This window comes from Lissotriton vulgaris, chromosome 9, assembly GCF_964263255.1.
Source record: "Lissotriton vulgaris chromosome 9, aLisVul1.2, whole genome shotgun sequence".
NCBI classification, from domain to species: Eukaryota; Metazoa; Chordata; class Amphibia; order Caudata; family Salamandridae; genus Lissotriton; species Lissotriton vulgaris.
Window position 1 is genome coordinate 939,584,474 of NC_141697.1, and position 288,358 is coordinate 939,872,831.

At 44.3% G+C, this 288,358-nt stretch overlaps 1 protein-coding gene and 1 long non-coding RNA gene across 2 annotated transcripts; both read right to left on the reverse strand.

Annotated features, from left to right (window-relative positions):
* Nucleotides 1-2,621: 2,621 nt before the first annotated feature.
* C9H3orf62 (chromosome 9 C3orf62 homolog) lies at nt 2,622-162,505 on the reverse strand. The gene is made up of 3 exons (XM_086936802.1): nt 162,087-162,505; nt 51,492-51,583; nt 2,622-2,863 (listed from the first exon to the last, which is right to left on the reverse strand). Exons 1-3 carry the CDS (start codon nt 162,503-162,505, stop codon nt 2,622-2,624), a joined length of 753 nt encoding a protein of 250 aa, XP_086792928.1.
* Nucleotides 162,506-278,219: 115,714 nt separating this feature from the next.
* Nucleotides 278,220-279,820, reverse strand: LOC147692574 (uncharacterized). Its single transcript, XR_015300051.1, has 2 exons — nt 279,213-279,820; nt 278,220-278,467 (listed from the first exon to the last, which is right to left on the reverse strand). It is a non-coding gene; the product is annotated as an uncharacterized LOC147692574 (long non-coding RNA).
* Nucleotides 279,821-288,358: the final 8,538 nt, after the last annotated feature.

Sequence of the window (288,358 nt, forward strand, 5' to 3'; positions counted from 1 at the left end):
AGACATGGTAGTCTGCTGAGCCCAGGAGGCCACCATCCTTGGGAGGGCCTGTCCTTCCAAATGGGCTTGCAAATTGCGAAAGGCTCATTGATATTAATGAGCCTCGCAATTTGCAACCCCATTGGGAATCGCAAACAGTGTTGTTGTACATTTTATTTTGCGTCTCGCAATTTGCGGTTCGCACTTAGTCGCAAATTGCGAGGCGCAAAATAAAATGGTTGTACATCTGGCCCTCTATCTGGAGGCTGAAATTGTTACTCACTAACATTACACAATGACAAGGGCCACCTGCAAGTTGCACTGTTACCTAGTATGTGAATGCAGACCCAAGATCTCCAGTATAGCCAGGCAGCAAGTTCACTGAGGTTGGTGAAGTAGGTGTTCCTCTGCACAGCACACGTCACCCACAAGTGTTATGATAAAGGTCTAAATCCAAAGGTCTGGGTGCAAATCTTTAGTAGAAGATGAAGACAATAAAGACAACACCAAGATCCTGTCACGTGGGTACTCATGAAGCACTTGACTGAATTTCATACAGAACATCTCAGTAACCAAAGTCCTGAGAATGCAATAATGATTCATATTAAAGTGACAAGCCAAACCATAAATGTGTTCCTCAAAGTTTCTGAACTCCCACAAACAATGAGTACACTGGCACTCACAAAATCTTCTTTGACCCCCTTCCCACCTAGAAAAGTTCAGAGATTTTACTTCTATGAGGTGAGGTTGGAACGCCTCAAACTTCGTGGGAACATAAGAGAAAAAGGTTTATACATAAAGAAAAATGTTCTGCCCTTGGAGGGAAAAAAGTATGTATTTGCAAAGTGTGCTTCATTTACCCAATGTGGGACTTTAGATTGTATGTACACCTGCACTGAGGAAACAGAAGATGACACACAACATTCCTAGTAAAACACCTGGGAAGCCTTGACAGGATCAGCTGTGCAGGCGTGCTACTTTGAATGCCTTAAATTCCCAGAAGTTGCCCATTACACTGATGTGCTGAAGTATGATTACCTCTGTCTTGATTAGCATGCTGTTAGTTCTTGTATTAGTGTTTCGATACATAAGCATTCAAATCAAGAGCTGAGAAGGTCAACAAAGAAGCTTTGCATTTAAATGGAAAATAAAGCTTGCTGAAACTTGAGGGCCATCCAGAAACCTATTGTGGCATTTGTAGACACATAAAAAAGACTTACACTTTTAAAGGTTAAGAGGCGATTTATATGCTGCAAAAAAAGCCTTGAACATGAAATGAGTTAAATTTAGAAAGGGTAGGATGGGAAGAAAGGTGTGCTGAATTCCAGGAATGAAATGCAGCTTTGATTTCTTCCTTGGGCCTGATTTAGGACCGGTGGTAGGGGAACTCCTCCCAAAAATTGGATGGTGCTTTCCTTGATGGCAGGTACTCACTGGAATACCCTCACTGCAGGGCATTTGCAGGTAGAACATGGCATCAGAATGCCCACTTACAGCAGATCTTCTGGTGAGGGCTCTGCCCACTGGCTTTATCATGGCGGCAATGGGCAAGGACATTCTCAAATACTCCCCCAGAGCATCCGGCATATCGATTTTTGATTTTCCCTTTTCAATTAAAATTCCCATCTGCTTTGTCTACAAAAATTATTTTTAAAAATTGGCTACATGTCTCCTTTGCCACCACTGTCTGGGAAGCAGGCTGTCAGCTTTTCTGCTGAAGGGCACCACCAAAGAGGAAAGAACCACTTCAATAAATACATTTAAAAAACTCTCCTCTGCTGGGATCTTTAAATACAACAGACATGCAGAGTTGATGTGGTGGCCAACCCCTATGGTCTAAATGATCATTTAATTTAATTCCACTATCTGGGCATCACATGTTATACTTTATCTGTGATCCAAGACTATAACTACCTCGGAGAATGAGCTTTGACGCTCAACATTCCTACCCCTAGAGAGTGAAGCATGCAAAGGGAGTAGTAAACAACAATAGCCACCCCTGATATGGCCCACTACCCAGAGAAGAGGCCTAACAGGTATCATTTAGATCTCTACTGACCCACTGGAAGTGATCAAAGGCAAATAGCCAACAATCTGTAAATTGTTTTGCACTACAATATGTCTTTGATAAAGGTACCAAGGGCAAATGTCAGAAAAATGCTGTAAATGGCCCATTTATGAAACTGTTTTAGCTTTACATATTTATTGCAGTACTACTATTCTTGCCATAGTCCCAAATTAGAGTGATCTATTTGATGAAATGATGTAAAACCGAACACTAAGTACAAACTGGATCCATATTAAAAGTTCAAAATGTGCAGACTGAAGGACTTGTATCATGTTGCGTTAAATCATAAAGACACTTTAATACTAAATAGGAGACAGCCCTGGCCAAGGACATTGTACTGTTGGCAACAGCCCATTGTATCCAGAATGTTTGAAAAGATCAGTAATGCTGCTGAACAAATAAATAATATAGTTTAAATTAATAAAAGTCTAAATGAAACAATAAGAGGTAAACGATGTATGGAACGTGGATTTGACATCCGTTTGCCCAAATAATATACCACCAGAATAGTCAATAATATCTAGTGTAGTTCTTTGAATCACACACAAACTTCTCACTGGTCATTATAGATCTGTTAACACCCAACAGAAGGCAGTAAATCATATTCTTCTTCCAAATCCAAGACCGTTTCAAGAATGTTATCATCATCTGCTGCTTTTGGTGCTTCCGGCTTTGCTGTGGCTGGATTGCTGCAGTTATCTTCTGCAAAGAGGGACAGGGCTTCCTCTTTGAGGGGGGATGCACAGACTTTGTTTAACATATTTTCGAATTCCAGCTTTCCTGTTAACTCTTCAATAGTCTGAATGCTTGTGTGTTCTGCAGAAAACATAATTATATTATACGATTATGGAAATTTGGGTAAAACGTACATGTCCTTGATTCACAATAAAATTAAAGCTTGGATTAGGTATTGTGATTACATCAACTGTAACATTCACCTTGCTGGAGCTAATCCATACTTGAGGGCAAATCTACAAGGCACGGCGGTAGTATTATCGCCGCATTAGTGTCCGTTTTCGGACGAAAAGCGGCGATAATTCTATCGCCCTATCAGCATGTACACACTACCGTGTGAATCCATGCCTTTGTGCCCATTTTCTTAGCGCCTCGCATCACTAATGAGATGCGAGGTAGGCGTTCCTGACTGAAACTCAGCTGGAATAATCGCTAACACGGCTACTCCCTATTAACTAGGAAATCGCTAACATGTCTAGCGACATTAGAAGTAGCGCTAACCGGGTATATCGCCAGTTCCTTACGCCGGCTAATTTCCAGATTTAGCTATATGTTGCATGGGAGGTGGATCATAATGCTAAATCCACTTCTCCCTATTTACAATGTTTACTCTGACTCTTTGTTATATCGCTGGTAATTCTGCGATATTTCCTGCTTATCACCGCTATTGCCGGGATTTCTATCGCCTCGGCGATGCGCGTTGTAAATATTGCGCTGACCGGGCGATAGGCGGAGTTAGGATTTTGCACACTAAACGCGCCCAGCGATAATTATCGCTGCTGTTTGCTGATATGCCCCTAGGGGAGTGTATTATGCCTATGCTAAAATTGGATGGCCATATTTTATCTCTTTTAATTTCCTCCTGCAGCAATCAATAGGCTCTTGAGTACATCAAACGTTATGTCATTCCTTTTTCCTGATATCTAGCTCCGTCCCTACTGCGGGTGCCCATGATGTATGTTATCTTGTCTTATTTGAAGGTGATCTGTATGGGTAACAATGGGAGAGGATGCACTTGCCTACGTTCCTTGTGAAAGTGGGGCTGTGCCTGTGAGACAACTCAGCCCTCACGCCCCAAAAACCTAATTTCTAAACATAATGCTTCTAGTAACCATGTAAAACCTAATAAATAAATACTCACATATGGCTGAATAGGTTCTACATTCAGGCCATATTACAGTCAGAATTTCTGATATATGGGGGCAGCATTCAGACCATCTCGCTAGCTACAGGGACATCAACATATTTACACAAACGTAACCACAGCGATCTGGAGCCTCAGGGATATCCGCGTAATTCACGAACGGAGGCAGATCCTCTCAGTCAAGCCCCAGTGGCCCTTTGATTAATAATAATGAGGTTCTTGGCCAGAATTTATTCTTGTTAGCACAAGTACTGGGAACATCCACCCTCTAGATAAGTACTAGAGGGTTCTCTAACCATCACTACTGACCTAAGAAATTGATAGTAGAGGCAAACTGTCTGGTGAGCCAGGTAAATCTGCCGGGGTCATCACAAGCACACCAGTCTGAATTTTGTGTCACGTATCTAACTGCATTCCATATCCAAAATAGCCCTAACTCTCTGGGCAAAGACATGGAGATACCATCTTCTAGCACACTCTCATTTTCTACTCACCTAACTCTCTCATACTTCCCTCCCTTTTATCATGTCATCACTTTCTCAGCCAATTCCATTCTTTCTCATACCAAATTCCTTTCAACTCGTTCTTCCTTGCCCAACCTCTCCATCTGTGCTGCTGCTCACCCCACAACCTCCTCTCCCTCTCACTACACTGCCCTTTCCTTCACCCTAACCTTACCAATTGTCTCTCGCTCTTCCTCATCTTGCGTCTCACACCTCTCTCTAATTTCCTGGCACTTCTCTTCCTCTCTCAGTTCCTTCCCTCCTACTCTCACCCAACTCATACCGCCTCACCCTACGCCCTCATATCTTCTTAATATTTCTTCTTATCCTCCCTCTATTTTTCCTCCACTCCTTCTACAGGGCATATTTTACCCATCCTGCCTTCTCTCATTCCTCCCTCACGTTCTCCCTAATAACTATTCACCATACTGTTTTTTTAGTTTCACGCTTTATTTCTCTTTGCCTCTGTCTCTCTCCCTCCTATCTCTCTTTCCTCTCTCAACCTACCCCATACCATTGGTCACTTATTTTCTTCCCATAAAATCCCTTCCTCATAACTCATAGTGTGCCACTACTCGACTCACCCTCGACTCGCCCTCTACCCCGGCCCACAATGACCCCAGTTTTTCACTAATGGCTAGACATAGAAGTCCTCCTTTCATAACATTGATCTATCGGCCCTCCTTCATACTTATGCCAAAAAGACCAATGCAGTTTAATCACAATGTGTGCCACCATAGCCTGCCTCTTGGTACCCTTCACTGTTGCCATATTTCCATATCAAACTCACCCGGTAAAACATTATTGTCCTCCCACATTCTAAACCTAGTGTTGCACAAGGGATTGGCTTATTTTAATAATTAGTACAGCCAAACGTATTGCAGTAGCTATCCTAGTGGGAGGGCCAAATTAAAACAACTATATCGGCAACACTGTTTAAGAAAAATATGGCTGAAACTAATAAAACAGCTAAATATCTAAAGGAAAGTCTTTTAGCTTCTAAAATCAAGAAGTTTCAAAAAGATCTTGCACGATTTTCATGGGAAAAGGTCTATCCATATACCTCAGACAACTACACATCTCCTGAGTTCAGTCAACAAGGACGTAGTTTTGGATCTGACTATTTTTCTTCTGCATCTGGTCACTGTAACACCAGATGTAGGTTCGTGGTCGAGTAATTCAGAACCAGAAATCGGTAATACAACTAGACCTCTGACCAAGAAGAGAGGTTGTGGTAGGTGGAGAGGAAATCCTGACAACAATGGTGGCCTCTTACCCCCTGGGTTGTCCTACACCACCACAACCCCTAATGGCACATTTTCAACCACCCCAACCATTTTACAACCCTTCTTTTTTAGGGCAGGGACGTGGGAGGTCCAGAGGCAGAATGAGACATCAGACCCAGGTCCCGCTAACCACACCCAGCATGAGCAAGTTAACACTACAACCGGGGACAAGCAGGGAAACGACTTGATTGTCAACCTGAGTAAACACAACCTCCGTGTGGATGAATTGGCCCTACTCAATATAGGACTCGGTTTTTTGCTCTCACATGCAGGTGATCCTTTTGTGATCTAGCAAGAACTATCTTAGTTTTTTTGGAAGATTCAACAGGATTTTTTCTTCTCTGATAAACAGAACATAATGGCAACAGATCAACTGACCAACACCACCTTGTGTAATAAATCTACATTTACGCCGCCTCCACATCTAATACCCGCGGAGGTTATCACCTTTGAAAAGGCTGTTATGCAGGATGTGAACTTGGGCCTTTTGATGACAAAATCCTCTTTCTGTAATCTGTCCAAAAGAGAACATAGGGCACTCCTCAATCTCAGCTCTGACACTACCATAACGATCAAACCGGCTGATAAAAGCAGTGCGATCATTGTTATGGACACCACCTCCTATAGAGATGAAAACCGCAGACAGTTGTCAATGAGCAGTGCGTATCACCTCCTCAAGGCTGACCCTACCAAAAGCCTCATGGAAACCATAACTACATCAGTTACAGAAGCGAGGGTGAATCACTAACAAAGAAGCTGCTTTTTTGGTTAAAAGGAATCCTGTTATCCCTTTTTCTATGTTCTCCCAAACATTCATAAAGCCCAGAGACCTCCAATGGGGCATCCAATAATTTCAGGGATAGACTCATTACTTTGGCCTCTCTCCCAATTAGTTGATTTAATTCTACACCCATTGGTGCAGGCCATGCCAACTTTTCTACAAGACACCAAATCTGTCCTTAATGTGCTTCAGTATGTTGATTTCAACTGAGACACAGATTTTTTCGTATCTTTTGACGTCAAGTTATTATATACTTGCATCCCTCACGATCAAACACTCAAAACAATAGATTCCCTATTGAGATCATAGGGCATTGTTTTCAGGACACCGATTCCATTTATTATGAAGTGTGCGTCACCTGATATTAAAGAGAATTTCTTTCAATGTGAAAACAAATTATTTCCCCAAATCTCCGGAACTTCCATGGGTAGCACATTTGCTCCTAGTCTAGCGAATCTGTATGTCCATTCCATTGAGTCAGACTTGGTGTTGACACCTCAGAATCCTTTTCAGTCTAATATTCGCCTATGGAGGCGATATATAGACGACATACTGGTAATCTGGAGGGGGACAGAAGAAGGCCTCATGTATTTCCATCAGTGGCTTAATGATTGTAACACCTACCTTAAATTTACTTGTGGTTTTAGTTGAGAAAAAGTACCTTTCCTAGACATACTGATTTATACCACAACTGATGGCTTAAAAACTGTACTCAATAAAAAACCCAACGGCGAAAAACTCTCTTCTGGCATATACTAGCTTTCATCCTAAATCGCTGAGGGAAAATTTACTGTTGGGTCAATTTTTACATTTGAGGCGTAATTGCAAAGACATGGAGAAGTTCAAAGACCATGCACAGAATTTAGAACATCAACTTATAGAGCGTCATTACTCACGGACTATCATAAGGAAATCGCTGAAACACGCTAGAAATAACAACCATGAAGCTCTTCTTGAAGAACGCCCTCAGCAGGAATCCATTGATTGCTTGATATGTGTGAGCACATTCAGTAATAGATCGAGCTTGATTCAGAAATCCATTAACAAAAATTGGAAGATCTTAAGTAAAGGTACACATTCATTCCCATAACCTATGTTTGCCTTTAAACGTACATACTAGACCATGCACTAAGCCTGCCATAATTCAGACTACCATTTAGGCTGCCCAACCTGTGAAATGCCCATTTCCATGCGCTTCTTGTAATGTCTGTGCACAGATGACACATACTACATCTATTAATTCAAGGGACAGATCTGCAGTGGAAACTACCACACGAATTGCAATTCTGATAACTTCATCTAATTTATTACTTGTCCATGTGGTCTGAGATATGTAGGGAGGACGACAAGGAAGATCAAAACATGCATCTCAAAACACAAAAGTACAATTTTTTGTAAGAAAACCATTAGTAAATTGATGACACATTTCCATGAAATGGTTCAAATGACTTGACTTGGACAGTTTTGGACAAACCGGACATTCTGAAGCCCATTGCTTACACAACACGATTTTTATTTAAGAAGGAGCAACGTTGGGTCTCTAGACTAAAAAGTGATAGTCGAGGACTCAATGATGAGAGCCCCTGATTTTCATTGTCGGGCACGTAGTATTCACTCATTATTCAATGGGAGTACTGCCAACGTGGTCACATTAAGGTGCTCTTTTGCACAATACACTTTTGAGCTTCCAGCTTGTTCGTATTGTGAAGCCATAGTTTTCACTATGATGAGATTCCCTGCTTTTCCACTTGCAATTATTATAGTAGAACTGCAGACATGACCAATCCAAATACTCACTTGCAAAGTACATTCATGAGATCCTGACTGGATCGCAACATACATATAAAAGTCACAAAATTGTTGAGTTCATGGAGACTTTTTAGTTGTAGTCTTTTTCTCGTTTTTCACTTCACTGATATGGCCTTTTGGCCCACTGACTATATAAATAATCTGTTTTTTCTTCCTTTATTGTTTAAATACTAGACTGTAAGCTCCGACTACAGCTGGTAGTGTAGACGCCAGCTTAACTACAATTCCCATGGTCCTTCTTTTGAGGATGTTCTGACTGATGTGTCACTGCCCTCCGTAACGCAGCACAACTCACGCAACTAGTTGGAGGGCGCGATTTGGTGCGTACATGGAAGTTTATCTGCGACTTCCTGTACCGTCTGTGTTTGCGGACGGGGTTACATTTGGACCGCGTCTTCCGTTCCAACAGGCATGCATAGATTTTGCTTTTCCTTTGTTCCAGATACTGAGGTTTAATTTTTTTTATTTTTAAGAGGGCTCTGACCATTGCTCGTACTTGTGAGCATGATGCGAAGCTGTTATACTTGGCATCTTTTGGCATGTTTACCCTGAATTTTTGCTTTCTGACCTCTCGGTTTTTTACTCTGTTTTTTCTGGCGTAGCTTTACTGTGTACTTTTCGCACTGCTGATCAGTGGTAAAGTGCAGGTGCCCCTGTAGCAAATTGTGTTATGGATTGGTGTTTGCATGATTGGATATTTTATTTATGTGTTAATTCTTAGTAAAGTGCACTGTGTGTGCCAGGGCCTGTAGATCAAATAATGTTGTTGATGGGCTGCAGCGCTGGATTGTGCCACCCACCCAAACAGCCCATGAATGTGATTCTGGCCTGCCATTGCAGAGCCTGTGCGCAGTCTAGTACTGTTGCAGTCTAGTACTGTCATGTCGACTTGGAAAGTGCACCCACTTGCCAGGCCCAACCTTACCATTTATTACATGTCAGTGACACCTAAGGTAGGGCCAAGGTACCCCTGCGGGCAGGGTGCAGTGTATGTGAAAGGTAGGAGATGCCCTGGTGTGTGTGGCATGTCCTGATAGTGAATTACTGCCAATGTCGTTTTTCCCTATTGCAAGGCTACCTGTTTCCCATAGGACAAAATGGGAAGTTTGTTTATAACAACTTAGAAACCACTGGCCCTGGGAACAAGGTAGGGAAATAAAGTTAAGTATGCCTGAACTCAGAATCTAAAGATGCATCTTTTAGTGCAGGTGATTTTTACATTATGTGTTTGAAAATATCACTTTTAGAAAGTAGGTGTTTTCTTGCTCAGTCATCCTGTGTGCCTCTGCTGGAATGTGGATTGCCTGTCAGGGTTTTGGATGACAGAAGGCTGGGGAGCAGGAGTGGCTCCAGATAGTCTAGGTGGGTCAAGGAAGGGCTGAATAGACCTGGGCTGCAATTAGGAAAGGGGGAGGAGATTTCCTCGCACCTCAAAGGGCCTGGTCTGCCTCTGACAATGCAGTCTCCACCTCCTTCCAGGAAGTCACACCAGAGAAGGCAGAACTGGTTCTGGCTGGGCCCAGACACTCCCTGCCAAAGAGATCAAAGGATTTTGGGTATAAATAATGGGGCCCAGACCCCTAAACTTTAGAACTCTTTTGGATCAAGAAGACTGCCAAAAAGAAGAGCTGGAGAAGCTGTGAGGAGGAACTACAGGCTAGGGATCACCTCTGGGGCGAAATATCCCAGAAAATGGCCCTTCTCGACTCCACCACCCCTCGGAATTGGTTGGCATCAACACAGCGATTCTCCAGTGCCGCTTAGCATCTGTCCCCGACTGTGACAAAGCTAAGTGACGAATTGAAGAGCCACTACTATCGCAACCCTAATAGGCACCCTGCTGGAAGAAAACGCCTTGCCAAGGCGGCGCACCTAAGTCGAACCTGCTGCTCCGAGAGCAATTTTAACCCTGCAGCTGGTTAGGGAGAGCGACGGATATCGGAGACTGGATATCCCCACTAAAAACAACCAGAACGGTGGCCGCTGTTCGTTATGCGAGGAGAGGACACTGAGCAACGGGTGTCCTCTCTTCTTGCGGCTTGATCAGAACAGGAGAGCCTACCCCCTCTTCTGGAGCTGCCGGCTCTGGGCAGGAGCTCGGTGATTGCTTACAGCTGAGAATGGAGCTGAGCGGTTGATGTTCTGCCGCAGATATGGAATGGTGATCTTGCCGTTGCCAGCGAGTATTGTTTGGGCGGCCTGACCCTAAGATGTCGCCCACTTGTGAGGTATGAGGAGCGCCTCACCTTTCCCCTGTGGGCCTGCACAATGGAGTCTTGTAGCCTGGACAAATGTTTCGTGTTCGGGGCCTGTTGTTTATTGGGATTGATCTGTTGCTGGGCCATCCTCGCTAACGCCTGACCCAAGATGGTGCCTGTGCTTTAATAACTTGGAGTGTTTTATGAGTAATATGATTGTAACTGTTTCGTGACTGTCTTTGGCTATTGAGGATGCTTTTACTGCTGATGGGGAGTTGCGCTTCATTGGAATTACTGATTTCCCCTCCACGGCGATCTTTGTGGAAGGGATGGCTGTCCCTAGATGGCGCCTGTGACTCTGTTCTTGGCGCTTTCAATCAGGGCAGTGGCCATGGCTGGGAGACTCTTTCCTCTTTCCTCTACACTGCCAGTTTCTTGGTAGACTAGCCTGCAGAGTTTTGCCATACCCCTGAAATGGGGGCCGGAGTCTGCGTGCTCCTCACACCGAGTGACCTGCGTCCAGCTGGGGAGAGATGAGTACTGGATAGCTGGAGGTTGAGTCAGGCAGCGTTCCCCAATACCACCTGAGCCTGGTGTGGCTGATGGAACTTTGATGATGCCCTCTGGCAGAAACCTTATATGTTATACTGACAGCAGTGCCCGAGCAACATGGCTGATGCCCGGTGGAGCTGTATTGGCAGCTATAGAGGAGATTGACTTTGGTTTCACCCCCTTAGCCGTCACCTACCCAGCCAGACATTGGACATTGATTTTCCTTGTCTCTCCACTGTCTCCTTTCCCTCCCCCGCCCTCTCCCTCAGTGATCCTGCAGATGACTCCCCTTTCCAGCCCAACATATTTGTTTTTCTCCTGCACCCCTGTCACGAACCCTCGCCCTCCACCCTCCCTCATGCTCCAGATAACTTGTATATGTTTTTATTTGATGCTATGGTAAATAATGTAACTTTGTGCAAGTTGTTCTCATGTAAAGCGCTCTGATACCTCTGGGTCTAGCCAGCGCTGTATAAAACTTTCAAATAAATAAATAAATAAAATACCGCTTTGCTGTGTTGGCCTGCAGTGACTGCTTCCGTCTTGGGCAGTGAAAGGACGGGACTGAACTTTCTTTTTTGAGTTTCTCCAAGGGCTTGAGGTAGAGCTTGCCCCTGTTCAAGAAGTCTCAGAAACAGCAAAGACTTCAAGCTCATCTGCCCTCAGCATGTGAGACTGTGTGTTTTGTGCTGCAACAGAGGAAAAGCAGCTCGACAACATCTACGACGCCGCTGCTGAATCCGTGTCCTAAAGGCACTGCAGAGGGCATTGCGACCCTGGTCTCGATGACGACGCCTGCTGACGCCACCATCGAGCCACTGCTTGCACCACGACCTGTCGGCACCACACTCCGTACCACCTCACTTCACGACGACGCCTCGGCCTCCCCGACGACGATGCTCCACTCCGAAATCGACGCTGCTACGTGCACCGTGGTTTGAGGGCACCGCTCGGAAAGTTTCACGACGCACCGCCCTCATCCCGCACTGCAGTCTTGGCCTACTGACACCGGCGCCATTGACTCCAGTTCGTCAGCTGACTTCAGCGATTCAGTAATGACGCTGCCGCTGCTTGCACCGTGACCTGCCAGCACCTTGATGAGCACCACCTTCATCTCGGACCACATCCCTGATCTCGCCAACGAGGCCATCTGACACCGCCACTGAGCCGCTGCTCGCATCGCGACCTGAGGGCACCACACGCCGCACCGCTGCACTTCGCACCGCAGCACCCGACGCCTGTCGACGCCAGCGCTCCTGACTCCAACAGAGAGGAGATCGACCTGCAACGAGTGTGACTTCGAGGGCCCGACGACTCCTGCGGACGCTGTGTTTTCGGAAACTCAATGAGAGGTCGCCGACGCTCTGCATTTCTCAAAGATACTGTTTGCGGGTCTTCCCGACACCGTAGCTGGCCCGCGACCCAGCGGTCAGACAGAACTGTTTGGATTTGTTTGCTCACAACGCCATGATAGCCTCGGATGGAGCTATCGACATCAAGGAACTGTTTTTAAAGTGTATTTCGATAAATTACAATTTTTAAGTACTGTATTGTGGATTTCTTTATCGTTTTTGGTCTTGTCTTAAGTATATAAAATATTAGATATTTTTCTAAACTGGTGTGGTGTCCTTTTGTAGTTCTTACACTGTATTACTCTTGGTTATGTGCAAATGCTTTACACACTGCCTCTAAGATTAGCCTGACTGCTCGTGCCAAGCTACCAAGGAGGAATGCAGGGGTTAATTTAGGAGTGTAACTCCCTTATCCTGACTAGAGTGGGGGTTTCTGCCCGCCTTTGGCAAATGCCCTAGCCGACCAAAAATCCAATTTCTAACAGTACCACATACTGTTCTACCGAGCACAGCTTTATGTGACTCGTTGCCTTCATTTTTCACTTCGAGTCACCACTGCCATTTGCAATATCAGTACCGTTTTAAGAGCCATTCGTTTTCCTGTTTTAATTAATGTATTTAATGTTTAAGCTAGTTGAGTAACACATAGTAGTTTATTTCTCTACTTATCTTTGTGTCAACTACCATATTCATTGCATACGCTTTGTGTAATTATTATGGACTACATTCTCTAGTCATTATTTATCACCACCTTATACACTTTTACAGGAACTGGATGCTGCCTTGCGTCGTTGGTACACAGGCTAAAGGTATTCATGCATTCACCCGACGATTCGGGTAAGGTCCTGCGTGCTAAATTTCTAACAAATCAACATTACATGCACTGTATTCTTAATTATGCATAGTAGGGGTTGTGTGTTTGATTGTTGAAACACACTCTTTTTTGTCTTTCTTTCTAAGGAATTTGACGACCAGTATGGCTAAAGTCTGAGTGACATATCACTCCACCTACTGGTTTGGTATACGAGTTCTGGTACCATTGTTTCAAGAGTACACAAGTGGCTTTTGGTACTCTACGTTTTGCACTTTTTTGGTCCTGATGAAGGCCACTGCATCCCTACGGGAGCATTAGGCTGAAACCTATAGACCTTTTTCCACCAGGCTTTGACAGATTGAATTCCCCTCTGTCACAGCTATTTTCTTTTAATCCTAGTCGGTGTATGCAATATTAAATTGGTTGGCATGCATTGAGCTAGTTTTAATCAACTTCACATTTTTCACTTAGCCCCCTCCCCATACCTTGCTCATCTAGAGGTTTTGTCTACCTCAATATCGCCTTCAGAACATCCCTGAGCTCCTCCCTCTCAGTGAGAGGGTTGTAGCCTGCACTACGACTAGGTTTGCAGCGCAATGGGATCTCCTATGATGAAGCATGCCATCCTCGGGCGGGTGAGGCGAATCGTCCAAAGAAAGGGATACCCCAATACTTTATTGATGTATTAGACCAAGTGACCAGGTATTGTGCTTTCTAGTTATAGTGTGGAGAATCGGTCCCAGTTGGTCTATAAAGTTTACTCAGGTCCTCTTCTTTTTTGTGTGTATCGCATTGTATACGAATGTCTTCCTATTCCCTACTATTGAGCCTCTTCCTTCTTACCTCTTTATTTTGATTTTTTCACCCACTCTTAGTTCAGATTTTTGTTTGAGGTCACCCTTGTCTGCCCGCACTATTTGCATATGCACTGCTATCCTTACCTCTTTCGCACAGCTTACGCTCCTGCCCTGCAGTTCTCAGTACCTTCTTCCTCTGTTCACTTGAAGTGTTTTCACCCATTTCTCCATACTCCTGCTACAGTCAGCTTTGAAAGCATGAAAATAATGCATGACTAAAGCCAAATTCTTCAAGAACAAAAGGATCGCTCAAACTTGCATTAGCTACATGGGTTGTGTGACTCTTTGCAGGCCTCCCTGTGCCTTGGTCGATCTTGTCGCTGTCCAAGCTTTGACATATGTTAAAACCAACACTGCTGTTGCTAAAACGTTTTCTAAACTACTCTATCACAATTTCCTATGCTCTTTGTTTTCTTGTGTGCTCTAAATGTGGCTTTGAATGGGAAAGACCGTCAATAAAAATCCTCACACTGCTGCAGGAAAGTTTACTTTCCATCAAATCCTGTAGTGTATTTTTCTCACGTTTGTATCTTACACAACATACAAATACTTTAGCTATGAAAGTGTAAACGTGCACATAAAACAAGACCTTTAAAAAAGCATCTTTAATTTCAATGGGTATTTAATTGGCCAAAGGAAGATTATGTGGATATGTGGTCTGCAGCTAAATTAAAGTAAATGCACAACTGTTGTGTGAACAAGCCTTTCATATACCTAATGCCTTATACTACTTCATATCTTTATGTTTTAGAACTGTTTACTGTAAAGCTCTCTGATACCCTTGTGGGTCACGTTCGTGCTATATAAAACCATATAAATAAATAAATAAATATACTTAAACCGGTCGACATACAGAAATCCTGAGGTTCACAAATTAGGCTTAAGAAAATCATCAAGATTTAAATTTTATTTTGCATTTTGTACTCGTAGCTCTGCTTTTCAATCAATGAACCAAACCTGGACATGACAATTGTGTTATACAGACCTAGTAAACATTTCAAGCTGCTTCAAAGAACCATGCCAGATTTCACATGTCAGACTTAATTGATGGTTTTGAGCCTTAGGATTACTGTAAAAGTAATCAGGGTTGCAAAGTGATTCGACCAAAGTATGGGAAAAGAAGGGAAGATGTAACCCTGTAGTTATTAATGAAGATACAATCAATCATAATGCTTTCATCATGGGTGGATCTTGTGACCAACTGGAACAGGCCAATGGATAAAAAACGAAATCCTTAGTCAGTTTAGTGGAAGCATTGTTTCGTCAAATGGGACATTCAGATAACAAGGCAACGTTCATGTGAACAGTGTGTAATGGTATGCGAAATCACTGCTGTTAAATTATTGTTGTGCCAAGGGATGCAAATGGTGGATGGTGAGGAAGGAATATACTTACTTATTCGACCGGTTGCAGACAAAGCACATTGATGCTCATCAAATCCAGGGGACACGTGGAAACAATGTTAATTTGTAGGATAGACAGATCAATGGTATTTAATATGTGCAAATGGCAACAGTTTGGAAAAGTATCTACGAGGACCTTGGTCAGTTTCAAACATACAGAAAAGATCTAAATTGTGCAAGATTACTACATCATGAACCAAGCCAGATGTTTTGTACTGTAGTCATCAGCATAGCAGCGGCACATTGGGAATTACTACGGGCAGATACAATGTGACTTTGTGTTTGAGATCTTACATATTTGCTATGTGCAGATTGTAATCAGATCGAGTGAAACAGATTTCAACCAATATGAATGCCTTTAAATGTAAGATTTATGGGGAACTAAGAATGAAGCCAAAATAGCAATTTAGTTGCACAACAGCATCTTTGTTCACTGAGGTGCAAATATGAGGACATTGGGAAGTCGTAAGTTACTGAGGAGGTGCTGACTCAATGCAGATAGACACAGAAAAGTTGTCCTTGTCAGGGGTTCGCATAAAATACTTGTTGCGACATATAGTAGAATTTACAGTGTCTGAAGTTTCTCCCACATAAACCTAAATGCAGACCTCTGATGGAGTGAAGGTCCATGCATCGCTGAATAACACTGCTCATTTTCGTTTGAAGACAAAAGGCAGAGCAATTTCTCCTAAACTAGGTAACTAAAAAAACACATAGAACCACCATGCAATAACAGCAGCAAAAATGTACTTTTCTCTAGAAAATATAGCAGTAACATCGAATCTCACTTTTGAAGTAACCCAGATTCATTGTAAAAGTAAGAGAAGCTGGGACATCCAGGCAAAAAATCTTTCTAATGTTAGGAGGAAAAATCCTTATCAATTATATGTAGCTTTGGCTTTTAGTGGGAACATAGAGTTTCAATTTGAGATGCACATGCTTCTGGAATACTTCAGTTTTGAGTTCCTAAGGCTAAGGTTGTGAGTCATGGGGCCCTCACTTGCATCAGTGGTGTTTTCTGTGTAGTCTTGATTCCCAAGTTTCTAATGGGTTGTCAGCTTTGGGAAGGTTGTTACACGTGCGAATGTGCGGTTTCTCACTTAATAGTTAGCAGAAATCATAAAGAGTTGTGAATTATCCTCTTAGATGCTTAATATTTTTCACATTTTCCTGAGTTGGGTAAACCTCACAGGACCTCTATTCTCAAAGGGCCAGAATGGATATTGCTGTGAAATTTCCAGGTTAGCCCATTGTGCAGATGTTCAAGAATTGTACTTTCACTCGGATTATGTAAGATCCGCTGTTAGATGAAAGAGTGGAGATTTTTATATACTTCAAAGTAGTCCTCTGATTTTACCAGTGGAGTGAACTGAATAAATGTGTCTGGTTTGTGACAGTCTTGATAATAGAAGCGTGGATCTTTTACCATGCGGGTTATTGAATGTTAGATCGCTATCCAAGCATAGGGTTGAAATTCAGTTGTTGCTGGAGGTGCATGAGCTTGAAGTGCTGTGTGTGACAGAAACCTGGACTCAGCCAGATTGTGAGGTCGACCTCGGTCTGGCCTGCCCCCTTAGTTATAAAATCCTCCACAAGCCGAGATTAAGGGGGAGGGGTGGGTGGGTTGGGCTGATCTATAGAGATTCCTTGAATCTGGCTACTATTGACATTGATGGGGTCGCATGCGTAAAACTCTTTGGGTTTGTTATTAGGCGTGCTCTTGGACAGACCTTAATGGGGATTATCTGCTATCGACCCCCAGGGGCCTTCAGTGCGCAACAGCAGCAACTGCTATTGGAGATTTTTACCAACATGGCCGCTATGCACCGTAGATAGGTGATTTTGGGCGATTTCAACCTTTGGTTGAATGGTTCCCTGGACACGGGCCTTGCCAAGATCATTCAGTCATGTGAGGTCTTGGTCTTCGTCAACGGGTGTCCAAGGCCACTCATATTGGAGGGCACTTGCTGGATCTTATTTTTTCGGAGGATGATCAAGTGTTCATTGGTGAAGTCCTGCCCATGGACTGGACTGACCACTATCTGATTAAATTCTATGTGAATACTGCCAGTCAAGATAAGCGGGGAGGTAATTCGGTGAGTGAATTTGTGGGCAGGGATTGGAAGGCTCTTATGCGTAAGAGGGTCCGGGGCGTGGCGTTTCAGGTGGAGGACTGCTTCTCCCCGGATGCTCAAGTGGAGGAGAATTACTCTGCTCTTTTTAGGAAAATCACTGTGGCTCTCGATTCACTTGCTCCTCTAAAGAACCATCGGTGCAGGGATAGACCCTCCGCACTGTGGTTTAATGAGGATCTGAAACCCCTGAAACTCGAATGTAAACGGGCTGAGAAGAGATGGAGGCATGGTTACCAGGATGGGGATAAGCTGTCCTGGAGAATAAAGATTGCAGAATATAGGAAGGCGATTAATAGGACTAAAGCAGAATATTTTGCCACCCTGATACTTAACGCCCCTAATTGCGCTAGAAGTATTTTTAATATTCTAAATAGCCTGACCAACCCAGATTGCTATAAAAATGTGATTTCCCCCTCCCAAACACTTTGTGATGACCTGGCCAGGATCTTTCATGACGAAGTTAATGATATCATTGAGGATCTGGGTGGGGTATCCCATCTTCCTGCTGCGGCAAATGCTTTACCGTTAGACACCGATGACTCGGTGGGTATTAGTACTGTGGCTGCAGGTGTCAACTTGGAGGGGGGTACTACTGAGTTTCTCTCCGAGTTTCTGCCTCTGAGAGGACTTTTGTAGATTAGCTGATGGTATTGCATCTGGATCTCTGTTAGATCCTATGCCTTGTAAAATCTGGAAAGAGTTTAGGGCAGAGCTGTTTCCCACACTTCGTCTGATTTGTAATCAGTCCCTTACTGATGTAGTGGTTCCGTCTCAGTGGAAGCAAGCACTGGTGACACCCCTGCTTAAGAAGCCCTCCCTTGATCCTGAGTGTCCTAAAAACTTTAGGCCCATCTTGATCCTACCTTTTCCTGCTAAAATAGTGGAACGGGTGGTGAGTAACACTCTGTCCAAGTATGTAGAACAAGCTAAGCTCTTGGAGGAGAATCAGTTTGGGTTTCGGCCGGCCCATGTCACTGAGACGGCCTTGGTGACCGTGATGGACGAACTTCGGGGGCGGGCAGACAGGGGTCAGGCTGCTGTACGTATTCTGCTTGACCTGTCTGCCCCCTTCGACACGGTCAACCACGGAATCCTACTGAGAGGACTAAAAGAGGTGGGAGTGACGGGTTGTACCTTTAGGTGGTTCCAGTCTTTTCTGCTGGGAAGGCAGCAGGCAGTGTCCCTCCCTCCATACCAATCTGCTTTTACTAGTGTCTCGCATGGCGTACGGCAGGGCTCGGCCATCAGCCCTATTCTTTTTAATATTTACATGAAACCCTTGATGGCAGTCATCAAGCGACATAATATTAATATCGTTAATTATGCGGATGATGCGCAATTGATTCTCTCCCTTGAGGGAGCGCAGTCATCATCTTCAGATGGGTTTCATAGCTGCCTGTGGGACACAACGCTATGGCTGAGGGAAAACTCGCTGCAATTTAATGCGTCCAAGACGGAGGTGCTTTACTGCGCCATGGAAAGGGTTTCTTCCTTGCTGCCCAGTAACTTTTGGCCCTCTGACACCCCGAATTTGGTTCGGCCTGTAAAGACAGTTCGCAACCTGGGTGTGGTATTTGAATGTAATCTTACTTTGGAGGCGCAGGTGTGGGTTGCTGTCTGGCCATCATTCGTTCCTTACGGAAGATGTTTCCTCTGCTCCCTCCTATGGTGCGCTCGTTGATAGCACGTAGTACCATACTTAGCAGAGTAGATTACTGCAATGCCCTGCTTCTTGAGTCCCCAAAATTTCTTCTTGATAGTTTGCAGAGGATACAGACTGCAGCTAAACTAGTGTTAGGCTGGCCTAGAAGGTCTTCCTCTTCGCTGGCCCTGGCTGAGCTGCACTGGCTCCCTCTGAAACAGAGAATTAAGTTCAAATCTCTCTAATAGTATTCAAGGCCCTGTATGGAATGGGGCCTACCTCCTTTCAAAGGAAGTTTGAGTGGTATGTTCCTATTCGAACTCTGCAGTCGTCAGGGGCAAAACTGATAAAAATCCCCAGATTTAAGAAAGTCAGAGCAGGTGGTAGATCCTTTGGGGTCGCAGCTGCAAAGCTTTGGAATACCTTACTTCTATAGCTTAGAGAAATCAGTGATCTCCTTCCTTTTAGAAGGAGCCTAAAAACAAGGTTGTTTCCCAAGAGTTAGAGATCTGGCTACAATATGGCCCAACGGATGCTTGTTATGCTGAGTCACTAGCTCCAGGATGCCTAGAAATTCAATAAATAAATAAAAATAATAATAAATAAATATTGATACATCTACATGTTAGCTAAGAGTATCAAAAGGGCATCAAATGTGCTCACCTTTAGACCAATGATGCAAAGGATGATCTGTTTTTGGACTTTTACCTATATTTTTTTCTACAGAGTTCAACGTGCCTGTCAGGCTAGTTCCGGTGCTGGTTGTTAGTTAGAGCTTAAAAAAAGATAAAGATCTACAAAAGCATTCGTTTTACTTCGGAGATTTTTCTGTGTGTTTTAGATGGTTGGACCAGGCAAACGTTCCCAAACCAATAGCATTCTAAGAAGACTATCATGCTCCTTTTATGTCATAGAATAGTTCACAGATATATTAAACAAAATGCACTTCAAGCAACTCCAGTCGACCTCTTTCCTCGAATATTAGAAAGCTACTGGAATGTTACACTTTTCAAAGTGTATACTAATGTATTTAAAAAGGCCAAATTTGGTCCAATATGCAGTTTTGCATTGTTCATCTTTTCTTAACCATATCAGGCCATATGTTTCAGCGAGATCCAAAAAAGTAAAAATTGCAGTCTTGTAAAATTAGTCCAAAAAAACGGGTTTAGTGGTAGAGGATGACGTTTTCTAAGGTAATCCTATTCACCAATTAGTTTTCAATATAGGGCTCCAGTTATCTGTTCTGTGGGAATGAAAAAGAAATTGGAAAAAGCCAGGGACTTTGAATGCCGCATGAGTCCATTTGCTTGGTTTTGCTTCTTTTATTATTTTAAATTATTCATTTATCTTACCTAAAGATCATAAGTGCTCCTAAGGACAATTCAGACAGATGGTGTGATGGTGGGAAAAGACTAATGTTGAAATCCATGTTGGAGTGGGAAGGCAAACTGCCTGCTTCATTTTAGTCAAATATATTAACAAAGTCAGAGTGTTGGACCACATAGTGGATTTTGATGGCCTCTACCCAGTCGTGATATGAGAGGTTAGGTACAAGAAATGTAACTGGGCTAACTTCTGCTTTTGAAAGTTGTGCGGGAATCACAATGCTGCACAGGGTATACTGAGCTAAGGGATAACTATTATGATACTTTTTCTGAGTCACACTAAGGAAAATCATTGTGTTTCGGGATCAGTTAACTACCCTTCTACTGAAGCAAATATGGACAAATTCTGAAAAATCCAAAACAAAATGCTTAGTATTTGGTACACGAGCCTGAAATGTGTAAAGAAAACAACAATCCAACTGCATACCTTTCATGAATATTCCTAACTAGTTGAGTAAAACCATTACACAAAATTCTTTATTTTCACCATATACTATTAACTACGAGTGCGCAGGTTAAATGTAATAGTTCATCACTCCTTTCATTATTTGTAATTATGGTACACGCTTAATCGGGGAAAAACATGCAGACTAAAAAAGGAAATATGTTTCTTGCATTTGTATAGTAAACATCAGCATTTGATTGTGAAATGCACAACAAACTATGGTTTATCATGTACGACTTCAGAGTAGATCCGCTAATAGTTAATTTCCTTAGAGAGTTGTATTCGGCACACAGGGCTAGAGTGCGCTACGGGCTAAAAGGGGAATGCACTCAGCCATTCAGCATAGACAAAGGGGTCCCACAAGGTTGTGGTCTTGCTCCCTTTTTGTTTAATTTATATATAAACAATCTGGGTAGGTTTTTAGGAAGCAGATGCAATGATCTCCCCCAACTAACCTATTCCGGCCCTCCTCTATGCTGACGACATTGTGCTTATGGCCCGTAATTCCCTAGGCTTACAGCGTCTTCTTACTGAGTTTGTTATGTATACGCAGGACTTGGGATTACAAGTTTTTTTTTTTATAGAATTTTTATTGTTTTCAGTACTTTCATACCTTTCATCTCTTTACTACTAGTACGGCCATTACGCAGATGGCTCAGTAGGTAGTGTACAAGGGGGGGGTGTGGCTTGAGCCCGCGGAAGATGGCGGCGTTCCCATAGCTCTCCCGGGAGGTTGGGATGAGAGGCGGCCTGGCGTGACTCTTTCCTTCGTGTTATGCTGCCGGATTGCGGGAAAGGCTATGGGAAGCCTTGCTGACTTGACTAGCTCCCGTTTCAGGAACTTTTGAAACAGCTGCAGGCATATTATGCCAGAAGTGAGTGGCGCGTAGGTCCGTGAGGGCGCCATTTGAATTGTCCCGCTGACGGAGCTTTGCTCTAAGCGGCAACTTGGTTTTCACGTGTGCTGAGCTACGCGTTTGTTCAATGCTGTTTTCTCCTCACTCCTGCGCCCTCCCTTGAGGTTTCTCTTCAATGTGCCCGTGCAATGGGGTAATTTACTTGTAATGCCTCTACTCACGGGCTGTTCCCGCCATTTACCGTTTTGTCACCACAAAAGCTCATACTCCAGTGTGGCTCTTCACATGTTGCTGTAGACGCCAGTGAGTTAATTAATATTCACTATCTCCATGCGCTACCTTATTCATTTGGAGATGCTTTGCTGGGCACATCATTTTTAACACTTGCCGCAGGAGACTCTCTGTCATTAATTTTCAATTGGTGCATACCCCTGGTATTATTCTTCATATTTTGACACCTCATGACTTTCTTCACTTCTGGGTGGCGCTAAAATCACGTCTCCTGCCTAAGCGACCTTCAGTTGACAGGACTGTTTTTTCCATATTTACTATAAGCTGCGTCATGCATTGTTTTCTTCTGCCATGGCTCTATATCTTTGGCGTTTTTTCCATTTCATGCATGTTTATCTCATTTTTATATAATTTTGTTTAGGTATAGATACTGTATATCTTTGCCGCTTTTTTCCACTTCATGCATGTTTGACTCATTTTTCTACAGCTTTGCCTAGATATTGCTATTATATATTTAGACACAGTGTTCTGTCATGCTCTACATTCATCTAACTATGTGTATATTATATGTTTGAATTCACTAACTCTGTACCAATGGCACTTATATCATAATTTTGAAAAGTTTCTGCAAGCGTTTTCTCCTCAAGTTTACGCAGTTTATCATCCAATTCTTGTGAGGTTATACCTTCTCATGAACTAAATGCTTGCTCTACATTTGCTTCTTATTAATAGTGCTCATACTACTATGCATTTATGTGCCTGTAAGTAACTTTTTTGTCATAGTGGTCAGACTGGTGCTATAATATAGTGCGTATTGGGTTTTGAAGTTAAGCATACAAAATGTTTCTACCCTAATGTTTTTGTAAACTTCACACAATAACTTGTTCCACTATATGCATTTTTGGTGAAGTGCTTCCCTTATTTTTACCAGCTAGCATTTCTTTAATTGATGTTTCAATGTGGTTCACTTAGCACCATTTCTACTTTACAGCATTCAGTTATATTGCACTTCAATGTATGAGATTTTGTTCTTCATTTTGAATATATTTGCTTCCTTTTGACTTATATGAGCATTCACTTGCTCCTTTGTCTTTTTGAATTCACTAGCTCTGTTCTGATGTCACCTTTGCCTTAATTCCTTAACATTATTGTATGTAGTCATGTCTACTCATACTTGCATTTTTCTCAGCAGCAGGTGATTTCAATTGCACACATACTTATTCTAATGTAGTCAAGTTGCATGTGTTATTTCTTTTATGGGTAGATTATCTAAAGATCTTCGTAAGCCTTCTCCAACTCCACGTAAATTCCTCCCTCATACAAGTTCTAGGTATAAGTGTCTCGAGATGGATGACTCCCTTGTCGCCTCTTCTAAAGGTTCCTCCTCTCCTTCAGCTCCACCAACAAGTGGTACCACCAAAGGTTCCATTAAAAGATTAAAAAAAGACCCACTTTCTCCTCCCAAACAATCCTCATTAGTAACAATGGACATTCTTTTAGAGGAAATCAGGGCCCTGCGCCCTTTTATCTTGAGGAAACCAAGACTACCCTTCAGGTGTTATCTGACAAATGGTTGAATATTGATGAACGGGTAACCCTTCTGGAACAAAATGTTGATACTCTCACATCTTCTGTTGCCAAAGTGGATCAGCTGTATGTACAAGTTTCTGCACTCCACAAACAAATTGAGAAGTTGGAAAACAGGAATAGAAGAAATAATCTCCGCATCTATGGCCTTGCAGAAAACTCAGAAAGGTCTGATGCCCTTACTTTTTTCAAATCTTTTTTGCCGAAAATTCTTCAGCTACCGGATGGGACCAGCCTCAACATACAGAGAGCTCATCGCTTAGGCCCTCCTCCTACTGGGTTATCCACTTCTACTGCTAAAAGGCCGAGGGGTGTCATCATCTACTTCCTCGAGTATACAGATTTACTCACAGTTCTATCTGCAGCCAAAGCTCTTCCTCGGATCACTTGGTCTAGAAATCGTCTTTTCTTCTCACTGGACTATGCAAAATCCACTGCTGACCGGCGTAAAGAATTTCTTTCACTTAGACCACAGCTGCGTTCTATGGGAGCGAGATATGGACTTTTTCATCCCTGCCTTTTTAAGGTCACTTTCAACAACAAAACTACTACTTACGATGATCTGCTAAAATTAAAGAGTTTTCTGTACTCCCATAGTGATAACAAAAAGGATAGTTCTCAATAATTGTTTTTCATATGCCTATCTTGTATTATTGCATTTATGATATGTTTTTATTGTTCTTCATGATTGTTATATTCAGATAGTTTTTCTAGTTGCTTGTTTACACTAACTTTATACTATTATTGTTAAGCCTTATCCTTTCCCCCCATTCGCAGATCTCCTCCTCCACGTTATCACCCACCCTCATGTCCTTGGAGTCCGTTGTGGTCGTCTTCCTTTTCTGCCTTCCCTTCGGAGCTTAAGACCCGTCATTGTTCTATGTGGCCTCCATCCTCCCTCCCCTTTGTTTGTTCTCAACAATATGTAAGTTTTTTGTCCCTCTCATTCTGCTACTTCTCTTTCTCTTCTGGTGTTTCTTCTTATTATGCTTATATGCCTTGATTATTTTTCTGCTTCATAATTGTCCCTCAACTGTTTTTTTCATATGCTTTTCTAAAATTATGTTATGCCTTTGAAAATATTATCTTGGAATGTTAGAGGTTTACATTCACCAATCAAAAGACAGAGAGTATTATCCCACCTGGCCAAGCTCAACGCAGATATAGCCTGTGTACAGGAATCACATTTGTCGGCTGATGAATCTGCTAAATTGAAGAGGGGTTGGGTGGGTGAAGTTTATTTTTCCCCAGGTGATGGTAAGCGTAATGGAGTCTTGATTTTGTTTCGAAAATCTCTCCCAATTAAAGCAGTAACGCATTTTGCAGACACTTCAGGTAGATGGGTGCTAGTGAATCTCACTCTAGATAACGTCCCTATTTCTATTTTAAATGTTTATGCTCCTACGAATGGCGACGCCACTTTTTGGACCTCCCTCGCACCGCTTATCACTCAATACTACGTTGATAATTTCATCCTTGTGGGTGACTGCAATTAAGTTTTTGACCCATTTTTGGATAGACACTCAGTTATTGCATACATCCCTCATAAGTCACAAAAATCTTTTACACAACTCATTACACAGTACAAACTTACTGACGCATGGAGACTCTGCAATCCCACTTTGCGAGAATACTCCTTCTTTTCACCCCCTCATCAAACTCAATCACGCTTGGATTATTTTCTTATCTCTCATCAACTTACCCAATCCCTTATTTCTTCTGACATTGGCTCCATCTTAATTTCTGATCATGCCCCAGTCTCCATTGTTTTAGATGTATTACAAAAACCTACTTCTATTAAAAAATGGTGTTTCAATAATGCTCTCCTTCTCGATCCACAGTTTGTTTCTTCTTTCACATCCTTTTTTCGTGAATATTTTTTGTTTAATCACACAGATGAAGTTCCATTCCCTGTAGTTTGGGACGCTTTCAAAGCATCAACTAGAGACTTCATCATTCACTATGTTTCCGCAAACGGAAGAAAGCCCAACAAGCCACCAATGACCTCCTTTCTAAAATAAAAAAATTAGAGCACTTATATTACACTTCCAAATCAAAGGATTGTTTAAATGATCTTATCGCCACCAAAATTCAATTTAATAAAGATTCCACATACAATGCCTCCAATTTCCTCTTAAAATCTAGCGCCAAGTTCTATGGTGGACGGAATAAGGCTGGGAAATTGCTGGCCAACTATCTAAAGGTAAAGCAGAACAAGGTCAATATTGAATCTATCTATGATTGTGATGGGTCACAAAAACACAAAAGTGAAGATATCCTACAGGAGTTTTAGCATTTTTATGAAACATTGTATTCGTCTGAATCCTCTTCTTCTGAACAAGACATTTCCCAATTTTTGTCCAAAATTTCCTCTCCTTTCGACACTCTTCCGGAACTTTTTCTTTTTAGAATTGACCCTCACGCAAAAAGATCTCCTTCAAGCTCTTAACACTCTCAAACAAGGTAAAGCTCCAGGTCCTGACGGTTTCACTGTTGAATTCTTCTCCTGTTTCTCAAAACTACTTATTCCCAAATTACATACTCTTCTTTCCACTTTCCTTCAAATTGGTTCCGCTTCTGTCTCTTTCTCTGATGCCCTTATTTGCATTATCCCGAAACCAGGTAAAGATCCACAACATTGTAAAAACTATCGCCCTATTTCTTTAGTAAATGTTGACTATAAAATGTTTTCAAAGGCTTTAGCATTGCGTTTAGAATCTTTTTTTACCCGAGCTTTTAGGGAAAGAGCAATCCGGTTTCGTTAAAGGTAGACTGCTGACGGATAATACTAGATTGTTTTTTGACATTCTCTCTAAGACCTCGCATAGCTCTCATCCCCTTGCAGCTATAGCCCTAGATGCAGAGAAAGCTTTTGATCGAGTTGAATGGCAATACCTATTTAGTACTCTGAAGTGGTTTGGTTTTGGTCCAAAGATTTCCACCCTGATTTCGTTCCTTTATTCCCGCCCTAGAGCAGCAATTTCGGCAAACGGTACCTTATCTTCTTACTTTTCTCTTAAAAGAGGGGTTAGACAGGGATGCCCACTTTCACCTTTTTTGTTTAATCTTGCTTTAGAACCTTTCCTTTTGAGAATTCGTGAGAATGCTAATATACATGGTTTTAATTTCCACGACTCTGATATTAAGATGGCAGCATACGCTGACGACGTATTATTATTTCTCTCCCAACCAGACGCGTCCTTCCCTGCTTTTTTGGATGAAGTTAACTCATTTGCGCAAGTATCTGGCTACAAATTAAACAAAGATAAGTGTGAAATTTTGCCACTTACTAATATCACTCTCAAGGACGATTTCTCTGCTTCGGGCTTTACTTGGAGCCCTAACTCTATTAAATATTTGGGTCTCCATTTTACTTCTTCTCTTTTGGGCACAGTTACTATGTGTATGGATGATTGTTTACAAAAATTGACTACCCTCACCAGCAAATGGCATCCTCTATATCTATCATGGTGGGGGAGATTAGATACAATCAAGATGATGTTCTCTCCCATTGTCCTACTTACAATATATAACATACCGTTTTCTATCCCTTTGAAATGTTTCAAGAAAATTAATTCTATTTTATCTTCCTTTTTGTGGGGACATAAAAAGTCTTGTATGTCTTTGTCTAAATTAATGCGTTCTAAAAGAGAGGGTGGGGTAAACTTTCCAGAGTTTCCTTATATCATAAATCCCTTTTATTGAATCAAGTGTCGAACTGGATTACGGATTCCGCATCATCCTCTCCTCTCTGGTTGGCCTTAGAAAAGTCTTTTATATCTCCCTTTTCTTTCAAAGAATATCTTATGTTTTCTCGTAAACCTCAGTCTTTATCTACTCCTATTCTTAAGTATACATCCAAAACCCTTCCTCCCTTTCCTGTTTAATCCTTTTTGATCAACCTATTTGGCACAATACATCTATATTAATTAACAATAAGCCGATTTTTGGGAAATCCTGGTGATCACGTGGCCTTATCTGGGTGCATCAATTGTTTCACCAAAATCAGATCATTCCATTTGCATTAGCTGCTACTTCTTTCAATCTACCTCCCGCTTTTCAAGTTAAATATTCGTTATTGTCACATGCATTACAACTTGCCTACGATGCTTCCCTTGCTGCACCTCCTCCATCAAATCACGCATCCTCCGATATGTCTTCACTGAGTTCTTTACTTCATAAACAACCTAAAGCTTCAAAAATCTATGCTTTTCTTCAAACTCAGTCTTCACCTCGCACAAAAACCACAACTGAAGAAACCTGGGAAAAAGACCTAGAAGTCTCTTGGCCTATTGAGCTATGGGATAAATTATGGCTTAAGATTTGTAGATCTTCCAGAGCTGCTAATACTACTCAAACACTATTTTTTATTTATAATCGTTTATTATTTTCACTATTAGTTCTTAGTAAACAATACCCAGATGCTTCTGATAAGTGTTGGTCCTGCTCCTTACCATGTGCAGATCTTTTCCACATGCTTTTCAGTTGTCCCCATGTTCATAATTTTTGGCGGCAAGTTTGGTCTCAAATTAACAAGATTCTTTCCTCTAATCACTCCTTCTCTTTCTCTCACATTTTCTTAGAGAGTGTTTGCCCCATTTGGGATCATTGCACTTTCAGGGTTAGAATAATTGCCTTATTGTTGGCAGTAGCTTTCAAGCAAATAACTAAAAATTGGAAGGATTTTACCAAAATATCTTATCAGGGTTGGTGGTATGCTGTTTGCTATAATCACAGGTTAGATACGACTTTTGTCTACCCCTTGGTTTTGGCTGCCAAGCGAAAAGAATTGTGGAGTCCAGTTATACTATTTTTTGATTTAAGTGCTCAGGGTTCTCTGCTTTTGTCCCCGTTACAACAAAAAGTTCCTAACCTCCATGAATTCCTGTATTTTGTTAAACATATTAATATTATTTTCACTTTTCTTGTAATTACAATGTATATTTAATATATCTTTTATTACCTTATATCATACCAGTTGCCAATTTTGCTTATATTTATTCTCAATTTTTGATGTTTCTTTTTGTAGCTTATATTAATACCTCTAATTATCTTGATGTATACTTTTGCTTGTTATTTTCTTTGTCTTACTTTGTAAGCTCATGTCATATTCTTTCAATAAAATTTTTCTGAACTGAAAAAAGGTAGTGTACAAGGCATTCTACATCTCTCAGCTATTACATACCCCAACTGTCCTACCCCCCCTTCACCCCGCCCCCCTGTGCTCTTACTTATTCAGCCCTGTCAACAACCTCTGAACCATCCTATCCTGCTACCCATCCAACAAGAGAGAGGAAAAAAAATACAAACAAGCAGGAAGTTTCATTGAGTAAATGCATGTTCCTCATGCCTCAGCATTAGCCCGTTAGTACCTCTAAGCCTGGAATGTGCCAAGCGGTTCCCTTTCGTATTGCAGTTGTGTGCCCCATATCACTCTGCGCTCCTTATGAATTCGCCACATGCACTCTCTCTCTCCGATCTATCTCTCCCCCCTCTTCCTCCTCTTCATCATCCTTGTCAGGGGTCTGCAGTTCTGTTACCAACGCTCCCCATGCCCTCGCTGCCTCTAAAGCTTTTTCATTCCTAGTGCGCTTAGCTAGTTGTTATCGAAGCGTCCCTTCACTTCCTGCCCAATGAAGAAAACTGGCTCGCCATCTCAAAAAGTTAGGTCCCGCTTTCGTCTTCCAGTGCATAGTAAGCTCCCTTTTAGCCATTGTTAACCCCAAATCGAAGAACTTACTTGTAATCTTAGTGCTGGGCGTATGTGAGAACCAGAGCAACAAGCAAGTCCCCATCTCCGCCTCAACTGCGCGTCCTGTCACCTGATTTAAGCATGCCACCACCTCTTCTCAGTAGGACCCCAGCCCCGCATAAGACCAGAACATATGACTGAAATCAGCTACATCGGTATTACACCGTGGGCACAGCAAGTGGGATCCCCTAAAATACTGTAGGATTTTAACCGGCGTCAGATAGGCCCTATGTAATGTAAAGAATTGAACTAATTGAAACCTGACATTACGCGTGCCTTTCCAAGTACGCCGCAGTAAGTGTGGCCATGTCGTCTCCGGTATAGGTCTGCCAATATCCGCCTTCCATTTGCCTTTCAGGGCATCAAGGAGTGGCAACCGCTCGGTCGACAGTCGCCTGTAGAGGCACGTGATAGCCTTAAAAGTACCGGCTGCCATGGTTACATATTGGCAGCCCAACGACGTCGGAGGCTCCGACAATCCCATCTTCCACCGTCGTTGAATCCCTGCTATCAAGGCAGCGTGCAGCAAATAGTCTCCCCGCGGTAAGTCGAAAGTGCTCTGCAAGTCTTGGAATGATAACAGAGCCCCGCCCCTATATAAGTCCCCCAACATGATGGCTCCAAGCTCCTCCCAGACTGCTAACGCGGACCAGTCCCCTCCTTGTGGAAGGGCTGTGCACATGCCCAGAGGAATCTCTGGGGCATATGGACAGGGGACCCCGCTCGTTTCTGGCTCCTGTTCCAACACGAGCGGAGAGTACGTTCCTCAAGAGTAAGCTGGTCAAGACAAATCTTCTGCTGAAGAACTACAAACGACAGCACGTGCTGGGGAATCCCTCTACCCTGTGGCCCTTCCGGGCCCCTGAACTCCCGAGCCACTGCCTGCGTGAGCCACTGCAGTTGCGCCACCAGATAGTACCATTCGAAATCGGGGACCGCCAGTCCCCCTTCCACTCTTGGTCGCATCAGGGTATTCAGTGCGACCCGTCTCCTACCTGAGCCACAAATAACCTCTGTGGTCAAGACCCTGAGCTTCTGAAAGAAGGACGCCGGAATCCACACAGGTAGCGTACGAAAAAAGTAGAGCAAAAGTGGCAGCGCCACCATTTTCAGCAGCGCTGCCCTCCCAGCCACCGACAGCGGAAGAGTTCGCCAGAACTCCATGCTGCTCCGAAGTCCCCTCACTGCCCTGCCCACATTGCCCTCTAGGAGGTTGGGCTGAGTGTGGTAAATGGGGGCACCCAAGCAAGCACTGAGGCCCCCAAAGCAAATCCCCCACTGTTAGAGGCTCCCGACCCCCCGGAGCCAAAGGGAAGAAACAGTTCTTACTCCAATTCACCCTTAAACCCGAGAGATCGCCGAACCCCCGAAGCAGGCCCGGACACCCCGCAGAGGGTCATCCGCATACGCTAAATACAGCAATGAATCTTCCGCGTACAGGGAGATGTAATGGATCTCCCCTCGTAGCGATAGGCCTTCGTAGTATCGTCCCAATCTGGCATCCGCCACCAACGGTTCAATTGCCAGTGCAAACAATAATGGTGATAAGTAGCAGCCCTGCCGGGTGCCCCTTCCAACCCGATAAGCCGTAGAGATGGTGGGTCCCGTACGAACCCTAGCCATAGCAGAATCATATAACAGTTGAGTCCACCTGACAAACCGATCCCTCAGCCCGATCAATGTGGGTTTCTTGCAAAAAGGCCACCTGGATCCCCCTACGTACTAAATAGGCATGCACCTTGTAACGTTTCGTCATGGAGTTCAGCCCCCGCACATTCCAGGTGATACATTTCAACTCAAGTCGGGTCCCAATTTCGGAGTACACAAAAGACCAATCTCCTTCCGAGCTTAGCAGGCACACTGACAGTTCCCTGAACCCCAAAACTTCCCCAACAAACCCCCATCCCTCCCCTCCCCAGAACAGGTTCTAAACTGTAGTTACCCATCCAAACCCACTCCCGAATAACGGGAACTCTCTGGTAGCTACCAGAGTCTCACAGCCAGCATGAGGTCGAGGGGGTGGCCCTACACCTGGACAAGCCGGACAACGATCTCACTGCCCTTCCGTCTGCGCTCAGCCTCAAGTGTGAAATCCCCTCCGGTGTCGCCCGGCCCCAGAGGAGCCCCCGACCAAGCAACCCCGCCCCCAACTCTCTAGACAATGACATAGTGGATCAAACCCTCCGCCATCGTGTCCAGGGCCATAGCCACATCCCCCCCACCCCATGCAGCGACCAGGATTACACCCTCTTACTACATGTCCATCAAAACCAGGTGAGTTCACTCGTCCAGGAGGCCATCAGCAGTTCCTGGAGTGACATGAGGCCCGTTCCCGGAGCAGTCCTCCGAGACCTCCGATACCAACTCATCGGACCCCCGCTGAGAACCTATGAAGAGCCAATGAAGCAGCAGCAGTCGCTCCGGATATGATGGAGACCGCCTGGAGGGTCGCCCTTCATACCGAGTCCGTCTGCGACGTCGACGGCGTCCGGCCATCCACCGCTTTTTTCCTGAGCCGACGGCCTCTACGGGACCTCGGTTGGGTTTTTGCTGTTTTCTCCATGCCCTTAGAACCATCTGTCCCAGCTCAGTACGTCTCTATCCAGTGCCATGCTTCATATGGCGTGCTATAGAAGTACGATTTGTCATCGACCATCACTTTCAGGCGGGCCGGGAACAGGAGAGAATACTGTATACCCTCATCGCGGAGGGCCTTCTTGACCGCCAGGAATGAAGAACGACTGTGCTGTACCTCATGAGAGTAATCAGGATAAATGGAGACAGAGGCATTGTCCACCTGATAAGGGCCCGCTGCCCGCGCCTTCTGCAGGATGGCGTCCCGATCTTTGAAGTGCAATAGACGTGCCACCACAGGGCGTTGGGGTCGACAAAGAGCCGGCGGGCGGGCCGGCACCCGATGAGCTCGCTCCACGGTATAGAACTGTGACAAACACTCCGGAGCCACCACATCTCGCAGCCATGCTTTCAAATAGGTAATCATACTGTCTCCTTTGACATTTTCGGGCAGGCCCAGCACCCGTATGTTGTTGCGCCGATTGCGCCCTTTGGCATCCTCACCTCTCTTTTCCAATTGCTGCACTCTTCGCAACAAGTCTCCCATAGCCGCGTCGGTCACCTTCTGGGCCGGCTCCAGCACCCCCAAGGTGAGTCCCGTGGTCTTAACGCCATCCACCAATTTGCCATGGTCCGCTCGTAATAATCCCAAACCCGTCGACACCTGCGCTATGTCATTACGTAGTGCGTCCCTCGTGTCCGAAATGGCCTGCAATATTTGATCCAACTGCTGCTGCTGCAGTCCCGCTGCCGGTGCCCCAGACTGGTCTCGATCCTGACTCTCCGGGAGTCCCTAGCTGGGGTCAGAGGGCGCCGTCCCAGTTTTCTGCGGGTTCCCCATAGTGCAGATCCCAGCAACCGCCTAGGATGGCCGTCAACTGGGCGCTCACAGCAGCAGTTCCTCCCGGCTTAGGCATCAGTATGGGCAATATTCTGGCACCACTGCACGTCAGCCCAGCACCAGCGATGCAGAGCACTCCGTCGTAGGACAGCTACAATCACAAGTGGGCAGTGCAGGGGGCCTCTCACCACCAGGGGTCAGGTAAGTCCAGTCAGGCCGTAATCCAAGTCACACAGCCTGTCGTCACCACCTCTTCGCCACACCAGCCCCCGGCACCACAGGCCACCACTGGCAAACGTCTCTTAAGCCTCCCAGCAACAGGCGCCACTGGGTGGGGGTCGAATCTGTGTTCTCCACAGCACACACTGGTGCTCCAAAGTCGTCGCCCTCCTGAACTGTCGTCACTCCCGGGCGCCCTCAAGATAAAGGGGGGGTCGGGGCGGCTCCATCTTCGCCCCACCGCCCAGCTCCACTGGTCACCGGTCTACCCCCGGCCACTCCGCCAGCCGCAAGGGCCTCCAATCGCTGCCCCGGGGCGAAAGCAAAGTCCGCCTAACCCCTGAAACTCGGGCCGCGGTCCCGACCAGCACAGAAGCACACTCGAGGAGCGAGAAGGGGCGGGGGAGGGGAGCGCTCCGCACACGCGCCACCACCCAGCCCGCTCACCGCGGTTACCCCGTCAGCGACTCCACCAGCTGTGGGGGGTCCCAAATCACTTTCCCCCAGTCGCCACCAAAGTCACAGGGCAGGGGGGAGTCCTCACTGCTACTGCTACTGCGTCCTTTCGCCGAGGGCAGTTGCGTCCCTCCAGTCCTGCCGCTCCCGCTAGCGTCCGAGGAGCCTGTACCTCCACAGCGGCCCAGCACACCGTGCCGGCCTCCTCGTGGCTTCACCAGCTCCCGGCACTCCTCCTCCACCGAGGGCCCCCCGCTGGACGGCCCCCACAGCCCGCGCCGCAGTCCAGTCTGCTGCGACCCCTCCACAGTGCGGCGGCAGCAGTGTCCAAGCACCTCGGTGCCAGACGCGGCCACGTCCAGCCCACTCTCCTCCTATGGCGGCTCAGTAATCATCTGAGGCCGGGGATGCCAGTTCCGGCGCAGGCCCCGCCAAGATGGCTGGCGCCCTCCGAAGGATCCGGCAGGGATCCCAGCGCCAGCGTCGTCAATAGCCTGCTCCCCCTGGATCTGGATAATGCACAGGGATTTGCACGGCCCCGGGGGCCCCTCCGAGCTGCAGGCACCACCAGAGCAGCAGTTTTAAACAGGATAATTCACGCGGCAGGCGCGGAGCTCTCAGCTCACGCGTCCATGCCTGCCGGTGGTCAAGCCACGCCCCCTTGGGATTGCAAGTAAGTATAAGTAAAACTTTTATAATGAATTTGGGAAAAGATCAATGAAACGCCGTGATATACTAATTGAGATAATTAAGAGCAGTTTTACATCAAACTTTTCATACCTGAGCATTTTATTTGATTTAGACGGGACCTGGACATGTGCAATCAACTTCAGGAGGCTCCAATTTATTGAAATCATCTTGGCTCTGCTTAACTTCTCTAGGAAATTGAGTAAAAGGTCTCCAAGAGAGATGATGACTATATATAAGGCTAAATGTTGGATTACCACTATACACGAGGCGGAGCTGTGGGGCTATGACAATTTTCAATCACTGCAACTAGTTGAAAATGCTTTTTTAAGGATTCTTCTTGGTCTTCTCAAAAGCTGCTCCACTGTTGCCTGTCATTCGGAATTGGGGGTGCCCTTTCTAACAGATCTGATTAAGATTCAGCCTGTCCTGTTCTGGCACAAGATCTGGACATCTGAGTCTACGAGAGTAAATTGTGACATTATAATCGACTGTCTTAAATCTTTGTACACCCATAAAAATCCCATGGCTCAACTATATCCAGAGTCTCTGACTTGTATTTATAGGAAAGAGCTCAAATCTGATTGTTTTCTCTGCTTGAGGATTTAGGGCTATCTGCAGTACTACTGAAACCTATCGTTCTTAAGAACCAACAGATTTTGACGATACATGTTATGCAACCTTATTTAATAAATGTACATAACACTTGTCATAGATTTTTATTAACATGACTCAGAATGGATATTTGTCCTCATCTAGCTGTTTTTTCTACTATAAACGACTAGTCGCAAGACTTGGTAAAATTCACTCGTGACAATGTATCCACCCAGAGCACCGTGCACACTGTTTTATTTTGTAAATATTGTTAAGAGAAAATGTCTGAGGTGGCTCCTCCGCTAAGGCAGTGGAGCATCGCCCCACTGCTCTCAGAGCAGGTAAAATAGAATGATAATAATGTAGTTATTATAATTTTATTTTTTGTAGGTTGCGGGCTCAGTTAGGGCGGGGCTGGTGAAACAGGGGGAGGAGTGGTTTGCACACTCCAAGTGCGCATGTTGGTTTGGCCGGCCATCTTGGGCCAGCCAAACAGTCATGAGCACTTTGCATGTTCCCCACCAGGCTGTAATGCACAGCCTGGCGGGAAACATGCATAGGCTCCCTGCCCCTGTCAGAGTGCCGAACCACGGGGCTCATACCAATGACAGTGCTGTAGCCTGTGTGCTTCCTGCTTCCGGGACTCGCCAAAGAAGTGGAGGCGAGACGCAGCTGGCAGTAGAGGGAAGTGGTATTTGTTTTTTGTATTTTGCCCCCTCTATCCACCCCCATTCCCTGCCAGCCGCTAGTAGAAAATGTTTAATCAAGCCAATTTTTAGGATCTATAAACTTTGTGCAGTGTCTACCAGCTTTTATGTTTTTACAGTTCGTTCCGAATCTGTATATCTGTGTGGTTACGTCACGTTACCTATGGGCTGTTATCTCTCACAGAAAACTTTTATAGTTAACTTTATTGCCTGTATAAAGTAATCGGCCTTTTATTCATTTTATCTGCATTGCATATGTTTTTATCATACTTTTTACATAGAATAATTTTTTTAACCTGAACAATAAACTAATCTTATCTTTTGTATGCTCTCATGATTTACAATGTGAAATTGAATAAAGCTTATATTCTATTTGATTCAGTACACGCTGATCCCCACCCTCCTTTTTCTTACCATCATTGAACTCCCATGTCTGTATACCATTCCTGTCATTCATCGTGTCTTTTGAACTTTGCTGACGTGGTTTGTTATTTATAGTGTTTTTAAAATGTTCCCATTTATAGTCTTTTTACATTTTGTTCCTTTTATTTCCACCACTCTCTTATGCGCCTTTGTATTTTAACTCTAAAATCTAACTCAAATTAAAAAAAGCAACAATCATTCAAGCTATTTTCTAAATAATCAGGAAAAGTAGTTTGTTAAACATGTATCCAACAACTTGTTCTGAAAAGCAAATTACCCCAATTGCCTCCTCTCAATAAATTCCATCAGTTCATAAAGCTGAAACCTTTATTGTGCCATATTTAGGAAGCTTAAATAATCTTGCAAAACATGACCTTTCATCATTTGTTCCAACGTTAAATTTATGTTCATTACCATTGCTTTTATGGGTCTTGACCTCTGTTCCATCATTACAGTTCAGTCCATAGGCATTCACATTCTTTGTGCCGCAGGATCATAATCTCTAAATAAGATGCCATCTCGGATTTTAGGTGCTATAATATCAATCACTAATCACATTGTTGCAGTTAGACCATTTCACTTCGGATTTGCACTCACATTTGCATTATACATCACTGCTTGTAAGACTATGCTCTTGACAATTAGGTTATGCTTTATTATCTATGGCATGATTATTATTACAAAGGAAAAAACAAATAAGATGGATCAAATTGTATGTTTTCGTTTGACTACATTAATTCCTTGTGTGCTTGCTGTTATATGTTCATATACAACTATAACCCTTACTGGCACTAAACAAGTCGCAATTAGAATCTCAATTACATAGCTTACTATTTATTGGTCAGTAATAATTTCAGAGACTACTGACCCCAAAAGCTTTTGGTGATCAATGTCTCAATAATAATCTAATAGGTTGCAGACCCAGAACTATAGTGAATTGAAATAACACGAGAGAATACATTTCTGGGCAACTTGTTAATGTGCATTCACTTTGGCTTCAACTCAATTTGTGGCTTGGCTGGACATTCCCAAAAGTAATGGTCGCATTTACCACAGTATTAAAACAAGTTTTAGGTTTTTGGATGTGCAATCTTTCTTCAGTTTCCTGGTAATAGAAACTCTAAAGCCATTAATTTCCAGAGGTTCAGCTTGGGTCCTGTAGGTGCAGTTGGTCGTACTACGGTTACGTTAATTTTGGCTTGTGCTGTTAAGTTTACTTTGGCTTGAAATACATTATATTACTTGCTTTGTTCAATGATAGCTCCTTCCAAAATATTTTTTGCCTAATTTCAGGGCCAGGGGCCAGATATAAAGTTTGACCACCAAATTTAAAGATCACCACAGGCCCAGTGCTGATGTTTTTATCTTAACAGGAAGCATTGACATGGTGGTTCCGGTGCACAGACAAAATATCGACTCCAAAATATCGAATGGACAAAATATCGAGTTAAAAATATCGATAATAATAAAATATCGATAACAAAAATATCGTTGGTCAAAATATCGATTAAAATAGTGATAAAAAAATATCGAGTACAAAAATATCGACAAAATATATATAAATAGTCAAAGTAAAAAATTTCAATACTATGTAGAAAAAAGGTTAAAAAAATCAAAAAAAATTATTAATAGTAATATAAATTGTAGTTAATGTTTAGGAGCGGGATGTTGGGTTAATAGGGGATAAGGGTGGGGAGTAATTTATTAATAATTAATTAATTAATATATGTTTGTTAATATTTTCAATTAATAATTAATTAATATTATTTGTTAATTAATTAATATAATTTTGTACATATTTTTAATTAGTAATTAATTGGTAATTAGATAATATTAATTAGTTAATTACATTAATTAGAGTAATTTATTTATATATATAATTTTTTGTTATTGTTAAATAATTTTTTGGGAAAAAAATAATATTAATTATTAAATTACATTAATTACAGCTAATGTGCTAATATATTTACTTTATTGTTATTGTTAATTAATAATTAATTGGTAATTAAATAATATTAATTAATTTTGGGTAAAGGAGTATTTTTAGGGTTCAGGGTCAGTTTTCAGTTTTTGGGTAAAGGGGTATTTTTTGGGTTCAGGGTCAGTTTTCAGTTTTTGGGTAAAGGGGTATTTTTAGGGTTCAGGGCCAGTTTTCAGTTTTTGGGTAAAGGGGTATTTTTAGGGTTCAGGGTCAGTTTTCAGTTTTTGGGTAATGGAGTATTTTTAGGGTTCAGGGTCAGTTTTCAGTTTTTGGGTAAAGGGGTATTTTTAGGGTTCAGGGTCAGTTTTCAGTTTTTGGGTAAAGGGGTATTTTTTGGGTTCAGGGTCAGTTTTCAGTTTTTGGGTAAAGGGGTATTTTTAGGGTTCAGGGTCAGTTTTCAGTTTTTGGGTAAAGGAGTATTTTTAGGGTTCAGGGTCAGTTTTCAGTTTTTGGGTAAAGGGTTTTTTTTAGGGTTCGGGGTCAGTTTTCAGTTTTTGAGTAAAGGGGTATTTTTAGGGTTCAGGGTCAGTTTTCAGTTTTTGGGTAAAGGGGTATTTTTAGGGTTCAGGGTCAGTTTTCAGTTTTTGTGTAAAGGGGTATTTTTAGGGTTCAGGGTCAGTTTTGGGTTTTTGGGTAAAGGGGTATTTTTAGGGTTCAGGGTCAGTTTTCCCTACTGTTGCACCCACTGGAGTGGGAATAGTAATTTTAACCCCTACGCTATCCAACGCTTTCCCTACGCTTGCACTCTTTGGAGTGGGAATAGTATTTTTTACACTTCTGGTATCGTACGGTAATATAATAGTATCTTATTTAATTATAGTATGTTACTATATACATATGTTTTAACAAATAAGATTGTAAAATTTTTGTTTTATTATTTTCATTTATTATTTAATTATTATAAGTTAATGTAAGTATTTTTAAGTATATTTTAGTAATTACATTTTAATATTAATTTAATTTAACACTGTTTTTAATAAAGTCGATATATTTTACAACTATATTATTGTAAACGATATTTTGTACTCGATATTTTTGTACTTACCTGTTTGTAGATACAAACTCGATATTTTGACTGTCGATATTTTGTCCATGATATTTTTGCAAGTCGATATTTTGTCCCTCGCTATTATTTCAGTGATCCGGTGGTTCCTGTCACGGTACAAAAAGTGTAGTGATTGGCCACTAATGGTTTTGATGGCCATTCACTAATCTTTAACAAAGTTTCGTTTTTTTAAACACAAACTCCCACAGTGGGAGTTTGCTATTGAAAAACGAATTACTAATTACCTCCACATTCAGGGAGTTTGTTCCACTGGGTGTGGGGGCTATTAGTTATTTGTTTCCTAGTAAGGCTGGTGCTGTAGTGATCTTTCTCCAATGGCTCTTACACAATCAGATCATTGGAGGACATTTTTCTTTAAGTGAGCCATCCAGAGCTCTGTCAGCAGAAAGATGGAAGTCCTCTGAGTAGTCTACTGTAAATAAGGCCCTATCTCTATTAATTTTAGCAACTAGTGAGAAAGTATGCTACAGGTATCAGACCATCTATTATGGAAATACAGATCCTGTTCTTCTCTGTCTAAGATTTATTAATAGGTCAGAGTTCACATTTCTGAGTCTCCTCTTTAATGATAAGGAAATTGTAGGCCACCTTGAACTGTCCATCAAGAAAGTCATAAGAGGGGGCGTGGCCTGTACACATCATGGCAGCTGTTTATTGTTAGCACTACCGATCAGACACCCAAAATCCTTTAGCATCCTGCCCCAACATGAACACCTAAATTCAGAAAAGTGTATCAGCCGAAAAGTGGATGGCAGTCCGAGATGCTGTTGGCATGTGTGCCTATGAAATGTGAGGTAACAATTGAATCATGGCGCCTCTAAGAGGGGTTTGGCGGAGGTGTGCCCAACTGTAGGTGGATGCAAAAGGGTGCTGCAGGGAAAGTTGCCATTTCAGTGAGACCAGCCTCTGGAATGCGTTCTGGTCTTTTGTCTTAGTGGCTTTGTGCAGCCTCAACAGAAGGACATAAGCCGGGGGTTCCCTTTCCAGGCGGTATAAATGGGAGTCCTTGGGCAAGCACGAAGGTGATCTGCACATCACTGGGACTCTCTGCAGGTTATTGAGGTAGAGCTTGTGGCAGCTGCGAGGAGTAATTGCTGCCTGGTGCCTGTGTGAGCTTCTAAGTGTTGCTTTAGCCGCATCATATCCCCTGCATGACACATGGTGTGCACACTACCCAACTCAAAAGAGATATATGTTCTTTTCTGGCCCACACAATTCCTTCTCAAGCATTGACAATGTCTTTGTTCTGCAAGCAGAGGTAAATAAAGTAACCGAATCATCAGGAGGAAGAAGTGAGCAGCGTTAGGTGATCTACGAGGGAGGCACCTTGGAGCATGTGTGACAACCGAAGTTCCTGAGACCATCCTCCTTGGGGCACAGATGTTAGGGTACCTAGGAAAGTGCAGGACGACAAAGGCCAGCCCGAGTTATAAAAGGCACTAACAGGATTATATGCCACAATATGATCCCGTGTTCCATTGTGACGAATGCCATGAACTCTTCTGATCCAGGAGGCAGAAACATGTTGTCGGACAGTCTAAGTGGGGATGAGGTATTGGTTCTCCTAGTCTCCACACTGGTTTTAAATACCAAGTGATATCTCTCTAAAATTAAAAGGTTGTTTTAATGCATCACATTGGTTTTTATATATTCATATCACAGGTTCAGTGGTCAGAACTACCTCCTTTACTATAGCTTTATAGTACGCCGTAGAGGGCTTTACCGGCTATTAAAGGGCCTCCCCAGCAGCGAGGGCCTTTAACAAGGGAGAGGGACTTTAATAGCCAGTATAGCCCAGCTAGGAAGGGCTATAAGGCTATTAGAACATTCTGCCACTAGAGGGCAGAATGTTCTGACAAAAAAGAACACAGCCTTATGGGAGCGTGAGGCTCCCTGAAGCCTTTGTTCACAGCCAGAGCTGTGAACAAAGAAACATTGGAATGTTGGAGCTCCAGGTTTATACCAGCCATTATAAGCCCGGAGCACTACATTGTTTTCAATGGAGCTACCAACATTCCAATGTTCTAATATAACCTTATAGCCCGCCGTAGCGGGCTATACCGGCTATTAAAGGCCTGCTGAATCGTTAAAGGCCCGAGCCGAAGGCGAGGGACTTTAACGAGACAGTGGGACTTTAATTGTCGGTATAGCCCTGCTACGAAGGGCTATAAGGCTATTAGAACATTCTGCCACTAGAGGGCAAAATGTTCTAACAAATTCAACAAAGGGTTCCCGAAGCTCGAGGGGATATAAATCCCCTCGAGCTTCGAGAAGCCTTTGTAGAACATTGGAATGTTGCTCTGCGGGCCTTTACCGGCCCGTAGAAGCAGGGAGCACTCCACTGTCTGCAATGGAGCTCCCAACATTCCAATGTTCTAATATAAGGTGTAGGCCCGCTCTTCATCAAACGGAGTTTTGAAGAGTGAGGGGAGTCCTATGATGAAGCATGACACCTGGTTGTGTGTGAGGACATCCCATCACAATTTTTTGAGTGTCCTTAGATAGGTTTGAGGTGGAGGATCACTCATAGAGGAATAAATGAACATTTACTCTGTGGCTCTGGTGTGTGTTTAATAACACCCCAATAGGTATGTCGATGTGCATGGGATTGCTTGAGAATTCTGGCATGTGGAAACTGAATGCCAGATGGCTCCTGAACCCAGAGGTACGAGAAACTCTTAGGTTTGGAAAGACACTGCTGAATATTTTCTCCTTAAAAGGGGAATGCTCATTTCCTCAGGCATCCTCTGGGAGGCTTTTAAAACAGTGATTAGGGGCATAGCTTTGGTGTTTATCATCTACGTTTAGAGAGCTCAGTCTTAGGAACAAAAGAATGTTGTGTAAATAATATTGCACCCCGAAAGTAAATGCACTTAATAAGACACAGAACCACTTAGATATAAGCTGGAAATGGCCAAATTACAATACAAGAACTTATGCTTTAATGAAATCCAAAAAGCATGCCTGACTTCGCAAATTAGTGTGAATGTTAAAGGTGGGTAAGCTGACCTTTTTGCTCAGTAAGGGGCAAGAAACACCCAGAGGAATGTTTAATATCTCTAATTGTGAGAGACAAACGATCACCACACTGCAAGAGATAGCCCAAAAATTAGTAAATATAGAATAGAATATAGTAAACTCTCCTACTAGGAATCCATTAGTGAGCTTATCAAAGGTGGAATGAGGACACCTGTACAAGGAATAGCCATTGACCTTATACATTCTGGTAAAAACTCTAGGACTGAATGGTTTGCTAATCGAGTATTTTTAGGCCAATGCATCAGAAATGGTGTTACATTTGCTAAATATGTTTCAAGAATCGAAAGAAACGGAACTGGCTGCCTCACAAATAACATGATGTTAGCAGTGATCACCGTTATTCTCAAGAATGACAGACCTTCCAGCAAGTGTGACTCCAATTGACCTATCTCTCTGCTGAATGCAGAGGCCGAATTGCTGGTGAAAATACTCGTGACCATCTAACACTTATGTATAGGTATCAAAGTGGCTTTAATGCATACAGGTCCACCAAACACAATATTAAGAGAATGTTAAATGCATTAGCTATGGCACATACACTGGAGAGGGTCTAAGGCTGTCCTCCAGATTGACCTGGAGAAGGGTTTTGATTTGTTAGAGCGAATTATCTGTCCTACCTTTTGAAATGCCTACAACTGAACTCTACCTTTATTGCCTATACTTGACTACGGTATGTAACTGTTACCACGGATTTTTTAGCACGCAGTACCGTTACCACGGATCCATTACCACGCAGGATCCATTACCACGGATACCTTTACAACGCATTTTTTTACAACGCAGGTACTATTACAACGCATACCATTACATCGTAAATTTAGGTAAGTTTAAAGGTAAGTATTGGGGTATTGGGTTTGGGTTTTGGGGTACAGGGGTATTTTAGGGGTATTTTTAGGTTTTAGGGCTGGGTTTGTGTTTTGGGGTACAGGGGTATTTTTAGGTTTTAGGGTTGGGTATGGGTTTTGGGGTACAGGGGTATTTTTAGGTTTTAGGGCTGGGTTTGGGTTTTGGGGTACAGGGGTAATTTTAGGTTTTAGGGTTGGGTATGGGTTTTGGGGTACAGGGGTATTTTTAGGTTTTAGGGTTGGGTATGGGTTTTGGGGTACAGGGGCATTTTTAGGATTTAGGGCTGGGTTTGGGTTTTGGGGTACAGGGGTATTTGGGGTACAGGGGTATTTTTAGGTTTTAGGGCTGGGTTTGTGTTTTGGGGTACAGGGGTATTTTTAGGTTTTAGGGTTGGGTATGGGTTTTGGAGTACAGGGGTATTTTTAGGTTTTAGGGTTGGGTATGGGTTTTGGGGTACAGGGGTATTTTTAGGTTTTAGGGCTGGGTTTGGGTTTTGGGGTACAGGGGTATTTTTAGGTTTTAGGGCTGGGTTTGGGTTTTGGGGTACAGGGGTATTTTTAGGTTTTAGGGCTGGGTTTGGGTTTTGGGGTACAGGGGTATTTTAGGTTTTAGGGCTGGGTTTGGGTTTTGGGGAACAGGGGTATTTTTAGGTTTTAGGGTTGGGTATGGGTTTTGGGGTACAGGGGTATTTTTAGGTTTTAGGGTTGGGTATGGGTTTTGGGGTACAGGGGTATTTTTAGGTTTTAGGGCTGGGTTTGGGTTTTGGGGTACAGGGGTATTTTTAGGTTTTAGGGTTGGGTATGGGTTTTGGGGTACAGGGGTATTTTTAGGTTTTAGGGCTGGGTTTGGGTTTTGGGGTACAGGGGTAATTTTAGGTTTTAGGGTTGGGTATGGGTTTTGGGGTACAGGGGTATTTTTAGGTTTTAGGGTTGGGTATGGGTTTTGGGGTACAGGGGCATTTTTAGGTTTTAGGGCTGGGTTTGGGTTTTGGGGTACGGGGGTATTTGGGGTACAGGGGTATTTTTAGGTTTTAGGGCTGGGTTTGTGTTTTGGGGTACAGGGGTATTTTTAGGTTTTAGGGTTGGGTATGGGTTTTGGAGTACAGGGGTATTTTTAGGTTTTAGGGTTGGGTATGGGTTTTGGGGTACAGGGGTATTTTTAGGTTTTAGGGCTGGGTTTGGGTTTTGGGGTACAGGGGTATTTTTAGGTTTTAGGGCTGGGTTTGGGTTTTGGGGTACAGGGGTATTTTTAGGTTTTAGGGCTGGGTTTGGGTTTTGGGGAACAGGGGTATTTTTAGGTTTTAGGGCTGGGTTTGGGTTTTGGGGTGCAGGGGTATTTTTAGGTTTTAGGGCTGGGTTTGGGTTTTGGGGTACAGGGGTATTTTTAGGTTTTAGGGCTGGGTTTGGGTTTTGGGGTACAGGGGTATTTTTAGGTTTTAGGGCTGGGTTTGGGTTTTTGGGGTACAGGGGTATTTTTAATATATATTTTAAAAATTTACAATTAAAAATAATTTCATTAATATAAATATTTAATGATTAAATAATAAATAATTAAATTAAATATTTAAAAAATAATTATTTTATATATATTAATGAATTATTAAATTAAATATTACAAAAATATTTTTAAATTAAATATATATACTTACCTATACTTACGTTGTAATGGTATGCGTTGTAATAGTATGTGCGTTGTAGTGTATTGCGTTGTAATGGTATCCGTTGTAACATGACCTGCGTTGTAAAAAATCCGTGGTAATGGTATGCGTGCTAAAAGTACGCGTGGTAACATTGTACATCCCTTGATTACTCTACATGAAGCCAGTTGCTAGCTTCCCGCGTAAAGAAATGCTGTCACAACTGTTTCTAATCTGATGGGGAACTCAGCAGTGATGTCCCCTGGTACCGCTTCATTTTGCAGTGGCGTTGGAGCCATTAGCAGTCATTATCAATGGACCTGGAGACATAAAGGGCTTCCAGTGAAGTCATGGTGTGATAGACAAGATCTCACTCTATGCAGATGGTATTATATAATTGCATAATCCTATGACATCAGGCCAGTCACAGAGTTATTGAATGACTTTGGGTCATATTAAGGCCAACTGGAAGAAACCTACTGAATATCTGACTGGAAGAGGGGCCTCTGATGATGATTGGATAGAACATTATTCCCATAACCACGTGTTTGATGAAATTAGGTATCTGGGCATTCAGATTTCTAAGATTCGAGAGCTGGCTTGAGAAAATAACATATCCCCATACCTAGAAAAACTGAAAAGAAACACCCAACTTTGGATGCTTCTGTTGATTTCACTTATGGACTGGGTTGCCCATGTCAGAATTATTGTGCTTCACAGGGTACTTTATCTGTTGTAAAATATCCCATGCAAAGTCCCCACATATTTTTTCAAATGATTCACAGCAATAATCTTTTCCTTTCTACGCATTAACAGAATGCTTAAAGTCAGCATGGCAAAATGCAGCAAATCCCACTACGGAAAAAGATGATTTCATTGCATATTATCATGTGGCTTACCTTCTGGTGAAAATGATTGCATACTCAGTACCAAGTCTGAACTAACCTAAGCCTGCGAGCAGTGGTTTCTGGCACTGTCAGTCCATTGTGTTTTCTATACTTTGATTGGGCCATTGGACAGCCTCCCTGCTACAAAAACAATTACAGTTCTCTGGGGAGGGCACTAACTGTGAGATGGAGTGGGGTAAATGACTAAAAGAACAGATGCCAGTATGTGGGGGTTCACTTATGTTGTCAAGTTAGAGGGTGGAACAGTCTGGACACGCATTGACATGGTATTTACATAGAAAATCCTGAATATAATTTTTGGAGACTCACACTTCTTCACTACTCACTATGAAAATAAACCGAATATTGTTTATTCATAGAAAAGATCCTTTCTCACAATCAAAAAGGGAATGAAAAAATATTTGAGTCAGATTGATGACAATAAAAGGCAAGGTACACTTATGATCCCTAAGGAAATTGCTATCGCAACTCGACTCTGTCTTAAACAGTTTACAAATTTCCTCTGGCTATACTATAACAACAATAATAGAGAATATGGTAGGAAGCCGAGCCTGCATTTCTGAAGTGCGGTGAAGACCGCAGTGATTTGCTGCATTCGGTATGGGGGTACAGAATGCGCCACAAGCATTTGTAGGCAGTTGCCAGTGCCTCTTGTGAGAATAGGTCTCTCTTTTAAATGGACTTTGCTGAACAACATGGAAGAAATACAGGCAACAAAATGTACACAACAAAAAATTATTTATTGCCCTGGTCTGATGATAGCCAATCGGGACATTGCTTGAACATGGAGAGTGACTAACATGCCTCGTCTGGGAAAATGGAAGGCAGGCCATGACAGATGAAGAATTCTTGATAAATACGCTTATGAGGACTGTGCTTGTCCACATAAACATGACAAAATATGGACCAGCTGGACAGGCTATTATTTCAATGACAACACTTATGAATGATTTCCATGTGCTGTTACGAATATGGATAAATGTACATTGATGTATGGCGTGGCGGATGCCCCATTTTACAACCCAATAGTGGTCTTCGGCCCAGATGTTCCCATGCTCGGCTGTATTATTGAAATGGCAATAAAGTTTAACTGTGACAAAATTTCCACATATGAATATATAGGCTTGCAGGTCACCATTATACCTTACAGGTAGACCTAAGGAAAACAGAGATGGAAATGCTGGATCCTGTGTTTCTACATGCAAAGTGTTACTTTGAGGGATGGATGGATGCTGAAGTCGGGTGTTGTGGAACTAATGGAGAACCTCTGAGGGAAAAGGAGGCTAGTGGCAAAATTAATCCCAATAAGTCATGCTATTGCCGGGCTATGAAACCCCTAAGTGAAGTTCCAGGTAGGGTGAATTTGTAAAAAAAAGGCCAAACATATGTTAAAGGATATGGTCTGTTCCAACATGGTTATTTGTGACGTGGTTCTAGCAACGATTTGTGATAATGCACCCACAGTCCACCATGAATATTTTACCTCTAATCCGATGGCCAGAATAATTTAGCAAGTTTACACTCCATCTATTTTGCAGACCGGTCCAAGTTCCACCATGAATTGTCTAGTGAGCTGCATATTACGGATGTTAGGCATGTTTTACACTTGTTATCATAATAAGGCCATGGGTTCCTAATCAGGCTTCTCTAAAAACATTGTTTCATTATGTCAATAATTGTTTCTGAAAAGTTCTTTCTGCTTTGTTAATCTATTCCTAGTGCTCATAGTTATGAGGAACATCACATACTGAAGAACAATACTTACAGTGGACTTTGGATCAGTCCACTGCTTACCATTGGTTGTCTTTCCTGTTAATCTCATTTGCTTGCTTCTTTTTCAGTGACACCTTTTCCTCTTCCTGTCCCTCCAGGTAAAAAGCTTATTTAATATCCTTTTGATTGGATGACTTCTACCCTTGCACATTTCCACATCAAGGAACTACTTTTTTCTTTGTCTTGTTCGCACGCCATGCTGGTGCAGGTGTTTTACTGCTCTCTTCGTCGTGCTTTTTGTGCACTCAAATCGACACCACCTCACACTGTCCATTTTGCGCCCAATCCCCTACTGCCAAGTTCCTCCAACACCCTCCTTATCCTAGCTGGTCCCATCACTCGCCAGTAGTTACATTATCGGCTCCACCCTGTCTTGTTCGTTTTTTAAATATTATACATAATTTATTTTGAGAGCCATCAAGGTAGCTGCATTTGCACTCTTGCACTTTTTAAATATTTTTTTTATTTACAATTCCATGATATATGCACATTGTTAGAACTAGCTATTTTTGGTTGGCTAAGGCTGACGCCAAAGCCAGGCAAAACCCGTCATTCTAGTCAGGGCAAGGGAGTCACACGCCAAGATAACCCCTGCTCACCCCCTTGGTAGCTTGGCACAACCAGACAGGCTTATCCCTGAGGCAATGTGTAAAGCATTTGCGCACGCACACAACAGCAACCACATCCTAGCCACACCACAAAAGGAACTCCACACAAGGTTATATAAAAATAACTTTTGTATTGTCAAAACACATCAGATAGTAATCACACAATATCCATTGTGCCAACTGGCACGGGCAATATTCACAAGGGATTATTTGCAGGACAGGGCCACATAGGCCACGGTCAGAATCAACACTTTTAGAACTAAAAATACTGTTAGAAATAGCACTTTTGAACATATAACAATTAGAAGTTTCACACATGATGCATAGAACATTCAGAGGTGTAGGAAAGACACATGATGTATAAACATACATTCAGCGGTGTAAGGAACAAGGCACATGACGCATCAAAACACATTCAGAGGTGCCGGAGAAACACATGATGCCTAAAACATTCAGAGGTGTAAGGGAAGGAAACACATGATGCATAAACATACATTCAGCGGTGTAAGAACAAGGCACATGACGCATCAAAACACATTCAGATGTGCAGCACAGGAAAACATATGATGCATAAAAATATTCAGCGGTGTAGGTAAGACACATAATGCATAAATCACATTCAGAGGTGTCACAGGCATAATGGCATAGCACATTACGCATAACTCACATTTGGGCCTAACCGGTAAAAACTACAGTAGGCAATCTCTCACTAGTCAAAACACATTAGACTCTACCCCTCAGCATAACTCACATTTAAGGGCGTAACTCACATAGTGAAATAAACTCTCACTAGCATTAACCTCCATAGGTAAACTAACCTCATAATCACATTGTGCAAACATCACCTTAGCAATTACTATAAAAAACATAGAAATCACATTGCGCAGAAATCACATACCAGCCCCCTGGCCAACTGGCCATCCAACAAGGGGACTCAAAAAGCACTGTGTCCAGAATGTCAGGGCGCGCTGCCAATGCAGCGCCAGTCAGGGGTGCGCTACCGGCGCAAACCTAAACGTTGCAGCTGCCCACTAATTGCTGGGCAGCTGGGAACAGTCACAAGGCCTAAACGTTGCAGCTGGCACTAAGTGCTGCACAGCTGTAGAAGGCCTGGCCCCTCTGTGCCATCTCTGTCCTACACAGGGACTCTCTCCATTACGCCTAAACGGTGCAGCTGCCTACTAATTGCTGGGCAGCTGGGAGACAACATAACTGCAACAGGGCCCTCACTGACCCTTAGGAGCAAACTGCGCCCACAGCTGGCAAGGGCGCTCACTGACCCTCTGGGAATAAAACAGCGCCACATGTTGGAGCCACACAGGTTCTGGAACTCTGCGCCCGTTGGAGCCACACAGGCTCTGAAATCGACTATGCCCCTGGGGCAGCGCACTAGCGCTCTGGAACACGAAGCATGCCCCATCAATAACCAGGCATGGGCCTCCATGGCCCTTAGGACAAAAAGGGGCTTAAGGTTAGAGACACAGGCTCTAGAAATTCGAACATGCCCCCTTATGTTGCAGCTGACCCCTGCCAGAGTGGGGCAGCTGAAGAACAATGCCCATCAGGGGCGATTTGGGCCCACGGGGGCCCACCAACACATGAGGAACCGTTGTAGCGGCCAGCTTCCAGACGGGGCCGCTCTAAGTCTGCTCCTCCCCACCCGGATTCCCTCGCACAACTCACCGGCTGGGGCGGAGGCAGCACTCTGCTTCTCGTGGCTCCGGAGCGGCGCCTTCCATGCGGGGCTCTCTCTCCTCATGAGAGCCCCGTGTCGCGTCGCGTCAGCCGTTCAGGACCTGCGGGCAGAAGGCGGGGCTCTCCCTTGCACATGGGAGCCCCGCAGATCACCGAAACACTTTTCCTGCTTCACCCGGGCCCCCTCCTGGGACCCGGGGCTCTCTCTCCCGGCCGCACTTCCTCACCCGGGCAGCTTCCCCTTCTCGGCGGCGGCGGGCGGGACTTCCAGCCAGGCCACACTGTGATTGGCCGGCCGGCCAACCACTTCCGGGTCGTCGTAGGCAGCGTGGCGGCCCGGCGGGGGATACACACATTCCAGGGCTGCGGCAGTGAATTCACAGTGGCAACATGAGGGGTGGGCACCCTCGAGAATAAAAATAAAAGCGCTACTAAGCGCTTGGGGGTAAAATAAAGCGCTCCCAGCGCTATAAGTAAAATGCAGCGCTCTCAAGCGGTGAAGGACAATATAAAGCGATTCCCAGGCACTAGGGGTGAAAGCAAAAGCTCTCCCAGCGCTAGGGACAAGGCAGAGTGCTCCCAAGCGCCACAGAGAACAAAAAGTCCATAAAAAGGTCAAAAAAAGCCCTTTCAGGAGTCCAGGCCATCAGCAGGACAAGGCTTTCAGGTCCATCAGGTATCCAGGGGCGAGCCTTCCCCTGGGCCCAAGCAGCAGCACGCCCCTGGTAGGATTCAAGTCAGAAACAAGAACATTTTGTAAGGGGACACAGTCCCTTTTTATACCAAAAAATCCTTTGTCTAGCAGGGTGCAGGCAATGTGAGAACCAGCTACAACTGGTTATAGGGAACTCCTTTCACTGGCCAGGCTAGGGACATCAAACGCACCACAGGGGGTGGAGCCAGCATTGTGTGGGTAAAGCCCAGCCCTATTCAGGCCCAGGTGCACCCCTCCCCTCACATCAGCATGCTAATCACTCCATTCACCACCGGGGCAGACCCACCCAGACTCTTGGAGCCAGGCTCACCAGCCAGCTTCAGCCAATCACACGCCAGACACAAATTACACAAATATGCCCACTTCTAGAAGTGGCACTTCCACACTAGACACAATCATGCCGCTTATATCATTGCGCAGCATTCAATCTCACGAGTTCGCACATACCAAACTCGACCCTGCACTCCCCACACATCAGGAACTACCATGGTCACACATATTCTCCATGCATTCCTATGGGAGGGCAGGTCACTCTCACCACACACACAGAGAGCTCACGCACTTTACACTGTACCACAGTGAAAAAGTGCGCATAGGCCTAAAATCACCAACACCAGGTCACAGAAACAGGCTAGGAAAAAGCAAAAAATTTCGGGGTGAACCTGCCAAAAAGGGGCAGGTCCAACACACATTATCTTTGAATGGTAATTTAATAAAAAAAATGGTATTGCACATCTACGTGGGGTGACGCTGGGGCTGCCCTAGCATCAACAATATATGTGCATGCCCCATGACACATACATATGGTTTCATCATTGGGATTGTTTTACATTTTTGCTGGTGCTGTTCAGCTTCGGCAATACACCAATGACATTTTTTTCAATGTTGAACAGCATCAGCAAAAAGCACAGACAAAGACAACAGTATTGCATTGGCACTGCCAAAACTCACAACCTGTTGGTATTGTCAATGCTCCCTTTTGCAAGAGCAAGTTCATGCCTTTCAGTAGCATCGGGTAACTCGACCTGGGATACATAATGCACTCTAGAACACCAAAGGGGCTCATTAAACTAAGACGCAATAGGGTCAGTACTACTGTTTTTAAGAGTCTTTTTTATAATAGCTTTTAATGCATTGTAGCTATATGTTGTCATGCAACAATTTCAAATTAAAATCTTTTCAAATAAGGAGGAACTCTCCATACTTACCAATGATATCTAGGAGATCTTTTGTGATTTCTTGACTATAAACATTCTGAGGTTTGCTTACTTCCTGTTTCACAATCCGGTCTGTTTCTTTTCTGCAATAAAATGGCATTTATATTTTCTCTACTGTTAACAGTTTATTATACACATATTATTGACAAATGTGTCAAATACTCTGTTTGGCCAATCATAACAGGGGCGTATTTTACACTGTAATAATTGTTATTGAACATAGTATATTTCTTGTGGCTCATTAGGCATGATGCATAGGTGCCAGGACCCCCCACAGCAGGCATTTACCAAGGTTTTGTACCCCTGTAGAGTTTCCGTTCGAAAATGAGACGTAGCAGCACAATGGTCAGTCAGTCAGGAAATGTTTATTTAGACCACTGGTCTTTAACCAATATCATTACATATATAATCACCTTCTATGGCATTTGTGAATTTATTTGAAATAATAACATTATTAATAATGTCATCAACAATTTGTAACTACAACTAATACAGCTTTACAAATACCCGATTATAGGACTATACTTCATTGCTCATGCTGGGTAAAAATTCAACATTGTAAAGAAAGAATCACTATACAAGTTTTACAATGGGATTGGCACATGTTTCTTTCAGGGTTTTAACCTCCTTTTAAAGAACACCAAATAGGTAGTGACAAAACATCCAAAATCCGAACAAAGCAGTAATTATAAATGCTACACTCTTAATGAGTGCAGTTGCAAAAAGGGGGTGCTGGACTTTGCAAACAACGCACAATGTAGTCTTGTGATTCATAATCTAGGCACTATTTCCCCGCCTAATTCTTTGCGAGTCTCAGCAGTCTCCAAAACACATATAGGCTCTTAGAGTTTAAAGTTAAAAATTATTTTTATAACTAAAGTCGTCACAGGCAAAAATGGACCGTCACCCTTCAATATTGGATACTTCTCAAATAAAGCCCTCCCAGAACACCCTTCACTAACCACAGATGCCTCAGTTCGAATTTAAAGTTAACATTGGATATATGAATAATGTACATAGGACTGTTAAAAATAAAGAACTATGAATGCAGGTACGTAACATTTACTTCTACCTCATTATAATAATTCGTAAACTCTACAAGTGTTAGCCACCACTCATAGTAGAGAAAAAACAAAAGTGTAGATGAAAGATGTCTTCTTATAAAACCTCTAATATCCATTTTACTACATATCGCATGCTCTATGCTATGGTGTCTCTCCTTGAGGCAATCTCAAGTCATTAACATCTGCAAGGCGTATCGACTGATACCTAGAGTATAGATGACAAAACATTTTGAAAAACTGTAAGCACCTACAATTGTGGCAAAAGTAGTGAGGATTTAAATTAAAGCTGCATAGGAATAAGACTGATTTAGAAGCTATTTAAAGACATTGATACCACCCATCATTACGCAGGAGATGGACAGCACTAAAGACGAGATAGGAGGATTTATTTTAAAAGACTGAAAGATAATAAGGCCCGTGTAGGAACTTGGGTTACTGGTTGAGGAGGTGAAACCCTACTCAAGCAGCAGCCACAATTCTTGTCAGGGTGAAACACAAGCAAACCCCAAATTAACCTGTTTTCAACTCTCTGGTAGCTCAGCACAAACCCAAACAGGCTTAACTTTGAGGCAATATGTAAAGTATTTATGCAACAGACAGACAGTAATAAAGTGAAAACACAATGCCAGAAAAATCTCACACTAATTTCGAAAAATAGAGTACATTTTAATAAATTATTCTACACCAAAAGGACAAAAGTCCAATCAGCAGAAATGGGCAGAACTGGAGATATGCAATTTTAAAGATTTAGAGAAAAATATGCCAAAAAGCACAAAGCGCCAACAAGGGTTATCTAGAAGCGCCAGACCGGGACAAATCACAAGTTCAGGCTGACGGCGAAGGAGCGCCGGCTGGACACAGGGACCAAGTTAGGCCTGCTGAACAAAGTATCTTAAATCCTGATGGCAGAGCATTGTGATGCTGCAGGCGGTGCTTTGTGCTGTGCTGGTTCTGCTAGGACCACAGTTGGGCTGGCACCTTCAGGCCTACTTCTAAGAGTCCAGGACTGGGGTGGGACCACTTTGGGGTGTGGGACTCAAAACAGGCAGAGTCTGGGTGCAGGTATCAAGGAGGTTGGAGCCTTTTCTGTCCCTGAGGCCATGATCAGGAGCCAGCCAACTAACCCTTGGAGTCACTCTGGTGGACCTGGGTTTAAGATACAGGCCCAGTTCTCACTCAGGCAGCAGGGCATCAGGGCAGCAGAGTATCAGTCTTTCTTGCAGTAGAACAGCACAGCTGTCTTTCTTCTGATTCTTCCAAGGGTCCAGATGTGTACTAAGGAGTTGGGTCTGAGAGTCCATTATTTATATGTGAAGCCTGCTTTGAAGTGGGAGAAGCTGCTAGAGTCCTCTCACTACACAGCGTCAAGAAACTGCACGGTGGGGGGAGGAGCCTAACCAGCAACCATGATGGCCGCCTGATCTCTCGGCTCCGCCGACCCTCTTGCTTTTCTCCCGTTTTCCGCCTCATCCTGCGACCTATCCTTCTACTACGCGACATCGGCGGAAACGGGAAGAGACCCCGGATTTATTGGTGTGCTTTTTGTCTGGATCCCGGCGGCGCTCCTACTGAAACATCTTCTCCCCCGCCTCGCGCTGCGCGGCTACGGCTGGGTCTTTGTTCTCTGACTGGGGCCGGCCTCGCTCATTACAACAGCCGCTGTGGCCGGTGGACCTCCTACGGCGATTTCAGCCTCGTCCTGCTCCCTGTGGTGTGCTTTCTTGCTTTTCAGGGGCGCGCACATCGCTACTACGGGAAACACTTTGTATCGTGTTTTTCACCCGGATGCAACATTAGCTGATACTTTGTCTCCCTAAGCGCCGGGCTGGGCGCCATCTTACAAGCTAATCTCCCTTTCTGAAGCAGCGGACCCTGGGCTGCTACCGAAGATACAGCTGTCCATTCATACCACACTAATACTCGTCTCCCATGTCGTGTGCCTCTCCTGTGCCTCAAAACTGATTGTGCTGTTACTTGGATTTCGGCGGTGCTCTGCTGGCCATGGATGGCAATGGTGGATGGCTAGACGGGCAGTGTTGCCCTTGTTCGCCCTGCTTGCTGAGGACTGCTCAACCCTCTCATTCCGGCGCATCAGTCTCGCTCAGTGATGTGATGTGCGCCCTGGATACTGTGAGAGCAGCTCTTCATTCTGCTGCTCGTGTATTGGGAGACCGGCTGGCTTTGATTTCCTCTGTTACACCGCTGCTTGAACATGGACGCTCCCGGGAGCAGGACACGGTGTCTACTACTGATGCTGCCCTCTGTTGTTCCTCCTCTCCGGTCATCACGGGCACACAGCAGGTGCGGGACCCAATTGCAGTCAAGATGTCGGCTGAACTATTCTGGGGACAGTCTGCAGTTACGGGATATGTAGTGTGGCAAGAGCACTGTAGCTGGACGTCACGTCTAGTTTCTCCTCTTGAGGACCCTGGCGTGTCTCGATTCCTCATCCTGAATCGACTCCTACTGACTGGTTCTTCCAATCCCGGAGAAACTTGGTTGTGCGTTATCCTTGATTCTGCTGCGGACTCCTGCACGGCGGTGTATCGGATGGGCTACATTGATCGTCCCCCCGCTCGGATCATGATGCTTGGATCGCTTTCCTCCTGCAAGATGTCTACCGTGAGACCGGACTACGTCGCAGCTCCATATCGCAGGGGGCAGGGTTGAGTGTGCCCCCCCATCATGTCGGGACTGTTTCACTTGTACTGCTGGGTCACTGAAGGACTGCCGGGGATATCGACTATGGGTATTGTATTGGTCGCGGGGTCTGGGATCGGGCGGCCGGAATGAAACTGTATAGTGCTTTGGGTATATTCGATGGCCCTCCTCCGTTCTTTTGTGAATTACGTTTTCTCTCTTTCCTCTCTTTTTCTCTCTCTACTCTAAATTTCGGGTTCGGTTTGTGGGCGACAGGCACGCAGCTTGGGGGGGGGGGTAGGCCGTAGCCTCCGCTTACGTGCAGGGTGGGGGGTGGGGGGTAGGGGTTTTGTTTTAGTTTCAGTTTCTATGGGCCTTTTTCTTGTGTTTTCTCTCCTTTTCCTCTTCCTTTTCTTTTTCTTTTTTTTTTTTTTTCTCCCTTCGGGTAGTCAGGTGCTTCGGGGTAGTGTTACCTATTCTCTCCGCTGTCGCTGCTGTCATTTCTGTGGATTTGGGTGTTCTGAGTCCGTGGGGCGGGTGATGGCCAGCGTGTACTGTTTTATTGTGCTAGTATCCTGATGGTCACTATCCTTTGTTGCTGTTAATTTTACTTCTCGTCTTGCTTATGACTCGCTGGCTCGTTGCCTGCCATTTCTTTTAGTGGATTGAATGCACCTGATCCTAATTTCTCTTCAAAACTTTAAAAATTAACCTTATACATCCTGTGCCTGGTGGTCCCACTTCAGTTTGGCCACGTCTCAGACAATTATCGTTTTTACATTCATTGGGACTGCTGAGTTGCAATATCCGTACTTTTTGACTTTTTGTGCTATTGATTGCTTTCGAGGCCGGCCTGTATGGTTGTAGGCCCGTATTTGTACGCTTCCTATGCACAATAAAGGTTTTCAAAAATTAAAAAAAAAAAAAAAAAAAAAAAAAAGAAACCGCACGGTGAATGTAGCGCTATATAAATATTTTAAATTCAAATTCAAATTCACACAGGTGTCAGGAATTTCCTGCCTCCCTGCCCTGGCTCCAGCGTGTCTGAGGGGCACAAAAGACTAGTGTGAAACCCTCTGTGAGTGTGCAGAGGCAGAATCTTTGTGATGTGCAAGTATGGTAGGTGACAGCTAGGACCCCTGTCATGTCAGAGATGGTGCATCCTGCCAACACTGCTGCTGCGCTTTTGTTACAAGGGGACGATTTTGCAGCACTGCTGCAAAAATGGCCCGCACTGGTCCAAAACCAGCCCCCATCCTTCCGGTCCACCAGGGAAATGCGCGGTGCCTGCTACGGCCAGTCCGGTCCTGGGGACAAGATAATCACACTGGGCAATTCTATAAATATATGGGGTAATTCCAAATAGCATCACTGGAAAAACTGTACAATTCATTGCTCGAGACCAGGAATGTTATCCCTTTATATCTGAAGAGATGATCACATGCCCCCCAAAGCTAGCTAATGACCTGGAAAATCACTCATTCTAAAGCCCCACTGGCCAAATAAATGTATAAGCCACATTTTTCACAAATATACTAGTGTCTAGGATGGATAGGGCCGTGGCAGAGAAATCGGAACTCTGTGTAGCAAGGTCCTGCCTGCGCAACATTGTTTCACAAACGCCAGGGGCGTAGCTGGTGGGGGGGGGGCTTTCCGCCCCAGGCGGAATTATTTTTGGGCCGGCGGCCGCGCCGCACTGGTGGCCCATTGTGGCGGCGTTTATAATTTATTTGGGACACTCACACTGACACTACTGTCAATTACAGTAGTGTCAGTGTCCACGAATAAAGTATAAACGCCGCCGCAACGGGCAACCAGTGCCGCAGCCCCGTTTGAAGTGCGCAGGACATTTAAACCCGGAGCACCAAAGACGTCATCGCTCATCAGCCCGCAAAAAGGAAGGAAGCGCGTGCACCGACAATCACAGCCCTGCCAAGTATCACGCATATATATCCAAGATTTCTTTTGTCGCTCATCGTCGTTGTTGTTTTTATCAAGGCGCGCTTCCTGATTACTCACTGCGTGCAGGGTAATTGGCCTCCTAGGTTGCAAAGCAGGACATTCAGGAGGTGGGCGGCAGGTTTTAATTTCCTAGCGTGCCCGTCTCTGCCAGACTTGCGTTGGACAACACTATAAGGTAGGAGGCAGGTTGTAGTTTTAAAATCGGAGTCGGCTCGTGTATATCGACCCACCTACACTTGCATCCACCTGCCCAGACCTTTGCATGTTGGCCCAGCGGGGCACACTCAACCGCCCCTCGTTTGTTTATGAACATTATGAGAAAAAATGTATGCTTTCAGGCCATCATTCCCGCCTGATTATGTTGCACCCTGAGCTTTTGAAATAGCACTGGCATATTACGAAAAATCAGAGGCCTCCTCGAAAAACCAGGAGTCATCTTTATACAACACCAAATGGTGAATAATTATGCATGGGGCATTGTTTCAATGTTTTTTTGTTTTTTTTATGTCAACGAAAGGGTGCATGTACTACCAAAGTATATTCATCATTTATATTTTGAAATGAGATTGTGAGGGTCCTGCATCATCAGGTTTAAGGTAATAATTTATTGTTTATTTAGGCAGCAATCACTGCGCTTTGGACTGTTTACAGTTTTGATTATCGCTTTCCCTTTGCATTGTGCATGGTGTCATTTTCACATAGTAAACATAGTGAATGAGCACAGTATCACTGCAGAGAGTCACATCTTTCTTTTATCTCTTGGCTCAGCTAGCAGTTACATGTTTGTAGATTAACTCCGCCGCATGTTTAAAAGGATTGTTTCCACCTAAGTTGTTTATGACGAGTTTGCTGACTATCACTTGCTTGGAGGATAACTTTATTTGGATTAGGGATGGTGTAATGGGCGGCTAGTTTGCAGACATTGTCCTGAATATGCTGCTTTACACACTGGATCTTCTCTCTACACATATTGTAAGTCAAGCATTTGCTTATGTTTGGCTTATTTTTAGTTTACATGGATGCTTTTACTTAGGCCACCCCTCAGCATGGGTGCACTGATTGGCAGAGCAGCTCACATCTCTTTTTTCACACCCTCGTTTGGTGCACTTTAAAAAGTAATTGAAGTAGAGTTTCTTGTTGCTCAAATTGGTGTAATTTCTGATATTTATATGTTTCTGTATATGTTTAATTGCTTGATTTTTGCTCGCGAGAAAGTGTCACTCATAGTCGTTGAAATGTCACTCATAATTACACTGAAATTATTAAAATATCACACATAGCAATCTGAAACCTTGGCAGCTATGTGATCAGTGTTGCCAGATTGGGCTATTTCCCGCACAATTGGGCGACATTTTTCCCATTTGTGCGGGAAAAACCCATACCTGAAGGGGGCTACTTTTTGGGCGGGTATAAGCCCGTTGTGTGCAAAAATACTGCTGGGGCGGCGCCGACCACGAGGAGTCCCTGGCATGCGCTTGCTGATGAGCGTGCAGCAAGCTGGATTGGTGAGGTATGTTTGGAGGAGGGAGGAGAGGTATAATTGGAGGAGGGACGTGGTCATTGCTGATGTATGATGGAGGAGAAGTAAGATTGAAGGAGGGAGGAGGTCAAGACGGAGAAGACCAGCTCAGCCTGTGCGCACAGTGCGCGTGATGTGACTAACTCTTGTCCCTCTAAAGATGTCCTTATATGCTGCCTGCATCCCTGCCCCTTGCCTTAGCCTACGTATGGCGCACAGCACGCCCACCCCAACCACCCCCACACGTGACTCTCGCCGCCATGCGCTCTCCTCACTCAGGATCTTCTCTCAGCAGTTTTGGCGCACGTTACATAACTGACTCTACCCAGGAGGAGCATCTTTCTCCCGACTTCTGGTCGTCGACGACGTGCATGGTCAAGCTGTGTGATCGCCCGCCCGTAGGCCGCATCAGGCAGACTTGCTCCTTGTAATGTTGGGTAATGTAAAATGCACCCCTCTCTGTGTGGTCTTGTGTCCTGCTGTCACTCATCTCTCCAATACACTGTACTGAGTCTGCATCGTCTCTCTCAGACAGTCATAGGCTCCTTGACGGGCCTGGGCCCTGCTGCAGGCTGATCTTCAGTTCCTTGTGTCTTAGTGTTTCATCTGTGGGCAGGAGACTCCCAGGGTTTAAATAAGGGAGTGAAACCACAATTCAGTGTTGCAGGACTTTTCACTGAGCCCTGGTAGGCAACAGAAATATTGCAGGGTGTAGCCTTGGACCGTGTCATGTATGTGCATGTAACTTGCATGATCGAGGTAACTATTAGCGGCGATACTACGTGTCTCTTCGACCTCTTTCAAGTGCTCGTCGTTCTTTCTCCCCCCTCCCCCCTGCCCCAGGGGCGGCAATCTGAGGGATAGCCCCGGGCGCCACAAGCTCTAGCTACGCCACTGACAATGGCCTAGCAAAGACACCATGAGATACAGAGGAGGTTGTACAAGTTGGTCTCTGTCTCTCCAGAATACATGAGTTTATGGCCTTCTGGGATTGTAGTTTATTTTTGGAACACTGCCGCATAGAGCATTTTCCAAACATAACCTAATTCCAAACTACCCAGGAGGAGCATCTTTCTCCCGACTTCTGGTCGTCGACGACGTGCATGGTCAAGCTGTGTGATCGCCCGCCCGTAGGCCGCATCAGGCAGACTTGCTCCTTGTAATGTTGGGTAATGTAAAATGCACCCCTCTCTGTGTGGTCTTGTGTCCTGCTGTCACTCATCTCTCCAATACACTGTACTGAGTCTGCATCGTCTCTCTCAGACAGTCATAGGCTCCTTGACGGGCCTGGGCCCTGCTGCAGGCTGATCTTCAGTTCCTTGTGTCTTAGTGTTTCATCTGTGGGCAGGAGACTCCCAGGGTTTAAATAAGGGAGTGAAACCACAATTCAGTGTTGCAGGACTTTTCACTGAGCCCTGGTAGGCAACAGAAATATTGCAGGGTGTAGCCTTGGACCGTGTCATGTATGTGCATGTAACTTGCATGATCGAGGTAACTATTAGCGGCGATACTACGTGTCTCTTCGACCTCTTTCAAGTGCTCGTCGTTCTTTCTCCCCCCTCCCCCCTGCCCCAGGGGCGGCAATCTGAGGGATAGCCCCGGGCGCCACAAGCTCTAGCTACGCCACTGACAATGGCCTAGCAAAGACACCATGAGATACAGAGGAGGTTGTACAAGTTGGTCTCTGTCTCTCCAGAATACATGAGTTTATGGCCTTCTGGGATTGTAGTTTATTTTTGGAACACTGCCGCATAGAGCATTTTCCAAACATAACCTAATTCCAAACAGCACTGAAAACACACAATGATTACCAGCTTTTCCTTCCCTAAAAAAATCTCAGTGTAAGTGAGTTTGGTGCATTGCTCCCCTGCACTCGTCCTGTACTAACAAGTAAGCATTGCCTCTAGACCTGCTTCCAGACAGTGCTCTACCCCTCCAAGGCCACCATCTCCTCAGTGGGGCACATGGTTTGTCAGGACGTCTAGCATATAAATCTTGCAGGCAACATGGGACATGAAGATTGGAAGCAAGCTCTTCTGATCATTTAGCAAGAACAACCCATTTCCAACTCACCAAATATTGTAACCTGCTTTTTACAATTCTTGCATCTAAAATCTTATGTACCTCATATTCATTCTCCAAATTCAGCTATACTACCTAATGATGCAAAGCAAGACACATTTTTCAGTGCAAAGTTTCCACAAGGATACCTGGAAAAACTGGGTGGCTTTTCATTGACTGAGGTAATTACAATCATGCAGTACCAACTACAGTAACAAATGGACCAGCAAAGCTAGGTCGTATTTAAGAAGATTTTTTCTAATGCAAATATTTTGTTACTGCCCACACCAGCTCTCCTCCAACATACTGAGTTACAGGACTTTACTTATGATCAACATACATATTATAAGCATCTTCAGCCTTTCCTAAAGCTTTAAGTGTTGATTTCTGAATATTAATTTACTTGAGTGAATGTTCTTGCACAGAAGGAACAGTGGTGGATAGGCAGTGATCTTAAGAAAATATGCTGGAATGATGGCCATAAAGACAAAAAAGTGACATACAAATAGATGAGTTGTCTGTGTTATTATGAGTTAACTCTGCCAGCCACATCTTGCACACGCTCTCCTCTAGTTATAAGGCTTGCTATTTAAAATACTGTTCAGGATTCAATCTTTCAGTCTACCACCAGTCTGAGGATGGAAGCTAGTGAACAAACAAACTTCTAGGAGCCCAATATACAAAATGATATTTTGTGATTCCCAATAGTGACAAATACCAAACACCAAATTATGAATAGTTAAATATGATTTACATACCCTCCCTTTTGGCAAATAGTGATTCATAAGCATCCACTATTTTTAAATATGAACTGCAAATAGTGACTGTTGCACCAGCAGCGAATGATGACCTCACCTATTTCAGGAAGTATCTTTACTTTCAACTGTACAGTAGATGCTGGGTCTGGTGGCTCAGTGTCCTAATGCATCCACGGTAGGGGCTTGTGTTTGACCTCTTAGTCACAGGCTTAAATCCTGGTGAGGCCACTCAGCCTTTCATCCTTCGGAAGTCGATAAAATGAGCACCATTGAGTTGGGAAACTATAAACATCTGTTATTCAGCTCCAAAATCCCCTTCTGGGTACAAGTCCTTATGTTATGTTTAAGAGAACAGGAGGTATTCAAACCACAATGTCGAGCCAGGAGCCCAAGAGGTTGGCAGGAAGAGAAGAGCAAATTTAGCAACCAAGAGATAGAACTTCAGAAGCTGTTTGGAAAATATGTCATGTCTCTTCTCGAGGCAACCAAAAAACTAACTTGCACCAAGGTACAGCAAAGATTTAATTTTGTTGGTGTCACCAAAAGGTCTGTGGAAAAAATCTTATGATGGTGGTATGATCTGTATTCCCTCCCCAAGGAGAATGTAGCATCAAGAAAAGAAGAGGCTAAAGATGGGGGAACCAGGACAGAGCCCCTGTACTGCTCTGGAAGAATTAATAGAGACTACCTTCTAAAATATTTTGTAAATGTTACATATACTATTTACATTTAGATCTTACTTCCTTAAAATCTGAAGTTTTTAAATTGCCATCCTTATATAAACAATATTTTCACTATGTTTGACATACAACAGCCCAAATTACTCATACAACCCATTCAGAAATGGGGGATGTTGGTGACTCCCCATCATGCAAGAGCAGAAATAGTGATTACAATTCCTTCAGAGGCAGATAGTTCACCTAACAGGAAAACACAACCTCTACATTAGGAGACCCACCTACAGCTATACCTCTCTTTGCTGTTTCTCATGATCATCATCCAGTACCATCCCATCCTGTCTTAGGCAGAGAAAGAGAAAGAATGGCTTTAAGGCCTATTGTACGGACCAACATTAGAGAAATTCAAAGGAAACTTCACATACTCAAGTACAATTTAACTAATTGGAACAATTAATTTTGAAAGTCAAAGAAAGCAGTACTAGGCAACCAGTGAATTGAGCTGACAAGTAGTAAAATAAATTATTGTTTTTTAAGGTAATGCAGCCATTAGATCTGATTTTGAAGAATTATCAATGGCTATAAATGATATATCCCTAAAAATGTCTCATGATTCTGTAGTATACAGGTGTCAACGGACACACAGGAACAATCACCTGCAAATACTTGGATGTTCTGTTGACAGGCTGAGTACAATCACTTCAACTATCTGTCATAGAACTGATAACATGCAGAAAGAGCTAGTCCACCACAGTGGTGGTGTAGCAAGGATCCAAACCCAAATACCGAACACTTTATGGTTTAAATCTATGTTATTGATGTTATTTCACACCTTCATAGCATTACATTGTACATGTCAGTATTTGCAAGGAAACCGAAAGCAACATCAAAGGCATGGCTTATTTCAAAACAATGAATAACATATAGCCCTTCTCCCAACCTCACACCCACCCTGTACCATTGACTTATCATTTAGCTATGTCCCGATTGGGCTTATGTGATACCTTGTGAGCCATCATCCTGTCCAGTCTGTGTTGTGTCCAAGAGTCGCAATATCCGTAGGTATTGGGGGATGTCAGCTCTCGAAACTCTTGGGAGAGTAATGCTAAGAAGAGGGCCCAAGTATTGCTTAACTGATCTCCTCGACCGGAGAGTGTTAAAATGAGTCTCTCCATCCCCAGGATTCCCCACAGCCTGGGCAGCCACCCCAGGTGAGTCGGTAAATTAGTCATTCCCCACGTTAAGAGGATGATCTGATGAGCTGCACTCAGCACTATCCCCATTTGTCGTCCTCTACGGGAAGATAAGGGACAAGTTAAGGAGTTGGGGAGGCCCAGAAATGTATATGACGGGAACCTAGGCAAGTGTGTAGAAAAATGGGTATCTATGTCGTTTAGGACAAGGTTCCAGAATGGTGCATTTCCAAAGAATGTGTGTAAGAATGCCCTTCTCCCCGCATTGCCGCCAGCATTCACTACTGAGGGTCGGGTTACCCCGATGAAGTCGCACTGGGGTGACATATCAGTAAGATGTCATTTTCATGGCTGTCTCTTTGCTTGCTATGTTAGCTGTCGTAGATCGAGCCCTGTGATACATATCTGCCCAATCCTTTTGTGACAGCTGTCGCCCCAGTTCTGTTTCCCAACAATGCCGGGCAGAGCTTTTTTCAGCTGGTTGCGCGGGACACCAGAGGACATATAACTCTGACAGGAGGCGTTTATCGGATTGTTTACTTACGAGACATTTCTCATGAGGGGTTTATGTCTTTTCCTCTCCCTGTCCCGTTGTAGGGTGTAGTAACCAGTGTTGAATCTGACAATATCTAAAGCGTTCGTCTTCTGGGATGGCGTAATCCTTTTTAAGGATGTCGAAAGGTATAGGAGTCGAAAGGTATAGGAAGAAGTGCACAGCTGCCTTACAGGTTGCCCCCTCCAAGTGTGAAAGAACAGACCTGTCCTAGGAGTGATTTCCGGATTGTCGACAATTGGCGGGTAAGGAGCCTTCTACGGGGCCGATTTACAGGACCAATCTGAGACAACATTCTAAACTTACTACTTTTGGTATTCACAGAAGGTGCTTACGATTTTTGGTATTCACAGAATGCACTTACGACTACTAACTTTATGTCCGCAATTGAGCCAGAATTTACGCACTCAGGCCGGAGTTTCCGCACATGGAGCGGAAATCCCGCATTTGTGCTGGAACACCTAAACACCTGTCCACTACTGTTCACCAGTGCACAGCACTACCTAATCAATCTCTGAAGCCAATGTGTGGCACTGGATTGTCAGCTTTTGTAAGTGAATATCAAAAGGTTAGACTCACAACTTAGCAAACCACATAGCCCAGACCCTATATGGATGTGTGACCCACAATCGGCATTCGTCTTGACCCATACAATGCTACACAGCAGATAACATTTGTCCACAGGTAAAAGTGCAGAGACTCCATATCACAAGCCCTTTCTCAATACCATCTGGATTCTCTCTGATCTTCTTTTTGTAGACTGGGTTTGGAACCTGCCCATGTAGCAGTGACAGGACACACAGATCACAAGAATGCCTAAGTTGGAAGTTGGCCAGTACAGTTGTGTAAGCCTTCAAAAATCTCGTGAGATGTCCATGTGAGACTCAAATCAGGAGATGACAGTGAACATTCACGTAATGTAAGCTCATGAACACTGACAACTGTATAGTGTGATCAGAGGAGAACAAAATCTGACCTTGGCTCATCTAGGTATGTGTCTTGTCCTGACGTGTACAACCACTACTTAATGATTTTTCTTACATTTCAGTGGGCTAAGCTGGCCAAATGGAACAACAGCAGGACACGGTGTGGAGCAGGACATCTCTGGTGCACCAGCGGCTACAACCTCTTTCAACAAGTGAGGAAGAAGAGCATCAGGAGGCAGGTGGATTGCGCCCACCCGGACTGACCAGGAAGACAACTCTGGTGCTACGGACCGGGTGGAGGCTGTGGACATTGAAGTGTGGGGGGGAGGGAAGGACTGGACACATCAGGCCATGGGGGTGGGGGGGATGGAGAGCTACTCTCCCCGGACCATTCACCAGTTAGTTTTGTCACGGTGTCCCTGGGGCAGGCTACTAGCCAACCTGGGCCTGCCATCACCCCCTCCCTAACTCTAGAGGCCCCCACTCCATCAGAGCCTCCAGCTGCATCCCCTGCAACCTGTCGCCCTGATCGTAGCTGCCAGGCCGACACCAACATTTGCTCTGAACCTGAGGCACCACACCCCTCATGTTCAACCCAAACCCCTCCCTGTGTTGTTCCTTCTATGGCTGACCCAGAGGACTTTATGTGGGCATGTGAGGGTCAGCCAGACATGTCCTCTCGCATCATGCTGCAGATGTGTCTAGAGATGCGCATGATGCAAGAGGAAATTGCCGGAGCTCTGGCCACCCTCACTGCCAGTGTCAATTCCCTGAAAACAGGAATGGGCCTTGACTCAAACTCAGTCAGGCTAAGTCTACCAAACTATAAATAATATGTGTGCCAGGACTGACGGTTTTTTGAAAAATGAAACTTAGTGTAGACCTCTATGAATAAAACATAAACGTCTGCTTGATCATTTGCATCATTTAATGATATTGCTTGAATTTTCTTTTTTTATAAATTTTTTAATGAAATCTTATCTGTGTGAAAACACCTTATATCACAAATTCTATATACAAATATGTACACAATATACAAAAAGAATACAATTAAACGAATTGACAAGTTGCACTTACACCACATCCATGCCTCATACACACTTGACAAACATACTATACAATGGTCCCTAGGTACACCGTAATGTAAACAAAATTCAACCTCCAAAATGGGAACCAATTGTGCTACAGCAATTGTGGTATTTTTTCTAATTGGACTATTAATCCACTGAAGGACCAATGGTGACTCTTTAATTCGTGTGACCTGGGACCAGGTCGACGCGTTTCGAACCCTCAGACTGGTGGGGTTCTCATCAGGACCAAAAAGACTCTACAAAAGCAAAAAACAAAAACCAATTTTGTATGAAACTGCTTGAAAACTTCATCTTCAGTGCCTAACCGAATGGACGCTCTCCTACCTTAAGTCTTCTCTACAACCAAGATCTCATGTGGTGGAGCTGTCTTGCAATCTGCAAATTATATAGACCCATAATCAATCCTTCTGTGTTTAAAATACTGGACAAGTGGTCACATTTACACACTGGTTAGTAACTTTCAGATACAGACTACTATGTCGCAAGATGGACTTACCCCTATAGCGATGAATCAGAAGTGTTTTTGGGAAGAGTGGAGGGGGGGGGCGCCTCCTAGCTGCCTGTGGGAAATAAATAAAGCTGAAGTCAGCTTTACCGTTTGTGCATAATTGAGCCACTAATGTAGACAGCTTGCCTTGGTGTCGTAGTTCGCTTACCAGTAAAACGTGGTAGTTCGGCTTGTAGTCTCAGTCCTCGAATTTCTTAGTGCTTCAAAAATTGCCTGTAAAATTTAAGCTATGTTTTAATTAAACTGGACCAGCCTGAGGTTTGAGCATAGCGCAGAGATCAAGGGTTGGCAAGATGTGATCCCTTGTGACCGCGTGAACACTTGGGCTGTGGATTGTCTTTTAATCTAAATAAACGCTGCTCGCATTGAAAAGCCTTGAATGTCCCGGGGCACTGGGGACCATCCACGTTTGCTATAAACATTTGCGGCGCGAATGACTTGTATTTAGTAAAAGCTGCCGAGCATAGACACTCGCGTTGCGAAATGTCTTTTATTAAAAGAAGCAGGCTCGCGTTGTGAACGCTTAAATACGCCGGGAGACCCGCGCTATGGAATTTCTTTGATGAAGCTGGCTCGCATTGAAAAGGCTTGAATGCGCCGGTGAACAGGGGAACATCTACGTTTGCTGTAAGCACTCACGGCATGAATGCCTTGGAATTAGTAAAAAAATGCCAGACGCAGCTAGCAGTCAGGCGTCTATAGCGCACTCGTGCTTGGAAAGCACTTTCTTACCTAAGTAAAGTATAGTCTTCTTGTGTCACGCGGAGCTGTCGGGCCGGGGACAGTCCCTCCAAAAACGAGTGCAGGACTGATTGTGCTCTTGGGAACGGGATAACTACTTCCTTAAAGTCACATGACTTAGAGTTGCTGCTAGGCTTTCTAGGAGATGTAGTGTTAAGGAACCTTGGGATCAAATAAAGGCGCACTGTCAATGTTGAGCGAACAGATTTGGGGTGCAGAAAGCAGGGAATGCTATGCTGAGCATGGGCTCATTATGTTTTGAAAATTTCCGAAATCTCATTAAGGCCATTAGTTGCCGTGTTGTACTTCATAATTAACAGCTTCCCTTTGACTAACCTCGCATTCATGTCGCTGCCACGCTTGTCCATTTCTATTTTCAAAATCACCGTCCATCTCAGATCTGATTCTTGATGGTTTTTTGCCAACCAATGGTTGACCATTGGTGCATTTACCACTGTTCTTCTCACCCGTGATTTATGTTGGGTAATCCTTTGACGAATTTCTTGTGTGGTCTTCCCAATGTACAACTTGGGACATGGGCACATAATGCCGTACACCACATTTTTTGTTTTACAGTTAGTGAAACTGTCATGTTTCCAATGTATCCCTTCAAAAGAGAAGACAGTTCCTTCTACTGTCTGATCGCAACATGTACAGATGCCACACTTATGATGTCCAATTACCGGTGGCAAGCGGAGCATGTTTCTGAGGTTAGCTGGTTGTTCGCTCGGTAGGGATGCCCTTACTAAATGGTTAGCCACATTCATGTCCTTCTTGAAGGCAAACAGCGGTGGTGCGGAAAAATCCTCATGTAAATTTTGAAGTAAATGCCAATTGGTGGTAATCATTTTCTTTAGTTGGTGTGCATTAGGACCAAACGTTGTTACACAAACAATTCTAGTTGTTTCAGGTTTTGGCTTTTTTTCCAAGAGAGAGTCTCTAGGTGTCCACCAAGCTCTCTTCGCCGCATGTTTCACAAGTTTCTTTGGGTAGCCTCTTTCTATTAGTCTTTCCATAAGTTGAAAGGCAAGTTCAAAGTATTCATCCTTACAGCAACAATTCCTCCGTATCCTCAAGAATTGTCCGAATGGCAAATTTTGCAGTAGACTTCTCGGATGGTAGCTTGTGTAATGGAGGGTTTTGTTTCTATCCGTCGTTTTTCGATATAGCGTGGTCCCTAAGCCTCCTTCCAACGGATACACTTTCACGTCTAAGAAGGTAATTGTTCAGTCTGATGCTTCTGCACTGAATTTGATTACCTCAGATCTCGAATTTATCGAAAGGACAAAATCGTCCAGTTGTTCTTGATGGCCGGTCCAGATGAAGAAGACATCGTCGATGTACCTCATGTACTTTGAAATTCTGTCTGAATAAGGATTGTCCTTATAGATAAACTTATCTTCATAGAGCCCCATGAAGAGGATGGCCAACTCCGGGGCAAAGGGGCAACCCATGGCTATGCCCTTTGTTTGGTAAAAAAATTCAGAATCAAATGTAAAAAAGTTCCTCTGTAAAGAAAATTTTGCTAGCTCCAACAGGAATTCTGTGGGAACCCTTCTGGGTCGTGGTCTGGTCTCCAAATAATACTCCAAAGTTTCCAACGCTTGTTCCTGAGGATCTGGGTGTAAAGGGAGACTACATCCATTGTGACTAATAGTTGTTTTGAACTGTCAAATTGTACTGTCTTGAGTTGGTTTAGGAATGCTGTAGTGTCCTTTAGATGTGCTGGAACCTCATCCACAAATGGTTTTAGAAAGAAATCTATATATTTTGCCACTGGTTCTATGAGAGAATCGCATCCCTACACAATCGGACGTCCTGGCGGGTTGGTCTCGTTTTTGTGTATTTTTGGGAGGACATAGAACACCAGTGTTCTTGGATTTTTGTTTTGGAGATAAAGAAATTCCCTGGGGCCGAGGATTCCACAATCAAAACCTCTCTGGATTATAGAGAAAAGTTCTGCTTGGAGGTCATTTGTGGGGTTCTTTCCGATCCTTCGATAACAGGTGGAATCATTTAATTGTCTGAATATTTCTTCTTTGTATTTATTTATGTCCCAGACAACCACTGCTCCTCCTTTGTCCGCCTGTTTTATAACAACTGTCTTGTCATTTTTTAATGTCATCAAAGCGTCCTTTTCACTTTTTTGGAGGTTATACTTGACATATTGCTTTTTATGCTCAATCGCTGAGATACCAGAGAGTAAAGTTTTTTCAAATGTTAAAACTTCTTTGGGAATTTTGAAACCTGGTGAAATGAAATTCGACTTCTTTTTTAATCCGGTAACTTCCAAATTATTTGAGTCCGGTGAATCTTTGAAGAACGTTTTCAAGCGAATCTTACGGCAGAACTCTATCGCTTCTAGTTTCATTCTGACAAAATTTGTTGGTTTGGATGGAACAAAAGAAAGTCCTTTGTTTAATATAGCAATTTCTGTTGAAGACAGGACTCTTTCTGACAGATTGAAAACTGAAGATGATTTCAATACTTGTAGTACTGACGACGGGTTGTCATCTCCCATGGTTGTCGGTTGTGGCGCGTTCGTCCTCTCCCTCTCCGTTGGCCTCTCCCTAATAAAGTGCTTTGGTTTTGTTGTTGTTGTAGATGAAGTTGTTTATTCTGTTGATTTGCTCCTCTATTTTGATTGTTCCTTATGTCCCCAGAGTCTGAATCTCCCCCTGATGAGGAGGATGAGGTGTCAGAAAAAGTCAGAAACTTATTCTTAGATCTTCCTTGATTGTCCTGGAGGAAACGTCTTGATTCTGTTCTTGTATAAAAGTCTTTGTGCAAATATGGATATGTTGTTTCCAAAGAGAAATTCTTTTTATCAAGTTCAAATTTATTGCTTTTCTGATTCACCGTGAAATCCTTGAATTCTAGAATTTCTTTCTCAATTTTATCCAATACTGCTTTTGAGTCCGTGATCAATTGATTGTTTTGGATTTCTGTTTCCAAGATACTAATCTCCTCCAGTTGTTTTAGCGAGATTCTATGTGCTGTTTCTACAGTCAAGACCATTAGGTCCCTGCTGCACTTAGTCTCAATGCAGCTGAACCCCTTCTTATAATCCGGGTCGTCAGTAAAAACCACTGGAATGTTATGTATTTGAAGCCCTGTTGGTATGGTCCCCGCTCTCAAATGTTGCAACAGAAAATGCCCATGTAAATCAGTCCGGATTAGCTTTTTACGTAATCTGGTCAATTTGTAAGAATCGTTCTAAGTTTTGGCTGCGGTGCTCAAGGTAGCAGATGCGAACACCGGGGGGGCACTGATAAGTTTCTGAATATGCTCTTCACTGTAAGCGAAGGTATCTTTCTCTGCCATAGCATGTGCTCCAAACAATTCACGTATAAATTGGTTAGTGACAAATAGACAAACAAATAACACCCTCTAATACACCACAGATAAATCCCCAACTTGGGGCAAGTTTTTTAGAATCCTAATGAGGGTCCTAAGATGCCTATTCGAAATGGCTAGTTCATCCACCTCATAGACCTCGCGGACAGGCGCCCGCACTTGAAACCAGAAAACAGGAATGGGCCTTGACTCAAACTCAGTCAGGCTAAGTCTACCAAACTATAAATAACAATATGTGTGCCAGGACTGACGTTTTTTTGAAAAATGAAACTTAGTGTAGACCTCTATGAATAAAACATAAACGTCTGCTTGATCATTTGCATCATTTAATGATATTGCTTGAATTTTCTTTTTTTATAAATTATTAAATGAAATCTTATCTGTGTGAAAACACCTTATATCACAAATTCTATATACAAATATGTACACAATATTCAAAAACAATACAATTAAACAAATTGACAAGTTGCACTTACGCCACATCCATGCCTCATACACACTTGACAAACATACTTTACAATGGTCCCTAGGTACACCGTAATGTAAACAAAATTCAACCTCCAAATGGAAACCAATTATGCTACAGCAATTGTGGTATTTTTTCTAATTGGACTATTAATCCACTGAAGGACCAATGGTGACTCCTTAATTCGTGTGACCTGGGACCAGGTCGACGCGTTTCGAACCCTCAGACTGGTGGGGTTCTCATCAGGACCAAAAAGACTCTACAAAAGCAAAAAACAAAAAACAACTTTGTATGAAACTGCTTGAAAACTTCATCTTCAGTGCCTAACCGAATGGACGCTCTCCTACCTTAAGTCTTCTCTACAACCAAGATCTCATGTGGTGGAGCTGTCTTGCAATCTGCAAATTATATAGACCCATAATCAATCCTTCTGTGTTTAAAATACTGGACAAGTGGTCACATTTACACACTGGTTAGTAACTTTCAGATATAGACTACTGTGTCGCCAGATGGACTTACCCCTATAGCGATGAATCAGAAGTGTTTTTGGGAAGAGTGGAGGGGGGGCGCCTCCTAGCTGCCTGTGGGAAATAAATAAAGCTGAAGTCAGCTTTACCCTGGCTTCGGCCATGTCGTCTTTTGTTTCCCAACCGACTTCTCACACCACTGTCAATGCCGCCCCCTGTCTGATGCGCCACACTATTTTCTCCCGTGTTCCTCGTGTGTCCCAACCCCATGTAGTTCACGTTCCTGCACCGGTCAACCAGGAGCCCGCATCAGACTCAGAGGATCTGGACATTGTGGTACTAGAGGATGACCAGAAGGACACTTGACCTGTTGGCAGAATTTTCTTTGTGGACAATTATTTACTTTTCCCCTTGTAAATAGACTGGTTCCCCTGACGTGTTATATTTTTGTTGCCCCACCCCAATCCAAGTTCCCTTCTCCTTCTATATTAAGAACATCATTTGATTTCCTTTCTCCCTTCCAAACGGACTGTTGTTATTTTTCAAATTACACACTTTTATTTACATAACATCTATTTTTGAATCCTACTTTCTCTAACTTGTTTAACTTCATTTTGAATGGCTTGTACAAAATATGGACATGTATTTTGTGAGTCATCTGTGCTGCACATTATGGCTTATTGCAATGATGGGTTACACTTGTACATGTCACACACACACACATACTGTTAAATATTGGACGGATTTGTTAGCATGAGCTGAAAGCCATTTTGTATTCTGGCAGCCATTTTAGTTTGCCATGTGCTGCCACGTGCTCACGATGTGCTCTGTCCTCCCTCAGTGTTGACGGCTCTTGTAATCTGCCTAGAAACGAACTATATTTAGCATCTTCCACCTTCGCACATGCCCAGAAGGGCCTAGCTAGTAGAATGCACCTGCATCTCTAGTATAACTGTCAGGCTATTTTTGCTGCTGTATGGAGAAGTAACTCTCCTCCCACTTTGTTGAGCAAGCAGATCTTGTATGCCCATCTCAGTCATTTTTGCATGCTTACATGAGCCAGGACTGCCCCTTGGTCTTATGATGACTATGTAACCCTAAGCATATATAAGGCCCCAGTTTTCTGTACTCCTCAGACTGCCTCATTCAGTTGCTAAGGCGTCTGTGTGACGTAGTCTCACTCATTTGAGGTTAATAAAGATGTCCTTTTATATTTCAGCTTCTGTGCCAATTTCTTCTTTGTTGGTTTAAAAGGACCACGTATCAGTGGGACCCCTAAGAAGGTTTTTTGATTTCTTCAATACATCCTCACATATCTAGGCCGCCAAAATTGGTATACATTTGCCTATCAGGACATGATACGCAACAGAGTCTTGACTTGTGAAGAGAATTACTTTCTATTTACACATATTCACAGTGGTCAATTTGTTTTTGGGATGCCACAGCACCGAGACCGCCCTCATCGCTGCCACCGATGACATCCGAGCCCTGATGGACAACGGAGAAACAGCGGCCCTCATCCTCCAAGACCTCTCCGCGGCATTCGACACGGTCTGCCACCGCACCCTAGTGCAGCGCCTCAGCAACGTCGGAATCCAGGAGAAGGCACTGGAATGGATCATCTCCTTCCTCGACGGAAGAACACAGAGAGTCCGTCTACCACCGTACAAGTCAGAGGCCACCTAAGTCATCTGCGGCGTCCCTCAATGATCCTTGCTGAGCCCCACCCTCTTCAACGTCTACATGAGCCCCCTCGCGGCCATCGCACGCCAACACAACCTCAACATCATCTCCTACGCTGACGACACCCAGCTGATTCTCTCCCTCACCAACGACCCCGCCACCGCCAGAGCCAACCTTCACGAAGGGATGAAAGACGTAGCCGAGTGGATGACAACCAGCCGCCTGAAACTGAACTCAGACAAGATGGAAGTCCTCATCCTGGGCTCCTCGCCCTCCGCCTGGGACGACTCCTGGTGGCCCCCCGCCCTGGGCACCGCACCCAAACCGACAGACCACGCACGCAACCTGGGCTTCATCCTGGACTCCTCCCTCTCCATGACCAGACAAGTCAACGCCGTCTCCGCGTCCTGTTTTAACATCCTGCGCATGCTACGGAAGATCTTCCGGTGGATCCCCACCGAGACCAGGAAGACGGTCACCCAGGCCCTCGTCACCAGCCGACTGGACTACGGCAACGCCCTCTACGCCGGAACCACCGCCAAGCTCCAGAAGAGACTCCAGCGGATCCAGAACGCCTCAGCCAGACTCATCCTCGACATCCCCCGACGCAGCCACATCTCCGGACATCTGAGAGACCTGCACTGGCTCCCTGTCAATAAGAGAATCACCTTCCGTCTCCTCACCCACGCACACAAAGCCCTACACGACCAAGGCCCGAGCTACCTCAACAACCGCCTCAACTTCTACGCTCCCAAACGCCACCTCCGATCGACCAACCACGCCCTCGCCGCCGTCCCCCGCATCCGAAGAGCGACAACAGGAGGAAGGCCCTTCCCCTACCTGGCCGCCAAGACCTGGAACTCCCTCCCTCCCGACCTGCGCCTGACCCAAGACCACCTCTCCTTCAGGAAGAAGCTCAAGACCTGGCTGTTCGAGCAGTAGCAGCACCCCGCCCCCCCCCCCAAGCGCCTTGAGACCCTCCGGGTAAGTAGTGCGCTCTACAAATGTCTTTGATTGATTGATTGATTGATTGATCAATGGGAACTGTGCTTGCAACTTTGCAATTTCGGAGGTGAGGATCGCAATGAGGGATCATGTCTGAGTTGTCGTCTACGTGTATGTGGGTGTTGTGCATGTGCCTGTACAGGGTGAAGTTCAGGTGCAGGGGCAGATGGTGTATTTATAAAAATATGTATTTATTATACAATACTCTCCAGCACATACAAATATCTCCTACCCGGAGATATGCACATCACAGTAAATAGCACGAAATACACAGTGGGCCCAAACCATATACTTAGAAAGTGGTATAAGGACCACAACTTGAGTCAAGACAGTGGATCTAGAAGTGCTGGGGACCCAAAGAACCACCCAAGGTAAGTATCTAGGAACCCCACGGAGAGAATGTGCAGTTTCACCTTAGAAACCTCACGCTGGTTTGTTAGAACGCATGTATATGTTCCTCTTTCACTTAGCCACACATTAGCACGTCAGGCTGTTAAGACATGCCCTCACACTCATCATGTATATTTGCACCAGCAACGTATAACTTTTGAGACACACTACCTAGTATGTTGTCTCTATCTCACATATCTTTGCACATGTTTCAACCATAGCGCTGGTTTGTTTGAACGTACACTAAGGTTCACCCCTACCCCATCGCAATCTAGTTCCACTACTTATTTATATAATCACTATTACCCATTTGATCTTGCACGTTTTTAGTTTTTTTCTCAATTTCCCATATCTTTATTTATCGTCCGTTTCACTATTGAGCACATTTAACGTCTTGTCCCTTTAATTTAGTAGCTCCCGCGTTGCCATTTCCGTACTAAACCACACCTCCAAACCACCACGTCACACGCTGACTGGTCTCGAACGGCAGAACTTGGAGCCGCCGGTTACCACCCACCAACAGTCTGTACCGGTAAGCGTGTACCCATATAGTTTCCCGTCAGTAACTTGCAAAGTTTTTAGTACGCTTCGGTTATTGCTGTATTTTCTTAGTTTCGCTGCGTGGAAGCAGCTTAACCTTTGCACTCTAACTCCGATAATGCGCACTCAGCTTTCTATCTCTTGCACTTAGCCTCATTCTATAACGGTACGTTGGTCACGTATCATTTGCACATATATTCACCTCGTTGAGCGTTTACACTACACGTAGCATTACTCCAGCCAATGTCGCTTAGCATGTTTTTGGGATACACACTGGAGATATTATTGTGATTGTGGTGATTGTGTTTTTCAGTGACAAGCCCCCAGTAGTTATGTTATCCATTTCATCTTTATTTTAGATACTCCCCTAATGAAGGCCCTAGTGCCGAAATGCATAGGGAAGGGATGTATACATTAACTACATTGATTATGTATGATCCAATACGTTAATCAACTTTTGTGCACAGAAGATTTCCATGAATCATAAATCTTATCAAGGATTTATGTTGTGAAGATTAAACACCTATAAATCTACATTCATTTATGTTTGAGAACATTTTCTATTGAACTTTGCTGTGACCCGCAGCTGTCTAATCCAGTGCCCAGGAAGACACTTCCACAGGTGTGGTGGTGCTTCTGCAAGTCATAGAATGTGCAGTGTGAGTTCACGACCGCTTGCTCCGTACAAGTTCACATGTATGTCATGGTTGGAGTTTTAAAGATTAAGGACCCTTCCCAGTGGACACTGAAGAAACCCTGTGGAAGACAGAAGGTTGGAGAGCCACCCCACCTGTGGATACCCTAGTATCCACATTACCTACACTAGGGTAGCCTTTGTTTCCAATGGAGGACTTCAGGAAAGTGCCACTGCTGGAAGAGAAGAAAGTGTCCGGAGATTCCGAAGGTGGATTCTAGATGAGGGAACAGAGTCTATGTCAATCAGGAGTAACCAAGATACTTGAAAGACGAATGCCCTCCGATGTCGGGTGTTGCAGGAGCGTTGACGAGGACCTTGTCTCTGCAGCTGTGAGGACCAGGTGACGCTGAGGAAACCAGGAGTCGTGCACGAGTTGTCCCACAAAGGATGTCGAGTGCTGAGGGTCTGTGTCCGGTGGGTGCACCAACAAGCCTTGGCAAATGCAACCAACGCAGGAGATGAAGAAGGAGCAATGTCGCGACCAGCAAGATCCAGGGGACTCACCAAAATCAGGGGAGTCAGGGCAGGCCCTGAACAGGGGTGCCCAAGAAAAACAAAGGTGACCCTAAAATGGACTCACAGGCCGGAGGCACTGGAGTCGCGAGAGGACCTCAAGCAGTTCGCCAAAAGATGCAGGCCACGATGCACACTATGCGGTGTGGCTGAAGATTCTGGTCACAGGAGATGCTCGAGGTTGGGGCTACATGGAGCCCGAAGATCTTCTTGGAGAGAAGTCAACAAGCCTTTGCAACTACAAGTTGTCAAGGTGCACAGGGGTCCGGTTATTGCAACCCATCTCGAGGGATGCTGGCCTCAAACTTGGGGAGAGAGTAGAGCAGGCCTCTGGAGCTGTGGAAAACAAACAGTGTTGCAGAGCCGTTTAGAGTCCATCAGGATCAGCAGTCCAGTGGACTTAGTTGCGTGCCTGCGAATGCAGGGGATTGCCTCCTTCAATCCAATGAAGAGACTCCATCAGGAGTATTTGACGCCGACAGGCCTTGGAAGGTTCCTGTATGGTGCACAGGCGCAGATGATGCAACAGACTGGAAGGGGGACGAAGTTGAGCCGAAACTTAGTCCAGAGTGCTCGGACGGTAGAAGTAGAAGTGGTGTCTGGTCTTAATCTTTTCCCACGATGAATCTAGGGACATCCACCCATGTAAGCCCTAAAGTACCCTAGGGGAAGGGTTGGGAAGATTCAGGGGACCGACAGGGTCTAGACAGAGGGGAGGTTACTTCCATGTCCTTTGTCCAGTTTCGCGCCAGAGCGGCTGCCAACGGCTCCCAGGACTGATTTGAACTGGACTAAGCAGGGAGACACCAAATGTGCCCCACATGCAGACTAAATGGCACTGGCAAGCACACCCACCCTGCCCAAATACACTAAATCCTGTCTGAGAGGTAGTCACACCTCCCTGTGACAGGATGCCTGTTGTTCTGCCCTCCCCTGCTCGAGCTTGGCTCAGCAGCAGGAGGGCAGAATCGTGTCTCTGGTCGACAGCAACCATTTTCTGCTGTCTGGGTCTGGAAGACTGGTATCAGGGACATGGAGGGCCTAACAGAGGGCTCTTCCAGTGCTTGGAATCATACCTTCCACACTGTTTACGGATTCTAGGTATGATTCCAACATGTTTGATACCAAACATGATAGTATTAGTTGCAGCAAGTTTTGAGATGGTCATCCCGTAATTACGTAGTGTATGGCTGTTTCGCTGACAACTAGGGAGAATTAACTCTATAAGCTGTAGGGGGGTCCTTCTCCTGCACCCTCCCACTTAAAACCAAGCACCCTGCCTTCACAATTGTAAAGGCCTGCTATAGGGGTGACTTATAGGTTTAACGTGCAGTGACACTAGATATAGGAAACCAATATCTTTAGTAAGTGGTGTTAACACCAACTTACACAGGCTGCAATGGCAGGCCTGTAGTTCCATTTTGAATGGTCTCTCATGGGTGGCATAATGCCTGCTTCAGCCCATGGGAGACCTCTGGGGTACCTATGCCCTGGGTACCTTGTTACCATATACTAGAGAATTATAAGGGTACCCTAGTATCCAATCTGGGATGTACCTAAGTACTGAACATAACTAATTTAATGAAAAATGAGATAGACTGGGGTCCTCATTAGCAAGATCCCAGTCAGACTAGTCAGTAACAGCTTAGCACCAAGCAAAAAGTGGGGGTAACCATAAAAGCAGATCCTATTTTCCTACATATAGCAATAATGACACAACAAGGATGTGCACTGCTAGCTTGCAAAGTATTGTTACTGGCAGTCTTTTTTCATAAAAGGGTGATTTGGATCTTAATGACCATGACATATAGGAATAAGTTAAAAAAATACATTTTCGTTTTATGCATGGACGTAATCAGTTTTACATTGAAGGCATTATTGTTCATGTAAAAATAATATGCAGTTGCATGTTCTACGTTCCTTCCCAAATAATGATAATATCGTCAATGCAACACCCCCACAAATATACATGCTACAACCACTATGAAGCCTCATGGAAACAGGCATGCTCCCTCTTATACTAGGCAATAAATAAGTTGACATAGGAGGAAAAAACCTGCAACCCACTGCAGCTACTTGTAATTGATGTTGCTACTGTTCTTCATTGAGGAAATAGTTATGAGACAAAAAATGTCCACCATTTCTCATAACATTTTCATAGTAATTGGCCTTTCTGGTTGACTTCAATGGATTTAGAGTCCACATGGCAAACTGTTTTTAATGCTCAAATAAAGGCCCTACACATCACAGTCATAAATATCATTGTATCACCATACCAAACCATGACGCAAATTAACAGAGAATATCTGTGGAATCTCAAACATATGAAGGCAGATTAACTATCAAAGGTTTTAAAAATATGTTGACAAATTCTGCAATATGTTCTGTTGGTGACTCGATGCCAGAAATTATTGGTTGACCAGGGGGAAAAACATCCTGTTTATAGATTTTATGGAGTATATATGGACATAGGCATTAAGAACAGTCAACCGTGGGAGGAGCCACATGCGCGACTAAGATGGCCGCGTGAGCTCTTAGCTCCCGAGACCCTAGCCGCCTCTGGAACTACCCTGCACCTTATCCTGTGCCCCTTGTTGATTATTCAGCAGCGGAGGGGAAGCGACGCCGGACGCTGTGTTCCGCGTCTTGCTCCGGTGCTGCATTCCGGAGGAACGCCGCCTTTGAGTTTGGGGCCTGCAATCTGCCAAGCCAGGGTCTAAAGTAAATCTCGACCCTGGCCGTAGTTGAACAACAACGGGGCAGGCAACCGGAAGTTGTCGGTCCGGCCCCGTGAGTGGTCCGCACCTCCATTGGCCTAGCAGCGGCCTTGTTTTCGGCAAGACCCAATTAGCAATAGAAGTAGGTGGCAACGGACGACGCCGCCAGGCGGGGACGAGAATCGGATGCGCAGCTGTGGCACATTCAGACAGGGGGAAGTTCGCGGTGATCTGCCGCGACCCGGATTCGGCGGGTGGTGGACCGCAGCTGAGTCTCTGGGGGCCGGAGGATATGTTAGGTGGCCCTAGAACCCTTGAGGCCACAAATTGCAGTGAGTGTCATAGATTGCGTCACTTGCTTGCCGGGGCCTCGCCATGAGCAGAAATTGAGGCGAATATGCATGACACGATTGTGTGGCACTCGGCAAGGAATATGGCCCAGATGGGGTGTCTGGGTGCGCCGAAGTAAGAAGGCAGAGCTGGAGACTTGCGAGACCACTGTGGGAGTGAAGCAGCCTGATTTGTGTGCGGACTGGGGTATTGGCGGTGATAGCTGAAGTGTGGCATGTGGACAAACATATAGCTATAGCACCGGAAGTAAGGATCACCATCTGCAGCGGTATTGGACTCAGCCCAAGGGGTACGATCTGCTGGGGGTCGCGGTCTGCGTCACCTGCTGCATTGACCATGGCTGTTTATGGCGGAGTGAGGTGCAGTTTCTACTATAACAGACTCCTGTTGATGTGCCCAGAGAGTGACTTGATGCGTGGAACGACACATGGGGGAAAGGCCACTGACTGAGGCAACTACGGGGACAGAGTACTCCGGTGTAGGTCCTGTGATAGTGGACCATTACTAATCTCTGACGTAGGGTGCCCAGTTGGAGCCAGCAGCTCTCTGCGCGAGAGTGGAGATTGAGGCGATGGCGACGAAGCCTGACTCAGACAAGCCAATGCCCAGGTCCTCAAAGGGGGCAAAGCATGTGCAATCTAACAAACTGGATCGCTACGCGATGCCCAAGGGATCTCTGGCGGAGCCCCGAAGACCCAGTCGATAGGGGGGGGGCGCACAAGGCGCTCTAACTGAGCCAACACTGACAGACGTTATGGCGGCAATAAACGGAGTCCAGTCTTCACTTGGAGGTAAAATGGAGTCCTTGGATAATAAGTTGTATGCAGTCACTATGGAGGTGAATATGATACGTGCAGATCTCACTAAGGCCAACGAGAAGGTAAAGTCGCTAAACATCAAGACGGCGAGCCTGATAGATGATGTAGCGGAACTGCAGCAGGAGGTGCGCGCCCTCAAAACATCTCAAGAAGCCATGGACTGGAAGCTGTATGATTATGAAGGGAGAGCCAGGCGCAACAACGTGCGCATTCTCGGAGTGCCCGAGAGGTCGGAAGGTGAGACGCCGGATTTATTTGTGGAGGATATTGTCCTAAACCATTTCAAGCCGAATGGTCTTAGCAACTTTTTTACTATAGAGAGGGCCCACAGAGTGCCGGGGGGAGACCCAGACCCGGGGCGCCCCTTCGCCCCATGATCGCCAGAGTGCTTAATTTTCGTGATCGAGATGCCATCCTGCAGGCGGCGAGGGTGGGGACCCCATTACGGTACGAAAATGCGACGCTTTCCTTCTTCCCAGACTTCACCCAGACAGTACAAAAATGAAGAAAAAGTTTCCTTCCGGTGAAAAAGAAGCTTAGGGATAAAGGGCTGCGGTATGCGATGATGTATGCGGCTCGCCTGCGAGTGGAAATGGAAGGAAAGGCCTGGTTCTTCGATAACCCGGAAGTGGCAGCGGACTGGATCAATAGTAGGCCTGTGGTTGGGGCTGCGGAACATGAATCCAGAAATGAAGAAGAGAGACTTGAACAGTAAAACTGGTGGCCAAGGGTCTATTAACGCTGGCGGAGAGGCTCGAATGTTGGGGAGAATAAGCAGCCATCTCTGTTGATCTGGGTAGACATAATTAAGGCGGTGTACAAATATAGGGGACAAGATGCTACTTTGGAGGCGGGCGGAGGGGTGAGGCTATGGTTACCTCCCCATTACTACTTTTAGTTAATTAATCAGGGGAGATATTGGGCGACAGGCACACTGCGAGTTGGGGATGGACATGTGCCATATGCAGGGGTGCAGGGATGGGGGGGGGGGAATTGGGATGGGTCCTGTGGTTTGGTTTTGTGATTCTATCCTATGTAGTAATAACTGCATTGTTTGGTTTTTCTTTGCACTTTTCCTTTTTTTTTCAACACCAGGTGACAATGTTGCAGCTGGATGTTATTTATGTTGGTTAAATGTCGCATGTTAGGGATCGGGGATAAAGGTGCTGAGCTGGAATGTGAATGGCCTGGGAGACAGGATCAAGAGAGGGATGGTAAACCAGCTTGTTAGAAGGCACTCCCCAGATGTCGTACTATTGCAGGAGACGCATCTCATTGGCAACCGCTGCAGGGCCCTCCATAAAGAGGGGTATAAATTGGTGGCACATGCCGGGTTTACAACGGGGTCCAGGGGAGTCAGCATTTTGACAAAAAACTCCTTTCTCTTAGCAATCCAGGCCACATGGTCGGATCAGAAGGGAAGATATGATGGTGTCTCGGGGCAGTTGGGGGGAGGACGGTTACCTTTTTGTCAATATATGTACCGCCTGGCCTTCAATCCGACACTTTCCGGGACCTGAGAGCCGTTTTTCTTACCCTGCCCCTGGGCCTCTTGGTATTGGGGGGCGATTTTAATGCAGTGCTTGATGGGGAGATTGACAGACATCCGGTGCGGATACTTAGGCCATTGCAGAGGTGGCTATCAGACTTCCTTGAAAAGTTAGGGCTGGTAGATAGTTGGCGGGTACGTAATCCGACACAGACACACTTCACTCATATATCCGCCGCGCACAATAGTATGTCCAGATTAGATTACAGATTGATACCGACGGTCATGGCAGCTACAGTTAAAGAGGCACGGTACCTCGGTAGGGGCATTTCTGACCATTCTCCAATGTGGTTGCAGGTGGATTTTGGACAGCCAGCGGTAGGTAGAGTAGCCCCTATTAGTGCGTGGCATTTGAAAGACCCTGCCACCAAAAAACAGGTAGTCCGGGTTTCGGAACATTATTTTCAGGAGAATGTGGGTACTGTTACTTCAGCACAGTCTTTGTGGGAAGCATATAAAGTATTGGTGCGGGGTGAGGTCCTGTCTTTGGTGGCGGGGAGGAAAAGGAAACACCAGGCGGAGGTGGTCGGGGTAGAGGCCGATGTGATAAGGTTGGAGGAAAGGGTGGCTAGATCTGCCACTCCGGAGGACCTCCACCTTTTGAAATTATGACAAGACAAATATAAATGCCTTGCCAGGGAGGGAGCGATTGTCCAGAATAATGCCATACAGATTCGAATATATGAACATGGAGACAAGGCTGGTAAATTGATTGCGTGGCTTTAGCGTGAGGAATGGGCATCGAGGCTGGTGCCTGAGTTGGAGGGAATAGAATCTGGCATAGTTATAGGCCCGAAGGCGGTGGCTGATGCGTTCTCTGGTTATTACAAAGGGGTATACACCACGGTTGGTGGGTATACGGAGGCAGAAAATAATGAAATGATCAAGGATATTTGCATGCCTGGATTGTCTGAAGATAATAGGAGATATCTGGACTCCCCTTTTACCGACGATGAAGTCGCACAGGCAATTAGAGGGATAAAATCTGAGAAGGCGTCTGGCCCCAATGGGATACCAATAGAATTGTACAAACTGAATGCCCACAAACTTGCCCCGTATATCTGGGCTATCAGGCACATGCATCAAAGGATTTTGTGATCGCGAACGGTGCGAATCGCAAAAATCGGCTGTTTGCGATCGCAGAATCTGCTTTTGGAATGCATGAAGGGTGAATGCCCTCGCAATTTGAGAATTCGCCAATATTTGCGAATTCTAAAATTGCGATTGCATTTAAGGAATCGCATTTTACGATTCCTTAAATGCAATGCATGAAACTTTAAAAAATTGCAATTTTGCAATTAGAGGGAGCAAATTACCATGAGGTTGAACCTCATGGTAATTTGCAAAAACTTTGAAAAATGCACTTTTGTGCATTTTTTAAAGTTTCATGTTGTGCACACACATGCCCTAAGGGCATGTGTGTGCGCAACATATGTGCGCAGATCAATTTCAGGGGTGCAACAGGGTGTCCATTTAAGACCCTGGCACCCTTGAAATCGCATTCTCAATTTGCGATTCGCTAATTGCTAATCGCAAATTGAGAATGTCTTCCCATTTATTCCTATGGGCCTCTAGGCCCATAGGAATTATTGGGGAGGTATTCCTTAATTGCGATTCGCAATTTGCGAGTCGCAATTAAGAAATCACAATTTTTTTTGCAATTTCTTGATGCATTGCATTTTGCAATTCCTTAATTGCGATTCCTTATTTTTCGCAATTAAGGAATCGCAAAATTCAATATTGATGCATGTGCCTGTATGTTCCTAGAAAGTAAAGAAAAGGGTAAACTTCCGTAAAACCAGCGGGTGGCAAATATTGCGGTTTTCCATAAAGCAGGCAAGCCTAAGATACTATGCTCCTCGTACAGGTCCATTTCGTTGCTTAATGCCGAGCCTAAAGTCTTGGCGAAATTACTCGCTACCAGGTTGGTCAAGGTATCACAACTTTGATACACCCCGATCAGTCTGGCTTCATGCCGCGCCGGAACACAGCTCTAAACCTGCGGAGGCTACACGGGATCCTGGGTGGTTCCCCGAAGATACAGGAGCCGGCGGTCCTGGTGTCCTTGGATGCCACTATGGCATTCGAAAGGGTCGAGGGGACCTATTTCTTTGCAGTATTGGCAAAACTGGGTTTTGGAGCAGAGTTTATTGGGTGGGTAGATTATTGTATGCTTATCCCTTCGCCAGGGTAGTTGTGAACAATTGTAAATCGGTTGACTTTTCTCTTGGGAGAGGCCAGAGACAGGGATGCCCTCTGTCTCCGCTTCTCTTCGCTCTTGCACTGGAGCCTCTGGCGGCATGGGTCAGATGGGATCGGTCGATACGTGGCTTGCGGTGGACGCCGGAGTGGGAGGATAACATTTCATTATATGCTGATGATATCCTGCTTTATTTCACCAACCCCAGGGCGTCTTTGATTAATTTTCTGGATGTGCTAGCCATGTTTGGTAGGTACTCCGGATTTGCTATAAACTGGTCGAAATCGATGCTTTTCATCCTAGCGGGCGAGCCACCAGTAATTCGGCAGTCATGCCCTATACAGATTGAGCCAGTAGGGTTTAAATATCTAGGGGCCCGATTCACAGAACTAACTTAAGACAAAATCCTAAACTTACTACTTTTGGTATTCACAGAAGTTAGGATTTTGTCTTAAGTGTGTCTTAAGACAAGCTTAAGACAAAATCCTAACTTCTTTGAATACCAGAAGTAGTAAGTTTAGGATTTTGTCTTAAGTTAGTTCTGTGAATCGGGCCCTAGGTATTTACATAACACTTGACCTGAAGCTGAGGTACGCCAACAATTTAGTTCCCCCCTTGAGCCGGTTTAAAAAAAAACGTGGAGCGCTGGAGAGCTCTTCCGCTATCATTGCTTGGGAGGGCGGTGCTGTTTAAGATGATGGCCCTACCTCGATTTCTGTATGAACTCCAGAATACAATGGACCCGGTACCGGTATCCTATTTGAAAGAAATAGAGACACTTCAGAGGCAGCTTCTCTGGGACGGCAGACCCGAATAGCATTTGTTAAACTCACTCTCCCATAGTATGATTGGGGTATCGGACTGCCAGATTTAAGGAAATATTATTGGGCTTCGCAACTAGCAGCGGTGATTCATGTTGTGTATGGTCCGCCAGGGGACCCAGGCTATGCCATGGACCGTGGGCAGGCGCCGGGTGGGGATATCATCAGGGCTTCCTATGCCAGGTCTAGGCGGTTCTCGCTGTCGGGCCCAACTGCACATGCAGTGCACGTGTGGTATGCTGTTAATAGATATCTGGGCTGGGAAGGAAGGTTAACGTTGGCCACCCCCCTGTTAAACTCTGGGAAACTCGGGAGCTTGTGGAAATCTAAGGGATTTGACAAGTGGGATCTCATAGGGATCACCCAGATCAAGGATGTGTGGGGAGGAGACAAAATACATACATTCGACTTTCTCAAACAGTACAGTTTGCATGATAATGAGCACCACAGATATAGTCAGGTTTGACATGCCCTTCTCGCTCACATACCTAGGGATACCACGCTTCCAGAGGCCTCTCCTCTTGAGGATCGAGGGTTAGATGGACACCTCCCCGAGAAAACGATCTCCTTAATATATAAAAAGCTTGTTAATAATATGGAGGACCCGCTGGGACGTATCAGAACACAGTGGAGTACAGATGGGTTAGAGTTGGATGACGAAGACTGGGTGGAGGCGGTTTCCTCCCCGAAGGTGGTGGCGATTCAGATGAGGCTTAGACTGGTGCAGCTAAAGATCTTACATAGGTCGTATATTATAGGGCCTCGACTGGTGCTTATGGGGCGAATGTTGAGCGGAGAGTGCAGAAGGGGATGTGGAGAACTTGGCACTTTTATACATATTTTGTGGCACTGTGTGGAAATACAGGAATTCTGGACGACGATTCATGACGAGATGAGAGAAGTATTGGGGGAGAAAATACGACCAGAAGCCCGGAGATGCATACTGAACATATGGGAACCCACGGATTTGAATGTGTATCGGAGGCAATGGGTGACACTGGCGTGCATGGTGGCGAAACGGAATATAGCTCTGCTGTGGGGAGCAAGCCAGCCACCCCGAGTTTCCAAGTGGGCGGAGGGTTTGGACTGGTGTATGTTTAGGGAGACATCTGTATACATGGCCAGGGGTTGCCCGGAGAAATGGGGGAAAATCTGGGGGGCATGGAATAGTCATCGTGGTGAGATCTGTGCGCCTGCGGCCCGGCGAGTGGAAGCAGAAGCGCAGGAATCCCTGTGATCCTATCAATCATATACTGTTTCATGTGATTCTGTACAAGAGGTATTTTGACCTCTACAATGAGAAGACTGTTGTTTCACCTGATGTTTCTTTTCCTTTTTGTTAATTTGTTAATAAAAAGAATAAAAAAGAAAAAAAAGAACAGTCAACCGTGAGATATTTGAATTCTACATCAGAAAAGAGTCATATATCTTGCCAATGTGTACAGTGGGTGTTGATAAGAGTAGAGGTTTGATCAATAAGATTAGTGGCCATTTTTTAAACAATTAGCATCTGAACCCTCTTGCATGATTTAATTGTGATAATGATAATTCACCTTGAATCACTGACAAATTATCGATCAAACAAAATTCGACCTACACAATTATCGTGTCTCAAATATCGATTACAATTACATCGACACCCTATACTTATTTATAAAATTACTAAAACATTGATCTAACAATATTGATATACAAAAACATTGACTGCACAAATTTCGAACACACTAATATCGAAACAAATAATATCGACAGTCATTATTATATAGAGCACATTACAAAAACATCGATTACAAAATATAGACAGCAAAAATATTGACATTATCTAAATATCGACTGCTCTAAATTAATCTAACAATTTTTTAAAACATACTACACATTAAAACAATTTAAATTAAACCCATATAAATATGTATATACATACTAAACACTATTAAATAAATATATCTCTCTCAAATAATTATAATAAATAACTACAGCAATAAAAACAATTGATAAAAACACATTTAATATATACACATATTTAATTCAATATTATACATTTTTATAAGCTATACTAATTTATTAAAATATTTATAAAATACTTACTAATACACTAATTCTCTGGGTAAACATTTAACATACAGCCAACTTGATTAATTAACTTAAAAAATTCAAACTAACCAATAGAAACACTTTTCAAGGTATCTAACCAATCACAAACAAACACTAATTAAACATACCCTATATAAAGTGCAATTAATACTCTAAAACCAGCAGAAAATATTCAGCTTGAAGGAAAACTGCACATTTTTCTACTACCCTAAAGATTCATCTGTTAACGAAAATACTACAAATCACCAAAAAGTAAGTAATCTTATGTTTCTGAATAAAATGTTACATTAAATGTAACCTACTGTTCATAGTCAAAACTTTAAAACTGCTTTTCTTTCTATCTCTACATATTTCCAGAACAGATTCAACTTTAAGAAACAGATGAATATTTTCTACAAAACTAAAACAACCAACTTAAAATGTAAGTATATTAAATGTCCTTTTTAAACACTAAGGAAATGCTAAATAAATAGCTAAAATGTTATAACCACCTAAGAATCTCCTACTTAACTTTCTAAATTATTTTTTTAAATAAACACATGTTTTAAATACAGGAAATGTGAAATGCTTGTTTTAAAAAATGCTACTTCTATTATAAATACTAAACAAATTATTAATCATACAATTATTTATTTCAACAGATACCTTAAAAAAGAAAAGCAGCAACATATTAACCAAGGATCTACATTCAACAACTAAAAATTAACACTTGGTAAGCATAGGATACATGCACATGTACTATTATTTGTCTTTAAAAACTCACAATGTTAGTACTTGACTTTATTCAAAATTTATAAATGTATTTTTTTAAACTGATATCTATTTTAGATAAAATGTACAACACTTTTTAATAATAAAATATAGTACCCTACCAAATGTGTAACCAAAATACACATATAAACCTTCACTGAAATATGCTTAATTTTCTTTCCACAGACCACTAAAATCAATAAAAGCATCAAGCGACAAATGTTATGTTATGTTATGTTATGTTATTTTTATTTGTACCGCGCACAGCTGCCCCAGCAAAGGGGCGTCCTGGCGCTTTGAAAAGGTAAGCACAACACAGCATTAAGAGTGGGCAGAAAGAGAAGGAGACACATCAAAGGAACTAAGCAAATAAAAAGGTCTTGATAGCCCGTCTAAACTGAAGGAGTTCATCAATGGCCCGGATTTGTGGAGGAAGAGAGTTCCACCAACTTGCCGCCAGAACTCGAAAGGAGCGGCCACCAACTCTGCTCAGCTTAAAACGCGGGACCACTGCTAAGTTCTGGCCTAACGATCTAAGAGTGCGGGAGGGGACATAGGGAGACAGCAGTTTCTCCAAGATTTGTGGGGATGTACCCTTGAGGATTTTAAATGCAAGGCAAAGAACCGTGAATCTAATCCTCTGCTGCACAGGGAGCCAGTGGAGAGAGCGCAGGGTATTGGACACCGGACACCGCCTAGGCAAACCTGCCACCAGTCGGGCCGCAGCGTTTTGAACCCGCTGCAGTCGAGAGAGTTCTGACTGGTTAACCCCCGCCAGTAGTGAGCTAGCGTAGTCCAGCCTGGACAGCACTGATGCTTGGACCACCAGTTTTGTGGGTGCATCAAAGAATTTGAGGATGGGTCGAAGTCCTCTGATAATGCCATAGCAAGAAGCCGCCACCTTCTTGGTATTACAGATGAAACTCAGAGAAGGGTCAAGCCACACCCCCAGGTTTTTTATCTCAGCCGCTGGGAGGGGAGTCACACCCAAATCCGAAGGCCACCATTTGTCGCCCCACAAAGCCACCTGTTTACCAACCACCATAATCTCCGTCTTCTTGGTGTTTAACTGGAGACAGTTGTAATTCATCCAGTTAGTCAGTTAGCCACTTCCCGCAGACCCTCACAGAACCTGGGAGCCTCCAAACCTGAGTCCCCACTCAGTGTGACCGCCAGCTGCGTGTCGTCTGTGTAAGAGACCATAGTCAGGCCCCACCGCTTGACGACCGCAGCCAACGGTCTCACATACAGATTAAAAAGGGTGGGACTCAGTGATGACCCATGTGGGACTCCCTGGTCTAACGGGTATGATGATGACTTACCGGGCGGGATTGCCACCTGGAACGACCTATCCATAAGGAAGGATCGAAACCAGCGCAAGGCAAGGCCAGAGACGCCCACCTCCTCAAGACGCCGGAGCAGAATCCCGTGCGAGACCGTGTCGAAGGCGGCACTGAGATCTAATAACAATAGCGCCGCCGTCCGACCCAAATCCAGCACGGAACGCAAATGCTCGACCATCGAGAGAAGGGCCGTCTCTGTGCTGTGACCCGCACGGAACCCGTTCTGAGTAGGATCAAGAATGTTAAACCTACCAAGATGGTCTGAAAGAGTGGCATTCACATGGGCCTCCGCTATTTTCGTGGCCCAAGGAAGAAGGGAGATAGGGCGGTACTTTTCAGGCTTAAGGGGGTCGAGGGTCGCCTTCTTCAGAATTGGCGTGACTACTGCCTGCTTCTATCTGACGGGAACCACTCCAGAAGAGAGGGACAGGTTGATGAAGGACAGCACCGGAGTGCGACAAACCGGCTCCAAGATCTTAAGTTGGGCCGGTTTCAACGGGTCTGCCGGGGATCCAGACTTAATTTTGGCGCTGAGAGAGTTAAACACCTCCAAAGATAAGGGTGGTAGGATAGAAAGACACTCCCCCTCACCTAAGGTGCGACCAACCTGCTCAAGCGTCAGGGAACCCGTTGGGAAAGTGCGGTAGATGGCTTGCACTTTTTCATGGAAGAAAGAGGCCAAACCCTCACAATGTGCGTCCGAGCATATTTCCACTGCAGTTGCTCTCTTCGCCATCAGGTCCTTTAGTACTTTAAAAATAAGTTTCGATGGATTGGCTGAATCCTGAAACTGTTGGGCATAAAAAGAGGCGTGAGTTTGACACACTGCCCTATGGTAGATCTTGACCATGGCCAGATAACAGATCTTCAAATCTGGGTCGTACGACTTCCTCCATAGTCTTTCGGCCTGTCTACAGGCCCTCTTAAGAGATGCCAGGGTGCTGTCATACCAAGGACTCGGCTCCTTCCGATGACACTTGGACCAACACATAGGAATCAGAGAATCGAGGGAACCAGATATCCACTCACAAAAGGAGTCGTATCCACGATCAACCTCGGTGAGCGGACCTAAGGGAGCCTCCTCGAGCAGGTGATAGAAATCCTCCAGTCTTAATTTGTGCCAGTGTCGCTTAAGAACAAGTCTGTCCTGTGGTAAAAAAGGGGAATCAGACAAAGAGCATGCCGTTTTCACCAGCATGTGGTCTGTCCAGACCAACTGGGAGGGACCAAGAACTCTGAATCCTTCTAGATTTGTGAAGAAAGAGTCAAGAATATGACCACCTCTATGTGTGGGGAAGGTAATCACCTGCGGGAGCTGTAGAGCCTCAAGATCCGCCAGAAAGCTCCTAATAGAGGGTAAAGAGGGGCAATCCAAATGGAGATTAAGATCTCCCATAACATTAAAATTTGCGCTTCCTAGTGCCTCTGTACTAATATACTCAGGAAGAGCAGCCCTAAAAACAGAGTCGCAAATACATCTACTTTGAAATTCTACAACTTTACAATTGGTAAGTACCTAAAAATGTTACATACTTAATTAATTACTCTTTTAATAAAAAGACTGTTTCTAATATTATTTAATACACCCTTTCTAGATTTAAGAAACCAACAATGACAGAAGAAGCAAGATTTGTAACATCTCAGAAAGGAAAGTTTTTGTTATGCTATATGGGGTATACTTATACTCAGGAAAAACAAAAAGACCTCAAAGTAAACTGGAAATGTACTAAGTATTACTCTAACAAATGCTATGGCCATGCAACAACGAGAGAAACAAGTGTAATTAATACCACTGAACATAACCATCCACCTAATATCTCAGAAATAGAGGTTAGATCTACTCTTGAAAATATTAACGAATTAAGCAGCACCTCTGACCTACCAACAAGTGTAATACTTAAGGAATTACTACCTAGAGTACCTAGAGAGGCAAAAGGTCAGTTACCAACAATAGCTGCTATAAAAAGAACCATAGCTAGGACCAAAAAATCCACTAGACCAACAATACCAACACCTAAAACTGTTGAAGAGGTCATAATTCCACCTGAGCTTACCATAACTCATAATGATGAGCCTTTTATCTTCTACGATAACAACAACAAAGATAAAAGGATAATAATGTTTGCTACAAACAACAACCTAAAAAAATTAAAAGAAAGTCAAACATGGATGATGGATGGCACTTTTACCATATGCCCTAAACCATTCTATTAATTATATACTATACATGGGCAATTCCATAATACTTGCATACCATTCATCTATTGTTTGTTACCAAACAAACAAACTTCTACATACACAGAAATATTAAACAAAATAAAAGAAGAAACAACAGACTTCTTTCCCCTAAAAACTATAATAGACTTTGAACAAGCAATGATAAATTCCATCCTTAAAACATATCCGCACACATCCATACAAGGATGTTACTTCCACTTTAACCAATGTCTATGGAGACATTTGCAAAAATCAACACTAAGGGCTCCATTACGATGTCGGGTGGATCGCCACCGCCATGGTGGCGGTGGTGATCCGCCCAACAGAAATGCCCGCCCGCCACCCTTTTCCCCCCGCCACATTACAATGGCGGGTAGACCGCAACGGAGGGAAACACCGCCCGCCACTTTCCCGCCCCGGTCGCCTTGCGGCCGGGGCGGAAAAGGAATATTATGCTGGCGGTGTCTTATAGACACCGACAGACATATTATGATGCGTGGTGTTCAGTGCCTTTCCGCGGCGGCGATGCTGCCACGGAAAGGCATGCGGTCTTCCCTCTGGGGGCCCCCTGCGGGCCCCCTGAGTGAAGTACAGGTGGGGGGTGCACGTGGGGGATACCTGTGGTACCCCCCTTCATTGTCATTTGCAAAGCGGCAGGCACCGCGCGGTGCCTGCCGCTTTGCAAATGACAATGTTAAAGTGCATTTTCAGCATTGTGGCGGGCGATGCAGAGAGCACCGCCCGCAACAATGCTGAAAATACAGGATGTGCCCGCCACTGTGGCGGGCACATCCTAATGGCACCCCCGGGACCCCGCCCTTATGGCGGGCGGTCCCGATTTACGATGGGATGACGGGCGGGCAAAGTCCGCACGTCATCCTAATGGGCCCCTAAGGGCTCCATTACGATGTCGGGCGGATCGCCACCGCCATGGTGGCGGTCCGCCCGACAGAAATGCCCGCCCACCACCCTTTTCCCCCCGCCACATTACAATGGCGGGGGGGACCGCAACGGAGGGAAACACCGCCCGCCACTTTTCCGCCCCGGTCGCCTTGCGGCCGGGGCGGAAAAGGAACAATATGCTGGCGGTGTCTTATAGACACCGCCAGACATATTATGATGCGTGGTGTTCAGTGCCTTTCGCGGTGGCGATGCCGCCACGGAAAGGCATGCTGTCTTCCCTCTGGGGGCCCCCTGCGGGCCCCCTGAGTGAAGTACAGGTGGGGGGGTGCACGTGGGTGGTACCTGTGGTACCCCCCCTAATTGTCATTTGCAAAGCGGCAGGCACCGCGCGGTGCCTGCCGCTTTGCAAATGACAATGTTAAAGTGCATTTTCAGCATTGTGGCAGGCGGTGCAGAGAGCACGGGCCCGATTCACAGAATGAACTTAAGACTAAATCCTAAACTTACTACTATTTGGTATTCACAGAATGCACTTACTACTTTCGGGATTCACACAGTGAACTTACTACTTTCGGGATTCACAGAATGAACTTACTACTTTCGGTATTCACAGAATAGGCTTAAGACTACTAACTTTACGTCCGAACTCGGGCCGTAAATTACGGCCCGGGGGCGGAATTTCCGGCTTGGGGGCGGAGCTTGCGGCCCGGAGGCGGAGCTTCCAGGCTGGAGGCGGAGCTTCCGGGCCGGAGGCGGAGCTTGCGGCCCAGAAGTGGGGATTTAGGCATGGCTGAAATGCCCAACTCTGGGCCGCAAGCACCGCCTCTGGCCCGGAAGCTCCGCCTCCAGCCCGGAAGCTCCGCCTCCGGGCCGCAAGCTCCGCCCCCAAGCCGGAAATTCCGCCCCCGGGCCGTAATTTACGGCCCGAGTTCGGACGTAAAGTTAGTAGTCTTAAGTCTATTCTGTGAATACCGAAAGTAGTAAGTTCATTCTGTGAATCCCGAAAGTAGTAAGTTCACTCTGTGAATCCCAAAAGTAGTAAGTGCATTCTGTGAATACCAAATAGTAGTAAGTTTAGGATTTAGTCTTAAGTTCATTCTGTGAATCGGGCCCCACGTAATTAGCAAATCCAATGATCCATAACAATCCATGTAGTAATAAATCCACAGCATTAAAAAAAAATTGGCCCAATAAAATGCAAAAATACAACTGTGCAAAATACATCCAATATCCAAATAATTCGATAGATCTGAAGCCATCAAAAAACCCGAAAATGGTACAAAATTTAAATAAACGCTCCAGGAAACCCGAAAAATAAAAGAAGTGTAAAACACATATCAGTTAAAACAACTGAAAGACACTTCTTTTAAAAAAAAAACGTACAGCTCGGAAACGCAAAAGGCTCTTTCCAAAAACCTAGAATAGAAAAATAAACATTCCCACCCACATAAAACTTAGAATAATACATTAATAATGACCATAACATACATATTTTAAACCAAAACTAAATAAACAGCCACAAACACAATAACTCCAAGGCCGTAAACCGAGAAAACGCAAATAAAACGGAAAAACGTACATACCCAACTACATACTAAGTAAATCCTAATAGAGTAGTCCACAAACCCTAAATAACAAACTACTACCTTCAAAACTTACTTAAAATAGTTAAAATATAACGAATAGCACTCTTACCTTCTCAGATGCGAAGTAGCTTCCAACCGCGAGCTTGAATCTTCCAAAATGACCCAAAAAGACTAAGGGGTCCATTAGGATGGCGGGCGGGTGGGGTACCATAGGTACCCTCCATGTGCACCCCCCAAGCCACGGACTCCCAGGGGGCCCGCAAGGGGCCCCCGCAGGGAGTCTCCGCATGCCTTTCCGTGGCGGCATTGCCGCCACGGAAATGCACTGTGTAATGCACATTGTAATATGGCGGGCGGTGTCTACAAGACACCGCCACCATGTTACAGGTTTTCCGCCCCGGCCGCTAGGCGACTGGGGCGGAAAAAAGGCGGGCGGTGTTTCCCACCGCTGCGGTCCCCTCCGCCATCGTAATATGGCGGGGGGAATGCAGGGAAGGATGTCAGGCGGATTGCCTCTGCCAGGGTGGCCGTGGCCACCGCTACCCTTGCGGAGGCAATCCGCCCCGACATCCTAATGGGCCCCTAAGAGCGGTTACAAAATAAAAGACCCAAATGATAGTATTACCAAAGAAATAGTGAAATAAATGTCAAAAAATTTATTTTACTAGTAGAAATTTTGTAAAACTGTATAAATTAATTTTCTACATTTATGCAATTTATTTTTGTTTTTTCTATAACAATATTATTCTATTTTTTTATTATAACATTACATATTATTATAGTTTAATATTTAATGTTATAATAAAGAAAACATATTGTGTTAAAAATTGTGAAAATAAACGTATAATTTTTCTGTATATATTTAAAAAAAATTACAAATGTTTTTAATTTATTGATATTAATAATATAAAATTAATTTTAATAAATTAAAATATATAACTGATATTATAATTAAAAGATGTTATTAAAAATATGTATATTGTATGATATCAACAATAAATAATATCTATGTTGTTATTAGAAAATATATCAACATGTATAACATATATTGAACTGCACATTTATATGTAAAAAGTATTACAATGTCATTTAATAACAATTTTGATTTATTTATATTTTTTCTGGAAATCTATATACTCTATATATTGTATTCTTCAATGTTTTTTCATTTACTATATTATTTACATATACCTAAAATGTACTTTACTGAACAACTATCCAAAAAATTAAAAATTATTTGACAATTTACTTCTATTTATTTGTTTAAATTGTATACATTCATTTATGAAACATGTATTATTTGCTTTATGTACTAATTGAACAAATAAAGATTTTTTTTTAAAAACTGTGTAATTTTTGTCTACTACCTATTATAAAATCATGACTACCAATATATAAAAATAGATTATTTAAAACTTGATATATATAGATATTAAAAATTAAAAAATATATACTAAACTTTTTTTGTCAATTTACTATTCATATGTAAATCTACATTTTATTTAGGTAGATACTGGACACTGAACATATTACATTTACTAATCCAACTCCAATATAAATAACATTTAAGTTAATACTAAACACTTAACCTATTTAATTTACTATTCCAACCCCAAACTACATTTAATTAGGGTAGGTGCTGGACACTGAACCTATTTAATTTACTATTCCCACTCCAATCTACATTTAATTGGGGTAGGTGCTGGACACTGAACCTATTTAATTTACTATTCCAACTCCAATCTACATTTAATTAAGGTAGGTGCTGGACACTGAACCTACTTAATTTACTATTCCAACTCCAATCTACATTTAATTAGGGTATGTGCTGGACACTGAACCTATTTAATTTACTATTTCAACTCCAATTTACATTTAATTAGGGTAGGTGCTGGACACATAACCTATTTAATTTACTATTCCCACTCCAAACTACATTTAATTGGGGTAGGTACTGGACACTGAACCTATTTTATTTACTATTGCAACTCCAATCTACATTTAATTAGGGTATGTGCTGGACACTGAACCTATTTAATTTACTATTCCAACTCCAATGTACATTTAATTAGGGTAAGTGATGGACACATAACCTATTTAATTTACTATTCCCACTCCAAACTACATTTAATTGAGGTAGGTGCTGGACACTGAACCTATTTAATTTACTATTCCAACTCCAATCTACATTTAATACGGGTACGTGATGAACACTGAACCTATTTAATTAACTATTCCCACTCCAATCTACATTTAATTGGGGTAGGTGCTGGGCACTTAACCTATTTATTTTACTATTCCAACTCCAATCTACATTTAATCAAGGTAGGTGCTGGACACTGAACCTACTTAATTTACTATTCCAATTCCAATCTACATTTAATTAGGGTATGTGCTGGACATTGAACCTATTTAATTTACTATTCTAACTCCAATTTACATTTAATTAGGGTAGGTGCTGGACACATAACCTATTTAATTTACTATTGCCACTCCAAACTACATTTAATTGGGGTAGGTGCTGGACACTGAACCTATTTTATTTACTATTCCAACTCCAATCTACATTTAATTAGGGTAGGTGGTGAACACTGAACCTATTTAATTTACTATTCCAACTCCAATCTGCATTTAATTAGGGTAGGTGCTGGACACTGAACCTATTTAATTTACTATTCCCACTCCAATCTACATTTAATTAGGGTATGTGCTGGACACTAAACCTATTTAATTCACTATTCCAACTCCAATTTACATTTAATTAGGGTAGGTGCTGGACACATAACCTATTTAATTTACTATTCCCACTCCAAACGACATTAAATTGGGGTAGGTGCTGGACACTGAACCTATTTAATTTACTATTCCAACTCCAATCTACATTTAATTAGGGTAGGTGCTGGACACTGAACCTATTTAATTTACTATTCCAACTCCATTTTACATTGAATTAGGGTAGGTGCTGGACACTGAACCTATTTAATTTACTATTCCAACTCCAATCTACATTTAATTAGGCTAGGTGCTGGACACTGAACTTATTTAATTTACTATTCCAACTCCATTTTACATTTAATTAGGGTAGGTGCTGGACACTGAACCTATTTAATTTACTATTCCAACTCCAATCTACATTTAATTAGGGTAGGTGGTGAACACTGAACCTATGTAATTTACTATTCCAACTCCAATCTACATTTAATTAGGGTAGGTGCTGGACACATAACCTGTTTAATTTAAATAATAATAATAATAAAGAGCTTATAGAGCGCTCAGTAACGCCATCACGGCGTGTCCCCGCTCTGAGCTACCAGCGAACCTGCCTGGAACACCCAGCCACTATGCAGTATATAGGTGAGTTTTGAGCAGAGCCCTGAAACGTAGTTCATTGTCCTCCAGTCTCAGCACAGGAGGTAATTTATTCCAATTTTGAGCTGCTAGTAGCGCAAAGGAACGCCCACCTATTCTCGCCTTCCTAATCCTGGGGACTGGGGATTCCCAATCCAATCTACATTTAATTGAGGTAGGTTCTGGACACTGAACCTATTTAATTTACTATTCCAACTCCAATCTACATTTAATTAGGGTAGGTGGTGAACACTGAACCTATGTAATTTACTATTCCAACTCCAATCTACATTTAATTAGGGTAGGTGCTGGACACATAACCTATTTATTTACTATTCCCACTCCAAACTACATTTAATTGGGGTAGGTGCTGGACACTGAACCTATTTTATTTATTATTCCAACTCCAATCTACATTTAATTAGGGTAGGTGGTGAACACTGAACCTATTTAATTTACTATTCCCACTCCAATCTACATTTAATTGGGGTAGGTGCTGGACACTGAACCTATTTAATTTACTATCCCCACTCCAATCTACATTTAATTGGGGTAGGTGCTGGACACTGAACCTATTTAATTTACTTTTCCAACTCCAATCTACATTTAATTAGGGTAGGTAGTGAACACTGAACCTATGTAATTTACTATTCCAACTCCAATCTACATTTAATTAGGGTAGGTGCTGGACACATACCCTATTTCATTTACTATTCCCACTCCAATCTACATTTAATTAGGGTAGGTGCTGGACACTGAACCTATTTAATTTACTATTCCAAATCCAATTTACATTTAATTAGGGTAGGTGCTGGAGACTGAACCTATATAAATTAATATTCCAACTAAAATTTACATTATAATAGTGTAGGTGGTGGAAACAGAACTTATATAAATTACTATTCCAAGTGTAATCTACATTTAAATTTGTAGATGCTGGATAGTAAACCTATTAAAAATGTAATATACAAAATAATGTTTTTGTAAATAATTTTTATTATTTAAATATATTAATCTGTTTTTATAATTTTCTATAATTTTTTAAGATTAGTGTTATATTGTTGAAAATATAACACTTATTCATTACATTAAACTCATTACAATATAATAAAAATTACAAATACTAACAATATATTTAATTTTTTTATATAATACATGTAATATTTATATAAATAATCAACACCCTTATCCCCTATCAAAACAATATCACATTCATAAATCTCCTAAAAATATATTACATATTTAAAATTATACATAGTTATATTCTATGTTTAATTAAAATCATTTCTAATTTTTTATAATTATAATCATCCACCCTGCTTTATCCCCTATAAACACTACATACCTATCATACAAAAAACAAATATCTATTTTTATAAAAATATTAAAATTCGATTTACATTGAATACATTTATTAAAATTTAAAAGCTGAAGTAAAAATTATTAAAACACTCACCACCCACTTTTTAGCTTTTTCAAAATACAATTTCTATTTTTAATATTTTAAACATTACTCTAATTATGTAGAATTGTTGTAAAAAACTCCCCACCCTTATCCCCTATAAACACAACATCCAACTCCTAAAAATTTAATTTAATTTCTAATTTCAAATTTCTATTTCCTATTTCTAAATTTTAATTTCTAAATCATATTTCTATTTTATTATTTTACAAAATATTAAATTCTCTATGTATATTTTTTAAACACTCCCCACCCTTATCCCATTTAACCCAACATCCAGCTGCAAAAAATGTAATTTAATTTCAAATTTCAAATTTCAATTTCCTATTTCTAAATTTTAATTTCTAATTCCTATTTCAATTTTTTTATGTTTTCAAATAATAAATGTCATACATATATTTTTTGAACACTCCCCACCCTTACACCCTATAAACCCAACATCCCTCTCCTAAAAATTTAAAATAATTTTTAAATTCAAATTTCAATTTCCTATTTCTAAATTTTAATTTCTAATTCCTATTTCTATTTTTTTTTAAAAAAATATTAAATTTTCTATGTATATTTTCAAAACACTCCCCACCCTTATCCCCTATAAACCCAACATCCCGCTCCTAAAAATATATAATACATTATAAAAATCTTTTATATTATTATTAACTATTATTGCGAAATATTTAACATTTCTAATTTCAAAAAAATTAAACACATATATTTTAGCATGTCGATATTTTGACATTTCGATACTATATGTATCGATATTTCTAATCTCGACATCACTTAACCTCATAGATGCTATTAAACATTCCTCCCCAGTGCTGCGTTGTCCATTGGAACTAGTGCTGAATGGACGTCCAATGGTCGTGCGCAGCACTGGGGAGGTAGTGCTGCCGTCGGCCAATGCACCGAGGCAGCACTTAAGGGGTTAACTCGATATTATGTACAATACATATAAATCGATATTTTTAACAACGATATTTACTACATCGACATTTCTTACCTTCGATTTTAAAAACTCGATATTACTGCTAGTCGACATAAGAAACTCGATATTTTGACTGTGTACCAATTCACCTTATTCATAACCACTACATTGCCACTTTTATCAGCTTCCCAAATAACAATAGATTTATCTAACCTGAGTCTAAGTAAGGCTTGATTTTCCTCCTATGTTAAGTTGTATTTTTGTGACAAAGTTGCCCATTGGGATCTCTTTTTCTTCTAACCTATAAAGATTTTACATAACCTTTTTAAAGAACATATTAATGCTGCTAAAGCACAAGTTACTTACCTTCGGTAACGATATATCTGTAAGAAACAGTAGTTAGTGTTAGATTCCTTACCTTAGAATATCCCCAGGCATCAGACTGGATCCGTAAAGTTTTGCGTAGCAGTACCCCTGCGCGTCGGTAGGCGTCGTCTGCGGCTCCGCGTCCGTCGTCGGCGTCGTGGTCGCCAGGATGATGTCGCCGGAGTACTTGTACGTCGCACTTGCGCGCTGACGTCAGTTCTTGACACAGCTTTCCGCGCCAGGAACGTAGAGCCATGCCAGAGACCGACACTGGTGCCATAAAACTAGGGCCCTCAGAGGGAAACACCTTAACCCTGGATATCGGTCTGCAGAACTGGGAGGATGGGTGGGGCGGTAAGGAATCTAACACTAACTACTGTTTCTTACAGATATATCGTTACCGAAGGTAAGTAACTTGTGCATCTGAAAGAAACAGGTTAGTGTTAGATTCCTTACCTTAGAAAAGATACCCCAGCAATAAAAACCCGGTGGTGGGTCTGCGGACCAAGATCACACCAGAAAGTCCTGGAGAATGGAACGGTCGAAAAAGCCATCTCTCCGGACTTGGCTGTCCAGGCAGTAGTGTCTAGCAAACGTGTGCAGCGAGGCCCACGGGTGAAGGACAGTCCCCTTCTGCTGCGACAGAAGGTCCTCCTGAGGAGGCAGACTAAACGGGGGATCGACTGACATGCTGAGTAGCTCGGGATACCAGTGTCTTTGTGCCCAGTCCATAGCCACAAGGATGACTTGGGCCCGGTCGCGCCTGATCTTCTTCAGCACTCTGGGCAGAAGTGGTAGAGGCGGAAAGGCACATAACAGACCGCAGCTCCACTCGTGACGAACAGGAAATTCCATAGCGCAGAACTGATGACATTGCGTGTTCTCTTCGGTGGCGAATAGATCTAACCAAGGCTCTCCCCACTGCCAAAAGAGGCCTTGCGCCACGTCCGAGTTCAGACGCCATTCGTGATCCATCATGCACCGGCGGCTGAGTTCGTCCGCCCTGGCGTTCAGGGAACCTGCCAGGTGTTGAACCACCAGGATGATGCCCTGGTGTTCCAGCCATGTCCAGAGGCACAGAGCCTCCTGACAAAGGGTCCACGACCCCACCCAGCCATGTTTGTTGCAGTACCACATGGCGGTGGTGTTGTCCGTGAACACCTGCACTACACTTCCCCGGACAGAGGGAAGGAATGCTTTCAGTGCAAGTCGGATCGCCCACAGCTCCAGAAGGTTGATGCGGAGCCGGGACTCCGCCCGAGACCAGAGGCCTCTGATCTCCCTCTCTCCCATGTGGCCCCCCATCCCAGGAGGGACGCATCTGTCACCACTACGTGCTCTGGTTGGGGAAGGGAGTGAGATCTGCCGCTGACCCAATTGCGGTTCGTGAGCCACCACTGCAGCTGTTTTGCAGTGCCCTCCGAGATCCGGACGTGGTCGGACAGGTTGCCCTGATGCTGTGCCCACTGAAACTTCAGGTCCCATTGCAGAGCCCGCATCCGCCACCGGGCGTAATGCACCAGAAGGATGCAGGAGTTCATCAGCCCCAGAAGCCGCAGCGTTAACCTGACCGAGACTCGGTATAAAGGCAGAAAGACCGGAATCGGAGCCTGAATATCCCGAACCCGCTGTTCGGGAGGATAAACCCGAAACTGCGCCGAGTCTAGAACCGCTCCGATGAAGATGAGCTTCTGAGAGGGACGCAGGTGTGACTTTGGCACGTTGATGGAGAACCCCAGCGAGTGCAGGAGGTCGGCCGTAGTCTGGAGGTGGGAGACGACTGTTTGGGGCGAGCCCACCTTCAACAACCAATCGTCGAGATAGGGGAAGACTGAAACCCCTAATCTGCGCAGATGAGCTATGACCACCACCATCACTTTCGCGAACACCCGTGGGGCACTGGTAAGGCCGAAGGGGAGCACGGTAAACTGAAATGCTCGTGACCTACCCTGAACCGCAGGTATCGCCGGGGGGGCGTCAGAACGGGGATGTGGAAATACGTGTCCTGCAAGTCCAACGCTACCATCCAGTCTTCTGGGTCCAGGGCAGCTAGGACCTGAGCAAAAGTCAGCATCTTGAACTTCTCCTTCGGAGGAAGCCGTTGAGGCTCCTTAGATCCAATATAGGGCGTAGAGCCCCTTTGCCCTTCTTGGGTACCAGAAAGTAGTGGGAATAGCAACCACATCCTACTTCTGGCCCAGGAACGCGCTCGACGGCCCCCTTGGCCAAGAGGGCCGTAACTTCCTCCTGCAGAAGTCTCAAGTGATCCCCGACATGCAGTGGTTACTGCGGTAGCATGGCTGGAGGGGTCGCCTAGAAGGGGAGGGAGTAGCCCCTTCGGACGATTTGCAGCACCCACCTGTCCAATGTGATGGAGCGCCAGTGGAGTAGGTGATGGCGAACCCTGGCATCGAATGGGCCTGAAAACTCGGACTAGGAGGATTTTGAGGCAGATGCTGCGGGGCGGGTGTGGAGTGGCCTTGCCTGTGTCCCCCGGCACCGCCACGGCGGTTACCACGTCCGCGACCGCGTTGAGGTTGGTTCTGCGGCCTGTGGGTAGCGGGACGTGAGGGGGGCGACCCTCCCTTGGCCACGAAAGGGACGAAAGGCAGAAGTCTGCTGGCGTTGGCCGAGGCCCAAGGACTTGGCTGTAGCCCTAGAGTCCTTAAAACGTTCCAGCGTGCTGTCCGCCTTGTCGCTAAAAAGGCGACGGCCATCAAAGGGCATGTCCATAAGGGATGCTTGGACATCGCCCGAAAAGTTGGCGGACCTCAGCCAGGCGTGGCGGCGAACCGCCACCGTCATTGCAATCGCCCTGGCTAGCGAGTCCGTGGTATCCAGTCCACACCGAATGGAATATCGTGCTGGGTCCCTTCCCTCCGCGAGTGCGTGGGTTAGCTTTACCTTGACCTCCGCTGGGCATTGCGGCAGCACTTCCGCAACCATATCCCTCAAAGAATGGGAGTAACAGCCAACAAGGAAGGCGGTGTTGACAGACCGCAACCCCAAGCTTAGTAAGGAGAACAGCTTCTTACCGAACTGGTCGTACCTTTTGGATTCCCGATCCGGAGGGGTGTCGAGAATGCGGTCTGGGAATTTGAGGCTGGATCACCAGGCTCTCAGGGGTGGAGTGAATGGACAGGAAACTGGGGTCGCCCGGAGCCGGGCGGTGGCGTCGGACCACGTTCCGATCCACAGGGAGGCCTGTGGAGGGCTTGGACCAGGTGCCCAACAGTGAGGGCCTCGTTGAACGGCAGGAGAGGCTCCGAGGAGCTTGCCTGCAGTTTGAGTACCTCAGTTGAGGTTCCGTGAATTCTGAACCCGTATTATAAAGATCGTGGTTTCGTCACAAATTTGATAGTAGAGAACCGTAACTAGTGAGTGCGGCATGTACGAGTAATTTCGCCATGTTAAACCGATGGCTTCACTGTGTATTTTGTGTACGGCAGCCATTTTGTGGTTACCCTCACATAGGCCGATGACTGCGGCCGAGCGAGTCTTTTGGTACAGGTACACGTTAGCTGACTCCTAGGTGACCTGAGCGAACTGACCCCGTTGCCTGAAGCTAGCCTTGCTAAGCCAGTTCCTTGTCCGGTAGTTTTTTCGAGATTAGGATCAAAGAGCAGGACATTACTGAGTTTATGGCACACACACACACCCTTCTATCTTGCTTCTCATCTGTTTCTGTTCCTTCTTTTATGGTCTATTTATGATATGGGTTGTGGTCTTTTATTATGGGTTTGTCCGGCCTGCTCGAGCAAAAATGTTGGACTTTCCTATGTAATTAATGGTGGGCTGGACAACTGAAATGTGGGTTTGTCATCATGCAATGCTTTTGTCGTGTATACATGGGATTGGTCAACTGAAAATAAGGAATGTTTGCCTGAAGCATAATTTTCGGCATAAAAAGGGATGACCTGCTTTGTAAAGTTGAGCAGTTTCTGACTAACCTACTTGTGTCGTACTTCGTAGACTTCTGTTCCTGGTTGCAGCCCATAAATTTGATCTTTGACGCCACCTAGAAGTATCCCGTGTCTCTGTATTCTAGGACAGGGGAACCCGAAGACTTTGGGCGTGTCCCTGGCGCCGCTGGGTTCTAAAAGAAATGCGTTACTTACCTGTAACAGCAGTTATCCAGTATTGGTGTCTTTCATAGATTCACATGCCTGAATCATTCCCCGTCGTCGAGACGGGAGCCTCCGGTACATAAAAAAGTAATGTCCTATAGACATACATAGAGAAAATAGGCCTAAGGGCCTCCCCTTAGTAGCCTATCCTTGTCCTTATGTAAAAAGGACCAAACTCTCACAGTCAGCCAATCAGCTCCGACTTCCCTCTAGAACCTTCCTGGGAGGAGCCTCAGTCCCTCAGATTTTCGTACGCACCCAGCTAGGTTGGCGTAATATTGTCAGAGAGGGATGTGAGTCCTTCCAGGGGAGGTGGGAGGGTTGCATGTGAATCTATGAAAGACACCAATACTGGATAACTGCTGTTACAGGTAAGTAACGCATTTCTTATCCAGTATTAGGGGTGTCTTTCATAGATTCACATGCCTGAATCAGAGTAGCTAGCAATCAGATATGCACATGCGTGATGTAAAGTCGCTCTGCAGACATGTTAGACAATGCATATATTATCATATAACATGGGGACAGCATAGCTGGAACATCACAAGAGCAAAGAATGTGCATACCTGGATGGCGGGATGAAGGAAGGCTCACCTCACTGAAAGAGATGGCGAAGCACCGCCTGGCCCACTGCCGCATCCTTCTGAAGTTCGATATCCAGGCAGTAGTGTCTGGAGAAAGTGTGCGGTGACTTCCAGGTCGCCGCTCTGCATATATCCAAGATTGGCACCCCAGCGAACAGAGCTGCGGACGTGGACATCGCCCTGGTGGAATGAGCAGTAACATGATCCGTCAAAGGCCGTCCGGCCTTGTCGTGGCAGAATGCAATCGCCGAGGAGATCCATCTCGAGATGCCTTGCTTCGTAAGAGGCAGGCCCATTCTTGGTCTGCTGTATGCCACGAACAGTTGTGAAGACTTCCTGAGAGCCTTAGTTTTATCCAGGTAGAACTTTAGGCATCTCTTGAGATCCAAAGAATGCAGTGCTCTTTCTGCTGCTGTGGAAGGGTTCGCAAAGAAGGACCTAAGGACAATTGGTTCATTGAGATGAAAGTCCGAAGGCACTTTTGGTATGAATTTAGGGTTCGGTCTCAGCACCACCCTGTCCTGTCTTAACTGCAGATAGGGTTCCTGAATGGACAAAGCTTGTAGCTCGCTCACTCTCCTGGCCGATGTTAAGGCGAGCAAGAGTGCCGTTTTCCAGGAGATGTATTTGATAGATGCCTGATGAATGGGTTCAAACGGATGTCTCATGAGTTGGTTGAGTACCAGATTCAGTTGCCATGTCGGAGGGACCTTCCGAGGCCTCGGAAAGGATCTGTAGAGCCCTTTTAGGAATTGCTTGACTAGTCTACTTGACCACAGAGAAGGTCCTGTGAAAGTTCTGGTGAACCTAGAGATAGCTGCCAGGTGAACCTTAACGGATGCATGTGCCAGTCCCGACTGTGCCAAATGTAGGAGGTATGGCAATATCTGTTCAGGGGTGACAGCGAGCGGTCGCAGGCCCTGGTCTGAACACCAAATGCAGAACCTTTTCCACTTGAGAGAGTAGGTTTTGTTTGTACTGTCCGCTCTCGCTTTTGCCAGGACATCCCTGCAGTCCTGTGGGATGTTTAGGTCACAGAACTCTCTGTGCTCAGGAGCCAGGCCGATAACTTGAGCGAATGGAGGTTCGGGTGCTGTACCTGTCCGTTGGACATGGTTATGAGGTTCGGGTGTTGCCTCAGACGAATCGGTGACCTGATGGATAGTCAAAGCAGTTCCGAGAACCAGTGTTGTCTCGGCCAGAACGGGGCAATCAGGATCAGGGTACAGGGCTCCGCCTTCATCTTCCTGAGGAGCCTCGGGATCATCGGAAACGGAGGAAAAGCGTACGCAAACACGCTGAACCAACCGATGGAAAAAGAATTTCCCAGTGACCCTTGTTGGGGACGCCAGCTTGCGTAGTTTGGGCATTTGGCGTTCTCCTTGGTGGCAAACAGGTCGATTCTTGGGACTCCCCATTGAGAGAAGATGTGAGCCAGAGCATTGTCGCTCAGTTCCCACTCGTGGGAGAGGGATCTTTGTCTGCTCAGGGCGTCCGCGATGGTATTGTCTTTTCCGGTTACATAGTCCGCTTTGAGCTGGATTCCGTGTATCACCAGCCAGTTCCAGATTTTCTGCGATTCGCGTGATAGAGAGAGCGAACGCGTTCTCCCCTGTTTGTTGAGATAGTGCATCGTCGTGGTGTTGTCTGTTTTGACGAGCACTGGGGAGTTCTGGATGCGTGGTAGGAAGGCCTGTAGAGCAAGATAGACAGCCCTCAGGTCCAAGAGGTTTATATGGAGCAGCTTTTCCTGTGCTTCCCACTTGCCGCTGATCCGAAGGTCCTGGAGAACAGCGCCCCATCCTTCCAGGGAGGCGTCACCAGAGGTGTCGCCGGAAGGAGAAACGGTAAACCTATGGTTAGATTTTTGCGACGCCTCCACCATTCCAGACTTCTGGTTATTTTTGGTGTTATCCGTACAATGTCCTCGAAAGAGCCAGTACTTTGAGTCCATTGGCTCGTGAGAGCTTCCTGTAACGGGCACATCCTGATTCTGCAGTGAGGGATGAGAAGTATACAGGAAGACATCATTCCCAGGAGGGATGTGTAAGTCCGGACTTTGAGGTGTGTCTTTGTTGCCACAGCCGTTGCTAGGGACAATATCTTGTCCGTCCTTTCCTTCGAGGGGAAGGCTCTTGTGCACTCCGTGTCCAAGGTAGCCCCTAGGAAGGTAATTTTTGTCGTAGGGATAATGCAGGACTTTTTGAGATTGAGGGTTAATCCCAGCTTCTGAAAAAGATTGGTGCAGGCGCTGGAGGATTCGGCCGCGCCTTCTGGTGAGGGTGCTTTCACCAGCCAGTCGTCTAGGTAGGGGAAGACTTGGTGACCCAGCTGACGCAGAAAGGCTGCCACCGGTGCAAGGCACTTTGTGAAAATCCGCGGCGCGGATTTGAGGCCAAACGGCAGGACTTTCAACTGATAGTGTGGGCCTGCAACTTCGAACCGCAGGAATTTTCTGTGGCGCTTGAGGATGGGGATGTGGTAGTAGGCATCCTGGAGATCTAAGGATATCATGAAATCTCCTTTTTCCAGAGTGCCCAGGATTTCTTGGATCGTCACCATCCTGAACGATTGGCTCCGCAGGAAAGCGTTGAGCGCCCTGAGGTCTAGAATGGGCCTCCACTTGTTTTCCTTCTGTCGTACAAGAAAGAAGTGGGAATAAAACCCCTTCCCCTTTAAGGATGCTGGAACTCGTTCGATGGCTCCCTTGTGTAGCATGACAGAAAGTTCCTGGAGAAGCAGGCGTAGGTGTTTGTGCGCCCGCCTCTGGGGAGGTGTATTGGGAGGGATGGTGGTGAATTCGAGAGAATGGCCAAATCGTATCATTTGGAGAACCCACCGGTCCGTGGTGATGTGTTGCCAATTGGTGAGGAAATGGGTCAACTTTCCTCCAATTTGAAAGGATGGAGAGGGTGGTAGGACTGGCTGGAGTAATCGGTCACTGGCGGCCGCCAGTGCCCCTCTTGGGATTCTTGCCTCTGAAGTTAGATCTTCCGTATGAAGACTGACAACTTTGTTGTTGTTGCTTGTGCTGGTATTGGTTCTTGTTATTGTAGGAATACGAGGACCTGTTCTGATAGGAACCTCGATAAGAGGACTGACCTCTGGATCGGTTGCCCCGAAAGGACTGGTTTCGCGACTGCAAAGTGCCCAGTGCCCTGGCAGTATCGGTGTCCTTCTTTATGGTCTGCAGTGCCTCGTCGATTTTGTCCCAAAACAGATGCTGGCCGTCGAAAGGCATGTCCAGCACCTTCGCTTGTACCTCCTGGCGGAACGACGTCGCTTTCAGCCACCCTTGACGGCGCAGAACAGCAGCTCCAGCAAGCGGACGGAAGCCAGTCATGGCTGCGTCAATAGCACAGTCAATTATTTCCGCAGCTGACGTTTGACCTTCTACAAGAAGAGCCTTGACTTCACCCTGGACTGCTTCAGGCAGTTCCTTTATATAAGGGGCTATGTCTTCCCAAAGTTGGCGATTGTAACGTCCCAACAAGGCGATGGAGTTGGCCACCTTGATGGTCATGGCCGATGTTGTTGTGAATCTTTTCCCAATCGTGTCAAGCTTCCTGCCTTCTTTGTCTGGAGGAGCGGACAGCGGGGAGGAAGGGTTGCGGGAGTTCTTCTGGGCCGCCTGCGTAACCACCGAATCAGGTTTGGGGTGTCCGTTGAGGCAAGCCGCCGCTGTAAGTGGGGCTTTGTATTTCTTGTCCAGGCGTGGAACAACCGCGGGCACAGAAGCGGGTGTCAGCATTAATTTTTTGCCTTGCTCCTATAAGAACTCTATAATAGGAATAGATTTAGTCGACTTTTGCGGCTGCTCTTTGAAATCATGCAAGAAGCATTCCGTTTCAGTTGATTCCACGACCATATGGAATCTCTTCGCCGCCCTTTCCACAAGTTTGTGGAAGCCGCCAATGTCCACAGGCGGTGAGTCCGCTTGGCGTGGTTGTGGTGAAGCAGGGGATGACGCCACATACTCATCCTCCTCGTCGTGGTCCGAGTGGACCTCCTGGACCTCACCTTCCTCTAACTCTTCCTCATCCTGATCTTTGTCTGAGGAGTCCACCACCTGAGGTTGGACCTTGTCACGGTGGGTTTGAGGGAGAGGTTGAGACTGTTTTGGGGCGGACGCTGGTGTATGTACCACAGGCGTCTGAGTCCCACTGTCCGCATCCGGGAAGCGTTGCTTGTAATCTTGTACAAGGAACCGCAGGTCATTGACCAGAGTCGCCGGTAGGCATATCATGGGGGTGACCTCCGTGCGGACACTAGTGTGGACGGAGTGTTCCTGATAAGTGAACTCCTCCTGTTCTTCATCAGTGCTTTGGCATTTGACATTAAGGTCCGAGATAGAAGTAGCGGGACCCAGGTGGTCATCCTCTTCAGATTCTTCACTTTGGAAGATTTCCTGAGGTGGCTGCGTTTCCACTTTGCTCGGAGACGTTGTTTCCGGGGTAATTTGCAGCCTGGTAGTCTTGCTAGACGTAGCATGTGATCCTGTCGTCGTCGAGGGTGTCGTCGACGGCGGTAGCGCGAGGGCCGACACCTCCACAAGTCTGGATTTTTTCCATGGCTCAGCCAGTGCCATCCTCGACGACGAGTCTTCCGTCGATGGTGCCTTCGTCGTCGACGACGAGTCTCTCGGCGACGGTGACCTCGTCGACGGTGGGGTGGTCGACGGTACCTTGGTCGTCGACGACGACTTCGACGTCGATGTTGTCGTCGTCGGTGCACTCGTCGACGGCGAGCCCGTCGTCGACGGTGTCTTCGTCGACGGTGTCTTTGTCGACGGTGTCTTCGTCGACGGTGCCTTCGTCGACGGTGTCTTCGTCGTCGACTCCCTCGTCGACGTCGTCATCGTCGACGGTGGGTTCTTTAGTAACGTCTTGACGATGATGGGCTCGTCAACGATGCCGTCGTCGTCGATGTAGTCCTCGTCGTCGACAGGGCATTTGTCGTTGACGACGATGTCAGTAGAATAATAGAGGAGACAGGTCTACCTGATGACGAGGATGTAGTCGTCGTCGTCGACGCTGAAGGCGACGACGCTGATGTCGTCGACACAGTGGTAGTGACTGAAGTAGTCCTCTGGGCATGTCTTGTAGATGACGGAGCAGGCTTTTTAAAGGTTTGATCTTCCTGAACAGACACTGAAGATGTCGTGGATCTTGCCTCTGAAGTCTTCTTGTGTGCCTTCTTAGGAGGAGTGTCTGAGGGGCCAGGGGAAGTTACCCTAGGCCTCTTTTTAGAGACTTCTGAGGACTTGGAAACACTGCCCTCAGATGATTCCAGAGTGTCTCTGTCCTTAAGCCTGTCTAGCCAGATGAGAAGGCGACCTTCTCTGTCCCTCACAGTCTTTTTAGGGAAAGCCCTGCATATCCTGCATTTGTCCGAGACGTGGTCCGGGTAAAGGTCATGCTTATCATCCACATGGATCCTTTTCTTCCCACATGAAGAGCAGGCCCTGAAAAGGGCTTTCTTCTGTGATTTAGACATGGAAGAAAGTAGTGGAAAGAAAACACTTACTGCAGAACAGTGTAGTGAAGTAATCCTTGAAGAGTTGAGATTGAAGAATCACTTTCAAAGAAAGTTAGATGATTTTGAGGAATCCTGAGGAGAGCTCAGGCTGGAGACTCCCTAGCACAACGTGCGTACGAAAATCTGAGGGACTGAGGCTCCTCCCAGGAAGGTTCTAGAGGGAGGTCGGAGCTGATTGGCTGACTGTGAGAGTTTGGTCCTTTTTACATAAGGACAAGGATAGGCTACTAAGGGGAGGCCCTTAGGCCTATTTTCTCTATGTATGTCTATAGGACATTACTTTTTTATGTACCGGAGGCTCCCGTCTCGACGACGGGGAATGATTCAGGCATGTGAATCTATGAAAGACACCCCTAATACTGGATAACCCGGTTCTTCACAGTGAGGAGGTTAGTCCTCACGGCCGTGACTGGGAGCTCAAGAGCCAAGGCCTTGGCTGCCCGAGTCAACACCACGCTGTATGCAGCCCCCTCCTCAGTAGCCATGGTAGGAGGGGAGACAAAACCAGTGTCGGGCGAAGTGTCCAGACCACTGGCTTCCCTAAGTTCATCTGTCCAGTCCTGACTCAACTGGCACTGCAATGCCAGAGGGTCCTCAGACCCCTCTCAATCCCCCTTGTCCTCCATCTCCCGAAAGTCAGGAAGAAAGGATGGAGCTGGATCGTCGGTGAAAGGCTCACCTATCGGCGTCGAAGACGGCGCCGGGTGGCGCTGGTCCGATGCGGGATCCGGACGGGGACGGGGATCGGGGACGACGACGCCCGAGGATGGAGCTGTGGGCGACACAGATCCAGGCCTGGATCCTGAGGAGTCCTGCGGCGTCGGAACCGAAGTCGCCGACGGCGCCAGGGCCGAAGCACCCGACGGCGCCGGGGCCGGAGCCACCGGCCCGCTTGGGCTCCCAGAGGGGTCCGCGGGGCCCGAAGGTAACTCGACAGGGCCCGACAGAGGGAAGCGCAACCTCATGGCCGTGAGAAAGGCGCTGATCTCCTCCAGCATCGCGTTCAGCCCAGGGACCGGCGGGTGTTGAGATGGATGCAGTGCTTGTGGCTCCGGCGGAGCCGCGTGGGCGGTGTAGCCCGAATCCCCGGACGCGTCGCGCGAGCGTAGGGGGCAGTCAGAAGAGCGATGTCGCTTCTTTGACTTCTTGTGCCTCGACTTACCTGAGGACTTTGAGCCCGACGAGTGGTGTCGAATCGCCGATCTGTGATGACTGTGGCCACGCGACTGGTCCCTCGACCTCCTCCTGGACCGGGACTTCAAACAGCGCGGGCCGACTGCCGGATCTCGAGTCTCTTACGGGACTACTCCTGCCTAACTTTCGACGTCAGGGCACGGCAGTCAGGCACGACTTGTCATCATGGTCGGCCCGAGGCAATAAAGGCACCGACGATGGGGGTTGGTAACCGACATTAGTCGGTTACAGTCATCACAGGCCTTGAAATCGGGCATCCCTACCGGCACCGGAGTTGATAAACGACTCGAGAAGATCCAAAACAGATCGAAAAAAGTTCATCAAAAAGTGACTAAGGAGTACTGCTCTTCCCGGATCTGCGCTTGCTGGCACGGAAAAAAGAAGAACTGACGTCAGCGCGCGAGGGCGGCATCTAAGTACTCCGACGATGTCAACCTGGCGACCACGACGCTGCCGATGGACGCGGAGTCGCAGATGACGCCTACCGACGCGCAGGGGTACTGCTACGCAAAACTTTCCAGATCCAGTCTGATGCCTAGGGATATTCTAAGGTAAGGAATCTAACACTAACCTGTTTCTTTCAGATTTGTACATTTTGAGGCATAAACTTAATGCATGGTTTTAAACCACTATCACAATAAAGGCCAGGCATTATTATCTAAATCATTCAAAGTATACCAGTTTACAATGTGGTGCACTCCATATTTAAGGGCATTATTCACAGCACATATTTATGAACTTAATGTGTTAGCATGGAGTGTTGACTAAATATCTGAAATTATATTAATGTAATGTTTTTTTCTTACCTACATTGACATTTTTGTCAGATTGAGAATTTGTTTTAATGTCATTAAGACCAGCATATAGACACTAGCGGTAAACCTTTTAGTGTTTATAGTTTAATTCACTATTACTTCTATGTACAGATGTAAACATCTTTTTTTCTAAAATCCCATGTAACGTTTTATATGACCCTTAATGTACAGATATTGTTAAAGGACAACAACATAACTCATTACCAGGAAATTAGCTAGATTTATTGGAATAAGGAAAGTATGCAAGAGCCAGCTCCGAAATAATCTTGTTTGTTATCAAGTCTCTGTATATTAATGAACATTCCTCAAAGCATATGCATGTATGATACTAATGGATGAAATTAACAGTCCCAGGAATACGAATTTTGGAACTGTGGTGGAAACAATATGTGCTTTGTATTGAAATGACTGTTAGTTAACTGACACAAAAATGAGAACAATTGTTTTTAAAGATAATATTTTTAATGATTGTTTTATTGGGAAACAACCATCACCACATCACATTTATCACGCAATACACTTACCAAGCAGTCATTACCATGCATATGCCTTTACCACACATATCTTTACGATGCATATACCTTTACCATGAATGCTTTTACTACGCATTATTGGCATATACCTTGACCAGGAATGCCTTTACCATGCATACCACTGTTGGGTAAGTGTGTAGGTAAGTATATGTAAGTATGAACTGATGTTTGCTTTAATAATATGGTGTTTGTTGAATTAAAAATATATATATATGTATTTTTAGTAGGTTTATGTATATGCTACCACGCTTTATTGGGTAAGGATATAGGTAAGTATATATAAGTACGGACAGATGTCTGCTTCAATATACTGGTTTATAGTGGATAAATAAAAAAAAATAGGTATATATGAGACATTTTATTAATAGGTATATATATATATATATATATATATATATATATATATATATATATATATATATATATATATATATATATATATATATATATATATTATATCTTTAAATAAACATGGTTTTGTAAATTGTTTTCAAATTAACAAAATAAAGTATTAGTAGTGATGTGCAAGGGATATAGGGGTGTTGGGTGGGAAAGTGTATTCATAGAATGAATTCACACTTAAGTACGTCTGGTACAGTGAGGTTCTAAGGGTTAAAGGCTAGTAGCGTGCCTACAGGGATTTCCCTTTAGAACTGGTAAATTGGTGTGTGAGGAGATAAAGTTGCTTCTCTGAGAGGAGTCCTTTTCAGAACGAGAACCCTCACTCACTCAAGGGTGACATACTTCATCATTGGGTCCCCTCCTCACACCCGGACTGTGAGGTCCGTGGTGTGGGCTACAACTCCCAAAGTGGGAGGAGCAGAGGTGTTTTTAGAATGTGCGATGGGGATAGAGTCAGTGAGGGACAGAGTGCATTCAGAAATTATGATGTGCTGTGTAGGTTGTTTTTTTAAAATGTATTTATTAAGTTGCTTGTAAGAGAGTACGTAGCACCCCAACATGGAACCCTCGATAGCAACATAACATATAGCAATACAAGCAGTTTTGTTCTCATCATGACATCCGGTAACAATTCAGGACAATAAACAAGTCCCAAAAGAAACAACCCCCCACTTCTCTCCTCCTTTCCCTCCCGGCACATTCAATAATATCACATTGTTTGTTTGTTGAATCCTGGGCATCTCAGACATGCAATTATGATAACACTAACATGAGGCCTTGGCTTCATCTATTCATGAATGGCACCATACCTTACTTCTATCTACTACTCATTGGGGTGGTTCAGTAGATACATGGTCAGTGGGGCCCAGATAACTCTCGGTCGCGAGGCCTCAGGGAGTTCCTCCGCATAAGTACCCAGCAAATCCTTACAATAAACCAAACCACAGATCCATTTCTTGACAGTGGGGGTAGTTTTTGCACCCCAACACTGCACCACCGCCCTTTTTGCCAACGGAGTCGAGACAGCAACTATTCGCCTATTTCCCGGTTTAAGGTTCTTTACACCACCCAACAGGGACACCTCCGGCGCCCATCTCACAGGCTCCAGCACCACATCAGTCAGTACACAAACTACATTGGACCAAAATGCAAATATCGCAGCACAGTGCCATGGCAAATGTAGAAAATCAGTGCCCGCCTGTCCACACCGCACACAACAAGCAGACTCACGCAGACCAAACCTATGTAGTTGTAGTGGGGTATATTATAATTGATGTAGAAACTTAAAATGAATTATACGGAGATTACAGTTCAGCGTCAGTCGTCCTGTTAACTCACAGCAAAACTTCCAGTGCTAGGTGGAAGCGTGAACCCTAGTGCTGTATTCCATCTGAGATAGGAGGGGTGCTCCCCTGGCTCTTGCTCGCGTAATGATGCGTTGTATAGCTTAGTGATCAGGCCCTTGCATTCCTCCCCTGCCAGCACCGCCTGCAGTGCCAGTAACGTTATTGGTTCAGACGGGTGATCAGGGTAAATGGCTCTAACAGCCTGCCTCACTCTCACATATGTAAATCTCAAAATCAAACCGCGGTCTCGGCCCCCCTGCACCTCCTGCACTGAGCGAAAGCAGCCCTCTGTGTACAGGTCCCCCATCTGCACAATCCCAACTGTCCTCAGGGCACGCAGAGCAGGTGGCTCTCGCGCTGCGGAAATATCCGGGTGTGCAGCTAGTGGTAGAGATGGGACGTATAGGTAATCCAGCTGTGCTCTTTTTGCAAGAGCCTTCCAGGCCCATGCAGTGCATTGGGCAGGATTAATTTCCATCCTGGGGCCTCCTTCACTGCCCGAGAGAGCTGCCGCAACCAATGGCATCAAGAGCACCGCGTCTGACTCCAGTGCCGTGTGGGGTAGAAACCGCTACGGATAATACCAATAATGTGCAAAGTAGTATAATCTCATGTCAGGGGCCTCAAATCCCCGCGACTAAATGGTTGCACAAGAATATTCCAACTGCACCTGGGTTTTTTACCTCCCCAAACAAATGCCAGCAGGGTCTACTGGAGAGTCCCAAAACAGCGAGTTATTCAACCTGATGGGGATATTAACAAACAAATACAGGCGTATGACAAAGCAGATCTAACGGTGATCCCTACCTCTTGACGCACCTAATCTCCAATCACCCTTTTTAAATTTCTAGTTTGTCCCTAAAATAAAGAGAGGGAATTGTGTGCACACTGAGTAGCACCCACCGTCCCGGTGCCTATTCCCTAAGGAATTCAAACTTGGTTTCAACAACAGCTAAGGTGCACCCCAAGCAATAATGTACAAATGAATATTACAATAAGTTGCAAACGATGATTTTCATTATATGGATAGGCCCCCTTCTTTTGCAACGCCTTTAAACCCTTTTCAATATTTTTTCTTTTGCACTGTCTGTCCTTTAGTTACATGACTCTCCCCAGGGTGTCTTAACCTGGGAATGTTTTAAATTCATGATGTGGAATATGCCCTGTAAATATCTTTACTTTGTTGTTTGTATTTTAATCATAATATTTTCTGTGTTTTTTTATGGAACATTGAAGCAAATTGCTTCAAAAATATGTAAATTGTGTATCTAGAAGTGGCTATTAGTTATAATAAGAAAATATGAATTTATGTTTTACGTTTCTTTTTATGTTTGGTTTGTCTTAACAGCCCTGAAGAAGTCCCCTGCGTGGGACGAAACGCGTCAGCTGTGCGGTTCTCCATTTTTGCTGAATAAAGATTGAAAATCCATATAATGAAAATCATCGTTTGCAACTTATTGTAATATTCATGTGTACATTATTGCTTGTGGTGCACCTTAGCTGTTGTTGAAAACAAATACAGGCGTTTGGGCAGTATAAACATTTTGACCACAGCGATTCGATCAGCAAGCAACAGCGGCAACCTAGCCCATCTCTCCGTCTGATCCGTGAGCTGTGTGAGAACACAACCGTATTTCATAGAGATAGCCTGCTCAGGATCCCTATGCAACCATATTCCCAAATATTTCACAGTGTCCTGAGTCCAAGTCAGTGGGAAGTCCAGCTCTACCTCCAGAGTGTCGGGCGTCAATGGAAACACTGTTGACTTTGCCCACTTAATCCCCAGGCTGGAATATCCCTCAAATCAAACATATTCACAGAGCAACTCCGGGAGATAGGTGGCAGGCTCGCGCACATACAACAGCATTACATCGGCATACAATGAGACCACTAGCGGACTCTGTTGGAAATGCAAAGCAGCCGATGCATGCCTCTGGCGCAGTTTACCTGCCAATGGTTTGAGCGCTAGTGCAAAAAGCATCAGCGACAGGGGGTGCCCCTGCTGCGTGCCTCTACCAACGGAAAACGCCCGTGATACCCAGCCGTTGACAGGCACCCTTGCCACGGGCTCAGTGTAGAGAACCCTGATACAACTGAAGAAAAAACGGAGGTATGCCCATTCTAGTTAGGACGGTAAACATATAAACCCATTGAAGGGAGTCAAATGCCTTAGCTGCATCAAGCAGCATCGCCACAGCTTGAAAGTCGGGATCAAAATAGTGTAGTGTGGAGAAGACAGTGTGCGGGTTATGCGTGGTCGACCAGGCTGGTACAAACCCTGACTGATCTGGGAGGACCAGCAGGGGAACAAGCGGCTGGAGCCTATCAGCGATCATCTTCACCAAAATCTTAGCGTCTATGTTTATAATCGATAGAGTAAGTCTAGAGAAAATCCTTGGAATAGTATTAGAGATTACAGCGAGTAGGGGACAGATGTTCTTTTTATGTCCACAGGACCCATGGGTCTATTGTGAGGGGACACACCAAATACCAAAGTATGACGTTTACAATCTTTTATTAAAAATGAAAGTCTAGTATTAAAATTTCAGAAAGAAATCAATCAATTCTTTTGAAAACATACAATCCATTTGAGAAAAATACAATGTCAACAAAGTAAATTACATTTCATACTTAAAATTTGTTAAAAAACACATAAATAACATATTCTGAATTTAAAAAGAAAGTCATATAAGGATCTAGACATGAACCATATACAATGCAGTACAGAAATAGCAATAACGCAGAATACACAAACAAAAAAAAACCACTAGTAACACTTGCTCGAATATTGTATCAACTGATCTATGGGATCCAATAGCCTTACTAGGTTTGCACTGTTATACCACAATTGTTAGGTTTTGTATACAGTTGGTATCTTCTAGGCTTTATTGGATTCTCAATCTTTTCCGGGCGTCGACGCGTTTCGGTGTTAGTACCCTTGATACGGTCACACCTTCCTCAGGACAATTAGTACTGGGGTCCACAATTTCATAGAGAAAAAGTTTTTTTCTTTCTGTAGGGATCTTGACAGTAGGGCCCAATAGTGTATTTACGTTCTCCCTTAGCGGCCAGTTTCCCTGGGTTCTTGAAATATGGGTTTGCTTTGCGGATTATTGATCATTTCTATCTTCTGCAAAGGAATTGAGCATCTACATTTGATTCAAGTGTTGATGAGTTTTCTCGTGATGTGTCCTGCTCTTCGGATTCCACGTGTGGCTACTTCGTGGGTATCTGTTCTTAAATTTAGAGACGATTGCTCAAAAAAAGCCTTGATTACAGGGGGTGGCTGGTTTTGGCATTTGTCTGCGGTTTCAAAACCCGATATGTTCTGCCGTCTTACGTGCCGAGCTTCCCCTCCTGTATGCCGGTATTGCAAAGATGCTGTGGACATAAAAAGAACATCTGTTCCTACTCGCTGTAATCTCTAATACTATTCCAGGGATTTTCTCTAGACTTAATTGGTCAGATAGCACCCTGTTCCCTGGAACACGAGGGGTCTTCTCTCTTATTTTAAAACATATAATCGATAGAGGCCTATAGGAATCGCACTGGTTTGTGGCCTTGTCAGGCTTCAAAAGCATCACCATGAGGAAAATGAAATTTTACATGGCCTATGTGTCCCCTGCGTGTACCCCACGTTTAGTGTATGTGCATGTCACCCATGCATTTTCCCTCTATGGCCTGCAATAATAATGCCTCTGCATTTCCGTCCCACATTAGGATGTCAGTTACCAAGCCTTCCATGAAAGAAACGTTAATTCTGCATTAAGGCCTATGTTGCCAATGTATTTGCATTGTGCACGTTTAAAATCGAGATGAACCTGTTTTGTGGCTCAGCCTGAGCCAGGACCCGAATTAAGGTTTCATGCCTCCAGACACTCTGAAAGCTGCAGCTACATATCCCTGACCTCTCGCATACTTTTGGCTCAGCCGAGAGGGGCCCAGCCCGGGGTGCCAAGACAGTATTTTGCACACAATTATCTGCTTGCTCTACAGAATCACATTCCTGCCTGGTGAAGAAGGTAAACAGAACCCGTCTGCAGAGATAGGGCCTAGCCTTTCTGTCTCTGTTTAAATGATTTGCAGTGCTCGCATCCATAGAAAGCCCAAAGCCCTCACGCAATGAACGAAGAAATATATGCCCACACTGGCTCTTGGTGATGAGCAACCTTTGCTTAAGCGACCTTTACTTCAGATAATACATCCTCCAAACTTAAGATATCAGATAATACCAGACGTGCAGGTCGTCCTGACACTGAAGGCTTCTCTACTAGACCGAAAGTCAGCTCCCCCCAGCTTCCCCCAGTTACACGTCAAATTGCACGTCAGGACCAAGTTGCGCACACAAGTAGGGCAAAGGTTCCAGCTGGCCATGCAGACCCCCTCCATGTATCCACCCACCTATGACTTACCTATGACTCCTCAAGTGAACGCCCACATGTACGCCCTCATGCACGCCCACATGCTCTTATCTCTCTCTTTCTCTTGCACTTCCTGGAGCGCTCCTCCTTCTCTATGCAATTTAATGTATAAATATTGTACTCTGTGAATAAAGTTCAGAAGACCCTTCCTGAACCTTAGTGGTGATGGAACCCGATTCTCCCTTAACTCGAGTTACTGAAATAAAGCCCTATTGAATTGGACACCACGGACTCTGCCTCTCATTATATGCATGATCCCTTGTTTATTTAAAGAAATTATGACGGGGTAATACTTTATTTACCACATAAATCTGGCGCCCGAACAGGGACAAATCCCCTTCCCCACGCGCCGGTGATGTAGGTCCAGCCCTTGCCCCCTTCTACAGCCGTGACGGACTTCAAAGTGTACACGCCAGCGGGACTTCCTGCTTACTCCCTCAGGCCCACGGAGGAGACGGACTGCGACCAGGCATCCACACGAGGCGGTGAGGATTGCGGATAATCCCAACCAGAGCCCAAGCCGTGAGAGAGCAAGGTCCGAGGTTTCCAGAGGCCCACCTGTTCCGAGGCGCATGCGCAGTATCAAGTTTCCGAGGCCTTCAAGTTCTGCTTCCCGGTGAGTACCGCTATTGGGAATGCATAAAGTTCAAGACGGGTTCATTTATTTGAGCTCGGTAAAGACGTGTCTGTTCACACAGACACGGTAAAGACGGGTCCATTTCGGTGGGCACGGTAAAGACGTGTCTCTTTATGAGACCGGTATGGTTGTACTGTATTCCAGTGCATAAAGTTAACTGTTTTCAAGTACATGTTTAACTGCATGTATCAAGTTAATGTGTATCTGTTTTAGTGTTTTAGTGTTTTAGTGTGAATGATTGTTTCAGTCAGTCTATTTAGTGTGTATTGTGTTTACATTACGTTGGTTTCAACATGCCACTGTTTTCGAAATTACGTCAGATAGGGACCAGGAAAGGCATACTCGAAGAGCCAGTTAACATCCCGCCTAGAGACACACCTGGTCATTACATGTATAATAAGCACGGGCTAGACGCCATATTGTTTTTAGACTTATGGGTAGATTACACGAAGGATTTAGAGGAAAAGTACAGATGGCCTGCCTCAGGAACGTGGGATTCTGAATGCATTATGAGAGTAGAGGAAGCGCTATGGAAAAGGAAATCAAGACCCTCTCAGAAAGATGCCATTGAGTTATGGCGTAAAGAGTCACATAGGAGATCAGAGAAAGAATTCCACCAAGCAGAGAGAAGTAAACAAGCAGCGGAAAAAGCCAAAGAAAAAGAACTGCGGGAGGAGGGGGAACGGGTCAAGGCAGAGCAGGCTGATAGAGAAAGAAAAGCCATTGTTGCTGGTATTTATCCCGTCCTCTCAGAAGAACTAGCTAGAGTGACCCCCTCAGAAACACCCCGTAGGTCACGAACGCCACCACCTGTACCCTTTAGAGTACGTAGAATAAAGCCGACAGCATCAGAGGCATTTATTTCCTCCTATCTAGAGGAGCCCGCACCAGACTATGCAAACGCATATTTTCCTCCGCCCCCATCAGCGGATCAGCTCCAATAGTTCCAGCAGACCGTGAAAGACGACGTAGGGCCCGGGGCCGTAGGGGGAGGGGGCCAACGCCAATGCCATCAACGCCATCAACGCCATATAAGTTTACTGTAGATGTAGCAATATCACGCTGTATTTACGATCCAGAACCAGGAAAGGGCTCAATGCTCGTGTTTTCACTAAGACTAAGACAAGCCGTCGACTATTTGGTCACACTACCCGACATGAAAGAGCACCTAGATAAAATATACTGTTTCATTAGGACGGGGGAGGGACCCGAGTGTATAAAACAGGCCATGGAACACAGAAAGGTGGGGGTTAAGAACTACATTCTACGTTTTATGATTAACTGCCTGATCAGGGAACAAGACAAAGGAGACGGAAATGTAAAGCCAGGTCTGATAGAATGGAGTGATAACATAGATGCCGGTCGGCATGATAAACAGGGACAGACAGATAGCATGTACAAGAAAATACGAAAGGAAATATTAGCAATACACAGAATGTGGTCTGACGAGAAGGGTGAGTCATCATCGGAAGAGTCAGGAAACGAGGCAAAAGACAAAATGAATTATGTAGGTAAAGCACGACAGTTTGACAGGCCCAAGTGCCTCGACTACCGTAAACAGGGACAGGCTATAAAGGAAAGATATTCCCTTGAAAATCTATTCCAAGCTACTGAAAAAGCACTGAAACGACGGATAGGAAGTGAACGATCCCACACCCCACACGAAAAGGAATTGGCCCGGTCAGCCACCCAGTGGGTGTCCAATTCCAACATATATAGCAATGACATAGTGGCCCAAACTTTCTTGAGCCTTCCGCCGAACGAACAGCGTTTGGCCGGTATTTACATGGTTCAACATTTGATAACGTTGTATGAGCATCAATATTCCGATCCTGGTCACTTGTATAAATTACTGGACGACATACTTCTAGAAAGATGGACAGGCCTGGGTACTGATTTAATTAATGTTATCCAGGAACAGACTAATTTGCATACAGCCAGGTTCTGAAACTGGGATGGTGCAGTGAGCTAAAAAACGGTGTTGGATCTAGCCCTGATCTCTTGACTGGGTGAGAGCTTTCTGCTTAATTCAGAGACTCTGTCCCTCACCACCCCTTGTTGTAAATATTTTTGTCCACCCTAAGCGTGGAAGGGTATACTCAGACATGAGTCCCTTGCTCATTGCACCATCAGGATTCAAGCAAACCGGGCCGAAGACGGCTGTAATGCCAGAAACCGGTCCCCGGGAGCTTGTTTCCTTCCCAGTGTAAGAATTGACTTTTGTAGTTTGGTTTGCCCTGTTCCCATCATGCACTGGGACAGGAACAGACTAATTTGCATACAGCCAGGTTCTGAAACTGGGATGGTGCAGTGAGCTAAAAAACGGTGTTGGATCTAGCCCTGATCTCTTGACTGGGTGAGAGCTTTCTGCTTAATTCAGAGACTCTGTCCCTCACCACCCCTTGTTGTAAATATTTTTGTCCACCCTAAGCGTGGAAGGGTATACTCAGACATGAGTCCCTTGCTCATTGCACCATCAGGATTCAAGCAAACCGGGCCGAAGACGGCTGTAATGCCAGAAACCGGTCCCCGGGAGCTTGTTTCCTTCCCAGTGTAAGAATTGACTTTTGTAGTTTGGTTTGCCCTGTTCCCATCATGCACTGGGACAGGAACAGACTAATTTGCATACAGCCAGGTTCTGAAACTGGGATGGTGCAGTGAGCTAAAAAACGGTGTTGGATCTAGCCCTGATCTCTTGACTGGGTGAGAGCTTTCTGCTTAATTCAGAGACTCTGTCCCTCACCACCCCTTGTTGTAAATATTTTTGTCCACCCTAAGCGTGGAAGGGTATACTCAGACATGAGTCCCTTGCTCATTGCACCATCAGGATTCAAGCAAACCGGGCCGAAGACGGCTGTAATGCCAGAAACCGGTCCCCGGGAGCTTGTTTCCTTCCCAGTGTAAGAATTGACTTTTGTAGTTTGGTTTGCCCTGTTCCCATCATGCACTGGGACAGGAACAGACTAATTTGCATACAGCCAAGTTCTGAAACTGGGATGGTGCAGTGAGCTAAAAAACGGTGTTGGATCTAGCCCTGATCTCTTGACTGGGTGAGAGCTTTCTGCTTAATTCAGAGACTCTGTCCCTCACCACCCCTTGTTGTAAATATCCTGGATCAACGACATAAGTACTTAAATTCTCTGACCACATGCATGCTTCCCGCCCCACACCACGACAGAAAGCACCTATACATAGACAGACAGAACCCCCTACGAGAGGTACATCCCGTTAAAAATGCAAATAATGAGCTTCAACGAGTGTATGTTTACACCCCCTTGACGAAATTAGAAATACTGGAAATTAAAAAGATGCTGCCCTGCCATGATAAAGACCCGGGGGGGTTTCACCGGGAATTAAAAGACATTCTCCGCATCGGAGATTATACTTACGCTGACATTCTGAAACTATTGAAAGTACTGTTGCCTGCAGGTATTTATGAAAAGCTTAAGGAAAAAGACTGGGAGGTGGGAGAGAAAAAGTTAAGTTGGACAGATTTGGAAGCAGAGGATAAAGACAGAGGCCCGGGGGTTGGTCTTGGGGACAAAGCTAAAGAACTACCTGAACTCCTAATACAGGTTTTGCCGAGATTATTGACTACTAAAAAGGAAGATTGGGATGCTATTTCAGCCTGTAAACAGAAACAAGACGAGGACACAAGTGATTTCTATTCTAGATTTGAAAAATGCTTTTCTATTAATAGTGGCCTTAAGCCCAGTAGTGAGTCATATCCACATCTTTTTGTGAGCAAATTAGTAGAGAATTCCCTACCCCAGATTAAGAATAGAGTACTGAAGGTTGAGAGTACTTGGCAAGCAAACAGCCCTTCACAAATGTTGCAAATGCTACAATATCACCAGAACAGGATTAGAGAAGAACAGGATCAGGAAAAGAGACGCATGAAAGAGACAAAAATGAAGGTGCTGGTTGACCAAACGGTACCAGCAAACACGAACAAGAATGTCACGATACCTGTTAAGGGGAACTGTAATTATTGCAAGCAACCAGGTCACTTTGTAAAGGATTGTGCTGTCCTGAAACACAATATAGCTACAGGCAGAACAAAAGAACGACCACACCCTCCTAGGCAGAACAGCACCCCACAGAACACACAACAGACAGTAGCGAATTTTCCACCCCCACCACCGCCTGTTCATGCCACACAACAAATGTATCAGTACACGCAGTCAGACTATCCAGAATACCAAGCATTCTCATCAAACAGCCTTGAGAGGGAAGTTGGCTTACCCCTTATTGAGGTTCCTGTAGATCAAGAGGGTCCCTATGTACATATTCGTGTATTGGGAAAAGACAGAAAGTTTCTGATTGACACAGGGGCGAGCAGAACTACCATCAGCATGACGAGGTTCCAGGGGCACCCCTCTCAGGCTCACAGAATGTTTCCCTGGGATTTTCAGGAAAGCCTATTGTTAATGAAGTATCGAAACCAGTATCCCTAGGGGTTGGTCCATTTTCACGTACCACCGACTTGCTACTTACTAAATCATGTCCAGAAAACTTACTTGGTATAAAGACATTAAAAGAACTAGGAGCAGTTATATGTTGTTCTCCGGAAGGAGTGCGATTGTTCTTACGTGATTTTAAGGGACATTATGTGTTGACAGATTTTGACCACAGACTCCAGAATGTACCACAGCACCTATGGGCACAAGGTCCGACTGACGTAGGTTACATGAACATAACACCACACCGTGTCACTCTCAAAGCAGGAGTAGTACTACCACGTATACGACAATACAAGTTACCACCTGATGCCGTAGTAGCCTTATTGAAAATTGTTGACGAACTCATTGCACAAGGGGTGGTAGTGGAGACAGACTCGAATGTATGTAACTCGCCTGTTATTCCTATCCTTAAACGAACAGACCCTAATGCACCACTAGTTTACAGACTAGTTGTTGACCTTCGAGAATTGAATAAATGTGTAGTCCCTCAATACCCAGTGGTCCCAGACATTTCTTCATTACTGACTGCTATTGATTCTGAAGCAACGTTCTTTACAGTCATTGACTTGAAGAATGCTTTCTTTAGTGTTCCAATTCATCCAGATAGCCAGTATCTCTTCGGATTCAGTTTAAATGGACGCAGCTTTAAATTTACGAGAGCCCCCCAAGGTTTCACAGAGAGTCCTAGCATTTACAGTCAAGCATTAAAAAGACAGCTGGACAGTATTAACATGCCTACCAACACTGCACTGCTCCAGTATGTAGACGACATCCTAATTACAGCACGATCAGAACCGGACTGCGAAAATGCATCACTGACAGTTTTACACTTTCTGGCAGACAAGGGGCACAAAGTGTCCCCTTCGAAGTTGCAATTCTGTGCACAGCAAGTGGTGTACCTTGGACACTTGCTGTCCAAGAGGGGTAGACAGCTGACACATGAACGTATTCAGTTAATTGTTAACCTTTCACAACCCAAGACACAAAAGGAAGTACGGGCCTTCATTGGCCTCACTTCATACTGCAGACAGTGGATTCCCCAGTATGCCTATCTAGCCAAACCACTCATACAGTTGACAACACAGGAGGCAGCGTCTTCGTCAGTCCTCCCTTGGACACAGGAACATACCTTGGCATTTGAAGAATTAAAAAGAGCCTTATGTCAAGCGCCAGTTTTAGCGACTCCTTGTTACAGCAAACCTTTTATGCTTTTCGTGACTGAACGAGATGGAACAGCATTATCTGTCCTCACACAAGATCAAGCAGGAAAACACAAGCCATGTGCTTATTTTTCTAGTACACTGGACCCAGTGGCCCAGGCTCTGCCTGCGTGCCTGAAATCAGTTGCAGCAACAGCCCTAGCCATAAGACAAAGTGACTCCATAGTGCTGGGACACCCCCTGATAGTCCAGGTACCACATGCAGTGGAAGGTCTCTTGAACAGGACACAGACACAACACTTGACTGTAGCGAGACTGACAGGATATGAACTGACGTTATTTCAACCACACATAGAGATCAGACGCTTTAACATTCTTAACCCTGCTACACTTTTGCCCTCAAGTACAGTAGACACCGCACCACATGACTGTGTGGAAGTAATGAATACAGTGACGAAGCCAAGACAAGACCTGACAGACGTTGCCCTGCCAGACCCTGACCTAACACTCTATGTAGATGGATCATGCATGAGAACGAGCACAGGAGAATTAGTGGCAGCATATGCCGTGACCACTGATACTGAAGTTATAGAGACACAAAGAATAGACACACTGTCAGCACAAGCAGCAGAGCTCATCGCTCTGACACAAGCCTGCATAAGAGCCAAGAACTTGAAAGTGAACATTTATACAGATTCACAGTATGCATTCGGTGTTGTTCATGACTTCGGAGTATTATATAGGGAGAGAGGTTTCTTGACCTCTCATGGGGCTAAAATTCAGCACGGCCCGCTTATTCAGGCCCTCTTGGAAGCAATACATTTACCTACAGCCATAGCTATCCTGAAATGCAAAGCACACACCAAAGTTACAGATACCATTTCCCAGGGTAATGACCTGGCAGACCGAACTGCTAAACTTACAGCCCAGACACCAACAGACACGACAAATACAGGGGTACCATTACTGACAAAAAGTATGACAGTCAGGGATCCTTCTCAAGATGTACTTGACATACAGACACATGCCACTTCAGACGAAATAAAGAAATGGACTGAACAAGGAGGGGTCCAGACTGACCAAGGTTGGATGACTAAAGGCAAAGCTACATGGTTTCTCCCTGACTCCATGGTACAAGTGATCATAAACACAGCACATAGTCCAGCACACTTGGGAGAGAAGGCAATGATAGACAGTTTAAAGAACATCTGGTTTAACAAGCACCTGCGTGCAGCAGCGAAACAGAAAGTTAAAACATGTATGATCTGTTGCCAGTTCAATCCAGGTAAAGGCATTCCGGTGGAACAAGGCGGATTTCATCCTCCTGACCATCCTTTTGAAGTCCTCCAGATGGATTATATCCAAATGGACAGATGTAGAGGTTACAAGTATGTCTTGGTAGTTGTGTGTGCACTATCTAGATGGACAGAAGCGTATCCAGTCTCAGATTATACTGCTGTGACAACCGCCAGGCAATTGGTGCGTGAATTCTTCCCCAGATACGGATTGCCCCGTGTCGTGTACTCAGACAATGGTCAGCCTTTTGCTTCTGAATGAATGAAACAAGTGTCCCTTCTGTTAGGATATCAGTGGAAGTTTCATTGTGTACGACACCCTGAAGCAGCTGGTCTTGTAGAAAGACATAATCAGACAATAAAGACGAAACTTGCAAAGATCTGTGCAGAAAAAGGCGTGGATTGGATGGTAGCCTTGCCGGTTGCCGTCTTTTACATGCGTATGGTAGCCCATTCCAGAACAGGCCTATCTCCATATGAAGTGGTTTTCGGTAGACCGCCGAATATGTGGGGTACGCCTATGCCTAAGAAAATAACTGATGTTGACAGTAACATGCTGACAGATTACCTGGCTTCCTTGATGTCTGCACTACTCTCTTGTCGTTCACAGGTTGCCGCCGCCTTCCCTGACAACACCCAGGTCAAGGAGCATGCCATAGTCCCTGGAGATTTCGTCTTTGTGCGAAACTTTGATCGATCAAGCCCCCTTGAGCCGCGCTGGAAGACACCGAAATTAGTTTTACTGACCACAAGGACAGCCATCAAGGTCGAAGGAAGAAAAGGATGGCTTCATGCCCACCATTGTAAAAAGTACTTTGGAAACTCTGGAACTTTGATAAAGACAAAAGACAGTACAGACTTTGAGCCCCCTTTTCTAGAAAAGACTCCGCAGCAAGAATACAGGTCCAAATTACGATCTAGAAAGTCAGACAGCGTTTAATTGTTTAAGTCCACTAGGTGGTGAATCGGTTAGACAGGTTCCTGACATGTATAAGATCGTAGACCAGAATAGTAAAAAGAGCAAAATGAAAGAAAAATACTGCAAGATATTACGCAGTAGATGTATAGTAACTCTGATTTTTCTATCTCTTCCGTGCATCACTATAATATGTATCAGCTTAATACTACATGTTTTCTTTCCTCCTATTGCCTCACATATACACTTTTCCATTAATGACACCGTAGAGCATACATTCAGTGATCTGCCACCCCATGAACTGTCATATCGACTAGCCGTGCGCAATAATACTTTTATTCGAATGTTGCACCGTTCTCATCAGACTAGCAATGCAACAGCTTGCTGGGTATGTGGCCAGCTCCCACCTTATCAAAAACCGATGGGAATCCTGCCCTTCTTCCCTTTTCCGTTCTCCCACAATGGTTCGTGCGGAGCATGGTTTGCTTTAATGTCATCACTAGACAGAAAGCCCACAGTTTACCAGGGTGACTGGATATGGGGAGACTTGAATAAAGTAATGAATAAGGTATGTTTTCCTGACGAAGACGGTCTCCCCCAAAGGAAGGGAACCGATCTAGAAAATGAAGAGTACGAGCAAGGAAATGCTTCCCTCAGCTTTATGATACTGAATGTTCAGCCCATGCAAAATGCGGGTCCACCGTTTATTTCAGTCCTACCAGTAAAAGGTGATTTGTGCGTTAGAAAGAAAGGATCAGTACATATGGGACACAGCGAGTGTAATGCTGTGGTAGTGTTTAATGATAAAGGAAAGTCTTCTTTCAAAGCATCTCGCCATACCTATTTCATTTGCGGTCAGACAGCCTATGTACATCTGCCCTTAGACTGGGGTGGAACATGCTATATAGCGTTCCTGCTGCCACCTGTCTTTTTGGCCCCATCCAATTATCATCGAGATTCACGACAAGTGCATGTTAGACACAGGAGGGAGACCGATTCCCCAGTGATTGATCAGACTGAGACAGCTTGGGAGCAATATACAGATTTCAATAGAGGATTCTTTTTCTTCATAGGTCCCGTCCAAAACAGTAAACTTATACGCAGGTTAACAAGAACTCTGGAAGCAGTTGTGAATGAGACTGCATCTGCCCTGGCGAACTTGACCCAGGAGCAGTCTGCCATGAGACTTGTTGTTCTTCAGAACCGCCTTGTTCTTGACGTCATCCTGGCGGATAGGGGCGGGGCTTGTAGAGTGATTGGCTCCAGTTGCTGCGTTTTCATTCCAAATAACGCGCCATCTGTGTACGCAGCAATAACAAGGCTCCACAAGATTGCTCATGATATACACCAAGACCCAGGCGCATGGACTTGGTCCGGTTGGCTCTGGGGTGTAATATCGGCATGGGGATGGAAAGTGTTGTCGTTCCTAGGAATGATACTGCTTATGGTATTCAGTTGCTGTCTCTGTCTGCAGTGTGGCCCGGCGATTTGCGGCCTGTGTGCCACTGCCTGTGTTCCCCATCCACGTATACAAAAGATTAAAGATGAACAAATGATGCTGTATGATCAAATATACGGTCTCATGAATATAGATATGTCTTGAAGGGTACAGTAGGAGACAAGGAGGGAATGAGGAAATTGAAATTTTACATGGCCTATGTGTCCCCTGCGTGTACCCCACGTTTAGTGTATGTGCATGTCACCCATGCATTTTCCCTCTATGGCCTGCAATAATAATGCCTCTGCATTTCCGTCCCACATTAGGATGTCAGTTACCAAGCCTTCCATGAAAGAAACGTTAATTCTGCATTAAGGCCTATGTTGCCAATGTATTTGCATTGTGCACGTTTAAAATCGAGATGAACCTGTTTTGTGGCTCAGCCTGAGCCAGGACCCGAATTAAGGTTTCATGCCTCCAGACACTCTGAAAGCTGCAGCTACATATCCCTGACCTCTCGCATACTTTTGGCTCAGCCGAGAGGGGCCCAGCCCGGGGTGCCAAGACAGTATTTTGCACACAGCTATCTGCTTGCTCTACAGAATCACATTCCTGCCTGGTGAAGAAGGTAAACAGAACCCGTCTGCAGAGATAGGGCCTAGCCTTTCTGTCTCTGTTTAAATGATTTGCAGTGCTCGCATCCATAGAAAGCCCAAAGCCCTCACGCAATGAACGAAGAAATATATGCCCACACTGGCTCTTGGTGATGAGCAACCTTTGCTTAAGCAACCTTTACTTCAGATAATACATCCTCCAAACTTAAGATATCAGATAATACCAGACGTGCAGGTCGTCCTGACACTGAAGGCTTCTCTACTAGACCGAAAGTCAGCTCCCCCCAGCTTCCCCCAGTTACACGTCAAATTGCATGTCATGACCAAGTTGCGCACACAAGTAGGGCAAAGGTTCCAGCTGGCCATGCAGACCCCCTCCATGTATCCACCCACCTATGACTTACCTATGACTCCTCAAGTGAACGCCCACATGTACGCCCTCATGCACGCCCACATGCTCTTATCTCTCTCTTTCTCTTGCTCTGCCTGGAGCGCTCCTCCTTCTCTATGCAATTTAATGTATAAATATTGTACTCTGTGAATAAAGTTCAGAAGACCCTTCCTGAACCTTAGTGGTGATGGAACCCGATTCTCCCTTAACTCGAGTTACTGAAATAAAGCCCTTTTGAATCGGACACCACGGACTCTGCCTCTCATTATATGCATGATCCCTTGTTTATTTATAGAAATTATGACAGGGTAATACTTTATTTACCACAACCAGGAGAGTCTCCTTTAGAGAGGGTGGAAGGCGTCCCATTACATAGGCTTCCGCATATACCTCCAAGAGCCCTGGGGGCTAGGTCGTCGACATAGGCCCTATAGAACTCACTAGGGAGCCCATCGAGGCCTGAGGCCTTAGACGTGGGGAGTGGCATGATAGCGAGTTTATATAATCTACATCAAACGGCTGCGTGAGGTATTCCTGCTGTCCTAGAGAGAGCCACCCAAGTGCGATAGCATCGAGATATGAGTGTATGTCCTCCGACTGCGCCATGGGTCTATTCTCATACAGCTTTGTATAGAATCTGAGAGTGACCTCGCTAATTTCAGACGTGTGTTAGTGTGCCTCCCCCTCATCATCAAGCATCTCTGTGATACACTCCTGACTTCTAGGAGCCGCCAACTTGTGTGCCAGCGAGAGGCTTGGTCTGCCTTATCCCCGTAATACCGAGCCGTGCTCCGCCTGGATCTGTGCCTCAGCTCCTGGTTGACAGTGTCATTATGCTCAGTCACGAGCTCCCGCATCGCAGATAGTGTCTTCGAGACGGGTTCTTCTCATATTCCTGTGATCCCCATGGCCAATCTAAGAATTCTGCACCTTAGATCTCTTAGCACTCCCGCTTGCACGGCCATGCAGACCCCGCCCGGTTAGTCACCGTACACGCTTCCCGCAAGACCCCAGCGCTCTCAACAGTGCCTTCATTTTCCCTAAAGTAGTTTCTGATTGCCTCGCCTACAGTGTGTTTGAAAACGGGGTCAGTAAGGGAGGATGGCTGCAGGCACCATCCAAAAGGAGGCCTTTCGCATGAAGGTACCTGTAGCTCAATTATTACCGGAGAATGGTCTTAGAGTGTTTTAGCCATGTGACTAACCTTCACTGTCCAGGTGCAAGCGACCTTGGTGAGAAGCCAATAATTCAGGCGGGACCACGTCCCATGTACGGATGACATAAAGGTACTCTCCCGCACCCCGGGGTGCTGCAGGCACCAGACATCCTGCAAATTCCCTGCCTCCAGGAGCCCAAGCAAGACCTCAGAGGCCTGCTTAGGTCGCACAGGCACACTGCCCAAACGGTCCATAGCAACATCCAAACAAACATTAAAATCACCACCCCAGATTATCTCCACAGTGGGGAACCCAGAGTTGCGGCGATAAACATCTGCGAAGAAGGACAGTTCGCCAATGTTTGGACCATACACATTGAAAAGTAAAACACTTACTCCCCCCAGCTGTCCCTGAACCAGTGCCACCTGGCCATGCTCATCCATTTCAGCTCGAATAACAGTGAATGGGACCCCCCGTTTGACAAGAATCATCACACCCCAAGAATAGGTAGAGTATGAGGACACGAACCTGACCTGCGCCCAACGGGCCCCTACCTTAGATCCTGATGTTTTGGTGAGGTGCGTCTCCTGTAAAAAGGCAATATGAATATCCATCCTTTCCAAGTATGCCAGCACCGATCTGATTTTCTTGGGAGTGTTCAGACCTCGCAGATTCCAAGTCAAGCACCTCACTCTACCACCCATGTAGTCTGCACATCATCGATATAAAAGGTAACCAAGAGCCAATAACGCGTGCCCACCTGCACATGATACAAATAGAGTCCCACAAAACTGAAAGACCAATGTGCTATTCGCTCTCCAAACCTCACCCTCACAACCCCCACCCACTTCAGCGTACCCATCTCTCCAAAGCCATCCTACCTCTGTCCAACCCTACCCCAACAAACAACAAGAAACAAAAATGTACATGCAGGGTTCTCCCATCTGAGGGGCATCAGAGTGCTACTGTCTTCCTATCAAGTAGGAGGTGGCTGAGCAGGTCTAGTACCTGTGCCAAAACATTGTATATAACCGCACGATCATGTAGCACTGAGTAAGCTCACAAATACGAGAACATGCACAATTAGGTCAACCTGGGAGAGAGCGAGTAAAGGGCACAATAGTATACAATTACAAAAGGTGGACATCAAATATTTCAATATGGTGAGTCAACTGAGACTGCTCCATCCCCCGCATTACTCCTCATCATCAAGTGTAGATTGGGACTCATGCCACCTCCGTTTCAATTGTTTGGCATTCTCCAGGGCTAGTTTTGGGTTGGTAAAGATTTTGGAGTCCACATTGGGACCTATCCGCAGGCAACCGGGATAGAGCATGGCATAAAGCACCCCTTCCTTCTGCAAAAACTTTTTTACAGTCACAAACTCTCTACTAGCAGCCTGCACAGTGGCCGTGAAGTCAGGGAAAAACGCAAGTGAGTTCCCTTGATGTTCAATGCTGCACTTATCCCTGACCATACGCAGAATACAGTCTTGGTCCCTGTAATTGAACAGTCTTGCAATAATTGGGCGGGAGGAGCACCAGTGACCGGCCTTGCTGCAAGAGAAAGATGGGCACGTTCAATTATGAACATAGGGGACAACTGTTTCGTGCCAAAAATGTCCCTGATAAGATTTTCCATCAAGGTCTCCATTTTGCCCACATTTTTTGACTCAGGTAGCCCCTTAACTCTAATATTATTGCGCCGGGACCGGGCCTCTAAATCTTCATTCTTGGCCTGGATGAGGGCCAGAACTTTTTCCATGTTTAATGTCTTCCCAGTGACTTCACTTAGACCATTCTCTATCACGGAGACACGCTGCTCGACCTCCCCCATGCGGGCGTTTTGCTTCTCTAGCTGCACCAACATATGGTCCAAGTGATGATTCACGGCTGCCATTGTCCCCTCGATGGATTGGAGATAACGCTGCATCGCCAACAATTTTGATTTGAGTGTGGGTGGGCCATCGTTGTGCGCGTCCGCCTCTGAATCAGAGGCCGCTTTCTGCTGCGTTTTGGTGTATTTGCGCGCCTCAAACGTGAAGTGAGGCTGGGATTTATCGGTCCTTCCCATGGTTGCCGCGGTGATGACCAGGCCCAACCCCTTGGCCACGTGTGCAGTGACCAGGGGGACTCCTCCTGACACCCACGACACAGTCCCAGGGCTAGCGCACCTATAGTGCATGTAGAGAACTGCCAGAGAGCCCCCTCAGTCTGTGGTTGTTAAGGCATAATGCAACACCCACCTCGCTAGCGTTTCTCGGGGGGGATGCCGCCTCCAAAGCTATGTGCGTACTGTGACCCCAGGGCCAACTCCAGCAGACGCTCTTAGAGCCCCCCAAGCTACAAACCACTGTGCAGTGGAAACTTAACCAGTGATCAAAGGGGCCAACGATCCCTCTGCCTTCCAATTGCGAGTGCATGATATTACGCATCCAGCCCAGTGTATAGATATATCCTACCGTAGCGCGGCCTGTGCAAACACCCGGCTGCCTCACCTCAAGGCCCAGAACACAGCGGCCTCCGCGAATCATCTGGAATATGCCTTACCCTACAGGTAGAGCAGTCCCCAATTCACGATCAAGCAGGCACAGCAGCGATGCAGCGCAGATGGGCCCTGTAGTAGGCAGAAATCATCCTGTTTACCAAGTGGGGGGCTAGTCCCCAGATCCGTGGGACGCTGCTCCCACCAAATCAAGCCCCAGCCTTTCTGTCGATCATGGGTCCCAGCCCGCAGAGTTTCACCAGGGGCATCAGCACTTCTGGGTTTGCACCCCCAGGCGCCCGCCAAATCAGGCAGGCAGCGACCCCCGCAAACACCCCCACCGTCACAGCTACAGGCCCAGGCCATTCAGCGCACTGCCTACCTCAGCCAGCACCGGGAGCAGCTTTGCTCTCACAGGGACGATGATCAGGTCCAGGAGCAGTCCGTCAGCCCAGCGCGCCAGGCCACCTCAAGCTGTGTACTTCTCGGCTTCGCAGCAGGCGCCTGGCATCCCTCCACTCCGCAGTCTCAGGGACCCACGCAGGTTTGGCAGCTCCGCAGCCGCAGCTCTCCACTCCTCACCACCGGCAATAGGTGCCTCACGACACAGCGACGTCGTCACACAGGGAGCCCTCTCACCAAGGCTCCATGGCGGCCACCATCTTGTCCAGTCGCAACCGGGGCTCCACAAATCAGATTACCGGACCTGTAGCAGCTCCTGGGGCTCCACAACTCCCCTGATGTGAGCAGTGCGATACCGCACTATGGTACATGCAGTGAATAGTTTTCTAGGCAGCAAAATTAGGTGGATAATGGACCGATTGAAGCTCAGCCGGGCAGAGCTGCACTAGGGTGCGGCCATCTTGCGGTGCGCCCTCTAGAGCCCCCGATGTGCTGTGTAGGTTAAAACTACTTCCAAAGGGTCAAAATATTTTTATTCAGTAGGTCAAGAGGGGTAGGATTAAAAAGTAGACTAGGGTTTTCTAAGAGATAGAATCCTCTTGGTGGTCATGGTCGACATGTTTCTGCCAAACAGCGGACCCCATAAGGGGTTCCAGGGCATTCATCAGGACCTTCAGTGGTTAAAGTGACTCTGTTAATTGTGCTCTTATGGAAAGATTCCAAGAACTGTAAAAAATAAACAATTATTCTTTATACTGGCCCGTCAAAGATCGAGAGAGCCAGGTCGATGGTCCTAATATATGGAAAGGTCCACTGTTGTGCTAAGGTAATCGAAAAAAAAGGGAGAAAAAGCAACAAATTAACAGGTAAACATTTCAACCTTACATAATGACTGTTCAATTGAAAAGGCTGCACAATTATATATATAGTGATTACAATTATGTGAACTTGTCAGTTCCATTTGTTCAAGACTACGAGATATGTAGTCCAACATACATCCATTTACAAAGCACTGATTCAACCTTATAGGCATTTCCTCTACTGTATGATGGATTCATTACCTCCTCAAAGAGTCAGTCGTATCCACCCTGAAGCCACTAGATACATCCAGGAGTGCCCCACTGAAAAGGAAATCATAGTAAGCAATATGGCCTGGCTGGCACTGTCTTTAGTTGAATATAATGGCATGATTGTTAACAAACTGGTCTGGGAGCCATCTACTAGTGGTCATCGTAGTGAGTAAGTGCTCCAGTATGTGTCTACCAATTATAGCTAAATGGCCTATCCAAGTAAGGAAAGCAATGTGTCCATTATAATGACTCTGCAGCTGTGTGAAGATGTGATCTCATTACATAGTTTATATCCTCAACATTTCATATGTGGTCTCCTGATTTGACTCTCAGTTCTGTAGAGATAGTCATATATGGTCGCAGTGTCCTACGTTAAAGTGGGAGTGATCTGGAAAACAATGGCATGGCTAGAGCCTTAACATTAGGCCCAGTCGATAAATAGGGCTCTTACCCTAATAAACAAAACAAGCACTGGCGTTGCCAATAGGTCTCGCAGGAGGAAAGTTGGAGCTATTGGTTTTGTAAATGACAAAGCCCTTTATGTTTTTAAAATGAAAACAAAAATAAAAGGCATTGTTTTTTGCAATAGTAATAGCTCAAACTCTTGTGAATGCGAGACCTATTGCATTGCAAATGCTTGTTTGTTTTTTGTTTTAATGCCTGCTTTGTTTGTCCTGTGCACCATAGCATTAGTGAGTACTTAAAAGATAATGAATATTATTGTTATCACAATACATTTCAGCATGCCATACCACTACAAAATACCTTTGTAAAATCTAGGGTATAACAAGCCTTTCCTGTAGTGTCGGGGGAGCACATCACTTGACCCTTGATGGTGCTATAGGAGTTAATGTCTATGATGGCAGAGGCCACCAATGAAACGGGGGTAAAAAGTTCCTTAGAATAAAATCACTGGTTATAGGCAAAGAAATGTGGCGAAGCGTCATTACCATATAGTTGCATATTGAGATGCTGAACTAAAATTAGATGGTGCTTTCAGGCAGGCTTGCAAGCTGGAAATGGGTTCCACTAAAAAATGAGCTAGAACCAGTTTGCAATAAAACCATTTTAGGCAGAGCTTCCCGTGCACCTAAACACCTTTAGGCAGGCGGTGTTAGGAGGATGAGAGACGTGCGCACAGGAATAAAGAGGGAGGGGGTTGGGTGCAAGAGGGCATGCCGAAGCACTCTGAGAATTACAAAAAAAGAACAAAAAAACCAAAGCACACATGGCCCTTTTCAGAAAGCGAACAACAGACCTACCTCTGCGAGCGGGCTAGGCACACTGTCTTACTCTTGCAGACAATGGATGCCGGGCAGGGCCGGCCCACGGTCCACACTTGCACCAGAGTTTCACGAAGCAGAGGCTTTCTTGCAGGGTTTGCAGCTGGCGGCTGGCATTCCAGCCCAGGCAGCCCAGAAACTTTATGGTAGAAAGCTGTGGGGGAGGAAGAGGAGTCTCACCCAGAGCAGGCGGGGCCGATACGGTCAAACGTGTAGCTATTGCAAGGCAGAAGGGCGCGACACAGGAGTTAAACAAGATCCCTGTGCCGGCCAAAAGGGGAAGAAAACCCCTAGCAAGTCGATATTGAAAAAAAGAAAGGTACTTCGAGCAGTGAGACAAAAATCTGATGTGCGCGCTTCTGAAAGCTAGGAGAGCTCTCAACACTTTAAAAAATATATATATTTAATGTGGGGGTGGGGGTGACAAATTATCCGCATCCGGTACCACCTGACATTGCTACCACTGACTGGGTAGGTGCACAGGCAGCGCCTTGGTGCTGAACAATGAGCTGTTTCTATTTGAACAGATCGCAACTGCCGGCATTAAACTATAGAAAATTATTTCCACAGGACGATGAGTTTGAAAAGATTCATCTTTGCTCAAGACTGTTGACATAAGTAAACTGCAATTCTAATAGTGGGGTGAATGGGATATAGGCAGAATGAGCTGGTGTCTGTTCTGACTAATATAGCATAAACGTGTTTAGCTTGAGAAAGATAACAGCGCGAGCTGGTGTTCTCACTGTCGCGGCACGAGACGGCTCCACTGTTAGCGGAAGTTAAAGCTGGAGGGCGAGGTGAGTTCAGCATCCTTCATGTTAATTGCCCGAAAACAGCAAAAGCACCAGATACCCCAGTGACACCAGGAACCCCTGTCTGGAGTCTTCCCAATATTCGTGCTAGTGTAAACACTCTTATAAGAGACAGAAACCAGACAGAGAGAAGGAGAGCGATAAGGAGCGTTTGTCCGTCCCTAAGATGCACCTTCCTGTGTCTCACCTCCACGGCGTCCTTCTCCCTGCTACACACAGACAGAGGCATTAGTGAGAATGAATATTGAGACATTGGGATCAGGAAATTAAGGTGAAAGCCATTGGGGAACGCAGAGGCCTCACTCACTTTGCCACCGGATTAAAGATTTTTCATACAAGTGAGTAGGATGGGGAGAATCAGAGGTTCAACACCTTAAACAAGCATTGGCTGCGATTTTGCAAGATGTGCGGCTGCGAGACGTGCTCTGTGTAGGGGGAGGGGTGAGCAAGACAGAGGCAGAGCAAGGCGCGAGCAGGAGATTGAGAGGACAATCGCATTATTTTAAGCCAGTTTGCTTTGCATGCTTGTTGTTAATTATTCTTTGCAGTGGCACATCTGCTCTCAATGGCAGGTTTTGCTCCCCAGTGGTCTGACAAGGAGTTGAACTGCTAATTTATTACTGGCAAGTTTTCAGACTGCTTTTGTGTGGCTTTTCTATAGTTCCAGTGAACTTATGACTGACTCGACTGTCATATGAGACTCTTTTACCATATAAAAATAAAATTGTGAAGTAATGCCTGCCACACTGTCTGCTCCAACTAATATTCAGTTGCGTTTCTGTCTCTCTGGTTACACGATATCTTCATTGATCGCTTTACCAATTGACAACAAGTTGTGAATGAAGGGACAGAGAGGAGGAAAGGTGGGAGGGAACACGGCCTGGGGGAAGCTGGCTGGGGAGGGGGAGGAGAAATCCAAGTAAGGCTGTGCGCGGGGTGAGAGAGGGAAGGTGCTGGAGCTGGGGAACAGATGGCCGTGAAAGTTTATGGCCCAAAAGCGCGTGCCTGTGGCCAGTGAACTCGAAGAAAACCGCACGAAAAAACCTGTGGTTTCACGAGTATTTTGAGCACTTGAATTCTCGCCATTTCCCATTCCTTCGGAATGGAAAAGGCGAGACCTAAAAACGGAACTCTGAGCTCATACTCAACTAGGCTCAAGTGAGTGTGGATTAACTTAAGTAACTGTAGTGCCTGGAACTAACAGTGCCCCCACTCATGTGTTTGTAAATTAATGGTGTCATTATGTCACAATGTGCCCCCACGCAAAGAAACAGAAAGGTAGGGAGAGGAGGAAACTGACACTCTGCCCCATTTCTTCTCCCCTCTTTCACAGCCTGCGCCGCTCGTCCAGCGAGAGGAACTTGCAGCCACAGCTGATCCGATCGTCACACAAGTGAAGCCAGCTACCCACGTGACTAGGACTCTGCTTCTGCTGGAAGAAGCTAGAAGCAGTCCTGGCCCTTTAAAAGCAGCCCCGGAAAGAAGAGGCGGGGCTCCATTATCGAGACAGCTGGAAGACGCGGGGAAAGCCGAGGACGGAAGACCCGAAGAACAACCGGTATTGCTTTGTCGTGGAGACATGCCAGGAGTGGAGAGAGACCAGCACTGGAGAGAGAGAGAGAGACCCGGTGCCCCGCCACGCTCCCGGAGGAGCGTGGCTCTCACAGGTGCATGACCGGGTCCGTAACTGGTTTCGGGCTGGTCGTGGGAGTGAGTAGAGCTAGTGTGGGGAGTGGGAATAGAAAGGAGAGAGGGGAGGAAAACACTTGTGCACTGGTGATAGCTGGTGAAATAGAAGATTCATCACGACTCCTCACACTCCTTTTCCGCACTATCTGTAGTAAACTTGCTAGGTACACAGAGTATACCATTTCTTTGATATACTAAAGCGCACACTGGCCACATTTAATCCTAATCAGACTCCTGGAGTGACCTGTGATCAACCAGTCTATGCAACAGCTAAACAATTACAGTGGTTACTTCCAGAATTGTATGGGGAAGACAAAATGGTAGTCATGATGGGAGCATTACACATTGAAATGTAATTCCTTGCAGTTTTAGGAGATTGCTAGATGGTAGTGGCTGGGCAGATGTTTTAGTGGAAGCCAATGCTACCAGTGAGGGTAAAGTTGGACAATGTCTAAAAGGGTCTCATGTATAATGATCCCGCTACATACACGAAGTTAGTGTTGCATCACTGTAGATACTTTTGAAGAAGGCTTATGTTGTATCTACTGAGGGGAACATATCCATGAAAGAATTGATTACACAAAGAGTTGCAGAGTCTGTTAATTTCAAATACTGGTATATTACAATTCAACTCAAATTACTGCTGTTCCAATTTTTTTATACCATTCGATCAGCAAATTTTGAGAAGTTTATTGTAACCCTGCAAATGATCAGTCCTTGGATGTTTGCTATGGACCACACCCACTATGTCAGGTGGATGCCAGTGTACATTGAAGCGCTTATCGAGCTGAAAACAAGAATTCCAGATGTTTATAAAGAATTTTCAAACTGACATTTTGTTGCTTGTAAAAGTGGTAGACCTCATTCCTGTATATCTCATGATCAGATGCATGAGCAGCATAACAAGGACAATCAGACGGCATGGCAGTTGGTATTCTTGATAATCCTAGTGCACTGATGAAATGGATGGTGTCTGGACCTCTAATTGCCAACTTACTGGGACAATTCGATGAAGAAATGGGATTCAGTGAAAACGAAAATAACTGTGTTCACCATGAAGATGTCTCTTACAACACTCAATTCGTAAATTATGTTGAGGAACTTACACAAGTGTTTTCGCATGATAACAGAAATCCTTATGCCTGTGGTATTGGCAAAAATCTTATGAATATTGCATTCAACTCAATCATGAGTGATAATGCAAATAAGTCTGTGTGCGTTGCTGACGACGTGGGGAGAACTCAATATGGAATGTTTGTTCAAGAACACTGGTATGCTGTGAAAAATCTATTTTTGAACCTATTCCTAGAAACAAGTTATGTTTATTTCATAAAGTAGTCCCGAAATAATGAACCACAAAGTATCCATCTTAAAAAGCGACTGCTCACTGTTCACTAGACTGTATATTACTTGCCAAGATAGAGAAGGAGATGTTAAGGAATTTTTTGTCAATGAGAATTTTGATTATCCCCCATCACCTTCTAAGAGAGGATTCCTAAGAAAGGGGACAAAGTCTGACATCATCTCTTGTTTGGAAATGCTTAATGGTGCTGTAGATAACATGAATTACATTCCATACACGGCAAGTTGTGTTATTTTAGATAGATCTGCAATAATCATTTTCTTAAAACCTGACAACTTATGCAAATTTCAAGACTACAGCATCTATATACTCCAGCCTTATGTAATGAACATACTTAGCAATCGAAATGAGCAGACATAGTATCTGAATGTTACAAAGAGGGGTCTCTGAAAAAAGAAGAAAGAAATAGGCGACGTTTTGGTCCACGCAATTGTGTAAAAGTTTCATTTAACCCGTTCTATGCTCATGACGGAGCGGCTCCGTCATGAGCCTCGGTTGAGCTGTGCTCATGACGGAGCGGCTCCGTCATGGCTCGCTCGGCGCGCCTGCGCGGCGCGAATTTTGCGCCTGCGCTGAGCGTTTCATTGAGTGGGCGCGTTCGTGACGGAACCGCTCCGTCACGAGCACAGCTCAACCGCGGCTCGTGACGGAGCGGCTCCGTCACGAGCATGCGAGCGCGGGAAACATCCGTTACAACGCGGATGTTTCAACGCGGTGCTGTTACGACGCGTCCGTAACAACGCAAGTCGTTACCACGACTTGCGCTGGAGGGCGCTAGAAGATTAAAAATAGTAAATTTACTATTCCAACACCTTCCCTAGTGTCCACGGGGACTGGTGTTAGAATAGTAAATTATACTATTCAATATCCGCGCCCCCAACGCAAGTCGTGGTAACGACTTGCGTTGTAAGGGACGCGTTGTAACAGCACGCGTTGTGACGGTACGCGTTGTACCGTCACCCATCCTGCGAGCGCCGCTCGACCCCCCTGCCCCCTTAGCGCTGCGGCGGAATACCTGCCGCAGCGAAGGGGTTAATATACCAAAAAACTAGACAACTTTTCTACAAAATGAAGAGAACAAAAATCATTTGTTTCAATTCTTAGCTTCTAACATTTTGAGTCTTGAGATACCAGAGGGCAAAACTATAGTACTGACAAAGGATGATAACGTGGTGAATATTCCCGAAAATCTGAATGTATATGTAACAGACTTTTGGTATATCCTGTATATGGGGCCCAAGTGCCCCTAAAATAGCAAAAACATAAACTAGACATTTTTGGATGAACCATGATTTTTGTTTGAAATTTTGCTTTTGCAGTTCAAAAGTTAAGGGGGGTGAGCAAGTTCTGTGGAACACCCTGTATATCTACGATATATCTACATACTTATCATGGTGTACTATGAGTCAATTAACCCCTCCCCTGCTGATGACGGAACCGCTCCGTCATCAGCTGCGGTGGCGCTGTGCTGAGGATGGAGCGGTTCCGTCATGGCCCGCCCAACGCTCCTGCGCGGCGCGAATTCCGCGCCTGCGCTGAGCGTTCTATTGAGCGGGCGGGGCCATGACGGAACCGCTCCGTCATAAGCACAGCGCAACCGACGCTGGTGACGGAGAGGTTCCGTCACTAGCATGCGGCCGCCACGCCCCCTTAGCACTGCGGCGGAATAGCCGCCGCAGTGTAGGGGTTAAATTGCAAAAAATGTGGCTAAAAACCATTACAATTATGTGCTGGGAGGCTAATATTTATGATAATTCACTGGCCCTGGTAGCGGCCGTTTTGTATTATGACGTCACGCGCCTAAAACGGGGGGGGGGCAGATTTTTGGGGTCTATATAAAAATAATCAATGTTCATGTGACTACCTAACACTGTGCCATATTAGTATCATATTTTGCACAATTCTAGTGTTTTTTTAGGTCTCACCTATGCAGCACACATGCACTGCATAGGAGCGCCTTTAGCTGTCGCTCTTGACTTTTTCAAGCACTTCACTCGTGCTTGTGGCGGCATCTACCTTGCGGGAAAGCTCAGCGGCGCGCCACAAGCACGAGTGCAGTGCTTGAAAAAGTGAAGACTGCTCTCCCAAGCCTGCACGCATTCTATTTCTTTACTTTTGCTACAATCGCGGCACCTGCGCTTTACTTTGGCCATGTTAAAGGTAAAGCGCGGGTGCCGCGATTGCTACAAAAGTAAAGAAATAGAAAACAAAATCTATTTCTTTACTTTTGCTTCAATTACGGCACCAGCGCTTTACTTTAACCATGTTAAAGGTAAGGTGCGGGTGTCGCGATTGCTGTATTGCATTGCACCTATACTGTTTTTTTAACAGGGGAAAGTGCAGGCTGATTTTGTTCACACCTGCTAAAAGAGAAGGTCTTCATCGACCCTTGAAACACAAGGAGCCCCTTGTTCTGTCTCATGAGCGAGGTTGCAAATTCTCGAGCTCGCATTTTCTTAGTTGTTACCTGCTGCAGGGTCCGAAAGTCATGATCTTCATGGCATGCAAAGACTGCTTCCTGTCTACTGACCCCAGCCCTGGTCTTTGTTACCTCAGATGCAAACTTGTGATCTCTCTAGGCAACCCTGGCCGTTTCTTCCCTCTCGGGACGGCATGTGGTGATGGCTGATAACACCCAGTGTTTGGGCCAGGCCTGGTGGTGAAACGTTCAATGCCGTCTGTCAGATACTGGGTGCAGACCTTACAGAAAGTGTCTGCATTTTACACTACTCCATCTGCCTTCAAGTCTCTTACCCAAGCTCTCTATGTAGGAAGATGTGCCTCTCTTGTATAAAGGAAATATGAAACTACCTCATGGCACACTCTCCTGCTTGCCTACAACTTCAGCAATATAATTAGACCTAACACCTTCTTCAGCTGGTGTTGTGAGGAGGAGGAGGTAGACAGATCTCTCTTGCTCCTGGGACGAGGCAATAACCTATTTGTAATCTTCTAGAGTCTGGTACCATACCAGAGATGCACAAGGACAATTACAATTCCAAGTTCTAGCCTGATTCTAGACAGTGCCCTGAGGGGCACACTAGCCATTAAAATACTGCAGAACGCCAGCAAGAGGCTTCACCCCTTGTCACACACAAATGTATAGTCACTTTTTATTTTTACTTCCTAAGCAAAAGGTCTCTGAAGGTGCTGGGCTCCTGAAGGTGCTCTTCTCTTGCCACAGAAGATTCTCACATGGAGTTTCTACGCCTGCCAAGTGACTATGAGCTTGTGCATGTACATCCTGGAAGCTCCTAAAGGGTCAGGACATCAAATAACAGGGTGATGTGCAAACTTGAAGGTAAGGCACTTGCCAGGCGAGAGACGTAAAGCAGTAGTAAAACTTGAAAACTTCAAACTTATGAACATGTGTCTGCTCAATAGAGAGCCCTTTACAAAATATAGCAAAATCAGAAGTAGAATTGAGGCACCAGACCAAGGCTCCAAGGTTTGGGAGTGTTCTCCAAATAACGGACGGTCTTTTCAGGAACCGTTAATGGTGGGTTCTAAAATACTAGAGTTCCTTATGTATGCAGTGGTGGACTTTGAAGTTCTGTTTGAGTCCCATATTTCGGAGTATTTCCCTATTCCGAGATTACTTCAGACTCGAATTTTGAAGGCTGCTGTTTTCACCACCCAGCTTAGCTAATGCTCATCAAATAAGTATCAAGGCATAGCTAAACACAAGTGTTATAAACAGTTTAAATTTGTGCTAAAATGTGGCCAGATTTTCAGGAATACAAAAAAGCAGATGAACCCCTCGACATCCAAAGGTAGGAGGAACTGTCCTTGCTGTACACTCTCAACATGGAGTACTGTTGGATACAAGCAATGAAATAAACAAGAAAATGATGGAAGAAATGCTTGAATTAATCCCGCACACTAGCGATCATTCAGGCCATGTTCCAGTTTGTCGTTTTTGGGCCACTGTGACATGTTGGGAAGACCAGGCCCAGGCAAATCAGCCTTGCGTCCCATCCACAGGGTACTACAAGCAAATTGCAAGACTGTTTTAAGCCTACTCAGACCTCCCTAGTGAGGTATAACCTATATCCACTAGCACAGCGAGCAGGGTATCTACGTCTCAACATACCTGCCATATTAAGGGCACCTAAAGCAGCAAGTAAGAAAATGATTCAGATAATGTTAGGATTACTCTCAATAACTGGCAATTACTGGGGCTCCATTGTAGTCCATCTTATTGTCTGGCCAACGTGCCACTCTAGACCAACACCAGGCTTATTCAAATCTGCTTTGGTTTGGTTTGCTGCAAAAACAAACAATGGCAGACTTGGGAGTTCACCAGTCTCCAGCCACAGCAGATCACACAGAACAGACGTTGCCTTTCTGAGCACTGCCTGAAACAGCTTTCTACTGCGGAAGTAGGACATTTCCATACTGGTTTACCTCTGTACAATTATGTCCACTCAACAGTGAGACTTAAATATTCTAAAACGAGAGCTAACGTTCCAGTCACCCATTCACACACAAAGACTGAAATCCTGGACTCAGACGTTGCACTTTCCAAACAAGAATTTACTTAATTCTGTTGGTGAATGTGTTTGGGAAGCCCTCTGCCGCCTCCTGGAGACAGTACTTTGATACAACAGCAAAGAGCAGGTTCAATATCTGGTCCAGTGAGCAAAGACACTGGAAAAAAAATGGCACCGGAGGGGCTAAAGATTGATTTTAGGTAGGGGTCATTAAGGTGGTCCACATACAAATTCTGACCTGATGAGCAGTATTATCCAAAGTGTAAACTGGTCTTCGAGCATAGGATTATGGCAACGTCCTGTATTTGGGACCCGACAAAGCCACTATCCACAGACTGCAACTCACACAAAATGCAGCTGCTAGGCTCCTCTATCGCCTTCCCAAGTGCACCTCAGTCTCCAGCATTCTTCGTGATCTACACTGGCTGACTGTGTCAAACCGTATCAAGTTCAAAGCACTCAGCTATATGTTTAGAGTTAAATCTGGATCTGCTCCTAAATACCTCAGGGATTTAGTCCATCTTTACCATCCCTCCAGGCCCCTGAAATCCGCTCAGCAGACTAGGTTTGTGGTACCTAAAACCCGACTGGCTTGCATGGAAGGCTGTTATTTTTCCTACTTAGTGCCGATTTTATGGAACGCCCTGCCAGCAGCCTTGAAAGATTCAGCATCCCTCCATAAGGGCCTAAAAAACCTGGCTTTTCTAACTTGTACTAATCCTTCTTCCTTCCACCCCCTACTCTCGCCCTGCACCAGGAAACTCTTTAGGGTCGCTGTGTGCACTGTAAGTTCCGTTATAATATAGGAAACCCCTAATAAATATGCACGTTAATGTTTTGAAGACCTTTTCAACCACACTGCTGCTCAATGGCTTTGCAGGAATTAGTGGTTGCCAATAGGCATGAATTGGTGCGGCTGCTGAATGGAAATACATGGCCAGTGCCAGTAAAACCATTGTGTGATGTTCACCGACTCCAACAGATCAGTATAAATAATGATCATCAAGTTAAAGAACCCGATTTCAAGAAGGTGGAATACATTTACAACGCCCTCAGGATGTGTTATCTTAAAGTAACGAAGATGACTGTATACACACGCTCAAATATAGGAGAAAAAACCATACCAAACCACTCAGCCTGCAAAAGGAAGTCTGAGGCAAAGAACTAAAACTTGACCCCCAGAGGCTGAGACTGAAACTCCAAGACTATAGTCATTACGCATCTTGCTATCAGAAAGGGAGAAGGAAGTTTGAATATGCCAGTATCACCATCCCTCAGTGCCCTCTCTATCTTACATAAGTAACCTGTACATGGGCCACCTCCAACTGTAGAACAACAATTGGCCTCAGATATCATGTTACTCACCTAATTGGCCACTATCGCTGAGTCAATACTCCCCTCTGAAGGTCTATGCCTGGTACCCACTGGACACTCCTAATTATGTGGTGGCACATTCTGTATATCCGAGGCATCAGTCCGTTTCTATCAAAGATGATCTGTGGGAGCAAATTCTGTACATGGCATTCCTGACTATGCGTCCACCACCAGAGGTTCTGTGCTTGTACATTGTATAGACCATATTCTTCAAATCAGATGGTCCAAACTTGTAAATTTTTTACATACAATTCCTATGCCTATGTTTTTGTCGGGACGGACTGTGCTTGTGTCATATATCTACCACCTTTTCTCAGCCGGTCTTGATCACGTACTCTGTTCTAGCACAACATGTACTCTGTTCTAAAGCCTTTGTTACTCTCAGATCTGCATTTTGTACATTCAGCACTTCGAACTATTTTTGGGAAAAACCTTTTAACTGTTTTTGATAGCTACACTACTTTGATCAATAAAAGAGCAAGACAGTTCCTTACATCCTTGTTCAGCTATACATGGTAAAGTTATTAGTTACCAATTGCGATACTCAGTTTCCCACACTCCTCACCAATGTCCACCTATGGGTGGTCTCCCACTTCTTTTGTTCCTTTTTCTCCAGTTATGGGCTGGACACGCTTGTTCCCATTCATGTCGGTCACACGCAGTCCGGGTGTTGAACTGTACAGTATTCCATGAAGTCCTCCTCCCATTTCCACCATATTTGCTTACGTTTGTTGGCATCCTCGTCCCTCATAATTTACTTTCTGTGCTGCAATGCCCCAAGTCCATTTTTCTTTCCTACTGTGAACTAGATGGCGTTATATCCTTTGCCCAGGACCAACAACCAAGCTCCTGAGACGGCTGCAACGCATCCAGAACGCCTCGGCACGACTGATCCTCGATGTCCCCCGACACAGCCACATCACTCCCCACCTGAGAGGCCTGCATTGGCTCACCGTCAACAACAGGATCAACTTCTTGGCTAGGTCTGTTTCTGATATCTTCTTAATCGATACCTCTAGGGTAGTTTCTCATCTTGTTGTTTTATTAGTCCAATATCCTTGTATCTTGAGGGAAGTCTCCTATTACATGACATGAAAAAACGGGTTTCCTTCTGTCCACCCTTAAGGATGCATTTGCCATCAGTAGAAATCCGTGTCCATGTATGATATTTTCTATGTCTACAAGAAGAAGTAGACATGATCACCACTTCTCTCTGGAATCAGATTGGCTCCTCTTCAATGTGCTCTCTTCTATTTTGCCCCGGTCTTGTTGTAATTTGTCCTTCAATGAGGTGAGTTGTATCCTTGGGGCAGATGTATCATGATTCCATTTTGCGATTTCTAAATAGCGATTATTAAGGAATCGCTATTTAGAAATCGCAAAATGGGATGTATGTAAAAAAATCGCTATTTTTAGCGATTTCTTAATCTTCCTTATTTGCGAATTCGCAATTTACGAATTCGCAATTAAGGAATAATTTCCCATTCATTCCTATGGGCCAGGAGGCCCATAGGAATGATTGTGAAATTAATCTCAATTTGCGATTCGCAATTTGCTAATCGCAAATTGAGAATAATTTCAAGGGTGCAGGGGTGTCTCAAGGACACCCTGCTGCACCCCTGAAATTTACATGTGTGTGCATATGGCTCACATACATGCCCTATGGGCATGTGTGTGCGTCACATGCCATCTTCAAAAATGCCAAATTGTGCATTTTTAAAAGAATTCTCAAATTAACATCAACTACAAGTTGGTGTTAATTTGCGAGTTCTTAACCAAAATTCGCAATTGAAAAATGCTACATGCATAGCATTTAAGGAATCGCAAAATTGTGATTCCTTAAATGCTATGGCAAAATAAGGAATCGCAAATTTTTGCAATTCCTTAATTTGCAAATTTTTGATGCATGCCAAAACATGCAAATAGACCGTTTGCGATTCGCAAACGGCTTGATACATCTAGGCCCTAGTAGTTAGCATGTATGTTGTATATATTAGGGCGATTGCATTCTTTTGTAGCGGTCTCTCTAGTACTCCTCTCTATAGGGATGAGTCAACTTTTGTTTCTTAATTCCTATTTATCTAACGGGTAAATGTGTGTTTAAGTTGGAAGTACTTCATCCACTGAGGTAGATAAATCTGTTATTTTGTTTGTAAATATTCAAAGGGAACCATTCCATGTGCATGCCATGCCTCATTTAAGGATCAAGTGCTAATGTTATCCCATTTTCTGAAGCCTGATCATCTTGCCATTGCTTTCAAGCGTTGACCTACCCATAACAGCATTTTTAGGTCTCACTATTACATTCCGCAAGCAATGAATAGCGAGAATTATAGGGTTGCATCAGGAAAGCTAAACCAGCCGGGGGATTTCCACAAGTGCATGTGGTCTTGTGAACGCGCTCCCATCCGCCTGCTGGTTTAGCATTCCTGCTGCTCGCCACATCAAAGCAATCAGCCTCCCTCCCACAGGCTTCCCCATCGTGCGCAGTGTGCGATGGCCTCACTTCTCCTCCCCCCTAATTGCTCTCACTTTCACGGCCGCCAGGCCGTGAGCTACTTCAAAGCGATCCGCTCCGCCCCCTGCTGCACCCCATATGGTTTTGTTGAAGCGCCTTGCCTCCCTCAGAGCGCATACCGCCCCTGCAGCAGTAGTCCGCCTTACTCCTTTGGCACCGGCTTTTCCGATAATGCTTGTTGTTCCTTTTCACCCCCCACTTCTCGTTTTCTGTTTCTTCCTTTTTCTTTCCTTCATCTCCCTTTACTTTCTTGTTCCCTTTCTCTTTTTTTCACTTTCCCTCCACGTGCCCTCTTCTTCCTTCCTCTCCCCGTCTCCCTTGCTTCTTCCTCCCTCTTTCCGTCTCCCTTGCTTCTTCCTCCCTCTTTCCGTCTCCCTTGTTGTCTCATGTCACTGTCTCAAAATATTAGTACGTTACCCTCCTTTGATTGACGACCTTTTCCGCTTCCAACAATGTTAACACCTGTGTGCTACAATGAAAAAGCAGCAGCGTCTATGATTATAAAATATTTTCAAACAGAATCCCTGCTGATTGAGATAACATATGTTTTGTTTAACTCGTACTGTTTGTATAGGCATCACACAGAAATAAAGTATTTCTGCCATCTTGTGGTTACATAGAATATTGCGCTAGTGAAAGATAAGTGTTCAATTTGTACCTGGCAACAAAGGATTTGCCCTCGTTGAACAAGCAGGGCGAATAGGTATGGCTTATGATTGAAAGTGTCTCTTGAATCACTGTTGAAGGACTCTGTCACTCATCCTTGAATTCATGCATCCATCCATTTGCATCCTGAATCATTCTTGTTTGTAACTACTCACCCATCCACAATAAAACACACACACAAACTCAAGGAGCATATATGCAAGACAATTCAAATAATAAAAGTTGCCACTACCAAAACTTCGCACTTGACAACCACCTTGGAATGGCATTGAGCATTGTGTATAACAATTTTCAATACAATGAAAGATTATATTTTGCTTCAACACATGGCAGCCATCTTGGAACTGTAAAACAATGAGACACTATATACAATTCAATTCCAAGATGACCTCCCTGTTAGAAGCAGAGGCCCAGTGGAATGTGATTTTCTACCGATTAATTGAGTGGCAATAGGGGCCAGGTAGCACAGTGTGGGGAGGTGCAGGAGCTTTACAAAAACAAACAAAATAAAAAAGAAAGGAGAAGGGAAGTGGTAAAAGTGGACCAATGAAAAGAGAAAACGGAAAACGAAAGTACCACCCATCAGCCCTGGCACTGAAGCACACTGAGTTTAAAGAGGATGTCAACATTTGATCAGGTGAAATGTCTTTGTTCACAGAACATTAGGGTCAATGGCTGAAGTGGGCTGATCTATTGGCCCATCCCAATTGCTATAATGGGTGTAATGGGAATGACATTCACAAAGACCTCATTCCCTAACTCCCTGTTCTCTTCTCCTGTGATGATCTGTTCCTGGCTATCCATCGCCCTCACTCTAGCTATCCATCGCCCTTACTCTAGCTATCCATCGCCCTCACTCTAGCTATCCATCGCCCTCACTCTATCTATCTATCTATCTATCTATCTATCTATCTATCTATCTATCTATCTATCTATCTATCTATCTATCTATATATCTATCTATCTATCTATCGCCCTCTATCTATCTATCGCCCTCTATCTATCTATCTATCGCCCTCTATCTATCTATCTATCGCCCTCTATCTATCTATTGCCCTCTATCTATCTATCTATCGCTGTCTATCTATCGCCCTCTATCTATCTATCTATCTATCTATCTATCTATCTATCTATCTATCTATCTATTGCCCTCTATCTATCTATCGCCCTCTATCTATCTATGTATCTATCTATCGCCCTCTATCTATCTATCTATCTATCTATCTATCTATCTATCTATCTATCTATCTATCTATCTATCTATCTATCTATCGCCCTCTATCTATCTATCTATCTATTTGTCTATCTATCGCCCTCTATCTATGTATCTATCGCCCTCTATCTATCTGTCTATCGCCCTCTATCTATCTGTCTATCGCCCTCTATCTATCTGTCTATCTATCTATCGCCGTCTATCTATCTCCGTCTATCTATCTATCGCTGTCACTCTGTCTATCTATCTTTCTATCTATCGCCCTCACTGTGTCTATCTATCTATCGCCGTCACTCTATCTTTCGCCCTCCCTCCCTCTAGCTATCTATCGCCCTCACTCTGTCTATCGCACCACCACAGCATCACTCAGGGGCACCACAACATCACTATGTGCTACCACAGCATCACTGAACGCAACAGCATCACTCGTCGCCACCACAACATCTCTCCGCGCCACCACAGCATCACTGAACACCACAGCATCACTCGTCACCACCACAACATCTCTCCGCGCCACCACAGCATCAATCTGTGCAACCTTTCAACAACAACTGGTTCAAATATGTTCTCTCAATGTTTGAAGCTTTATTACAAATGTCACAAAAAGATGTTAATATTTCACTTCTGTTCTTGGATTTTCGTCACAATAAAATACACTGAACATAATCTTCACAAAAGGTATTTACAAAGAAAAATCTACAAACCATCCCGGTTCCCCCAAATGACTGGGAACTATACCTCTCAGATCTTTACAAAGTAAACCCAATAAAACCTAAAGTAAGCAGTAAAGATATGAATCATGAAAAAGATGAGAGTCCTCTAACACAAACTACAGCCATCTCGGTTGAACTCAACATACGCAAAGCAAGAACCACAGGCGCCTCTGGACCAGATCAAATCCCGATTAAGGCGTTACAAGTCGCACCGAAAGAATGGAGCAAGCTACTATGCCCTCTCTTTAATCACATCTTTGAGAGTGGACATGTTCCAAAATCTTGGCAGGGAAGCATAATTATCCCTATCCATAAGAAGGGAAGCAAAACCCAAGCTGGAAATTACCGACAGATCGCACTCATGGATGCAGTAGGCAAAGTGTTCGCGGCAGAGGTACTAGATCGCCTGAAAGAATGGGCCTTTTCGTCAGGGCTGATACCCATGTGTCAAGCAGGCTTTAGGCCTAAGCACTCGGTCACAGATAACATAGCAGTTATTCAGGTTATCTTCGACAAATACATTACTGAAAAAGCCCAGGTAGTTTATGCCGCATTCATCGATTATTCAACGGCATTTGATCGGGTTGATCGATCTACCCTATGGAAAAAACTTAGGAGGCTTGGAATCCAAGAACAATTGCTGCAAGCAATAATAAGCCTCCACACTAATACCTGGTGCCAAGTCCAGATGGGGGGAGAAAAAGGACTCACAAAAAGAATCCAAACAGAGAATGGTCTAAAACAAGGGTGCCTTTTAGCCCCGCTCCTCTTTTCCCTCTATTTAAGTGACTTGCCTCACCAATTGCAAATTGGTTCTAATCTCCCGCCGAAGATTGCCCAGCAAAGCATAATTTCATTACTCTACGCTGACGATATAGTATTATTAGATCTAACCCCTTTCGGACTGCAGGCATCATTGGACATTCTATATCAATATTCGAAGGAAAATTATCTAATACCAAATATAAAGAAAACTAAAGTGATAGCTTTTTCAGGAAGAAAACAAAGCGCCAAGTATACCTGGAAGATCGGTGAAGAAAAAATAGAAGAGGTAGACAACTATCCTTATCTCGGAAGGATTCTCTCCAAAAATTTAACAAATTCAACACAGGTATCAAACTTACAAAGGAAAGCTGATATACATGCCTCTGCTCTCTTGAAACTTTACAGTGCAACAGGGAATAGACACTTCTCTGCACTGTTAGGCACATACAGAGTAAAAATACCACCTGTATTATCATATGCGACGGAATACATCCCCATAAAGCAATGGGTTTTCATGGATCAAAAAGAGGGGAAAATTTTAAGAAGGATCATGAAAGTTTCCGATGCTGTACCTGTACAGGCACTGAGATTAGAACTATCAATCATAAGCTCTTATGCTATAGCTATCGCTAATGTAATAAGGTGGGCCTACAACCTGATACACGTGAAGGAGAATACTCTAAGGTCAGTGTTGAAAAAAGAGTCTTTTGGGACAGAGCCTAAAAAGCAAGTCTTTCTAGAAAATTTGGCTGTAGCATTTCGGCTGGCACACATTAAAATTGAAATGTTGAGTACTTGGTCTCCAGCGCAATTAAAATTGTTCTTAAAAACTTTTACCCCTAAATTGAGCTACGAATTGGACTGTTTACACTGTAATAAATTAACCATCTACAAGCCATTTGTGGAAAAACTTGAATACAAGCAAACTCGACCTTATATTGGGTTTACCCTGACACATGGTGTAAGGAGAGCGATCACTATGTACCGGTTGGGCATCTTACCACTATTAGCATTCACCTCCAGATGGCTTCCAGGAGGATCTCCTCTGTGTACTTTGTGCGCAGGGGGTGACCAAACTATAGAACATTTATTACTCGTGTGTCCCAATCATAAAGTAACCCTAGCTCGTATAAGATACCTCAATCCTATATTCCGCTTCTGCAGAATTACTAAGGGGAAAGAACTTTTAGATATGTGTGGTCTACCTTTGAATGAATTCATTTGTTACAATTTGTACAAGTTTTTAAAACAATTTTTATCTTTGTATTAATACTGTTGCCCTTTTTGTAAAATGTAAATAATTTCTTTTGTGGTCCTCTGACGAGTACCAATACAAATAAAATTTTTGACTTTGACTTGACTTTGTATTTACAAAAGTTTAAGCTATTGCCATTATAAATTACAATAACTTTTATTTAAGTATTAATTATTTAAAAAAAATAAAAGCCATAGTTATTTGTAATATCAATACATCTAAGTCACGTAATTACAAAACATGTTGCATTACAAATGCTATAAGTGTCACATTTGCAAAAGTTGAAAGTATTGGCATTGTAAATGACAAAGCTATTAATTTCGCTATTTTCAAAACCAACACATAAATATAAAATGTGTCATTTACAAGACTAATAGCTCAAACTTTCCTAATGCGAGACCTATTGCATTGCAAATGCTTGTTGGTGTTAGCCCCTTGACTCATCCCATTATTTTGGTTAATTTCTCACATGTCTGAATCGTTATGGCAGTTTCTGATGGAGTATCACGCTTTATCGTACCACTATATAACGTATGTGTATATACACTTGGGCCTAGCATGAGGCCCTCCATTTTAAATGCCAGCTCATCTTGTTACAGTACACCCATTCAATTACTAATCTAAATTATGCAGCTTTATAATATTTCAGTGTGTTAGGGAGTGTGATGCCTCCTTCGAATGTTGAGATCTGTAGAGTTCTTGGTGATATTCGCTTCAACCCATCCATCTACGTTAGTGTCCTAGTAATGCAATTTACTTTTTGGTACCATGAGTTTGTTATGGTGCGGATGAACCAGGGAAGTGCTATCCTTTTGTACACTGCTACTCTTCTAAACAGCGTAGTGGAAGATTGTGTCAGTGAGATACGTCACTTTCCAATTTACTAAGTAATGGTTCTAGATTATCTTTATAAAATGCTGTTATTCCCTTGATACACAGACACCTTGGCACTTGAAGGGAGACAGTTCTATTCCAAGGGACACTGGCAGAATGCATTGTAGTGTCCAACCTCCAAATGGAAATATCAGGGATTTGTCCCAGTGAATGCCTAACCCTGAATAATTCTGATGTGTATTGATATATATATTTTTAGTCTATGCACTCCCCATTCTTGAAACGGTTACTCCCTTAAGATGCTCTGTGTCTGGCACATTCTGTATATCATGATCAACAGGCTGTGTCTCATTGGGCTGTCCTGTGTATGCATAGTCTATATTCGCCGTTTCTCAACCTGTGACGGTCCAGTGCATTCAACACATGTTTTCTTAGCCTGACTCCCATTAAATGGTCTGCGGTGGCACATTCTGTAGACCACATGCCTCAGCCTGCTTCTCCTACAGAAGGTCTGTGCTGGCACTGCTTGTTCCTCAGTGTGCTTGTCTTCACAGCTTGTACTTGTGCTTAAGCCACTATCTTTCTCAGGTGGTCTGTACTGGCACATTTATTACGCATTGTTTTTAACAGCTGTCTCTCCCTCAGGTGGTCTGTGCTGGCACCTTTTGAACTCCAGTAAGCTTTTATCTCAGATGGTGAGCTCCTCTCCTCTGCCATACTCTGCTCAGATGGTATCTGTGCTGAAACAGTTTTTAGTTCTCGCCTACGCAGTGCGCATACGCTGCACAGGAGGACCTTTAGCCATCGCTCTGCTGTTTTTGGAAGCACACACTTGTGCTTGTGGCGGCATCCAGCTTGCGGGAGCGAGAAGGGGCATGCCACAAGTGCAGTGCTTCTAAAAACAGCAGACTGTGCGCGCACGCATGCAGCACTCCCAGGCTCTCTCTCTCTCTTGCCTCTCGCTTTCGCTCTCTTTCTCTCTGTCTCTCTCGCTCTCTCTTTCTCTCTCTCGCTCTCTTTCTCCCCCTCTCTCGCTCTCTCTCTACCCCTCTCTCTGTTTCTCACTCTTTCCCTTTCTGTCTCTCCCTTCCGCCTCACTCCTCATTCCTGGCATTCCGCACGCTACATTCTCATTTTTTGTTTTGTTTACACAGCAAAGAATTGCAGTCAACTAGGCTTTCTTAAACATGCATCAACATTTCAAGCCCTAGTTCGAGTCAGTATCGCTGTTCTTTAAAATGACTGCTTAACTCCACTAATACATGTTGTTATTCAAAGGAGCAATACCCTCAGATTTTCTATTGAATCCCAAGACCATGGTACATTATGGGATTTTCTTTTTCTAGGACAGCTGTGGCAACATGCACAGAGGCCATATTCTAACCGGTTAATGGCTTTGTCGATGCTTATGCTAAAATGTAAACAATCCCAGACTCCCAGTGACTGGTGGAAGACTGTACAACTTTGCACAGGTTTTTGGCGACGTAGCTGCTTGTAGAGTGGAGTGGAGAAAGTACCTCAGTTTTATTGCATGAAAGGAACTATTCGGCTGTAGTTCTGATGATCTGCTTTTTAAAAAATATATATGTATAAGAATCCTATCTTTGTGTGGTTTCTTTCTTTGTGCTTTTCTACTGCTGCCCTTGTATTCCCACTAGTCAGAATCTTTTCAGTTTGCAGGAGTAGTTTTGTGCTGTGAAGACCCATCCACAAGAACAGATACATTTTGGCTATCTGGTAAATTTGATGACACAGCGGGCTTAGCATATAGCAAAAAAACATCGGGTACAATTAAGTAGCATTTCAAGTTGCTGAGAACTTCAGATTTTCAGGATAAGACCAGTTCATAAGAAAATCTTTTGTGGTCAGTGGTGGGGTGGGGGGGGTGAAGTAAATGTATCTGACCTAATGGCTTTAAAAAATATACTATGATTACAAATATTTCTTTTGGGGGGGCTGTATTTTTGGGAGTTTTGTAAAGTGCTATGTGTCTCTTTTCATTACCTTAGTGGTCTAATATACTTAGTTTGTGTGCTCACAACGCTTCATTTCACGCTGCATTTTTTGTCTTGTTTACGGACTACATTAGCTGCTATTTTGTCAAAATACGTGTTGTGTACAGAACCGATACATAGAATGGACTTTGTTCATCTATTGGCCAATAGGTCTGACCTTTGGGACCTTATAAGTATTTAGTTATGCAGCACAATATCCTTACTGCGACAACATTAACTGTTGCATGGCTAAACACTTATAAGGTCCCAAAGGCGAGACCTATTGGCTAGCCGATGCTTGTTACCCAAACTACTGCACTATTGGGCTTTCTGTTCAAAACAGTCAATATCATTGAAACATACACAATTCTTACACATCTCTTTTCATTGGGTGGTTGAGCTCGCTTTTTGTGCTGAACAACATAAGTAATAAAAATTACCTATATTTACCACCAATTCTGATCCTTCTGCAGCGCCCACTTCAGCAATATCTTGTTCAGTCGATAGTCTGTTACCTGAGGCATCACTACTCTATTCGCTCTCAACAGGAAATTATCAGCTGCGACAAATCACAAAACTGTTTAATTGAAAACCACTGCCATAGTTTGTGTTCAAACCCTGCAGTAAGGTGATTGTCATTATTATATATCAGCTACTTAAAGTCCTCTTACAGAGTCAACTGTATCAGGATGTTTTAATAATTATAGATAGTATGCGTAGAATTAGCAAAGGGTACACTTTTGGTGTTGTAGCTGTATCTCTTCAAAGCAGTGGCAGGGGCATGTTTATGTAGCCAAGGCCATGCTCTCACTGCCTGTGTCAGAGCTTTTAAAATGGGAGGCAATCACTGAGGTCGCTTTCTGCACAATGAGTGCTTATTAGCTTGTGGGTTAGGGGTTTTTCAGGGGTCACTTCTGGGTCAGCACTATTGGGTGGTGTAATTATGTGCTTAGAAGACATGCAGGTACATGCATCAATATTGTATTTTGCAATTCCATAATTGCAAAAAATAAGGAATCGCAATTAAGGAATTGCAAAATGCAATGCATCAAGAAATCGCTAAATAAATTGCGATTTCTTAATATTCCTTAATTGCGATTTCACATTTTGTGAATCGCAATTAAGGAAAACCTTCCCATTGATTCCGATGGGCCAAAAGGCCCATAGGAATCAATGGGAAGGCATTAACATTTTGCAATTTTTCATTTTGCGAATCGCAATTTGTTAATGCATTTCAAGGGTGCTGAGGGGGGTCCAAAGGGGGTCGCAAGGCGACCGGGGCGGAAAAGCGGCGGACGGTCTGGCGGAGGCAATCTGCCCGATATCATAATGGACCTCATAGATTACATTTTCTGGATTAAGGTCTGGGATGACCGAATTTCTGGGTTATGCTGATGTCACTTCTAGTCCAGGGGGTCTACGGATGTTACTGCTGAGTCAGGGCTACTTAGGAGTATTACTTTCAGGTCAGGTCTCCTGGGTGATGTCACTACTGGGTCATGGGAATGGGTGTAGGTTTTTGTCAATGTGGAAATGACCAGGGTGGCACCTTAGGAAAAGCCAACTGTTTGTGGTTATAATACAATACAGAATTTGCATGGACACTCAGCTGCCTATGTAGATGACCTTTGTGCATAGTGGGATGTGTATGTCGGATTCCACATAAGCGTCCAGGTTAATTTACACATGTATAAGGCAGAGAAATCAAAGTCCTATTTATATGTATTTAAGTGTTATTTGAATATTTAGCAAATGTCACAACCCTGGACTAAGTCATGTCCATGCCATTTTGTGCATGGAAACATGGTGGATGAATCGGTCATATATAATAACAAGCATTGGCAAAGCCAATATGTCTGGCGTTGTCTGCCAACCTTTTGCTTTGCTAATGTTTGTGAATGTTTTTTGTAAAACTTTACTGGTTGGGGTAGGGGGTACTTTTTTGCGTTTTTTGTGCACATTGTGAAAGAACAGAATGCCATCACTCACAGATTGATTGAAGTGGGCTGTACACTAGAGCAAAAATGTAAATGGCACACTGCCAGTCCAATTGTGGAGGAGAGCATTTGGAAAGCCCACTATAAGCATATTATATCTATAATTTTATTAAAACATAATGGTCTTGGTTAATGCCATACCAAATAATTTGCATAACTCCATAATCTGAACATCATGAATGCTACTTAATTATATCGCTCTGCTACATGTGTGACACTGCCAATGGCCCCAGTGAGAAATCCTAAATTTTACAGGCATGGATGTCAACTCATCAAAACCTAAGGAGTAGCGGAAGTGAAACTGCACACCCTTTGACTCCTCTGGCATCTAAGTATGGAGCCCAGTGTACCCCTCAAGAGCCTCATATTGACTGTGGAAGGACTAGTAACTAGACCCAAAGGGGGCCTTGCAGATGGGAGTATTGATGGTCTACCTGAGTTTAAACAGGGCAGGCTGACTGAGAATTTGACAGACAGGACACTCATTTTTGTGACTGAATACCCTCCCTGACAAACTCTAAATCAGGCCCAAAGTGGGTAGAATCATCATGATATGCTGAATGCTACAGGATAGTGCAATGTATCACTATCCCTATAGTTCCAGTTCCGAATAACCATTGTATGGTGGCTTCTACGTGATTACATCACATGTTCAAACTGCACACAATCTACCACCCACCAGGAGATATCCTTTGTTTCATAGAACAAATTATGAAAATCATCTCAACCAGCGCTGGACAACACTCAACACAGATCTTCCTCTGAGACTTCGACCTCCTCTGGAATAGCCTGAAAGACCCTGCAGTTAACAGCCTAAAAACCTTCCTAGGTGACCTCAACCTGATCCAAATCTGCGAGAGCCCTGAACACAACAAGGAAGTGGCCTCTTAGATCTTATCATTGCGAAGGCCAACTCCCTCCAACTTAAATCTATCCTCCCTTGTGACTGGACAGACCACCACTGCATCACCTTCCTCATCACAGATTATGTGAGAACTAATTCAGCTCACCTAAAGAAACCCAAACACTGAAAAAGGAGCATGGAACAACATTCTGCCTCCTCCTGTGGACATCTCTGATATCCATGATCAACAACATCCTGCCTCCTCCTGTGGACATCTATGATGTCCATGAACTTACAGATCCCTACAAAAGCTCCACGAAGAATATTTTAGACTCGATTATACCCTTACAGCTAAAAAAAATTTCCATCAAAGATTCCAAACGATGGTACAATGGTAGCCTAAATTCAGAAAGACGTAATCTGACTTGATTTATATATTTGTAAAGCGCAAGCAAAATACCCAGAGGCGTTTTGGAGCTAAGGGACAGGGAGCAGGTTGCAGATGCTATTGGCTAAAAGGCCAGGAACTTAGGGCCCGATGTAGGTGTCCTTTACCGGTCGGTAACGGCCGATTTCGGCCGTTACCGACCGGTAAATGGGTCAATGAGATGTAGGGGGACCTTGTTTACCGAATCGGTATATTTACCGAATCGGTAAAGTTACCGAATCTGTAAAATACCGAATCGGTATTCATACCGATTCGGTATTTTACATATGTAGGTGGGACTCTTCTGAGTCCCAGAGGCCTTACAGAATCAGTATTTTACCATGAAATAAAACCTCATGGTAAAATACCGATTCCGGTGTGCATGCACATGTGTGCATGCACACCTATGCCATGTGACAGGCAGACCTGCCCTTAGGGCATGTATGCCTGCCACATGGCACCCACGCCTGTTTAGGGGGTGCCAGGGGGTGTCAAAGTGACACCCCCTGCACCCTTGTGAAATTCGGTATTTACCGATTCGGTAAATACCGAATCGGTAAAGCCTATTGATTCCTATGGGCTTTGAAGCCCATAGGAATCAATAGGCATTACCGATTCGGTATTTACCGAATCGGTAAATACCGAATTTTACCGATTCGGTAAAAGGGAACATCTGGATTCCCTACATACCAACCCCTCACATTTACCGAATCTTAATTACCGAATCGGTAAAATTCGGTAATTTTCGGTAATTAAGATTCGGTAAATGTTACTTACCTACATCTGGCCCTTAATCCTTACAGAGCAAGCTGGAATCGTATTGGCTGAAGAGTCCGTTTTTTTTAAATGTTTTTTTAATCTGAGACTAGCTAAACAATTGTGGAGATCCTCACAATCCCTTGAACACCTCAAGCATTTGAGAGCACTGAGGAACACATACTACAAACGCATTAGAAGTTCGAAAGCGAAGTTCTTTAGAATCAAACTAGATCAAGCTAGAAACTGACCCAAAAAACATTTTGATCTCGTCAAACTAACATCAAATAGCCAACCCAAACCTTTCCCAGCTAGATTTACTCCACAACCAAATTACGAAGAATGTGCCTCCTTCTTCTTTGAAAAGACATAAAAGATTGAAAATGACTTTCAGATGGCATTGAAGCATTGTCCGGTCGTACCTCACACCAGATTCTCCACTTCCCAGGTCGATGTGCCCTCATGTTCTCCTGGGCACACCCCCAAAAACAAAACTTTATGGAACTTATTTATTCAAAACCTTCAAAGAAACTGATATCCTCAAAACTCTAGCAACACTGGAACCTTCAAACCATTTCAACTACCCTCTACCCGCTAACTTCTGCAGTGAGCTCAAATCATTTATACTCCCACTTTGGAGCAAGAAAGTAAAGACCTCTCTACTTCATGGCACTCTCCTGGAATGCCTAAAGTCTGGGGAGGTTTCCTCCATCCTGAAAAATCCCACAGCAGATCCCACGGTCCTAAACAACGTCCTCCCAATCTCCAACATTCTGACTCTGACAAAGCTCCTTGAACAATGTGTACACGTCCAACTCGGTAACCACAATAGAGCAATTCCGACTTTTAGACCAATTCCAATTCGCCTTCCGTCTGGGTCACAGCATCGAATCGGTTCTTACACACATATTGAATGACACATTTAAAATGTTAGATCAGAAGAAATCCTGTCTGCTAATCCTCCTCGACCTATCATCAGCATTTGATAATGTTAAGCATGATAAACTACTAGACTTATTGGAACCTAGGATGGGGTTATCAGGCTCCGTTCTAAACTGGTTTGCCTAATTTCTCCACAACTGAACTCAAAGATTCAAGGTTAATCAGTCCCTGTCTAAGTACACCCAGTCATATTAGGGGTTCCACAGGGCTCCTGTACTCACCCACTCTCTAACCTGTTCATGAAGCCTTTAACAGAAATTCTGAGATCATCCAACATCCACTATCACCAGTGGGCCGATGACACCCAATTGGACCTTAATGTCTCCTCCCCCGAAGACATCAGGTCCCTCAACTTAACACTCTCAAAACGTAATTCCGCCTAATTGCCCCGCCCAAACAGACACCTGTTATCGAGGACTGGATCAAGCAACTAAGAGCTCATAATTGCTTGCCACATGTTATATACTCCACAAGATCACTGGGAATAACTGTAGACAAGAACCTGAACATGATGAAGCAAATCAATGCTGTCACCAAAGGGGCGAACCGTTAATTGAACATATTAAGAAAATAAAACCGTTCCTCCCACTCAATGACTTCAAGTCTGCTGTGCAAGCCCTAGTGATTCCCAGGTAGGACTTTGGAAGTGCAACCCTCTGCGGACTGCCCAGATCCAAGACGGTGCCTCTAAGGGCCTCTCTTAACTCTGCTAATGAAATCACTAAACTGGCTCCCGTGTGAAGCAAGAATACAGTTAAAAATTGCATGCATGACCCATTAAGCCAAAACACTTCAATATCCAGAGATACCTTGCACAGAAACTGGAACTCTCTAGTGGCTGCAGATCCTCTAGAAGTTCCAGCACCGTATTGCTGAAACCATAGAAATTCTATAAAAAGTAAAAACTTACAACCAAGCCTTCTCTGGCATACACCGAGAATATGGAACACCTTGCCCCCTGAAATCAGAATGAATCCCTCAACTGCATCTTTCAAGAAGGAAGTTAAAGTACTACTATTGAACACATTTCTGCCCTAGAACACAGAAATGTTATTCGCCATGCCTGTCATTTTGACTATACCCATGTCTAATGCTTGTTACGATAGTGTTTTTGATCTGTCAGACTTAACATTGAGGTAGTCTCTCCCTCTACTAGAGAGCTACCACATCCTATATTGATCCTGATGATGCTACTGTTGGTTCTGTATGTATCTTCTCTTTGATCATTTGTAAAGCACTCTGAATCCCTCGGGCCATGTTTGCACTATATAAAACTTTTAAGACAAAATAAATAAAACATACCTACTATTTGAGCAACAGTATTATTTGTGGCTATTTGTGGCTATCCTGAACAAGGTTTCAACATGCATACTGTATCATTTTTATATCATAATTAAAAGCTGTACCTTGGATTTAGTTTTTTACATTTCTCGCTGTCCCCACTGGCTCTTATAGGTTGGCAATCGTGATTAGAGGGATTTGTCAACACGTTCTCCTTGCTGGCGAGTGGTCTCCTCTTCTGGCAAGCAGGAGCGCGGTTCACATTCACTGCAATGGGATTTGCAAACATAGCGGGATACACATTCTCTTTTGAATAACAGACTGGTAAGGGCTGAGGCACATAGGGAGAGGCAGAGGTAGAACTTCTTCCAAAAATCAACTGGCCAGTTTTTGGCGAAGAGGTCGAAGGTGATGTCTGGCACTCTTGGACTACATGAATTGAGTAATCTTGTGGGGAAACAAAGGACGGTGCCACAATGTCTTCAAATGCGCGGTCTAATGCAGCAGACAGTTCTTTTCTGCATCGTCTCAGTTTTTCAGACATCTCACCTAAAGATGAACAAAAAACGTATGCATTTCATTTTAATCATACAAAATCATATAAGCAAATGCATGTGTCATTATGTTATGAAATATAAACTATTGTTTCCAAAGAAAGTCTTCTGTTTCCTTGCCTTTCAAACAGTCCAAATTCAACACCATGTATAATCTTTGAAGTATTAGTTCTGATTCTCTATAGGTTGCTAAATTAGTGAACTCAAAAGGCACGACTCTTTAAATTATATGGACTGGTTTACAGTTAAGACTGCACGCTTTACACTTTGCAATAGGTTTCTGGTGCAAACCGATGCAGAGTTTTGATCTTTTATTCCAAACGATTAAAATACGAGTAATTTAAAATAAAATGAGGATGGAGGGGAAACAGCAGATAAATGGGAACAGCACAAAAGTAGCAACCAAACCAGTTAAATATTAAGCACAGAAGCATTTAACATCCAATTGCAACGCATCTGTTTATTCTAATCCTGGTTTAACCACTGTCTTCACATCATTCACAACACAGAACATTCAAATTTGACAAACTCTCCTTAGGGAAACTTCTTTAAAAATAACTTCAGAAAAGGTCAGGATCTTCTTGTGTAATGGTACAGAGAGAGACAACGAAATAACCAATTTCCCCAGTGATCAATGAAAAAAAAGTAGGAATTCATTTTTTACGGAATTTCTTTATATTTCTACTGCGTCCTCGGCTATTAGTACCTGCATTAAGAAATAATGTATAAATGTATCAATTTCTGCAGTGCTCGTAGTTAAAGTAGACAAGTGATAGAGGACTATCAATAATATTGCCGCAGTGTTTTTTGTTTAACTTGTTTTTATTGGCATTTCGTTATTTGAACATTACAAATCATGTATCCAGACATATAAGCAATAAAAATATACTGCATTCATATAAGTCCATAAGGATATCAGTGGTATGCGGAGCGGATCTGTAGGCTTCACGCAACAGTATTATTCAAAACTGGGGCGTAAACTGGGGAGAGGAGCATGTAAGTGCGGAGTGCGGGTATAGGGGATTATGATACGGAACCGGGTGACGTACGTCTCGCTGGGTTGCGTAGCAGTATACTAGTGCCATGTGAGAAGGGGCTATGTTGGGCCATTGGCGGGGTTCAATCGTCTAATATGGCAGGATGTGGGGTACATCTGTCTGCATCACTAGTGCGCTGTCTTTGCCGCAGCGTTCTTTACGAGAAAACATGACATTTTATAATCGAACAAATACAATAGTTATGACATCGATAACATGTACTGGACCCAATCAACAAATTTGACTTTCACTGAATGAAAAAGCAACTCATAATATTTGCCTTTCTTTTTAACACCTAAATTCTCGCTGCGAAGAATACAAAAAAATGATGGATGGAGTACTTGAATTAATCTCAGTCAATGGTAATTATTTAGGGTCACATTCCAGTCCATCGTTTTTTAGCCCATCATGCCACCTCCGATTAGACCCAGCCATATGCAAATCAACCTTGGTTCTGCTCCATGAGGAACGGGTGTCGTGGGGTGTATTGGATGAACGTGGATGTGAGGGCAAAAAGTAAATGAGTAGACCAATGTAATGCTAGAAATAAAAGGAAATGGGGAAAAATGGGGAGGGATCGGTCAACAATGCAGGAAGTGGGTGAGAAAGCAACACGCACAGTGGAAATGGGGACAAACATGTACAGCAAAACAATCTCTCAAGCGTGGGTAGAAAAATCACATGCACTCCCATGGAGTTTTCAAAGAAAACCTAAAAGTAGTAACCTGAATTTAAAAGTGGAACGATACATCATCCAATTAAAATCATTGTAAAACAACTATGCTCCAAGGGAGGGAAAATCACAAGAAAAAGCAAAGTCATAGAATAACAAGCAATCAAACTATATATTGACAATACAGTCAATCAATGTTAAGCAGCGGACTGACCCAAAACCTACTCAATGTATTGTGTTCTACACAGTAGGTCTTTCCACAACGTACAGGCGAGACCTAAACACATAGTTCATTTTGGCTTGAATGTTTTCAAGCAAGACAAAGGCCCCCATATAAAGAGTCACCAAAGAGCAGGGTATTGAACTTTGGCCACTTCCATCAGGATCCCATGACATCATTGTGCCACAACTGCAACATTGGTGTTGGACCAAGAGATGCGGAAAAGAGGCATTGACCTAGACCCATTTGACCACGAAACCTCAGAAACTACAAGCCCTTCTCTACAGAAGTATGGGACAGGTCATTGCTCTGTGCTTTCCACTCATGGTGGTAGCAGCAGACTTAAAGGAGGCTGACTTTAAAGAAGGCAACCTCCCACCAGAGGAAGAAGGTAGGAGCGCCTTGATGGATCCTGAACAGAGGTCTGCAAGGCAGGGTTTAGTGATGGTCTGAAGTGGTTTCCCAGAGGGGCCTGCTCAGTCCATTGTCTAGACCAGTGATTCTTAACCTGAGGTCTACGGACCTATGGGGGTTGCGATGCCTACTCACGATGTCTGTGACTGCTTGGAAAATTAAATATCATTAACAGATTAATAAAGTATATATATAAAGAAGCAAAATGTAAAACTGGACATTTGAAAATATTTTATAAAAGTGAAAAACAATTTAAATTAGAAGCTACAAATCAAGTTGGCAACCTAAGATTGATTAGTGGGAACAGTGCAAGTACATCAAGCAGAATACAGTAAGGATGATGGGTGGCCTCAATTGGGGCCCCACAGAAGTAAAAAAGTTAAGAGCCGTTAGTCTAGACAATAGTGGTCTAATGCTGGTGGATGAGGCTGGTGTCTTTTTTTAGGAGTTTGTGCCTTAGAAGTTCCTTTCCTTACTTACCTCATTTTAACTGATGCCTTTTATGGGAATTTCCTTTGTGCACTCCTTTTCATGCCTTAAAGGTTGGGTATTGTGAAACTTGTGGCCAAGGCTTGATGGCAAAGAATAAAGGATCCTTCGCTTCCGAGGGACTACTTTGGAAGGGTTCCTTTTTTGTGGCTAACTATGAGATTATTTAATCCATTTATTGGTATTGGGGCCTGCAGTACTGGGCGAAGGTTTGAACCTGTCGACAGAATGAGAAAATAGCAGTTTATGGATAACATTAGAGGCTGCGCTCATTGGCTCCTGTGAGTACAGTGCACATTGTCAAAAGTCAAACTAAAAGGGCGGGTGGTATTGTGAGATGATGTCATGCATCATCAGGAATATGGAGGCCGACAGGGGCGCTTGAGCTGTGGGTGCAAAAGCGTTTCTAAGAGATGGTCCAGAGCCACAATGACATCAATGTGTGAAATAGAAGAATCTAGGTAGCCGGTTGTAAGATGGAACAGGATCAGATTTATTTACAAGGTAGAAGTAACAGTTTACAGGTGATGATGGTAGTAAAGTAGAAGCCCCACCGGGAGCAGCATCTCAGCTGCTCAGCCCACACTTTACAACTAGCATTCACTCCACCAGGCACACAGGAACATTCTATGACATCACACTCGCTGAGCAGCAGGGCACATAAAATAAAGGAAGAAATACATGGTGATAAGAGCAGGATACCACAACCTTGCCTCCTTTAAGGAGACAATAACAAACAACACTTCAAATAAGAAGGAAAAACTCATCATCATAAAAACGGACATATAAAGAATGTGATAATACAGAGAGAAATCAATCACACATACACACACTCCCCTTCAGCATGTGGGCGCTATACATATGCCTCTATGGTGCCATAGTGCCCCTATGGGTGCAATACATATGCCCTAGGTTTGGGTGGTGCAAAGTAAATGCCCCATCTCCAGTATTCTTACGTGGAGAACCAGGGTGCAAGACATGCACCTCGTAAAATGTAACTGTTCCACAGATTGGGCGCAAATGCCCAACACCAATAAGCGTAAGTAATGTAAAATGTAAATGCAATGTAAATGTTTGTGCATAAGGCATATGCCCATCACCAGTAACAATTGTACTACTAACAAAGGTTCACATATATAATTACACAAAGCAATAAAGTACAGTGAAAAAAATAAATTAAAACAAAATACACATTACAAAAAAAATCATATATCACAAAAAAAGGAACCATTGTTGCCCATACAAAATATATATACACTTTTTACTAAGACCATAATACAAAATACAATACAATCATAAATTGACTGAGCTCACATAATTATACAAAAACAAAATCAGGAACACTGACTGGACAAAACACACAACCAGAAATGGCAATTAATGCAGCATTAATTGTCATTTCTGGTTTTGTCCAAACAGTGTTGTTCTATAGTGAATTCAATGCATCTGCTTTTTATGTTTATACCAGTAATTGTGTTTCCTGATTTTGTTATTTTTATAACTATGTGAGCACCGTCAATTTACGATTGTATTGTATTTGCAATATGGTCTTAGTAAAAAGTGCATATATATTTTGTATGGGTATCAATAGTTCCTTTTTTGTGATATGTGATTTTTTTCTGTAATGTGTATTTTGTTTTGATTAATTTTTTTCACTGTACTTTATTGCACTGTATAATTATATTCCTGAACCTTTGTTAGTATTACAATTTTCATTGAACCCTGGTTTGGGTAATAGGGTTGCCCCTGTTTACTGGAACCATCACCAGTAAAATTCACACCTAATATGCACCCTCACATGTAATGTAAATGTCAAATGGTTTGAGTAAAACAACATGCCCGTCACCAGAAAAGGCAAGTAAAGTATGGGGTCGCAATATGTCCCCTCAAAATGGTTTAAGCAGCCAACCTGTCTCACCACCATAAAATGCAAGTAAAGTTTGTGGTCGCAATATGCCCCCTCAAAAGGTTCCAACATGTGAAATAGAGGAACACCAGTAAACATAAGTAGCATCTGAGTGTAACCCAGTACTAGTATTAGTAAGTATGGTTTGAGTTACAGGGTGCCTGCCACCCCACCAAGAACTGTCAAAAGAAAATAACAGTAAGTACAAAGTGCAACACACGCACAGGTGTAAAACACATTACACCATGAGATTTCCACAATACCATACCAAACATTTACCCCAATATGTAATGTAATTACGCACTAAAACATAGCGGCAAATAACATACAGGAAGAAAATAAAAAATAGTACTGATAGCATGGTAATAATATTCAAAGACTTGTTTCACAGTGTCAGATAGTGGCAATGCAGGAATTCTAATGCTGAAAGCTCTGATCCCAGTGTAAATGCTGGAAATCCAATCTGTTCCTTGCTGTTAGAACTGACCAAGCACTATCCGAGACAACACATATTAAGTTGATGAATTTGTGGATTATACTGCAGATTGTCCAAAACAGAGTAAACATTCTCTTGCTCAGGGGCGGACAACAAAGAAATGTACTCACAATTTTAGCGATGCACGGGTAAAAAATTATGTTAGACTGCCAGGGCAACTGGCGTATCGTAACAATAAAGCTGCAACACGGTGCTAAGCACTGCCGTTATGCTGTGATGACAATATAATTACTAGATATTGAGCGCGAAGAAGGCGTAAGAAAAAAAACTGTTTTTAACATGAACAGAAAACATTGCACTCCCAGCGTAAATGTACATAATCCATCCCAATCCAGTAACATGGCCCCCGAAGCGTCGCTTTACATCGTTTGCTTAAGGAGGTGGAAGTTGTTGCAAGCAACCTGAATTCCAGAACTGACGTCAGCTTCTGTGCACAGGCATCGGGCACAAACCAGAAGTTCTCTTCGCAGATGCAGTCACATCAGGAATTCTCCACCGAACTTGTAGCAGCCCCACACCAAACTGGAGATTAGGAATCCAGAGAGCAGTCCAACTTCCATGCGGCTCCTTAAGGCTCGTGGCAAGCACTGGCAATTTTGTTTTCTTTCTTCCTTAAAATATCATCCTTATTATATGCCATATCCGATCCTTCTTTTTGCAAGCTGCTGGTCCCAGCCACACAAATTCACTCCAAGGGTCCTGATCTCCGAGCGGTAAGGATAATCTGCTCAGAAAATCCAGTCACATTCTTGACCTCGGGTGCATACTGCACTGCACAAAATCCTAGAGCCTCTTGGTTAATGGCTTGTGATCTGATCGAAGGATGAATTTTGTGCCCCAAATGAATTTAAGATAGTGTTCCATTGCTCAAACAAACGCTATAGCCTTTCTCTCTATGACAGGGTATTTTTCTTGCGCTGGGGATAGAGATTGAGAAGCGAAAGCGATCATCACCTCTTTGCCTTGTTCTGACTTCTGAGATAAAACTCCTCCCAACTCAGTACTAGTAGCAGGGGCGCAACTAGACTCAATTTTCGGGGGGGGCTAACACTTCAAATGCTAGAGGCGGAGTCAAATTCAGTCAGACTAGAAATTGCTGGTGGGTCATCCTGTCATTGTAGTGGTATAATGCATAGGGGTTAATTGTTTTGCCAATACATCACAGCTCAATTCAAAGCACGCTGGGCTATAACATTAATGTATTCATAATAGTATTTAAGAAGTTTTGGGTAGTTTAGGACTTTCCTTCAAGGAATTCTAGTACAACAAATATTAAATGTTGTATTTTAGTACACATTTAATGAGTTTACCTACTCTCACATGACATTTATTTTTATAATTACAGTTTTACCAACAATTACTGAAACCAGGCTCTAAACACCTGCCTAGGCATGCTTGCCTACCACAACCTGTCAACTGGAAGCCAGACTTTTGTCACGGCATGGGCATGGTCTGTTTCACAGTATGACTATGATTACAGTTAACCCCTCACCCTGTGAAAAATGCTGCACATCATGCTGACAGTCTCACTTATTGCGCATTGCAAGGCCTCTTCAAGGAGCAGAACCTGAAGAAAATTGCGCTGCCTGCCCACTTTTTGGCAGTGCTGGGGTCATCTTACCTAGCACACTGCACGAGTAAGCCGCTTTGTCTGTAGTATAACAGTTAGCTCTGTTGTGGTAAGTGAAACAAAGTCGAGCAAACTCTGTAGTAGCAGCAGATGACAATATTATAGGCCGGGCTGGCCCTTTGGGTGGTAGTAGTTATAATATGGGCCTGTGCCTGTTCAACTGAGAAGAATTCTGTCAGGTAATAGGTTGCAAGTGTTTTACTTAGTAACCGTTTAAAAAAACATTCAGTGCTAAAGCCCTTTGTTTGTTCAGTGAGGCCCCCTATCTAAATGTTGGTCCTCATAGCTTTTCCTTTTGCATCTTTGACCCAGTATTCAAGGAATGAGATTCTGTCTTGTACGTTCTCAAAGTGTTTCCTGAGCACTCAGATCTCGTGTCGGTTTTGCTTCTACTTCTGATACTAAAACTGCCAGTTTCTTCTGATCCAAGTTAATCCTACATCAAGCACTAGAGTGTGAATTTTTGATACCAGAGCTGCATGAGTATGCTTTATAGTGAGCAATATAGGTCCAATATGTGAGCAGTGTCAGCAGTTGCAGTTCACCCCTTACCTCCTTGCCCTGATCTTCAACTGTCAGCTCTCCCCTGTCTCGTACCTTCTTCCATGCATGTATACCCTTTCTCTTTCTTGCAGAGCGTTACTTTTTCAGACTGATTATTTCCCTCATACACTCACCTTTCCCCCTGCTCCCTCCCTCACTTCCAGAACCTGTTACTTTCGCTCACTGGCTCTGCCCCACTTTCATCCATTTTTCCCTCCATGCTGTAATTTCTCATCGGATTGCCACCTGGCCAGTCTGTTACCTAAATAGAGGATATTTTCAAGTAACAGCTGGTAAAAAAAACTTGAAACTCAACAAAAGCTCATAGTTATTCTTGTTTGAAATAATGGGTCCAAGCAGTTAATACAGGTATATATCCAGAGCCACTAGAGGTGTGTAACTGTATGGCTGTGTTTTATTCTCTCGCATAGTTGAATATTTACTGCATTTGCCACATCAACTGCCTCACAATCTGCAGATGTTAACGGAAGAAAAAAATGTTTTTAGATTACACGTTCAAAAGTTACTAAAAATGTAGGAACATGTTGCCACGCAGTGGAAGGACCTTTGCAAATGGTGACTGGTCACCTTTCTGTTGCTTATTTCTGTATTTGAGTTTTAAACTAGTATTAATGAGATGGAACCAATGTTTAGACAGTGTTAAAAAGTGTCAAATAAATATAGTAATGCTGTCACAAAATGTGCAGTTTTATGCCACATAATTTACTCAACCTTGCTGCATAATTTGGCTCTCCCCTGCAGCAGAATTTCTGTGGCCCTGCATATATCACATCAAAATTATTACCAAGCAACATACACAATTCCTAAATTATTATTAAAGCTAACAGAGTTTTCCTTTTGCTGTTCAATATTGGTCTCTAAACATTTTTGATGGCCTGACTTTATGACTTTGATACTCAATAATTGCAGCTTCACATTCACTGTGCTCCAGATGACGTCTTATTTTTGTCTATAATATCCGAGTATGTATTGCCAACTCCTCAAGACTACTATACTTTCTGTGACATTCTCTGTACTGTGTTCATTTTAAACCACACTGTCATTTTAGTTTGGTGACATTATAAAATAAAATTAAATTGCCTGAGCAAAAAAGTTAAGAGTTGTGAGTGATTTTTTTTTTAAAAGGCTGACAGCTGACTTAGTTGCTATTCACTTACCAGCCTCGTCCCCATTTGCATCTGAAAATGTGGCAACCCTATGTATATCATAAGCCCACTTTCCTCTACATTCTTTACAAAAATCTCTTGTGATGTGGGTGTATTCCTTTTTGTTTGCAGGATACTCTGTTCATTCCTGGACGGGGAGGGTTGACTTTACTTCACACCTTTAAACCCTTTAACTTTGCCAGTCTAGCCGCTGTTTTCATGCAGATACCACCATAAAGGAATGAAAGGGTCATGCAGGGGAGTCTACTAAAAGAAAGAAAGTAGAGGTAAATAAGATAAACAAGAGGAAAGCTGTGACCGCCAGGGCTTTAGGACGGATCGAGTAATACTCTTGATGAACCTTGACTACTGCCTGGCAGCCTCAGCCCAGCCCACGGAACATGGCGGGGGGGGGGGGGGGGGGGCTGAAGCCCTTTCAGCCCAATGGTTGTTGCGCGCCTGACTAGTAGCATCTGTAGTAACATACCTATCAGCTGAAGGATCGAATCACTGCAATGTTGGGGCATTGCAAATGGCATTTTTTATTACAATAAATGCTTTTTGACATGTCTCATTCAAATACAGTTTTTTCCATCAGAAGTCGCATTTCATGGGTCTTCTGTGAAAAATGATTAAGAAACTTTGAATAGAACTCAACCAAACCAAGGAAAGATCTAAATTCATCCTTGGATTCGGGAACAGTTGCATTTACTATTGCTTCCACTAACTTAGATTTTGGCTCTATCCCTTTGTCACAAATTTCATGTCCTAAGTATGTAACCACATTTTCCGCAAACTTGCACTTGCTTTCTTCAGCAGACAATCCATTGTCCCTGAGAATACTAAGTACTTCCCTGAGAATTACATCATGGTGCTTTTATTCTTCCCCATTATTATAATGTCATCTTGGAAGAACGTGACATCAGGTATATGACTGAACAACTTTGATATTATTCTCTGAAAAGCCATAGCGGCTGACACCAATCCAAACGGCATGTGTTTGAATCGGTAACATCCAAAAGGTGTACAGAAAGTTCCAATATGACTGCTTTTTGGGTTCCAAAACATCTTGGTGATATGCCACGGACAAATCTAATGAGGAAAACCACTTAGCCTGTATTGTAAGTGAAAGCATTTTGTCAATTCTGGTAAGGCTAAACTGATCTACAAAGATATTGTTGTCCAACTACCTTAAGTCCACACATAGGCTCACATTTCTGTTGTATTATCGGGCTAAGTCCAATGGAGAAACCTTTTCAAATGCTTCAACAGGTTCAATGATGTCAGATTTTAGTAACTTCTCTAATTCTGTTTTTACTTCAACTCTGACAATGAACAGTATATCATGGGTTTTGTGTACCTTAGGCGCGGTCCCCTCTTTGAGTCCTATTTGGTGTGTAAATCCTTTGAGTTTTCCCATTTTCCCCGTAAATACTGTGGGGATCTCTTGTAACACCCACTTTTAGGGGTCGATTCCGATTCGGGAAAAACCGCTCCGAATAGCCGTTCGGAGCGTTTTTTCCCGTACGATTCGTACCCTGCAACGTCCCCCGTACGTACCACAAAGTACGATTCGTACCAGGAGCTGGACAGTCCTCATTACGCAACAGTTTAAAGTAAGGAGATTTTCAGGGACCCTTCTCATCTTCCCGGCATCTCTGAGAGAGGGAACCCCTTACATCCATATACTTGTAAGGAGAAGGATTCTTGTTTCGGATTGGGGTGAGCTAGCCATTAAGGCTACTCTTGCAAGCCTTCCTCAATATTGTTGCAGTAGCGTCATCACTGGACTTTTAGTGGGGTATGATGAGAAATCCAAATAGATGACTACCACGTTATGTGCAAAGGCCATAATATAAATCAACCCTTATGAAACTCTTCCCAAATATTCCAGAATTTATATTTTTTAGAGCCTAGCTTCTTATTTTTGTCTAAGTTATACACTTTCAGAACTGACGCCAGCCATTCATTATGGGTCGGAGGGGCAGGATTTATCCATTTTATACAAATCTCCCTCCTTGCCAAAAGTATCAGTATGAACATTAAGTTCTCTTGGGCTTTAGAAAAAGGTCTTACTACATTCATACTTGTCACCCCAAAAATAACTAAGTCCATACTTACAGAAAGTTGTCTTCCCATTACCCCTTCTAAGGTAATACCCACATCTTTCCAGAAGCCATCAAGACTGGGACATCGCCAAAACATATGTAAGTCGTCAGCCATCTGTAAGCCACATTTTGGGCAGCTCTTCACTGTAGACCCGTTCAGTTTGGATAGCCTTTTCGGAGTCCAGTAGGCTCTATGAATAGTGAGTAAATTATTTATTTTGAGAGCAGCCGACGTTACAATCGACCAGCATTTGCTCATAGATACTTGCCATGTATTACTTGTATCCAGCGTCGGCAGGTCTTTTCCCCAGATACTCTCTGGAATCCGGAAGTCGTCCTCCCCGGCAGAAATTAGGGCCCAGTACCAGAGGGATATTTCTTTCAGGAATGGTTTTTTAGCCTGCATCTTTATTTCCAGGGAGATATTACCTTTTCTAGTTTCTTTGAGAGACTTATTCCAAATCAGTAGTTGGTAATATTTGAATTTCGAAAGTGTGGAGTTTGTACATTGCGATAATATTTCCCAGTCAAGAAGCTTGTTTTGAAACAGTACTTGTCCCCATTCTGTTAATCCAGCTGATTTTAGGGGGATCGCTAAACTGTCCCTAAGGCAATCTGGTGTTGTCTTAGAATCCTAAATCGGGGCCTTATCGCTATAGAAGGGGATATCTACTGAAGATCTGACACAATACCACAATCTAGCGGCTGATTTCAGGACCTTCAATTAAATTTTTTTAAAGAACTTCGGGTGACCGAATTTGTACAAAAAGTGGCTGGTGGTATTCGTTAATATTTGTAGGAATAATGGGTAATTTTCATAAGAGCCCAACAACACTCTACTATTTTTAAATTGGAAGGCCCTGCAGTATTCTAGGAGGTCTGGACAAGCTATACCTCCCTGCTCCTTAGTTCTCCTTGGTTTATGCCAGGCGATTCTTGGTTTTTTAGAGGACCATATAAAACTGGATAAATCTCCCTGGATCTTTTTTATGTTTTCTCTTTTAAACTCGAGCGGGATAGCGTTAAAAATAAAGGTGAATTTCGGCAAAATTGCCATTTTTATGATGTTAGATTTACCCAGGAAGGTTAAAGGCAGACCACTCCATACTTTCAAAAGATTTTTTACCTCAACCTCTATCCTTTGGATGTTTATATGGGTTATTTTATCAATATCTTTTACGAGATCGATACCCAGGTATCTTACTTTTTCTTTACAAAAAGGGGATACAAAATCTTCATTCCAGCTCATGGTTTCAGTTTTAGTTTGATTTATCTGATAACCAGATATCTTCCCAAAACCTATTAAGGTCTCTTCTGTTGTTTTAAGAGCCTCTTCTAAGTCTGAAGTACAAATCATGAGGTCATCTGCATAAAGAGCTAGTTTCTTATACCACCCTTGATAACAAAATGGGGAGATTGAAGGGAGATTCCTAAGGCACTCTGCGATCGGCTCAATATAGAAATTGAAAAAGCAAGGGGGAGAGGGGACACCCTTGGCAGGTTCCTCTACCTATCAGGATCTTGTTTGTTAGGTTACCATTAATTAATATTTTAGCTCTAGGAGTGTTATAGATGTTTTCTACGATTTTTAAGATGTTTTCCCCCAGATTAAATTTCTTTAGAACCTCACTTAAATAGCACCAGTTAATTCTATCAAACGCTTTAGCAGCGTCGATTGTAATTATTGATAGAGGAATTTTCTCTATGATGGCGATATCGATTGCTCCGATCAACTCGTGTGTGAGGTCTTGAAGGTATCTTCCTGCCACGAAGCCCTTCTGATTAGAGTTTATTAGTGACCCCGAGATAATCCCTAGTCTTTTTGCCATGATTTGGGTGAAGATCTTGTAATCACAATTTAGGATAGATATTGGGCGGTAAGATTCACATCTTTTGGGTTTTTTACCTGGTTTCAAAAGGATAGAGATGGTTGCATCATTCCATGACTCCGGGAGTCTGTCATTATTTATAAAAATCTTATTAAATAGCACTGTTAATTGTGGAGCCAGTGTGTCTTTTAGCCTTATGTAGAAGTCGTAGGGAGGGCATCGGGACCTGCTGCCTTACCTCTCTTTAATTTTCTTAACGCTAAGTCTACCTCTTCTGTTGTTATTTCGCTATTTAAAATGTCTTTTTCTTCAGAGGTTAGAACTGGGGTGTTTTGCGCGTCTAGAAATTTGTTTATTTCTTCGATTTTAGGATTACAGTCCTCCATATAGAGGTTGGAGAAGAAGGCTGAAAATTCATCCTTTATTACTGCTTCTTCAGACCCATTTTGGGAACTATCTGTTGGGTCTATACTGCTAATTGTATTTCTAGCTTGGTCTGTTTTTAGCTTCCAAGCGAGCATTTTCCCGCAGCCCTCTCCATATTCATAATGGGCGAGTTTACTACTTTCCCATCTCTCCCTAATTTTGCCCTCTAGTAATACTGATAAATTTTCTTTCAGTTTAAGCCTTTCCTTATTTAGGTCTTGACTTCTCAGGGATGATGTATCTATCAAGATCTGTCGATCCAGTGTTTTTATATTTTCTTCTATTCTCTGGATCTCTTTTTTTACCTCCCTTGATTTATAAATGGTTAGGCCACAGATCTTGCCCCTTATTACTGCCTTATATGCCTCCCAAACCGTTTGGGGTGAAGCACTCCTGTTGTTGTCCTGAAAATATAGTTCAGTCTCCTGTATGAGTTGGTCAATTATTGCAGGGTCTAGGAGAACTGAACGATCTAGTGTCCATCTCGGGATCGTTATATCGTTAGTTATTTTTAACGTCATTTGGACAGCCGAGTCGTCTGAGAGGTGAACGGGAAGATGAATTACATTATGAATGTTTTCTACTAACCCCTGATCTATTAAAAAATAATCAAATCTTGATTGTATACCAAGCTTCTTGTTGTTAAAGGTAAATCTATCCTGTTTGATACCCTTCTCTTTCCATACATCAATAAGGCTTAAATCCCTTTTGTAAACTCCCAACCATTCCCTCATTTTTGGCAGGCTAGCCTGTTTTCCTCTAGGATTCCGATCTACTTTTGGATCTAGGATGATATTAAAATCTCCGCCCAAAATCACAGGAGTATTTACCGAAATCAACTGGGAGTATAGTGATTGTAGTGGAGTAGGATCATCTGTGTTTGGTCCATAATACCCAGCCACAGTAAAAGTGTTACTAAGTATACTAACCTTAGCTAACGCCAATCTCCCCTTAGGGTCTATCTCAGATGATAAGATTCTTGCTTTCAAAGATTTTTTTAAGAGGATAACAACCCCTTTTATAACACACTGTTGATCAGTGCATACATAAGCGTCGACCCAGTGGAGGGTTTTAATTATCTCTTCCCACTCTTTTTTAAGTAAGTGTGTTTCTTGTAAAATTAAAATTTCACTATCAATAGATTTTAGATATTCAAAGATTTTACGTCGCCTGCTCTTAGTTCTTAACCGGTTAACATTCCAAGAAGTTATTTTTATATTCTTTAGGTTCCTTCCCATCTTTTTCTGTTAAATAGCTGAATTCCATTATTAACAAGCTGGGCCCTTATCCCCTTTTCTTTGAGATGAGGACTTTTTTTTTTTCCCTACTTTGCTCCCATCCGCCGTGTGCTCCCCCACCCCCTCCTCCCTTCTTGAGTGTACATAAAACCCATTGTGATTGTGGTTGTGAAAAATAAACAGAAAGAAAAGAAAGAAGAAGGCACGGGGAGACACACTCCCTCCCTGGGAAAGCCTCCCTTTCCTTTGGGCCTTAATTAGAGCCCACTTCGAGCCCCGTGCCTAAGTACATAAAAAAGCTTTTTTGAGGGTGCTACTGCTATTGCTACTACTACTTTCACTGCTTCATTATTAAATGTATTAAATGTATTTAAGCTAGGAATGAGAATGTATTTGAATTTGATCGCACATTTGCACTAAGAGAGAATCAACTACCTGGGGGTCTCTGATGTTATACATCTTATTCCTCCACATTATCCTGAGTGAGGCTGGAAACTTCATTTGAACAGTTGCCCCAAATGATTTTAGTTAGGGCATTTTTTGACCCAGCTCCCATTGCCTGTCTTGAGTCACTTTCACAATGTCAGATCGGATCCTAAAAGACCAGTCATCTCCGTTATATGCCCCATTTTTTAGAGCTTCACTCAGGATTCTTTCTTTGAGATTGTATGATCTAAAGTTCACTAGGATCTTTCTTGGGTTCTTCCTCTCTTTGGGCTTCCCAAAAGAATCACAATGTACCCGCTGAATGTCGATTTCCAGATCTAGGGTTTTACTCCATGGGAAATGTTCTTCTATTAGCGATGTTATAAATTTCTTTATATCTGATCCTTCTCGCCCTTCCGGACATTGAAAAATCTCAAATTGGACCTTCTGGACTGATTTTCTAAAGCATCTAGCTTTTCCTCTATGCTTTTGTCCTTTGCTTTCAAGTCTCTAATATTCTGTTCGGCTAACTCTACTCTTTTAGTCAGGCCCACAGCTTCTGCCTCCACTGTGGAAACTCTATCATTTAGTGCTAATAGCTTGGAGTCCGGAGATTCGAATCTGTCATGTAGTTTATTCTGATTTTCCTCTGATACTTTAAATCTGGACCTCATCTCCTCAAAAATCTTTTCCATCAAAATCTCCATATTGTTTCTTGATTCACTCTGAGGGTTGTCAGATTTAGAGTTAGTATTAGAGTCAGAGATAGTAATAGTGTTAATCGGAATTGAAGAAGGACTCATAGCTGCGCATTTAGACACAGATACAGATCCAGAAGAGTCCAGGGGTGTACTTTGAGCTTGACTCAAACTCTGGCAGGGAGGCGAACTCGGGATTAAACCCTGGGCTAAAGCCGGAGTCAACGTCCCTTCTTGCAACTGATTTTCTAGCTACTTCATGGAGACCTCTGCCGGGGAGCTACTTGGGTCACCCATTAGAGCTTCTGTTAGTGCTGGTGAAGCAGAGCTTTCCATAGCGGGTTTAGACTGAGCCTTGTCCTGCACTTTGAAATAGGACCTCAATGAGGGGGTAATTTTTATTTTAGAGTTTCTTCCCCCTTCGCCTACTTCCAGTTTCCCTTCTACCGGCCCCCTTTTATTTAGCGGTTTTCCTATTTGTAGTTTCAGAGCTTTCTATGAAACTCTCTTTGTGATCCGCGTAATTACAGGCTGTTTAGGAGCCGGAGGAGCTGTTGTCTTAAGGAATTGCCTGTTCCTTAGACAATAAGAGGACTTTTCCCGCTGTTCAGGATCTGCTATAAATACTTTATCCACTTTAGTAGCAATTTTACCTGTTTCCTGGTAACTAGCTGAAATCCGGGTCTGATCTCTCAGTTTGGGAGATGAGGAATGGAATACACTGTCTGAGCTTCCTTTCTCCCCCTCCACTTTTACTCCAACAAGCCTCCCTGTGATAGTATACTGGTACTGATAAAGTGAGGAACCTAAGTGGTAGTGAGGTGTTTTATCTTCGGGAACTTCCACAGGGTAATCTACCAAAATAAGTTTATTGGGGTCACTTAATTTGCTCAGGAGTCTCAAACAGGGAGGAGAGTCAGCTAGTCGCAGTACGTTTTTAAACCGGGACCAATATAACTTGCTCAGAAATTCCAGGCAGGGCAATTGTGCCGTAGACCAATTAACCTGGCAGACCTCAAAACTTTCGTAACCCCCAGGGAGGCGAGCCCGACTTTCCAGCTCATCAATCCCCCTCGCCTTACCTCTAATGGAGATCGTAAACCGGCTCACTGCTCTCCTGCAGTTCTGCTGAGCCTGCAGTGCCGCCTCCCACCTCCCGGTGTCTGTGACTGTGTGGAGCGCAGATTCACCGATGTGAGAGCTCCGCTTCAGGGCTCGAGAACTCAATGCCTCTGGTGCAACAGCGGGAGCCAGGACGCCGAAAGAAATCAACATGGGGAACGAAGTAAACACCCGACCTTTTCCAGCGGAAAACAAGTAAGTCTCGACCGCGTCGCGTAGATATATCAGTGTCTTGATCAGAGACTCAGAAATTTGCGGAGGTGTCGACAGGAGAACAGACACATCCCGCTGGTTCTAGAGAAACCCTGGGTGCATCTATAATTGTGTCGTAGCTAGCAGTTAGCTGTTAATAGTCAGCAGCCTGCTCCTCACACAGCGCCATTCCAAAGAGCTCAGGCACGGAGCTCCTGACCGGACTCAACAGCCGGCCGCCATCTTTCCCCGACCCTTTTTCTACGGGAGCTGAAAACAGCCGTAAAAGCAGAGTTCGCCCCAAAACAGGTACGGAACGCCCCCCCTGGGTACGGTGCGTATACCCCATGATAGCAGGGGTACGGTGCGTACCCCTGCGATCTTGGGGTGTACGCACTGTACCCCATGCTCGCCGGGTGTACGGTGTGTACACCCCAAGATCGCGGGGTATGCTGCGTACACCCCAAGATTGCGGGGGTACGCACCGTACCCCTGCTATCATGGGGTGTACGCACCGTACGGCGTGTAAGTGATTGTGTGCTTTTCCGTACGAATCGCTCTTACCTGACGTGGACCGTACGAATCGCGTCCTCATACCCCGGCGCGGATCGTACTCGTCGGGTCGTACGGCATGTGTACGAGTTGTACGGTTCACTGTTTCAGCCTTGCAATACTTACGGATTGCGACGATTCGGACGGATTGACGGAATATGGATCGTACTACGCGACTCGGACGGACGGGTACGAATTGTACGGCGATGGCTCCAGATGAAAATCGTACGGACTTTTTTTTTCCAGAATCGGAATCGGCCCCTTAGTGTCGTCACTCTCACATGCTATCAATGGTATACAGACAAAATATCGAGTACAAAATATCGAATTACACAAATATCAACTTCAAAAAATACAATGGACAAAATATTGAATGGACAGAATATAGTCATCAACAATATCGTTTTTAAGGTAAGTAATGTAATATCGATTTTTATAAATATAGAAAGTCAAAATATCGAAGTATATAATAGAGGTTATTAAAATGATCAAATTTGTATTAATATTGAATTTTTTTAAATTCTTTTGTATGTTAGTATATGTGTGAAAACTGTATTTTTTTGTAATTTATTTTAAGTAACTAGCAGCCCGTCTCAACGTTGTCCTGGAGCAATTAGGCTTCAGGGCCCCCGCCGGCACCGACGTTGTCTGTGGGTCCCCTGGAGCCTTCCTCCATATATTGCAGTATTATACCTCTATGTTTACTTTCTACGCTTTTGTAACCTGCACACGTAACTTTTTCCTCCTGTAATGCACCGTTTGGCTCACTTTTGTAATGCTCCGTTTGCTTCCTCTTGCTCACGATGTACGCTTTTGTAACCTGCACACGTAACTTTTTCCTCCTGTAATGCACCGTTTGGCTCACTTTTGTAATGCTCCGTTTGCTTCCTCTTGCTCACGATTTTCATTTTTGCTTCATTTTTCGGCCGCTCACCGCACCTAAATAAATAAATAAATAACCTACCTCATCCGCTGCTCACCGCTCCTCCCCGCCTGTCCGCCAGTCCTCACCGTTCCTCCCCGCGCCATGTCCGCCGGTCCTCCTCGCGCTCCTGGACGCCGCTCCTCCCCGCGCTCCTCACGTCGGGCACGCACGTCGCAGCCGGCGCTTCTACCAAGGGACTACTTTTTTTCGGTAAATTTTTTAAATAACGTATATTTATTACGTTTATATAGCCTATCTCCATCTGCACACTCTGACGATTACAACGATGTATCGGGTGTGTGGATTGGCGCGGTGGTTCCCGAGTTTATCTGCCTCAAAGGTTCAAAGTTCTTCCTTTATAATAGTAGTATAGATTAATTTAATGTTATTTAAATTTTGCATAATTTAATTCTGTAGCGGGTTGTGGGTTTATAGGGGAATATGGTGGGAAGTAATTTAATTATAATTAATTAAATATGTTAATTTATTTATTGGTATTTATTTTGAATAAATTGTTAATTCATTTTTAATTGTTAATTAATTAATTCTTAATTGTAATTAATTAATTCTTAATTGGTAATTAATTTTTATTAATTGATAATTATGTGAATTTTATTAATTTATTTTTTGTAGCGGGTTGTGGGTTTATAGGGGATTAGGGTGGGATGTAATTTAATTTTAATTAATGAAATATTTTAATTGATATATTGGTATTTATGTTGAAAAAATGGTTAATTAATTTTTAATTGGTAATTAATTAATTATTAATTGGTAAAAAAATGTCATTAATGGATTAATTGAAAATTAAGTGAATTTAATTAATTTATTTTCTGTAGCGTGCTGTGGGTTTATAGGGGAATAGGGTGGGAAGTTATTTAATTGTAATTAATTAAATGTTTTTATTTATTTATTGGTATTTATTTTGAAATAATTGGTAATTAAATTTTATTTTTTAACTAATTCATTGTAAATTGGTAATTAATTTGTATTAATAGTTAATGAATTTTAATAATTAATATTGTTTTTAAATTGTTAATTATATTGTATTAAATTTGTATTTACTTTTAATTATCTTTTTATTGGTATTGATATTTCATTTATATTTATTAATGTATTAAATATTTACTTTCTCTACTGTTGCACTCACTGGAGTGGGAATAGTAATTTTTACCCCTACGCTATCCAACGCTTTCCCTACTGTTGCACTCTCTCGAGTGGGAATAGTAAATTTGACCCCTACGCTATCCAACGGTTTTCCTACTGTTGCACTCACTGGAGTGGGAATAGTAATTTCTACCCTACGCTATCCAACGCTTTCCCTACTTTTGCACTCTCTGGAGTGGGAAAAGTAAATTTTACCCCTACGCTATCCAACGCTTTCCCTACTGTTGCACCCTCTGGAGTGGGAATAGTAATTTTTACCCCTACGCTATCCAACGCTTTCCCTACTGTTGTATTCAGTCAGTCAAGAGGTCTTTATTCGATTCACATCATAAAAGACAAATACATATATATTTAAAAACAATTCATTTTGCATATAAGATAATAAATACATTACATTTAAAAACAAGTTAAGAAAAGTATTACATTTTTAATTGTATTCTCTGGAGTGGGAATAGTAATTTTTACCCCTACGCTATCCAATGTTTACCCTACTGTTGCAGTTGTTGGAGTGGTAATAGTACATTTTAACCTCTTGCTATGCTACAGTAAAAATATTGTATATTTTTAATTAATATTAAGTTGATATATATATATGTGTTAAAAATCAAGTTGTATTTTAATTTTGTTTAACTTAAATTAATTATTTAATAATGTTTAAGTTATTTAAGTATTTTTAAGTATGTTTAAATTAATGATAGTTATTATTTCATTAATTTTAAATTATTTTTAATTAATTTTAATAAATTCGATATTTTTATTAAGTATACATATTTATTCGATATTTTTGATTCGATATTTTTGTACTTACCTGTTTGTAGATAGGATTTCGATACTTTGTCTTTCTATATTTTTACTTCGATATTTATTTTGTCTATATTTTTGTAATCGATATTTTTTCATTGATCCGCTATCAATACCTTTTCAGCACTATTGGGATTTTGTATAATGTGCAGGCTTTTTTGGTCCCTCCATACAAGAACTAAAGGCCCTTCTTTGACAACATATACTTTACACAACGCATGCCTATCTTTGAATCTAAATACCAATTCTCTGAAACCTAAGATATTTATCCTCTCATCCATGTAGGTTTCAGATGAGATATCCGGTGGTGCAACAGAAAACCAATCTTCTTAATGAAATATTTTTCGCACACATTCTCCGCAATAATGGTGTAAGGTGAACCAGTGTCCTTTGCAAGCTGTATCCCGATTCCTCCTAATGATACACAACACAATGGTTTACTAGATCCCTCTCCTGTGATATTTAAAACCACTCTCTTATAAATACATCCCACAATTTTTCCTCTTCACTTGCATCTGAGGAATTTTCCTCCTCACTATCTCTCACACACCCAATCTTGGTACTGGACTACTTTTTGTATTTCTTTCTGCATACCCTGGCATAATTGCTAATGATTGCAAAACATGTGAAATGTAGCCTGCACTCACAATTATTCTCATTGACTTGTTCTCTTCTGTTAGTGATCAAATTATGTGTGCTGCCATGTGACGGAGCCTGCTCGTCTCCGTTGCTAACTATGTCCCTTAAGAGTACACCACTCAGTGTACTCAAAGGTGCGCACTCTTGTTGGATCCGATGGGTTTGTACTTGCAACCTAAATATTTATAAGTTTAAAACAATTCAACACCCTCTCATCTGCTTATTTTTGCATTTAATACAAGACTGATTTCAAGTATTAACAAATCTTCACTATGACCTCATCGTTGCACATACAATTATCAATGTTACGTCACATTGTGTATGTAAACATCGTTATATGTTGGATGAAACAAAGCTTCTGAACAAGTTCAAATGCATTTCGTGTTATTCACCCTTCTTCAGAGGAGCTGTAAATGTGAACATAATGATCATGTTACCATTGTACTGAAACAGCACTCATTTTAGAAACAACAAACAATAGTACCGTACATCTGTGTTACAGAGATAACAGCATCATTGTCTCAAATCCAAAATTTGTGTCATCAATCAAAATCATGCTTGTGACTTGATTAGAAAATTCAAAGGAAAAGAGGAGAATACACAGACCTACGCCTACACAGAAGTGAGAGGTGCTTCAAAGTTAGAACACCCGTTAGTGTAAAACCGTGACTCGATACCGTGCTTGCAACAAGATGAAATAATCTCCTCACACTGCTACACATTCACCTTAACCGGAAGTGTGAATTATGTGGGACTACTACTCCCAGCGTGCACCACAGTCTTTACTTGATGATAAGTCCAGTATTACATTAGCGAACGCCGTAGTAGCTGAATTCCAGGAAACTGAAACAGCAAATATATAATTGGATTGTTATATATTCATATGTGTGCGAACGGGCTACACTTGTTTCTTACTCAGTTTTTACTCACAAGTAGTCATACCATGTCAACGCTGCGAAATCGTGGATCCTTTCAACGCTAATGGCTACACATGAAACTACCATCGGTCTGCAGTGACACCTAAATAACATGATACAACGCTCGTTAATACCTATGCTGTTTACTGCCAGATAGCCTATTCGGCTAATTGTAATCTGATTCTACCTGCATCTCCAAATTCAGCCGCTGTTCGAATGTACGGTTCTCTGTATAAGTATGATTACAAGCCCTCCGGTGTTCATGTTAAAGAATTCTGGATACGCTGGTCATGTGCTCTATTCATTGATAAAACATGAAGAAAGACTCCCCGGTTACATCACGAAACAGGTTGCAACGCTATGCACCCACAGTCTGAGTTGCGCATCACGAAATTTCACAGCACATGCGAACAACAACCTAAAAACTTGATGAATTTTGTCATCTTATAAGAATACAGTGAAAGTGAGACGTGCCAATGTATGCGAGATGACTTGAGACGAGTGTGCAAAGGAAACGTGCAAAAAATCTAAATACATGAAAGAGAAAAAAGAAAAGGTGAAACTGATATATTAAATAACATCAGATACAGATAACATTTGGGGGCGATTCCGATCCGGTAAAATAACCGTCCGTACGATTCGCATACGGAGCCATCTCCGTACGACTTGTACACACGTCGTACGACCCGACGAGTATGATCCGGACCGGGGAATCAGGATGCGATTCGTACGGTCCACGTCAGGTAAGGCCGATTCGTACGGAAAAGCGCACAATCACATACACACCGTACAGCGCGTACACCCCATGATCGCAGGGGTACGCGCCGTACCCCTGCGATCATGGGGGGTACGCGCCGTACACCCAGCATACATGGGGTACGCACCATACACCCAACATACAAGGGGTAGGGTGCGTACCCCATGTACGCTGGGTGTACGGCGCGTACCCCCCATGATAGCAGGGGTACGGCGCGAACCCCTGCGATCATGGGGGGTACGCGCCGTACTTGGGGGGGCTTTTCCGTACCTGTTTCGGCGGGAACTCTGCTTTTACGGCTGTCTTCAGCTCCCGCAGAAAAAGGGTCGTACGGTGCGTACTCGACACTTATCGTACTTGCTGGTTCGTATAAACTTGCCGCAAAACGTACATATGTCGCGTACAGCCGGTTCTGAGTGAGAATCGTACGGAGATTAGAGCCGTACGGTCTCTGTACGATTCGTACAGAGTCCAGCTTCTGGTACGAATCGTACTTCGTCGTACATACGGGGGACCTTGCAGGGTATGAATCGTAAAGGAAATACGCTCCGATCGGCTATTCGGTGCGGTTTTTACCGGATCGGAATTGGCCCCTTGGTGTACAATCTCAATTGTGGATTACATCTAATATTACAACCTCTGAACCAATAGATTCTGTTAGCAAAAAGTTACCTTTCATTATTTGTGATACACTATAGTGTGAATCACATCATTATATGCTAATAGATGTCTCCCTTATTACAAGAAACAAAGCATCTCAAGTTTGTCATTGAGTTCTGTTGGAATTAGCGTATCAAAGTATTTAATCCAAATGGTTTCTCTCTGTGCTAAGATTTCATGTGTGTTGAGATGAGGTAGTGGAATTAATCTCTAAGACTAAAACGAATTTGGGGTATATTGTGATTATTGCCAATCCAATGTGCAACTAAACAGGAATTGCGATTCTTGGTCCTAATCATACTCTTGTGTTCTGCGGTTCTTGTTTTGATTTTGTTTGCTGCTCTACCCACATATATTTGGCAGCATGGGCACTTTATTGCATAGATCACTGTATCTGAATTACAATCAGAGGTATGTCATAACTTTATGATTTTCCTGTATGGGGATGTGAAAGAGTACTTCCCAATTTTACATTACTACAGTGAGTGCAATTAAAACATTTGCACATTCCTTTGTGTTTTTCTGTCTGAGGAATAGGGAGTATCTTTAACATTTCTTTGAGGTTTTTAGAGCGTGAGTGTGCAAATAGGGTTTTTTCTTTAAAGAGGTCTATGAAATCTGAGTCTTGCTCTAGCACTTCCCATCTTCTGTTGACAATGCGTTTAATAACTGATGACTTGGTTGAAAATGTCATTATGTAAACCTCTCTGGATTGTGTGGTTTTTATTGATTGCTGCAATAAGCTCTTGCATTCCATGGTTCACAGTCTGCGGACTGCATTATCCAATACCCTAGCTGGGTATCCTCTTTTCTCGTATTGTGAATGGAACTCTTGTGTGACAGAATAGCATGTCTGTTTCTGAGGTAATCCTTTTGACTCCGATAAACTGCGACAGAGGCAGATGTTGTTTTAATGCTGGTGGATGAAAACATTTGTAGTGTAAAGCATTGTTTCTGTCTGTGGGTTTCTTAAAAACACTTGTACTTAGGCCCTTTGGAGTCATAACCAATTGTCCAATTGTATGTCCAAACAAGCATTTGCAATGCAATAGGTCTCGCATTCACGCAAGTTTGAGCTATTGGCATTGTAAATGACAATGCCTTTTATTTACGTTTTTGGTTTTAAAACATAAATAAAAGGCATTGTCATTTACAGTACTAATAGCTTAAACTCTTGCAAATGCGAGACCAATTGCATTGCAATAAAGGGCCTTCTCAACCGCTTGTTAGATTGTAAATATCAGAGGAAGAGACCGGCCTGCGACGTCTTCAAAGTAGTAATAAATAATGCCATGAAGAAGATGTGTAAGTGTTTTAAATTATATAGACACAAAGTGTGAAGTGAGAGTTACATATGATCCGAGCTATAAACACTAACAAAGCGCTTCAACACCTTTCGCTCTGTGATTACACTGTCGCGGCTCAGGAGTAAGAAGGGGCTATTTCCTGCCCTCTCCATGATTTGAGTGTGCAGTGTGGCATTGCGTAATGTCATTGCTATCTTTGACCTAATAAAAAACACTCCAACTGTAGTAGGGCCCTGGCTTCACCTCCTGTTGTAGCACAGGCTGTGCTTTATGGCAGGCATTGAGGGAGAGAGGGAAGGAGGGAGGACGGGGGGAGGGATGGTCTCAGCTTTCAGCTCTGGACTCGTACAGTGCCCCTGCTATTAAAAGTGAGCACGAGGCGCTGAGGTGGTGGTGGTGGTGGTGGTATTGGTGGTGGTGGCATTGGTGATACTGGTGTTGGTGGTATTGGTGGTGGCATTGGTGACATTGGTGGGGGTAGTACTGGTATTGGCGGTGGTGGTATTGGTGGTGGTAATGTGGTGATACTGGAGATATTGGTGGCATTGGTGGTGGTGGTGGTATTGGTTTTGATGGTAGTAGTGGTGGTGGTAGAGGTGGTATTGTGGTGGTGCTGGTATTGGTAGTGGTTGTATTGGTTATGGTGGATGAATTGGTGGTATTGGTGATGGTATTGGTGGTGGTGTTGGTGGTGGTGATATTGGTGGTGGTGGTGTTGGGGGTGGTATTGGTGGTGGCATTGGTATTCGTGGTGGTGGTGGTATTGGTATTGGTGGTTGCAGGTATTGGTATTGGTACTGTGGTATTGGTGGTTGGGATGGTATTAGTGGTGATGGTAATGGTTGTGGTGATATTGGTGGTGGTGGTTGAATTGGTGATGGTGGTATTGGTGGTGGTATTGGTATCAGTGGTGGTGGTATTGGCTGTGGTGGCATTGGTGATATTTGTATTGGTGGTAGTGGTATTGGTGATGGTATTGGTGGTGGCATTGGTGGTGGTGATATTGGTTGTGGTGTTATTGATGGTGGTGGTATTGGTGGTAGTGATGGTATTGTCGGTGGTGGTGGTATTTGTGGTGGTGATATTCGGGCGGTGATGGTATTGGTGGGGGTGGCATTGGTGGTGGTATTGGTGGTGGTGTTTTTGTTAATAAAACAGGCTTTTTAAAACAACCTGTCAGGTGGCTTTAGTACACATGACGTAAGACAGATGTGCTGTTGTCAGCTTCAGCCCATTAGCACAGGATTATGTGCTACTTGGAATTCACATGACTTCATTCGCTAATCATTTCCAAATCTGTTTTACTTGGGGGTTGAAACTGACACGAGATAATGCTGGTTTAAAGTAATTGAAAGTGTGCGCTGTGTTAGGGGGGCGGCCGTGCTGCTTAAAAAAACACACGCGGTTTCAGCTGAAGCAGCGCATGTCCAGCCTGCAGTAAGAAAAACTCCATAAAGTAAATAGTGCTTGCAGACTAAATAACAGGTCCGGTGTAACAACCGAAGTAAAGGGGCTAGTAGCCATGGGAGTTTACAAATGAAGACAAGACTGTATTAAGGAGGGACTAACATGCCTATTAACGAATCTGAAGGCAGCATTTACGAAAGGCAATGACACAAGCCAATGAAAAATATGGGCCGAGAGTGGGTGCGGCTTCTCTCCCATACTCTACTGGAGCAGTCTGACAGAGTGAGCAGCGCATGTGCGCTGCCGCTAGGTTCGACCTAAAAATGGATGATGTGTTGACATGTACTATGTGAATTGGATGCGAGAATTCTGTTGAATAAGTGCCATTATATTTGTTACTAACTGCTGATGTGTGCCTTCCCAGATAATTAGAATGTCATAGGTGTAGCGCATATAAGAAATTAGCTTGTCTGACCATGTTTTATTCTCGTAGATATGTTGTTGCTTGAATTTGGCTATGAGCATATTGGCATATGAAGGTAGCGCTGAAAAACCCATCAATGTGCCTGTTCTTTCTTTGTAGGAAGAATTAATTATCCCATGCAAAGTAACAAAGAACAAACATTTGCAATGCAATAGGTCTCTCAGTTACGAGAGTTTCAGCTATTGGTATTGTAAATAACAATGCCTTTTATTTATGTTTTTAAAGCAAAAACAACAAAAAAGGCATTATTATTTGCAATGTCAATAGCTTAAACTCGCGTAACTGTGAGACCTATTGCATTGCACATGCTTGTATCTCTTCTCTCAGCTCCAGTAAAAGCGATTCCTCAGCGAAGCTCACTACCAAAGCCCGTATTAATTAGAGGGCATGTGTGAAGCTCTGCCTTCCTTTAGGCTGTTGCAAACAAGCCCTAGTACCAGCAAGCAAGCCCTGGCAAGTTTAGATACTGTTCTTCACGAGAAGCTACAGGTATCACAACAGGGAAATACAAGCATCTCTGTACAAGGAACCACAGACTTCCTTTCTGAGGAACCAGATGCATCATTGTTACAGACCTCTCCATTCTGAGGCAATATAGGCCGCCCGGAATAACAAACCTGGCGAGAAACCAATCACTCCATCCAAAGAACTACAGACACTCCCCTCACTACGAAAGACAGACATCGACCCTTGAGTAGCTAGCTGCAGGCAATCCACCTGAGGAACCACAGACATCCCCATTTACAAACAATAAAGGTTCCCCTACATGAGGACCCTGCTCAGGAACCAGACACTCAAAAGAACGGCAGACACCCCCTACACAAGTAAACACAGGCATCCCTACTTGAGCAGCTACAGACATCCTACCCTAGGAAAAACAGACACCCCCGCTGCAGACATATCCATTTCGAGGAAATACAGACATCAAGCTCACCCATTCCAAGGAAATACGAGCATCCCTAACAAGCACCACAATACAGACCTCCCCCAAGGAACTAGAGAAACACCCACCAAAAGGAAACACAGATATTAAAGGCTGCCCTGCAAGTGGAACCTGCCGAGGGACCAATCACTCTAACAAATTTCAGGCACCCCCGCCACGGGGAAACAGACCTTCCTTCACGAGCAGCTGCAGGCACCCCACCCGAGGAAATACAGATCCCAGGTACAGATACCATTGTCCCAACAAAACAAAGAAGGCAAGGCATCCTTGAATGAAGAACTACAGACACCCAGATTGAGGAACCAGCAAATCCCCTATTAAATATACATACAGCCAGTGCTTTAAATGGGCCGGTACTGTCCAGTACTGAGTACCAGCACTTTTTTAATTTGAGAGGGAGAGAACCTGCACTTAAGAGAGACGTATCACTTTCAATTGTAGAGTACCAGCACTTTGCAGAAACAAGCGGAGCGTTCTATGTTTCCATTTCAGGCATAATGCCGCTGTCCCTACATGAGGGAAACATAGAATCCCCCCCCCCCCGCCGTGAGGTAATAAACTCAGTCAAACTCCAAGGAACAGAGACGTATCCGCTATAGACGCTAACATCACAAGGAAGAGCGGGGCTCCCACATGAACAACCACAGATCTCTTGCCCTGAGGAGTCATCAACATTCCACCCTGAGGAACTGTAGACACAAGCCACGATGGACCGAAGACATCCCTGCTGAGAGACGACTAAAATGGGCTACGGGGGTCCCCGGGGCTACCCTTTCCCACCACAGGCACGTCATCGAGGAGGTACACTCAGAACTCGTAATGTGACACCAGACTTCTCCTGGAGTGTGACCGACCCGCATAGGAACCCCCATACTCAGTGGAAACGGACCCCACGGTAACCCATACTCCTCCTTATAAAGCGTTCTGTGGCGGCTGAGGCGCGGCATGCAGCACTTTACAAATACCAGGTTAATACTGCGAACAAACAAACCTGTCTCCTCCATGAGAAGCAGCAGTCACCCTCCTCAAAGAACCAAAGAGCCCTCCAATAAGGAACCACAGACATCCCTCCGTGAAGAACCGCATACACCCCTCCAAGCGGAACCACAGACATCCCTCTAAGAGGAAACACAGACATCCCTCCGCAAGGAACCCAAAAGAGAGAAAACAACCACAGATATCTCCCAGAGAGGAACCACAGCCATCCATCCGTGAGGAACCACAAAAATCCCTCTGTGCGGAACCACAGACATCCCTCCATGCGGAGCCAGAGAAATCCCTCCGTGAGGAACCACAGACATCCTTCTGTGAGGAACCACAGACATCCCTCCGCGACGAACCAGAGAGAGAGAAAACAACCACAGATATCTCCCACAGAGGAACCACAGACATCCATCCGTGAGGAACCACGGACACCCCTCCATACGGAACCACATCCCTCCACGTGGAACCACAGACAGAGAGAACAACCCCAGACATCTCTCAGAGAGGAACCACAGACATCCATCCGTGAGGAACCACAGACATCCCGACGCGAAGAACCACAGACATCCCTCCGCAAGGACCCTAAAACAGAGTGGAACCATAGCATCCCTCATAGAGGAAAGGCAGCCATGTCTTCGTATGGAGCAGCTGTCATCCACCCATAAGGAAACACAGCCAAAGGGCAGGCCACTGCCCCTACATACCAGTCACATCATTAGGAAAAGTTCTTTAGCTCTGCTGCTTTTGAACAAACACCGCCCATGCAATAAACGCCACCTGCACCCGTTGTGCCATTGTCAACCTCTGATGCCCAGCTTCTATCGGGAGCTGCAGGGGCCCCTTCCCTTTTGCCGAAAATGCAGGAAAAACCCACGATTTTTACTCGTATGGAATTTCAAACCGATTGTGTGAAAATCCACGGATGGCCTGCGATCGCCAGTAGCTGACACTTTTTGTAAACATACCACCCATCAACCTTTGTTTTTTTAATGCTTGTACTACACCGCCCCGCAAAATGTATTCAAAATTGCTGATTGTGTAAAAAAGAAATGCACTGAAAAAATATTGCCACACTGAAAAGAATTACAACTGACTTGTTGTAAAATCATGGAGTCTCAGAGACAACTTTTAGTCCAAATACGACATCACCTCCATAATGCACTTCCCCATTTGCATTTCCTCAAGAACACCCTGACACTTGGTAGTCTCCTGAACATATTTCATCACTTGTTAACTTGGCGGCACTTCACCCTGACACCAACTAGCCTTTCCAGTCAGTACTCTGCACTTCCATATAAAGCCACTTAGTTCTTATTACACTGCTGTCCAGGAAAGGAAAGTGAAAGTGTGCTATCCGCGCATTGTGCTCAAACGATGTGAGCCGTACACGTGCACATCGTCTGTCCGGGCGCGTGCACATCTCCTGTTCCCTTTCGGAAGCAACATTGACAACAATAGATCTCGCCAAGGCTGAGGTTACCAAGTTCCAAAAGGAATATTTTGTTGGCTTTAACTTCTTCACAATTGAGTAAAATCCATTCAATCGCCACTAATCCGTCTTCAGGTAGAAATGATGTATATAGAGACCACATCAACCATGCATAATCACAGATCTTGGTTAAGTAAGTGTTCTAATTCTGTTAGTCTGTTCAGACAATCGATGATATCCTGGATAAACGATTTGCATGATCTACCCAGTGGCTGAAAAAAAGAATCCAAATATGTATAGAGTGGTTCATGAATGGAACCACATCCTGCAATGTAGGTCTAATTGAAGGGTCCTTGGGATCTATATGCATTTTCGGTAGCATGTACAATTGTGGTCTTTTGGGGTAATCTGTGAGCAGAAATGTCCATGTATTGTCAGAAATTCATCCTTTCGCCAATGCCTAGTCCAACAGAATAATCAATGTTTTAGCGAAGTCTTGCATTGGATCATTATCCAGGTGTATGTATCTTCATCCATTACATGGCTGTTCACTTTTTGTTCACAGAAGGATCTATTCATTACTACCAGAACTTCACCCTTATCAGCAGGCTGAAAATGAGGTCCTTATCCTTTTGCAATTGCTTCAAGGTTTTAAGTTACATTGCTGTCATGTTCTTGTGTCTCTTACTTTGGTACTGCAAACTTTGTAAATCTTTCTTTACTAATGTTTCAAACGCATCTAGAGATTTATGTGAATGTGGTGCTATAAATGTACTCTAAGGTTTGAATTCTTTGGGTTCCTGTGTGTCTGACTTGGTTTCAGTGGACGGTAAGTTGTGGAAAAACCAACGTAAACGTAAATTCTGCAAAAATTTAAATAGGGAAATCTCAGTCTCCAGGCCATTAGTGTGATAGGTGGGAACAAATGATATTCCTATATGAGAACAGACAATTCTGCATTCGATAGTTGTCTGGTAGAAATATTCATAACTAAATCTTGGTCTGGCTTCTCAGTGTCTGACCCTGATCGGTTGGTTTTCCTTTGTCCTCTGCAAGTTCTACGTTTTTGTTCAAAGAAGAACCCACTTCGTCTGGTGGATGATTTGCAGCTTGGCTTGTGGCTAAAAAAGTTATCTTGGAGGTTGTTGGTACTAAAGTGGAAGTTGAAGATTTTTCAATGCCTGCAAATAGCAACTGTGTTGGTACACGTGTGGGTGCTATATCCTGATCTGTGACTACGCTTTCTTCAGAAGAGGATGCATTCGTTTTTTTTACAATACAGAAAAATTTTCCTCATGGCCTCAACCTTACTTATCAATCGACATTGTTCAACTGTTTTCAAAAGATAATTTCTAATTAACACGGGTACACTAATTTATTCAAAATATATTTGTTTTTTATTCATTTTTTTCATCACATATCAAAATTACTTTTCATATTTTTTATATATATTTCATTTATAAATTTTCATTGCAATATTCTTTTCAATTGCATTTGTTAAAAATACATATGTAACAAATTTGACATACAAAAACACATTTCTTTGAAGTTTTTCTTCTCATAAAAGAAACAAAGATATCCTTGTAATCACACACCTATCATCAAACATACATACCACATTCATTCCTATTCACACACTTCACTACACACTTCAACAATCAAGACAATCTCTTTCCTCTGTATCTGTGGTTGTACAGGTAAAAGTTGGTTACTCTTCACGCCAGGTAGACGCGTGTTTCGGTGGGCTTGTACCACCTTCCTCAGGACCAACAGATAAGAGTATGCCTCTCTAAAGTGTGGATACATGGTATCTGCAATTATAAATACAATATCATGTACCCATACTATATCAGAGAGTAACAACAATCAGACATAATTATATACATATTTAATGATCTCATGGAGAGTACACACCACCAACGTGCTACAATCACCAAGGATGTGAAAAGAAAGAATGTTTACTACATCAATCCTGGTTCGTTGGAACCTGAAAGATATTAAAGAGTCTTTAATAATTTAAGATATAAGAAGAAACCTTATAAAAAGGAGGGTCTCAGTCTTAAGGTGTTGAAAGACAATCTCACCCTTTAAGCACTCTCAGAGCATATAAAGTCAGATGCCAGTAGTTAGGCTTTCGTAATCTCGTGGCAAGATGTCTAAAGAGAGGGTATAAATAAAATGTGTAATGTCTACACCTTATTGTAGTGTGTATGGGGCCAGCTTGTATCATAAATACCTTAACAAGGAGCACCACCGATTTCCAACATATGTCACTTCAGTGGTGTGTTCAGAATAATCAATAGCATGGATTCCATCAACACTTTACTGTGAAGAATATACATATATTGAGATTTTAATGTTGAGCAGATAGTTGAACCTAGTTCTATTGGCCCAATGTGCAATATTTTATATAGACTAACCTTTTGATTTGACAAGTGTATCTTCATCGATATTATCCTTTGGATTATTATTACTGAATCCTCGTCGCTTAATTTTCAACATTAATTTAGGAGGGGGTAACAATGAGTTATAGGTTGGCTGCTAACTTTGTGGATTCTTATATATCAGATAGCCTGAATTAACATGATATATCTGTACATTTATAAAGAGTAATGGTATTATTAAATAGGTCTATCTGGGCCCTATGGGTACCTCTTGCTTTAGTGCTTTATGGCATTTACAAGGCGGTACATTAGTGAGCGATAGTCTAACTCAATTGTATACATTATAGTCAGAGAGCGTGCCTTGGTTTATTGCTTTATGGCATTTACAAAGCACTACGTTGGTAAACAGTAGCCCAAGTCAATTGTGTACATTATAGTCGGGAAGCGTGATTTATTTTAAAAAAGGATGCCAAAGTCTACAGGGACCAGCCGTCCATATATAAGATCGAGACAAATAGGACACTCAATACAACCTAATCCCACTAGGTCTCATTTATCAGCATGCACTTCGTTATTGTTTAAATTAGTTGGCTGGTCTAGATGGTCAGAAACCTGAACAACAGGCATGCTTTTTATTTAAACAAGAGCGCAATTTCTGAACAATGGTATTATGTGCCCGTTGTTACTAATCTCCATGGAACAATTATTTGTTCTAGTAAAAAGGGAGTTGATAAGCCAATCAGGTACGTATATCGGGAAGCGTGATTTATTTTAGAAAGGATACCAAAGTCTACTGGGACCAGCCGTCCATTTGTAGGATCAAGACAATTAGGACACTCAATACAACCTAATCCCACTAGGTCTCATTTATCAGCATGCACTTCGTTATTGTTTAAATTAGTTGGTCGGTCTAGATGGTCAGAATCCTGAACAACAGGCATGCTTTTTATTTTAAAAAAAGAGCGCAATTTCTGAACAATGGCATTATGTGCCCGTTGTTACTAATCTCTATGGAGCAATTATTTGTTCTAGTAAAAAGGAAATTTATAAGCCAGCCTGATACATATATCCCAAAGTAGGACCCTAGAAATGCGACTCTCAGTAAGACTATTAATCAATCTAGACGGGTGACTTGCTAAGTCAAAGCTATGCAATCCCTGCATATCCCTCAACTTACCATATAGTTTCTCCGAGTTCTCTCATGCGGCCGCCATGCTGATTCCACCGCTTGGTCACCGTGATATGTAAATTCGCCCAAACGTCGGTTTTTAAACACTCTGACCTGTGCGTCTTACCGTAGTCACCTGACCCACGGCTAGCAGCCAATTTTATTCGAAGGTGCCGACAACACCGTGTCTATGGCGATCGCCATTTTAGTACGGGTTACAAAACATGATGGCTAGGATTAGAGACTATGTGCTATGTGTAAACGTAGATGATTTATATTAATATAGCAAATGCTGCATATAGATTTGGGCATACAAATTCTGACTAACCCTCAGATATTTAATAATTCATATTGAACGCGAGACGGGGCGAAATATATCAGATGTAGTCCAAAACCATTAAAGAATATAATACAATGCCATTTACAGTCTATTATATAGTTTTCTACTACAGTCAAAGTATCGAGGAGTTTACGATAAAAGCAAGAAAAACCCTCCTACCCAAACCGGCATCCGCCATATTGGAGTGGGTTATATGCTGTTGTTATCAGTGCGCATTTGCCCACTATATCGAATTTTGACCTATCACAAGGGTAATCGTGGAAAAAAATTCTATTCTCTCTGTTTCTGTTATTATCAGGACATGGAGAGGGAGTTTTTTAGCACCACTTTGAAATGAACATTATCACTATTCTCATGGCCGTTCTGATATTAATCATAGGTGGGAACTAGTTCACTACTTCTGATACTACATTGTGAGAGGGGAAGAAGGTTTAACGTCTGCCACCGAACATAAACAGACAACATTGTTCCTTCATGTGTTTCTGGTGACGTACCATGATATATTTTCGTTTAATCCCTTGCGAACAGTGTCAAGCTGAAAAATCCAAAACCTTTCACGTTTTTTACAGATATTTTCCATTGATTGTCCTAATTTTGATTGGACTCTTTCCAGTATGCACCATTTCAGATCTAATTCACTGTGGTTCTTGTCAACACAATGTTGTACCATTGGTGCTGTGATTTTCTGTGTTCTTACAGCGGATTTGTACTCACCGAATCTAGTTCGAAATTCTCGTCCAGTCTCACCGACATACGCGGGACCACACGGACAAAAGATCACGTAAATGACATTGTTACTTTTATAATTGTTAAGAGATTTCAGATTGACTTTCACATTGTTGTAAGTAACTAACTCTGCCGTCAAGGCAGCTGCACATGCGTGACATCCCCCACATTTATGGTTACGTTGTATTACAGGAAGACCAGTGACAGAGGTTTGAACTAGCCCTGATTTGGTTTGGTTTTTTGGTGTGTACCAGACGATCTCTTAGATTTCTATTGCGTCTGTACGCAATCAAGGGTTTCGGCAGTAGCATGCCTTCCTCCTCAGTGTCCAAAATTCTCCAGTTCTTGTTTATAATATTTTTGATCTTGTAATTAAGGGATGAGTGACTAATCACATATGTGATTCTTTCCGATGATTTACGTTTTGTGCTACTGAGGGGGACGTCTCGATCATAATATTTGGCTCTCTTGAATGCCTGACGTATCAGGCGGTGGGGAAAGCCTCTCCTAGTCAATCTCTCTTTTAATGCTTCTCCATGTCGTTGATATTCAGACAAGTTGGTACAGTTCCAGCGTATCCTAAGGAATTCACCGAACGGGATTGAGTCTTTCTGGCAGTGTGGGTGGAAGCTCCCAAATTGTAGGATGGTGTTTTTGGCTGTGGGCTTCCGAAAAAAACTAACTTCCAAAACACCATTCCTACCGTTGATTTCTATGTCGAGGAATTCCACCTTCTCACTGCTATAATTCGAGGCGAATCTAAGATTCGGGTCACTCGAGTTTAGCCAAGATATAAAGTCTCCCAGATAACTCATCTCTCCTCGCCACACAAAAAAAATGTTGTCTATAAATCTGCGCCACAAAAAACATTATCGAAAAATGGGGCTGCTTCATTGTATATGTTCTTTAGTTCCCACTCCCCCATGTATGTGTTCGCTACACTGGGGGCGCAAGATGCCCCCATACTGATACCCTTGATCTGTTTAAACAAGGAGCCATCATACTCAAAGAAATTATTGAGGAGGACAATCTCTAAGCATTGTAGTATGAACAGGTCAGGTCTATTTTTTGGGTGCCTTTGCAATAAGGAAGCGACTGCCTGTAACGCTTGACATTGGGGGATGTTGGTGTACAACGCCTCAATGTCAAGCGTTACTAAGATGTCTCTGGCAGGATCGAATGCCGTGCCTTCCGTCTTGGTGATCATGTCACCTGTGTCCCGGATAAAGGACTCGTACTTCTGTGTCAGGGGGCATAGGAATGTGTCCACATACTTCGACAATGGCTCCGTGCTTGAGCCTATTGTCTAAATAATGGGACGCATGGGTGGTTCACGTTCATTCTTATGGGTCTTGGGTAGACCGTACATTGCCGGAACTACCGGATTTGCCTTATTTAGAAAGCTGTATTCCTCATCACATATGTAACCTTCTTGAAATGCTATCTGTGTTATTTCTTTTATTGTAGTATTAAGTTTCTGTAGTTCTTTAGGATGAGCTGACCTATAGTGTTCCTTGACTTCCAACATTTTCAACATTTTCTCATTGTATTTAGATTGATCAAAAATGGCAATACCCCCGCCTTTGTCACAGGGTTTAATTATCAGATTGGTGTTTGTTTCAATGTTTTTTAGGGCTAGATTTTCATTCTTTGATAAATTAAAGCACAACTTATTAGTACCTGTCAGTAGGTGTGTAATGTCCAGTATCACTTTTTGCTCAATAATTTGCACTTCAGGACCTACCATATCTAATGTAGGGGTAAAAACTGAAGGGGGTTTGCATGCAGAAAAATTGTCACTTTCTTGTTCTGTGACTCTGCCTTCGAAAAATTTCTTTAATCTAACCTTTCTGAAGAAGGCAAAGAGGTCTTCGTGGAGTTTAAATTTATTGAGCGAAGTACAGGTAACAAATGATAGGCCCCGACTCAGTAGTGTGGACTCCTCATTGCTGAGGGTCTGAGATGACAAATTATAGATTGGTAATATGTCTTTACAGCCTTCAGTAGTCTGATTTTGATCAGACTCTACCACCAGTACTGTTGGTTTCGTGTTTTGACGTATTGTTGTTGAGGTTGTGGGCTCATCATTTGCATCCCACCTCTGTCCTGTTGCCAATGTACATGTTTCCCTCTGTACGGGCCTCGTGATAAAAAAACCCTATTCTGAGTATTCTGGTGTGTTTGTCTGCCTCTGTAGGGTCTGGAGTTCTACCGTCCCCTACCAGAGTCTTGGTAATTATCTGCTTCTGAATCAGAGGAACCTGTATCAAAAAAGTTGGTATAATTCCTTCTATGGCTGTTATCATAGTGAGGAGTGTAGTTACCTTGATTCCCACCCTGATAGTAATTTGGGTTTAGATACGGGTAAATTTCCTCTTTTGTGAACCAGCGTACATCATTTTTAAGTTTTTCAGTCTTTTCATTTGTTAGATAGTGAAGTACTGGGTTTTTAAGAACCCAGCGGTGCCAGGGAACACACCCTAAGACTTCGAGTCCTTCCTGTTTCAGACTACAGAAACACAGAGTCTTCTTGGTGAAGTCAAATATCGTATTTATTGGCTGCAGCCAGTAACAGGATTCCTAGAAGTACAACACGGTGTATATTCTCAGGAGACTGCTCAATCTTACAAAGCCAGCCTTCTCTTTTTATACAAAATATTATGCTTTAGGCAAACATTCCTTATTTCACAGTTGACCATTCACATATTTTCACTACAAAGAAAAAGCAGAGTCATGATGACAAGCCCATATTTTAGTTTGTCCAGCCCACAATCAGTTACCCGGCAAGGCCCCGTATTTTCATCAGATATCGACGGACCCCCAATAAAAACGGGCACCTCCTCCTCGTAAAGCAAGTCATAAAGAAAGAAACAGGGACAGGTGTGTGTAAGATTAGGCATGGTCTGTGTGCGATGAAAGGTTTATGATATGTTGTGTCTTGATACTAATCTCATTCGGCCACTGGAGAAGGAACTGGCCGAATAGGTTTGGCTTCAGGCAGTGGAGTCAGCTTGCCCAGGTCACAGAGGAGTCAGCAAAGGTGTATGTGTCCTTCAGACTCGTTTTTGCCTTTAGTCATTTGGCCTATGTGAGGGCAATCACAAAATGGCTGCCGTTCACAAAATGGAACCCGAGGGTTCAGGACGGAAATACTGATTTCAGTGTGATTTTGTCACCCGAATATGACGAAAATGCTTGTGCATAGTATTCTAATCATTCTCGGTCTGATGATACCAAAATCGTCATGATACGACGATGTTTATAACACGGGTCCAGAATTTTCAGTACCACAGACCCTCCTTTTGCCCTTACATAGGCAATAACCTATACTCACGCTAATCTGAGTCCTGGTCTATATTCATAAAGTCATTGAGATGTTGCTGTAGCATCATCCTATTACTTAGCTCGTTTCTTGATACAGGTTTCCTTACACATGATGTAGCACAGAGGCCACATATTGCAGGAGCACACTGTACACACAGACAGAACAGGAAAAGAATGGCTAAGATCATCCCAATGACTATCAGAATCTTCCATCCCCAGGCGGATATCAGTTCCCAGAACCACCCCATCAATGACCAATCTCCTTTATCCACGTGAATAGATTCAGAGATCTTATGCAGTTTGGAGATGGCCTGGTAGACTGTTGGAGCGTTATCTGGGATGAAAACACAGCAACTTGATTGGATCACTTTACATACCCCACCTCGGTCTGCAAGTATGACGTCTAATGCGACCCTGTTCTGAAGAGTCATAAGGCGATCCGGCTGTAGCTCAGCCGTCAAATTACTAAGGGCACCGGCGGTTTCAACTACAGTGGATTCAACCACCCTTGTCAATTGCCTTATGTTCCTGCTGTTAACCATGGGTCCCCAAAACGGCAGAAAACCCTTTACGAAATCTCCAAATTCTTGTCCTGCAGTGTCTTCTTTACTGATGACACCTCTAACTATCCTTGTCTTATGGTAATCTGCCGTGGCCGTGTAGGTGGCAGGCAACAGGAACGAAACAAAACATGTGCCCGAGAAGTCAGGGGGCAACCATGTATAGGCTCTATCATGGCAGATGAAATAGGTACCCTTAGCTGCTAGAAACGAAGGGGAAATCTGAGACGCAAAAACATATGTTTCAGTGCAGATACTTTTCCCTAACTGAGCTCTGGGATTCTTGCCATTACCTTGCAGACATAGGTGACCCTGATGGGGTACCATCCACATCGGGGATGATCTCCTTGCTCGCTGGTTCTCACTCAGAGTAACTCCATATCCTGTTATATTCCATCTAGCGTAAGCTTGTAACTCATCTCTGGGAATCGTTCTATACGAGTCAATGTTTCTGCTCATATTTGTGATTCCCATTACCAATGCCTTGTTGCTCGAGTTACTTCTCGTGGAACGTGGGGGATATGGTTCAATGGCATATATGAACATCGTCTGAAACGTCCACAAAGAACCATTGTAACTAAATGGTAAGACCAAGTATGGGATACCCTTATCTGTTGTATGTGGCATAAGACCACACACCCAACAATTAGTTGTGTTCACTACTAATTGGTGTTGGTGTAAAAGCTGAATGAAGGAGTTATTGATAAACTCTAATCTTCTAGTGGACTCATGCTCAGGCAGAGGGTGAAAAGAATGCGAGGAAACAGTAGAAGGAGGTATGGGCTGTGTAGTGGGTGAAAAGGTCACTTGAAAAAAGAATAAAACATATCCTATTAAAAACGTCATTACACTAAGCAGCATGAAAATACATAATATCAAAAATCGTTTCTTTGTCATCAATATACACATTCTGGCTTTAAAGTCCATCTGTTTGGCAGGTCTCTCCATCTCGAAAAACTCCATCCTCTCTAATTGCTGCTCGCGGCGGTAGGGTGTTCTATGCTAAGGAATGCTTCTGTCAGTCATTGGCAACTCCCTTAGACCGACCAGAACTGTCGACCTAACGTCTTCAGCTGCACTCCAAAGACTTGGGCAACCACGACCCTAGCAGCTGAACCCGGATGGCGGTTCGAAAAACAATAATAAGAAAGTTTCTCAGATGAGAGAGCTGCACTTTCAAAAATAGAAAAAAAGATTTTTTTATTTGTCCATAGTTCTCGGCCTCAAATTATAACGGCTTTTTCCAGGTACTGTCTGGTTCTGGAACAAGAGTTCAGGCTCTGTAGTGTTCAATCGAATCGACTGTGGCACAGCTTCTTGCAAAAGATTGTCGCTTTCTCGTTCAGAAATTGTTCCTTTTACACATGCATCGCTAAAAGGCAGAAAACGAGGCACAGTCTCAGTCTCAGAGTCAGCGATCCCCTCCTGGACCCACCGGTCGTACGGTAGAGGCAAAGGGACCCTCTTGCAGTGTACGCCGTGGATCCAGTTCTTTTTCCCTTCCACTCGAACAGCTGATCTTGTTGAGAGAAGGACGAGGTGGGGGCCGGTCCAACGGGGCTGGTCATTCTTTGTCCGTTGGAAGTTCTTGACCAGCACCCATGATCCAGGATCGATAGGATGTCCTGGAGCTTCAGAGACCTGAGGCAGAGTATCGTGAACCTGTTGGTGTAAAACACGCAATTTAGCCGTCAATTCATACAAATAATCAAGCAGTACAGGGTGTTCGATCTCACAGAATTTTGTCGGCCTTGGCACTCCCCATATGTTGGCCGGGCGGCCGAACACAATTTCATAGGGACTAAGTCCCACTCGCGAATGCGCAGTCATTCTTGTTGATAGGAGTGCTAAAGGCAGAACGTCAGGCCATTTAAGACCAGAACTCGCTTGGATCTTGGCCATTTTCAGTTTTAGTGTGCCATTATAGCACTCCACTAGTCCAGCTGATTGGGGGTGATTTGCAGCATGGAATTTTTGTTGGATACCTAGCCCTTCACATACTTTTTTCATCACTCGACCCACAAATTCACTCCCATTATCACTCCAGACCATTCTCGGTATTCCAAACCTAGGGAAGAATTCTTTGACAAGGGCTTTAGCTGTGGATATGGCAGTGTTGTCTTTTAAGGGATATGCTTCTACCCATCTCGAAAAGGCACAAACAACAACGAGTACGTATTTCAAATTGTTGCACCTTTCCTTGTGGATGAAATCTAGCTGCAAAACCTCGAACGGATACGTTGGAGGCGCAAAATGACCAGCTGGAGTTGGGGTTCCCCTACCAGGATTGTATTTCAGGCACACCATGCAATTCTTGACCACATTCTCTGCACACTTAGGAATTCCAGCATTTTGCCATACTGGAGCTAACAACTTACAAATCCCTTTCACACTGATATGAGCCATTCCATGGGCCATTGTTACCACGGCAAGCACATACGCATCGGGTAACAACCATCGCTGATGTTCTGACAATTCAACCCAACAACCATTTGCATCCAATTTACCCGTACTCTCTCTCCACACACTCAACTCTTTCTCTGAAGCTTTAGCTTAAATAGACTTCACAGTCTCTATCGTATCTTCACACATTCCAATTTCACCAACCCATCTTGCAGGGCCTGCAACATACATTCGATTCATTACATCTTTTGCTGTTTCTTTTGCGATTTCGTCAGCAAATGCATTTCCACGACCAACATCATCAGTAACCTTTTTGTGTGCACTGCATTTCACAATCACAACTTGTAACGGCAAGGTCAGTGACTCAAGAAGCTCATTCACCAACTGACCATGTTGTATCTTAGCTCCATGCGAAGTCAGGAACCCACGTTCTTTCCACAATCGTCCAAAACTATGAGCCACACCAAAGGCATACTGGCTGTCAGTATATATGGTCACTTTCATTCCTTTCGACAACACACATGCTCTCGTAAGTGCAATCAATTCTGCTGCTTGAGCTGAATTATGTGGGATTCGTGCAGTTTCAACAATCGTATGCAAAGTCGTGACAGCATATGCCGCAGTCGTATCACCATTCGGAAGGTTGAAGCATGAACCATCCACCCATAAGGTTCCGTCACACTTCACAAGAGGAGTATCTTTTAGATCTACTCTCCCTTTCGTTTCTTCTTCTGTCCTGAGAAAACAATCGTGCCGTTCAACATCATCTGTCTCTACTGAAATCGGCAATAATGTGGCTGGATTCAACGTATTGCACCTCTTTATGTGCACATGACTCGATAACAGTGTCAACTCGTAACCTGACAAACGAGCACTAGTTAAGTGCTGTGTCTTGGTCCTGTTTAACAAAGTGTCCACCGCATGTGGAACCATCACAATCAACATATTATTCATCACTAATCCAGCAGACTGTCGAATAGAAACAGCTGCTGCCGCTGTGGCCCTCAAGCAACTTGGCAACGCCTTAGCTACCGGATCCAAAGTCGACGAAAAATACACGCATGGATGCTGTTTGTCTCCAAAAGACTGTGTCAGCACTGACAATGCACAACCTTCTTTCTCATGGACATACAGTGTAAAGGGCTTACTGTAGTCGGGGGTACCCAACACAGGAGCCGAACACAATGCATCACGCAATTCGGAAAAACTTTTCTGACAATCTTCAGACCACGGAATGGGATTCGTGTATCTTTACAAGTTAATGCCACCAAAGGTTTGGCCAACAAAGAAAAATTTGGTATCCATTGTCTGCAATATGATGTAATGCCCAAGAAAGCACGCATTTCTCTGTGTCCTTGGCACACTCAATTTTGCAATTGCCTGAATTCTTTCTGGGGTCAGTTTCCTTCCCTCCTTCGATAAGAGGTGACCTAAGTAGGTTCCTTCTTGTCGACAATATTGCAATTTTGAAAGAGACACTTTGTGATGCAAATCATACAAATGACGAACAACGTCAAGGTGGATTGTTTTCAAATCTCCTCAGTATCTGCAGCGACTAGCAAATCGTCGACGTACTGAATAAGGGTAGAGCCATCAGGAAAAACAATCGTATCAAGCTGTGTTTTTAAAGCCTGACTGTATATCGGTGGACTTTCACAGTAGCCTTGAGGAGCGCGTTTGAAGCGGAAGCTTCGGCCTCCTAAACTGAAGCCAAAAATATCCCTGCTCTCCTCGGCAATCGGGATGCTGAAGAAAGCATTCTTCAAGTCAATCACCGAGAACCAAGTGGCTGAGGCTGGAATCATAGTCAATAGGGCAGTGATATCAGGGACAACGGGAAACTGTGGCACAACTGTTTTATTTACCTCTCTAAGATCAATCACAAACCTGTAAACAGGTGGCTGGGAAGGGTCGGTACTCTTCAAAACAGGCAGAACAGGACTATTACAAACGTTGCCTCTTGTCTCTTCAATTACATCTTTTTCGATCAGATCATAAATGATCGCTAACAACGCCTTTTCACCTTCGCTAGAGATCTTGTATTGGGGAATGCGGGGCATTCTAACATTGGCTTTCAATGTTACAATATATGGCGGTATTTCCAAAAGATTGAGATAGATAAGAGCAGGGGTACTGCTCTCAGGTTCAAGGTGTGCACACTTTTTTTCATGGACCAATATCAGTCCTCTTATTCGCATCATCATAGTTCAATAAAGAATTCTTAAATGCGTTTTCCTTTGTACCATCTTTCTGTATGGTTTTTAATGATAATTTCTCATGAAATTCATTTTTTTTTTCATTTTTTTGATGAGAAATTATCATTAAAAACCATACAGAAAGATGGTACATCTATCTCAATTTACATGACAGTGTTCCTAGACAAAACACTTAATGAGGGAGTCGCACAAAGTTAAGAAATCATATGAAGATTGATTAAAACTATAATAATAAAAGTGTGCAACTGCTGGCTAAAATAAGAGGTATTTCCAAAAGACCCACGTCGTTTGGACCAGTAGCCCAAAGAGCATCCGGAAGAGAAGATAATTCTGTCGGAAGTGTATCCTTTGACAAATACATCGGGGAGACCACTCTCTTGCCCAGTGTAAGTTGTACTCCCGAAGGAGAACAATACAACGTCGCATATAGTCTTTTCAACAGATCCAATCCTAGAAGGTTCCCCCCACAACCTGTCGTCAGAATAAGGGGTGCTTCAAATTCATAAGGTCCAACAGAAAGAGACATAGGACTAGAAATCAGGTTACTAACCGGGGCGCCAGAAAAACCTACTGAACCATTCATTTCGCCAGACAAAGGTGCGCCAGGGAGTTTTGAGTGCATAATAGAACTCTTTGTAGCATCAGTATCCAACAGAAAACTGGAACTGAAAGAACTCCCTCTCTTTGTCCATGGCTGTCCTAACAATCATTACCATTCATTTCCTCACCTTCATTATAGTAATCGTCCGTATAGTACTGAGCGGTCTTACCAGATGAACCTCGCTGTTGATCAAAACTATTCATCGAGTTCTGTGGAGGCAAAGAAAGTACATTCTGTCCACGACCTCTACCTCTAGGCGCTTGTTGAGCACCTCTACCTCTTACACTAGAAACACCATTCGTACGCTGCAACAAAACCGGACAACTATTTTTGTAATGACCCTCTTCTTTGCAATACGCACACTGATTAGGACATACGGAAAACGCTGTTGAGAAGACTCGTTTCTTTGCGAGTTTCTCGAATATTGCTGATTCTGCTGATAATCACGCTGATTATTAGTACGGGTGGATAAGGTTGCTGTAGAAGAACTTTAGTTTTCAATTCCTTAGTCTTCTTATCCGCTTTCTCTAACTCATCTTTGTGCCTATTTTCATAGTACTGGGCAGTAGCCAAAATTTGTGCTGACGTGGAAACAGCCCAAGCACTTTCAGAATCCTTCAACCTATTGCACAATTCAGGAAGCAAATTATGTACAAATTTGTCAACAAACAATCTCTGACCGCCCTCTGTAGCCATATCCTGACCACTATGGTTGACGAAGGTCTCTTCGAACCTCGTGAAAAAGTCAGACACTGTTTCGTCTTTCTTCTGCTTACATGCAGACAACTTGTCCCAATTGACACGCAATTCGGGCATTAAAGTCTTCATATACGTAATAATCCTATCAGGAAGTTCAGTAATCAAATCCTCAGGCTTAGCACCGCCTACTTGCCTATTGTCGGCATCTCTAAGATTAACCCATGTATCACCCAATTCAACCGCATGATCCGTATGACGAATCTTACTCCAAATAGGTTGTGGAACAACATTGCCAAACAACATGTCGATGTCCGCCAAATTCATAATACACGAACCCACAGTCTGAGTCAACTCTTTATAGTACCCTGCTGGATTTTTGCGTGGATCAGGCAAAGACTGCTTAATAGCTAAAACTTCAGCACGTTTCCATGGAACATGCATCCAGACACGCTGAAAATGAGCCAGTACAGCTGGCGGATTATTACCTGCACCAGCAGCCACTTCTTCTTTCCACACCGGAGAAACCTCTCTCATTGGATATTGTCGTGCCTTTCTCCCAACTGAAGAATCAGGCCCGAACAATTGTCGAGAAGGAGACTCACTCCTAAATGACAACAACATCGCAACCGCTTTCCCAACATCAGATGGACTTACAATAGTTCCTTTCGCAAATTCGGAACATATGCTGTACAACTCGTTAGGAGCTTGCCCCACTTCCTCATCCCACTTTTCAACGAGAAAAGCACACATTGTATCAAAAACGTACCGTTGCTTCGGTGCTTCCCATTGAAGGAAAACATGCATAACACCCTCAAGATTACACTGTGTATCATACATAATCCATTTACGCGCCATGTGGTCCAAAATCGTACGCTCATCCATATTTGGCAACTGACTACGTGACTGTCTACGATCAGTAAAAGGGGACATACCCAATTGTTCCAACAAAGGAGAAAAGAAACCAGTAACTGCAGTAGTCATTCGTTGTCTAGCAGAAGGAGAAGGTGAAAGAATAAGAGAAGATGGAACAATAGCAGAAGAATTCAAAGTCGGAATGGAGGGAGCATTAAGAACAGGCGTAGGAGTAGCAGACGAAGAAGGAGGCAAAGGTGGCGGCCCCTGAGGAGGCTGCGCCAAAGGAATAGTAGCCAACGGAAAGGGAGCTGGCTGTGGTGGAATCACAGGTGGCACAACAACTGGGTGTTGTGCAACCACAGCTGGTGGCGGTGGTGCCGTAGCATTTTGTGCATAAGGGGGTGGCGAACTCAAGAGATGTGACATTAAAGGATCTTTCTCAAGATCTTTCTTTTCTTCCTGTTCTTTACGCGGCAAAACTGGGTAGCATCTATCTACCGCTAACTTCTTCACCCTAAGCATCTGATCACTTTCTTGCTCTTCCTCATTATCCCTAAACGCAACAGCAGCTTGTACCATTGACATACCTCGTTCTCGTTTATTTTTCTTCGCTAATTTAATTTCTCTCTGTTTGGCTTCTTTGCGCCATATGCGAAAAGAGTCAAACATTGCCGGCCGGGCTTTCTTCTTAAAAAGTTTAACCTCCAGATTATCCAAAATCTCCGTGTCAAAACTACCATATTGGGGACATTTTAAAACACCATCTTTCCTGGTGTATCGGATCCATACTTCATTATATGCGATGGGGCCTACGCCATGTTTCACAAAAAGTTCATAAGTTGGAGTTCCAATCGGAGGAACCGGACACGAGTCCTCCAATCGGGAATCCCTATTACAACCAAGACAAAACAGATGTCAGACGAAGTCTTCCTCGGAATCTGATGCGATGAGATAAGGGCCCACCTCTCGATACCTCCAATTCTGATTTTAATTATTACACAGAATATTGAAGTGATCAAGCGGGGGGAAAAGGGGAGTTGGGAAGGGAACAGCTGGGAGGGAGATCTGAAAAGGAAAAAGTTAAACACACACTAATACCTATTTACTTATATTTCAGTAAATTTTCCTTAATGCAAGCAGCAATCTAAGCATGGAGTTTTCATGTAAAAGTAGATTCACTTCACAAAATTCTGTGGAATAATATCGCAATTAAACCTCTTGCAATTTGACCTTTTATACTAATTATTCTCCAAATGCTTGATATTTCTTTGCACATAAAACATCTGTACTTTTCTAATAAAACTCTCTCAGAAAAAATAGCACGATTTACATTATCTTCTGTAAATTGTTCACTGTTAGATAGTATCAAAACCTTTAAACTTGTTCACATAGCACGAAACTGTGTATTGCAAAACACTCTAATATTGTCTTGTTATAGCTTCATAGTCAAGTTACATGTAGAAAACATAAGCAAGAGATTTATCTTGTTTCTGTGCTAAAACAATAACTTTCTATTCGAAATATTATGTTGGGTTTACTTCATACCAAAAACATTGAAGATTTCTAATTCCTTAAATAACAGGATATAAAAAACTGAAACAGCGTTTAAATCTTTCTTGCTCTTTAGATTCTGTGAATACAAAAAATAAAACCTTTTTGTGCATTAAATCGCCTTCATACCTAAAGAGTAGGACCTACTCTTAATTATAGGTTCATCTGCAAACTCTGGACCCCAAAGGAAGAAATTCCTCGAAGAAATCCGGTCCAAAACCACCTTCTCAAAGACTGCCGGAGAAGTTACCAACTCAAGAAGCTCCTCCGGAAAGGTCTGCACACACGAATCTGCATCAAAGGGTTAAACAGCATACCAAAACACAGAGCCTGCCTGGAATCAACCTCCTTCTCAGAAATCTCCAGAAGAGTGAGCACAGATCCTTGGGTGTGGTCACGTACATCAACGTAACCACACCCGCGTAATTTCCCCTGCTTGCGGCGTTGAAATGCGACAGCATGCCAAATTGCACGCATCTCGGGGTACGCGGTTGCCAAAGTGCACGCATCTCGTGCACCCTGCCAAACCTCACTCATCTCGCGTACCCTGCCAAACCTCACTCATCTCGCGGACCATAGGGAATCAATGGAATTTTTAGGGCAAAATACATTTCCAAAGTTTAGCCTGCCCTAGCCCTATAACAAAGCAACCACCAATGTCCAGCAGGGGAAGACCCATGAGTCTTTCCACATAAACGTTTAGAGCTGGTCATAGCACCGAGACCGCCTTGCTCAGTGTTTCAGAGGACCTTCGTACCATCCTAGACACCGGAGGCAGGGCAGCACTGGTCCTGTTGGACCTCAGTGCTGCCTTTGACACGGTGTCACACGAGGTCCTCTTGTCGAGATTGGAGGAGATTGGGATCACAGGGCCAGCGCTGGAATGGTTTAGAGACTTCCTTTCCAACAGGTCTTTTAGAGTCTCTACCCCTCCTTACATCTCGGAGGAACATAACATTGGACAGGGAGTGCCGCAAGGCTCTTCCCTGAGCCCCACCCTGTTCAATGTATATGTCCGCCCCCTGGCAGAGGTAGCTAGAAGAAATGGACTTGCCCTGGTTTCCTACGCCGACGACACCCAGTTGGTGGTGTCACTTAATGACAACAGTGGTCTGGAGGCTCAACACTTCAAACAGACACTCACCGACATCACCAACTGGATGACGGCGAATTTTCTTCAACTAAACGCCGGGAAAACGGAGATTCTCCTCCTGGGCAAAAACACCTCGTCCTGGGGTGACAACTGGTGGCCGGATGTGCTAGGCCCTCCCCCTATGCCTAAGGAATGTGTCAAAAACCTGGGAGTTTGGGTGGACTCTGCTTTAAAATTCACGCACCACACCAAAAAAGTTGCCGCCACATGCTTTGGCGTTTTGCGTAACATCAGGCCCATTCTGAAGTTCTTTGATTGCCGCACTCGTCAACTTATCATCCAGGCGACCATTCTCTCCAGACTGGACTATGCGAGTTCCCTTTTATTGGGAGCTAACCTAGCTGAAATCACTAGATTGCAAAGAGTTCAGAATGCGGCCGCCAGGGCTCTGGTTGGTCTCCCGCGCCATTCCTCTATATCGGGAACCTTGAAGAAACTGCATTGGCTCCCGGTGGGCAAAAGGGTCCAGTTCAAAGCATTGTGCTTCGCCTTCAAAATTCTTAAAACCTCCTCCCCCCCAATGCTTCGCCCACTTCTGTCAAAGTACATCCCTAGGAGATTACTCCGGTCAGAGGGGCAGCATCTTGCGATCGTCCCCCGCACCAGACTGGCTAGAGTGGGCGGCCGCTCTTTCAGTTTCCTAGCGGCCAAGCTATGGAACAGTCTCCCTGAAGCTATCCGCGGGATTCAGGATCTCCTAGTCTTCAGAAAGGCTATCAAAACACACCTCTTTCAACAATAGTTCCCTCCTTAGCGTCTCCACCTCACTGTACTCTGTCCTTCCGCAGCGCCGGGACGCCCCTTTGCTGAGGCAGCCGTGCGCTATATAAATCACTATAGCATAGCATAGCATAGCATAGCACATGGCCGAAGGCCAAATGGGGCCGGCCCTAGACCGCAAGCGCCCCTGGGCCTGACAACAGATTTCCAAGTCTGCTAAGACCAGGCATCTTCGCTCTCTAGTCTAGCTTCAAACTTCAAAGGATTATCGAATACGATAGTCTCGTGAATACACAAGTCCCTCGGCTTTGGTACTTGCAAGTTCCAAATTAAAGCGATCCCAAGGGGATACCCAAACTAAGAACCAAACTAAGGACTGGGAGACGCTCCACTCATACTTAACTGAGGTATCGAGGACGTCACCAGAAGACTCGCCTAACGTTTCGCTCTACCAATCATCAAGGGTCCAAAACAGGGCGATAGTCAGGGCAGCAATCCTTCGTAGCCGTCGGGAAGCGGGGAACCTCGCAGCAAAGACTTTCGGACCACGTCGACATACAGGGGTCGATGAAGTGGCGGCCTTCCTCCAGAATTTTCACACGAAGCTCCTCACGAACCTCTGGCTTGGACCAGTACCGCTGAAATCGCCCCACGTGGGTGCCAACTGAAGTACTGGGTTTTTAAGAACCCAGCGGTGCCAGGGAACACACCCTAAGACTTCGAGTCCTTCCTGTTTCAGACTACAGAAACACAGAGTCTTCTTGGTGAAGTCAAAGATCGTATTTATTGGCTGCAGCCAGTAACAGGTATCCTAGAAGTACAACACGGTGTATATTCTCAGGAGAGTGCTCAATCTTACAAAGCCAGCCTTCTCTTTTTATACAAAATATTATGCTTTAGGCAAACATTCCTTATTTTACAGTTGACCATTCACATATTTTCACTACAAAGAAAAAGCAGAGTCATGATGACAAGCCCACATTTTAGTTTGTCCAGTTTACAATCAATTACCCGGCAAGGCCCAGTATTTTCATCAGATATCGACGGACCCCCAATAAAAACGGGCACCTCCTCCTCGTAAAGCAAGTCATAAAGAAAGAAACAGGGACAGGTGTGTGTAAGATTAGGCATGGTTTGTGTGTGATGAAAGGTTTATGATATGTTGTGTCTTGATACTAATCTCATTCAGCCACTGGAGAAGGAACTGGCCGAACAGGTTTGGCTTCAGGCGGTGGAGTCAGCTTGCCTAGGTCACAGAGGAGTCAGCAAAGGTGTATGTGTTCTTCAGACTCGTTTTTGGCTTTAGTCATTTGGCCTATGTGAGGGCAATTCAAAAATGGCTGCCGTTCACAAAATGGAACCCGAGGGTTCAGGACGGAAATTCTGATTTCAGGGTGATTTTGTCACCCGAATATGACGAAAATGCTTGTGCATAGTATTCTAATCATTCTCGGTCTGATGATACCAAAATCGTCATGATACGACGATGTTTATAACACGGGTCCAGAATTTTCAGTACCACAATAGATATCAAAGTCTTTCATATCTGATTGAATCTTCTCAAATTTACTTTTTGCCTCATCTACTGCATTAGAAGATTGAAGTTTTTCTTCCAAGGCCAAAATTTCTTGACTTAAGGTCGCCATGATATCCTTGGCGGTTTCTTTAGCCCCTTCGGTAGTGTGCTCATGACGAGCTGAGCTCGTCATGACCACACCCATTATCATTATGGCCCACCACAGCAGAGGAATATCCTGCGCAGCCAAGGTGATAATCAACATCATCCAGTCCCTGGAGCAGCGATTTGAAATCAGTGACCACCGCTCCAGGAACTTGCGGATTTCAATGAATAATGCAGGGGCATTTCTAACTCTAAGGCCTGATGGAATTACGCCTACCTTGAGGTATTCCAACATGTAAAAGGCGTAGGATTCAATACGTTTATTTTTTTTCTTTAAATTGAGAAGATTTTGCCATTCACTATTGTCTCCCAATGATGTGGTTACAGTACTTGTATTGTCAACTACCTGTCCCAATAGGGAGCTGAATTCCTCATCTGTAAAACCAAATGTTTGTAAGCCCTCCATGTGGGTCTAGTGGGATAAGGGGAGTCAAATAGATCCTGTGTGTAGCGTAAGAGATATATGTCAATTACTAGATAAAGGAAAAAAGACAACAGTACTCTAAGTCAAGAAACAGGAAAATTATTTGTGGAATGCAACTAAAAGATGGCCTACACTGTATCCAAGTGTTTGTGTTTTATCTGACTACTCAGTGAGAGCACAACGGTGCATATGTACCTCCAAGAGATCAAATCTTTAACAAACATAAGGAAATCCTTCCTCTATTACAAACAAGTGTAATCCCACAGTTCAAAAACCGTGAATGCAGTAGCATAAATTCGGGACCCCCTCTATTACTCACTTACGGCCAGGGAAAAGAGGGGACAATGGTAAGCAACAATACAGAAAATTTTCCCTCATGGCCTCAACCTTACTTATCAATCAACATTGTTCAACTGTTTTCAAAAGTTCATTTCGAATTAAAACAGGTACACTAATTTATTCAAAATATATTTGTTTTTTATTCATTTTTTTCATCACATATCAAAATTACTTTTGATATATTTCATTTATAAATTTTCATTGCAATATTCTTTTCAATTGCATTTATTCAAAATACATATGTAACAAATTTGACATACAAACATTTTTTTGAAGTTTTTCTTCTCATAAAAGAAACAAAGATACCATTGTAATCACACAACTATCATCAAACATACATACCACATTCATTCCTATTCACACACTTCACTACACACTTCAACAATCAAGACAATCTCTTTCCTCTGTATCTGAGGTTGTACAGGTAAAAGTTGGTTACTCTTCGCGCCAGGTCGACACGCGTTTCGGTGGGCTTGTACCATCTTCCTCAGGACCAAAAGACAAGAGTATGCCTCTTTAAAGTGTGGATACAGGTTATCTGCAATTATAAATACAACATCATGTACCCATACTATATCAGAGAGTAAGAACAATCAGACATAATTATATACATATTTAATGATCTCATGGAGAGTACAAACCACCAACGTGCTACAATCACCAAGGATGTGAAAAGAAATATTTTTTACTACATCAATCCTGGTTCGTTGGAACCTGAAAGATATTAAAGAGTCTTTTATAATTTAAGATATAAGAAGAAACCTTATAAAAAGGAGGGTCTGAGTCTTAAGGTGTTGAAAGACAATCTCACCCTTTAAGCACTCTCAGAGCATATAAAGTCAGATGCCAGTAGTTAGGCTTTCGTAATCTCATGGCAAAATGTCTAAAGAGAGGGTAGAAATAAAATGACCTCATTTGTAATGTATACACCTTATTGTAGTGTGTATGGGGCGAGCTTGTATCATAAATACCTTAACAAGGAGCACCACGGATTTCCAACATATGTCACTTGAGTGGTGTGTTCAGAATAATCAATAGCATGGGTTCCATCGACACTTTACTGTGAAGAATATACATATATTCAGACTTTAATGTTGAGCAGATAGTTGAACCTAGTTCTATTGGCCCAATGTGCAATATTTTATATAGACTAACCTTTTGATTTGACAAGTGTATCTTCATCGATATTATCCTTTGGATTATTATTACTGAATCCTCATCGCTTAATTTTCAACATGAACCTAGGAGGGGGTAACAATGAGTTATAAGTTGGCTGCTAACTTTGTGGATTCTTATATATCAGATAGCCTGAATTAACATGATATATCTGTACATTTATAAAGAGTAGCAGTATTATTAAATAGGTCTATCTGGGCCCTATGGGTACCTCTTGCTTTAGTGCTTTATGGCATTTACAAGGCGGTACATTAGTAAGCGATAGTCTAACTAAATTGTTTACATTATAGTCAGAGAGCGTGCCTTGGTTTATTGCTTTATGGCATTTACAAAGGACAAAGTTGGTAAACAGTAGCCCAAGTCAATTGTGTACATTATAGTCGGGAAGCGTGATTTATTTTAAAAAAGGATGCCAAAGTCTACTGGGACCAGCCGTCCATATATAAGATCGAGGCAATTAGGACACTCAATACAACCTAATCCCACTAGGTCTCATTTATCAGCATGCACTTCGTTATTGTTTAAATTAGTTGGTCGGTCTAGATGGTCAGAAACCTGAACAACAGGCATGCTTTTTATTTAAACAAGAGCGCAATTTCTGAACAATGGTATTATGTGCCCGTTGTTACTAATCTCTATGGAACAATTATTTGTTCTAGTAAAAAGGGAGTTGATAAGCCAACCAGGTACGTATATCGGTAAGCGTGATTTATTTTAGAAAGGATGCCAAAGTCTGCTGGGACCAGCCGTCTATTTACAGGATCGAGAAAATTAAGACACTCAATACAACCTAATCCCACTAGGTCTCATTTATCAGCATGCACTTCGTTATTGTTTAAATTAGTTGGTCGGTCTAGATGGTCAGAATCCTGAACAACAGGCATGCTTTTTATTTAAACAAGAGCGCAATTTCTGAACAATGGCATTATGTGCCCGTTGTTACTAATCTCTATGGAGCAATTATTTGTTCTAGTAAAAAGGAAATTGATAAGCCAGCCAGGTACGTATATCCCAAAGTAGGACCCTAGAAATGCGACTCTCAGTAAGACTATTAATCAATCTAGACGGGTGACTTGCTAAAAGTCAAAGCTATGCAATCCCTGCATATCCCTCAACTTACCATATAGTTCCTCCGAGTTCTCTCATGCAGCCGCCATGCTGATTCCACCGCGTGGTCCCCGTGATATGTAAATTCGCCCAAGCGTCGGTTTTTAAACACTCTGACCTGTGCGTCTTACCGTAGTCACCTGACCCACGGCTAGCAGCCAATTTTATTCGAAGGTGCCGACAACGCCGTGTCTATGGCGATCGCCATTTTAGTACGGGTTACAAAACATGATGGCTAGGATTAGAGACTATGTGCTATGTGTAAACGTAGATGATTTATATTAATATAGCAAATGCTGCATATAGATTTGGGCATACAAATTCTGACTAACCCTCAGATATTTAATAATTCATATTGAACGCGAGACGGGGGCGAAATTTAGCAGATATAGTCTAAAACCAAATAAAGAATATAAAACAATGCCATTTACAGTCTATTATATAGTTTTCTACTACAGTCAAAGTATAGAGGAGTTTGCGACAAAAGCAAGAAAAACCCTCCTACCCAAACCGGCATCCACCATATTGGAGTGAGTTATATGCTGTTGTTATCAGTTTGCATTTGCCGACTATATCGAATTTTGACCTATCACAAGGGTCATCGTGGAAAAAAAATTCTATTCTCTCTGTTTAGGTTATTATCAGGACATGGAGAGGGAGTTTTTTAGGGAACATTAGAGCACCACTTTGAAATGACTACTCTCATGGCCGTTCTGATGTTAATCATAGGTGGGAACTAGTTTACTACTTCTGATACTACATTGTGAGAGGGGAAGAAGGTTTAACGTCTGCCACCGAACATAAACAGACAACATTGTTCCTTCATGTGTTTCTGGTGATGTACCATGATATATTTTCGTTTAATCCCTTGCGAACATTGTCAAGCTGAAAAATCCAAAAACGTTCATGTTTTTTACGGATATTTTCCACCGATTGTCCTAATTTTGATTGGACTCTTTCCAGTATGCACCATTTCAGATCCATTGGTGCTGTGATTTTCTGTTTTCTCACAGCGGATTTGTGCTCACTGAATCTTGTTCGAAATTCTCATCCAGTCTCACCGACATACGCGAGACCACACGTGCAAAAGATCACGTAAATGACATTGTTACTTCTACACTTGGTAAGAGATTTCAGATTGACTTTCACATTGTTGTAAGTAACTAACTGTCGTCATGGCAGCTGCACATGCGTGACATCCCCCACATTTATGGTTACATTGTATTACAGGAAGACCAGTGACAGAGGTTTGAACTAGCCCTGATTTGGTTTGGTTTCTGGTGTGTACCAGACGATCTCTTAGATTTCTATTGCGTCTGTACGCAATCAGGGGTTTCGGCAGTAGCATGCCAGAAACCGGTCCTAGGATGCTTGATTCTGGTCCAGGAAAGACATGGCTTGGCAGTTCGGGCGGACTGTTCCCATGGGGCACAGGGTCAAGGCTGATTTGCATATGGCCATGTCTGAACAGGGGTGATGTGGAGTGCAAAAAAACGATGGATTTAGGCCCAGATCTCTGTACTGGGGTGAATGTATGACATTGTATTGCATTCTGTCCATCAACTGTTGTTTTGCGTTTTGTCACCCCGAGTGGAATGGGTATGCTCAGACGTGAGTCCCATGCTCTCCATACCACTGGAGTCAAGCTATCCTGGCTGAAAACGGCTAATAGCCAGAAACAGGTCCTAGGATGCTTGATTCCGGTCCAGGAAAGACATGACTTGGCAGTTCGGGCTGGACTGGTCCCATGGGGCACAGGGTCAAGGCTGATTTGCATATGGCCATGTCTGAACTGGGGTGGTGTGGAGTGCAAAATAATTATGGATTTAAGCCCAGATCTCTGTACTGGGGTGAATGTATGACAGTGTTCTGCATTCTGTCCATCAACTGTTGTTTTGCATGTTGTATTTATAATTGCAGATACCCTGTATCCACACTTTAAAGAGGCATACTCTTGTCTGTTGGTCCTGAGAAAGGTGGTACAAGCCCACCGAAACGCACGTCGACCTGGCGTGAAGAGTAACCAACTTTTACCTGTACAACCTCAGATACAGAGGAAAGAGATTGTCTTGGTTGTTGAAGTGTGTAGTGAAGTGTGTGAATAGGAATGAATGTGGTATGTATGTTTGATGATAGGTGTGTGATTACAAGGGTATCTTTGTTTCTTTTATGAGAAGAAAAACTTTAAAAAGATGTGTTTTTGTATGTAAAATTTGTTACATATGTATTTTTAACAAATGCAATTGAAAAGAATAATGCAATGAAAATTTATAAATGAAATATATATAAAAAATATGAAAAGTAATTTTGATATGTGATGAAAAAAATTAATAAAAAACAAATATATTTTGAATAAATTAGTGTACCCGTGTTAATTAGAAATGATCTTTTGAAAACAGTTGAACAATGTCGATTGATAAGTAAGGTTGAGGCCATAATTTTCTGTATTGTTGCTTACCATTGTCCCCTCTTTTTCCTGGCCGTAAGTAATAGGGGGGGTCCCGAATTTATGCTACTGCATTCGGTTTCTTTAACACAAGTCACCATGCATAGGAATCAGTCCATGTGTAGACCGTTTCCAGTTTGTAGTCTATGGTATCTTGTTTGAACTTACGAAGCTTACGTTCGTGAATCTCTCTTGCATGAATCTTACGTTCGTGAATCTTTCTTGCATGATTGTCCAATTTCTCATTGATGTCATTCAGGGTTTTTGACCATGTCTCGCTTTCTATAGTTGTTTTGAAGCTCAGTTTTTAAATCCTAGAATTCTCCTGCTAATTCCTTCAAAATTTGTGAGAGTTCTTCAATTATTAAAAAAATGTGTTCCAAAGAACACTTATTAAGTATTGCATACCACCTTGATATGAAATTTTTATTACATTTAAAAAGCATCGGTTTCAGAGAAACCTTTAATCCACATGGAATCCGTTTCACTTTGTAGTATTTAATTTGTGTTGTTGCATGAAGTCTCTGATTCACTTCTTTGCGCATGGTATATTCTAGTTGTTTCAAAAGTTGAAATACTGTTCCTGATGTCGTGTTGATAGCTCTGACTTTTTGTATCAAAGAACGTATAGATTTTTTAGTTTTATATAGTGCAAACTAGACTCGAGGCATCGGGTATCAGAGCGCTTTACATAGTACCAGTTTCGTTACAGAAGGACACATTCATTTTTGTTAGGCACGGGGAGATTAAGTGATTTGACCAGAATCACAGGATGTTTAGCATTGTTGCCGAGACTCGAACCCAGTTCACCAGCTTCAAAGTCGACTTCTCTAGCCATAAGGCTACATCCTCTCCCCTGGTTGTATAAGGTTTGGGTTCAGCCTGATTAGCTGTTATATGAGCTATGTCTTCAAATGACATTTTATATGAGTAGGTGCTGGCTAATGTATGAGAGCACAATGGATAAAATAGCAAAACGTGAAATTTAGCCTCCACTCACAATTATTCTCATTGACTTGTTCTCTTCTGTAAGTAATCAAATTATGTGTGCTGCCATGTGAGGGAGCCTGATAATGATAAAGCCGTCTAATTAGTAAGTGACTCTTAACTTTGGACGAAATAAACTGTACTTACAATGCCAGTGACCAAGAGCGGTCAAATGATGTTTGCCAAAAGCCAAACCCTGAATCCAAAACGTTTCCTTGCTTTGTTTGTTAGATCCACAAATTCCAAATGTAATGCGCAACGTGAATATTCCTGGCAGAGGTTGCAAAAACAAAGTAAGCTTCAAAATCCCATCTCATCACCAAAAGATGTAGTGATCCAACACACCAGGAAGTAGTAGAATAATTCATTTTATTCGAGGTAACTCTGTACATACAAGGATGTTCACAGCTGCAGGTCAAATTTCACAATGCTGCGATATTCCACGACAAGACATAAATACACATTCTAATACTGTAACATACAATTCTACACTTTACATTCTCTAACCTTAGTTAACAAATAATCCCACTATTACAAGGATCAGTAACAGGTTAGAGGTGATGATAAGAAGTAATAGGTTACAGGTGATGATGGTAGCAAAGTTGAAGCTCCACCTGGCACATCATCCCAGATGTTCAGCTCACACTCTCCAACTCACATTCACTCCACCAGGCTTACAGGAACATTCTATGAAATCACACTCACACTGGCTGAGCAACAGGGCACATATAACAAAGGAAGAAATATATGTTGATAAGAGCAGGATACCACACATGGCTCTCTTGTAAATGTGACAAACTACGCTAAGACAAACATACTTCACATTCATATGAAAGGCTCCATGTGTATATATAGGAATTAAATTGAACAACAAATTGATGCACAAGATGGCACTTTGCCTTTTTGGGCTCAGTAACTCCTTTGTGACAAGGTGCCAATCTCTGTGGACTCATTTAACCTTTCAAAGCTGTCTGAGGCTTTTACATCAACTAACAGTGTTCACCTTGGATACTATATGCAATTTTGTTGAATACAGTAAGACCATATTGTCATCTGAGGGATCCAGGTGCTCTAATATGAAAATGTCAATGTACAACTCAACATCAATCAGACTTTAAAATCAGCCAGCAACCTTCTCATACATATGGTGCACAAGGTAGGTCTATGACACCTGGCAGAAGGTGCGCGGTTGTCCAAAGGTTGTACAATAGCACTAAGGAACCCATATTAGTGTAATTGGTCAGAGATGTCGCTAGGGAGTATTTTGGAAAGTATTCAGTTGGAAACAGTAAGGAAAATTATGCCTGACAGATCTTTGAACATTTGCAATCTATCTTAGCACCTCCTCCAGCTCCCTTTTGTCTTAATAATTGAGCAAATCAAGATTTAAAAAAAAGACACACAGAGACATATTATACTTCAGAGACTAAGCAGAGTGTGCTCTGAGACTGCAGGAATCTGAGCTTAGAGTTTAAACTGTGCTTAGAAAGTGTATGTAGCACTTGTTTTTTTGGGCTAGGAGAGCGAGTTGTTTAAGTGTGGGAGAAGCAGTATTGTTAGAGGCCTGGTTTAGGCCCTTACCTGCAGCCTCCAGAGTGTGGAATGAGCCTGTCTGTCCTCAAGGAGAGTCTGAATAGAGGAGTAGCGCCCAACCCCCTGCCAAGCAGCCTGAGCTTGCTGATTGGCTCCCAAGCAACCTTGAGCCCTCCTCTCACACCTGCTCAGGCTCCTTAAGGTTTGAGGAGTGAACCCCCAAGAAAGCCACCTCCATCTTGTGTGACACAGCTTCCCAGCATCCCAGTGAACAAAGGACCAGGAGGTGGTAAGGAGACCAACGTTGTGCTGTCTTTTCCTTGTTACTTTAAAATGTGATTTTCCTCTAACTGTGACTGCATCGATGTTGCCTGTTGCATTGTGGGCCTTGTACTTTATAATCTGCTATTTTAACTGCCCGTGACGGCCTCAATTTCCCTTGTTTGTCAGTGGGTTTTGCCGTGTATAATCTGCTGTTTTAGCTGCTCGTTAAATCCTCAAATCACCCTGTTTGTTGGTAGGTTTTGCTCTGTATAATTTGCTGTTTTACCTCCCAGTGAAGGCCTCAATTTCCCCCAGTTTGATGGTGGGTTTTTCTGTGTATAATCTGCGTTTTTACCTGCCCATAACTGCTTTACTTTTCCTTCCTGGTTTCTTCCCTAATCTGTGCTCAGTCCTGTGTATAATAAATCCACCACCAGCTCCCTTTTGTCTTAGTAAGTGAGTAAATCAAGTTGATAAAAAAAGACACAAATAGAGACATATTATACCTCAAAGACTAAGCAGAGGAGTGTGCTCTGAGACTGCAGTAATGAAAATGAAATGGAATTAATGAAATGAAAAAGAGATTTATAAAGCGCAATACAATTAACCAAAGGTGTCAAGGCGCTAGCTCATCAAGTAAAACAAATGCAGTAAGATTTTAATTTCAGAGTCAGAGATTGAACAGCCATGTTTTTAGCGCTTTCCTAAAGGCCAGCAGGTGAGTTTTGGTTTTTATCCTCTTGGACAGAGAGTTCCAAAGTCTGGCCATACCAACCAGAAAGCTTCTCCCACCCCACCAATTTATTCTGAACATTGGCTGATAGGTCTGGGGTTCTGATTGTTTCCTGGGTCAGTGTTTTAATTGGACGTAGGGCTTAGGGTTAGAGTTCTAATTGATGGGTTGGTGTAGGGCTTCTGATTGGTTCCTGGGGCTAGGGTTTCTATTGGATGTAGGGCTTAGGGATTCCTGTCTGATTGGCTGCTGGGACTAGGGCTGTGATTGGCTGTAAGGTCTGGCCTCCTATAGGTCCGAGGGTTTAGAGCTAGTGTTGTGACTGGTTAGGGCAAGGGTTCCCATTGCAGAGCGCGAAAAATCCACTCGCCTACTCGCATTGTTGAGCAAGATTTAATCAGGACGAGCTATTTTTAGGGACTACTCACCCTTTCTAGGAGCTGAAAATCCTCTAACTTCAGTCACAGAACAAAAAGTAAATGTAGGAAGGCAAACTGACATTTGACCTCTGTCTCTGAAAGCAGAGAAAATGTGACAAGATAACAAGATTTAAAGGCATCTTTATTGCTCACAAAGTGAAAGAGCAATAAAGATTGCTTTAAATGTTGTCATCTTGTCACATTTGCTGGCTTTCAGAGACAGAGGTCAAAAGTCAATTTGTCTTCCTACATTTATTTTTCTTTATGTGACTGAAGTTAGAGGATTTTGTAAAGTGAACTGTGTGACAATTTAAATGTGCAAAGCATGTGAAATTAAAGTCTGTAGGATGTCAGGCTTTTTTCTAACACAACACTGAAATTGCAAAGTGAACATTTCAAATACATTTCACTAGTTATGAAGACACATTTTTGTAATTCTGTGGTCATATTTTTATAGGATCAAAACAAATTAGAACGGTTTAGTTGGTGATGTGTAAATTTTTTATATTTTAGCTGAAACCCAATTTCCAAATATTGTTTATGCGCTATTATCAGTAAAACAACATGTTAGTGGGAATGTTTTGTGGCCATTTCAATGGAAAAATCACAGTGCACTGCCACATCATGCTTTAGTCATATTTATGAAAAGTGAGTTTTTAAACATGAATTGGGAATTATTACTGCTCCTGCCCAGATGACAATGTTATTAGTGAACGAAGAGGCAAGCCAGGAATCATGTGTAACCTATATATGGGCTTGATTCTTGTTATAGATGGAGCAAACATTTAGTTTAGTAAATAAAAAAAAAATGTACAGCAGAAATAATGAACTTGCATTTTTGAAGGTGCTCTGTTTTTGTTAAAAAAGAAAAAGGCGGCTCCGTAAGAAAAAATATTTTGCCTAGGATCACGCAATTTGAGACCAGTTCAGGAGTCAAGTATATTAAAGTTAGGTCGCATAGATTATTCAATTTACTAGACTTGCTAGTCTAGGGACATTTTTATGATTCTTTGAGCCCTGCATTGGCCGAAGGGGTCACCTGACCACTATTAAGTTCAGAGCGTCTGAGCCCTGGCATTGAGGCTAAGGGCGGAGAGGACAAGGGCAGCTGCCTGTTTGAGCTTGGTTGAGACTGGTCGGGCCTAGGGCTGGAGATGCTGCCAATTTTCTCCCTCACCAGCACCCACCCTACCCCATCCCCAACCAAATTAACACATACACAGCAAATGAACTGCACTCATTTACTACAAACTAACCTTGCACAAAGTTCAATGTCTGAGCACTGACTACAAAACCCCAGAAACCACACCTATACACCCTTCTACCCCAACTACCACACTTTTAAACACAATACATCACTCTATCCTATACCACTAACCAATCACAAGCACAACCCAAATTCACGCTGCATTTAACTATATCCCATCCAGGCACATACTCCCTGCTTTAATTACTCCAAGCGGACCCATTTTGGTCACCAACAAACCTATACTCAGCCTCCCATCTTTTCATCCACCAACACCCTCCTCTTCTTTCTGCCACAATAACACAACCACACAACACTTACACTCCTCTACACCACACATTAACTCCTTCAGCAACCACATCTAACATGAACACTCTTGACTCTAGTTCATCCACTCTAACATACCACATAAACTCTATTCACAAACACATCACCCCCCTTGAGCTTACAACTTCCACTCACCAACAATACTTTACATGCAAATCCTTCTCAGAAAACAATTACACCAGCTCCTACTCTCACTAATTCACAAAAACATATCATAACTCACACCAGCACAACAAAATCTATCTTACACAACACTTCATAATACTTTCTGTCACAAACTACAAACATACACCCACTCCCACCTTCCTGACTTATTAAATAATACACACCATAAACAAACTCTTATGCAAAGCTTTCTCTCTTACGTCACACCTAAGAAATATACAGCAACACAGCAACTCTCTTCTAAGCGCCTCTTATCCATTGGACAATTTAGAACCCTACTACATGACCCACATGCTGCACCACCACCCTTAACTCATACACCTTCCAACCTAAACAGACGCAAAGAAAATAAGCAACATACCACTCTTCACAACTTCGCATCTCCATGTCTACTGTACAACAAGGCTTCACTACAAAAATAACACCGTTCACAAACTCACTTTCAACCACCATCTCCACCGCCTACACACGCAGACCTATCAAAAGGTCTTCTAAGCCTGCTGGATGAGGAACAGGATACAGAACAGCTACACTATCACTATCCTTATACAGCTAATACCAGCACTAAGGACACACCTTCTACAAGCCCACAAAATATTGCTCACTCTCACAAAACACAGTCACACTATCACCAAAGCATATTGTCTAAACTGCCTACTAATAAATGATCGATCACTTGCAAAAAACAAGCATCACATCTACGACCTTCTCACTGACACACAAACTGACATACTCTTCATAACTGAATCATGGTTGGGAGATGATATGGCTCTAGTCTTGCATGAAGCCATGATTCTAGGCTATTGAACTATCACATAAAATTGTATAGGCAAAAGAGGAGGGGGCCTAGCTGTTGTGTTCAATTAAACATTAAATATCGCTAAAACTGACAACCTCGCCATACAAGGTTGGGAGGCCCTCTTGACCAGATGCAATCCTACACCATCTTCATCCTTTTACTTCTTGCTCCTTTACAGATCTCCACCTAGCAATGCAACATTCACAGACAAACTTCTAGACACAGTTTTAAACCTGATAACACTATACTCCAACCTATGCATTCTGGGCACCCTCAACACTTGGTTTGACAGACCCAATATGCCCCACCCAAAAACAATCATCACTGGCCTAGATGCACTGAACCTACATCAGATCGTCGACCAACCCACACACAGTGCTGGGCACATCCTAGATGTAATTTTTACTAATACAGAACTAGTTAACTTTCAAACAATAACTCCAGTCACATGGTCAGACCACCATTTGCATGCATTCCAACATAAAACAACACAAAGCAACACACCTAAAACCAACGTATGTGCATCCATCTATCATCAGAGGAACAAACTCAATTCTGAACACTTCGAAACACAGCTAACATCCAGTATAGATACAATAAATTTCATTCAAAAACTATATGAGTGGCAACAGGAAGCTTTTGACATCTTAATACCACTAAGAATGACACAACAGAACAAGAGAAAACATGCACCTTGGCGAAATACAGAGCTAAAAGAGATAAAGCTGCAAAATAGAAATCCGCAACATACCTGGCTCAAAACAAAGAGCAACAAAGACAAACTTCAACTAGAGAAACATAATACATTATACAAGTCAGCTATCATAAAGCTAATAAAAGATACTATTCAGACAGAATTCAAAATGCAAAATGTGCAAATTATGAAGTCTATGAAATTCTCACAGAATTTTGTAAACCAAATTGCCTAGAACGTGCTCATCCCATAACTCAAGATTTCACAGACAGACTGGCAAAACATTACACGACCAAAGCAGAAACGTTGGACTCATATTTAAAACAAAGGAAAACCACCAGCACTGACCCTTTTTCAAAACAACAATCCAAGAATACACGAACCCAGACGCTCCATTCCTGCCAACAAAATTCACACTATGAATTTACGGACCTGGTCAAAGCCAGCAGGCCTACTGGCAGTCTTTCTGACCCATGTCCACCACAAACCTTCAAGATAATTCTTCTAACCTCCTCTGCTGCCACACAAGTAAGAAGAATCATCAACAATTCCTTAACTATAGGAATATTTCCAGAATAACTAAAAAAGTCATTCATGCGCCCTTTACTGAAGAAAACAAACCTGGACCCACTGAACCCCGACAAGTACAGACTGATTACAAATGAAACGTTCCTTGGCAAACTGATAGAAAGAGCAGCATTCACCCAGATCTCACAATTCACTGAAGATAATTCCATACTTTCAGACTTCCAAACAGGATTCTGTCCAGGAAGACACACAGAATCTGCCCTCGTTGCCATCTGGGATGACCTTAAGAACACAGTTTACCAGAACAGGGTTGCTGCACTACTTCTCTTGGACCAATTAGCTACCTTTGACATGGTTGACCATGGCACTCTAATACAAAGACTCTACGAAGCTGGCATAGAGGGGACTGCTCTCGACTGGATCACATCCTACCTTCCCAACAGAACTAATGTCATCAATACCCCCCTTTTTCTTCCAAACCGTACTTCACATAAGCAGGGGTCCCACAAGGCTCTATCATCTCACCCATGCTTTACAACATTTACATGAAATCATTACCGGCACTGAACAATCAATTTCACCTCACATGATATAACTATGCAGATGACACACAAATACTCCTTAAACTGGAAAGCTCCAAAGACATTGGAAATTCACCTATTTTCAGATGTCTCAGAACTTTGGATCAATGGATGACATGGAGCCATCTCAAATTGGATGGTTCCAAAATGGAAATACTCACGTGTGGCGATTTGAAATAATTATAACACACCTGCCGCATGACAGGATGACCTGGGAACACAGGCTAAAGAATCATAGGAAGTAAGAAACCTCAGAATTACCATGGACTCCAAGCTATCAGTTAATGCCCAAGTGGACAAACTAGCAAGATCAAGCTTCGCTACTATTAAAACTCTGCAACGCATCTTCCCCCATCTAGGATTTCCACACAAGGTCCAGGCTACCATCTTCCTTGTTCTGTCTAAACTCGATTACTCCAATAGCCTCTACCACGGATCACCTTTAACAACAATGAAAAGACTATAACTGATTCAGAACTCTGCTGCCAGACTACTCTTACACATAAAGGCACAAGCCTACATCTCCTCTGCCTTGATAGCCCTAAATTGGTTACCGGTTGCCAGAAGATCTGTATTCAACCTGCTTTGTATCACTCACAAAGCGATTCATGGAACAGGACCGTTCTTCATCAGGGGTAGAATCACCAAATACATTCAACAAAGGAACCTCTGCTCTAGATTGACATTTCGCCTCAAAATCCCACCACACAAGAAAAAACCCATAGGTGGCACATCCTTCTCTGTTCAAGCAGCCACACTATGGAACTCTTTACCCCCAAACATAAGATCCACGTATAACCACCTTATCTTCAAAACACTACTCAAGATCTTCCCCACATAACCACCATATTCAAACATAAATATACAGCATATCCCTTTGTATATAAGCATGTATTTGGACTATAGATGTGTACCTACCGATGTGTATTGCTTAGTATAGACGTGTACAATAATTATGTTTCTAAAGATATAGATATTTGTTAGTTCTGCTTAACAAATGTACATATTTCTATGTTTAACATGTATATGAGTGACTGCATGAATCTTTAAACATAACTAATTTTTTTTCAAGTACAGAAACACTTTAAAGCCGAATGATGAGAACTGTTATGCACAAATTTGACCAGAGTTAAACAAAGCACCCATTTTTCTTTGATGTTGCATTAGATAACATCTCGGGTACTGTTCTAAGGTTTGGTTAAGTCTTTCCATCGGCCATCTGTTGCAATTAATAAATGGTGGATGTAAACTGACAAATTCTCAAATTTTGTAATGCACCTTTCTAGAAATGTGCTATTAATTGAGGCCCTATGTTACTTTTACTTTAGATAAAGCATGCAGCCTTAAGGGGTCCTTAAGGAAAACATGTGCTAATTAAAAGGTTGTGGATATCTTACGTAAAAGGATAAGACGAGTGAAATAGTCCAATACTACTAAAAGGAGTGTTTATTTATCAGAATCTGTAATTGAGTACATTGAAATTCGTGACCATGGCAGCTGAGGATAAGACAAATTGTAGGAGTGCTGCGGGTTTGTTGTACACATTGTTAGCCGAAACGCAAATCCAACATAATTGCATATACTGTGTGATGTCATCTTGGGACACCAAAAGTGATGGTGGACAGTTCTTGGATTTTACAGACTCCAACATGAGCTGATACTGGATTGCCCTGATAGTTTATCATCTTGTGTTAAGTAGCCGTGCCAGTATTGTCTTTTTTCCAATGTTCATAAACCTATACTTCTCTTTGTTACCCTTGGCACATAAGAATTGTGGGAGTTTCTGTTGCTATAAAAAATAAAAGGAAATCCCTCTTTTTACAGCAAAGGGATTTGATGGTCATGTGCTGAGGATGGAATGCTTCCTTCCTCGGCACACAAGCACTGTGGCGCATGACAGAACATTCCGTCATGTGCATGGAAGGGGTTAAAATAAAAAGGTAATGTCCAGATTACTTACTGGTAATCTTCCTTACTCTTAGTCCTTCTCATCCTCGTCACAGTCATTGCAATTTGAGGTGGTTACACTTCCCAGACAGAAAAAAAGCATGAGAATACAAAGCAAGCCCTACCCACCCACATGGGTGCCATATATGGGAAGCTAACCCAGAATTCTCCTGTTATTTCTGAGCACCATCAAAGGCAAGTATGGATGGTGGGTGGGACTGTAATGACTCTGAAAAGGAAGGGTCGGAATAACAGTAATGAAGAATACTGGTAAGTAATTGGGACATTACCTCTACGTCCCTCATCCAGTCAGTACAATGTAGGTAATACCAAATCATATGCCTTGGAACCAGAAATAACACACGTCGACACCAGTATGAATACCCAATGAATTAATGCATTATAATGTGAATAACAAACAGAATTATTATTTCTCCAACACAGACCACAAAACGCCTACACCAACATTTGCATCATAGTCATCCACATTAGTCAGTGTATAATGTCTGACAAAGATGGAGTCAGGGGACCAAGTAGCAGCCCTACAAATCTCCTAAATAGAGACCTGAAACTGAGTCCAAGAAGTGGCCATGAGTCTGGTAGATATACCCTGAACTGTGCCCCTTGACCAGCCTGTAAGATTGTAGCCTTCAACTATCTACTCAAAGTCCTCTTGGTTGCCTTTTGTCCTCTTTGTGCATTCCAAAAGTTACAAAGAGATGGTCTGACTTCCTGAAAGGCTGTGCCCGGTTAAGATACATTGAAAAAGCTCATTTAACGTCCAACATATGTAGAGTAAGTTCTTCCTGAGAAGAAAAGAAGGGAAAAAGGAAGGCTGGATCACCTCTTATGACTTGGGTAAAATAGAATTCACATTGGGAAAGAAAGAAGGGTCTGGTCTCAAGATCACACCTTTATCAAAAAACCTTAGGAAAGGTGGTCGATAGAGAGGCAGTAAGCTCAACAATACTACAAGCCAAAGTGATGGCAACCAGAAACAACAACTTATATGAAAGAAACTTCAAATCTATTTCCTCTAAAGGTTCAAAAGGAGGAGCTTGACGTTATCTGAGAGCAGTACGAAAATCCCAAAAAAGGAGAAGAAGATTTTATTACAGGGCTTGAGATTCAGAAGCTGTTAAAGACTCTGTTGACGCAGGAGTCAATTTCCCTGTGAGGCTCAGAGAATTCTCTAAAAGTTTTGATCACTAACCATGGTGATTTAAGTGTAGAAACTGACAGATTAACTGGAAACCCTTCCACCAGGAACTGTAAAATAGAGGGAAAAGAACAGGATGGCGCTGAAAAGTCATGCACAGAGTACCATTTGTCAAATTAGTGATAATGCCGAGAATAGGCCTTCAAAGTAGAGGGTCTCCTTGAAAGACCCTTACTCAATAAAGTCAGCCTTTCAACCTCCAGACCAATAGAACCAAATTTAGAGGTGGTGAAAGTCGACTTGATATAAGAAGAAACTGGAGGTAGAATCAATAGTACTTTATTGTTTGTGTTTTTTTAATCGATTACAATTTGAAAAAAACACTGATCTCATATTACATATTACAATACTAAAAATGCAATTGATTGCAGAGATAGAATCCATGTAGGACACATTGCCAGCATGCACAGGCTCGGAAACCATGATCGCCATGGCCAATAGGGTACAATTAGTATTACATCCGCTTTCTCCTGCTGTATCTCTGATAACATCGTTGTGATAAGGGGAAAGGGAAGAAAGGCATAAGGAAGTAGGTGGGGCCAATTTATCAGCAAAGCATCTTTCCCCATGCTCCCTTCTCCTGGAACTTTGAACACAACCTTTGGGCTACTGCATTGTCATCTGAGGCAAAGAGGTTCAGAAAAGGAGTTCTGAACCTATTGCAAACTTGATTGAAGACCTTCCGGGACAGGGCCAGGTTCATCAAGGAAGGAAAAGTTCTGCTGAGGTTCTTTGCATAAACACAGTCTTTTCCTTTGATGTGGATTGCGGACTGATTCAACATATTGGTCTCTGCCCATAGACTTATAGCAGCAGCAATATAATTCAAGGTTTATGACCTGGTGCTTCCCTGATGATTGATATAGTTAAGGACATTGTTCTGAAAGATCAGAACCCTGAATCTTAAAAGAGCTCTGTGAATTGGTGTGAGTTCCCTCCAGTTGGATTATCTATCTCCTCTGCTCCAAAAGCATCAATTTTTGCAGGTATGTCTGGGTCAGGTCTGTTGCTCTCTACTGTTTTTGCTGGCATCTGTAGTGAGCAATACAATCTGTTATGGATGCATTTGTCTGTCTTTTGAGAGATTGATTAAGATCATCCACCACATCAAGTCCTGCTTCACCTGACTGGATAGGGAATGAGGTGATCCAAGGGATGAACCAGTGGAGAATAAAATCTATGCATGCGCCCGAGGAAGGAGCGTAGAGGAAGACGTGTCCATGGAACCGTGAAGACACAAGCTGACAGGTGCCCCTGAATCTCAAGACATAACTTGGCTCGAAGCTCCAAGCTGGAAAAAAGGATGTCATTTTCTGAAGGTGGTAGATTCTTTGCAAGGGAAGGAAGATTTTCTCCACCTCTGTGTTGAAGATGGCTCCTATGAAATTGATTTGCTTTCCCTTTCCCTTGACAGTATCAGTTGACATTTTGGGATGGTGAGCAGAAGCCCTAACCTGCTCATCAATGCAATTACGACCTCCAAAAACTTGAACATTTCCAGGATTGAAGGGATGTGAAGCAAGTAATCGTCGAGCTATGGAAAGACTGGGATCCCCATCAGATGTAGGTATGGTATCACAGGAGCAATCATCTTTGTAAAAACTCTGGGGGTTGTTTTGATCCCGAAAGGAACAACCATGAATTGCCAGTGCTGACCTCCCACTGCAAAGCTCAAAAATTGCCAATCCTTCCTCGTGACTGGAATGTGAAGATAGGCATCCATGAGGTCGAGCGTGATCATGAAAATTTACGACAGAATTTAAGGTGCAATTCTCTGCAAAGTCTTCACCTTGAGTTTGATGTACAGCATAAACCGAGTTTCTATCCCGAAACGGTACCCTCCGAACCATAAAAAAACAAAAAACTGTAGCTGTCTAAACCATGAACACAATTGACTAAATGCAGACCTCTCTCCGACCTTAGCACTGGACAAATTGCCCTTTTCATTAGAAGAGTAGCAATCCCCTCCCTCAAGGCTTGCCTCTTGAAAGGATCCCTATAAACTGGAGTTAGAATGGAGACTGAAACGCAAGAAAAAGATGCATATAGTTCGAAATCAGAGATTGTGCCATATGGGCTCCATAAATACCAGCATGTAGGGCAATATTTGAGCCAGTGAAGAAAAGAATCCACCTTCTTATCAGTAGAGTCCTTTAAAATGTTCTCTTCTGCCATGGATGAACTGCCCACCAAGCTGGCAGCCACTGAATCCACATGAACATTGTCTGGGAGAACAGTTTCCATATCCTCAAGAGAATACAGCTTTGTCATAAACATTGAGGGAGAGATATCTTCTCTGGGTCTTTCCACTCATTTTTAATAGCCTCCAAAAATGCTGATGTATTGGTAATCCAGAATAAAGAGGTCTTTGGAACTGTCCTAACCCTGCATCCTGTATCAAAGGAGGTCCCTCAGCTGGAGCGAAACCTATGTTCTCCTGAACATGAGACAGCTCGTCCCGCAACATTTTCTTTTAAATGTGTTTGCCTTTCTGATCCGTAGAAAGGGAGAGATCCTTGCTATCAGTAGAGACATCTGAAGCAAAAAGTACATTGCCACCCATATAAGACATGCAAATTTCCTTCTTGGAGCCTTTGAAAGCTTGCAAAGTCTCCAATACAATCCTGCAAATCCTCTCATCGTCTCCCTACACCCCATGCCTGCGTCTCTAGCGGAAGGTGGAGGAGTGAGTCCCCATCAGAATGAGAGGAAGATGGGGACTTAGAAGGGGACATATGTCTAATGGTGGATTAAAGCTTGCCCCATCTTGAAGCAGACTTGAAGAGATCCACTAATAGGAATAGAAGCTTCAAAGACAATGCCTCCCTAAACAACAGAACACTGCAAACTTTGTGGAGGGACTATAAATATACGTCTCAAGGGCATGTTTCCTGGATCTGGCCAAAAATCAAAACGTGCACTTGGATGGAGCAGATAGCTATACCTAGCGTGTCTTCCCGCATCAGCTCATCTGAGCACAGAAGAGCATATTCACATGACATCTGCATGATTCTCCTTCGGCGGGTGTCAATACCGGGGAGAGGAGCAGGAATCCAGGACTGAAAAGGCTGCCCAGCATGGTAAGTCTTGCTACTTGAATCTGACCAATATTCAGTTCCATGTTATAGAAGAGTAAGACTCTGCGAGCCCTTCAGAGCAGCACACCTCCCCCAACTTTACCTCTGCTTCAACATCTTGGAGACAGCAATAAAGAACAGGAGTATTCTGGGTAAGCTACCTGGAATGTGATGGGGCTTACTTAGAATTCTCCTACGTGTCTTCTGTATGGGAAGTGGAACTAAATCAAATTGTAATGACAGGGACATTGACGAGGGACGTAGATGTAATGTATTTTTTTCTTTTAATTGTAATTTTCTTACAATTATAGGTTATAAGCGATATTAAGTAGATTCTGAATAAAAGCTAACACCTTTTTCAAAGGTGCCAAATATTCCGTCCACCTAATTACAAGTGCAATATCATGTCATACATTTGTAATAAGGCATACTACTTTTCTTTTTGTTTTAATATGTTTATTAGGTTTTATGAAAACAAAACATGAGAGTCCAGACAGCACCAGTACCTTCACAGTTACACACAGAATACAAAAATATCTTTACAAAATGATCATTAGCAAATGAGGAGACATATCCCATGCGATCTTGTTCGCAAATCTTGCTCCTCCACCTTCCTAACCATTGCACAAAACAGATCCATTATGACAATGCATAATAATATGAATTACTATTGTTGCAGTCCCCCATCTACTCGTCAACCAGGGATGTGTGTTGGTCAGTCGCCTGCGCTTCTCCCCCAGAAACCGATGTGCCTATCCCTTTGGTTGCCACATACGTTTTATACAGTTCCCAGAAGGTTTTTGGTCTATTACATGGTGACAGGAGGTCACTATAGTTTTCCCTTGGAGTGCTACAATATAACATGTCTTGTGCCCACTGAGCCAATGTGGGAGGTGGACCTCATAACCAGCAGGTCGCTACACACATTTGGCTAATAGCAACCCCATGTCAACCAGTCTTCTTACTCCCCTGGGTATTTGCCTAGAATAGCAAAGTAACGCAAGAGTAGGTGCTGGCGTCAGCAAGAACTCAGCCACACGGCCCAGTTCTCCAAAGACTTGCTCCAAAAGTGAGAGATCCCCGAGTAAGTCCAGGCTAAGTGAAAGAAGTCTGCAGACTGTGCATTACACCTGTCACAAGTCAGATCGTCCCTCAAACCATACCTATGTAGGCGTTCCGGGGTATAGTACACCGTGTTTAGAAATTTGAAGTGTATCAATCTATGTCTCCCTTTCAGGGATATGTGTTTTGTGCTGGTCCAGCAATATGTCCACATATCATCCTCTATGTTCCTCTGCAGGTCTCCTTGCCAGGCCAAATGTGCCCTAGTGTAATGATGAGAAAGGAAGTTGACAAGGGAGGACGTCGTGCCAGATCCACCTATTCACTATTTGGAACAATTTGATAAAATTTCCAATACAGTGGGCCTTGATTGAATTGTACAAGATCAAGAAAAACTTACAGAGAAAGACAAAGAAAACCTCACCAATTAATTAATAAATATATATAACTAAGATCCATATCCAGGAAGCTTGGACCTTTTTCACTAAAAGACGTCCCCCTTACCCCAAAGAGGAGAAAAGAACTTTAAGTGAGCGTTTGAAAGACAAGAAAAATAAACACTCGGATCACCAAATTTCTGGCCAGGAAAGGAAATAACCCCATGCTTGTCAAATTTGGGACCTGAAAAGTTTTAAACCATACAGAACTTTGGAGGCTCCATCTGGAGTCAATAGATGTACATGTAATGAGCAAAGTCCTTAAGAAGGTGCAAGATTGTGTATGTCACTGAAACGCCGCGTCGACAATTTGTTTGTTTTATTTTTAACTATAAAGTGACCAAAAGAATTGTTTGCAATAAATTGTGTTTCTTTATGATTTTAATGGAAATGTTTTTTTAATTGTGATTACTGATTTGGAAATAATGTACACCATGACCCAAATAGAATACTGATATTTTAACCATTTTTTCAATAAATCATTGAAATTTTAAACTCATGTGTGAGAATGTGCTCTTGTTGAAGAATTGTCCCAAAATAGTTTTGTACATTTGGTATCTCTCGCATTGACCATACTCATGTTGGGTGGGAAGGGCGCACTAAGATCTAGTGACCCATGAGGATCATTATCCTTGATAAAGTGAGGAAAAGGGAAACCTGCTGTTTGTTGACTAGTGTAATGATGTCCTCTAACTGACATTGAGTTTTGGTTGATTTTGGAAACTATCTTGAGGGGCGACTGTGCTTTAATAATGTGGGACAAGGCGGACGTTCCGGGGGCTCTAACATGTCCCCTCCCAGGCTATCCAGTAGTGCTTGACGAACTCTATGAAATTGAAATTGCGTAAGCAGAGTAGGTGTCTCACCTTCAGTCCCCATATCACCACAACTCTTAGCTTCACCATCAGCAAAGAGGTCCCCTATTGTCTGAGCCCGAATAGCGTTAGGTGCCGGTGTGACCCCTTTATCCATGCATCGTGAAATCCACTGGCACCAGTCTAGCTGAGTGAAGGGAGAGTACAGAATAGCGCCGGCCTGCAACTGCAGCAAGTATTGCCAAGCGTGTCTGGTTGCATTGATTGAGTCAAGAATCCCTGTCCGCCTATCAGGGGTGTGAACATCAGAGCCGGCAGCGCCAGAGGGGACGCAACAACAGATTTTATGCGAAGGTGTGGAATGTCGAAGGGACCATGGACCCAATAGTATGCATGTGCTCCCTGCGCGGCTCTATAATATAAATCAAAGTCTGGGGCACCAAGTCCTCCCATAGAATACAGGAGCGTGAGGACCTGCCACCTGACACACGCCTGTTTGCCAGCCCATGCTAATTGTACCATAAGGGACGTAAGACGTTCAAAGAACACCCGAGGCAGCACCATGGGAACATTCAGGAAAAGTAACAGGAACTGAGGCAGTATAACCATTTTCATAATGGAAACCCGGCCCAGCAAGAATAATGCAGTTGGATCCATTTGGCGACGTCATCTTCTAGTTTGTTAATTGCGACCCCATAATTTTCCTTAAACACAACTTCTGAGTCGGTGTGCACCCTAATGCCTAAATATCTCACCGCCTCAGTGGACCACTGTAGTGGGTTATCAGGCTCAAAATCTAGCTCGGCCGGTGTTAGGGGGAAAATAATAGATGTTAACTAGTAGACCTGACATAGTGCCGAAGTGCACCACTTCTCGAAGTACCTGGGAAAGGTTACTTTCCGGGTTCCAAACATACAGTAACGTATCGTTAGCGTAGGTAGACACTATTAACTCATAGCCCGGGAAATGAATGCTTTTGTGTTTATGATATTCTCTAAGCGCACAGGTCAGAGGTTCAGCCACAAGAGCATATAGAATGGGGGACAGGGGGCAACCCTGTCTAGAACCCCTGGAGATATTAATAGGGTCCGTAACCAAGTTACCTATTTTGCCCCTGGCTGTAGGAGAGTTATACAAAACACTAATCAGCTCTAATCATCCTAGTGAGTACGTGTCTTACAAAGAGCCATTCGACCGAGTCAAACGCCTTTTCCATCTCCAAAAAGATCGCCACAGATGGGATCTCCGGTATGGTATGCTGTAGCGCAGCAAACACTGCGCATAAATTATAAGTCAGGTTCCTGCCCGGAACACACCCCGCCTGCTCCGGTGCCATCAAGGTGGGTACCAAGGGAACCAATCAATTTGCTAGTATTTTAGCAAATATTTTTGTGTCCATGTTCAGCAGGGAGAGTGGGCGGTATGATGCAGTCTTCCAGTGATTTACCCGGTTTCAGAATCGCAACTATAATTGCTTCTCTCATAGAGGGAGGCATCATACCGAAAATGCACATATCATCAAACAGTGTGGCCAGCTGTGGTACTAGTACCTCTAGAAATGCCTTATAGAAGGCCACCGTCACCCCATCCCCTCCTGGCTCCCGCTTTGATTTTTGAGAGGGCTAGAAGAATTTCCTCCTTCTCAATGGGACACATAAGGAACGCCCGATGGGGGTTTGTCAGCCATCAAAGTTTTATGCGCGCGAGATAATCTAGAATGCGCTCTTCCGAGCTGCAGCTACGAGAGGCATATAGGTCAGAGTAGTATTGTCGGAACCAGTCAGCCACGTCCGTTTCACCCCGTCTGTTGATGTGATCTCAGTCACAACGGTCTTATCTATACGTTGTTTGAATAGTTGGGCCAATACCGCCCCGGGCGCTCCCCCTCTCCGTATACGCGGGCTGTAGCGTACTTTCCAAGGTGTTTGATCTCTGTATCAGCAGCCTCATGTTACTCTACCAGCAGCGTCACTTTAATCTCTTGTGTGATTGTCTCATCTAGCCTGGCCTTTTGGGTTTTTTCTAGGGACACAAGCTTCTGTTCTAGATCAACAAGACGCTTGCAGATCGACCGAAACACACCTGTATGCTTGGCTATAGCCACCCCTCTTATATATACGTTAAACACCTCCCACACACTTTGAAAGCTGTCCACCAAACCCACGTTAGCTTCAAAAAACATTTCAATAGCTTCGGCCATTTCTTCCTTGAAGACTGCATCCAGCAATGAATAAGACGGGAATCTCCAGGTGAAAGGTGGGATACGTTCTCTCGGGGTGTCTATCACCAACATCATTGGGGAGTGGTCTGAATATGTATGAGGGAGAACCTTACATGTACGAGTGCTTTCAGTCAGCCGCTTGGAAGCAAACCAGTAGCTCTATTCGAGTGTGTATATCATGATATGCAGAATAATGCGTGATCCCCCCTTTAGTTGAATACTGTTGGCACCATACATCTCAAGTCGAATCACACTAGAGCTTCTTCCATTGCCCTAGCCGCCGCCGTAATGCACATCTCCGGGTGCCCCAATCTATCCAATGTTGGGTCTCTGACTAAGTTAAAATCCCCAACCCAGAACAGCTGACTACCTGAGTGTAACCCCACTGTGCCGGTCAACGTTCTTTAAAAGTCTGGGTTATCGTAATTCGGGCCATATACATTGACCAGAATTAGGTCCAGACCTTTACCTTTACACCTAGCGATGACAAACCTACCCTCTTTATCCACATCTAAAGGTTCTAGTGTTATTGCAGTCTTAAGTTTCACCCACGTTAAAACCCCACGTGCATGGGTGATAAACCCTGCCGCATAAATATTGCCATGTAGCCCTCCAATACGTAACATAGGGCTGTCTAGCAGAAGGTGAGTTTCCTGCAACAGTGCAATGTCAATGTCATGTCTTGACATGTAGCTCAGGACCTTACGTATTTTCCTGTGGTCATTGAGGCCTTTCACGTTCCAGGTAAGCGTGCTTAGTGTGCCAAAGCCTGTGTCCCTAAGGGACCTACCAGTATCTGTCAAGGAATATATCTTGCATGTTTCATCTGACAGTACGGTACTATAGTTGTTGTGTGCAAGTTCTGTGTGCTATCACAAAGTGTAAAAGTAGCTGAAAGAACAATTGCGAGTCTCTTTACCCTCCCTCCCCCCTCCCACGCCAGGCTGTACCCATCAGTGCCTGGACGACAAACACCCACAGAACCCCCCTCAACAGTTGGCATTTGTTTGTATGCAGACTTAAATACCCCCAAACTCAGAATCCCCGCCCATCCCCCCATACTAAACTCAAACAGTGTGATTCACACGATTGCACATGTTGCACGCCAAGTAAGTGCATGTGCTGTAGCTGATCCATGCACAAACTCCGCTCCACCACCCATGTCAAACATGCATCTGCAACTAAAGCAACCCTCACAGCAGCATGTAGAAGTCAATTCTGCGGCGCCTCGGTGTTCCCCCCTCTCCCCACTGAGTATAAATAACAACATACTGGCTGTAGCAAGAGTAGGCCACCAATAGTAAAACTTCCCCACAATAGAGTAACCCCGGGGCCAAGACCACCGCAGTTCTCCCAGACGAATCCAGGCTTACATAAATATGGGACTTGCCAACTGGAAACCTAGCAAAGTCAGGGTCAGTCTTGTTCTTCTAGGCGGCCACCGACGCACCCCTCCAGAACGTCCCGCTCCGGACTAGCACGTCGCTCCCTGGCCCATTCCTTCAAGGCTTTTTGCATTGTCTTAGGATCAGTGAAGATCCGCGAATGACCGTTCAGGATAACTCGTAGCCTGGCCAGGTAGAGCATGGCAAAGTCTATGTTCTAGTCTCTCATCTGGAGTTTTAACGGGGCGAACTGTCTGCGTGCTTCCTGGACACAGGAAGATGTTGGACCCCTCATATTGTAGGGCTCTAGCAGCTGACAGCGCTGAGTCCCTGTCCCGATAGTTCAGCAGTCTCGCGATTATGGGTCTTGGAGTGACACTAGGGGCAGGACGAGGATCCAAAGAACGATGAGCTCTTTCCACCACGAACATATTGGAAAACATGTCACTGCCAATGAGTGTAATCAAAAGCTTCTCGACAAACTTCTCCATGTTGCCTGTTGGTGTCGATTCTGGAATGCCCGTGATCCGCAAGTTGTTGCGTCGCAAACACGCTTCCAAATCTTCAGCTTTGTCCTGTAACACTAGGAAGACCCCATTTGATTGTGGTTGAAGTCCATCGACGTCTGTGCCACCTCCACCTCCGTAACTCTGCGTTCCGCCATGTCTAGGCGCTCAGCATGCTTATCCAATCTCTCCGACATCCTGTCCATGAGGTACGAGTGCGAGCCAATTTTAGTGCTCAAACCTGTAAGGCTACCTTGTAAGCTTTTTCCCAAAGCTACTAACATAGAGCGTATGTCACCATCCAGCTCCTTCGACGGCAGGTCCGGCGTGGGATCTCCCTCTTCAGTAGCATTGTCTCGCCACTTCGTCTTCTTTTGATTGAACGTTATCTTGGGTTGATTTTTATCAACTCTGCCCATCTTGCGCTGTTCGCTATTTCAGGTTGCAAGCACAAACTCCACTTACCAGAGTTGGTAGGGTCAGCAAGGTGTCTGCCAGTCGGCCAGTTCTTACTCTCAATGGCCCAATTTGGTTATTCTCAGGGGCATTCAACGCTACTCCAGCTTGTTCACAGCTCACCACCATTAGGTGTGGTCATGTATTCAGACCTTCAGCACCGTTCACAGCTGCACCGCAGTCAAGCCACTGTAGCGCAACAGGGTAGTTAACCCCCGATACTCTTGTGGATGGGGCATCTCTCTGCAACAATATTGTGCCAGCCAGATGGCAATCCTCACCGCACTATCCCCCACTCAGCTGTAAAAGCAACCAAAAGCAGGCTGCTGGCACGTACTGGGGCAGACAGTTCATGAGAGGATAGCGATTTGCAGCTGCTCGCTTGTCTCTCCAGACCGCCTCCGTCCTTCCCAATTGCTGAGCACAAAATGGCCGACTCCCAGTCTCAGGCAGCTCTAGTCCCCGCTGGATGTCAGGCACTCACTTCTGGATCGGGGACAGAGCGGGTTCGAAGCTGCGTAATCGTTATTCCCCTACCGCGTTCCAATCTGCATGCGTTCGGCAGGGCACAAAGCCTCAGCGCCGCAGCACTGTCCAGTTCAGTGGGAATCGCGGGGATGTCGGCTCCTCTCGCACCGCCAAGGAAATTCGGGAGGTCAATGCACTACCGACAGCTCGCAGCAGGGTGGGAGCAGTCTGGAGCTCGCTCGACCCCAGGTACCAGCAACTCCCCAAGCAGCAGGGGGACACGGCAGTCTCAGCGCGGGCGCGTCTCTGCCGCACGCCCACTCCGTCTCATCACAGACCAGTGCTCCGAACTCAGGAAAAGGCTGCAGCGACTCGTGGCCGTGTTACGAGTGCAGCGGAGGGGTGGAGAGCCCAGAAGCAGCTAAATCCGTTCCCGGGCCTCACCCGACCCAGTCAACAGAAATGCGGGCCAGCCAAACGCCACAGACACAGGATATTAGTCGGATAGTATGGCAGTTTCACGGAGCTGAGAGCTTGAGTAGCCATCTTGCGGCTCGCAAGCTCCGCCCAGCAAGGCATGCCACTTGTCATAAGGTGGACAGGATATCTGTCACATTTGTTAACCCCTCCGTTAAACTCCCAACTAAGCCATATGTGTGTTCGGTGTCTGCCTCAACCGGGGTTAGCATCTTAAAAATTGTCAAAGTACAGTTACTGAGATAAACAAGATACTTACCTTCGGTAATGCATTATCTGGTAGAGACTATCTAGCTGCAGATGTCTTACCTTTGAATTTCCCAGGTGTCAGGCTGGATCCGTAAACTTTTGCTCAGCAATACCCCTTGCGCGCTGTCAGGTGGCACCCATTTGGCTCCGCGTGATGTTGTCGGTTATGACGTTGTAGTCACCTATATAGACGCCACTCAGGCGCGAGGACGTCAGTACTTTTTTCCACGCCAGAAGCGCCGAGCTACTAAATAACTGACGTAGTCATGTGCAAAACTAGGGCCCTGTAAAGGGGAATAACCCTAGTCTAATAAAATGGGTGGGGCTGTAAGGAATCTGCAGCCAGATATTCTCTACCAGATAATGCTTTACCAAAGGTAAGTAATTTGTTCATCTGATAGAGATTACTAGCTGCAAATTCTTTACCTCTGAATTAGATAACTAAGCCATACAATCCCAGCGATGGGTTAAGGAGCAATATGTTATACTAGAAAGTCCTCCACGACAGAACGGGCAAAATGCCCATCCATGTGGACCTGACTGTCCAGGCAGTAGTGCTTGGCCATACGTGCGCAAAGATGCCCACGTTGCTGCCTGACAGATGTCCAGGACTGGGACACCCTGAGCCAAGGCCGTAGGCGCAGCCTTTCCCCTGGTGGAATGGGCCCATAAACACTCAGGGGGCTGCGTCTTTGCCAGGGCATAGCAGATCTTAATGCAAAGAGCGACCCAGCGAGAGATGGTTCTTTTCTGCACTGCCCACCCCTTCTTAGCTCCCACCTACCCCACAGAGTTGGTCGTTCACCCGGAACTCTTTTTGTGCGGTCAAGGTAGAATGACAGCGCTCGTTTTGAGTCCAGGCGATAGAGACGCCCTCTTTCCTTAAAGGGATGCAGGGAGCAAAAAAAGGTGGGCAGCGTGATGGATTGACCCAGATGAATCGGGTCATAACCTTTGGCAAAAATAATGCACAGGTGTGAAGCACCACTTTGTCCGGAACATACATCATGTAGGGAGGTGGGCATGATAACGTCTGCAACTCACTCACCCTTTGGGCAGATGTAATCGCCACTAAAAAGGCTGTTTTAATGGTAAGCAGCCGGAGGAGACACTTGTGTAAAGGGTTGAAGGGAGCACACATAAGATAAGTGAGAACTAATTTAAGTTCCCACTGAAGCATAACAAAGGGCAAGATCGGAAACAAGTCAGCCAGCCCTTTCAAAAACCTATTTACAATTGGAGCCCTAAAGAGAGAGGGTTGGTCTGGCAGCTACAAACAAGCGGACAGAGCAGGAAGATAGCCCTTGAGAGTTCCCAAGGCAGAGCCCTGTTGGGAAAGGGTTAGAATGAATGGAAGAACAGTGGAAAGAGAAGCAAAGAGAGAGTCAATAAACTTTTCTGTAAAGTATAATGCAAATTTCTGCCAGCTGCAAGCATATATGGCCTTAATAGAGGGCTGCCTGGCCGCCAAAGTAACGTTACATATTTCGGGAGAAAGGTAAAAAGCCATCAATTGCCACCACTCAATCTCCAAGCATGTAGGCGCAGAGTTGACAGGTTTGGGTGGAGAACCCTCCCCTGCTGCGAAGATCCTCCCGAAGGGGCAGCCTTATCGGAGAATCAATGCTCATTTTCAGAAGATCTGGATACCAGACTCTCCTCGCCCAGTTCAGACCCAAAAGGATGACTTGGGCGCGGTTGCGCCAGATCTTCTTCAGAACCCTGGGCAGGAGTCAGGTGCGCAATGCCCAAAGGGCTCATAAGGCTTCAGCCCACCGTCATGTGTGGCAGCCCGGGCTGAGACAGCTTCCCGGGCGCACTCACAGCCGCACCCGAGTACTTCACAGGTCTTTAAAAGATCATTTGCTTGTTAATAAGGCTTTGTTGTTTTTCACCCCTTCTTAGAGCCCCTGCATCTTCACTCTGCCTATGACTGGAAGAACTAGAACCCCCCTGAAATTGGCTATAGTTGCGCCTCTGGCAGCGGTGGTATGGGCAGAAAGGCGTACAGCAGACCTGAGCTCTACTCGCAATGAAAGGAGTCGCAGAGCGACAGCCGTCTTGGAAACTCCAGCGTGCAGTATTGCTGACACTGCATGTTCTCTTCAGAGGCGAACAAATCAAATCAATGTTTCCACCACTGCTGAAAGAAACCTTGCGCCACATCCTACTGGAGACGCCATTTGTGATCTGCTAGGCATTGACGGCTGAGTAGGTGAACCACCAGGGTTATGCCCTGTTGTTCCAGCCATGTCTAGAGACACAGGACCTCTCGAAAAAGGGTCCATGACCCCACCCTGCTCAATTGTTGCAGTACCACATGATGGTAGTGTTGTCCATGAACACCTGCACTAACTTTCCATTGACAGAGGGAAGTAATGCTTTCAATGGCAGCCGAATCGCTTGAAGCTCCAACTAATTGATATGGAGCCCCGACTCCGCCGGAGACCAGTGTCCCTGGATCTCCACCTCTCCTGGATGGCCGCCCCATACCAGAAGTGACGCATCTGTCACAACTGTGAGCTCTGATTGGGGATGGGAGAGGGGTCTGCCGTTGACCCAATCATGGTTTGTCAATCACCACTGCAGATCTCTTGCAGTTCCTTCTGAGATCTGGACCACATCAGAAAGATTTCCTCAATGCTGTTCCCACTGGAACTTCAGGTCCCACTGTAAAGCCTGCATATGCCACCTGGCATGCTTTAGCAACAGGATGCAGGAGGCTCGACAGACTCAGAGTTAGTCTCACTGAAATCCAGGATAGGTGCTGATATTTCAGCATCACAACCTGAATATCCTGGTCTTGCAGATCGAGAGGATAGGCCCGAAACTGCACTGTGTCCAGATAGCTCCGGTGAAAGAAAGTGTCTGAGAAGGAGTCAGGTGTGTGATGGTTTTCACCTCTTTTCCCTTAAGAGGGCTCCCGAATCTACATTCTGGCCTTAGTATCAGACACGAGGTATGTGGGTATAAATCAATGTTTCAGTTTTATTCACTATTAATAGTCCAACAATTTAAATGCACCACAACATAATGGAGAAACAGCACAGCCTGGAAGCACAGTCATTAAGTGTAAGGCCTTCTTCTTCAAGCTTTCCCTTCAGTACTTCAGTCAGGGCCAGCGCTCCCCCAAAAGGAAACAGAAAAAAGGAAACTAGTGTCATTGTCCACTATATTTTCTTATAGCTTTATATTGTGCTCCCCATCACCAATATGCTCAGGTCACCACTTAGAGAAGGTTGGTATATACAACAGTAGGGCTGGGAAAAGTGAAGGGGTCTGTGTATAGGACTCCACTCAAACTCTTACTAGTGCTCCTACTTGTGCCACAGCCCCAAGTAGCCCTTCCCCGCCAACATCCTCCTCCACCCTTCCTTCCAAGTCACTTGCCTGGAGCTACGGTCCCCCTGGACCATAGCGTTGGGTATCTCAGTGACCTGTTTCCTCGAGGGACTACCAGATACAATGCGCGGTGTGTGTTGGGGACTTCTCCCTCCTCTGCTCCGCTTCGTTGCCGTCCTCTTCGCCGCAGGGCTCCTCCGGTCCGTGCCTGTCTCCATTTGTTGTCTCCTTCACTCCCCCGTGCTCCTTCCTCCTCGCGTCCGCCTCGCTCCTCTCCCCGGAATCAATCAACCCGCTGCAGCTGTTCAAACCGTCGCTCTCCTCCGGCGGCGTCAGGTCTTCCCCCTTGCCGACTGCTAGACTGCTGGCTCCCCTTTCAGATGGCGACCAGCCGGGCGCCATCTTGGAGGTCCCGTTCGTCCGTTCTCGACCTTGTTCCAGCCCATTACAGTGTGACTTTAGCACGTTTATAGAGAACCTCAGCAAATACAGGAGGTTCGCCGCAGTCTGAAGTTGGGAGATGACAACTTGGAGCGAGGACACCTTCAGAACTGTGGCTCAGATAGGACTAACGCAGCTTGAAACTCCTTCCGTTGCCACAAAAGGGTAGAAGAGAGGCCCATGGATCTGGCCGTAGCTCGAGAGTCCTTGAACCTTACTAGGGCAAAATCTGCCTTCTCCCCAAAAAAGTGGGTTCCATCAAAAGGCATGTCCATTACATTTGCCTGGACAATTGTCCTATTCACAGGAGCCCCTGTGTTCGGCTTGGACCACGTGCCTAGAAGTACGTCAGTTAGTGCTTCATTAAAGGGCAAAAGGGGTTAAAAGGTGGAAGCCTCAGGCTGAAGCACTTTGGTCAGGAGATTAGTCCGGTCCTGCACGGAAGACAGCTCTAGTCCGAGGACCTCAGCTGCCTATTAACCACCATGGCATATGATGCTCCCTCCTTTGCAGTCAAGGTTGGCGCACAGAGCATGCCAGTATCCTGAGAAGTGTTCAGTCCACTGACTTCCCCAAGTTCCCCATACCAGTCTAACTGCTCTGAAGAGCCATCCTGATGTTCAAAAAGGTCCATAGACCAATCACATTCCTCTCTAGAGTCTAACACATCTTCAAAGTGTTCAGGCGACAACATAGAACCCCTGGGTTCAATTGAGGTCGGAATCGGCATCAAGCAACGCCGTTCCGACTCTGTGTCGTCGGGGATATGGATGGGGCTGGAACCGCTGGCGTTAAAGACATTGACTTCAGGGCTATCGCCGGAGGAGGTCACGATAGCATGACCAACATCGACCCAGATCCTGGATAGGATTCCAGAGGCCCCACTGGTGCCGTGGCTGAAGCCGACGGCGTTGAATCCAATGGGGCCCCTTCTGAACCCAAAGAACTCTACGGTTCACCAGCGGGGTTGGCCCGCTCAAATACGCAGCGGAAGACCCCGTAAAATTCTTTAATTTGAGCGGGGGTTGCGCCGCCTCCCGGAAAGGGAGGAAGGCGCAAAGTCGACCCTGACTCCTGCTCCACAGAACCATGCCGTGTGTCAGTGCTCCTTACCTCTTTCATCGTCAGACGACAGCCGAGGCGAAGATGAAGTTCGCTTGGACTTGTTCTTCTTCTTGTGCCTCTTCCCTGAGTGACCCGAAGACCTCGAGTGGGATGAAGAGGACTTTGGGCTCCAGGAGCGATCCTGTGACTTCCTGTTCTTCGATCGGGCCCGGGACCTCCGCTGAGTCTCGCTGGACGGCATATACGGCAGAGCTGCAATGAGCTTCATAGACCACTCCTGGAAGGCCTTAGGAGCCATAGCCTGACAGTCCGAGCACAACTTCGAATCCTGGTCGAGCTCGAGACACCAGAGACGGACAAGGTGGGGGTCGGTAACCAACATCATGCGGTGGCAGGCACCGCATGGCTTGAACCCTGTCTTCCTTGAAGACATCCTTGCACACACAGCTGGAAAAAATTATGAAGTTGAGAAAAAGCCTGTCAAAAAGCGACAGAGGGGTAGCTCTTTCGGATCGGCACTTAACTGGTGCGGAAATAAAAGACGTCTGCGAACCTTGGTGGCGCATATATAAGTAACCCCCGACGTCATAACCAATGCTGCTGACGACGTCATGCGGAGCCGAATGGAGCCACCTGATGGAGTGCGCTAGGGGTATTACCTTCTTGATATGACTGAGGATCTCTTTCCAATATATGGCTAATAATGGACAATACCACCAGATATGAAGGAAATCCCCAACTGCGCACTTGCATGCTAGGGAACATTTTATGGAGCCTTTGAGGAGTGTAGTACAACTGTGTCATAACTTTATATGCAGACTCACGCTGAGGTATGCTTTTAAATATTCCTGATATGTACAGCCAAAACTGTTCCCATTGCTTGGGGTTGACCTCATCTGTACTGATTGATTGCCAATGTGACTGGTATGTGTGGGGTTTGATCTGGGCTGAATGTTGCAGTACTTGATATGTTCGGCAGATCAGGCGTCGAGATCAGTCGAATAAGCGGACTAGTGGCTCAATGGGGTAAAGGGTCTGGTTGCCCCCTGTGTGTTGATGGCGTCTTTAACCAGTGTCTAAGTTGAAGATATTGCAATCGCACTTCCTCCAGGAGGTGAAATTCCCATTTACACTGCTCGAAAGTCTTAAAGGAGTCTCCCTCAAAAAGATCTTGAATTGTCCGGCATTCACCTTCCGCCCATGCTGGGAAAGAAGGGGGCTGCATTGCTGGCAGGTATTTCGGATTACGTGCTATAGGAGTATTAGGAGAAGGAAAGGAGGTGTGGCCCCTGAATATTGCAATTTTGTCCCACATTTCCAATACTGTTTTTGTGGGTGTAGCTATATAGGCACTATGTGGTCTGGCACCTCTCAGGAGCCATGCAAGGTCCCACAGGGGACTACATGCCAATGCTCTATCCATGTGGAACCACGTTTTTTCTCGCTTTCCCGAACTTCCCATTTAGAGATATAACGTAAATGCGATGCCCAGCAGTACTCCACTATATTTGGGCATGCTAACCCTCCCCTGTCTCGGTAGCATGAGTAAATTTTTGAAAAGCATGGTCTTTCCACCCACATATGAAAGTGGTGAGTTCATGCTGGAGGTGCAAAATGTGGGCTTGTGGTATTGATGTGGGTGGTGTTTGGAATAGATCTAATATTTTCAGCAACACCTACATCTCACCTGCATTAAGACGCCCCAACCACGATATTGGTAAGGATTGCCCTTTTTTATTCCTGCCAATTTGCCTGCACCCATGTACGTACCTTGGGGGATAAGTTGAGTCTGAGGTATCTAATTGAGTGTTTAGCCCATTGGTACAGGGCTAGGGATTGGATTGTCAGGATTTCCGCCGCAGGGATTGTAAGGTTGAATGCCCAAGATTTAGTATGGTTGATTTTAAGGCCAGATGCTGCCTCAAATGTTTGTAGTAAAGTGAGAATGGCTGGCAGTGAGGTGGGCGTGTTTGACAGCGTGAGTAGTAAGTCGTCTGCTAATAGAGCTATTTTGTGCTCCACTCCTCCAAGGGTGATGCCACTAATGTCGCTTGACTGTCTTACTGCTATAGCAATAGGCTCTACTACTAGAGCAAAAAGCAAGGGGGAAAGTGGGGTGCCTTGCCTGGTGCCCCTATGTAGGTGTATTGGGTTTGTGAGCAGGCCATTTACCCTAACCTGGGTTTGAGGGGAGGAGTATGGTGCCATTATCCTAGAGGAGGTCATCGTGGGTCCCAGCCCTATTTTCTGCTAAACAGCCCTCAAGAATTCCCAGTCCACTTGATCAAAAGCTTTTTCCACGTTTAATGACAGCAGACAGGTGGGAATGTCCCAGTGGTGAACCTTTTCTACCAAGTGCGCTATCTGTTGTACATTGTCAGCTCCCTGGCGGTGTTGGATAAAACCCACTTTGTCTGGTTCTATGAGTCCCGGCATGTGTGGCTCCAGACGATTAGCTAAGATGTTTGAGTAAATCTTCAGATCTGTATTAAGAAGTGCAATGGGGCGGTATGAGGAGCATAGTGTGTGATCTTTGCCCAGTTTGGGAATGAGTGCTATTTCTGCCATAGACATAGAAGATGACGGACAAGTGGTGTCTGTGAATGAGATAAAGAGGCGCAACAGGTGGTCTTGTATTTGTGGAAGAAAGATGTGCTAAAACTTGAGCAGGAGGTAGTCTGGACCCAGCGTTTTGCCTAGCAGCAGATCTTTGAGTGCTTGTTTAAATTCTTCTAGAGAAGGCGGCTCCTCAAGGATCTGTGCATATTGCTTATCTATTGGAGTCCATTCACAGTTAGCCAGCACTGCCTGAATCTAATTTGCGTGGGGATCTCCTGCGCGTAGAGAGTAGTGTAATAGTCATGAAAAGCTGCTAGTTTAGCTTTTTCAGTTATGGGCCACGTGCCATCTGTCATTTTTATTTTCGCTATGTGTCCCTTCGCTGACCTCCTCCACAACCGGTGCACTAGGATTATCCCCACCTTATCTCCTCAGTCATACTACTTCTGCTTTAGTGACATTAATGCTCACTCCGCTTTATTTGATCTATGTGCCCTTAGTTGACCCCGGAGCATGGCCAGGCATTGTTTATTAATGGCTGAGGGAGTTTTTGGTCCAGTTTCTCCATTGTTTTTATTTTGCTAGTCAACTTGTCCTCAATCAGGCGGGCTTCTCGGTTGTGCCCTATCACTATGGATGTTATTAGGCCTCTAGTGGGAGCTTTAAAAGCATCCCATACAACCAGGAATGGAGTTTCCGGGAGATCTTTAGATATGAAATATGCTGTGATTGCCTCTCTGATTTCCGTTACATCTACTGGATCGGGCAGGATATGCGGGATGAGGCGCCAGCGAGGTGTGCATTGTGGAGCGCGCATATGGTTTTGCAGCAGTAGCTCTACATGGGAGTGATCCGAGACTGAAATGTCTGACAAGGATGCAGAGAGTATGTCTCACACTAGGGAATGAGAGAGTAGGAGCGGTATACATGTGAGAAGTATGAGTAGTCTTGTGTGTAGGGGGAGTGGTAGCGCAAAGCATCTATGAGTCACAGCTCCCCAGTTGCTCTTTTCAAGGAGGCAGACACGGCTCCACTACCCTGGAAGATGTTGACACTCTGGTCTAGTACTGCATCCCATTTTAAGTTTAGATCTGCCTCCTAGGACAAAGTGGTTTTCATTCTGTGATACCTGCTCTCTTAAAAGATCCCTGATGAAGAGGTCTTGCACTTGGTTAGGTGCATAAATGTTAAAAAGAGTAAGTGTTTGCATCACCATTTGTACAACAAGTTTAATGTATCTACCCTCCCTACTCTTTAACGCTTGCGTATTACCTTGGGTGATTCCTGTCTAACAAAGTATTGCCACCCCAGCATTTTTTGTAGGTGCGGACACCCAGCCTTGGCGTGGGTGTTTGAGATGGACCATGCGGTGGGTATCCTCCCTCATGAGTTGTGCCTTCTGTAAGAAAATAATGTCTGGGTCCTGATGTAGCAGATAGCCCCAAATCTGACTGCATTTGTTAGGCGCGTTGAGCCCTTTACATTAAGAGAGAGTACCTTCAAGTAGAGGGCAGTGGTCATTGTGAATGTCTAATGTATCAGTCAGTGTTGTGGCATTGGATTGTAAGGAAAATACCCCTGGCTCTGCTCCCTGCCCCAGTAGACATTCTGTTAGGGATGATGGTAGAGGATGATGCGCTAACACCCAACAGGAGATAGTTCGAAGCAATCCCTCGATCCAATAGCCCTGACTAGGAGAGCTGTTCACTCTTAATGTAACAACCCTCCAGCAGGGCGAAAAGAATAAGAAAGAAGAATAAGAAAGAAAAAAAAGAGATTTCTAAAACAATTAGGGGCCAAAAAGGCCAACAATTCCTATTCCAATCCAAGAATGGGCAAGGCGCCAAGGCACAGTCCATTCCAGAGTTATCAAACTCTTAGGAATAGAGTTGGGGGAGCGAGTCTCGTTAGGCAAATATTTCGCCAGGCAGGGTCTTCCAGCCCTGCTGCCTAGCCTAAGCCGGGGTGGAAAGGCAGTTCTTCTCTGTGTACAGCTTCTCGTTGTCGTCTAGAAAGACAGTTTCAGAAGTAGTCCACAGGCACTTGTTTCAGCACGCCAGTTATGTTATTCTGATGCAGCCTGTGAGGGAGTGGGTGACTTCTCGCCCTCCATGGAGCGGAGGAGCTGGATAATGTCCTGTTTGGCTTGGGTAGAGGATTGCCCGCTATTTCTGGTCCCTCGTCGCTATCTAAGGGCTTTGGCCCATTCGGTGCACGCAAGCTCTCTGTCCAATGGTGGTAAGGATGAGGTGCTGTCCACTCTGGAGGGCACGGGGAGTTGTAACAATTGCTTAGCTTCTTGGAGAGAATGCAAGACCCGGCCTTTGGTCTCCCATGTAAAGATTAATGCAAAGGGGTGGTCCCATTGGTATTGGATGCCCAGTTCGCAAAGCTTGTCAGTGACTGGTTTAAAGTCTCTGCGCCGCCAGAATGTAGTTGGGGAAATGTCTTGAAAAAAGCTGGATGGAAGAGCCTTTGTATGTCAATTCAGTTTTGTTCTGCGCGGCCTGTAATATTGCCTCCTTCTCTGTGAAAAAAATGGGCTCTGGTTAGTATATCAGGGACTAGATCAGAGCGTCCGGGGGGGTTCAGCCACACTATGTGCCATGCCAAGTGCTGGTGGGGAAGCGTCTTTTTCTCCTCTGATCTCATGAAGGAGCTCTGTTACAAATGTCATGATGTCTGTGCACTCTGTCCCTCTAGGTACGCCTCTGATACGAACGTTATTACACCTACTTCTATTCTCCAAATCTTCCTGATTTATCTGGAGCTTGATATGTTTTGTGCTCGAGGATAGCTAGTCATTGCCAAACGGTTCCTGGTCTGCTGTGCGGTTATCCACTGTCTTTTCAAGATCGTCTACTCTCTCCCCAATTTCTGTTATGTCTTTTTTGAGTTCCCTGACGCACAATTTAAATTCTGCCTTAGGGAGCCAATTACTGTTTTGATTTTGTGCAGAAAATTTGTCATGAAGGTTTGAGTGAGAGGTTCGGACGATCCCTCTGGTGTGGATGCCATGGGGACTGTAGCGGAGGGACCAGCTTTGTTCCACAAGGAGGTCACAGGGTTGTCCTTCAGATTTGTAACAGTGTCCCTGACTTGGAGCTTGACATAGCCCATAGTCAGTATCACTCTCGGGTGTAGCTTGCCCAATTAATCATGGTAGGGGTCTCAAAGTACCCAGCAGTGTACAACAGGGCCGCTTCCAGATGTGCAGGCAGCCTTGTTGTTAAACTGTCTCGGCTACAGCCTGGCGGGCCCCCAAAATGGCGGTTCCAGGCCTTTCCCCCGCAAGGCGCCATACCTTTATACTGCCAGAAAACGATCTGCAGCCCTCGCTCTTCTACCCTCGAAGCCGCCACCAGCGTTGTCTGTGCCAGCATGCGGTTCACTCAGGGCTTCTGAAGGTCCGCCAATAGAGAGCGCCCACTCGTTCTGCGGCTCTCAGGGTGTCTGGAAGCTCAAAATGGCAGCTGTGGGCGTAAGCCTCAGGCGCTTCAGGTGAAGTAACAGCCCCGGGTCTGCCGGTGTACAGAACACAATTAATCCACTTGCAACCCTTATGGTGTCTGTGGCGTCCTCGAAGGGAGCCCTCCAATGCCCCGGTGCAGTGTTATTAGCTTTAAAAGGCAGCTGCGGCTCGAAGTTCCCGGACGCACGTCTCACTCCATGCGGTGCAAGACCACACCCCCCCCCCATGAGTATTTAAGAATGTGAAGGATTGCAAACTGAATCAGGTCAAATCCAGGGGCCTCAAGATTTCAGAGTGAGAGAAAGTGATTTTAGGATTGTGTTAGAAATTGGGTTTCTGGTTAGCAGAGGTATGCACCTTCTCTAAGCAGGACCCACAATCCTAGTTAGAGTAAGTAAGATACACACTTAATATTAACCTTTGCTCACAAACTAGTAGATTGGCACAGACTACACTTAAGAGGCAAGATGTAAAGTAGTTGCGCAACACAATGAAAACTCCACACCGGGTTAGTAAAACAGATTATGATTTTATAAATAAAACAAGACCAAACCAACAAAATCCAATACGTAGAAGTCAAGATATTAATTTTTAAAGGCTAAAAAGAGTTCTAGCTCTTAAAAGCAATAAGCACCAAGGTGGGTTTTCAGGTTGAGTTGGACCGAGCAAAGTCAACTGTTCAGGCTGACCAGGATAGAACCCAGGCCGGGACCAAGAGCCACAAATGCTTGGTGAACAGAGAACCTTGAACCTAGTCGCAACAACAAGATACTGGGTGCAGACAAGCGATGCATCGATGTCCGGCCCACAGTTAAGTTGATGCTTCAATTTTCTCGATGCAGTGGTTGCAATGCGTTGGTTCCATAGATTAAGCGCAGAGCTGGGAAGCATTGGTTCTAAAAGCGATGCACTGAGTTTCTCCGTGTAGTCGAGGGGATACGTCGATCTCTCCACACTGCGATGGCGGCGATGAGCAGTTCCGTGAGTCAGGCTCTCAAGTCAATACGTTGGTTCAGAGAGCGATGTGCTGATTATATTCCAGCAACAGGATTGGTGGTCCGGTTCTGTTACACACAGACTGGAGATGTGTTGAATTCTCTGGTGCAAGTATCTGGGTCTACTTCCAGTGAACCAGGCACAGGAGCACAGTTAGCGACTTTGATAGCCCCGAACAACAGGAGGCAAGCCAACATGCCCTTGGAGATCGCTTCAATTGCCAAGCAGAGTCCAGCTCAGAGAGGAGCAGGGCAGGGCAGCACAGCAGAAAAGCTGGTCATCCAGATCAGCAGTCCAGCAGAGTGGCAGTCCTTGATGCAGCACAGCACTCCTTCTGACAGAGTTCAGTTAAAGGTCCAGAAGTGTCTGATTTGGTGGGGTCAGGAACCCAGTACTGATACCCAGTTTTACCATTGAAGTGGGGGTGACTTCAAAGAAGTGTCTTTGAAGTGCACAGAAGCCCTGTCTTCTCAGCTCTGGTTCCATACTACCTGTGGGGGTAATCAGTCCTTTGAGTGAGGACAGAGCACTGCCTAATCAGATGTCAGCCCCATCCTTTCTCTCTGCCAGGAAGAGCCATCAGAATGCAGATGGGCACTTATACACACCTAACCATCGTGTGTTTGTGACTATCTAGGTGGAATACACAAAATTTAGATGTCATCCACCCCAGACGTGTACTGGAGACAGACTACAGGCACCCCGAGCAGAGAAATGCCAACTTTTTAAACTGGACTGATCACAAAAACCTGCTTTATCTTAAATCTATGAAGTGAGTGAACCCTCAACATACCCACATGCCTGGATCATTATTTTTCTCCCGCTTTCAATACCTCATATCGTCCTGATAGCCTCCAGGCACCAGCGCGATACCCTAGCAGGGATCCACCTACTAGACACCAGGGAGGGGGGCAGCCCATTGGGCAAGAACTTCTGCTTCCCCCAATCTGACGGGGGGGGGGGGCAGAAAGCACACTAGACACCAGGGATTCTTTTTTTTTAATACTTAGGGGAGGGTGCTGCCATTATAATACTCCCACCCCTCACAGAAATTGCCACAGTCTTTCCGTCCCCCCCTGGAGGGGGGGCAGCAAGAACACTAGGCACCGGGGATTATTGGCTTTTTTTTCATACCCACAATTGGCATGCCAATACCGCCACCACCCTCTAACACTAAAGGACAGTCTTTCTGCCCCCCCCAGGAGATAGATGGGGGTGATTACCCTCGATCTGCCCCCGGGGGGCAGAAAGCTCACTAGGCACCAGGGATTATTGTGTTTTTATAAAAGATGGGTGGGGCTGCCCACAACGGGCATGCCAGTGCCCCTCCCAGACCCTAATAACAGTCATCTGCCGTCCCCGGAGGCAGATGGGGGTTATTAAACACCGATCTGCACCCCAGGGGAGGCTAAAAGCCTATTAGGAACCAGGAATTATTTTTTGGGGATGCGTAGGGGTAGGGGCTCCCCAAAATGGGCATGCCAATGCTTCCTCCCTTAAACACAAAAGGGACAGTCTCCCTGCCCCCTGAGGGGCAGACATGGGTTATTACCCCCCAATCTGTCCCGCGGGAGGAGGGGTCAGAAAACCCACTAGACACCATAGATTTCTTCTTTTTTATATAAAATGTAATGTAAAATGTAATGTAAAAAGGATTTATAGAGCGCAACATACACCGGACGGTTTCTTGGCGCTGTTCACTAAATCAGGAAGAGACAGAGAAGGGAGGGCAAGGGAGCTTATGTGTAAGCACAGCGGAAGAGGTGAGTTTTTAGGAGAGACCTGAAGTGAAAGTAGGAGGAGGAAAGTCTAAGTTCCGGAGGGAGAGAGTTCCAGAGTGAAGGGGCCAGAAAAGAGAATCTGAGACCTCCGTGCTTTTTGCGCCTAAACCTGGGCGTCTGAAGGAGAGCATGGTGAGAAGATCGGAGGGGTCTGGAAGGGACGTACGGGTGCAAAAGCGACGAGATGAAGGAGGGGCCGATGCCGGCCAGGGATTTGTGGATCAAGCAGCCTAGTTTGAATTGACAACGCTCTGATACCGGAAGCCAGTGAAGGGCTTTAAGGAGAGGACGGACGTGGTGATGTTTAGGTTGGTGGTAGATGAGGCGTGCTGCCTGATTCTGTATCAGCTGAAGTCTTTTGATTTGATATTGCGGGATACCTGCGTATAGGGCGTTGGCATAGTCAACCCGAGAGATGACTAATGCCAGCAACGTCAGGGTGAGGGCCTCGGTGGTCAGAAAATGGGCGATTTTACGAATCTTTCTGAGCTGGTGGAAGCAGGAAGACACTGTAGCACTGACCTGATGTTGCATAGAAAGATCATGAGAGATGTAGACCCCCAAGCTTTTTACCTTGTCAGCAGGGCAGGGGGAGGGACCAAGGGCAGGGGGCCAAAAGGTGGAGTTCCAGGGGTTGGATGGGCCTCCGACAAGAACAAGCTCCGTCTTGTCGGGATTGAGTTTGAGATGGTGAGTGCCCATCCAATTGCTGATGTGACAGAGGGTAGACTGAAAATCCTGAGCCGCATCCTGCGAGGAGTCAAGATTAAAGATGAGCTGAATGTCATCTGCATAGTTAAATGCAGTGACATTCCTTCCCCGGAGAATGGCCATACCAATGCCCCCACCCCTCCATAATGAATGGAAAGTCTTTCTGTCCATCCCAGGGGGCATATTGCTGCAATGGCCCCCAATATGACCCCCCAGGGGTGCAGAAAGCCCACTAGGCACCAGGCTCTTATTTTTTTACTTGTGCAGGGGAGGGGCTGCCCTGAAGTGGCATGCAGATACCCCCCACACCCACAAAACAAATGGGCACATTCTTTCTGGCCCCCTGTGGGTCAGCTATGGGCAACAGACCCTGATCTGCCCCGCTGGGCGGGCAGAAATCCCACCAGACACCAGGGACTATTTTTACTTTAATTTCCATCTTGAAAACAAACAGGATAACGATTCTGCTTAACTTCTAGATCTTATGACATCCATGGGATTCTAGCAACTTGACCATTCTCCCACCCATAGTGCTGGCAATACCTTGGATAGCATTTTTGCTACACCACAGCAATCTAAAGATTGAGGCAGTGCAGCTTCTCAGCTGGGTTGACCATTGGCTTGTCGAGCTTAATATCATTCTCCCTTCTCCCACTAAAGCGAACATGGGTTCCCCCTAAAACACATACGTTGTAGGAGATTGATCAAGGTTAGTGTCACCAACTGGAAGGCCGCCTTGGCCTCAGTTTCTGATGGGAATCACATTGCTAACCCTCCCATGGAAGAGGGATCTCGCTATTAGATCCTGGGGCCTTAGACATAGTTGCCCCATTCAAAAACTGTGTCAATAAAAGATCCAAACCCTCGGTTCTATGGTTTTCGGAAGAGCTCCTGGCTATCAGGCGCCAATGTCATAGGCAAGAACGGAAATGGCGTGCTGACCCTTGCCATCAGGGAAAAGCCAAGTAGAAATCTTTCTTGCAGGATTACAAACATGCCGTCTTTCAGGCCAAATCCTGTTTCCTCTCTGAAAGATAGTGTCGGCAGACAATTTCTCCAGCATGCTATTCAAAGTTGAACATAGGGTATATCCTGAGCTCAAATCCCAAGTAAAAAGTTCATAGAGTCAAGATGATCTTCACAAATTTCTTCTTTATTCCAACTATTTGTGTGCTTCGTCAGAGAAACAGAATTAGCTGCCACTAGCCAACACGTGTTTCGTCATGTGTTTAATCAACCACGGACTTCCTCAGGGCTAGAATTTATAAAAAAAATCTAATTACTGTTTAAGACAATATATGTGACTGCTTTATGAGATGTAACAGTGTTGCAGTCACCAAAACAATGTCTCAAAACTACCTAATCAGAGACTAAAGATCAGACAAAGTGACCTTATGGTCATTTCTCTCCCATATGCTCTTGACTTAATAGCCAACTTCCTGTGTAAGGCCTTCAATAACACACATGTCCAGCAACTACCCAGCCACCTGGAAGGAAGCAATTGTCTCACCTCTTCTTTAAAAACCCAACATCGATCCCTCAGAGTTGAAGAACTTCTGACCTGTCTCCCTTCTCCCCGCCCCGGCCAAAATCCTGCAGAAATTCATCAATGAGCTGATGAAACACATTGAATCCCAGGAAATCCTTGACAGCTCTCAGAACGGATTTCATGCCGGTCACAGCATTGAAACCTCCTTAGTAGCAGTCACTGACTGTATCTGCACGCAGGTTGACCACGGCAGATCTGTGGTGCTGATTTTGCTCGACCTCTCTGCATTCAATACCATCTCTCCAGTGCACATGATTCAGCAACTGCAGGAAGCAGGAGTTACTGGAAGGGCCCTGCAGCTTCTCCACTCTTTCACGACCGGCAGAACTCACACAATCAGTTGTGGAGGCTTTAGAGCCAAGGCCTTTGGCCTTCCCTGTGGAGTCTCCCAGGATCTTCGCTTAGCACCACTCTTTTTAAACTCTATGTGACCCCTCTGGCAGAGTTGGTGAGATCAATCGGTTTCCAGATGCTCTCCTACGAAGATAACACACAAATCATTGTTTCTATATCAAATGATTTGCAATTGGTTGCCCAAAAGTTTAATCAACATATGTCCAGCATTGTACGCTGGATGAAGGACAATTTATTAAAGATCAATGCAGACAAAACCGAGGTGCTAGTTTTTGGACCACAGAATTCCATCTGGTCTAACGCCTGGTGGCTGGCAGATTGCGGTCCCCTTTCTGTACCCGTCAAAACTACATAAAATCTGGGGGTCATTTTCAACGAGGATCTGTCCTTTGATTCCCAGGTTAGCCATACAGTCAGCACCTGTATTTACATCCTAAAAATCCTGAAGAAAGTACTGCCGTGTATTCCATCAGAACTACATCGGCTCACTAACATCGCACTAGTCATCTCCAGGCTGGACTACAGCAACACTTGTGCCTTGACATCAACACAGGGGGCCCGTTTCACAGAACTAACTTACAACAAAATCCTAAACTTACTACCATTTTGGGATTCACAGAAGGCACTTACTCATTTTGGTAATCACAGAAGGAACTTACTCATTTCGGTATCCACAGAAGTTAGGAGTTCTAACTTTAGGACTCCTAAATGCCTCCTGTGAATACCAAAAGTCTTAAAATTCGGATTTTTCTAACTTTACTACTACTAAACTGAGAAAAATCCCAATTTTAAGACTGGGGCTGCTGAGCCGGGGAGGCCGAGCCCTGGCGCCATTTTGATACAGCGACGGCCTGAGTGGCAGGGTTTGCAGCGGCCAGACGATACAAGGACGATCTCCCCAAGGGCGCCCACCACAGGGAGAGAGGGGGCCCTCTGGCAGCGGGGATAACTCACAGGGCAGTTAACCGCTGCCATAGGTATTAATTGCAAGGCCTCCCCGGGCTCAGGAAGAGTGATTAGCTGGCCACACAAGTACACCTACACTCTGGCTTGGCAAGTTGAGCTCCCATAAGTTCTGTCTGGCGACAACAGCGGCAAAGGCCGTAAGAGACTGTCACCAGGGGAATTGGCTGGGCCTACGATCCTCCTCTGCACAAAGGGTCTGAACTACAGTTGCAGATTACGAGGCAAGACCTCCTGGGCCACTCCGAGGTGGGTGCTGGCAGCTCGAGGCGGACATCAGACCCTTGCGTTTTGGTGGCCAGCATTGGGGATCTGGGCTGCTTAGCTGGGATACTACGGGGGCCGCTCCCCCCCCCAACATCGCTACACAGACCCCCAACAGGGAGTAGAACCAACCACCAGCTCCCATGAAGAGCTTCCTATGCTGCACAGACAATTCGCGGCCAAGACACAGAGTGTAGGCCCTAACGAACAGGGGGCGAACAGAACAGACGAACAGCGATACAGCATGGCCAGCACGAGGAAGAAGGGTGAGTGCACGCTTACCGATATGCTCCTTAAGGGCCCCCCCCAAAGGAGATAGAGGGCCCCCCTCCCCAGCAACGTCGAAGCAACACACAGAACTGGGGGACGGAGAGGTACCCATCACCAGGTCATTCCTTGAAACCCTGTTCGGCACCCTTAGGGAAGATTTCCACACGCTAAAGCAGGAGGTGGCTGGGGAGGTCCGGGAGATACGCTGCAAGGTGGACAGTTTGGGCGAGCGAGTGGCGGCCGTCGAAGACTCGGATCAGACCAGAAGTGAGGAGATCGAACAGGTCCAGCAAGAACTCCTCCGCCTCCAGGATCGGCAAGTAGACTTACAAGCGCACACAGAAGATCTGGGAAACAGATCTCGACGCAAGAACATTCGGATCCGAGGCGTCCCATCTGAGGAAGAAGGAGCGAACATCACCGGGTACCTGCAGGCCCTGTTTCGAGAGATCTTGGGGGAACCTGCAGACTTCGACGTTTGTATTAACAGAGCGCACAGAGTAGGGTTGGTGCGGCGTGCACCCGCTCCCCCTCCGGATATCCTAGCCTTCCTACCAGACTTTCCACTAAAAGAGAGAATCCTTCGCGAAGCACGTCAGAAGCAACCTCTTCAATACCAGGGTTACCCGGTGGCACTATTTCAAGACCCATCAGCCATCACGCGTCAAAAAAGAAAAGCGTACAAAGTTGCCACGACATTTCTGCGTGACAAGGGGATCCCGTACTCTTGGGGCCACCCCTTCCGACTGATTTTCAATTGGAACGGAACCTTGCAACAATTGAGATCCCTCCAGGACACTTGCGCCCTGCTAGGTATTGAACACAATGAGGAGTCTGCCTCACCAGGACCATCCCAGCAACCCTCACAGGGAGGGTGGAGAAGAGTCGGCCGCAGACGTTTGCCCAAAGCGGCACTGAAACCAGACCAAGCCACTATAGCACAGGAATGGGCCTTGGCCGTTCAGGAGGTGTCCAGAGCCGCGTCGTCGAAAGACTGATTTACTTGTGTGCTGGGCACTCTTTGGCACTGCAACAATCCTGGTCTGGGGGGGGACGGGCGGGAGGCCGAAGTGGTCACCGTAGCTACTCACTCACTCAGGTAACTTCACTACAGGCCTGCGATACCAGTTTCCAGGCTTGGGACTATGATACACTGTTGGGGTCTTCTTGTTGGGGTTAGGGTGGGGGCCCGAGGGGTGGGGTTCAGGAACTCAGAATGTGGGGGGGTTTGGGGGAAGGGGCTGGTTGGGGCAGTGGGGCATGGATGGTGGGAGGGAAACAGTGTGCCGACAAGGTCCAGGGCTCTTGCGAGACGTTCGGTAGGGGCGGACTTACTGTGGCAGTTGGTCATCTGAGGCTGAGCTGCTAACAGCTGGCTCCTGGTGGGGTTTACCTTACATCTTTACCTGGCTATCTAACCTGGAAGGAACCTGCAATAAAGGATCTTAACTTATCAAGTGGACTCTGCATCTTTCCTTTACTACAGGCGGCCCCCTGTAGAATAGGGTGTTCCTACAATCCACTGGCGAGAAGACGGGGGCTAAACCACAGGTTATATACAGCATAAATAATATAAAAAAACATGAAGAGTGCATAATCTGGCAAACCAACAGAGTCTATTTAACGAGAAATCCCCGTTATGCCCTGAGAATACAGTTTCCAGCCAAAAAGTAAAGACCACAGTGAAGGCCACCTTCCAGTCCACGTCCTGAGGAGAACCCCCAATTACTTGTAAGGTTCGAAACGCGTTGACCCTGAGCTGGAGCAAGACAAACAGGGCAGTCTCAGGGAACTAATCTTCTAATCTACAATTCCCATGATCTGACCCTATTTCAAATAAAATCTCCAGTCCAGAAAAAACAAGCAGGATACTGTTATGTATTTAATATCCGCTTGCTTATACATTTTTATCAATTAAGGACTGGTGCCCCAGAATGAAGTATTTTGAGGCATTTTTCAGACATGTTTATGGTGTATATAGTTATGTAGTATATTGATTCGTGTCATGTAATGTTTTTTTTTGTAATGTATATTGTCTTTGATTGTTTGAATGTATGTAAGATGTAACCACATGACAATAATGTTCTGTCTTGTACATACTAAAAACTTTGAGAAAAAATATATCTATAAAATATAAATGATGAAAGAAATAAATCGTCCCGCCTAGGATTATTTGGCTAAGTGGGATTAACAGTTTTTCTTCCAAAAAGAACCTATCTGGCCAATGTTTTTGTTTAAATGGATCTAGCCCTGATCTCTTGACTGGGTGAGAGTATTCTGCTTAATTCAGAGACTCTGTCCCTCACCACCCCTTGTTGTAAATATTTTTGTCCACCCTAAGCGTGGAAGGGTATACTCAGATGTGAGTCCCTTGCTCATTGCACCATCAGGATTAAAGCAAGCCGGGCCGAAGACGGCTGAAATGCCAGAAACCGGTCCCCGGTAGCTTGTTTCCTTCCCAGTGTAAGAATTGGCTTTTGTAGTTTGGTTTGCCCTGTTCCCATCATGCACTGGGACAGGAACAGACTAATTTGCATACAGCCAGGTTCTGAAACTGGGATGGTGCAGTGAGCTAAAAAACGGTGTTAGATCTAGCCCTGATCTCTTGACTGGGTGAGAGTATTCTGCTTAATTCAGAGACTCTGTCTCTCACCACCCCTTGTTGTAAATATTTTTGTCCACCCTAAGCGTGGAAGGGTATACTCAGATGTGAGTCCCTTGCTCATTGCACCATCAGGATTAAAGCAAGCCGGGCCGAAGACGGCTGAAATGCCAGAAACCGGTCCCCGGTAGCTTGTTTCCTTCCCAGTGTAAGAATTGGCTTTTGTAGTTTGGTTTGCCCTGTTCCCATCATGCACTGGGACAGGAACAGACTAATTTGCATACAGCCAGGTTCTGAAACTGGGATGGTGCAGTGAGCTAAAAAACGGTGTTGGATCTAGCCCTGATCTCTTGACTGGGTGAGAGTATTCTGCTTAATTCAGAGACTCTGTCCCTCACCACCCCTTGTTGTAAATATTTTTGTCCACCCTAAGCGTGGAAGGGTATACTCAGATGTGAGTTCCTTGCTCATTGCACCATCAGGATTAAAGCAAGCCGGGCCGAAGACGGCTGAAATGCCAGAAACCGGTCCCCGGTAGCTTGTTTCCTTCCCAGTGTAAGAATTGGCTTTTGTGGTTTGGTTTGCCCTGTTCCCATCATGCACTGGGACAGGAACAGACTAATTTGCATACAGCCAGGTTCTGAAACTGGGATGGTGCAGTGAGCTAAAAAACGGTGTTGGATCTAGCCCTGATCTCTTGACTGGGTGAGAGTATTCTGCTTAATTCAGAGACTCTGTCCCTCACCACCCCTTGTTGTAAATATTTTTGTCCACCCTAAGCGTGGAAGGGTATACTCAGATGTGAGTCCCTTGCTCATTGCACCATCAGGATTAAAGCAAGCCGGGCCGAAGAAGGCTGAAATGCCAGAAACCGGTCCCCGGTAGCTTGTTTCCTTCCCAGTGTAAGAATTGGCTTTTGTAGTTTGGTTTGCCCTGTTCCCATCATGCACTGGGACAGGAACAGACTAATTTGCATACAGCCAGGTTCTGAAACTGGGATGGTGCAGTGAGCTAAAAAACGGTGTTGGATCTAGCCCTGATCTCTTGACTGGGTGAGAGTATTCTGCTTAATTCAGAGACTCTGTCCCTCACCACCCCTTGTTGTAAATATTTGTTTAAATGTGGCCATGTTGGTTTGACTAGGTTACTAGAACGTCATTACCGGACACTGTTTGATTCGTATGATGCTCTCCGGCCTCAAGAAGGGTGGGTAGGGGGGATTCTGTTATTGGGAGTATCTGCGAGATGTATGATTGTTGTGCAAAAAAACGATAAAAATATGTTTTTAAAAAAATGCTTTTTTATTAAAATATTTATTAAAAAATTCCTTTTTTGACTAAAAAAACGACAAAGAGAATAACATTTTTTTTTCTATATTACTGTTTTTTATGAGTATAATTTTGGATCTATAGTGTTTTTCATGAACAATTTGTTGTGATATCAATATCGAACTTGATGTGAATCAAATCCCTTCCCTTCGTTTCCCAAGAGTTGTATTCCCTGATAGGGTTATCCATTGTTCAGGGGCCCTGTGCGTTTTCAAGAGATATTGGTACTTTTTCTCCTTCCCGTTCGCTTAGCGTCTTCACACCCTTGGGTATAAGTGCGCTATATAAATATTCTATCCTATCCTAGGGGTATGGCTGGCCAGAATTGGTGGTCCGATGTCAACCCCTCCACTGGGCAGTCTTTATGCTGGCCCCCCTAAATCCCCAGGGGGACAGATGGTGGTTATTACAGCTGATCTTCACCCACAAGTGGGGCTAGAAAACCCACTAGGTACCAGGGATATGTTTATGGACATGTCAGGGGGAGGCCCCATAATCAAGGGTCGCTCCCCTTTTTTTAGGCACACATTTTAGTTGTTTCTGCACCCCTTGTGGGCAGTCCAGCGATATGTTCATGCTGAAATCCACTAGATGCCAGTAATGTTTGTGTGTGAGAACGGGTGTTTGGCAGTCTACATGTACTGGCACTTGGCTGGCTGTGTGTATACTGGAATTTTGCTGGCTGTGTGTGTGGACTTGCGCATGTTTGGTGGTAGACTAGTGCTTGGTAGCAACGTGTGTGGACTAGCACTTGGCTGGTTGTGTGCGTGGACTGGCGCTTGGCGGGCAGTGTGGGCAGACTGGCACTTGGCTGGCAGTGTGGGCAGACTGGCACTTGGCTGGCAGTGTGGGCAGACTGGCTCCCCCAGAGTTTTCTTACCCAGAATCCACCTCAAATTTAGCTTTAAGTCCCATTTGTGTCACATGTCTGTGTGGAAAAGTTGAAGGATCACTACACTGGCATAAATTTCCTTCCACCCAGCGTTCCCCAGTAAATATATATATATATATATACCTCATTTGTTTGGGTGCCCAAAGCAGAGTCAGCCTGAGGCATTCTTGGTAACAGAACCCGGTGAGAGCCACACAATTTACCCCATCCTGGGTTCCCCTAGGTTTCTAGTTTTTAACAATGTACAGGTTTGCTAGGTTTCCCTAGGTGTCTGCTGAGCTAGGGTCCAAAATCCACAGCTAGGTAAATTGCGGAAAGAGGGCACTTTTTAACTGGAAAAATGTGACGTGTCCATGTTGAGTTTTAGGTAGTTTCCTGTTGCGTGCACAAGGTTTACACACACAATTGAGATATCATTTTTGTCAGGAGACTAAGGGAAACAGAATAGTAGAACATGTGTTGTTACCAATTGACTTTCTATGCATTTCTGCCTTCCAAATGTAAGACAGTATGTAAAAAAGAAGTAATTTTGAAAAATCCTCTCCAATTCACATGCTAGTATGGGTACACACACTCATTTGGAGATGTGAAAATAACTGCTTCTAAAATCCATACTGTGTTCTTCTTTCAGAAAGAGATAGGTTTCCTTGATACCAATTTTTCAGTCTCTATATTTTACCAATTGATTTGCTGTATACCTGGTACACAATGAAAAACCATTGCAAGCCGCAGCTCAGTTATTGGCTCTGGGTACCTCAGTCTCTTGGTGAACCTACAAGTCCTATATATCCCCCAACCAGAAGGGTCCAGCAGACGTAACTGTATATTGCTTTGAAAAATCAGCCATACTAAGAAGTTACAGGTGAAAACGTAGGCACAAATAGCTGTTTTTTTTCAACTCAATTGCAATATTTTTTTTTATTTCAACTGTTAGTTTCTATAAGAAAACCTTGAAGGATCTACACAAATGACCCCTTGCTGAATTCAGAATTGTGTCTACCGTTCAGAAATGTATAGCTTTTCTGGATCCATCATTGGTTTAACACCCATTTCTACCACTAACTGGAAGAAGGTTGAAAGCTGAAAAAAAATAAGCTAGGTCCCTGTAAAACGCCAAAACTGAATGGAAAGTTTTGGTTTTCTGACAAAAGTCAGCCTGTTCCGTAAAGCTGGTGATTTCAGCTCCTTAAACCCTTCGTTGATACCATTTGCAGGGAAAAAACAGACGCTTCCTTCTGCAGAACCTTCTTCCCTATTCCCACACCCCGCCCCCTTAAAAAAGAAATCTGTCTTTTGGATAATTGTTCGGTCTGCTCCACGGGAATCCACAAACCCTGGGTACCTTTAGAAACCTCTGGATGTTGGAAGACAAGGACACAAATTTGGCATGGATACCTTATGTGGACAAACGGTTACATGGGCCTACGCGTGAACTACCCCAAATAGCCCCCCAAAAAAGGCTTAGCACAAGAGGGGTGGGGGAGAGAGCCTAGCAGCAAAGGGGTCAAAAACAGTGAATGGATATTGATTTATTATAGATCATGCACATGCTGTTTTGCCATTTGTGTTTAATGCTCCATGCCACAAACGGCCTTCCAGAGTAAGTAAGCATTGAATGCCTGGTTACTCACCGGTTATCATCATTATTCCAAGTCCTGGTCTTCCTGTTCCATTCCTTAACAATGAGCTGCTCATCTGCTCTGCAGAAACCTTATACTTAGAAGAATTTGAACACAACCCCCAATATGGCGCTACCTACCCGGCCTGCATAAAGGGGGAAGTGTGTCACCATGACAACCTGAGAATACTAAAGAAACTCATGGAATAAAAAACACAAAACAATCACCAAACACAACAACATGGAATGGCTCAGGAATTGACCGGGAAGACCAGGACTCTAATTAATAAAAATTACCGGTGAGTAACCGGGTATTACCTCCTCCCTCGTTCGTCTTCCTGTCCCAATCCTCAACAATGAGCCCATACCCAAACGCATGGTGATTGAAACAAAGTCCAGAAGGAGGACGAATCATGTACAGCAGTCAAAACAGGAGTGCCAAAAGCAACCAAAGCTGCCATCCACAACTGACAACAGTAATTAGAAACAAAGGTATGGGGAAGAGGCCCACTTAGCAGCATTACAAAGGTCATGTATTGAGGCACCCTTAAACATGGCCCAAAAGAGGAAACACCCCCCCCCCCCCCCGAGTGGGCCTGCCCTAGACAGAAGGAAGAGGATAGTATCTTGTGGGATAAAAGAACAGCACCCTTCACCCATCGAGTCAAAGTGGACAAGGAAGGCCTGAGGCCCTTCCCAGAGAGACCATACGTAACAAATAAGGAATCCACCTCACGAAAAGCACAAATCCGATCCAGATAGATGTGGAAAGCCATCAGCACATCCAAAGAATGGAGAACCTCCACCTAGGGAGAAGAGGGGTCAGGAAAAAAAACCGGGAGAAAATATCCTCCAGGCAGTGGAAGAAAGACAAAACTTGTCAGGACAAACCTGCAGGCAAGCGGGAGAAGCCAGCAAATCCCCACGCTCACAACCAGTCGACCAGAGGAAATGGCCACCAAAAAAACGATATCACACAAAGAAAACAGAACAGGTCTTTAGGTGGTGTGTGGCCATGATGGAGATCGTGAAACAGTTAGGCGTGTATGTGAAAAGATGTTACTATATGACAAGAACTAGAACACTGGCTAGAACACGTCCCACGTTAGATGAAGGAGAAGATTCGGTCGTCATCTGGATCGTCAGGGCAATTCAAGGGTGTAGTGGTACCCTTTAATTGCCCTGACGATCCAGACGATGACCGAATCTTCTCCTTCATCTAACCCAGCACTGCTTTCAACCCCACCCAGTCCTGATGATGATCCCGATTAAAGTGGATCGAAACGCCGTCGACTACTCAGCAAGACCATAGGCGCCCCCTACAAAGTGGTTCACGCTGAAAATCACCATCAGAATAACCATTCTAAATCATTTGGAACCACCTTGTTCTTATTCACTGTACATTTCTATGCACTAGTCACTTTGCGCCTTCCACGCTGATCCTATTGTCACCTGTCTTCACTCACACACTTGAGCACCTAGTACAATTTGGGTTGTTTTTCAATTCTCCGATTGGTCTCCTGCAGTGCTGATACAACTGCTGTATGTTTTGTCCTTTACCTTAATAATTTACATAAATGATGCCATGAGCACATGCTACAACTCAATAGAGTCTCCTTGTCTCTCTTCGGATAATGTTGTATTCATATCCCTAATAATTGTCTTTAAAAATTATACAATTTTGTTTTACAATTCAAACTACTCTCAGGGGAAGGGGCTTAACAAGAGCCTTTTATGCGGAGACAACTACAACGAAACCAAAAGGAAACAAGGACACACAGAACAGGAAGGACAACAGCCCAGAGAGAGAGCGACCCAGAACAGGAAGGGGAGGGTCATGGAGGGAGACAGAAACACACAGAACAAGGAGAGAAACGAGAGAGAGAGTGAAAAAGACACACTGGACAGGAAGGAGAGAGAGAAACGAGAGAGAGAGTGAAAAAGACACACTGGACAGGAAGGAGAGAGAGAAACGAGAGAGAGAGTGAAAAAGACACACTGGACAGGAAGGAGAGAGAGAGAGTGAAAAAGACACACAGGACAGGAAGGAGAGAGAGAGAGAGAGAGAGAGAGAGAGAGAGAGAGAGAGAGAGAGAGAGAGAGAGACACACACACAGGACAGGAAGGACCGAGAGAGAGAGAGAGAGAGAGTGAAAAAGACACACAGGACAGGAAGGATCACGAGAGAGAGAGAGAGAGAGAGAGAGAGAGAGAGAGAGAGAGAGAAAAGACACACTGGACAGGAAGGACGAGAGAGAGAGAGAGAGAGAGAGAGAATAAGACACACAGGACAGGAAGGACAACGAGAGAGAGAGAGAGAGAGAGAGAGAGAGAGAGAGAGAGAGAGAGAGAGAGAGACACAGAACAAGGAGGGAAACGAGAGAGAGGAGAGAGAGAACAGGAAGGGGAGGGTCACAGAGGGAGACAAAAGCGCACAGAACAAGGAGAGAAACAGCCCGGAGGGAGACACGAACACACACAACAACAAGGGAAATAGAGAGGGAGACAAACACACAGAGAAGAGAGAGACAGGGAAGAGGAAGAGAAGCAGCTCAGTGGGAGACAAAGAGAGAGGAGAGAGACGCAGACACATAGAAGGGGGAGATTGAGGAGAGAAAGGGAAGCGTCACAGAGGGAGAGACATGCAAAAGAGAGAAACAGACATGCAGAAGAGGGAGACACCGCAGAGAGAGAGACAGACCCGTAGAAGAGGTAGACAGGGAACAGGAAGAGAAGCACCCGAGAGAGAGAGACAGACTCACAGAGGAGGGATGGAGAGAGCCCAGAAAAAGACACAGAGGGGCCACTCTCGCGGCTGACAAACAGGATGGAGGGGGCCTGGGCAGCTGGGGGCACCGGTTCTCAACAGATGCACGAGAGCCTGGCGCCACTGTGGTGGGACCTCACCAGGGACCAGACCAAACTGTCTGCATTTAGGGCGCGGAACTAAAAGAGGTTTCACAATAGTCTGGCGTGTAACTGAACCTGCAGCACTGGAAAATGTGCCCTATGACACAGAGCCACTTACTTTTTGTGTGCTGCCAGTGCATTAACCCTCTGAGCTGGCTCACCGCATGCATTCTCTGTATCTCCGGGCCTGACTTCCCAGGCGTGTTCACCCCACTGTGTGTCCATGAAAGGGCCTCGTTACCAGAGGTCAGGCCTCGCGCCACCTGGGACCATTCGGGGCGTCCCGTTGTATTTACAGCAAACGTGGGTCTCCGTTAATGCTCCAAGTACCAGAAAGCACAGCATAAAAGATCCTGCAAGAACTGTCTATACCTGCCGGGGAACATTGAAATCTATGTTTAGTGGTAGACTGTGGGAACCTCCGGCGCATGCTGGGTGCTGTAGTTCAGCTGCCAGCAGCATCCCAGGGTACCCCAGGCTCCATTGAGCAGGGTGACTGGTTGAGAGAGGGTTGGGTGCTTCAGGCCTCCTTCCTGCAGGCACCGCCGGCTCCAGCGCATGCAGCAGACTGAACCAGGTGGCGGCGCCAAACCAAACAGAGCAAAGCTTGAAACAACTGGAAAACTCTTGAAACGTTGGGTTGAAGCCAGACTCAGCCACACACAGCAGGAAGTGGTCCCTACCGGAGCCCCGGCGGAGATCCAGAGAGAAGAAGCTGCTGTATCTGCGGGTGGAACCCAGCACTACAGTGTAGCGCCCACACGCAGAATGTAGCGCTCACATAGCTCCTTACCACAGCAACAAAATGGCGCTGTAGCTCGTGTACAGCGCCTTCCTGCAGTATAGCGCTCACGCAGCTCCTTCCTGATACAGGTGCAGGGGTTGCCACTGCAATATAGCGCCCACACTCCGGGCATAGCGTTTAAGTAGCTCGTTCCTCCAGAAACGTCATGGGGGCCCACGCTACACAGCGGCTGTAGTGACCACACTAACCTCTCAGCAGGTATAGTACCAACACTCCAGATCTAGCGCTCACAGAGTTCCTTCCTGCCGATGCAGCGCCCACACTCCGGATCTAGCACTCGGAGAGCTCCTTCCTGCCGATGAAAGCACGAGGGAACAGGGGGCAGAAGAAAACTTACCTGGAGTGGCAGCGAGGCTGTTCCTGCAGGCTGCCAACAACAACAAAAAATGGCGGCCGCAAACGTCCAAAATTTTCGGAATCGGGGGAGTGTTTTTTGCGTTCTGAGTGACGGATGACGTCACAGGTACAAAGAGCGCAAAAAACACGCCCCCCTCCCCCGAATCAGAAAGAGTCGGGGCTTGAACGAAGTGACACCCCTCTCCTCCAGTGGCTGGCCTCTGTTTAGGAAGCCAGCCAATGGAGGAGAGAGGCGGGTTCAAGCCCCCATACCTAAAAACATTAAATGTCTCACCGAACACTGCGCAAGCGCAGGTTTACGGTCCTCGACCTAAAAAGGACAAGAAGGCAAACAGGAGCCCCTAGGACAAAGGATTGGAGAAAGCATCTATCGCCCATGCCCGCGTGATGAAACCAGACTGCAAAAATGTGGAAAAAGGGCGGTGTCCTCCGAGGCAAAGAGATCCAGCCAGGGAAGTCCAAATCTGTAGTGAGAATCTGGTGAAACAGAAGGGGAGACAGACACATGGTCACAGAGGACAGAAACATCCGGCTCAAAGAGTCTGTAGGCCCAGTCTCCCTCCCCAGAAGATAGACTGCCAAGAGAGAAAGGAGATTCCTCTCAAACCATGGGCCGATCTTCCTGGAAAGGAAAAGCAGAGACCGACGCATCAGCCCCTGCCAATTGGCATTAGCACAAACAACCTGACTGTCAGTCTAAATACAAACAGCATGATCCAGAAGGAGGGGAGCAAACCAAAGAAGGGCCAACCAAACAGCCTTCAACTCCCGTCAGTTTGAGGACTAGAAAGCCTCTACAAGGGACCACCTATCCAGGGCCTTGGAAACACCAAGAACTGCACCCAACCCTGTGGCACTGGTATTGGTTGACACCACTACCATGGCAGGAGGAGAAGATAGAAACCCCTAGAGAGATTCCAAGGGGACAACCACCACTGAAGGGAAGCTGAAATCTCCAGAGACACAGGAATAATGGAATCGTAGGCCTGAGAGGCAGGATCCCAGTGGTTCAGAATGTGATGAAGGAGGGAATCGTATAAAGACAGGGCCAAGGAAGGATGTGCATGGTGGAGGCCACCGCCCCATGACTCTGCAACTAGAGCCGGGCAATCAAGCAATCAGGTGACTTGTAAAAAAAGAAGGGCGGAGAGGAGGTCTCTTGAGGGGGCGTGGAATGAAAGGCGTGGTTAAGGTACGCAGGTCCCGCTTTGTCTAAAGCTGTGTAGGCGTGTGAGGACTTGAAGGGGATTCTTTAGGTGACTGGGAGCCAGTGGAGGCCTCTCAGGTGGCTTGTGATGGGGATGCACAGGGGATATAGAGAATGAGTCTGGCAGAGGCTTTCTGAATGTTCTGCAGTTTCTTGAGGAGTTTCTGGGTGATGCCGGCGTAGAGTGTATTGCGGTAGTCGAGTCTGCTACTGATGAGTGTGTGGGTGACTGTCTTTCTGGACTCTGTGGGGATCCATTTGAAGAGCTTCCGGAGCAGGCACAGCGTGTGGAAGCAGGATGGTGAAACAGTGTTGATCTGGCGGTTCATGGTGAGCGCGGAGTCCAGGATGATTCCAAGGTTTCGCGCTTGGTCTGTGTATGTGGGGGAGATCCAAGATCTGCGGGCCACCAGGAGACATTCCAGGCAGAGGGGGTGGAGCCCAGGATGAGGACTTCTGTCTTCTTGGAGTTGAGCTTGAGGCAGCTGTCCTTCATCCAGGTAGCAACAGCCTTAATACCATTGTGGAAGTTGCTCTTGGCGACTGTGGATTAGTTGGTGAGGGAGAGGATCAGTTGGGCATCGTCAGCGTAGAAGACAATGTTGAAGCCGCGGATCCAGACGATGGCTGCGAGCAGGGCCGTGTAGATGTTGAAGAGAGTGGGGCTCAGGGAGGAGCCCTGAGGCACTCCGCAGCTGATCTCTGTGGGTTCAGAGTAAAATGGAGGTTGTCTGGCTCTCTGTATTCGACCAGTGAGTAAGGAGCGGATCCATTCCAGGGCTTTGTTGCAGATGCCGGTGTCATGGAACCTTATGCATAGGGTGCGGAAGGAGACTGTGTCGAAAGCGACCGAGAGGTCAAAGAGTAGGAGGGATACGGTTTTGCCTCGGTTAAGGAGTATGCGGACGTAGTTTTCAGTCTTCCGGGAAGGTAGCACAGTTAATGGAACAGTTGATGGTGCAACAGAGTACGGTGCAATGGAGGTGCTGGCTCTGTTGAAGATGTGGTGTTGGCAGGGTCAGAGGGTGCTCCGGAGTGGATGCTCTTCATGATCTTGAGGGTGTTGTCAGCGGTGAGGGGGGTCCAACTGAACAGGGTCTGCTGGGGTCTGGTGTTGTTGGGTGCGGTGATTGCGGGTGGAGTGTGAGGGTCTTAGGTATCGAGGCAGTTAAAGCGGTCATAGATCTCCCTAATCTTGTGGTGGAAGAAAGTGCTGAGGTTGTTGCAGAGGTCCTGGGAGGGTGGGATGTCTGCTGTTTTTGGAGAATTTGTTAACCATGGCTAAAGCGCTTTGCTATTGAGCGTGTTGGCGTTGATTCTCTCTCTCGTAGGGCCGCTTTCTTTGTTGTTCTGATGAGGTGGTGGTGTGCGGTGACTGCGGTTTTGATGGCCGAGTGGTCTTCCTCGGTCTTGCTGCTCCTCCATCTCTTCTCGAGCGGTCGACAGGTGTGCCGGGACTTATGAAGGGCGGGAGAGAACTAACAGGCTTTTTTAGAGTGTCACTTGCCTGGGGCTTTTAGAGGGGAGCCAGTGTGTCAGCGCAGTTGGAGATCCATCGATGGAGGTTGCTTGCTGAGGTATTAGTATCCGCAGTGGATTTTTGCTGAGGGCGGTGGTGAACTGTTCTTCTGTGACCTTGTTCCAACCACTCTGAGGGTAGCGGTGGGTGTGGTGGTATATTGGGGGTTTGGTGAAGGAGAAGTGGACGCAGCAGTAGGTGTCCACTGGAGCTCAGAGGTGTGGCTGACGATGGTGTTGTTGCTGGCGGAGAAGATGGGGTTGAGCTTGTGTTCTGCCGAGTAGGTTGGGGAGGGGACACGTTGTTTGAGTCAGACGGTGGCGAGGTTCTCCAACAGGAACACGGCGTTCTTATCGCTGAGGTTGTCCAGAGGAAAGTTGAGGTCGCCGAGGAGAATGTAGTCTGTGGAGGCGAAAGCGAAAGCGTGGGGTGCAATGATGATGATGGAGTCGCTGAAAGGTGGGCGGGGTCCAGGGAGGAATCGGTAGATGAGGGTGCAGTAGAGGGTGGTGTCAGTCTGTATCTGGAAGTGGAGGTGCTCCATGTTAATTGAGTGGTCATCCAAATGGGTGGTGAGGTGGAGGGAGCTTTTGTGTACGATGGCAATGCCACGACCCGCCTTTTTGATGCGGTCCTTGTGAACAATCTTGTAGCCGTCCAAGGTAGCAGTGGCGATGTCCAAGTTTCCGTGAGGAAATCTATGTCGGGGTGACGTAGTCGAGTAGGTCCCAGATCTCCACAACGCATTTGTGGGGGGAGCGTGTGTTGAGCAGGATACAGCCGGGGCAGTCGGGTCCGGTATTTGTCGGTTGTGAGGTGGGTGGGGCTGGTGTGCGGTGGCAGACGAAGGTGCAGCTGCAGTCTCTGCAGAAAAAAGGGCCCTGGGTGTCCGGCAACGCCCGGCGGCAGGCAGAGTGGCATTAGGGGTTGAGGGCGAGGAGGGTGCTGGAGTCGTAGTGGTGGATGGTCCAAGGACCAGGGCCCATGGTGCTGGGCGCGGTCCAGGTGTCTTCAGCATGCCAGTGGGGCGCCCTCTGCGCAGCCGCACTGTGACCGACGTTAAGTAGTGTGAGGGGTAGGGCTGGACAGCTAGGAGGCAGGAACAGTGGGAAGTGTTGCAGGTAGGGGCCGTGGGAAGTGGCGCTGGCGGGAGAAAGGCTCCGGGGGATGAGCAGCGGCGGGGAGACAGTGAGGAAAAGGCGCAACAGTGACAAGAGGAAAAGTGAAAAAATGCAGAAAGCAACAGTAAAGCAGAAAAATGCAGTAAGTGAAAAAGTGTCAGAAAGCAGAAATTATGAAAGGCGAAAAAATAGATCAGCGGAAGAGGCAACAAAGCAGAGAGACAGAAGGCTGCTGACAAGCTGTCAATGGCTGGCAGTCCCAATCAGCGCGCCCCAGCCGCCTGAGTCAGCAGTCACTCACTGTCAGTCTCTGGACGATATCAGGCCCTGCATGAGGCAGCAGGAGGGGGCTGCAACATCTTAAGACACCTGAGACCGCACCCATGAAAGATGTTTAAACAGAGTTAATTGTCTTTCCTGGGACAGGAACACCATCCCCAGATCCATCAGGAAGAGAGCCCTGAGGAACTTCAGAACCTGGGAGGGCTGAAGAAAGGATTTACTGTGGTTGATGGGGAACCCTAAAGAATCCAGAAGATGTCAGACCTGAGCCACATCCTCCGCTGCCGGAGAGAAGGAAGGAGAAACAATCAACCAATCATCAAGGTAAGGAAAAACCTGAATGCCCCGGGAATGGAGAATACCCACCAAGGGGGTCAAGACCTTCGTGAAAACCTGTGGCGCCGATAAAAGGCCGAAAAGAAACACCTGGAACTGAAGGTGCTGGGTTCCTACCGCAAATCGCAGAAACCTCTGATCCGCCGGATGGATGGGAACATGGAGGTAGGCGTCTATCAGGGCGAGCGAGAGAAGGTAGCACCCATGTGCGCCAGCTGGAGGATAGACTGCAAAGTCACCATTTCGAAATGACGACGAGGAACGTAGAGATTCACCCCCTTCAGATCCAACACAGAGCGCAAGTGTTCGATCTGAAGGATACCAAGTCCATGGTATCCTTCTTGGAGACTAGAAAGAGGATGGAATAACAACCCATGCCACTTTCCAGGAGCGAAACCTCCACTATCGCAACCTTCTCCAAGAGAAGCTGAATGCCCTCCAGCAAGGCCGCCTGCCTCAGAGGAGTCTCCCTGAACACAGAAGCAGGGCGAGATAAAAACTGGATCTGGTAACCGTCTGAACTGCCCAGGGATTGGAAGGACCCAAAGAGGAATGACATAAGAAGCGAAGGCGACCCCCAACTGGAAAAGGATGATAGTCGCTGGTTTGGACAAAGAGTGGAGGTAGAACCACCGGAGTGGAAAGTAACTGGTTACCTCTAGGGGGCCCCTGCTGCGAAAGGGCTGATGAGCACGCCTGGCTGAAGGAAAGGCAAAAGTGGAGCGATAACCAAAACCCGACCCCGAAAAGGAGGCAGAACGGGAGCTACAAGCTTATGATTTTCAGCTGAATGTTTGACCAAGTCCTCCAGCTGGGGGCCAAACACTTTGGAACCCTCAAACGTTAATTTGAGCAGAATAGACTTCTAAGAGGACTCCGCTTTACAAGTCTGAACCCAAATATGATGACAAGCAGCAATGGAAGCTCCTGAAGCAGCTGCCGCCGCACACACATCATCAAAGGAAATTTTCACCAGTTACCGCACCTGGAGTTCCATGAGATCCTACAAAGAGGGGGCGTCCTCCCTCTCATTCAACGATGAGTAGTGCCTGGAAATCCTTCAATAGGGACTGGACTATGTGAATAGGACACGTTGCAAAGCATGCTTTTACAACGCGTTTTTTACATCGCAACATACATTACACCGCATTTTTAGAAACTATATTTACAATGCATTCCATTACAAGGCATACCATTACAACGCAAAATACTTTTAGGGTAACAGTAGGGTAAGTTTCGGATAGTGTAGGGGTAAAATTACTATTCCCACTCCAGTGAGTGCAACAGTAGGGTAAGAATGCAATAGACGGGTAAGACCACTGACTCATTGTCAGTGAAATTGCTCTCCCTCCCTCGCAGCTCCACCATTAAGTGAGGCCTTCCCCTGAGCCATTGCACTCTCCAGTGTTGGTGTTCGAGGCCCTCCTCCACCCGCAGGTTTCACCTGAGCCTCATCCCTGGTGGTCCAGTGTCACCATTCTCTTGCTCCTTCTCTCCTTTTTTCACTCGTTTTTTTTCCCTCACTTCTATCTCCCCCCTTTACTCTCCTTCTGGGTCGTTCCTCCATTTTCTTTTGTTTTCCCCTCATTTCAAGCCCCCCGTTACTTTCCTTTAGTGTCTTTCCTCAGTTTTTTCACTTGTTTTTACCTTCATCTCAATCTCCCCATTTCACTCTCCTTCTGTGTCCTCTGTCTTTCCTCCACTCTTTCTTGCACTTTCGGGTCGATCATCAGGAAAGACGCGTCACTGAACCAACAAAGTTCTGCCCACCTCTGGTGTGCCCCCCGACGCCTCTTGAAGCATGGCGCCCCCCTGAAGGTGAAACTGCAACGAGGGACACGTGAAGCCAAAAGCTCACGTCGCAGCAAAGGAACACAAGGACAATACAATACAACCCTGGGGGTACCCAAGAATTTGATACGGTACTGTAGCCCAGAGACCCCATCAACTGACATGAACACCTCGAAGACGGAATGGTGGGTTGCTGACTCTGCCCCTCTCTTCAATCCCCGCAGAACGAGTGGGCCGACGATACCGAGCCCTTATGGACAGAACCGTGCGAGGAAGAGGAGAACGGCTCCTTTAATTGCGCCTATTCGTCACTGGCAGCCCCGCCCTCGGAAGAAGCAGGACACAGCGGATTAGTTGAAAAGGAGGAAGCCTCGGGGTCAGAGTGTGACGTCACAGAGAAGGAGGCGAGATCGGGAAGTGAGCGTCGAGCAAGGTGGAGCGGAGCAGACAGAGTGGGAGAAAGTAGTGTCGAGGAGAAGCCAGGCGGCCAACGTCCCCACGGTTCGCTCAGCCGCAACCCTGGAGGAGTGTGGACAAGCCAAGTGCGGAGACGATTTACAAACTGAGGCGGGAGACGTCCCGAAGTGAGAGCGCTGTTTAAGGAACAGGCGCCTGGGGCACGGAGACGGTTTTGTTCCCCTCACTCACGCGGGCTCCTTCCTTTCCCCTCCCCTTGCGTTCCACACTACCTGCACAGTAATTTCCACCTTCTTGTATATAAATATTGTACATACACCACCAGCGGTGATCCCTCACTCCGGTATCCCTTAGGGTATATAGAAAAGAGAGTACAAGTGCCTAATAGCCGCCTATCTTTTCTTTTGCTCCGCTTTACGGACGTGAAGACCACATAACCCTGACGACTACAAAGAGACTGTCCCAAGAGAGAGCCCGAGTTTGAAGGTGCAGAATCTAGCTGCAACAACGGACCCAGCACAATTCACCCGAGAAAGACTGTCCAATACTAAAAAAAGACCATATATTAAAATAAAGTCTTACATACCACGAGCCAGTCTCCTGTCCCATTCATCAACCCCGCCACAGGTACACAAGTCCTCTTGAAAACCTCACCATCCCTGACGAAGACCTTCGTACAAAGAAGTGCCGCCCAGAAGGTCGAAACGAGTTGGCCCCACTTGAGAGGTTCCACGCAGAACGGAGACTAAATTAGGTCCCGAAATTTGACTAAATAGACCCTATAACATAAGGGTCTATTCTCGAGTTCTGATCACCATCCCGGGCCTTTCCCTTGGCTAGAAAAACACACCAGCCTGAGGATAGTAACCATAGGAATCTGCCCTTGCCCTAGTCCATGGTGACAGAAATTAGTAGGACCATTTTGTCTACCTGACGAGATGTACTTTAGAATCATTTTTAGATATATTGACTGTAAACTGCACTGTATGTTTAAGGTTTTTGCACTGTATATAATTGATGAGCACTTTGTTCTTTGCAAAGAAATCCTCATTGTTTATTCATGTGTGTATATATTGACAAGAGAAGACAGGAAAGCTTTGGTCTAGTTTGTTTAGTGACAAGTCAATTGTTTTGTAAATCTAATATGAAACATGTAGATAAATATAAATGAATATATCCCAAAGATAATTAAAAAACCGTTTGGGTACAATTACGTTTGTTTAATCTATGGTGTCAGAGGCAATTTTCTTTTTATACGAGGACTAGTCTGGCGGCGGTGTTCTGTATCGTCTGGAGGTCGCAGAGTAGAGACTTGTTGATGCCGGCATAGAGGGTGTTTCCGTAGTCAAGTCTGCTGGTTATAAGTGCGTGGGTTACTGTCTTCCTTGCCTTGGGTTGGATCCATTTGAAAGTCTCACAGCGGATGCAGAGGGAGTAGAAGCACCTGGAAATAACGGCGTTGACCTGTCGATTCATGGAGGGAGGAGCCGAGTACGATGCAGAGGTTTTGCGTGGTCCATGGGGGGCGGAGGGCTGCAGAGGGCAGTGGACAACCAGGTGTTGTTCCATGCTGATTGGGTGGTTCCGAGGACTTCTGTCTTCTCTGAGTTGAGCTTCAGGCAGCGGTTGCTCATCCAGGATGCGACGTCCTGCATTCCTTCCTGGAAGTGGAGTCTGGTGGTGGTGGGAGAGGATAAGTTGGGTGTAATTGACGCAGGATACTATGCTGAGGCCCTACTGTCTGACGATTTCGGTGAGGTGGGCCATGTAGATGTTGAAGAGGGTGGGGCTGAGCGATAACCCCTGGGGTACTGCCCAGTAGATTTCCGTGGGTTCAGAGAGGAAGGGTGTCAGTCTGATCCTTTGGCTTCTGCCAGTGAGGAACGAGCGGATCAAGTCGAGGGCCGTTCCTTGTATGCCGGCGTCATGTAGTCTGACAGCGAGTTTGTGGTCGGAGATGGTGTTGAATGCTGCTGACAGGTCGAGTAGGATCAGGGCTGAGGTGTGGCCTTGGTCGAGGAGGGTGCAGATGTCATCTATGGTGGCGAGTAGGGCGGTCTCGGTGCTGTGGTTGCTGCGGAATCCGGATTAGGAGTGTTCGAGGATGGAGTGGTCTTCGATGAACCTTGTTAGTTCATACTTACTATAGGACGACTTCATGACAACTGCAAAGGGGAGTGTGAATTACTCCTGTGTGGCTACAGGAAACATGTTGATGGCTATTGGTAACCAATGAATGATTTATTATAGAGTGAGGGTAGTAATACTCATTGTAGATACTATGACGACATGAAAACATTCTATATTCACATCTTCTCACATTAAGTGCCCATCAATTACTTTAGATCAACAAATCTGTTGCTAAACAAGTGCTTTGAGGTGCATGACCTATGTACCATCCGGTACAATAGAGACTGTATTTGAATGTAATGAAATGTACCTTGTTTATGCAGTTGAATGAATTCCAAGTAACTAATAACAAGCTAAAATTAAACCACAGCTTTTGCATAATACTTTATTGTTCTGCACAATAAATGGTGGAGGGGGGGTATATAAAAATTCATAAAGGCTTTTAATTTGTGATAATCCCTCACTCTGAGATTGCCTTAATTTGTGTACAAGACATGACCTGACTTTTTCTAATATTGTGATGTGTGGGAAAAGACTAAACAAACACAGGTTGAAATAAATTGGATCCAAAATGATTTCTAAATTCAAATTTATTTAATTGAAGCACATACCAGGTCCCAAAAGGGCTCAGGTTACCATAAAATAGAATAGTAAAATTAGACAAGAAATGGTCAATGAAAACTGGCACTTTGTTTGCTTCTAGGATTGCTAGTTTCTTCAGTTCTCTTCTGGCAAGTTAGATCTTTGTGGCAAGTTTTCACTGCATCATTTTGATGTTCATGGTTGGCCAGCTTTTGGCCTTGTACACATATTTCATACACTGTGAAAGGATAACAAAACCATAGATTAGGACCATAGATTAGGGGGGCTAGCAGTGCTTTACAAGTTTCACTGATTGATTTTTCAAAGAGGGTGCTGCCTTCAAAATGCAACAAGTCTATAAGCGTCCAACATTTTGCTTATGGAGAGTGGTGACAGGAGCATGAGTGATTGTAGGCAATTTGTCATGTTAGAGGCGGAGAAAGAACATTTCTATTTTTGAACGGTGATAAAGAAAGAAGTAGATTCAGAAGAACAATCTCATAGTTAAGAGTGTGTATCCAGAGATGGTCAATCAGCAAAGCGTACAATTTCACTTTTTGATCTCTTGCTCAACGAAGGATGAAAGAACGCCTTCCTAGCTGTGCCCTGCATGGACCCAATTGTTAGAGAAGATAAAGTCTTCAGGGACCGTGTTCAATTAGTTAAGAGAATGTTCTGCTAACAAGTATCTGGTGCCTAAAAGGATCCTACACCCGAGTTGTAAAACAGTGCAGCTTATCAACAGTGCAAGTGTGAGGTAATGCTCGGAGTGGTGTGTGCCATCAGTGCAGTTTGTGGTCACCAAACTTCATGTTACAGCTCTTTCCCTGGAACCAGGGCACACATGCTCATCCTCATTTCGAAACAGTTAAGAATGGAAAGGCAATACAAAACAGCAACAACAGAATCCTTATATGCTCACTGGATATGCTATGGAACCACATGTAATGAATGTTTTATGGTAATTGAGACATGTGAACTACCTTATTAAGCATAAACCTTTTCTTCATCAAGGGAAGCAGTTCCATCATGAGCCCTGGAAACACCTCTGCCACTTTGTTTGGTAAAAAAGTATCTCACTCAAACCAATGAGGAGAAAACTTGCACTGTCCAAAGCATACTTGGCCTTTTTCAACAGCTCGCGCCGTCCTCTTTGTGATAAGGTCATTTCTATATCAGGAAGAATCAGTGGAACATTTCATCATCTCCTGCACAGCAGCCTAAACATAGCCACACAAAGTATTAACATACATACCATCATAATATTTTAAACATAATGTACATATATAAAGTGGTAGCCTGTGGAAAGTAATCGGACATCTAGGCATAGCTCACCTAGCAGTGACAAAAATTATGTTTTTAAATCCATAAAAATAAAGTAGATAAGCGTGAAATAATTACACAATAATACTTTCAGTTTGTAAAAGATATATATCAAAGGAGAAAAAATTAAGCAAATCCCCCTTTTTCTTGCAAAAGATCCATTGAACATTTTTGATGTTTAGGATGTTTTGTAGGACGTTAGACTGCTGCCGGCAAATGATTTATAATGCTCCCCTTTCAGCATATGCCACATAACTGAGCTATGATGGAAACAAATAATGTCAAGTGAGCAGATTTGGGAAACACAAACATATTTTTGGGCTATACAGGTGGAGGGTATAAAAAAGTGTTATGGATTTTGGTGATGTGAAATATTATATATATATATATATTTTTTTTTTTTTGTCGAGAAGGAGGGGAGAGGGAACAAAAGCACCGAATAAAGCATTTTCCAGCTTTATATCATCACCCTGCGTGTGCCTCATAATTTTTTAAGTAAACTATCTCTACTGCTTTGTGAGGTAATATATATATATATATATATATGAATGAAAATTAGGTGCCATCTATCTGGTCAAAATAGAATATCCTTTACTTATCTTTTAGGCAATCAATCTCAGATTGTACCCCTCTCACGTTTGCTCGTAAAATTATTCACTCCTTATTCATACATGTAGAGTTGGAATCAGAGGAATAGGTGTTCTCTCCATTGATGATTGACGAGTCATACATAATTTCATTAGGGATCAAGTGTCTTTATCCCAGTGTGAAATTATGCACTTTCTTAATTTAACAAATGATCAGTCTTCCCTGTCCTGTAAAAACAAGAAAACCAGTGAACATAAAATCATTTCTATGCAACTGTTTATAATATAAATTTTTTCATTTGCTCATTCATATTTTTAAAAGTTATGTTAAAAGCGTTTTGCAGTCGAGACAATTAATGAACTACATTTACTCTTTATTACAACAAAGAAGTCCTAAAAAAGGTTGCAGGCTTATTCTATACAATTCCGTATAATTTATGCACATCAAAATCTCATCTTACATGATGGCTGCCGCTCTCACTGCTTGTGAACTATTCTTGAAGGTAAGATGGTGCACATCAGTGATCACAGCAGCAGCATAAGTGTCACTGTAGGGCAGATCATTTGATGTTGAACGTAGCCATATCTGGTTGTCAAAACACTGACGGGCTTGGTCACAAACTGTATTTTTTAATACTACAAAATGTTATTCACAAACCTATGTGCAGTGATTACGCCTCTCCAATCTTTTTCGGTGCAGAGATCTCCTCCTCCCCCTCCAGAAACCCTCCTCTGACTGCAGACTCTCCCCATGATTAAGTATACATAGTAGAAGTAAACGTGTGAGGGACAGAGAGGAGTGGTTGGAAAATGGGAAATACTACTGGGGAGTGGGGGATAGAAAGGACTAAGGAGGGGTTATGGAAGGGGTTTAAGTAGGGATGTGTAACCACCAGTTTGGCCATGTAAGCACCCTCTTGGATGTGAACATAGGCCAGGGGCACTGAGACACAAGGTTTCTTGTAGCTGTACTTGCTCCTCATCCCGTCGTCAGCGATGCAGGTATGGGCAAGTCCTGGCACTCCTGACCTACTAAAATGCCTACTCCTGGGGAGAAAGATGAAAGCTGGCCTGGCTCCTCAGATACAACATAGAACTGGGATGTGGAATTCCTTTAGCCCAACGCCCAGGACATATTGTTTGGGGTCAAGGGCAACAAGTTTTTAATGCAAAGGCCTTTATTATTAGGGTGAGCGCTTTAAGTAAATGTTGTAAGTTCGGACTGCACTACTGATAGTGGTTCCAGTATAAAAATATGTACACACGTTTTCAAAGTCGGTTATGTATAATGCTCCCAGAATGCTTTCTGATTAGATGCAAATATATGTGTATGCTTCAAAGTAAGATTGATGATTCTTTGCTTTCAAAATAAAATGTTCACATAAAAAAAGGAAAAAAAACATTCAGTTAAACTACTGTAATTTTTTTAGGTACCATTTCTTTGAAGGGTCATTTGGTAACATTTTTTGTAGTGTGCTAGTATTTCCCAAAGTTATTCAAAATGGAAAATCAGTGTAACCTGTTTCAATAAGATTATGGGAAACATAAAAAAACAAGCATTGGCAAAGCGGGCACGTCTGAAATTGGTGGTCAGCTTTAGGTTTTGTCAATGTGTGACTTGTTTTGCATGGTCCTTATTGGTGTGGAAACTGCTGGGCCCTCACCATTATAGCAAACATGGGAAAAGCAAATAGTGTTTTTGGCTCAAAAAGCACACGTTGCCACAGTAGATCCTGCACTGAACAAAACTACTTTGTGTGTCGATATACTCTTTGTGAAAAAGAAGAATGCTGTCACTCAGAGTGAGACTGAATTTTAATAAACACAAAAGGTCATGGTTAACATCAGTCCTAATTAGGGGTCCAATTGTTAAAGAAAGTCTCAAAAGTGCACCCATGGTATATGTCCTTGCATCAAGTGCAGCTATACCGCTTTCGTGAATTCCCAAGAATTTACAGAAGTAGGACAAGAAATAGTACTCCTAGAAAATATTTGTGAACTGCATTTTAGCATGAGCAAATATGTATGATTAGATTTGCTCATGCGAAAGGCTAAGTGTTCACAAGTTCACTTTCGCTCCAACCATGGAAGAAGTTTCACATCTGCCATTGTCAGTAGCAAAGTTCCAACCTTTCTCAGTATGGGAAAGCATTAGAGAAAAGTTAGTGAAAACCCTTAAAACATGCAAGTTAGTAGGTTTGCACACCCTAGAACTACTGCTTGACGCTACCTTCCCCCCTAGTATGTAGATCTGCAGAAACATGGCAACATAAGGGAATGGCTAATATTCTAACCCTACAATGGTATGAGCCGTGGCATAATCAGAGGCTATATCAGAGCTCTTATATAATGAGACTACCGCCATAATTTGCCGCCATAATCCATGGCACAAAAGGAACAAGTGGATTTTGTTACAGGACAAGTAGATTTACGAAGCAACCTGCCCCATGGACAAGTAGATATTTTATGAAATTCCACACCACTGTAGAAGAGTGGTCTAATTAAGATTGCCTCTGGAATAGTATTTTATCTGGCACCACATGTAAATTTAGCTTTGAATGCAATGCCATTAATGATTTAGTATTGTCAAGTCATTGACTGGTATTTCTGATCTCCAGTCTGAGCAGCACTTTCTGCATACAGCTTTGTGAAACTGATGAAGCTTTCAGTCATCTGCGCTCGATTTAGGAATTTGTTATACGCCTGAGGATTAAAAAACAATTAAATATATTTGCACTTTAAGTTTGTATTAAAAAAACTACATAACCTATTTCTGGCAATGCATAGCATTTATGCATACATTTTATGATATATATTTGAATTTTTGATTAAATAAATTGCAACTGGACAGCAGACAGCAAGGTGGCAACTGTACACTGAATCTATCACCCTCTTACAGAAAAGAACAAAGCAGCATGTGAGCAAAAGTGGAAAGCAACAAGCATTAGCAAAGCCAACCGTTCTCACCTTTACAAGAGCTATTGGCTTTGGAAATGTGTATTAGCCATGTTGTACACCAGTGTGGCTGCTGCTCAGCATGGCTAAAAGTTAAAGGCGTGGAGTGGGGTAGATGTGGATTGATTGGAATGGAGTCGAGATTGATTAGGAAAGAGTGCCGTGCGGTAGATTTGGGTGGACTGAGGTAGATTAGAGTAGGGTATATTGGAATTGCGTGGGGTAGAATTGGGTGAAGTGGGCTGGAATGGGGTGAAGTGGGGTAGGCTAGAGTGCTGGAGATTGGGGTGGGGTAGCTTGGGGAGGAGCAAATTGGGGTAGAGTAGGGTAGACTGGGGTGGGGTAGATTGGACTGGGTTTGATTTGGGTAAAGTGGAGTGGTAGAGCGCAGCTGGGTAGAATGATGGAGTGGGGTAGATTGGGATATAGTGGAGTAGATTGGGATAGATCAGGTAGAGTGGAGTGGGATTCATTGGGGCAGAGGGGGATACATTAGGGAAGAATGGAGTGTGTTTGATTGGGGTAGATTGGAGTGGAGTAGATTGAGTGGGGGAGTGGAGTTGGATAGATTGGAGTTAAATCGAGATTGGAGTGAGGTGGAGTGGGATAGATTGGAGTTTAGTGGAGTAGATTAGGGTGGTGCGAGGTACATTAGATTGAAGTAGATAAGTGTAGTTTGGAGTAGGAAAGATTGGAGTAGATTTGAGTGGAGTATGGTATATTGGAATGGAGTCGGGTAGACTGCAGTAGATTGGAATGGGATCAATTGGAGTGAGGTAGATTGTAGTGGAGTAGATTGGTATGGAGAGGGCTAGATTACAGTGGAGAGGAGTTGGATAGATTGTAGTGGAGTTTGGACTGGAGTGTGGAGTATTGGAAAGGAGTGTGGAAAATTGGATTGGGTTGGATTAGAGTGGGGTAGATTGGAGTGTTGAGGGTTGGATTGGAGTAAACTGGGATAGATTTCAGTGGAGTGTGGTAGAGTGGTTGGATTGGGTTAGATCGAGTGACGTAGAGTAGGCTGGAGTGGGGTAGAGGGGAGTATGGAAGATTTTAGTGGAGTGGGGTATATTGTTGTGAACAGGAATGGGGTGGGGAATTTGGGTTATATTAGTTTTCAGTGGAGTGGGGTAGAGTGCAGTGGGGGGAGTCGAATGGCGTGTTGCAGAGTGTCCTACAGTGGAGGTGCTTAGAGTGGAGTGGTATGTCGGCATGGCGTGGCGTAGTGTGGGTATGCATAGTGTGGCAGCCCACTGCCATTAAAGACAACACACTTTCAATTGAAATGACCATTACATTTGCAGCGGAATACGGTTTTACTGCATACAGCAGATTATGTGTAAAAATGTTATCAGCTACTGTCTTGGTGTGTTTGATCGTATTCAAATATTTGTTTCGACCACACTTCAGAATTACAAAAAATGAGCTTCATTTGTACTAATTCTGATCTATTCTGAAAAATCAGCAGTCTTTTTTTTTGTTGTGTTCCAAAAATAAAACCACATGCAACACGCTCTCCTCTTAAATGGGTACTAGCAGGACTGTTACAAATTCTCTCACTTTGAAGTCAGAAAATGAAAAATAAACACCATGCTCCTTGGAAGAGAAACCTGACATTTGACCTCGGTCTTTGAATCACAGCAAGTGTGATAAGATGAGAACAAGGTTTCAAGGCCTGTTTACAGAAAGAAAATCTATGGAAAAATACAGTAAACAAGGTTTGGGCAACAGAAGGGGCAAACTCAAGCTGGACAGCCTAAATAAAATAAAGATAGCTAATAGAAAGCTAGAAGATTTAAGTTACAAACAACAAAGAGCATGGTAAGCAACTGGCGAATGCATTCCTGTCAGTTTTCTGAATCTCCCCAATATGTATTTAGCAGCTGTCTGGTAGGCTTTAACCTCAAAGAGAGATTCATTAAGTAGATTAAATAAAAAATAGAAAGGAAGACTGTGAAACATTGTAGGAATAACAAAAATATGATGAAAAGATGGTGAAACAAAAGAAATTGAGAGGAAAGACTGACAAAAAGTATAAGATGAAAAGAGAATAAAAGTTGGCGAGAGGGAAAAAAGGTGACAGAAGAAGTTTCAATCATCATTTCTTATATAGGTTATCCAGCCTAGGTGTGTTTATGTCTGGTGATTTCACTAAAATTATATGTCATAGATTTAAACTGTGAAGGGCGTTCAGCCAGGCCTCTTTTTCCACTGACCTGTTGTGTCATTTACACTTTTGTCCCACCCACTGCAACATACAGGGACCAAAGGGTCAGCTCACTTAAGCAAATTACTAACTTCACTGTAAAATCATTCTTCTCTTTCATAAGGAACACATTCTGAGATAACAAAGTTCCTTCAGTGTCATCAACTGCTATAGCAAGCGTGCCATCTGAGAACAAAAAAAAATCTTTGCTTTTAGCTATTTTTTTTGGCTGACTAGAACCCTGAAGTGTCTGCAAACAACAAAGTTTTGCAAAAGACATGAAGATACAAGACTAGCACTTGCCAAAGCCAGAAGCCTGACCGCAAACGTCAGATCTATTTGCTTTGCAAGGTCCGGTTTCACACTGTATTCTGTACCTATAGTCCCAGTTTATAATCTGATAAACATGACTACAATGCGCAGAATGCAAAAAATACCTCTCCTGTGCTGCTCATACATGGATGTGGGAAACTCAGAGGTTTGGTTTAGAAGCAATCATTTAGAGGCCAAAATATTCTAACACTGCTTTTAACCACTTCGACATCTACATATATGTTTTTACTGAACACATGATAGCAGCCATTGATATTTGAAGTACTTGATAGCAAAGTTGTGGAGATCCAAACAGCTGTTTGGTTAACTTTGCGAAAAGGGGAGCAGGGGCTGCAGGAACAGCTGAGACGTTATGACTGACACCACTGTGCCCCCTACCAAGGGCAAAACTGAAAATCGGTGTCTAAAATGGCAAAGAGCACTATTATAGTCGCAATGTTCTATTCAGAAAAACATTAGTCAAATAAAACGTGCCTTTCAAAACTTCCCAAGTATCAAGGTACCAGTGGTAGGTCGGATGAATGGAAAGATAGCCACTATTCTTGCCACCATGTTTGTATCACTGGTCATTACGTAATGTTGAAAATGTCACGGCCCAGTAGACTGACCGAGAAATGACTTAAGAATAGCTTTGCAAACAACATAGCTTACGTCAGGTGATAAACAGGCTTGCTCCTAGAATACAGCCTCAAATCGTGGTAGACTTGGTCGGACTGGCAAGGAGGGCATTTGGCCATTTCCCGAGGGGCCTGTGGCAAAGGCCAGCTGGTGGACCGTTTTGTATTCAGCTGCAAATTAACTTCCAACATTTGCCTGGGCCACCTTGGCCTCATGAACACAACCCGAAAGGCTGCTGAAGGCCTAGAGCAGATGTCAGAGCACAATATGACCAAGTACAGACCCTTCGGGCTCATTGTCATGCACAGTAGGAAAATGGACCAAACTGAGCCGGCACAGCATGTAATGGGTCTCCTCCCATCCTGAGTCACTGAGCGGGACAATGAGGCCTCAAGGAGTGGCGTTGCTGTTTTTGAGCTTCACAGCTAGCACTAATGTTACGTGGTTTGGAGTGAAAGAGGGTTGTGCAGGGAGTCAGATTATATACAAGTGGTAGCCTTATAAGAGCCTCTACCTTTGTCTCCAGCCACAGACAGATGAGCCTCAGGTATCTGCTGCCACCTTGCCATCTTCAAAACTGCAGGGGGCTCCCGTTTTCCAATTAGATAAAATTTGAAAATAACTAACAAAAAACTTAAGCAAAAAGAAAACTTTGACAACCCAAAACAATTTTTTTTACATTACTGCAGACCTGGGTGTTTTTGTGCTAAGTGACAAACAACTCAAAGGAGTTCCGCAAGTGGCAGAGTGCGGTGCCAACTGCAGTTCGTGCTGATTTTCCTGCTGCTCGGGTAGAAATTCTACCTGAGCGGCAGCTCGCTCTAGCCAACTTACCATCCGTGAGTGGGGAAAAATCTCTGCTGCACTAAGCAGAGCAGAGTTGTCTGCACTCAGCAAGCTCCGCAGAGTGCAGAAAACTCTGAACGGAGTTCATCACCCAGGCCTACATTACTGTGAAGAACATTCATCCTGGGACAAAATGACAAAGGGGAGGGAGAATACACTTGGCAGGGGAGTAAAAAAAAAAGGAATGAGAGGGGGGTGAGGGGCAGTGTGGAAACTAAATGGAAAAAAGAGACATGCACTTTAAAGTGTAGAAGAATGACAAAAAAGTAAAGGAGAAAAGGAAATTGAGAGAGGAAAAAATTCCCCCCGATACTAAATTACCAAAGTTTTAGTAAATGTCATTTTGCATAAGTGTGGCCACTTTTTCGTTTGGTGTACTGGTCTAATTTTGATCCCAATCCGACCGAGGAGGTAGATATATGTGCCCTAGAAAAAGTCACAGGACTGCCTCCATTGTGGAAACCATACGGACAGGGATTGCCAAAAACGCAGGCTTAACCTAATAAATTGGAAGCACAAATAAGTATGCGTCATACTTGCAGGAACTACCTGATAGTACCAGAAAAGATATGGTGTTATGGCCAGAGCTACTGTCTTTGGAACAGAGGAACCAGGGTCGAAGCTTGGGGTCCACTCAACATCCTGTGATTATCAGTAAATCACGTAAGCTACCCATACCTAAAGGAAAAACAAATGTGACCCTGTGGATGCTTTTGAACAGGCGCTATAATCCTTTCAGGCTAAGTTCTGCTCCAGAAAACTGAAAAAACAAGACCTCGTCCCATTAGAGCCATAAAAAACAAGCATTTGCAATGCAATGCATTTACGAGAGTTTGAGCTATTAGTATTGTAAATGACAATGCCTTTTATTTTGTTTTTTAAAACATAAAAGGCATTTTCACTTAAAATGCTAATAGCTTATTCTCTCGGAAATACGAGCCCAATTGCATTCCACATGCTTGTTTTGTAAAAGCGCACAGTGAAAGCTCGCATGGCGCGCTGAATGTTGCAGGAAAACATGTAGTACCTGCAGTAGGAGAAACCATTAAAGAAAATAGTGCTTACAGAGTAAATAAGACGTACCGTGTAACAACCGAAGTAAAAGGGTCAGTCCTCATGGGAAGTTACAAATAAAGACAAGACAATACTAAGGAGGGACTAACAAGCCTATTAACGAATCAGAAGCCTACATTTAGGAAGGAAAATGACACAAGCCAATAATAAATATGGACGGAGAGTGGGCAGGGCTTCAAGTCCATAC

What these genes read in the sequence shown, in the direction of transcription:
- C9H3orf62 (XM_086936802.1), bottom strand. Translation starts at nt 162,505, where the DNA reads ATGTCTGAAAAACTGAGACGATGCAGAAAAGAACTGTCTGCTGCATTA. An exon ending in TGTAAAAAACTAAATCCAAG is followed by an intron (nt 51,584 to 162,086) that starts GTACAGCTTTTA and finishes ATTTTATTGCAG; the next exon opens with AAAAGAAACAGACCGGATTG. An exon ending in AGATCTCCTAGATATCATTG is followed by an intron (nt 2,864 to 51,491) that starts GTAAGTATGGAG and finishes TGTTTTCTGCAG; the next exon opens with AACACACAAGCATTCAGACT.